A 208,325-nucleotide genomic window follows, 5' to 3' on the forward strand; every position below is an offset into this window, starting at 1 on the left:
TACAAGTCTTTTCTTCATAATAGTCCAAACATTTATTTATTTGGATCAGCATCCCTATTGAATTAAATCTGAATCTAATCAACAATGTGTAAATTATTCATTTTGCACGTTAAAATTATTAAAATGTATAAATTAAGTTTCCATGGAGTTTAATGAAATGAATTGTCAATATTAACTGAACACGATTTTTCTTTAGTTTTTGGATGAGTTACGTTAGAGTGCCTCGTGCTTTTGAAGTATAAAGGGCCCAAACCCAAATTTAATAAGTGTATGAAAAGCAAGGGTGAGGCTTACTGTGACTGGGTTTAACTGAATTATTTACTTTGTACAGATTCAGAATTCTCAATAGAAGTTTATATTTTGTCATATTAGTCATATAAAAAATGCAAATCGTAAACGAAGTACTACATTGTTTAATTCTCCTAATGTTCAGCCAACACTTATTACTGTATGTACTATAATTACTAAGCCTATAGTATTTTTACAACATAAATACTTACTTACTCATAATTTAATTCAATATTCTATTAAATGGACAAAGACAACTTAACAAGTAGAGTTAAACCTAATTTGACATATATTCCCGGCCTGACAACTTTGGAACTTTGTATACAACTATGTATTTTATGGTGATTCTTTATGTATTTCGACATTAACTGATTAACATTTTTTCTAATATTAGGTAGTCTAACCAACCCCGAGTATTATAATTTATATTACATTAGCAACTATAAGCTAAAGTAGTTAGGTTAATAAAGTACGTAATATTTCTTCATTAAATAACACCGAAGAGTTTTGAAGTTTTCACACTTTTTGCCGTGGAATTAAAGATTTATAATTATTTCATATATAAATTCAATTCATTTCATTTTATTTATTGCCTTCCGGATTATTTCACAATTGATTAACTGGACAGAACGGCAATAGTCGCTTGTTAATTATCAATTAACTGTAATGGTATTCACAGTTAAAACTATGAATATTAACCAGACACATAGTTAAGCAACTTCTTTGTTTATTATGTTAAAAAAATTCCCTTAGTAATAAATTGCTTAAAGACATGTTTCAATAATAACTTGTATAGTAACGTATTTACTACCAAACAATGTAACGCCAAATACAGGATATGTTACTTTGACAAAGCAAATAAAATATACTGAATGTCAAAAGGGGAAGGCCCCATGGCTATTTGTCCTGTTTCGCTGCCTTTTTACAAAAGTCTACAAAGAAGTTCAAAGCGTTCGCTGCTAAATTAAATTAAACATATTTCATGTTGCACTGAGGTACTTTTTATTTTATTTTGTTACATTTCAGTGCTGTTTTCCTTGCTTAAGGTCTCTACTTTATATATTTTTATATACACATTGGAAAGTTATTCTTAGCTTTAAAATTGATTAGCCTAATATATAGATAAACCCTTGTACCTTGGTTGTTTCCAGTATTTTATCCCTGTTTCTAGTATACAAAACAGCAAAGCTAGTGTGCTTTTTCATTTACTAGTACATTTCCTCACTTTAAAAAAAATCTTCATCCGAAGAATCTTCGTCGGTCTGTTTTGGTGAAGACTACATGCAATACCCCCGTCCCCAAAATGTTTTTAAATCCTTTACAAAATGTATTACGTAAAATTACTACAACATGACACCGTTGGTTCAGGCCCCAAAATTACATAATCGATTCAGGCCTCAAAATGGCACCGTCGGTCCAGGCCCCAAAATGGTAACGTCAGTCAGGCAACAAAATGACACAGTCGGTTCAGGCCCCAAAATGGCACCGTCGGTCCAGGCCTCAAAATGGTACCGTCAGTCAGGCAACAAAATGACACGGTCGGTTCAGGACCCAAAATGGTACCTTTAGTCAGGCAACAAAATGACACAGTCGGTTCAGGCCCCAAAATGGCACCATCGGTCCAGGCCCCAAAATGGTACCGTCAGTAAGGCAACAAAATGACACAGTCGGTTCAGGCAACAAAATGACACAGTCGGTTCGGGCAACAAAATGACACAGTCGGTTCAGGCCCCAAAATGGCACAGTCGGTCAGGCTCCAAATCAGTTTCGTTTAGGATAACTGTGACTTGTAACAAGAGCTTTTATTTTTATTGAACGAGAACGAATGGGTTCAACGTGAGTATTCTGGATTATAACGTACAAACGAGATTCTTGCGTAATGATTAATTTTCCAAATACTCGTAGTAATGAAATAATCAAGTCATTAGTTATTGAAGAAAAGATATTTTGACTTTATAGAATCACGATATACGCGGAAATAATGTGTTTTAAATATAGGTATAATCCTTTAAAATGCATACCCTTTAGGTATGTATTTCCAAAATAATTTAATTACTAATACATATTCTTTGGTATTAAAAATGTGGGTAATAGTCTCATTTTGCAAATAAACTAAAAAATAGCGTCCACAGTAATAATATATCTTTATTTTATAAAAATATAATAAAGATTGAATACATTATCAAATATAATAAGCCTACATTTATACATTTTTACATCATTCGACTATATAGGCTATCAGACTTAACAAAGCTTGTTCAACATTATTAAGCAGCAGCGTTGTTTAATGTTTTTACTATCCTAAACTAAAACATGTGTTTGTATCATGGCATTGCTGAAAAAAACACAAATTTTGTGTTCGTTTCTATATTTGTTTAGTGACAGGTAACATTTAAGCAGCTGCTTTTTGCAGTTGAATACTTTAAATAATGAAACTATTGTGATACAAATTATTTAATGAATTTTTTATTCATATCAAATGTCAGTATCATCTACCATATAATTTAAAAGTAGTTCAGTTTAACATTGGCTTGGTTTAAAAATATGTATAAATTATGTGGACACTATAAAAACATCATAATCAATTTCGCTTAGAGATGAAATACAAATGTGTTGATGTAGGGTTTTCAAATGGACCCATTAATTTGATCATTGATTATCATATTTGCCTCGAAATTTATGATTCACAGTTGTTATTTAATTAGGAATTAAAAAATAAATTCGAATACAAAACATAATATAGTTGAATACATTTAAGGTTACATCCATGAAACGGAATACATACAGGCACTCAGTTATTTTATAATTGCAAATATATTTAATGGATTCTTTTACACATTAAAATATTTAATTATAGGTATACTCTAATAAGTAATAATGGTTTATATATCTATAGCATACCAAATTTTGTTCTATTTTACCATCAAATTAGTCCTCCAAGCTACAAATGTAAAATTCAAATGCTCCCGAATCGGTATACACTGTACAAAAATAAATAACATTTGCGATTGACTGCAATTTTAACGTCTATTTACCTAGATAAAAATAAGCTTTTGTGATATTTATGACTGCGTTTGTTGTCAAAACTTAAACCGAAAACTGTTACCAACTATGTAAATAACTACACTGTTACATCGGAGTTTTGAAAGCAACACAAACAATTACGACTACCGCGAGACACTTTTTTACAACAAAACTAGCTCATATGATGGTTTTTACTTCATTGGAAAAGCTAATATACATCGATCAAGTTATCAATGAGGTTTAGTGTTATTGATAATTTATTGTAAATAAGACATAATATGGTTATTTTTGCATGCTTAAACAGAGCTTGCGAAATTGCCAAGTTGAGACTTATTCACAATAAATTTCCAATAACACTAAAATTCATATACAGGGTAGGAAAAAGTGCCGGTAGAGTTAAATATTTAAACAAATAATAATGATAGAGCCTCAAAACTTGGTAACTACACAGTTACTGGACATTAAAAGCATTTTAACACATTATTCAGTGATACACTACCTCCTCAGGGGGATGGCCCACAAGGAGTTGGAATAAAATCTTAAATGCATTTAATGTTCATAAAGTTAAAGGCCTATACTAGTAAAATACAGTGCCAGAAATTTGAACTCAATTGGACAATCGAGTCAAAAATGGGAGCCGTTCAAAGATTTCTTGAATCTGCCATTTTGAATATTTTAACGGCTGCAATTTTTTACTCAGTTGTTCTTTTGAGCTCAAATTTGCAGCATTGTGTACTACTAATAAAGACCTTTAATTTGATATAAATATCGACCGATGCATACGTTTATGATTTTCTTCTGACTTCTAGCGGGCGCTGATGAAGTAGTGCATTGCAGATTCAATGAATCATGGAACATCTGTTATTTTTGACTCGATTGTCAATTTGAGTTCTGGTTTGCAGCATTGTATTAAGACCTTTAATTAGGACCTTTAATTTGATGTGCATATTTACCTATGCCGGCATTTAAGATTTTCTTCTGACTCCCAGCGAGCCGTCTCCCTGAAGAGGTTTTACACCACCGAATAATGTGTTAAGATTGTTCTAATGCCCAGTTACTGTGTACCAAGTTTTGAAGCTATACTGTATACTACTTTTTGAAATAGCCGTCCTTGGACTTTTTTCACCTTGAATAACTATGCAACAATGCATATCAACTGATTGGCAATTAAATAAGGAATACAGGGATACCAAAATGTGAGCTTGTTTTGTCGTTAACAGTGTATTATGGTACTTATAATTTGGGTTGCGGTAAAAAATCACCTTGTATTAATTGTATCTTAGACAAATGTTTTATATTTTTCATATCATTTCAAGTCTTTCCAGGCAACTCATGTCTTAGTATTTGTTTAGAAATTTCAAATCTGAGGTAAACCTACACAGATTTACTTTACGAATGACTTGAGAATATTTTTCTTTACAAAATATACCTCTTCTACCTTGAGGTCTATTAAGTTATATTACTAAAATATGTTTTTAAATTATAAAACAAATAAAGGTAAAATCGGTTAAAGTTTTGTACAGCTCAGAAGATGAGTTAAGTTCTAGTAAAGTCACTGAATAAGCATATACGTCCTACATACTTACTTACTTTGCTAATTGTTCCATCCTTTGAAGTTAATTACATGTTTCATTTGTCCATTAAGTGATCAAGCATTTTAGACGAAAGGTTCATTTTTAACCTACGTATGGGAGAGAATGCGGTAGCGGTCAATTCAACGTAATTAAGTTATCAGTGGAATCATTCATCTCTTGGAGTTTGTTATCTTCTGAAAATGTCTATAAAATACACACAAACTAAATGTTGTAATCAACCAAGCTTAATACCGAGTATTACTTTAAACATACTTAACTTTAAACTTAACTTAAACTTTAAACTATAACTTACTATAACTTTAAATTACAAAATGTTCTGTTGCCTTTAAATCATTTTATGTTTCATTCTAATAAAGCTCTACTGAAGTTTAACAGGAAATTATGCCTGTATTCTTTGTAATGTAGATCGAAGAAGTGAAAATAAAATAGTCTAATATTGCACTTTATTTTGAGAATTAATCATCGTGTCTATTTTTTTCATTCACGCTCAAGTAATTATTTTTACCACAGGTTATTTCAAAAATACGTCTCTACTATTCCTCATAAAATAGAACATTTGTAGCCTCCAAGAGGGTCACCGAAGACGGACGGACAGGCTTGGGAGACGTGACTGTGGTTGGCCTCGTGTTGCCTCACGGCCTCCAGGAGTTGTCTGAAGACTTGCCGGACCAGGGTGTCGTAGCGAGCACTACACTCGGCGTAGCCACACCCCCACAGACCAACACGGTCCATCAGCAGCCGACGTCGCTCCAGACAGGCGTCGTCCTCGGTGTCAAAAAGATCAATCTTGTTGGCGACAACCAGCGCCGGGATATCACTCAGCTCCCTGCTTTCCTGGATCTGCTCACGGACGGTCTCCAGGTATCGGATCGTCTCCAGGTCCGAGAGATCTAGAACTAGCATGTATACTGTGGCGTCTCTTACTGGGCAATCTGCAAGCTCGTACACAGAGTCTACGGGAATGTACGGCACCGCAGGCAAGTCTGTGATCTTGAGCTCGTACACTCGTCCGTTGACGATCACTGTGGGGTAGTAGGTATGACGACAGCTGGTCGGCCAGTACTCCTCCTTGAAACTGTTCCACACGAATTGCTGAAACATTTCAACAACACCTCTAATTGAAACTATTCCACATTACTTGCTACAACATTATACTGAAACAACAGATTTGACAGAAGACAAATTCATACATAAGATTGTGTTTATTTCCACAAAACACGAATTATAAGTATACGTAAATCAAATAGCAGGAAATGTAGACCACCACTTGAAAAAAACTCATTGATGTGGGATTTTAATTTCATGGAAAACGTAAATAAATACTCAAATAATGATGATAATAATAATAAAAATCATAAATAATAGAAATATTAAAAAATAAAAGAAATGATAAAATAATAATAGTAGAAATAATAATGAGTCATGTAGACTCATTCTTTCAATATATGTCATATGTTAAACCAAATTGGCAATGAAATAATGATTTGAAGCTGATTCAGCCCCAGTTTTGGAATATAATACGTATTGGCCAAATTTTTGTCAATACAGCATTATTGATCTCCTTTTCTCTACTTCATACGCTCAAATTTAGAATGTCTATTTAGATTGGAAACCCATCAACTTGTCAAGCAGAATGTTGCTAATGTATGGAAAAATACAATAGAGTTAAGCCAGTTTGTTTTGAAACTGAGATTTACTTTGCTAAATTCATCACAAAGTTTAAGGGTTTCTATTTCGAATTAGAGAGGTGAATTTAATATGAAAATAATTGCAAGGGTGTAATATTCGTTAAGGTTTATTCATTTATAATTATATCAGTCAATCTATGTTTTTTAACAGCATCTATGTTGTTAGGTTACGTCTATCTTAATTGTGTCGCATACAGTTGAATACATCAGAATAATGCTATTCTTTGAGTTCACTAAAAAAAAGTTATTTTCTAAAAGGGTCTGCATGTGTGGTTTGATTTCCTTCATATCTTAAATGAAAAATACCAACTTTAAAAATATACATGACTGCAAAACTGCAAAACCAACAGACAGATTCTCTGTAGCAACGAAAAATCTGATGTTTTCAATGTCCTTTTCATATCACTCATTTCAGAGAATATATATGTATGAGCCCTTATTTTTTATTATATTTATTTAAAAGCCACAAAAGTCACGAAGAATTAAACCTAGACATTATCTGCTAAACATGAACCAAACTTAACAACATTTGAAAATTAACAGGTTTAATAACTACGTTTAATAATAATTGTTATCCATAAAGAACCACTATTATTAACATTTGTTTGAAAAGGTCCTAACTGCTAACCTCTGCTCTTCTACAGCATTAGAACAAACTCCTGAAGCATTAGATAGATTGATTATAGATTGATTACTAAAGTTCCGATAGTTGTTTTGGGATTGTTGATAAAGGCTTTTAGGATAGCTATGCCCTATTAAACTCATTCCTCGCTTAGGTTAACTATCTCTTACATATTTATGCAATGCTCAAGCAAAGAGTGCAATAAGTATCTCAAAGTCCATAATACTATTTGTATTCTTTAACATTTATAAATATAGTAAAAAGATTAATTTTTAAAATAAAAAATCGAAAAATTATAACCAAACTTTGTTAAGAAACTATCATCTAAAATTATTGATTCCCCTGCGTGCATCACCATTATTGGTACATTAGTTATATAGTGGTTATACTGTACTCTATAACACTGACTACTTAACTCAAAGGCGTTTCACCAAACAATGTTAACTTATTTATATCTATCCAACTCCTAAGATCTTTCTTGGACGGATTAGGAACTAGATAGTGAATTCTGATATTCAAGAATATTCGTAAGCAATTAAAATATAAGATTTCTTGGTGCAGTAACTTGAAGAGTTATTTTATTTTAACGAAGCTCAAGATCGTGTTAAAACTTGTAACGCGACCTTAAGTACCACTTGCAAGCCATGCACACTCAGCTTTATGTAATCCATTGCTGAACTCAGTACATTTACACTGTCTCGTCTGCAGGGCTATGAAAATTACGTTAGTACTTCGATCTCTAATGCATGGCTAAGTGTGGCTACAATTGATTTTGAAGATTTAAGTGATCAGCCATACAAACAATTTGAAGCACTAACTACAATTGTTCTATAGCAAGGATAAGATTGCATTAATTGATGTTAAAATCAGAGAAGTTTGCTCCTATGATTAAGAATGAAACCTATTCATTCATCTTGCATTTTTACTCTCTCATAAAGCTGATTATCTTGGGAGCCTGATACTTTCTCTAATGACATAATATATATTATATATTTTTGTAGCTTTACTACACTGATATGTAAGACAATCAATATAACAACAACTGATCAATTCTACATAAAATCCAGATACTTGAACTTAAAATGACCACATTTGTGCTAGAAGGAATGTATTTAAATCAGCCGATTCTACCCAGCACCAGAACCAACAGTGTTTTTTTTACTATAGTTCGGCCGCTTAGAAAGCGACCTCCTCCAGCATTGGTTTAGCATTAGCGCGCAGGTCGTTTTCTAAGCGGCCGAACTATAGTTGTACTGTAAAGGGCGAGAAAAGTTTGTAAAACGAGCATGGATCGAAAACCCGCTTTTCAGTGTGGTTTTCACCTACATATTATAAATAATTAGAATTTTTAATTGGCTTTCCATCAAACATTTCTTTCTAACATGGCTTCCATAATACAGTATATACTGTATTTCAAACAATCAGCTGTTGCAGAAATAAATGTGTAACGAATATCTGTAAAAGTTAGGTTTGTCCAGCCAGTCATCACATTGGTTAACTTAATTGTATAGACTGTCATATTGAACGCATCGATCTCTATTATTACAACACTGTATATAATTCGAGTTTTTTTTTTTCAAATGTAGCTTAAAGTTTTTGTTGTGTGAGTTGCACTGTATTAATCTTTTGTGCTTGATTGCAACGATTATTTTTATCAAACAATATGACTAAATATATATTAGCAGTTGATTACATTTCTTGGCACAATCGATTTAGCAACATTTTTTAACAGTTACTGTATATTTACAACAAATAATGGAAGTAGTGGACACGCCCAATACTATTTTCGTCATAGGACATCATAATATGGCCATAACGTGCTAGCAGTTTAATGTACAGGGTGAATAAAAAGTCAAGACCCCCCCCTCTAATATTTTCCCAAGTAAATATACAGAGATATCCTTTTGGTGGTCGAGCAATCTTAGCAGGAAGTTTCATTTTATCATTTTGAAATTTTTGAGTGTCCCCCCAAAAGGGGGGATTTGGGGGGCAACTCAAATATTTTAAAAGTAAACCCCCTTCAAGTGACACCTCATTTTGAAGTGTTAACAAAAACTTAAAGAATGGTGAAAACTAGAGGTCGCTATCTCTTCTCTATCCAAAATGGTAACCCGTCAAATGTTGTGGAAATTCAACGGTAAAATTGTTAATATTGACTGCCATTTTGGATAGAGAAGAGATAGCGAGCTCTGGTTTTCACCATTCTTTAAGTTTTTGTAAACACTTCAAAATGAGGTTTCGCTTGATAGGGGTTTCTACTGAAACATTTTTAGTTGTCCCCCGAATCCCCCCTTTTGGGGGACACTCAAAATTTTTAATTGTAATTCCCCTTCAAGTGACACCTCATTTTGAAGTGTTTACAAAAACTTAAAGAATGGTGAAAACCAGAGCTCGCTATCTCTTCTCTATCCAAAATGGCAGTCAATATTAACAATTTTACCGTTGAATTTCCACAACATTTGACGGGTTACCATTTTGGATAGAGAAGAGATAGCGACCTCTAGTTTTCACCATTCTTTAAGTTTTTGTTAACACTTCAAAATGAGGTGTCACTTGAAGGGGGTTTACTTTTAAAATATTTGAGTTGCCCCCCAAATCCCCCCTTTTGGGGGGACACTCAAAAATTTCAAAATGATAAAATGAAACTTCCTGCTAAGATTGCTCGACCACCAAAAGGATATCTCTGTATATTTACTTGGGAAAATATTAGAGGGGGGGGGGGTCTTGACTTTTTATTCACCCTGTATAATTTACACAGTAAACCTACAATAAATAATATCAATGTTTAATCAATACTAAATTATCATACTAATTTACTTCACCGACTTTAACTAAGAACATATGTTTTATTATACGGTGTCCGGTCATAAGTGTTAAATAAAATTTTGCATTAAACTACATGGTAATGGTGACAGAATGTCGCAAATTTGAGGTTCCCAACTTCAATAGTTAGAGGATAAAAAATAAATTAAGATTTTTCAAAAATTATTGTAGTTGTTATGAAAAAGGTTATTTTACTCTGTTAAAAATGCACTTACTGTCAATTTCAATGTCATTTTCAGAATCCTCACAAAATTTTAAATAGATATAACACATAATCGTTAGGGTACGGAAAAATATTCTATTTAAAATTCTTTGTTAAACAAATTATTTTTATATCGACGAAAATGTAAATAACATTCAGCAATTTATTTCTCGGTTGTTAAGTTCCGGCGAGGTTATCAAATATGACTAAAAACTTCCTTATTTAAAGGGCTTTACAATGATGTATAACAACATTTACCTACTGTCAAATCCATGGTGAATTTTACGCACTATTGTGAAAAATCACGGTCAAGCCAAAACAGATATTGTAAAAAATAATAAACTTTTACTTACTATTTTATGAGCTGACCACTGATGATGAGGGTGTGTATAATTTATGATTGACCAGACTACACTTGCATCAAACTAAAGAGTTTTTTAAGACTTTGGAAAATTTGTAATTAAAAAACACAACACATTAGTAAAAAACACAATACACACTTTAATTTAAATATGAAAGGATAGTTAACACATTAAACAAATCAATGACATACTTTGTCCGAAGCACAAATCACAGTTTGGGTGTAAAGTGCCCACCGTTTTCCCGCAAGCAGGCCCTAGCTCTTTTGCGGATTGCGCCAACTGTGACCTCATACGTCAATTTTTCCCTTACTTTCCCAGCAGCCTCAAAGATTCTCTCCCGTAACTCAACTTCAGAGTTTACAACAGTTGAGTAAACTAGACTTTTCATGTAACCCCAAACAAAAAAATCTAACGGGCTCAAGTCTGGAGATCGAGGAGGCCACGTCACACTTCCTCCACGTCCAATCCATGTCGGGTAGTTTTGGGATAGCCACAACCGAACGCTTTCAGTAAAATGTGGTGGAGCACCATCCTGCTGAAATATGATTTCAGCTCTTTGTTGAGGATCAATTTCATCCAACAACTGAGGTAGAGAGTGCTGAAGAAAATCTAGATATAAATCACCGTTCAGATTTCCTTCGAAGATATGAGGACCAATTAACCGATCTCCAATCACACCTGCCCACACGTTGATCCCAAACCTTTTTTGAAAAGAAGCTTCTCTGGAGGCTTTTGGATTTTCATTATTCCAAAGATGCATGTTGTGAATATTTATCACACCTTCTCTGGTAAAACGGGATTCGTCAGTCCATAGTATTTTTTTAAGGAAGTGATATTCAACAATATCACGTTGAAGAAGCCAGCGGCAGAACTCCTTTCTGGATTCGAAGTCACGAGGCTCCAATCCTTGGACCTTTGTAAAATGATACGGATGGAAGTTATTGTCCTTTAACACTTTATGTACTTTCCACCGGGACATACTAGTTTCAAGGGCAAGCTGCCTAACACTAGTAGTAGGATTATCCATAACTCTCTGAATTACACCCTCTTCAGCTGCAACATCATGCACAGGTCCTACTTCTTTCTTCTTCTTCTCAACCGATCCTGTTTCCAGCAAACGTTGATGCACTCTAGTAAACACCTGAGTACTGGGGGTGGTGCGATCAGGATACCGATTCTGGTACTCTCTCTGAGCAGCCGACGCATTACCGTTACACAAACCATAAATAAAATGCATTTCAACATACTCCCGAATCGAAAAAGACATAGTTGACCGATCACTGTCCGCATGTGACTGATAGGTCTTTTTAAAATATGACTACTGGTTCACTTGGTTTTCTTATCGCTTGGATAATGTTATCAGTAAAATACCTGAATCTATTGACTAAATCCATTCAACAAGATAGAAATTCCGGGAGATAATTTAAACCTTATATGAAAAATATACGATAACCGTAACTTTATCACAAAAACATTTTACTACTATGTTTCTTGTCTTAGCTTGGTAGTTATAAACAAAGCGTTGCATGCGAGAAAAAATCAAATTATTTGTTGCCTGCACTTAAATGTATTATTCTTCACAATAGATTTTCTTTGCCCTACCATGTTTTTTCACAATAATGATCGAATTACATTAGGAAATTTGAAATACGGTAAAAACTATTATACACCATTGTAAAGCCCTTTAAATAAGGAAGTTTTTAGTCATATTTGATAACCTCGCCGGAACTCAACAACCGAGAAATAAATTGATGAATGTTATTTACATATTCGTCGATATAAACATAATTTGTTTAACGAAGAATTTTAAATAGAATATTTTTCCGTACCCCAACGATTATGTGTTATATCTATTTAAAATTTTGTGAGGATTCTGAAAATGACATTGAAATTGACAATAAGTGCATTTTTAACAGAGTAAAATAACCTTTTTCATAACAACTACAATAATTTTTGAAAATCTTAATTTATTTTTTATTCTCTAACTGTTGAAGTTGGGAACCTCAAATTTGCGACATTCTGTCCCCATTACCATGTAGTTTAATGCAAAATTTTATTTAACACTTTTGACCGGACACCCTGTATATATATATAATATATATTTTTTATTCCAACTATAATAATTTTTATGTATAGTTAAAACTATAAAAAAATAACACAAAGCCTAAGATGCTAAAAACTAAGATGCTAACGGAGTCAAATGCTAATTTTAAATCAAATCCCGAATGCAAGCACCGTTCTATGCCTTGCCTTATCTGATCACTCCTTGAGCACGCTGCCATTGTAAGAGCCCCCCCTCCCCCTAAACTTAACCGTGCTCCATAAAAACACCACATTTTAACTAGACTGTGTTTATGTTGTATAGCCAAGAAAAAATATTCTAAATTTATAATCCAAATTACGAATTGATCTGTTTTCTAGCCATCTTCATATCATTGGTGAAGGTAGGGCATGAACAAAATTACGTTTTACTTTGATGGTAGAGTTTTATATGTTTTAGGGCCTGCATTCAAAGGCGACCGTTGATAGATGACCCTATGCATTTTTTGTATATTTTACATTGTATTATTACTGATCCAAGCCGATTTCACTCTCGAGCCGTGCTGGATAAATTAATAGTTGTATAAAATAACCAGAGGCTTTATCAGTTTATGGATTAATTAAGAACATTCAAGGGAAGTGAAAACTATTTGTTTTTATCTCCATCATGTTTTAACAGTTCAATTATGTAAGTGTACGTCATAAATAACTATAAAATAGTGTATTGGTGTAAGGTCTCATATTTTTATGAAAAAGTGATTAAATCACAAAGAAATTCAAGAAAAAGAAAAATAATACCGGGTGTCCACAAAGTCTTGGTCTGATTTAATAGCTTTGCTGTACGAAAACCATTAGAGCCACACTTAACTTGTATGTCTTGTTTTGAAGGGAATTTGATCAAATTTTATTTAATAAAATTAGTAATACCTAGACACAGCTGATTTACAACAATACAATCATGATTCAATATAATAACAAATAAGAAATGGTGAGTTTACAAGAGAATTCACAGTTTTTATTGTTGTTTCACGAAACCCAATCCTCTATAGCAGTTCAACGACTATCCATTTAAGTGGAAAGGTTAACAGACACAATAATTGTAGAATTTGGGGGAGTTAAAATCCCAGGACCATGATTGAAAATGAAAGGGCCAGTCAAAAACTAAACCTTTGGTGCGGTGTAATGCATGATGGAATCATTGGATAATTTTTCTTTGCCGAAGAAAATGTAAATGGGTTTGTTTACTTGGTTATGTTGGAGTTGTATGTCAATTATAAGAACTGCAACTTATGATAATTTTCCAGCAAGAAGGTGCTCCACCTCATTGGGCTAAATCCGTGAGGGATTTTTTTAAATCTTCACTTCCCCGGTCGCTGGATCGGGCGTGATTGCCCGACCAAATGGCAACCTCGTTCCCACCATGTAACCCCCACGTGTTTCTTTTTGTGGGTATTTGTCCAGGACATTGTCTATTTTTCCCTGGTTCATAATTTACACACTCTTGCGGGAGCGATTCAGGAATTTCTGTGGCGTCTGTAACCTTGGATATGTTGACTAAAACCTGGGACAGACTGAAAATACGTCTAGAAGATCTTCAGGCCACTGAAGGCGCACACGTAGAGTTGTGTTACGTTTGTACATAGTTATAAAATCTTAAGAAGTTACCTGTTATATCCGTAAATAAATCTTTATCCTACTATTACTCGTTTTCATACTATGCGGTTTCCTTATCAGACCAAGACTTTGTGGACACCCGGTACAATTTATTTTGATATATGAAATCATAAATATTACATTTAACTGTTCAGTAGGCTTTCTATAAAAAAATGAGAAAGTTTAAAATGTTGTGTGTATTTATGCAATATCAATTTTTACATTAACTATTTTTTACGAACCTCTTCAATAAAGAAACTTGAAACAAATATATCCGATCAGAGTATCAAAGTAACAATTGTGCGAATATAATAACCGCGTTATGTATAGTTAATTATTTTTGTAGAATAATTATTCAACGGTATGATATACGTATATAATGCATTTAAAAGGGGTTTCTCCTGTTGGTAACACTTAAATTTTCCATGATGCGACTAAAAAAGTGCTTTTTAAATGATTGTCATTACACATTTTAGTAAAACACATTGAAATAGGTTGAGATAAATGTCAGTCATAAGTATTATATTGTTATAATATTGGGTAGCTTAATTGTATTGGCCTATATTTTTGTTTTCTCAGTTAAATACCTAAATAAAATCAACACTGCGACATTATACAGTAATTGTGCCAATTAAAAGGGACTCGTGAGTCTGAGTCGTGATGTTGGTTACATTTTCCTCTTGCATTTCAATGTACAGTAATTGCTTGTGTATTTTGCTACCACGGAACTTTTATCATTTGACTGAATATTACTTTAACTCTATGGTTAATCATATTTGTACAGATATATAGCTCAAAACAGTGTTACTATCTTTGGGAAATCTTCGTTAAGTTTGTGAGTCGTAACTGAGTTTTATTTCCGTTCATAGCATTCGTGGAATTTTTATCTCATGCTTTTCGCCTTATTTCATAACCAATCATATAATGTATAATCATTTATGCTTGAAGCGTACGCTATATGTTTAAGGATAAAAGTTTAAAAAAACCTGTAAATTTAAAATCGGCATGTTATTTTTATGAAAAATAAGTAAAACGTTGAAGTTTGCTTGTTTATAGATAGATTTATACTATTTGGCAAATGTATTTTTTTCATACTAAAATATTTTACATTGAAAACGCACTCAATTACCTTCCTTTTAGCAGCAAACCAAATTACTCGTTAAACTGAATGCTATTTAAAAAGGGGATAAATCTAACTGCTTTAAGAAAATGTTTGAGTAAAAATCCAATCAGGCAAATGGAGATTCACTGCAGTTTTGCTGTGGCGGTAGGGTTTATAATGTTTATATAAAATTTTCAGATCACTCAAAAGATCATGAACTGAATGATCTAGTTGGAACGGTGGCTCATGAAAATTCTCGATATAACTTAACTGAGAATCGCTACAATGAATAGGGTGCATTCTTGCATCCAATAGATTTAAAATTGGGCAGAATTATATTTTATGCAGGAGAAAAGTTTTCTAAATCTTTCGGTAGTTAAATCTTTTGGACATAAAAAACAGCACGAGTGAATCGACTCTCTTCCCTCGTAAAATCCGAGTATTCTTTAATGATGGAAGTCATTTGAAAGATCATGCGTCGTTTGATACATGAAATTCCAATAAGAAATATTTCAAAGTTTTATTTTACTAACCTTTTGATTAGCATACTATAAAAAAATATTCTTTAAAAAACACACACTATTGCCACATATTATACTCTATTTTACAAACCTATACTGCCATATATTCCTGTTTCTTTAGTCAAATACCTAAATAAAACCAACATTTCAGCATTATACAGTAATTTTGTCAGTTAAATAGGACTCGATTGCCCGACGAAGTGTACAAATTGTAGTTAGGTCTTACATTTAATGGGATCACACAGAGATTGTATTATTATTTATTTCTTACAGTTCGATGCATTATATTTGTTTAACATGAGCTTGGATGTACATATCTTTACGGTAGAGCCAGATGTTGTCAAGCAGTCAGCTAGGGACTGGAATATTCCCCCCCCCCCCACAATAGCAAAATGTGATGTTATGTATTTGTACTTTTAATTCGAGTAATTCCGCTTGATAACAGAAAAGAAATGTTACAACGAGTTTGGTTGGTTAGGTTAGTTTAGAACAGTATGACAACGAAACTTGAGTGTTCGTGACTGGAAAACCGCCCCCTTGATCTCTGACGTCAACATGACGTAGGAACCTGTTTGGGGGGGGGGGGTTAGTTGTCCAGGGGGGGAAAGTCTACCGGCGACCCATTATTTGTACGTTCCGGCGACCCATTATTTGTACGTTCACTGAGACGATGCAATGAAGTGACATGGTGGATTTGTTTTATGCGTCTCCCATGTGTAATGCGTTTTCCCATAAACAGCTGAATACTTTAATCAGGTGTCCGAATTAATGACGCGTTTTCTTTTCTAATAAATCCGACGTGTTTTTTTACACGGATGGTTGACTCACACAGATGTGTTATGTTTCATGAATGCTGTTGAAATTATTTCGAGTACTTCGATACTTTCCTGTATTTTTCCAGTTTAACTTATACACGTATTGAGTATAAATAACCAAAGGAGCATGATCGGACCATAGGAACGGGGTTTTACGCGGAGTTTTATGGGGTAAAATTTGGGTTTTCTAATTTTTTGAACCTCAAAAACAAAATAGTTTCCAATTTTTTTCTAGAACTGTTTAAAGAGCTTAAAACAGCAAACAATTTAGTAAATCAAAGTGTTTTTGTACGGTTACTGATAACGGGGAAAATTCAAAAATTTTTAAATTAAAAAATTCCCATGTTATTCTTATGGAGAATATTGTAAAATGTTATAGTTTGCTTATTTATGAATATATTTTTTATCAAACTTGGCAAATTTATTTATTTTTTTACTAAGCTATTAATATTTTACCAAAAACGACACTTTATTAGATTTCTTGGGACAGCAAACCTAGGATTTAATCGAACATCAATTAAGACAAATGGAAATTTGCTTAGTCGGCAGGTTTGCTGCGGCGGGGGGTATATAGTAATAAAATAGGCCTATTTGTTAATGTTGTTGTTTATCCTAGTCCGGGTATAACAAACAATTGTTCAGTACCTTTATAAGCAACTTGAACCTATTTAAGGGTAACAGAGCAAAGTATTGCAAGACTTTATTCATTACAAAAAGAAGTTAGGGCAATCATTTCAGGATTAAGTAGAAATTATTAGAGATCAATTTGAATGAAGCAAGACGTTTAAAGCCACTTAGTGAGGAATTTCAAATTAAAAGTGTATAATAAGTTGCATTAAAATACATATTTTAATTTTTTCTTGCCAATGTGAAAACCAATTACGTCACACTTTAAAAAAGATACTGATTCCAGCACAGCACAAAAAAATCTCACTAAGAATTGTTATTATTTTAACTATTCAAAAAAAGCAACATAAACGAATATTATGACGTTAAAACCGTACTAAGGCTTTGGAGTTAGCATAAAAATATATGATTGCGTTACTGAGCAGTGAAAAAATATGTATACGAGTTCTTTGATTAACTAAACGCTTTGTATAAATATATGGTTTGTTTCCAAACCTTTTGAATATAGTAAGTTAGCAGATCTATGATATCTTAAACAGCTGATATAACAGTAAATATAAGCAGCAAACCTAAGTACTCGTTAAATTAATTATATTTTAAATAGGGAATAAATGTGATATATTTAATGAGGCATTTCAGTGTAAAATCCAATCAGGCAAACGTAATAAATTTGGTGAGTCGGTGGCTCAGTCGGTAGCGTCGCGGACTTTGGGCCCCAAGGCAGCGATGTCGTGGGTTCGGATCCTGGTCACTGCCACTAACTTTTATCAGTACAGTTCACCTTTGTACTGTACCGGCTCACCCCTTGCTTTGCTGGATACGTTCCACGCACAGATCTGTAGTCTATGTGGACGGGCAAATGCAAGGTTAAAAGAGGCCGCCAACCTCTTTTAAAAAAAAAAAAAAAAAAAAAAACGAAAATTCACTTAGTCTGCAGGTTTGCTGTGGCGGGTTTATTTAAGCCTATTAATTTCAAATTACCTGTATGATGGAGGTTTTTGCCAACACCCGGCGCGCCCAGAAGGACCAGCTTGACAAGTTCAGGAGCGTCAGGGCTGACCTGGGATAGGCTCCCTGGGGAACACAGTGAGTTAGGGACTTGTCGTCTCTCCAGATAGTCTAGGTCGAGCTCTGAAAACACACGAGTTTACATTGAAGTGACTGCATAGTTCTGTGATGTATTACAAGTCTATAATTAGCAAATATTTATCATACTAACTCGAAACCACCATATAGATGACATATTCAAATGTCCCTCAGGAGTTTAATGGTTCATAAAAAATCAATAAAAACACAAATAAATACAAAATCTATTTACTATTTATTTTACAACTTCCTCAGAGATGAAAAAAGTTGCTTGTATATATCTATGTCAGTTCACGCATACTAACCAAAACAAATAACCGGAAAAAATATAAAAGTTAAACTAGTTGGGCTGCATGAACTAATCTGTAAACTTATCTAAAAAATGGAAAACGCATTTTTATTTAGTATAGTAGCCTACATTGACTCATTCTATAAGAGTAGTCTCCCCTCAATATGATCAGACTACAGCTTGGGGCTAACAAATATATAGTGAGATTCAAAATTATATGGTTGTATGAATACACAAAGTCGTGTCTAAAGAATTCAGAAACAAACACCCACCTTCTTGAAAGGCCTACTACAACGGAATTTCTAAGGTCGGCCATATTATAACATATCTTTTAATGTTAAGGAATCTACGGTAAGTATTAAAAGTTGATCATGCACACAAATACATTCTCTTATAAACAGGGTGAGTTTTAAATGAGTTCCCCCCTACTTTTTTCTACACTTCTTAAGATATCAACTCCGGACCACGTCAGGTCATTGTAGAGTAGTAAGTACTTCATTTTGACTGGGTATAAATTTTTGGCCGCCATCTTGGATCCGTCATATTGGATACAAAGTTTTTTTTTTCAAATGTAAAGGTAGGGTTGTGGCCCATCATTTTCATTGTCAATGGAAATCCACTAATTTGTATGGTTAAATTTAAAATATTTAAAAAAATTGTAGCTTTGTAAAAGTTTTGTATTTTTATGAACTATATGAATTTAAATAGTCAAAAATGTTACCCTTTAGAGATTACGGTTTGCAATCAGAATATTTATGTTGATAACCGTGGAAAATGGAGTCAGAAACGAAAAACAAAAAAACTGGGAATTAAAAATGTACAAGATTTTTTGGTTGTCCAAATTTAAGTGAACATTACATACACTTTCAACCAAATCAAACACTCGAACTAAGTAGTTGAGGTACAAAACGTTGCTTAGTCAAATTGACAGTGTGCCGTGTAGAAGATTTGCTGTGATTAATCATGGATGTAGGATTAAACTGTAATGGTTAAGCCTGCATAGTAGGCCACAGGGTTCAATAGAGGAACAGGTGTGCTAGTGACAGGGTAGTGTAGTGGGCAATAGACATGTTTGAGGGATGGCCACAATCTGTTGATCACTGGGGACTAATACGACAACCCTCATCGACAACGGACCCTTTCAATTTCAATATGACACTAATGACATAAAATTAAGCCTATCTCAAATATTATGATTAGTATCCTTTAAATGAAATAACAATTACGGTACATTAAAATGTAAGGTCGATATATTTTAAATACAGAACATGCAAATTGTGTAACTATACACATTTAGCATGAGTATAGAAATTTATATTTTCCCTTGAAACCGGGTTATGTTGAATAATAGTAACAATATAAAGAATTCCCATACATTTCCCCAGGAAAGTAAGTAATCTCATCTTTGTTCATGAAAAATACGTGCCACATAACTATATGCAGCAGATAATAGATGAAGCACTCTTGTTTAAGTAACCTCAGCTGCATAGTAACACATTTATGAAGGTAAATTTAAAAAAGGAATAGGTCTAGGTGGAATAAGAGAATAATAAAAAAATTTGATTTATCTTTAACACTTTCAAATTGGATACCTTGACTCATAAATTATGTTTACGCCACGCTACACTATTTTGACGAAATTCTCACGCAAGGATTTAGTCCAGAAAACAGCTGTTTGCCACCAGCTTAATCAAATGTTGTTTCATTGCGTACTACTGTTCTGTAATGAGTTTCACCGGACACCAATCAGCTGATTATACTGTATTTGGGTGGCAATGAGTAGTTATAAACAAAAACATAACCTCTATTAGATGTTATGACTAGTGATTTTTAATCCTTTAGTTAGTGGTAATATATCAAGATTTTGTTTTGACAGATTTAGTAGTATGGCGTAAACTATCGTACGTCACTCGTCCAAAATGTGTTTACCGGACTCGTATGGTAATCCCGTACTCGACTTCGTCTCGCACGGGAACGACCACACTCGCCCGGCAAACACTTATTTTCAGGACTAGTAACGTAATATACTATTTCCTACAGTCACCCGACAAAGTCGGCTTCCTTGCGCTGTTTATAGTACAGAAAGCTGCTAATTGCTGTATTTACTTACTTTGTCGTACGGTTTATACTTTGGCGCACATCAGGATTCCAACCAAACAACACAAAAAAGCGTGGTTTTATTATGCACGTAATCCGTGTACGCTTGGAAATAGGTTGGCAACATTATTGTGTTTGCAGTAATTTTTACAAAGTGCATAAACAGTCTGGAGATAATATAAATCAACTACTCGATTTATTGTAACCTAAACTTTAACTCCCTAATCTAACCTACCTTCAAAGGACTTAATACAATCACGAGTCCACATAACATCCGACCTACCAACCTCACATGTCTTTTCAGCTTGTAAAACAAATTTTAATCCGTCCGAGAAGTTTGGTTGGGTTAGGTTAGAATAGTGTCAATTTGTTGTTTATTGATTTTATTAAAACTGCCACTACACTATTATCCTCATGGGACATAACGGTTACATGGTCAAAACCTAAATGAATTCCTTCTTCAATTTTCATAATGTAATCCCTGATCCAGATTAAATATGTCCGACCTAGAGGTGTTTATTAATGTTAATTAATTTTAATCAAATAACACATAAGTTATAGCCTACTTAAATTAACGTAATTATCTTTCTAAGTGTGGGTTGTAAGGGTAATATTTACATTAAAATGGAATATAATCAATCAATAAATGTGAATTGTGCTATTTACTTCGATTGTACAGTAAAAACATTGTAGTGCAGATTCAATGTTCCTAATAAAACATTAAAATAAACTCAAACAATTGTAACAAATTCAGTTTCTATGGCAGCAGAAAAATTTTGGCACCATTGTTTTCAGGTAAAAATCTAGTTTCTAATGACATATAACGTACTACAGTACTCTTGGTCACCCTCATCGCAATAATTACCGACTAATTATTTATATGCTTTATAGTGACTGTAGGAAAATATAATGTGTAACACGAGGGCAAATGTCGTTTGCTCACTAGTTACACAAATGACTATTGAAACTAGCTTGTACATGAAATATCACATACTCGAATTTCCTTATCGGTATAATATTTATTGAATAATATTTATATTTATTGAAAATAAACCTATCATAGCTAAAGAAATGTTATTCAAATGTAATTAGAAGTACTTATATAGCATAATGAATTTGGTGACTCTAAATCTCCAGGAAATTATTTTAAACAACTGTTTCAACCGATAGCATTTTTTTTATGCAAAAAGTTAGGTTGAATTGTTTCCAAAGTAACTTGAATACTAAGAGAAATCAGCTATGCTCCCTGATGTTATAATGTAACATCTGGCTACAATATCATATTATTCCAGTAAAACTTATATAAACATATGTTAAAACTTTGTCAGTAATAGTTAGAATGTGTTACTTATTATTACGGCGTAAATGGACAAAATTGTGGTTATACTGTTATGCCAAACTACGAACTACGAAGCGATGTCCACTATTATACAATTGTTTATACACAGCAACTTATTAACTTATAGTTGATTAACAAGCATTAACAGGGGTTTCCAAACAATCTTGTCTTTGAAGTCATCACTCTCACTCATATTTGACAGCATACACAGAAATAAAGAATCGCGTACACTAAGCAGATACTCAAAGGAACAAAAACAAAATGTAGCCTAATAGGTTAAAATACAGCTAAAACAAATAAAATTCGACAGAGTTAATTTTTGAAACTTATTTTATTCGCATAGAGATGTAAGCTAAATAATGCACAAAGAGGATTCGTTTTTATAGGTAATTTAAGTTATGATGAGTTAGGAGTCATATTTATGATTATTGATTTTAAGATTTTAAATTTGTTTAAACTATGCTAACTATTTAAGAAGAAGTTTTGTTTTGTTAAAATGTTTATGTAATCTTAAAAAGTTGTGATAAGTTGGTTAATCATAAATTGTAGATGATAACTAATTATCTCAATACTATGATAATTTTAATGGTTCAATTAACTGTATTCACAATTTTATTTTACTCAATGTACACAAATGTATCAATTAATTGCCTCTTGTCACAACTAGTGCCAGCCTGATAACATTTTATTGAAACTATAATATCAAACAGGGTACTTTACCATATATTTATATTATGAGTGATTAAAAGAGAACAAGAAAGTAGTGAAATCTTGTTCGGTGTAGAATTAACAACAGTAATTTATAAAGAAAACAGATTATGAAAGAGAGTGACAGTGATTTATCACTCGGGATATTTGTCTGAAGAAACACTTTTTTAACAGAATATTTCACTCGGCAAAGTGATCAAGGATTTAAAACCATCAACAATTTAGCTCTTTCCTATTATATTTCTATAAAAGGTCTAAAACTCAAACACACTTTTTAAGCACACAATATAAACAGAAGCTATAGTAGGCCTAAATTAGACAACACAATCATGAACGAAGTGGTGAAGTAGCTTAAAACAATTGATTATCTATATTACACCCGAATGGTAAATTTACAATCGATAAATGTGTGGCAAAATAAAATTGTCAAAACTTTTGAAACATGCTTAATACCAAATACAAGAATTATAGTCCATAAGCGACCGGTTTTGGAGTAGTTACATCTTAAAATAAATAAAAACTTCTTGGATTGTATTGAAATATAAAATTTAAGTTTTTAACCGTTTTACGAATAATTGATAAATGCAAGCTAAAATAGTGTTATTACAGAGAAAGCGGTGCCTCTTTATATCCTGATATCGGTAATGATTTGTAAGTGTTGACAAATAAACCTTGCGTCAATTTCTATTAACAACAGTGACATACTTTGTTCGTATTAAGATATTTAGACGAATTTTAATCGTATAATGCTCAGAGAAACGAATAGGCCTACGATTTAAGTGAATCTTTTCCAATTAAAATTTACTTGTGTCAGAGTGTTGTTAGGGTTCTAAATTAATATATTATTAGCAAAGTAGCGGAACTGATATTACATCAGATTATAATGGTGTAAAAAACGCAAAAGTTGATATAAATTGTGTATTAATAGAATCATTTTATCTATAGCCATCCTTCACGAGCAACATAAATTATTATTTTATAACCGAGTGCTTAGTAAAATTGCCTCATTGAATATATACAGCAAACCTGCAGACTCAGCGAGTTTACATTTTCCTAGTTGGATTTTTAATCACATATTTCCTAAAAACTAACTGTCAGATTTACTCCCTATTTAAATTATATTAACTTTAACAAGTACTTAGGTTTGCGGCTAAAGGGAAGGCAAAAGAGTACTTTAATTTTTTTATGTTAATAGTTTGGTATGAGAAAACAATTTCAATTCAAGATAAAAATATATCCATAAACAAGAAAAATTCAACAGTTTATTTACTCTCCATACAATAACGTGGGAATTTCAAATTCACAGTTTGTTTTATTTAAACTGTCTCCGTAAACGTCAGGCATACAACAAGGCTTCGATGACTAAATTATTAGTTTTTTAGTCTTTACAAAATGGTTTGAAAGAAATTGCCAAATTTTATGTTTTGGTCGTTGAAAATGGGTAAAATGATTTTTACCCATAAAACCCCGTTCCCACAGTCAAATCTTGCTGTTTTGCAAACTCATTAGAATAAACAAACGCATGTTTACACTTTTGTTCAACATTTTATCGAAACCGGATGATTTTTACTCAAGTTATCGAGTTAATCGGCACAGGGTCCAGGTCCTCACTTTATGATTTAAAGTAATGGTAGTATTTTTTTTCTACATGGGGAATTTGTTAAAATTACACCTCTGTTGATACACAGTAAATCATGTCTAGCCTTAAATCTGTTTTACTTTTTTTAAACAGTTAGTTATCTTATTGTGATTTACGGCTGGAAAAGACTATGTTGATAAATTACATTTGCTATAGATAGTTGGCTTATCAATTTTCTGTGACAACAGAAAAGTCGTGAATTGGCGAATCCGTCTTCAACAGCCTACTGAAAAAATTGTAACATTGACTAAAAATCACATTTTTTCATTCAATTTAAAAACTGTGATTATGTAAGGTTTATTTCACTCTTGCTTTTAAATGAAATTAAATCTAAACTAAGCCATTTTAACATAATTTTTTTTTTACCAGCGTGTTTCTTTTTAAGTAAGGTGAGTAAATTCTGTAGCTTTCTAATTCTCCTACAGAATAATCTCAAAGTTTGTACAAAACTAAACATGGAATATAGCATCATGTATATTATTTTATACATGATTATGCCACTTTTCCTCAGTATTATTAGCTTATAGATATTGTTAAATTAACTGTTCATACTGGAGGACAAATTGGCTTTTGACTTCACTGGTTTTCCCTACTTCAACACTATTTTAAGCAGTTTTCAGGTTATTCTGCTTAAAATAAATTTCCTATAGTTACATTCAATTTAGAATTACATTCTCAACCCGAGGATTTGACGCATAAATTGTAAATTATCGTGTAAAATCATTAAAAGTGTGTGCCAAGTTGAAAAAAACATGACCATAATACGTTATTAGGTGTGCATAAGCTATGCAGATGAGGTTTTTGTTGTTTTATTTGTTCAAGGTTCATATCATTGATACACTATAATAATATGCAGCCACAATTTTTTTAAGTGTATAAAAGACAGCATTAATAAAAATGTAATGATGACCTTATGATTTAAATACAACTTTCCGTAAATTTACAAGCTAATTCTTTGTTGGTACTAGAATAATAAAAAAATATTTTATGATTTGAAATATACTTTGTTAGGCTTATATTTGTTATATTTGTTAGGCTATAAGTAATAGTAAACTATAAATAAATGTTAGATCAATTCTTCCGCGGGTAGGAGGGTGTTAAACTTATAGGGGCACGTTGTTATATTTCTAATTGGTAAAGCTAAGGTAGCGAATGTAACACAAGGAACAGTACAATGATGTATGCCATGTACAACAATCTTACAGACGCACCGTTGGTCATTATAGAGACGCTACTTGAATATTTGTGGGTTTTGTTTTAGCTTCTGCTTCTATTGTAACGAATCGAAACTATAGTGGTACTATAGTGGCGGAAGGAAAATAAAATTTCAGAATGTCCTTTTTAGTAAATAAATATTCAGATTTCGATTTAATGTTAAAAAGTGTAAACTACCTTTATCCGAACGAGTTCGCGAACCAGCATAATCGGACCATGGGGTAAAAGTCGATTTTCCTATTTCTGACCCGTAAAACATAAAAGCTTGCAATGCCTTTCAAAATTATTATGTGGAGCTTAAAAATAAAAATAAATAGTATTCTGAAGCATTTTTGTACGCCTAATGGTTGCTAAGAAAATGCCATAAAACCGTAAATTAAAAATGGCTATGTTATTTATTCATAAGTAGAGAATAAGAAAACTGTCCTAATTTGCTTGTTTAGGTATATTTAGATAACATTTGTAAAATTGTGTGTCTCATTTAACTATTAACATTTCAATAACACATCCGCTGCAGCAAACTTGAGACTAAGCGAATTTCCATTTATCTGATTGGAATTTTACTAAAATATTTCCTTAAACATGTCAGATTCATCCCCTATTTAAATAAAATTAGGTTTTAACGAGTACTTGTTTGTTGGTTTGCTCTAACATAGGGAAGAAAAAATGGGGGGGTCTCATAGCATGCTTATTAGTATAGGACAGAATGAATAGATTTGCCGAATTTGATAAAAAATATATCCATAAACAAGCAAATTGCAACAATTTACTCACTCTCCATAAGAACATCAAGGGATGTTTAAATGTAAGTTAAAATCCAACTGGGTAAATGGTAACTCGCTTAGTCTGGAGTTGTGCTATGGCGGAGTTGTTTTAGTGTTGCTATTTAAAGAACAAAATGGTTTTAAAGAACATAATATTAGCATTATTGCAATTACAATATCATATTATAAGTGTTTAAGAATAAATTCGGCTTAAATAATGCGTATAATCTGAAAATTTGATTATTTTAACGAAAATGTAATTCATTAAATTTTCAAATCATCCAACGTTTGTGGTTTATCGGTGTTGATGAGTGACTTTACGTTTTCCTGCAGAAAATAATTCATTCAGGTGATTGGTGTGAAGCGAAGGTTCACAGATTCTTTGTTCAAAAAATTGTACTTTCGTCAAATCTTTGAATGTAATACAGAAATACATTACAGAAATTTCATTAAAAAACCACCCTATACAAAAAGGTTTGAGTAAATTTTCTTTTACAATTCTGCCTAATTTATGTAACATGTTTTAAGAACATGTCAGCAAACTCGAGTTTGACATGCCAGGAATTTGTATGGCCAATGATATTATTAATATAAAATGAAATATTGGAATTGATACGAAAAAGGCATCAAATTCTACAATTTACCATTCTATTACCTTTTAATATTTTCTTTGAGATAAAAAACCTCAAGAAATAGACTTTGCTGCAAGCTATGCTCTAGTACTAGTTTGATTTTGTAGGCAATATAATTTTGGTCCACAAAATGCAAACGAATTGTTTAGTTATGTCAAAGATTAATATTAACATTTATCAGTAAACACTGTTTTTATAAACTATGTAAGCCTATAGATTTTAATTACGAATAGTTTCATAACTGTCCATATGTACACTAAGTAATATAGTAATGGATGTTAACACAACTGATAGAATCTTATTCAATGGATTTAGTTACGTTACTATTAATCTAGAACGACTGTTACAGTATTCTTCATTAATTTGTTGAACGCTATATGGTTATTTTATATTTTAATTTAAGGTAAAAAAATTGAGAGTAATTTGTTTGAAATAAATAGGTGATACTACAGGAATAATAGGAGATGAAAATATAAGGCAGGTGAAACCATAGGAACAAAAATAAAAGCGCAAGTAAAAGCGTTTCTATTTTATCAAATTAATATACCTTTAGATAAAACTTTGGTACAGCTAACAACAAAAACCAATAATACTCAATGAAGTGTGGCGTTAAATATGTCAGGAAAGATCGTCAAATTTAGTTTAAGAAAGAGGGTAGTAGACCATCTTTCAAGATACAACAAAGAAAATGTCAATCTGGCTCTAGACAAAAATAAAAAGGAATTAATTGTTGTAAATGTTGACAAGACTTTTCTCCAAAACGATTATTAATACACATCGTTGAAAATTGTTTCACACAAGTCTAGTAATATTATTAGTGGTAGTATAACGATAGGAATAAGAGACCCATCAGAAGAACAATTATAAAAATAAAGTGTTAAATTATTTGATAGTAGAAGACAATGAAAGTATCAAAACCAGAATAGGTTAATAACCAAGGTTAACAAGGTTAAGGTGAACAAGGTTAATATAATGAAACTACTAAAACTAAAGTTCGATGGTTTTGTCTCATAGTTTTACTTTTGCCTCACGGTTCGAGTATCAACATTACAATAAACAAATTACATTACTCACCAAGAAAGTTTCGCTCGAGCTTCACTGTCGAAGATCCTTCCTCACATTTGTCCACCTTCAGGACTTCCATAGCACCAAAAAGAGTATCATTCAGTCTGCCGGCCAAATATTACCTAGAAGACAAAACGTGCAAAACACGATATTTTATTGGTGTTTACTTACTTTAAATTTTGAAGGTTAATATACGTTTTAATTCTCATTCCCATTATAATATGAAGAGTCAAATATATTTAACGGAGAAATATTATCAAAAGATACAAAATGAATGTTTTGTAACATATGCAAAAATGAATTGCAGTGGACGAATTTAGTTATAAAACTGTTTGAAATTCGACTATTATTTCATTTTTTCCGGATATTCCAATTTATATTCTCCTTGTATTAGATTTAAATAAACTACTTTAAGTTGCAGAGAAATTGATTTATGAATGGTAATATAATTAATACAAAAGGTAAAAGAAAATTCAACATATTTGAAATAATACAATTGTTTTAACCACGTTACAAGTAAAGTAAAAACTAAGATTTTGCTATACAATGTAAAATCAAATATTATAAACAATAAAAAAAGAAAAAGGTAATAAATGACACTTTATTATTGGTAATATAAAAGGCAAAATTATAAACAACCTCAAACTTATATTCTAACAAAAGTTATTACACTTACAACGCGACAGAATAACGGGGAGACCACTACATGACATGTTATGATGAAGGACGCAGAGAAACTGGCGTCACAACGACGCGTCTTTGAGAGTAGAGCGGCGCCACCACCTCCTGGACCACCCTCTCTGTCAGAGTTACACTGGGGCACGTTGTACAACGAGTTACAGGCGTCGGGACTATGACGTATCTCTTGTGAATAGAGCGGTGCCACCAACTCCTGGACCACCATATCTGTCAGAGTTACACTGGGGCACGTTGTACAACGAGTTACAGGCGTCACGACTATGACGAATCTCTTGTGAATAGAGCGGTGCCACAAACTCCTGGACCACCCTCTCTGTCAGAGTTACACTGGGGCACGTTGTAAAACGAGTTACAGGCGTCACAACGACGCGTCTTTGAGAGTAGAGCGGCGCCGCCACCTCCTGGACCACCCTCTCTGTCAGAGTTACACTGGGGCACGTTGTACAACGAGTTACAGGCGTCACGACTATAACGAATCTCTTGTGTATAGAGCGGTGCCACCAACTCCTGGACCACCCTCCATGTCAGAGTTACACTGGGGCACGTTGTACAACGAGTTACAGGCGTCACGACTATGACGAATCTCTTGAGAATAGAGCGGCGCCGCCACCTCCTGGACCATCCTCTCTGTCAGAGTTACACTGGGGCACGTTGTACAACGAGTTACAGGCGTCACGACTATGACGTATCTTTTGAGAATGGAGCTAGGCCACCAAATCCTGGACTACCCTCTTTGTCAGAGTTACACTGGGGCACGTTGTACAACGAGTTACAGGCGTCACGACTATAACGAATCTCTTGTGTATAGAGCGGTGCCACCACCTCCTGGACCACCCTCCATGTCAGAGTTACACTGGGGCACGTTGTACAACGAGTTACAGGCGTCACGACTATGACGAATCTCTTGTGAATAGAGCGGTGCTACCAACTCCTGGACCACCCTCACTGTCATAGCTACACTGGGGCACGTTGTACAACGAGTTACAGGCGTCACGACTATGACGAATCTCTTGTGAATAGAGCTGTGCTACCAACTCCTGGAGCACCCTCACTGTCATAGCTACACTGGGGCACGTTGTACAACGAGTTACAGGCGTCACGACTATGACGAATCTCTTGTGAATAGAGCGGTGCTACCAACTCCTGGACCACCCTCACTGTCATAGCTACACTGGGGCACGTTGTACAACGAGTTACAGGCGTCGGGACGAAGCGTGTCTGCATAGACTAAGGAGTATAAAAAGAGATTTTTTTCTCCTTGGTCTATGGTGACACCGTCATCTTATGCACCGCCCCCTCTAAAATGGCTACACTTAGTTTCGTTGTTTAGTGAGTTATGGAAAGAACAATAATGAAAATAGCCAATCCTTTGTTATGGATTCTGATGAAGATTTCAACATGTTGGATTGAAGGATGGGTTTGTGCTCATTATTAGGGTTGCTCAGGTTTGGTGTCATTATTATTGTTGTAACTTGTGATTAGAACATTAATATGAGTGAAAAAGAGTCCTTTATGAAAAAAGTCCTTTCTTATTAATATTCTTGACGATTTAACGTTGTTTTGTTACCACTTTAACCGATTTAACATATACCCACTTCTTTATTATTTTCCTAACAGATTATTATCAATAATAAGGAACTAAGTATGTAAGGGTTATTTTTCTTTACAGCTAATTTTGTGGAAGATAAACGCTTTATTCTCCACAAAATTAATATAAGAGAGAGAGTTGGAGATATAGATACAGGTAACAGTTGAAGTAGCGGCCGAGCTTATCAGCTGTTAAGGCAAGGGTCGTGCAGCAACGCAACTGGACTGCCGAGCCTGCCTTCCTACATCACCCCTACACCCCCTGCCACTGGAGAGCCCTATATATGCGTGTGAATCTGGTTCTTTTTACGTTAGATATGTTGCTAGCCTAGTGGTTAGCGTTGCGGACTGCAGAACTTTTATTTCAGCACCGGGTTTTCGATACGGACTAAATGAGAGCATTCTATAGGCTGTGATGAAGTGACGTTCTTGTGGTCAGTTAAAGTTTACCTCAACCCGTTCCCGTTCCGGTATTACATGGGAGCAGTTACTTCTGGTAGCCAAATTGTTTGAATTACTTATTCACGATTTCGGTGAAGACGAAGATGGAGATTCCTTTAAAATTTTGTGATTTTGATGCGTTAAAAGAATCAATTTCAAATAAAGAAAACTACGAGCATATTCAGTTATCAAACAGAATTTTGAAATGATACAGCAAGTTTGGTTAGTTGGATTAGGTTAGAACAGTTTCCTAATACTAGGTTTTCCTTGTGTTCAATCGCAACCTGTTTCCAAACAGTTATAAAAGTAACTGGGTGAGGAGCACTTTCAGACTTGGCAGCAGACAGATTGATTAGCTTTGTATATGACGTCACGCCATGGCAGTTAATAGAATGAATGCTTTCATTTCGTATGTAAAGGAAAACTGGTGCTGAAATAAAAATCGTGCTTCCGGACTTCGGTGGGGGGATATGTTCAATTCCCGGCACATCCAAAAAACAAATACTAACTTTTTACGGCTGAAGAGGACCTGGTCCTGTAACACCCTCAGTCCGCTGGTGTTTCGGCTCCCTGGACTGAAACATTACAATACGCAGTCAGACTTAATGTGTGTATGTGTGTACCGTCGGGTAGACCGGGATTGCGCCAGTTATGTGAGGGTTAAAAATGGTCAGCCACCGGGATTGCGCCAACGCTACCCCAGGTAGCCACAATCGAGTGGAAATGGAATGTAGGTTTACCTAACATCCTATCCCGATAATGAAGGGAGAAACTCAAGTTGAACTTGAAGTTTTTTCTGAGCTTGCAGAAATGACGCATTTTGGCACAATGGTGAGTTTTGGGGGGTAGATTTTACAGTGGCGCTGCCGGTCTCTGGTCTCTACCTGGCCCTAGTGGCGCAATGTCGGTGGACCGGTGCCGTCGTGATTGGATAGACATATAAGCGTGCATAAGCGTGACGTCATAAGTCGTGCTGATTGTAGTAGTTAGTAGGTCTTAGGCCCAGCCCAGGGTGGACAGTGTCGGTAAGTAAGCTCGGGGTTGTTAGGCACACTAAGCAAGCCCTGCATTAGTATAGTTAGTTCTACCCAAGCTTTATAACTTGGGAAGAACATTCGACGAGACGGCCTTGAAGATAGGTACGTGAGGGAATACTTCGCGGAGAAGTTATTCTGTTTGGAGGTGCTATACCGTGCCAAAACGAAGTGTATTTGACCGTAAGTGTAAATCGGACTACGTAACGATGAGGTAAGTTGCCATCTCATGGCTGGGAAATTAGTAGAAATTTAAATTTATCATGAGGGTAAAAATCCCTCACTAGTAAAACCATTTTGTAAAACTCTGTAACATGCTTGCTTTATCACGACAACATACGTATACCATATGTGACATATGGTATACGTATGTTGAAATGGATTAAAAATTGATAGAATTATGCCGTAATGTTAATCAAATGATTGTAAGAATTTATAAATCGAAAGAGTAGGAAAACAGTAAAATTAAATGTGCAGGTTTAAAGTGGGAAGGGGATCATATAGCTGTTTGTAAATTTTAATTGAATAATGATAAGACAGATTTACGGAATGATATTTTTTTACATAAATACAAAGTGTGTACACAGGAAAAATAATTGCCAAATAGACTAATGGTCTGTGTTTGGGAATGAGTTGTTTAACAGTCTAATACACCAGTTCTTTCACATTCAGGAGCACTTTTAAACATTGTCCTTTTGTATAGAACATCAACCGGAAAACAAATAATGATGATTTTTTTTGTCCTAAGACGCTAGGCGCGAGCCCGGGATTGTTTTTCACATTACTTCAAGCTAGACCTAGGGGTTGCGGCATTATCACTTGGATAAAATCCATTGGTGATTTGGCGGGATTTGAAACCGGGACATCAGGGACCGAAGTTTGAACAATAATGATGATAGCAATAACAATAATAACGATTATAACAATATTAACAAGTTGAAAGAAAAAAACATAATTACATAAAAACATTAAAAAGGAAATATTCTCTGCAGCTGTCCTACAAGTCAGATGAAGTATTAATAATGAATAAAAAATTAAATAAATTTGATAACAAAAACCATGGCACTGCACAAGATTAGAACTAGGATTGGAGCTTAGATTTTCTTTATCTGTTTATTCATATTCTTGGCTGGGGTTTATAGGATTTGAAAACACACAATATTGCTTCAACTCAATAAAACTTGACCCTTTTGTTTTCGACAATCTGATCGGCGAATAGACTTGCGGCTAGGAGACGAGTTAATAAAACATTCTTTCTTATAATACTAATAGACCTTTTTTCTTTGGGTCAGGTCAACATTGAAAACGGGTCTTGCGCCAAAACCATGTTGTGTCAAAATCGGATTGTTTTAGATTATATTTATTTCTTAAAACAATAATTATTATAATCGGCCATACACATTATCGGCTATAACATTGTTTTTGGAAATCGGCCTAAACGGTTTCTGCAGTCGCTGTGAAAACGTGAATACGAAACAAAATTTAAAATTAACAAAATCCTCAGTCACGACAAAGACATCTTCTACATCTCCTGTGATCATGAAAAAGTCTTGAACTACTACACTTTTGCAGGCATATCATCTTCGTCTCTTGGGTCGCAAAGAAATTCTGAACATCCTTTGCGATTGAAGAGGAATCGTGAATGTCTCCTGTGGTCGGCATTATCGCTGTCCCACATGATTGGTGCAAAATAATAATTTTTAACTGTGCAATCTGCGATTGTACAACGCTTTCGGCAATTGCATTAAGTGATGCCTCTTTCAGGCCCAGGCCCCCAGCAACCGTTGGGAAAATATAGGGCACTGTGTTAGGACATGAACATCTGATATGTGTTAGGACGTGAGCCTTTGAGGGCAGAACATTACCTAATGTTGTGGAAATTCGATCCCAATGGACTATGTCATTTTAATTGCAATGACCTTTTGCAAAGAATGTTTTTAAATTACTTCTTAAATAACTAATCAAGGGAACATCATTGAATTTAAGCAGTACCTCTGACCATATATTATTTAAATATATGCAAGTTAGTGCAGCATTCTTCAGATTCTATTTCAGAGCTATATAGCTTAAAAATTAGTAAAGAAAAGTGAAAGTGTAAAAATGTATTAGGTGAAATGTAAAATGTATTTAGGCCTTTTGCTGCCTTCAAAAGTAATTAAATAAAAGGAAATTTCGACAAACTATCCAAAGGACACCTAAGTTATTATTAAACAATCCTGTATAGTCAGGTTCTAGTTCTACAGGAGTTCTATTTCTCAAGACAGCTATGTGTACTAGGATTCGAGCAGTATCCTTCTGATTGCTCCCAGTAACATGCATATAATGAATTGGTTTTATGATATTAGTTAAGTTTTGTATGCATCTCAAACAAGGCAGGTAATACTGTAACTTGGCTAAGCAATGTTCCAATGAAAAGCTGTGCCATGAATAACTTGTTACTTCCAATCTTCAGAGAGAATAAATAGGTTGGACTTATCTATCTAACAGTATGCATCAAGTACCATTTTAGACAGTAAAACAATGTTGTTGCTTCTAGACATTTACTTTATAGACATGAAACTGTTACCCAAGTTTATAGAGCGAGTGGTCTCCATCGTCCTGAGAAGTTTATTCATCTAATATTATTGATATAAAAACCGCAACTTGAAAATCAAGTTGAAGATGGACATGATTAAAACTTAACACAACAATAAATGTTGTACTCCAGACGACTTAACCTCAAAGGTTCAGTTGAACACTACAATACCCCCGCCGCAGCAAACCTGCCGACTAAGCGAATTTCCATTTGTCTGAATTGATTTTCAGTTAAATATATTTTAATAACATTAGGTTTAATGAGTACCTAGGTTTGCTGCTACAAGGAAACTAATAAAGTGTGTTTTGAGTAAAATATTGATAGCTTAGTACAAAATAAATAAATTTGCCAAGTTTGATCAAAATATATTCATAAACAAGCAAACTACAACATTTGACAATATTCTCCATAAGAATAACATGGGAATTTTAAATTTACAATTTTTTTAATTTTCTTCGTTACTAATAATCGAACAAAAATACTTTTATATACTAAATTATTTGTTTTTTTAAGCTCTTTAAAAAGGTCTAAAGAGAAATTGGGAAATTTTGTGTTTTGAGGGTCAAAAGTGAGAAAAACCTATTTTTACCCCATAAAACCCCCCGTAGAGCCCCGTTCCCATGGTCCGATCGTGCTGGTTCGCGAACTCATTCAAGTGTATCCCGCTTTACACCTTTAAACCAAATTTCATCAAAATCGGACAAAAATTACTCAAGTTATCGCGTTCACGGACGTATATACAGGGTGTTTTTTTAAAAACTTGCATCTTTATTTATGTAAAAACCGCAATAGATAGAAATATGCAGTTTGCGGGAATCATCTATTGACGTAGGGGGACCAATTGTTTTGAATTCAACGTTACATTCACATTCCCCCCCTTTCCCCCCCTGCCCCTAACTTAATTTTTTTAAATAGCAAGGTACCCCTTGTGACATATCAAATAAAAGAGCATAAAAAAAGAAAATGTTTGATGAAAAAAAATTGAAAATCGGTTCATAAATTTGTGAGATATTCCCCCCCTCACCCCCCCGGAACTTAATTTTTTTTAATAGCAAAGTACCCCTTGTGACATATCATATGAAAGAGCATGAAAAAAGAAAATTTTTGGTGAAAAAAAAATTAAAATCGGCTCATGAATTTGTGAGATAATCACCCCCCTTTTCCCCTACCCATAACTTGTTTTTTAATAGCAAGGTACCCGCCCTTGTGACATATCAAATGAAAAATAAATTTCGCCAAAATTTTTCTTTTTTCATGCTCTTTCATTTGATATGTCACAAGGGGTACTTTGCTATTAAAAAAAATTAAGTTCCGGGGGGTCGAGGGGGGGAATATCTCACAAATTTATGAACCGATTTTCAATTTTTTTTCATCAAACATTTTCTTTTTTCATGATCTTTTATTTGATATGTCACAAGGGGTACCTTGCTATTTAAAAAAATTAAGTTGGGGGCAGGGGGGGAAAGGGGGGGAATGTGAATGTAACGTTGAATTCAAAACAATTGGTCCCCCTACGTCAATAGATGATTCCCGCAAACTGCATATTTCTATCTATTGCGGTTTTTACATAAATAAAGATGCAAGTTTTTAATATATATAAGTCTATATATATATATACATATATAAAAATTTGAACGAATAGTGTTTTTGGCCTCTGGGGACATCAAAATGAAAAAGTAAATCGGTCCCGGGTCTAGGTCTTACCGTGCCACCTACGGTAATAGCTACTTCCCTATAGGGAAATTCGCTAAAAGGAGGATAACCAAGTCAATTCTAAAACATTTGGCTGTTACGAACATCCTAATACTTATTCAAAACTAAGAGGACGAAATGCCAACTAAATTAATAGGAAATCACGAAACCCGGCGAATGATTATTATTTGATTTGTGTACATAGCTATATCGCAGACGAACACAGAAATGCAAGTTAAAGTGAACAGAAAACAGAACACAAAACGAACAGTGAAGAGAAGACCTAACTCATCCAAATAAGTTGGCAAGGTTAATAATATAACTCTGAATCCTAAATTATATATCAGTCAGCAGCTACCCTATCAATGATAACAATCGGGAGTATTTGTTAATTGCAAAGAGCCAGGTTTGTTTCTGCCAAAATAATTACTTTGATACCAGAATTATATAAGTGATGTGTCTACATTTGAAGAAGAAAACATTTAACACCTGATTGACCATGTTTTTTTTTTTTTCAACAAATCTCAAAACAAATGTTTACACTTCTTTTACGTCTTCTATTAAAATTTACTCAATGGCATACTATTCAATCGTTTACGTATTTTAGTACAAAAAATAAATAAAAGCAACTTTTCTCGTTATTGTACTTTATTTAATAAAATAACAGCCAAAATTAAAATTTCGTAAACAGTAATTAAATATAATGTTATTGATTTACAAATGCAAGAATAACAAATATGAAACTAAGCATATATCACAATGCTCTTTCCATTGAACGCCTCTTTTATGGATTGTCACACTCAAAGGAAACTTTTAATGTTGATGGGTGTCTACTGCTTGGTAGTTGATACATTAAGTAAATGTTCTTGCTCGCATTAAATTTATAGTCGTATATTTATTACTTAAATACCATTACTAAACTTGTAACCAATAGAACAACTTGGTTTTATCATTTAGAAATAATACTGCTATTAAAAAATATAAAATCCTAAACATACCAGGAAACCATTTTGTACATTTACTAAGTATTTAGGAAAATGTTTAGAAAAAACTGTGGTGTCATTTTATTGTGCCTTAGTTAAGATATTTCTGATTTTACCATTTTTCCAAACATTATATGTAACTTAAAACTTTAAAACTGACTTGAAGTAAGGACTAAGTAAGTTAAAGTAGTTCTTTTTGAGAAGCACGCCTAATCTTTTTTTTTTACATTAAGTACCAATTCTGTAGTAATTTATAAAGGATTTTATATTTGATTTTCATTGACAAGAATTTAAAATAAGCAACCTCAGACTGAACAACAAAACCATTCTTGTTCCACAATATAACTTTCCAAGTTTGAATTACAGAATGCAAACCTGTAGAGGGTGCAAACATCTACAATAATGTCAGTTTTGTGAGGATAACTGGAGGATTTAAAATATACATTTTTTAGTAACTAATAAATAGCTAACATTATTAACTGATGAAAAGCTCATTCACAGCCTAAGCGTAGGCCTACCATACTACTGCAAGCAACTAATATATAAAAATATATACTTATTTATTTCTGTTTTTTGTTTCTTTTGTAACCTTACTAGGGCTATACAGAAAATGAGAAAAGGATGAGTTTAGTTTTGAGCAAGAATGCCTGTAAAAATAACTATGATGGAGGTATTGTACAATCATATACAACAAGCTGAGGCTACAAATTTGATTTGTCCACTAAACTTCTACAATATCAGTCTTTCATGAGTTACATGATATTGCTATGGTATTTAGAAAAGGCAAAATCTTTGTAATCAGTTTTGACTTCCAATTAAATGTACAAGAGCAGTCCAGAAAGTGAAGTTTTAAAAAAGGCACTGCTTATTTAAAACCCTCTCATTTGTGAACTATGCTCTGTGGTAAGAAGTTTCTTGAAAACACAAACCAATTGAAATGTCATAAAAAATTTACAATAGCTTATTGAGGCAGTGTTGTATTTATTTATAAAATGGCATCAATAATATTCATTATTAGAACTATAGTGGTAGATCTAGTCTTGTAACTTATGAAACTGGTAAAGTAAAGCAACATATAAAGTATACAGCTATTTTCTTCTAGATAACAAAACTCGGTTAGTAACAAGGACTTTGCCCAAATATAACAGATTTTAGTTTAAAGTGATTATGATCACCAGACGGTGTTCACCAAACAGCACTTGTAATATTTTGAATTTGTGCTGATCTGTCAACGATAACATGAAAAAAATACTGAAGTAAACTTATAATTAAAGCTTACACCGTGTGGCCTAATGTCTTTTGTAATTCATACGAGTCCCTATTTTTAAACAAAATAGGAAAAATTTGTTGAACCTCTGTTCACAACCAAAGTAAAATTCACAATCAAATAAAATATCAATTTTATTATTAGGAAATGGAAGAATTTGAAGTGTTTAGTCTTATTTTGATAACTTATATGAAAAAAATTATAAGCAAATTTTGCTATATTTAATTTGCTAACTCATATCCAGCCATTAGGTAAGTAAAAATATGTTTTCATATTACCTCACTTTACATAAAAACAAAAGAAAATAAGGATTTCTCTTGATGAATAAAATGTAGTTAAAATAGTAAAATGTCTACAATTAATTTTATAAGATATAATGTCTTGACAAATATTCATATATACTTAACCGTGTTGAATCTCTAAATCATAAAATATGTTTTAGCAAGGAGAATGTTCGGCCCTGGAAAAATAGGACTAAAAAATTTATCACTTTAAAACGTAAATTGCTGGCAATGATGAACTACAGATTTTGTCTGTTGTTCAGCTGCAAGAACTAGAATCATTTTCAAACTCTGTAAGAAGCTACACTTTTTGCATCATCAGGCAGGGAATGTATTTTACATTTATAATTCATATAAAAAACTATCTTGAGACTAATGTCACTAAAGGCCATGCCACACTGAGCTTGCTACTGCAGCGGGAGCGAACTTGCTGATCTATGTTGTTTTGTATTTTCGCTTCACTACTATGTAATCGATTGTTTTCGTTATATATTTATTACCAGAAAAAATTCTAGATTGTTAAACATGCAAAAAGAGTGTTAACGGTGCAAATTTTTATGTTTCCTATCAAATTTTGTATGTCGACGTAAACAAACATTTGTTATTGTTTCATCAACTGCTTCAATTCGCAACAACCAAACTGTACAATCAATGAAAATTTGAAATTTTAATAGAAGGCCTAGCAAAAAAAATTCCATTAGTTTTTAAATGTTCGTAACTGGATTGAAGAAATATTCCAATGTGTGTTTTTATTAAAAAGTCTTTGTAGTGTAGCGAAAAATAACGTTCAAAACAGAAGAGAAAGTGGATAATTTATACTCAACCATATTTAAAATGCTTGCACTTCGAACAAATGGTCTCAAATAAAAAAAATAATTACAGTTCACTTTTTAATGTAAGTTACACTAACAAATAAATAACATTCAATTGCTTCTTAAAAACACTTTACTACTTTAAAAAACCAGAAAATTTACATTGCATACTAAATAAATAGTTTAGATGTTTTTCTTATGTAAAACAAATTTTAATGAAATCACCTCAAAACTCCCGCCGCGGACTTTTGGTGTGGCATGGCTCTTAAGGTAAAATGTGCACGTGCGGTAGTCCCACGGCAGTAGCATCGGATGTCGGTGAGGCATGGCCTTTATGTTAAGTTGGGAAATAATGTGTTGAATAAAATTTTACAAAACATTACCACTAAAATGATATTTACAAAATCTAAAGGTTACTTCAAACAATCAGAAATCACACTATTAGTCAAATCATTAGAAAAATACTGGTTCTATTTCATGAATAAAGATAAAAATATTCGTCGTAACTAAATAAATAATGATCTCCTACTTCTAATCATGTTGTTACACAATGTTGGTGGTAGGTAATAAAATTAAATGCAGATAGGTTCTCAAAATTGAGAGTGGAATGTTGTAATTTGGATGAATTAAAAAAAACATACAACCTGGACAAAAATGCTAAGCCAACTTTAAAACTCAATCACAATTAACATGTAAGTTAATCGGTTTAACAACACTTATTGGTTTATTTAGGAATGCACAACTAATAGCATAACCCGCTGCAAGCTAAATGGTTGGACCATTTAGTTGATAAAAATGGGATTATTTTTTGTGAACAGAAAAGATAAAAAAAATATTTTATATTTTTTATAGGTTCTTTTTTATTAAGTTTATACTGCTCTATAGCATGAAAATGTTATAGTTTTGACAATTCCATTCTGTTACCATATGTCATTTTAAACTATAAAATCACTTGGGCACGCTTACCATAAAGCCCTAGTCCTCACACATACTCTAAACAAATAAATTAATTACACTAATAAAATACTGGACCAATTCTTTACACCCTAACATTATAGCATACAAAATAATACAGGTTGAAAAATATTTGTAAAGATTAACATTTAAACAATCACGACTTTGGCCAAAAAAGCAGGGACACATAAAAAGGAAGACTAGTGTTTTGATAATAAAGTTTACCTATAATACAATAGTTGAATATTAACTTTTAACTTTACAACCTTTATTGGTAAAAAATGTTTTAAGAGGATGAAATTTTGGTAACGTTTGTTTACAAAAATGTACAGTATAGTTTTTAAAGTAGAATTTCTTATGACTAACACTACAAACATTTTGACATTATTAACATTGCTATGTTTAGTTTTAAAGTGGTTGATTTTAGTAATTCAGTCACTTTAAGCCACTTGTCTTTAAAGCAGACCAAAGTTTCTATTACAAAAAAAATTATTATAATTTAGATGTTATTAGGATTACTAAATTCCAGTGCTCGATTTGCGGGGGCACGTGGCGAAACAGAGTTCCGGTAGCTCTCTTTCCGGAAAGAAAAAATTTTTGGCAAAAATCACATTACCTCAGGTTACAGTTCCGATACCTCATTTTTTACAACTCGAGCGCTGATTAGTTCACTCAATGAATAAAACATGTACATTATCTAATGTTCAAATATCCTGGTTAAATTGAACTAAACAGAAATGACAATGGAAAATATTAAAATAAATTATAAGCCAAGAAGTAATTTTGATATAATGAAACAACATATTGCCATACACATACCACTAAATGGAACAATCAACACACTGGTTGATAAGAAATATACTCAAAATATTAACTGATGGAAACATGATACTACAACTATAACAATATAAAAAGTCAGATATTAGGCATAAGGCTATAGCTGACACAAAAAAAGTATAAGACATAATTAGTGAATAAGATAATACTTAATAAGGAGTCTGTGACACTCCTTTTTTTAACAGAACTAAACGTTTCTGTTTCAACTTTCAAGTATTCTTAATGGTTATTAAAGGGTTGAAAAAGTTGTGTATTAAAACAATATTAGGATATATAAAAATAGGAACAACAATAATACCTACAACTAATCTAATAAAAGTTTTTATTGCCCTCTTAAAAAATGTTTAATTGATATGGAGCAACTGTTAACAATAAGGCAATATAATACCACTAAAACAACAATCAATTAAAAACAGACCTGAAAATTTTTAACATAATGTAATTCACTAGAATCAATAAAAAAGATAAATATTTACATAAGAAATCTAGCTGAAAAAAAATCTGAGCAAATGGTATAAGGGAACATGATTAGATTAATGATGGTTTTAAAACTTTGTCATGCCCTTACAAAACCAATTGTATAAATGTATATCAATGTTCTTACTCGAGTATAAAATCTGTTGTGATAATATTTCATGTAATAAGTGTTGATAGAAACAAGTTTAGTGTTGGGTGATAAAAAGTAGAGCTAAAATAAATAATATTAACAAAGTCCACAAAGTAAAATTATTTCTTTGGCTTTCCTTTGTAGACGGGTTAAATGTATAACACAACAATTACATCGTTAACTACTTTGTTACAAAACTATACAAACATTTAACAAAACATAGTTCCTATAAATATATACAAAAATACACAGAGATATCAATATTAAATATATTATAATATAAACACGACTGAATACTATCAATAATATTATTATACAAAATAAACTCTCATCCATCCCGGTTTTTAAACATGATAAATAAGATACAAAAGACAAAACATTGATCAATAGCTATCCTTGTGATAAAATTTACATTAATGATCAATTTTCAATAGTTATATAGAAAAACTACAAACTAATAATTGTTGCAATATGAAAAGCTAACAGATTAACACTAGTTAGTGGAATGTGATCGTGAGTGGTTGGCTTAATCGATGGGTTTGGAGTTTTTGGTCTCGTGGTGTGTACAGACTAAGGCTCCAATAACAGCCACAAGGGACCGATCCAACCAGGATATAGGGTTGGGGTACAACAATCCACCCTCGTAGAAACCCAAGTGTCCTCCATGGGCCATCTCGATGTAAGCAGTATTGTTATTGGTGGCTGTCAAACAAAACATAGCTGGTAAACAAAAAATAATCATTCTCTATGATTCTAAAGTGATCAAACATATTAGGATAGTTTAGATTTAGTGACTTGAGTTAGTTTGAAAATCATGTATCATGAAACTCGCTCGTAAATAAAGGCATTATTATTTATTTATTTAACATTTAAAAAACTTGAGATACCATTATACAATTGAATAGAAAACACTCTTATCACTATGAATGGTCCCAACATTTGGGAATTTTCAGGCGAATTAATATTCTCGATCATTAGGAAAGGATTACATTTTATTTACAATTTTTACGGGTTTAGACATGTTTAGATTGGCAGCGATTTTGCTGCAACATGAATGACAATGATGACATTTCCACGATGTAATGATGACGATTATGGGAGATGTCACTGGCATGACAGGTGACGATATAGTCTCTGTGATTGCGAAATATGTTCATAATAGTTCCCAGGAGTAAATGTACCCAGGAGACAACGAAATAGCCGAGATCGCGGGATACATTGACGATAGCGTCATGACCACGGACATGTTGATGATGGTCTTGTGAACGCTAAACATGTTGTGGATGATTCCATGACCGCGACACATATTGATGATGGCATCATGAAAGGTATTTTCAAGATGGTGCCATGAACGTAGGGCATGTTCAAGATGGCACCGTGATCGCAGGATAAGTTCACGATGATACCGGCCACAATCAGTTTTATAGAACAGTGTCATCAATGTCTTATGCAATCATGGAAAAGTTATCATGATCCCTCTAGATCAAATCTAGGACAACTCCTACGGTCACAGAAACATTATCATCATCTCCTGCGATCGTGGCCAAATATTTAACTTCTACCGTAGTCACAAGAACATTATAATCGTCTTCCGCAATCCTGGAAGAATCCCAGACTAAATCCCACGGTCATTGATAAAATCGTCTTCGGCGATTGCGGCGAAATATTTAACTTCTTGCAAACCTGCGGGGACAGCATCGTTGTCTCCCGCGATCACAAACTTAAATGTTGCCATTGCGTCAAACTCCTGATCGTCCTTGTGGTCAAGGGAATTTTCTGCCATCTTAAAAAAATCCCAGACAAATTCTCTGATCATTAAACAAATCATCCTCGGACAGTCCGTCCTTTTCACTGTTCCAGCTGTGGACCTGAACCCATAGTAACAGATAAGCACTACGGTTGTAGTGTAATTAAAATTGTTCATAAGTCAATTTGTATAAATAATTAAATATTGTGGCAATAATCTACACCAAGGTGAGTATTCAGACATAACTGTAAAAAAAATTACTGTTAAAAACAATTCATGCCCTTTTTTATTATTACTTGTTTGACATTTCTTACACTGATTTTCATGTATACATGATTTTAAAAATTACTCAAGTCAAAAACTTATTCTAAACTAGCATAATATTTACACATATAATATACAATAAATTATTTAAAAAACATTTACAATATACATTTTACAGTTGTTTTTTTTTATTGCAGCCCTGAATGAATCATAGGATTTGTATTTCTTTAAGTCCTGAGGGAGGCCGTTATACAACTGTGGGCCGAAATAAGAAAATGACTTTCTTCTAACTTCAAGCCTCACTTTAGGAAAGTGAAGTTTTCGGTCCGAACTAGTACTACACAGACATATCTCCTCACCCTGTACTTAAGCATCTCACTGAGGTACCCTGGCTCTCCCAGCTTGAGCACTTGTGGATCAGGCATTAGGATGAGCTTTGCAGCATCTCGTAAGGAGGACACGTGGTCAAAGCGATTAAGGCCAAAATTGAACCTTAAGGCAGAATTTTGAATTCTTTCAACTCTTGCCATTTCCTCCTTATCCTTAGATAAGCTGTTTCCATGTGAAGAAAATGAATATCTAAAGGCTGGGAGGACCAAGGACCGTATTTTTTTATAAAGACCTTTATTATTAACACGTTTGCTGCGAGAATCACTTTGGCAGTACGGTCGGAAATGCGACGCATCCTCGGCGCGCCAGTGAATCAGCGATCGCAATAGCATTAAAATATTTCAGTCTTGACAGCAGCAAAACAGCGGTGGTCATGGTGCTGTGTTACCCCGAGAGTGGACGTAGTGAATTGAAAAACTCACAGATAGCAGCACTGCCTGGATCCGTAGCCAGTGTCTTTATAATGTGGCGAAGAGAGAAAATCCCTGATAACAGGACAAAATATGTTGCCAGACGGGATTTTACGGGAAATGTTACTACCAACCTAAACCCAACCTACACCAAATTAAAGTATAGGATCAGCACAACATGCTGACATAGTTTAGTTGATCCCCGATAAATGCGGAGGTCACAATAGACCAACTTGTATAACACTGCACCATTACTCCGACTAGAGTCGTACGCACGCTATGCCAGTACGGCATGACTCCGATCGGAGTCGTCAGCAGCGAACATGTTAAAGAAAATGAAGCTGTATGTATACAGATTAATTTCCGTTTCGTCTTTGTGTGGCATCCTCAGGGTCTTCTTTTACTAATTATTTATGCTAACACTAATATATTAATTTATATTTATATACCTATATATATGCAAACTTATTTTTCAATTTCAATACACAACAAACAGAATAGATAAACTAAATGTTTATACATTTACATCCTTAGTTATTTAAGTTTCTGTGAATACAGTAATTAGGGAAAAAGACTGTGAGGATGCAACACCACACGGCTATGAGCTCAAAAGTCCTATGCTCGACAAATAATTTATAAACAAATACTAGAGTAACTGTATACATTTAAAATCATAAGGCACTTAAGACTTACTTGCAAATTGTCGAACAGGTTCTAAAAGGGAGTCAGGAATCAACGGATCGTCCTTGCTATTGAAGAAGATCATTGGATGGGATATCCCTTCAAAGTAGTTGATGCAGCTGCTCCATTTATACAGTTCCTCCACTGTTGGGAAGCCATATACTTTCCTAAAATCAAGTACTTTTCAAAATTGTCCACACTAAAATCACAACCGTCCCCATTTTTTAAATCATGCTTTGTTCTAACAACTGTTTTATCAAGTTATTATTTCATTAATTATTGTTACATATATTAATCAATGAGGACAAATCATTTGTATTTACTCATTGCCTTTTTTCATGTAAAGGTTGGGTACAAAGCTTATCTTTAGTCTTTATTTCAACCATAACTAGTTTGATTAAGAAACCTAATTTTACTATTTATTATTATATATATTTTTTTACTGAGCCGATAATACAATGGTAAAAATATAATTTGACCCGTGAACTTTTTATGTGAATTATCCACATAAATCAAAGAAACGCACGTTTTATTGGAGTATTTAATAACTCAGTATGAAATAAACAAGTTTGCCAAATTTTATCAAAATATACCTAGGGGCTAATTTCTAAACAAGCAAACTATTAACTAAATAAGGGATAAAAATTGAATTTTCTGAAGTTAAAACAAAAAAATATGGGCAAATTCAATAAATTAGCAGTTATTACCTTTATAAAAATGAAATTTTCTCCGTTATTTGTGTACCTTGTACAAATTGTACATTTCTGTAAAGGGAATTAAATTTCCATCCTTTTTGTCATTTGTAACCTTTTCATAAATCCTATGGTTTTTGAGTTATTAAGCTTTGAAAAATCAAATGACCGCCATTTTGAAATTAGGCTAGATATACAAAGTAGAAACTTGATGTTATGCGAACAAATAACTCCTATTAGTCATCATACACGTACCAAGTTTGAAGTTTGCACCTTAAGTCGTTTCAAAGTTATGGGAAGTTATGTAAAAAATTCATACACAACCCTGACATACGGAAAACCAAGTGAGATAGGGCTTTGGTTGAAATGATATTTTTGGTTTGTTTTGACTTGGAGAACCCCCCCCCCCAACCACCCTCCCATGGAGATTCGGGAGATAGTTTCAAAACACCCTGAATTATGTATTTATATTAATGTTTGCCAGAAATCATTGGAGAAATTCGGAAAACTTCAAAGAGGAAAATCATTCTTCATCGTGACAATGCAAGCTCTCACACTGCTGCTCAAATAATTGATTTTTAATTGAAAAGTTGAATTTATGGGCCATCCACCATAGAGGCCATCCACCGTTGATTTTATTTTAACCTTAAGGGAGAACATTTAGAAAAAAAAACAGTAAACTAAAACTAGTTTTGAACATACTGTACCTAAATACTTGCTTTTTCATTTTTAGGCCAGAAATATAAATAGCAACCCTTGTGCATACATAATTATCATCTAGTATAGGCCTACTTCTTAAGTGAAATGCATAAATAAGATTGGGAACTCTTTTCTCGCACAATAAAGAGATAAATGGTAAACTGGATAGCATAGCATATCTTTCTTATAGGCCTAACTGATAACATGAAAGCTACAGTCCTTTACATTCATCACCCTCTGGATAAGAGTCAAAGCAGCAAAGAAGTCCCATTGATTTAACAAGCACTAATAAATCAATGACTTATTAGATTATTAGATTATTTAAGACACTTATTAGACACTTTAGATTATTTAAATTTACTTATATAAGTGAATAAGTTTTTATTTATTTATGTTTTAGAGGTTAAGTGGTAGAGAGGTCTTGCAAGTCCTAACTTCGCCTCTTAAATAAAGACATTTTTCATTTCATTTCATTTCATCAACATTTTGACTGGTGAAAAGATGGATGGTAAGATTTAGGATTTTAAATACTAATTCTGATATATTTTACCTGGTATAAGCATCATCAAGTTCTGGTAGAGTAGCTGCTGATATGATTTCTCTTTCGTTCAGGTTGTGAGTGGATTTTGCTTCTTCACTGAGAAGGATTTTGTGGTGCTTGAGAATGATCCCTTTTACGGCTTCAGTCATGGCATACAAGTAGAGTCTACGGAAGTTTTGCCAGTTTAGCAGCCACTTGGTACCCCTAAACATAGAAATTGAATTTTAGGAAAGATGTATCACTATAAACATATCAGAAAAGCAAAAATTTTATATAAAAAAAATTTTAATAGTATATAAAAAAGTAAAAGACACTACAAGTTCTTCACTACGTCAAAGGCCCCACAAAATTAAAATACTATGGTAGATTTATATTTTGGTTTTTTAGAATTGTATTATGTTTAAAACCTAAAGTAAAATAAAATGGTGTCCTCCTCAAATATAAAGGAGTCATAATTTGTATTTTTACATCAACAAAATAGCCTACAATATTGCATAATCATTATATGTTCAAGTCCCCTTGAATATATAAACTTCGTTAAAGTTATAAAAACTGTTCAGTTTAATCAGAGGTTCCTTAAACTTAACAGAAATGTTTTCTAATCACTGTACAGCAATAAATCAAGTAAATGACACATAAAGTCTAGTAAGCCACTGCTACGGATAGAATACCAGTAAATGCTGTTTCAGAACAGAGGAATGTCGATAATAATAATAAACTAGCATTGATGATCCTGTAGTTGAAAACAATCATATTGGAAACAATCAACATTAGGTTAACTCATTATAAGAATAAAACAATAGTGGGCCTACTTGAAATTATGAAAACACTCATAAAAAGATGAAGATAACAAACATAAAAACATTGGTATTCTTTCTCTTTGGTCTACTTCATTTGTATTTCTTGTGTTTCTATTCATCCACACAGTCAACATGTTGCCATGGTTACTGATCACCCAATAACAGGCAGCCAAGCGTTATCATGTCATCAGATCTGAGCTTAATGAAATCTGTTGTGACATAGCGCAAAACAGACAGCAAAGAAACCTAAGCTAAATGTTACAAAAAAACATTTAAGTAGGTTATTTAAGTAGGTTAAATATTTTTTTTTAAGGGTTTTTGTACACTTAATGGTAAGGAGCAGAAGATATCCAGAGTCTGCAGAAGTGTGACGTTAACTTCGAGCACGCAATCAATATTTCTTTGTTCTAGGCCTATTTCTTTTGTCAAATGAACTGTGATATATTAAAAACAATGTGGGAGCCTACTGCATAAAAATAATGGACCGAAACAGTTTCAAATACAATTTTAAAAAATTTCTTGGACAGTGAGGATATGTAACGCAGTTTTGAGTTTTAGAGCTATCTATTGACCACGGTTGATCCATACCCAGTTATTTGAGGTTCTTTTCGACAGACTAATGAATAGTCATATATACTTACTGGATACCATCATATCCCTGACAGATGGAGATTCCGCCTATCAGGTTGGGCACTTTCTCTTTATCTTTTTCTCCGAGGTACTTGGTGACGATGTTACCCCCCATGCTGTATCCGATGATGACTACCTTGGACTCCGGATGGCGTTCACACAGATGGCGCAACATGTCATGAAAGTCATTTGTGTAACCTAAAACAACAAGATAGAAATAATTCACATAACAGGTTGAATTAGGTATATATTTACTAGTTACAAATTCTAATTGTTACATGATTTTTATTAAGACTATCTTGTCAAATTAAGTACAATTTATTGTACCTATTGTATTGGATGCTACCAGCAGATTTGTACATTTAAAGAATATCACAATTAAAATTCAACAAAACCGAAGCCAAAAAGTAAATTTAAAAAACTATTTTTTAGACTTGAACAATGGATCACTTAAAAGAGACGTGGTCAATCGAGATGAACTGATTGTGATCAAAATTTAATACCAAATATTATGAGATAAGCCTGTTTGTTTTTTTCAAGCCCTCTTGTACATATTGTTTGAAACTATGTTGTGTTACACGTTACTGCCAACATCAAACTCACAGAATCAACACTACACATTTTAGAAATGCACATACTAAATTCTGATGTCTCGGCAAAAGAGCACTTTAAACAGCTAAACATACTAACTGTTTATGGGCAGTATATTTATGATTCAATTTTAATTTTTAAAAAAAAAACCTCATCCAATTTATCCAATCTACCGGTTCACCAATATGAAACGAGAGAAAAAATCAGATTTTGCAAAATAGGCACAGATTAAAGTTTTATGAAAAAAAACCATCATTTGCTGGTAAAAGTTTTTTTAAACATATCCCCGGAGGAATTGGAAATGAAAAAGATCCAAAAAAGTTTAAAACAAAACTAAAAAATTTCTTAATAAACATGGCAATTTATTCTCAAGAAGAATTTTTCCACCTCCCTCAAGAATACTAGATATTAAGATGGCATCTGTATACGGGGAGATGTATTTTTTAATTTAAGATTTATTTTTAATCTGTATTTTATATTTTAATAATTGTAATCTTTGACACTATTCAAATGCTGTATTATGTATACTTCTCAATGAATAAAGAAATTGAAAATTGAAATTGAAAATTTCCATTACTGTACAGTTTTTACACACTTAACATACATTAAAACAGTCGTTATTTTGCTAACTTTGTATAAGCTAGCTAAATTATAACATTTAATGAGAAATATTTAAAGTAGGGCCTATTAGAAAAACTAAAACAACCACCTTGAACACTTGTTACCTAGATTTAAACATTTTAAATAGGTATGCCATTTATACACAAGATTTTAGTTCTCAAAGGTCGTGGTGTAAAACTGATCGATCTAATTTTGGGTTCACAATACATGTTTAGGATGGCTTTGAATTAGTTTTTGTATTACTGTAAGTAAAATTGTATTTTGTAGTACAAAAGGCTGCTGTTATTCACATGACAATGCAGCTTACAAGCTGAAAACAATATATATTTCGCACAAAGTGCAATTTAAATTGACAATTTAGTTTTAAAATTTGCAGTCACTTAAAACTGTAAGACTCGTATTTTATAGTTGTCAGCATGTTGCAATACTTCCTAGACCTAGTTCCTATCACATGAGTCACAGCAGTTCAAATATGATCTTATCAAGAAAGCTTACAAATGTGCTTGTATTTAGATAAGCATGGACATTTGTGCTTAATGAAACATTTTGTATGCTCTACAGCTTATGATTGATCTGACTAAAAAGATTAATTTGGATATGCAGGCTAACAAGGTTTATCAATGCGTAAAAATATCAAGATTTCAGATTTTTGCAACTTATGTTTACTGTCACACCAAAATAATGAATAAAGGCCAGCACCTAAGGGATAAAGGTACAAAACCCTAGCACTGTCTGTCGATTTTCACAATTATATAAGCTGAGCAAAACGATTTACATAAACAGTTTTAGTTTTTGTATTTATTTTCAAAGGGAATAAATTATAAAATATTAAATACATTTATAAACTTGTAAAAATTTGAAAATATGTGTAATATTTAACAGTCCAAACTCATTCTCATCTAGGCTATTAACTGTTCTTCGAGGAAAGATATAAATTAAGAACAAGTAGCAAAGCAAACAAATGAAGATCATACCGTAAGTAAAAACCCGACTAGTAGTAACAGGAACAGACGAGAGAGCTCCGATGTGATTGAGTACGGCGCAACGGTAACCATGACATTGTGCGTAATGGACGAACGTACGGATGTAGACACTTTCAGAGGTGTTGCAGATTCCAGGCACAATAGCAAGAGTGACATCATCTGAAATCATCATGAAATCATTCAGCACCCACTAAGTATGATATCAGTTGTATAGTCAACCAAATTAAATCTAAAATTTCCTTAGCCAAAAGATTTATGTCAAACTCCTCTAGGAAACTAAAATGACTCAAAAAACCATTGATCTTTTCCTGACAAAACCAAATCTTGCTCTCAAATTTAGATTAACGCTTAGAGACACGATAATCCCCCTGGCAAAGACTTGTAAAGTTATTGTTCTCTATTTTGTCTGTGTCAAAGCTTTACAAGAACATGACTGATCCAGGACCTACCATCACTCTAATTTACAGGAGTATAACCCACCCACATTTTTATAAAACAGATTAATCAAGTTGGTTCTACACTTCTCATTTTTTTAAATAATGTTTTTGTTTATTTACTAACAAGAATCATCTATAGTGTATTGTTTGGTACTAGGTACTATAGTTATCAAGATCTAAATCATATTTTATGAGGATAATTGTTCTCCTTATTATGACAAGATATTTTAAATTTAAAATAATTGCAATCGATAATCAAATAGCAAGATCAATTTAATTAGAATTTTAAATGGACTTTTTATTTAAATATAAAGTATTATGTGTTACAAAGCCAATGAGTTGGTTACATGGTATCTCAAATGAAACAGCTTTTTAATCAAAACTGTTCCACTTGGTTCGAGAGTCTCTTATCAATAGAGCATAAATTGCATTACATAACTAGTCAATATTTAAACAAATAAGTCTAGAAGCAGCATCTTTGCAATTGCCAGTCCATATACAATCAAGATGTAGGCTTATTAAACTCAATAACACTAGAGTATCATTTGACCTTGGATGACTAATCCGATGAGTCATCTTTTCCTCTTACTCCCTTTCCCCATCTGATGATAAATCTTTTGTGACCATAATAACCCTACTTCTTTACACAAATTAACACAATGGTTATTGCCTATTTATTTATTTAATAGATAAAAAGATCAAGCAAATAAACAAATAAGGTCAGTAAATAAATCAGCAATAGTAAATAAGTTTGTTGCAGATTAAATTTTTCAAAAAAGCCTGAAACGGGGTAGAATTTCAGAACATTACATAAATGGGTGCCTAAGCAAGACATATAAGTTAACTGTGTTTTTTACTAAGAAAACAGTGAACTGTTTGGCTAGAGCCTTGTCAGAAGAAATCCAAGCAATGCTAACAAAACAATCCACAAATGATAGAACAAAAGGTTGAACTTACCTTCATATTTATGTTCTAGTGGCTGATACAAATCATATGTGAGCAATGAATTATCAGATAATGACAATTGGATGCGCTCTCCAATTGGCCAAGGACATCTAAATCTTCCTATTACACTGTGCACTACTGTCTGTACGTGGCCACTGAATCCCCAAAGCCTCGTTGGTGTGTATCTGGTGAAAATCAAGAATAAATATATAACAAAGCTAAAATATCTGGAAAACATTAAAAAAGCACCAATCATCAATTGACATCAGAAATTATATCCTAAGCTATATATAATAAGACTAAAGTTTTTATAGGCTAGTAGTTACTTCGACCCCAGAATCGGCACCAAGAAACCAATTTGTGTACGGTAACAGTTAAGTTCTGCGTCAAAAAATAAGTTTTGACTTTTGGACCAAATGGTAGGCCTATAGCATAGCCAGGAAAAATATATTTTTGCTATAATATATATTATACAAACTTTTGAAAATTTAACATGGACCTTACGGGTTGCCATGCCACTTCACTATGACGGTTTTGCACGAGTGTAAACAAAAGAGTCGTCATTTCAGTTTATACAGAGTGCAAATGTTAAGAACAATCGGATCAATATAATTGAGTATATTACATTAAAAATGAATAGGTCTATGTCCAGTAGTGAAATTAATGAAGGAGATGAATCAGAATACTCAGGGGTCTTCAATCTATTTTAATCAAGGGCCGTATTGTCAAATATTGAAGGAAAGGTAGGCTGCCCGGACCGTCAACATTTCAGTGCAGAAAGGTAGCCCCGGTCCAATTAACCCACAACAAGGTAGTTATATAATTATGAGCTCAGCTTCTTACTGATAAGAATTTCCCATTTAGGGAATAAGCTATTTACTGTAGGTCTCATAGTAAGACCTAGACCCGGGAACGATTTAATTTTTTGTGTTGATGTCCCAAGAGGCCAAAATCACCATCGGTTCAAGTTCATATGTATATTTATATAAGTTAACTGTGTTTTTTACTACCGTAAGACAACAGTGAATTGTTTGGCAAGAACCTTGCCAGAAGAGATCCAAGCAATGCTAACAAAACAATCCACATATAGGTCCATTAGCTTGATAAATCAAGCAAAAATCGTTGATGACATTTGGTACGAATGTGTAGGCTAAACCTATGTTTATTCAAACAAGTTTGCAAACATGATCGGACCATGGGAACGGGGTTAGGCCTGACAGGTTTAGTGGGATAAAAATGGCCGTGCAATTTATCTCCAAACCAATTGTAGAGGTTCAAACAAAAGAAAAAATTTGGAATGTTTAAATTCATTTATTCTTTGAAAAGTATACATTACAGGCTACAGCATTTGAATAGTGCCAACGATTACAATTGAATACATGTTGAAGTGTTTTTTAATAGTAATTGGTTATGGAGAAAATTTTTAAAAAATCACCTTATTCTCATGGGGAATTTAAGTAAATCGTTGTAGCCTAGTTTGCTTGTTTATGGATATATTTTCATAAAACTTGGCGAATTTATTTATTTTATATTAAGCTATTAACATTTTACTAAAAACACACTTTATTACCCTCCCTTGAGCAAACCTATGTACTCATTAAACCTGAAGGTTATTTAAATATCGAATCAATCCGACGTGTTTAAGGAAATATTTTAGTGAAAATCGAATCAGGAAAAAGGAAATTTGCTTGGTCAGCAGGTTTGCTGCGACAAGGGTATTTTAGTTAAACTTTGATATAGGCCTATAAAGCTTGTTGACTAACAAAAATTCCCTATGTTTTTGTGTGAATGGTGCTGTGACAAAAAAAAACAATTGACCTGGCCTACCTTACAATTTTTATGGATAAATTGTGTTTTGTCATATTTTCCATAATAACCTTCAACTTGAATTTATAGGAATTGCATGAACCCTAACCGAGGTGAACCCGGTTTAACACTAGAGGTATTGGAATGAAACAGATACAATTTGTAAGCCTGAGTAACCATCTTAACTTTGAGAAGTAGCAGAGAGGGCAGCTTCTTTATAACTGGGACAAGAAGGGTGACTGTGGAGTGTATAAGAAAGGAAGAAGCTCAGCTAATGAAATGAGAAAATCACAAAAAGAAAAAACGACCGCAAGCAAAAGGCATCAACATGAGATTTAAAAAGGATCACGTATTGACCTATGTTCCTGTGGCATGAGTTTGTGTTTGAGGAACCAAACGCATGATTTCAACGAGAATAAAAGAACATATTCATTAGACAAAACGACAACACACGGAATAGTCGGCAGTAGCAGAACACAGCTGGACAACAAGACATGTAACTTAATAAATTTTGATTAAGTTAAAGTGATTGCTAAAGAACTATATTTCTACATACTCCAGAAAAATCAGGGAAGCAATAGAAGTAGGCCTAAAAATAAAACATCCAAATAACTTAAACAATGACAACAGATACCGGATTCCACAGTCATGCCTACCTATATTACATAAGCTCAGGCAGTAGAAATCAATAGAACCAGCGAGGGTTCCTAGCACAGTGACTGGACTGACGATCCCAACTTAGTCTCAGCCTAGCCCCTAAGGATGCAACTTCACAGTAAGGGTGAAATGTCTAGCCACAATGTAAGTTATCATTGATGACGCCGTTGACGCCAAAACCACCACCATGAACTCACTGGACACAACGATCAATGTTCATTGAAAGAAACAATCTTTTGTTATTTTGAAGAAGAAATATTAAAAGGAGATCACAAAATACAGAGTTGAAAACAAACCTTGTTTTACTTCGATGAGACATTTTTGAGCCAAGGACACACTGTGAAGCATGCCTGGAGACCATCTAGCATCAAATTTGCACTTCACTAATTATTTTAAATAGGCCTACGGTACGCAGCAATAAGTTATTAAGTTCAAAATAATAACCTATTTAACAAATCACCAAGTGCCAGCTAATAAAATTCTACCTGCATTGTAAAGATACTAGTTCAATGAGTATCTTCGCTAATGTAAAGAAGAGCCAAATTAATAAGATAAAAATTGTACTAAATATCTCAGTGTCATAATAATTAAAAAACCCCGCCGTAGCGAGGGTGTAACTTACTTTTGATTTGAATAGGCCTAACTTTGGGCTTCTAAGGAAATGTTAAGTTTGTGTCAAGTCTCTATAATTGGCAAACGTACAACACAAAACCACAGAGAAGTGACAAAACCTTTACTTCTCTGTGACAAAACCAGCCAGAGGACTAAAATATCAAATAGCAATAACTTAGCCTATTATCAGATGGCAAAAAAGATGTCCATCTATAAGATCATGGATGACACAAGTTATTCCAGGAAAATATTAGATTAGCGATCAAAATGTAACTTAGTGAGAGCCAAAGGGTTATGCTTAGGGATGAACATCAATAGTCGATGTTTTCTAAACATAGATGTTTTTCTATCAATGTTTGATGTTTTTTACATCGACGGTAGATTACCGATGTTTTTGGCAAGTATTGAAAAACATCGTTTTCAATAGCCTAAATGAATCGTAACTTATTATTTTTAGGTTGATTAGCTGTTGTAGTACAGAGAGCAGACGAAAAACTGAAAAAAAACATCATTAACATCAATGTTTTAGCCCCGAAAACATTGATGTTTTTGCGACGATGTTACCAGTACAATGATGGTGAACATCAATGTTTCACCTATCGATGCTCATCCCTAGTTAAGCTATACGAAACTGTCAAAAAATAAACTAGGCGAGGTCAACATTCTAGGTACCTAACCTTGAGAATCCCTGTATTTCTATGCTACTATCCTGATTGCACTTTTCAATGAAACATTAACTTGATTAACCTAAGCTTAGACGTTCAAACCATGAAAGCGTTGACTTTTTAGACTTATACTTACGGAATTTCGAGGAGTGGTGCCATTTTCATCAATGAAGCTAGAAAATTTACATCTTTGCCGTAAATAGTGGGTTTCTGTGGAGTACTAATGACATTTAAAATACGAAATAAGAAAATCAAAATTAGTGCTATGAACGCTAAGAAGGCAGTTGACATTTTGAATAAGTATAATATCACATTTAAATAATGTTTAGGAGATTCATTTGTTAATGATCTTTGGACAACTAAGTCAATCTATCTATAATACACAACACGAACACAGTACGACGGTCGACGAGTGACAACCGACACTTGACAGTTAGTTGACACTAGGATAGGATGTTCAGTTCAGGTTCTGTCAGTACTCGACTCAACTCAGTCTCCTCTCAGTGTAGTCAGTGAGTCAGTGTAAATTCACATCTAGTCGCCTCGCCATTAGGTGCGCTGGTGGTTGGCGCGCTTTGACGTTGACGTTCGCAACAGTTCGTCTAACTGCCGCTAGGTATCTCCTGAGTGGAATTTACAGTTCTCGCTCTGGTTTTGTAGAAGCTGGTACATGACCTGCCCAATTTGCTCTAAACTAATTTATCTTTCTCTTCCGCCTCCATGGGCATGCATATCTAATCAATATTTTAAAAGCCGAGAGTCGTGTCTCTTACCTGAGACCGATGATTGGCTTATAATACTCAATCCTCTACTAGTTGTAGTCGTCACTCAGACGAACCCTTCACGATAGAACACCACCGTGGCGTGCCGCTGAATTTTTTTCCAGGAATAGTTTTGCCATTTTACATTTACATGCATTTTATATGAGGAAATTTAGTTTTTGGTTTATTACTCAAATACTAAAAGAAATAGGTAGTAGGTGTAAATTGGACAGTGATTCTTTTTGAACATAGAATAATCGGCGTTCTGCGGCTGACAGCATCCTTGTGGGTACTCTGTAAAAGCATTGTTGTTGTTGTTATTTTTCTCGTGTTAATTTTGTGATCTATATTTTGTGTGTATTCTTGTTATTGATATATTCATTGTTATATTTTGTTATTGTAATATTTTTTTATACATTGTTATATTTTTCTGTAACATCAATATCCATTGTTTTGTCATGTATTAATTAGTTTTAAATATTGTTTTCTACTCCTCTGTTAATTATTAAATGTTTATAATATTTTCCTATTTGTAGCTAATCAATGTAAAATTGTGTTTGCCGTTGGTGTTCAATAAATAAATAAAGAAATCAGACATTCTTATAAGCACCCACAAAAACAATGGTTATAAACCCGTCTGTTAGGTAATGTATGCCTATTTAGTTTTGATGTGTTTACCATTGGTGTTCAATAAATAAATAATAAATAAATCAGACATTCTTATAAGCACACACAAAACAATGGTTATAAACCCGTCTGTTAGGTTGACACATTAAAACAAATTAATGTATACCTATTTTGTTTTGAACAAACACAATTTGATAGAAGTTACAGACCTTATAGACAAGAGACTAGCAGATAAAATAATAGGCTTAATACAAATAAAATCATAAAAAATCGTAAATTACATTTTCCCCTGACATAATACAGTAATACCGGTAATAATAAACCAAATTGATGACAAAAGTAAAAAAAACAAGGATTAAGACTTATGTAATTAATTTGCTTATTACAGTTGTCTGCAAAAAATATTTTATTAAATTCCACCATTCGTTCCAAGCAAGGGTCTGTCACCTAGCTCAAGGTCAAGAGGGATAGATATTGTTGGTGGTACAAAGACAATATCGCCATAGATTAAACATACTCCCTTAGATATCGCTCTCCCAACGCACAGCGCGCCCCTCTTCCTCGCGACCAAAACCGAACAGCTGTATCTGAAGCGAGTCTTAATCGCCAATCATTAAATTATATTGTCATTCCTTTTTTAGACCCAATGGATTTTATTTGTTTGCACCAGATAAATTTTTTTGAAATTACTTGTTTGGAAAAAATATGTGGGAGTCTATGTTCTGGGAGTAATAAAACTTTAAAATACCGTACTGTCTTGACATAGTGCTAATGTATTTATGTATTTTCTCAAACTCCATCTCTAAATACAACACATAATCGGGAGTGTTTCTGGTAAATGAAATATTTTTTTTCAGGAAAAATGTCGAGCGTTCTCATTGTTTTTGATTGTAAACCCCACACTTGAGCCCCATAACATAAAATTGATTTTAAAACTGTGTTATAAGTATAACAAAACTAGACTATTTTTTAACCTAGCGGAACCTTACTGCCACTTATGAAACCATAGACCATATTGAACTAATACCTAGTTTTTGTCATACTGTTCTTTTGCTGGAAATGTAAATTCCACGACAAAGAAGTCGACTCCTAGAGTTATAATTCTTTAATACCTCTATTTTTGACTTTGTACCACCATTGACAATTTGTTCCAAGCCTCTCTCCTTTCCTAAATCCCATGACTATTGAAATAAATTTTATTTATTTAAATTGGGATTGAGGGTTCATGTTCTCAGTAAGTCTCTAGCCTATTTATCATGTGCTGCAGACGTGTAGCTGTCGGAGATATAACCACTATATCGTCTGCATACATCAGCAGATTGACCCTCTGACCACAATTTTTACCAAAGATTTTTTTTTGCACAAACCACAAAAGTGGTGACCTCCAATTGAAAAACTGTCGAGTGCACTCCCATGGGAAGGCTAATACCATTTCTTTCACGTTTCCAAAGCACACCTGCACCAGTACCCCTTGTCTGACCTTAGAACCATCGTATAGCATTCTACTACACTTGCGGGGATAGACGATAGACCTATCACTCCACCTAGCCATTCTTCTCTAATTGGTACAAGTTCCTTGCATCAGATTCCATCTTTTAGGCCACCACACAAGCAAACCATGTCATGGCAGTTTCAGTTTGAACTACAGATAAATTATATTTATATCGTATTAAACAGTAGTTCATACAGTATTTAAATATACAGGGTGATAAATGGCCCTTTCTTACACTTAACCTGCACAAGGAATTAGAGAAAACGTTAAATGGGGGACATTCCTTAATTTTTTTGTATAGTTAAAAATACGAATTTAGTTTTTCGAAATTCAGCTGTCATTTTTCAATATGGTGGCCAACTTAGACATTTCTTATAGAACACATATATTTTATCATGTTTTCGTATAGAAAATACAATTTAAAAACTTGTTATTGTATTGTTTTGTTCTATAAGAAATGTCTAAGTTGGCCGCCATATTTTTTTAACTATAAAAAAATTAAGGAATGTCCCCCATTTACAGTATTCTCTAATTCTTACTGTTTCCGATATCCCAATGTGGCCCGTTAGGCATGCTTCTGTCCAATGGTACTGTAGCTCATGATCGGAGTTCTATCAACTTGAAATGGGTGGGCAATCTTCCCAAATTCATTTTAAACTTCATCTCTTGTTGAAGTTATTTCAAATATTTTGTTGAATATTTATAAATTTCTAGTTATTTTTTTTAATTTTCCAAAAAGTTTATGAGCCTATACATACAGGTGACATCGGCAGGAGACCTCATTGCAAAACTTGAAGCTGACATGTCAACACTGTTCCGTTCCCTTCTCCAACAAAAGTAACTTGATTTGACATTACACATTGATACATAAAATGAAAGTAAAAATGTGTAAACTGTGTGATTTAATCTGTGATGTAAGATTGCTCTTAAATCTCATATATTAAAAACTCACAAGACTTGTAATTTCTGTAAATGAAATGTTGTTGGTCATTTTAGAATACATATCAATTCTTGCAACAATTGTCCATATACAATGATCAAATTTGTCAGTGAATCGATTAGAATTGAACTTAAAAACTACTCTTCAGTCTTGTCCTCTGCCAATAAAATGGGCTTAAATAATTTTGTAATGTAATTTTGTTTTTAATTTACAGTGAACATCAGGAGGACTGCATTCCCTTTGACATATTATAAAAGAAGTGTCAAAAGCTAGATTCAATTCACATGAGAAATAATAGCTTGTGTAGAAGAACTGATTAAGAATCAATGAAAACGAGGGAGATACAATAGCGCGGAATGTAATAGCATCTAGGTCTTCCCTCCAATTTAAATGGGATCGTTTCCAATAAACATTTATTTCTTAAGAAGTATCACAACTACTCATTCTTTTTTACTCCACAGTGAGCATGTGCAATGTGCATGCTGATGCCTCAAATTTTGATAACATGTATGCACACTTTCATTCAAATGGCGCATGTGTAATTATTACATAGATATAATATCTTGGGCGCACTATTCCTAAAAACTGAGATTCTGCTTTTGGTTGAGTGCTCTAGCAGTTGCAAATTTATGTTTAATTCTATATGGTGTCATGAAATTCTTCAATCATAATACGTATGTTTTACTTAAAATTACTCTTAGGAATCTAAATACAGTAGAACCTTTTATATCCGACCTCGGAATAACCGACTCCTTGGGATATCCGACCGTTGACTCGTTTCCTGTCTGGGGCGATAACGCCGAGCACGATTGGTTGACCGAAAGGCCAATTGCGGATGTTGCCGTAATGGCTGCTGATGATCACCACTGTCGCTGATATACTGTATATTTTGATTTTGACAAAATCATTCAGGTTCTGGTGAGATTTGACAACGGAAGTTGCCACGATCGCGGGAGATGATTACTTAAGTCGCGGAGACTGCAATTTATGCCCATAGATGTTGCCGCAGTCGTGGGAGACGATTACCGAGGTTGCTGAGACTGCAAGTTATGCTCCTCCCAATATACGACATATGGCCGTTCTGACCAAGGCCTGGTCCCGTCATGGTCGGATATGAGGGGTTCTACTGTAATTTTATCAATCCACTTAAATTATTGAAAAGTTAAACTTCTTCAGGAAATATAATCAGCATCTTGTCATTGTCATTCTGCTAAAATATATTACATATTAAAATTTTTCATTACAAGACAAAAATACCTAGATTAAAAATCCGAAATATTTGTGCATGTGGGTAGACAGTTGGTAATTATAAACTTAACAAGCCAAAAACTGCATTACTGTAAAAGCTATTTTATTAAAAACAACAGATCATATAGTCTGATGCTTAAGCACCAGGTGGACAAAAAATTAATCATTCATACTATTTGGTGAACAATGTACTTGAAATAAATGTATTGAGTTAATCCCTACTGATTCTAATTCCGTCAAAAAACTCTAACATGGTAGAAATGATATATGATTCATAAAAGAAGATCTGACAACTACATAGTTAAAAATTTATTGTAAAAAAACATACAATACAAACAGGGTAAACATAACTGATAAAACCGCAGCAACTAACCCACTACATTACAGGAAATGCTAGATAAGGTCACTATTTTGATGATAATTTTTTAAATTTAGGTTTATAGTGTTAAGATCTAATTTTTGATGAGATTTAGGTGGTATTATAAAAAATCGATAATCAAATTCATAACGTAAATAAACAGGATACACTAACGACTAGACCGGATGGGTCCGCCCCATCATTGGAGATAGGCCTACATTAGGTCAAGGAATTGAAGCGAAAACTTAAAACTATCACAGCTCGGTTAACTATACAATCTTTTGACTCATCCATATCACTATCCATATTGAATGAGAACCAATTACAACATATTTGCTTGTTGGCTCTTGGCTCTTACTGTTGTTCATATTTTAGCTAGCTGCCTCTGAAATTGGTGTTATGCTAGTTTTTCATGTTGCTACAATTTTTTTAACTTATTAAAATGATTTTGCAAAGCGAATGAACACATAAATTTACATAAACTGTACAATAATGCTATAACAATTTACAGAATTTATTGACTAAATTAAGGAATAACTGAAGGTACAAAAACATATAAAAACAATCACATGTTGTTTGTATTACAACAAGCCTTTTAAATGCATCAGGATTTATAATCTAAACTAATATTAAATAAAGTCACTGTGTTGAAAAACACTGACAGTAAAAAATAAATGCACCTATATATATATATGTATAAAAAAAAACCACTGATCAGAAATAAGGCAGTATAATAGTTCAAAAGTTTGATATTGCAAGTTTTTGTATTTGAACAAAACAGAGCTCAGGGGTAAAATTTCATTATATCAACATGCCTCTATAAATTGAAGTGATTCAATGCATTTCTGGCTCAATTTTTTTTATCATGAGAATCATTTGAAACTGAGAATTGTGCAAAATTCACAAAATTTTACAGAATCCATCTAGCCATCATTAAGACAATCACTGAAGCAGAAATCATTACGAGTTATTAACCAAATTCATATTATTAAGTAGAAAATATAAAGCTTTACAATTCTAAATTTATTCCTGCAGTATCAATCCTAGTACAAAAGATTTACATTATTTTTATTACAAGTGTCGAGTAAGAAACTTTCGGACGACAAAATAAATTAGGTAAAACATAACTTAACAATAAATTAATCAAAGTATTTATATATTTATATTCTATGACAGTAATTCTACAAAAATTATATAGCCGTCATTAAAACATCTTTGGCTCATCATGAATGTTCTTAGCGGCTTATCGAAGAACAGACTTATTCTAATACATACAATACACACCGATACATAGACCTGTAGTGGAATGGACGTAACATGCCAAGAGAAGCGAGTAGTTAGATCTTATTCACATTATCATATCAAACACAGTATGTATAATAAATCGTCTTGTCGATAAAAAAGTATGTGAATACAAAGATACGTGTTCAAACCATGACAAAAGCTTCTTTCCCGCAGAATAGAAAAGGGTACTGGTCTATCATGGTTTGTACAATGTCTTCTAGATGAGGCCTCATCTGTTCAAAACGACCCATATCACTAAACTCTATGGGGAGCAAGGTGGGCCACCAACAGATAGCCAAGTTCTTGGAGTCCATGCTGTTTAGCTTGCAGTTTTCAGACACCCTGTAACAAAAAACCAAAGCTTATGCAGCTAAGTATTGGAAGATTGATTGTATATGTCCTGATTCAAGTTAATAAATAAAAACAAAGTGTACTAGTAAACAATATTAAAACTTTCTTTAGGAAAATTGAAGTAAAATATTAAATTCACACATTTTTTCCATTAGAATCACAAGTAACGAATCTGGAAACCCAAGTAATAATATATGCTTATTTCTCACCATAAATGACATTTGTGTCAAGGTGACTACTTCTTAGATTTTTATATTACAAAAAGAGCGATACAAATCATTGGAAAAGTTCCTCGCTGAACGACAAGTAAAATACTATTTCAAAATTTTCAAGTAGTAACATTTACGATCACCATATTTTGGAAATAACATGTTGGGTTTATAAAAACCTGTTTACTTTTAGGGAGAGCCAAACGGAACATAGTTAAAGTACCAGGTATAACACTATCATTATTTTTTTTACAAGTATTCCAGTTATCACCACAACACATTGGTGTAGAAATCTTAAATAACTTACCAAGATAATTAATGACCCTAAAAAACCCTTCAAGGATTAGCCTTTTCCTAAAAAAAATTTTCAAGACTAAATCTTTTTTGGGTGACACGCTATTAAGAGGGCTGCTGGAAATAGGTCTTTATAAACCTACCCACTCTACCAAGCTACATTTTTTTCAGGATAGTTTTGATTTTTTCTTTTTTTAACAAATTTACCATTTTTAGGGAATAGCCTAAGCTACAGTAGAAACCTCGATAACAAATGCAATTTTCAAATCCCCTTGAAAACCCCACAACACTATGGAGCTCTTTCATTATAAACCCTTATTTCTGGAGACAGTAAACGTAAAACGTAATATCTTTTGAAAGATGAAATCATCCTGAAACTCTGTGTCAGATAACACGAGAAATGGGCTAAGTGCACGACCAAGATGTCTTGACCTAAGTTGTGGTGCTTTAAAAATACCAAAAATGTAATATTCCACGATAACGATGCTCACAAACCGACTTCAAAACCACAACTGAGGCGTTTATACTCCAACGCCTCCAACTTGATAAGTCTAGGATCTAATCTTAAATCCTGCCCTTGGTGAGGATCTAAAATCGTATTGTTTTAAGTTCTGGACTTAACGAATTTTGCTAAATCTTTGACTCAGCAAGAGACGAGAATCTAAGTTAAGTCCTGGACTTATAGATCCTTGACTCGGCAAGTCAAATTTTAAACTCCAGAGTCTAACCAGCCAAATAAACTCCAGAGTCTATTAAGTTCTGGACTTCGCTAACGCCCTGACTCAGCAAGCCATTTTTTAGACTCCAGAGTCTAAAGCCGGTTTAAGTCTAGAACTTAGCTAAATCTTGAGCTCAGCAACCGGCCCTAAATGTTAAATTAACGTATACAATACAACTATTTATATTCAAAAAATCTCAACAAGACGCCTTTTAACCAATTCACCAGGCATGACAAGTCGTTTTGCGAATACCATACTCTACATAACTGTATGAAACAGTTCCCATGGGAATTTGTCAGAACTGATGTTTTGGAGGAAACAACGTCAATTCAGCCTAAAAGTGCTTAACCCCAGAGGCCTAAAACATTATTTGTTCAAGTTCATATATATAGATCTGTTAGGACGATAACTAGAGTAAAAATCATCCGATTTTGATAAATTCTGTACAAACGTGGGTTCTAGGAGTCTAGGTCTTACCATGAGACCTACGGTAATAGCTTATTCCCTATATGGGAAATTTTCTAAAAAGTAAGGATTTTAAGTTCCAATAAAAGCAAACAGGCTTTTTTTTAGGAAACTAGCTTTAAACATTCACCACCATCAGTTTAATGTATTATTTGGAAAACAGATAGTTAAGTCATTTTAAATTTATAAAATTTGTGTGGACAAAACTTAAATTTCATAGCTAAATACATTTTTTACAGTAAATTACATCAACCAGCAGCCAAGCATGTACATACCTTACAAAATGGTGGAATACGAATTTCAAAACTTCAAAGTTTACAGGTGGTAATTTCTTCAAAAGACTCCTCAAGGCTAGAAGTCTACAACTTTTGTCTCCTTTGACTGAAATGAATACTGTACAAATTAATTAAAAGTTTGGAAAAAATGTAAATATCACAAATTGATAATTCAAAGTGAAACCAACTTAATGACTAGAATACTATTCAAATCATTTTCAATTATGTTTGAAGGTACATCTAATAACTTTAAACATTATCCATACAAAAATAAATAATTGTCTCTTCATTCATTGCTATGAAGTCTCTTCCGTATTTGTTAAACTCTAAACTCTAGACATATAATCTTATCAATATTTCAAGTAGTTCCTTACCTGATAAATCCTCCAGTTCACCCATTAGGTCCTCTGTAAACAATGGCGGTAGACGTTTAGAGAAAAAGTCTTTCAAAGCAGTAGCGACAGCATTGACAGGAATGTCCAAGGTATTTATGTCCACATTTGGATCTGAAATCAGATGAGAAATGTTCTTTAGACCATGATTAAAGCATGAATTTACCACATTAGGGAAAACGTTTTCAACAAGAGCTTTCTTCCTGTCAAGCGTGAAAATGCTAAATAGTTATTATGCACTACGTGAGCAAAGTGGCACTAATTTGATAAAATTTTACCAAGTGAGGAAAAGTAGTGTGCAAAGTAGTGAGAAAGTAAAATTGCAATGGTGTAGATGATAACTTAATAATATTTTATTGACATTATTGACGATGCATGGTTAACAATTAAATAAAATAACGATCAGGAATTTATTATAATTTCACTTGCTCTACACTTTGATTAAAAAGGTGCTGGCTCTCTCTTGCTTTCTTAGCTTTTTTGAAGAGAATGGCAGTTCATCTGAGTCTAGTCTAGTCTAGAGTGGAAAGTAAGATTTAAGAAACCCAAGTAACCTAACCACTAGGAGCTAACCTTGCTGGGCTACACACCTCAAGCCTCACCACATTCCCTTTAACTGGCCCTGAGATACATTAGACTTTAAAATAAATTTAAATTTAAAACAAAACAGTATGATTTGCCCCTTTAACAGTATTTTAAAAGAAACTGCTCAAAAAGTATTTATCATACATCACAGCACACCATTGATTAGGGGTCTGCGGGTCAGACTTTTGTGGTTCGGGTCGGGTCGGGTCGGGCCGATAATTTTGGACCTCGGGTTTCGGGCCAAAATCGGGTCGGGCCAAAAATTATTAATTACCGGATTTTTTATATTTTTTTAACTCCTATCTGTGTTTTTAATATTACTTGAAAATAACATATGGGAAAAAAATGTATTTATGTATATTATTTCATGTTCATAACTTATTTACAGCTTAGAAGTTGCCTCAACTGCAAGAAAGAAGAAAATAATTTTTTTTATCAAGCCATTCTTTCCCATTTTTATAACTGTTGAAATATCTAAACAGCTATATTACAACAAGTTTGTAATGGAACTTAATATAAAAGGATCATAAACAAATCAATTAACCTTATCACAAGTTTAGGGCCTGTGGCTTCAAGACTGCAAGCAAGAAGAAAATAAAAATTCTATGTTTCCACGATGCAATATGAATCATTCATTCACTGCCTCCTAACCTCCTAAGTACAAAAACCTCACACTTACAATAGCATTATTAGTTACATCATCATAAATAAAGAATTATCTATTATTGGCATTAGTAGGCCTACAGCTTTACATAGGAATTATTTTTTATAGGGCCTAAAATAGTAATAGACTAAGCAACATGACAAGTGGAGAACTCATTGAAGAAAAGATATTGTGTAAACTAATTTACTATAAAACTCTAAAACAGTAAAAATAGCACACATACATTGTTTATGGTATAGTTATAGTAATGACTGTAAAAATTGCATATCATGTCATAGGTACACAGTTATAGATACACAGTTATAGGCACAGTTATAGGTATTGCAAGAGATCCTAAAACAACTGATTTTAGCTAATAAATGAAAAGAATTAAAAATCCATAAACTCAAGTCAAACAATATCACAATTATTAGGTACCCGTAAAGGAACTCTTAATATATAGAAAATTATATTAAATCAAGAGAAAAGAAAGTTAAATGCTAATTTGGCAACATAAGCAGACAGCAGAGACATTATTAGTGCCCTAATTAGCAACACAACTCAATGTTTTTATACTGTAAGTCAATGTTTTTGAAACCGTAGGGTCTTTTTCTCGGAAGGAAGGGTAGTAGAATGTAAACAAAAAACCATGAATCACTCTCACAGCCGGGCCCGGGGACACTCAAGGTTACAGACCCTCCCCCTCCCCTCCCCTCCCCTCTACCACAACCCGAGCCAGGCCCGGGGACACTCAAGGTCATAGACCCTCCACCTCCCCCGCCCCTATTACACCACCTGGTTGTTCCAATTGCTGACAAAGACAAAATGCAAGTAACGAAACAAGGAAGTAGAGACAAAAAGATATATTTTCTTTATTCAAAAATATAAAACTGTTACAGATAATTTATAAAGAAATTAATTCATGGTAGTTTGTGTATTGTAAATATTGTATTGGATCTTAGAAATATCTTTTTTGAAACTCTATCTAACCTAAGAAAAAAATAATTTTACTGATGAAAACTTTCATAAAATAAAATTATAAAATATTTAGGCCTAACCTCTTTGTAGACTTGCTGATACTTGATACTTTAAAAAAAAAATTAAATAGTGACCATACAATGCCTAACCAGACGATCAGAAGTGTTGTTTTGTTTTGTTACTGAATTACAAAAAGGACAATAGGAAAATAAAAGAACAAGATACAGATCTGTACACTAAATCAGATATTTCTTTTGTTTATAATTTATTATGTAAATAAAATACTAAAATATGTTTTAAACTAGGTAAACAATAAATAATTGAAATGGGACCTCTGGATAAATAGTCTTTCTTTTGACTTCGTTTTCTTTGCACTGTTGAGTCACGGCTTTTGTTTTGTCAGTAGACGACTGGCTCTGGCTAGTGACAGTAAGGCAATTGCTCTGTTGTGTCTTTGTTCTTAAACGTGAGCAAACTTAATAATTTTAACATTTTAATTCCTCTGTAATAATATATATAAGAGTGTTTCTTTGAAAAATACTTATTATAACTTTGAAAATAATAAAAATTTTTTTTGGCCTGACCCGATCTTGGCCGGAACAAATCTCTGACCCGACCCGGTCTCTCGGGCCTTCCGCTGGCCCGACCCGACCCGAAAAAATCGGGGACCCGCAGACCCCTACCATTGATATACATAAGTCAATCTGATTGTTTTTTTTGTATTTTTTAAATATTTTTAAAATTTGTTTTCGTTGTCCCACCATAAGTACTAATTCCATAGTTAATATGTGATTCAATATGAGCATGATATATCATTTTAAGAACTGATCCATCACAAAGATATGACATAGTTCTTAGGGAGAATATACCAGAATTTAGTTTATTTGTTAAATACTCAATATGTTTTTCCAGCTTAAATTTTTATCTATTGTTAAACCTATAGTTTTTTGGCGGCCTCTTTTAACCTTGCATTTGCCCGTCCACATAGACTAAGCGCCCGTGCGTGGAACGTTTACAGCAAAGCAAGGAGTGAGCCGGTACAGTACAAAGGTGAACCTGTACTGATAAATTTTAGTGGCAGTGACCAGGATCCGAACCCACGACGCTATTGGCACTGAAATATCTCAGTAAGACGAATCACAAAAGAGCAGTGGTGATTGTTCTGCGTTACTCCGATAGTGGACGTAGTTCACTAAAACACCCAAATTTAGCAGCACTGCATGCATCAATATCCAGAGTCTTTGTAATATGGCTGGAATAGAGAAAATCCCTGAAAACGGGACAAAAGCATTGCCAGACGGGATTTTACGGGAATGTTTAGTACCAACCTACACCAAAATAAAGCTCGCATTCTACGCTACAGGCTGGCAACAATTACAACGTTCCCCGGCAATGGCTGAGCTCACATTGATGAAGCAAAGTTGTTGGCATTGTGAAGGACGTGATTTCCCGCCCCGCACCAGTGGCGTCGGTACTGCGGGGCGAGAATTCCCACCCCTCACACTGAACGTGTTAATACCCAAATTATCAAGTTTAGTTATTAATTGACGGTGGTCTAAATTATCAAATGTCTGGGACATGTCCATGAAGATGCCAGCTGAATTTAAACCCTTATCTAGTGAATTTATCACTGCTTCAATGAAACTAACCAAATGAAACCATGTTGTTCATTATCAATTAGATCATACTGGTTTAAGAAACTGTCCAACCTGTTGTAAACTGTCTTCTCGTATACCTTTGAAATTGACGGGAGAATTAACAATGGCCTGTAGTTTAAAATATCTTTCTTAGAGTTTTTCTCATAAACGGGTACCACTCTAGCAAATTTAAGCTCATTTGGAAAAATTCCTGTTACAAATGATGATTTAATTAGGTGCATTATAAAAAAGTGCAGGTTTTACCCTTACTACTAAAGTAGTAATAACATTACCTTCATCAAATTTCTGGAAAAGGAGTTCAACATGAGCTCTGTTGCCAGGAACACGATAGATTCCTTCAGAGTCTAGGCCTTCCTCTTCTACAAACTGGACACATTTCTCCAAAATTATTGGTACAGCATTGCTTTCAGATTGGGCTAACTGTTCCAAAGTAGACTGGCCAAAGCCTTTCCCCAAACTTGTTGCATTTTTGGGTTTTTGTTTTTTCTTTTCCCTTTCTTCAGCTAGTTTTTTCAATTTTTCTTCTTTTTGGCGTCTCTTCTCTAATTTTTCTTCCTCTTTGGCTCTTTGTTTTTCTTTTCTTCTTAAAGTCTTGGTACCGTCTTTTGACTTAGGAATCCCTCCAAACTGAAAAAAATAATGTCTATGAACATTATATATCTAACATGGATGATTTAAGTTGGAATTCGAATTGGCAATGTCACATGTCACGCTCGCTCCCGCCTGGCAGGTTAATATCATACAAATACCAGACGGCCCACTGCCAGTCACAGAAGAAATTTTTTTTACAAATACAAATCTGTTAAAAAAGTATCTTTGTTCGGATTATAAATCTAACATATCCCTGTTATTTCTTGTGACAAGACAAACACGATGGTATTTTAAACAAAGTTTGTAGCGTCTTTGATACAGGATGTCCAGCCGACCTGTAAACCGGAAAAACCGGCAATTGTAAGTGAATTTTGATGACCGGAAAAACATCCGCCTGAAATAGCCGATTTTTGTTAGTTTTGCGTAGTTTATAATTGCGATCAAGGGATACTATCGTGACTAAAGGACGGTTGCCAAGAATATCACAGGCGTTGCTGAGATAACGGGAAATCATTACGGATGTTACCATGATCGCCGGAAATCATAAAGGATTTTGTAGTGATTGCCAGAGCTCACCAGGGACGTTGCCACGATCGCCGGAAATCATAACGGATGTTACCGCAATCACAGGAAAAATTTCACAGCTTTTTCCGCGATTACAGGAAATCATCACGGATTTTGTCACCATTGCAGATAATCATCCTGGATTTTGTCTAGTTCGCTGGAACTCACCACAGATGTTGCCGTGATTGTTTTAAAAATTATTTTGCTTGATTATTATGGTAGGATCACAATTGGGCATTTGAAAATAGCTTTGGGAGCAAAAAGCAATATAGTAAGTCAAATAACATTACCAGGGGTGAGTCTCTAGGATCTCTCGGAGAAGAAACATCAAGACTAGATTCCTCGTCATGACCCATTCCTTCCATCTTGAACTTAGCTGTAACACAAATCAGTTACTGTTAATAAAATTATGAACCTCAGTAGTATCTATAGTTTTGGAATGACAAAGCTTAGTTTTAAAGTTTTATTTTAAAACTAAAAAAAACATACTAATGTAGAACCCCTCCTATCTGGCCTCGGTTTTATCGTTCCTCGGTTTATTCGTCCACTTCTCGGAAGCAAATATTGAAACATATTTTCTACAACATACAGAAGTGTAGTTGCACACACTAGTCTCAGCAATTTGAGCGCTCTCGTGGTTAATCTATGTGTTTGAATTTCATTGTGTTTACCACTCAGTTGAGCTAGTTGGCCTAACCTAGTAGGCATCTGTTTATGATTTATTTAATTAGCAATTATTAGACTATGTTGCAAATAGCAAAATTCTAATATTGAATATATGTTTGAATGGCTATCTTTTTTGACTGGGTTGTCTGTTTGAGTTTGGATCTGAGGCATTGTATTCTACTTATTAGGACCTTTAATTCCATGTTCATATCAACCTATACTTGCATTATTAAAGTTTTTCTTCCGACTCCTAGCGGGTCGTTCCCCACTGCAAATTAAAGAAATCTTTGAACGGCTGCCATGTTTGACTCAGTTGCCGTTTAAATTTGCGTTCATTGAATCATTGAATAATATATTAACAAAATTTTTATGACTTGTAACGTTGTTCCAAGTTTTGTAGCTCTATCTTTATTATTATTTAAACTATTCATCAAATTAAATTTTGAACTCAGCAAGTGGAGAGTTTTTCCAAATACAGTAGTAATCCAGCAGATATAGAACCGTGATATTGTCAGATTAGTGAAAATGATTAGTGGAATATCATCAATGAAAACACTTAAAATGCACAAAACGTGTCTGCGAAGATCGCGTTATCGGAAGCCACTATTGCCACGATTGCACATGAGGACGATGACGTTTCCATGACCGTGGTAATCGATGATGATGTCTACAGGTCCGTGGGAGATAATCAGAATTTTGCCTCGATCGTGGAAGACCACACTCGTCAAAAGACGCCGGAGTGACGCAGTGCAGAGGGTATACTGTACATTATTTAAATTACCATAGCTTATTTCTTGTTCCTTGGTACTTTTCTAGAATGATTCCTCAAGCAAGAGGTTTTTAAACCGCTGAGCAGATGCACTTGAGCTAGCCAGACTTGAAAACACAAGAGTATAAAAGTCAGTTGCATACATTACATGCTCCAACACCGAGACACCTTTGAAAACTCAAACTATCCGCTATAATACTATGACATATTTGGTTCAGGTAGTGTTTGTAGTACGCCAACAGATATTTTAGGGTTTAAACATACTCTTTTGTCTTACTATAGTAAACAACAACGAAGATAGGGGTGAAACAGAAATCGCAATAAAGTGACATAGATTATCGTGCTTACTATCGTGGTTCTGTGGTGAACAATAAGGTTGTTGCGAAGAACGGCTCTGACTGGAGACATGCAGTGAAGGTGACTGGTGACATGCACTCAACACTCACACTCACGGTGTAGTCAACTTACATGACTGGAGGGGGGGGACAGGGGCCCGAGGACGGCTGTGGGGCAAGGGGGGGATAGGCAGGGGGGCCACCCAAGTAGTAGTAGAAATGTCCGGCTCACTGTTCCCACTTTCTTCAGAGCCGCAGTCACTTTTCACTTTACCCACTGTAAGTTGTGTAATAAATGAGCTAGTACAGTAATTCTGTTGAGAACCAGGGAAAGTATACAATAGATATAATTCGATCCATTCAATACTCATCTTTCAGTAATATTCGCCAAAAAGTATGCACTCTGGTAAATTGGCGTTGTATAAATCTAATCTAATTATCGAAGGTTGGCTGACCTTTGGGTTCTGATGAATTAAACACTTAATACCTGTAATGTTTTTACAAATAATGGACAAATAGTTAACCCTTCCAGGACTATAAGCGGATATATCATCTAGCATTTTGTGTATAGCGGATTATTACTACAGTTATTGTTATAGTTGATTGTCTAAAACATCATTAATCATTTGTAAAAATGTTCTTTTATTCAATTAGATCTTTAACTGATGTACTAGGAATGTTTTTCTAGAAGAATAAAAACTTAATTTAATTTTGTTTATGAAAAAAGTAAAAAAAATATTTTGGACAAAAATGCTGCGTAGATCAACTATTTACAACATTCTATAAATTATAGATATAAACAAAATATTTTGTAGTTTTTGTTTAAATCAAATAATTTTGCCGTCTGTATACATACTAGGCCGTCTGGGAGGGGTTAATTAACCCTTAGTACTGTATTAACTTAAAATTATATTAACAATATTCTTTAACACCAGTACAGTGAACCAAAAAGGACATTTTACAATTGAAAATATATTCACCTGTGATGAAAACTTTATGGACCTGTAAAAACTATGCATCTGTAAAATATTTGTGTTTAGCCCTACATCTATCTGGTAGAGCCTCAAACATCATATTCTATTGATCAGCACTAACATTAAGGATTTACTTACAGTTCAATCTGTGATCATTTAAAGGTTCTGAAACCTTCACAAAAATTGACCAAAGGAGGGGAGACATTTTTTTTTTTTATTATTTCAGTTTTATAATAATGATAACAAGTTGCATAAAGAATTATTAGACCTTTTTAGCATAGTAACACATGATTATAAAGAAAACGACAACAAAACTAAGGGAATAAAAGAAACTATCAAGGATCAGATTTTATTTACAGTAGACTCCCTACTATCCACGACCACGACGACTGGATTAAAGACGTTGCGGCTTATCCCTGATCGGCCAAAAAAAAAGCAACTGCAGCAAGCGAAGTTTAGCGCATAAACGTCTATCTTCGCACCATGCATATGCAATAATAACATTATAATAATAATAATATTATAGCTAGTGCACACGACGCTCTTGGCCTTCGGCCCAAGAGGTTGCTAACGGTCAAACGTTCCCCCGCCCACCAGCGCCAAAACATTAGTCATTATGCGCCATCCGTCCTAACCTAACCTTCAAGAAACGAAAAACAATGAAACAATCTACATACAACAATCTGGACAAAGCTTTGTTACAGTGGTTTAACAATCAGCGTGCCATAGGAAACCCAATAAGTGGTCCTATTTTGGCTGCAAAAGCGAAAGTAATGGTTTAATTACCTCCAGTCTCCAGTTCAAAGTAAGTTGATTATTGCGACCTAGGTTTCAGCACGATGTTGTGCTATCATCAGGCTTCCAGTCGAAAATGTTCAGTCCATTCAACGTCGTTTGGTAAAAACTATTCACAGTTCACAAGACACAAACACATACACATTTACCGATCGGTATTTACTAGGGGAGAGCGAGTTCATTTTGTCAAATCACTGGCCGCGACGAGTGACATCCAAGCCACAACTAGCTAGACCATTCTTGCGGTCTATCATTCTTGTGACGCATCCTAATAGCCAAGGGTCAAGACAATACAAAGGACAAAGATCAGGTAGACCACAAGAATGATCTAGCTAGTTGTGGCTTGGATGTCACTCGTCGCGGCCGGTGATTTGACAAAATGAACTCGCTCTCCCCTAGTAAATACCGATCGGTAAATGTGTATGTGTTTGTGTCTTGTGAACTGTGTATAGTTTTTACTAAACAACGTCCAATGGACTGAACATTTTCGAGTGGAAGCCTGATGACAGCACAACGTCGTGCTGACACCTCGAAAAATTTTTTGAAGAGGGAAATGACCTAAAGACATTTTTTTAATCAAATTTCACGATCTTTGATGCGATTTATGAGTGTGTAGTGGCCTGGGGGAAAGTAAAATCAACCACACTTACTAAGTCTTTGAAGAAAATACTTCCTGATATCATAGAAGGAGAAGATTTTCATGGATTTTAAGAGGAAGACACTCCAGCTGACTTAGCTGCATTAGCCAAGACCGTGCCTGGTGGAGAAAATGACAAAATATTGAGACCTGTTTAGGGAATTGAGAGTGAGAGTGAAAAAGAAGAAGATGAAGAAGCCGGTGTCGAGCCAAAAATTACGTACACAACTGCCCGCCATTATGCAGAGGGACTATTGGACATTTTGGAAGGGGAACATGACACTATGTTGTGGGATCTCAAGGTGCTGAGAAAAATTTTGTCAACCATTTTTAAAAAGGAAGCAAATGCCAAGAAACAAAAATCAATAATAGACAATTTTCCTCAAAGCCAATAAAGATAGCAACTTCGACATTAGGCCTATAGTGCACTTGTCTAACGTATTGGGATGTTTTTAACGATGTGAAAATATTGTTTGTAGAGTAATTGTGTGTTTATTAAAAGGTACGTACAGTAATCTTGTATTTGAAGTCTTTCACGTAATAACGTGTGCGTTATTAAAACCTAACATTCAGTAGCCTAAAGGTTATTAAGGACTTATTTTGCTTTCACAGTCGTTTTTAACCATTTCTAGTGTATTTTAGGTCAGGTTTGGTTTATCCGCAATTTTGATTATACACGATCGCTCAGCCACCCATTACCGCGGATAATCGGGAGTCTACTGTAGTATAATCAGGGACCAAATAGTACAAATTTGAGATTGTGGAGGATGTCATATAGTTGAAGAGAAACCATGTTAAAACTAGCAGTAAAAGAGAAAGTAGTAGGATCAAGACCCCCTTATATACTAAATATATAGCAAGGAAGTAGGAAGATAACAAATTTGGAATTGATATAAAGCTGGTAGAAGAGGTGAAAGTATGAAGCTGCTGACTGCATATTTGGAGTTAAATACATACTACCATTTCGAAGACCTGCAAGGGGTAGTAGGCCTACCTAGTGTGTATCAGAACAAGGTTTGAAAAAAATGTTTACCCTTCAAAATTGTATTGTTGAATTTATTGATCAAGTATAATTCATTAATCAAAGTCAACACTACCACCACTCAAAAGGGTTTAAAAAAAACAACATCCATAAAGGAGTTAGCTAATAATAATAAAGAAGCAAGTTTTTTGAGATTCACAAAAATTAAATGAGGTTGGCAATCACAGACCTTCTATATAGATAAAAGGAATTTATATATAAAAAAAAATTATAATAAAAAAAAAATTTATATAGATCAATTTAAACACAAGTGTTAGGCATTTATTTCATATATTACATGTTTAATGAGTTTTTTACTAAAACATTGTACTTTGACGCTTTTTTTACTCAGTTCTAACTGCATTATACTTGAAGAATAACTCAGTCAGGATTGGGTTAGTATACATAAAAAATAGTAGGAAATGAGTGGTAGGGGGACTGAGTAACCGACTCACCATATGGAGTTATTGAGATACTTTCTATATACATGAGTGAAACAAAAGAGATAACTTACATTTGTCGAGAGTTTCGGTTTTATTGTCTTGGCTTTTAAAGCGGTAGCTGAAGTCGGTTGGAGGTAAGGGTGGATTGGGCCCGTTGCTAGAGAGTGGAGGTGCGTTGAAAGGAGGCACTCTGGGAGTTGCTACTGGGATCGCTGTTCGTTTCTTTCTGACTCTCTTGTGCGTAGTGGGTTTTCTGCTCACTTTTGAGAACATTTCTGAGCTGTTTGTCTTTTGCTTTCTTTCCAAAGAACTCCACTCACTGTCTGAATCCGACATCACTACAAACAAATTTTAAGTTTAATACCTAATAAGTATTTCAAAACTCAAAACCAACTTAGATCTGTATTTTAGATCTATACAGTTGATTTTTAATAATCGATCACGTTATGGTAACAAGAGGGTGTCGGTTCAACAAAAACAATTCCTAATTTAACCTATAATATAGCAATATTTAAAAATAAATACTAAATATATCGGGATATCCTACTATTTTTGTTGTTTTGTTTTAATGTTTGGTTTATGATGGCAAAAAATTTAATAAAATCTTGAAAGAAGTTATTTTCCAAGTTAGTTTAGATTAGGCTACACTGATATAATATTGTGTGAGTGTTTGTTAATCAACAACAAAAACAAGAAGGCTGTATTTTCATCCGACATGCTCCTACTTTCCTGTCCTTTGGCTGTCATTACTGAATACTCCTTAAATCACTTTCTTAGAGTACAACATAAAGTTAAGTAATATGTATGGATATATATTTTAAAATATGTGTTAGGAGATGCGAATAATTTGGGGTAACATGATATAATTTTATAATTTATAATCGCAAATATATTTTATAATAATTGCAATTAATTTTATAGTTGCAAATTTGGTTATGTACGCAGAATAAAAGTAACATCTTTGGAAAAGTAGCAAAATTGTGGTATGGAAAGTAAAATTGTAGTGATATCTACATTTCATTGTAGCTAAGCTAATTTTTTTTATGTAGCAGTAGTTGTAGCTAACTACATTTTAAAATTAGCTTCACCAACACTGCCTATATTCTAACCCTCCGAGTGTTAAGCGTCGCGTAATCGACGCACAACACACTCGCCGTGGTGTTATGCGTCGCTTTTGCGACACACAAACATCGTTTACGGCAAAAGCTCTGGGACTGTTAGTGTTAAAAATAAAATGTTGTGATATACGTGGTGCATTATAAGAAGATTTAAGTGATTTTGAAGGGCTGGTTGATGATCCTGAAGAATTTTGTAGTGATATTGATGTAAATTATACGCCAGATTCCTAGCTATGGTTAGGCTATGCATTCTTAGCTAAACGCTAAATGTACAAAATCTGTTTTTCACCCATAACTTATTTATTTGCAAACCTACTTCCTTATATTATTATATTTTTGGAATCCTCATAAAATTTAGAACAAAGTGGCTATTTAAAAAAAATTGTAGGCCTATAAATTATAAAAATGTATTGAGCGCAGGCATAAATTTTTTTTATTTATTTTATAATTTTTGATAAATGTTAACCCCACAAAAATTGTAGAAATTTTTTTTTGTAATGTTTTATATATTACATTGAAGCCCATAATTTTCCAAACAAAATTATATATAAAACAGCAAACTTTAGAGTGTTTTTAAGTTTCTAAGATACATTTTAATAAAGCCCTGCGATTACGCAATAAATGGGCCGACATTAATACCATTACTATGGACACTTGGAGGGCTAAATTCAATTACTTCTACCTGTATTGCAACAATTTTATAAGCTAAAAAGTTGGAGACTTAAGTTAAATTTACAAATAATAAAACAAACCACAGTGATGTAATTATTCTACTCAATAAACAGTACTATTGCCAAACTGTACACAAAGGACTACAGAATCATACTGGACACTGTAAATGGAAAGACGCTAGAATCCTGCCAAAACACAAATAAAATCCCAGTGTTGTACAGGTATCAGCTAATGGGCGGATTACCGATTGTGTCTGAATATCATGAGTTAACTGCAATACATTTCCAGTGTAGCGAAGTGTGTTTAAAATATAGTAGTTATTTGATTAATTTGAACAATAAATGTTGCAGATCAACAAATATGTACTTCTGAATAATGTCATTGGTGTTTCTTGTAATGGGTTTAATTGTTCTATTACATTAAACATATTATATGAGCTGTCATAATCACTCAGTTAACAGTGTTAACTTAACAATAAGTGCTTTGTTAAGAATTGTTTTAAATTTGAAAAAATATAATTTATTTTCTCCTACAATATCTTCAGTTATTTCAAAGTTGGAGATATTTAATTTAATCAAAATGTACGTTTAACATGACAAAGTCGTTTACTAGCACATTTTACACAAGTGCGTTCTAAGCCTCCTTGAGGCGCTAAAGTGCTTAAAAAAGTATGCATGTTGAAACTGTACAGTATTGGAAATTTTGTTCTTATGTTAAGATGTACTTACCTTGTCTCCCCTTTTCCCTTCTATGCCTTGTCTTGTGCTTGCTTGTACCCGTCAAAGCATCTTGTACTGGTGTGTAAGAATATTCCCCATCATATGACGAGTATAAATTTCCAACAGCATCTTTGACCTATAATATTGAAAATTTGAGTAGTATTTTGCTGTCTTTACATAAAGTTGATAAACTGCTGATAGTGTTGCTATTTTATGTTTATGGAATAAATCTAGTAAACAATTCATTAAATGTAAGATTTACTTCTAAAACAGTAATTTACTTAGTGCAAGAATAGATAATTAACTCGTTTCAATGAAAACAATCTACGTCAATGCTTGTTTATATAATCAAACGATAAGCTGTCTATACAACATAAAGAAAAGCCTGGTCATATTTAAGAAAAGTTTAAATGTGGTCTGAGAGAAAACATATCTCTATACATTCTTACAAACCAGTTCAACACTTATTTGAGAATTTGAAGACTGCTTGGCGTTAACTCACAAAAATATTTCAAGCGAAGTAACCAATGTGTAATTCAGTTTTAAAATATATCTTGCCTAAATGTAAGTTTTGAAATGTTTTTGAGGACTACAAGTTGCATAGTTTCATACAACATCATTAAGTACAAGTCAATAATCAATGTTAAGGCAAGTAAACATTCATATTTCTTTGTTTGTCATAAACAACAACAAATCAAATCAAATCAAAATCATGATTATTTCAAGAAGTAAAATACATTGTTACAATACTTTGTCAGTAAAAATTGTATATTTATGCTATAGTTATGTAATAATATACTGACATAGTCATTAAATATGATGAAATGCCTCTCACATAGGCTACTGCCCGTGCGTGAGAGATTTCCGCTATCAGGAAATAAATATTAGAAATTGAAAAAAAGAAGATATTTATGAAACATGGCATGACAGTTAATTGGTAATAGTTTGGATGAAAGAAAAAAATCAAAGTATAACTACAATAAAAAATATATACAAAATACCACACAACAGTTACAATAGAACTCCAATTATCCAAATCAATTTTGACCGGAATACATTCGGATGATAAAAAATTCAGATAATTGGATTTTTATAAAAATAAAAATTCAAGAAATTTTACAGAAAATAGGCCCAGTCAATCCGAGCGTAAACTATTGCGATCGTAGTAGGCATAATAATACATGCTTTCGGAGCAATTGTGGAGGTCGATCATTTACTGTGACCACGAGAGGTGATGATTTTGTCTAGATCTCCCAGGGAGATATTCAAAATTTGGCTGTAATCACGGAAAACAATGACTATGATTCCATGACCGTGGAAGACGATGATGATGTCTACAAGACCCTGGGGTGTATTTTACATTTTGCCGATATTACGGAAGACGATGATTATGTTTCTGTGACCGCGGAACGATGGTGATTTCAACAAGACCGCGGAAGGTGTACAAGATTTTGCCGCAGTTGCAAAAAACTATGACGATGTTTTTGCGACCACGGGAGACAATGATTAAACGACCGGGAGAGATTTTTTGGATTTTGCCACAAACACAGCTTCTGCCTTCTCTAACAACGATTCTTATTACTGTGGTTTGAGGTTTTTTTATTATTTCTTTCTTTAAGCAATTCGGATAATCATAGATTTGGATGGTTGGAGTTGTACTGCAATTTGTCATTTGTAAGTTAGCACTATACTAAACATAAATTTTGAATTCGTATTGATGGTGTTTTTTATTCCAAATATACATGACCTACAAGAAAACTTTGTGTGTCTGTAAGGATTTTGAAATATTTTTTTTTTTAATTTTGAGTTTTTTTATAATTAACAATGTTGCATCACCAAGGGCAGGCTGATGCTAATAGTATATTGAAGCTAAAATAAAGCAATTGGAATGCTCCATTTTACATCTTCTGTTATCCCTACCTAGTTTTATAGAAGATTTTATGCTGATATTACAGAAAGTTATCTGCGACTTTTCCTATGACCACCAGAGTTAACACAATGAGAGTAAAGGAATCATAGAATCAAAAAAATTTAGTTATACTAGTTTGAGCATGTATTTACTTTAATATACACCTAATATTTAGTCTTGAAGAAGATAATGCAAACATTTGTTCAACTGATAACAAAATCAATTAATCTTACTTTAGAGTCTCTGAGGAGAAACACATTACCTGAGCATACTCTGAACCCAAGTCAACGTTTTCCGGAGTCGCTAACGGTGCATGACCAAAGGTGGATTTAGACATTTTTGTTACCCGCAATGAGTCTTTAGATCCTAAATTCATTCTTGCAATGGCATCAGTTACTAGGGTGTAGTCTTTCATGTTCAACTTCCCTGGTTGCTACAACAAAGAAATCAATAATTAACTCTTGAAATTAAAGAATAAATAATATGTAGTTAAGATAATGTCAAAGAACGCCAACAACTCCTGGCCACTTTTTAACATACTGCCTGCTGAAGAAATACATGGTATGAGCAACAATACCTTGAAAATTTAAACTGGATTAAAATCTCAGGTTTAGTTGCTTTATGTTCACTTTAAGTACAATGTCTTATACAACTTATAAGTTTTAGTAGTCCCTGACATATGTCTTTAACTAAGGCAAAAACTTAAAGAAAATTGTGAGGTTGGACTCACACCAATTTAGAATATCATGAAGAAATAATTGGTTACTGAACTTTTGATTATTTGTTATAATTATATTAGCAGAATTGCGTGTACTCACCTTCATTGTATGGCTCGTTCCTTTGTATCTGGACTTGGACGTGTGTCTTCGACCTGTGGTAAATGCATGCTGGGAATAGTTGTTGATCCATACACCATCTTCATGTTCAGTGTGTTGCATGAATACAGAATCATCTACCCAGCCTGCAAAAGCAAAACATTTTCCTTATTTAGAGATTTTATTTTCTTATTTACTGAGACACTTTTAATCTACGTTTCATCTCATGACGTTGCATCTTGATCTAGGAGAGCTCTGAAATACATGCAATAGATGAATAATGACAATATGCTTATAATATAAATATTTACTTGGTAAGCACTCTGTATTGGTTAATTCACATATCACTAGGTGAACAATTAATAAGAACACTGCGGTAGACGGTAGCGGTAGACCACACAATCATAAAGGGAACACAATAGTTTAGAAGGTAGAAAGTTGATTCACTAAGGAGGATTTTAAATCTAAGGGTTGATCAAATCTGTACCTGAATCATGTGTAGCAAGTGATTCCCTGGACCCACTTATGTCAGCTAAACAGAGAGACATGAGTCAACACGAGAGGATTGACAATAGCAATCTTAGAAAATCTATTTCAGGGGTAACATTACTGAATAATTTACAAGCAGAGGTTGGTTTGGAGGTGTTTTGGGGTAGCTTTCAATCAAAATAATATGTACAAGATGAGTTAGACAGGTGTGAAATTGACTGGATGGCTAAGAAATCTCTTGAAAAATTTGTAAATTTAATTTAATAAGTACAAAACAAAATCATTAAAAAGAGTCAAGATGTGAATAGGACTGATTGATTGAACACTGAAACTGAATATGAAGCCAGAACTGTAGATTATTTTTAATATGTAGCCTACTGATAATAAAACTGCCCACAACACATCAAGATATAGATCAATTTTGTGACAGTTAATTCAATAATTCAGTAGGAACAAAATGACAAAATCATCATCCACAAACCATTTTGCTGGATGAGAGTAGAATTTTTTTTTGTCCTAGGACGCTAGGCACGAGCCCAGGATTGTTTTTCACATTACTTCAGGCTAGACCTAGGGGTTGCGGCATTATCACTTAGATAAAATCCATTGGTGACTTGGCGGGGATCGAACCCGGGACCTCACGGACCGAAGTCCCGCGCTCTAGCCACTACGCCAGCTCGCTTCCCAGATGAGAGTAGAATAGCTATCTTGTAGATAAAAATTCATTTATTATTTTTTTTTTTTGCTAGAACCTAGACCAGAATTGTTTTACACATTACTTAAGCTAGGCCTAGAGTGGGTCACGGGCCACTGCATTATCTTTTAGATAAAATCCATTGGCGATTGGCTGGATTTGAACCCGGAACCTTGAGGACCAAAGCCCTGTTCTCTACAACTAGACCAGCTTGCTCCCCTGTAGGGAGTATTAGTGGCCTTTAACATATATCATACAGTCAAGTTTTTTTAAACCCCAAGTTTTTTAACAAACACCAAGTTCATTTTTTCTGTTACAGTTGACTTGTTGCTAAGTCTATTTTGGTTTTAAACTTCCGGGGCATTGCAAGCAGTTAATTATAGGGTAATACAGCATAAAGAAAAGGATATGCTTCACTGCACAACATACAGAGAAATTCTCCTATCTAGAATCAATACCTAAATGCTCAGGACTATACATTTTAAGGGTGAGCAGAAATGATAAATTATGTAATTACTAAGTTAAAAATTAATCCTATTGTGCCTATGTACAGTTGATTCCCTCTTGTTTCAGTCAATTTGGTCTGAACATTGAATGGTTTGGACGGCCACATATATAAAACTCTCGTATTTTATTGACATCACGAGTCAAGTACTGCTTGTTGGAATAGGAATCAAGTTGACTTGATACTTTTAACTATGATACTTGAGTGCTATACTCGGTCGTTAGCCTATGAATTTCTCGCTAGGTGATTCTTTGTGCTGCAATCGCTTGTTGGGTCTATGTGTTGAATATTCGGGCATTGTTTTCAGAATCGCCATGAGTAAAATCTGCTGTGTATCAATATAGAATCAAGTTGAAGTAATTCTCTAAATTGCCACTAAGAGTCAACAATGCTAGATTCCAAGTAAAAATGGACCCAATTTTGAGTAGTTCTCCGAGTTACCATTACGATTGAAAGGTGCTAAATGCCAAGTATTAACAAACTTGAGTTGGAAAAGTTCTCCGATGTGTCACTACGAGTCAGACAAGAGGAGTACTTGAGTACTGACTTGTGTTGAAGCAGAATCAAGAACATTTCAATCGACTCGTTCACTTGACTTGTCACATCACTAAGGTGTTGTATACAAACTCCATGCAGATTTGTCCAAGGTCAATTAGACAAAATATTCACTTCCGTTAGTCTATTGCTGTTCAGTATGGTTTATTTTTGTTGAACTTTATTAATTTTCATTCATAGTGTATGATTTATAAAAGTATTAATTCATTTTGGGTTTAACTTCTGCTTCTGATAGTTCTGACTATTCTGGTTCACAACATGTCAGAACAAGAGGGAGTCTACTGTACCAAAAAAATTAAAAAGTGTCTCTAAAACAATATACAGGTATGGAACTAAACAGCTAATAGACATTGAAAAATCATGCTCATGAAAAGCACCTAGGCCTAGCTGAAAGTAATGAAGGTTTCATAGCTAGTGGAAGGGATGGGGAGCATGCACTACAACAGTGCGACAAGAAAGTTACGGACATGTGATTTCATCCAAGCTGGTGTTGGATCCGAGTTGAAGCGAAGAAACCTTCACCAAATGATCAGGGGGAGCTGGCTCAGGGGGAGTGGTAGGTGGGGGGTAGACCTGGAACCCTAGAGCACACACATAGTACCTCAAGTGGACAACATCTTTAGTGTTAAACCTGTTGGTGTTTAATCTCTAATAAAACCTATTTAATGGGATTTTGCAGTCATATAGGTTGGCATTTTTAGAGGTTGGTGGCCACTTTTAATCTTGCACTCTCTCATTCATATAGGCTTTAGGCCTATAAACAGATAACCAAAGCAAGGGGAGGCCGGTGCATCCCCAGAATAGACAAACTGATAAATTATTAGAGGCCGCAACAAGGCGTCATAGTAAAGCAGCCCACAACGCTACCGACTGTCAACCACTCACCCAACTCCAGAAAATTGGAACCCTTCCTTCTAACTTATTTTTCAAATACCTTCAAGGTTTGTTAGGATTTAGCAGTTTCCATCTGCTACTGACTCCTTGCACAAGATATGTGTGTGGAATTTCTCACACACTACGTAATATCAAAAGCCAAATGATTTTAAAAAAATAACCCACCGCAGCAAACCTGCAGACTAAGAGAATGTTCATTTACATAATTGGATTTTCAAAAAAAAATTTAAAAAATTTAAGATTCATTACATTAATTCTTATTCCTTTGAAGAGGCAAATTATGTCATATATGTATCTATGTCAGTATATAATATCCTTTTTGTGTGCATTGGCATTGCAGTGGTTTCATATTTTGGAACTCCTCCAAGTGGTAGGCACAAATTACAAATTAGCAAATACAATAGAGCGCCAATAATCCAGATTAATTGGGACTAGACACCATTCCAATTATCAAATCACCTGGATTATCAAAACTACCTTAAAAAAGGGCCAGCTTGCACTAGTTGAGTAAAACTTTTCAATATAGTATATTTTCTATTATAGGTACAGTCACTATCCAGGAACAATATCATGAAAATTCTTAAAATAGTATTTCAAAATTCTAGCATATTTATGCATTTTATTTTTATACTATTTTGGTCCATTATTGATATTCTGTAGGCTCCCATATTATTTTTGTTCAAAATATCACATTTCATTTCTTTATTCAAAAACGTAAAACTGTTACAGATTATTTTCAAAGAATTTAATTCATGGCAGGTTGTGTCTTGTAAATATTTTATTACAAAAAAGAAATTTTACTGTTGTAGTTGTAAAATACTAGAGTTAGAGATGAAATTTAACGGCCATTAAAAAACTATTGTTTTTATAATAAAGTAGAATTTGGATATCATAATAGTCATTACACTAGTAATAAATGAAAGTCGTAAATAGTAATGGGTCGGTACATCACGGCAAATCTCGGAACCGAGAACCGATGGTAAAAGGTCGGTACCGGTACCATCAGTACCGATAATGATAAAATGACAATGATAAAATTTACCGATATTAACGTGATTGCGCAAGACAACGATGACGTTTCCGTGGCCGCGGGAGATGATTTTGCCGCGATCGCGATCGCGGATGTTGACGATGACGTTACCGCGATCCCAGGAGACGAAGATGACGTCTACATGGCCACAACAGATGTTCATGATTTTACCGCGATCGCAGGAGATGATGATGACGTCTACACGATGACTGCGGGAGTCAATAATGATGTTTACACGGCCGCGGGGATGACGACGATGACGTTACTGCGATCCCGGAAGACGACGATGACGTCTATACATGGCCGCAAGATGCTCAGGTTTTTTCCGCGATCGTGGACGACGAGGAAGACGTTTCCGCGACCATGGGAGTTCATGATGTCTACACGGCTGCGGGAGATGTTCATGATTTTGCCGCGATCGTGGGAGATGATGATGACGTCTACACGATGACGTTTCCGTGACTGCGGGAGTGAATGATATGTTTTTTTTTTTTTCAAATAAGTTTTATTTTCTTAATCCCTTACGTTTTGTACCAACCTAATAATACTAATGCAAAATACTTTAAAATTGAAATACTTCCGATAAAAAAATAAGAAACCGAGAATCAATTTTGGCTAGGAACCGGTACCGGTACCGACTTTTAAAAAGTGGTACCGACCCATCACTAAGTCGTAAAGGAATAAAATTGATAAAACTCACGAGTTCTTGGAAGTACTTGAGTACAACAATTAAAGGCCGATAAAGTATTAATGGATTTGGGACTGCTAATGGGTTTTATATTGCATCACTACCCTAGTAATTAGGGGAAGACTGTAAACAAACATCTGATAAGCCTTTTATGTACTCGAACCAACCATCGTTGACTACGATAGTAAACTGAAAGTAATTTATTATTATAGTAGGCTGTACCGAACTGAGTTTGTACCCCAACCGAGTTTGTACCCTGTAAAATGCTGTACCGAACCGATGACGGTAATTAAGCTAGAACCGTACTGTACCGACTTTTTCGGTGCACCCCAGACCCCTAGAATTTAGTGAATCTTGAAATGGATATTCCGGTTCCTGGCAAATATAAATGTATATTACTTTACAGCTTTGAACTCACCAAACTGAGATTAGCTTAATCAAGTTAAACATTGAAAACCCAAATTTAAGTCACTAAACGAGGCTACAAGTGATAAAGACTGACTCTATGAATGTATAAGTGTGTGATATAGCTACAACTATTCTGAAAGAACGCCACACAGAAATCAAACTAACATTAACATGAACTTAGATTTTATGAAAGTTAATAAAGAAAAACTCAACCTACTATTATATTATAAAGTGCAAAATGACATTAGTAAACTACTTAAAAAGACAACGATAAATGGTAGAAATATTCTAAGTGATTAATGTTTAACATTAATGGTTAACTGTTTTTTAAAGGTACACAAAAAATACATTGAAAACAATTTTTAGCCACTAACAAACAGTAGAATTAGGCTATTGGAAACAAAAATTGTTTTCAAGTTTTATATGAAAAGAACAGACAAAGGCGTAAGTAAGCAACGTTAAAATAACACAAATAACAGCTTAGCTACTTTCTTCACTCTTTCCGAAGTTTGTAATCTCACTCAGGCATTTCCAACAATTAGGCAAGCTTTTACTAAATTTCACACTTAAAAGGGGAAACTGAGATTTTACCTTGACTCAGTTTACTTGTAGATTTGCTGTCTTGCTTTGGACAGTCGTCATTATCTTGATTGTAATTGTCGATGAGAGAATAAGTGTCACTATCCTCGGTCCCACTAGACAACTGTTCAGCATCGTCTGCCCCAAACATATCACACCTGCAAAATATATAAAATATAGTTGTAATAATTTTAACAAGTTTTTCATATACCTATTCGAAGAAGACAGTAAATAACTTAATAATATCTTAAATAGTTTTACTTACAAATTGGATGCAAATTGTCATCCATGTTTTCAGTGATGAATTCAAACCACTTTTATTCCTAAATAAAGAGCACTCACAATAAGCAATTTAGTTATTTGTGTAACTAGTGAGCAAAGTGGCACTCTGCTGCACAAGAGAAATGTTTACGCACAAGCCGCAGGCGAGTGTGCGGAATGTTTCTCGAGTGCCGTAAAGGCCATTTGCACTCGTGTTACACATAATATTTTTCCTACAGTCACTATAAAGCATATAATTAATTAGTCTTTCAAACACTATATAACACGTTTATAGGATAGGTTGAACACATGCGTTGAACGGAATGGGAAACACTGCACCAGCTGATTGTAAGTATCTTTCTGTTAATTATTTTCAAGAGTACACGTATAAACAGTAATAATCAGTATAAACAGAATAAACAAGTATTGAAGACTTAATCACTTTTGTTTGTTCTGCAAAATATGCCAATGACACATTTTCTGACAATTTAAAACTTTCTTACTTACGCACCAAGAATAAAACAGTTTATATGCTCGTTCATACTTCTTTCCAGAATTTTCAGGTAACAGGTGTAGTAAAACATGTTTTGCAGTTTCTGCTATTTCTTTTGGTGTACATATATATTCACAATCACTTTCACTGAGTTCATTATTTTCAAACATGTTAGGCCCACTTATAATTATTCTTTCAAATACTACACTTTAGGTTATGTTCAAACCAAGCGTTGAACAAAAATAGAATATAAACACAAAATTACAGGTTAAATCGTAGTATCAATAGTCAATCTACTGATCATAGTAGCAGTATCTTTAAGTGTTGCCAACCTATTTCCAAGCGTACATGGATTACGTGCATAATAAAACCACGCTGTTTTGTGTTGTTTGGTCGAAATACTGGTGTGCGCCAAAGTATAAACCAAAGTGATAAAGTAAGTAAATGTAGCAATTAGCAGCTTTCTGTTCTATAATCTAAGTGATAGAAAAGTATTTTATATCACTACAAATTGTATTCTGAATAATAATTAAAACAGTGAGTTTGATTATAATTATAATAAAAACTTACAAAGATCACAAAAACTAATATAATTGGCACTATTTTTTAAATTGGGTTCTGACTTCCTGTGTATTAATCCGCTTAGAACATGATCTGGACAGGTTAGGCACTAGACAGGTTAGGCACTGGTGCCTAAACAATACAGACTTTCGTCAGCTGCTGAACCCTGCCTCACTGACCACAGTCAACCTGCTCCTTATTAATCAAGGACTACTCACAAGACCTAATCAGCTGTCTGTTTATTTAGAATCTGAACCATTTATGAGCTACATCACTGGATAGTAGATAGTTGTTCTGCTGATGTGAATAATGTTTTCAATTAATGATGTGGTTTTTGCTAATATAAAAGGCCATAAGCCATGGCCTGCTTTAGACAATAGACAATAGACAAAGCTTTATTGTACATAACACCTGATACAATAATTACAAAAGTAATTCCCAAGCTGGTACATGGTCATCAATTTATATCTAATTTATATCTAGGTTCCTTAATCTAATTATACCCTGACAAGAGTAAAAACTATTACAATTTATCTTTAAAAAACGTCTGAATTTTGTAATACGCTTTTTGGCTCAAAGTCTCTTTCAGTTTATATGTAAAATTTGATTTTGATAAAGTTCTGTATGAATTAGGTAAATGATTGTAGATTTTTTTTAATCACATGTACAGAGGCCCAGTTTCAAATTTTGTGTGCGAATGTTTGGGATATTGAAAAGTTTTGTTATTATTTCTCATTTGATAGTTATGATTTATCTTATATTTTTCAAAAAAGAAAGGATTTGCATGAACATACTTTGCTATTTCAAATATATAAAGAGAAGGTAATGTTAAAATGGAATGTTTTTTGAAAAAAGGTTTACAGCTTTTTTTGGACTTCTGGTGAAAAATAGTTCTGAGAATTGACTTTTGGCAAGTGAACACTTTCTTGGCCTCTGCAGAGTTACCCCATAGAGTGACGCCATAAGCCAGCAAAGAATGAACATACGCATGATCAGTGTTGGGAAGTAGCGCGCTACAAGTAGCGACGCTACAGTAGCGCGCTACTTTTTTTGTAGCGTTAGCTGTAGCTACGCTACTTTTAAGATTTTGTAGCTTTAGCTGTAGCTAGCTACATTTTTAAAGTAGTTGTAGCGGAATTTTAGCTACTTTTCTCGCTACATTAACATTGTTTGAGATAGTGATTTTTATCATAACCTCAACCTTACGTGAAACAACCTCTTTCAAACTGAGATTTTCAAAAAAAATTAGGCCTACTTTCTTGGCTTCATACAGCTGGTTGCAGCCGTTTCATTCCCTATTACAACGTTGTGTGGACATGGAGGCCATTAAATGAGTGTTATCCACATTTTTGGCTCTCATTTCCTTAATTTACTACTCTATGATTACTGTCAGATAAAATAAAATCACTAGATGCAGACGACGTTTAAACGTTACCGGTGACAAGAGAAGCTATTGAATGCTTGCAAGTGATTGACAGGGAAATTAGTAGTCAATTTAGTTTCTTTATTACATCGATAGTGTTTCAACTTGGGTTTTAATGGAAACAAAAAACCAACACTAAACCTTAAAATAATGAGAAAGCTGGTCTATCAACCTTTGCTTCAGCTGTTGATATTGGTTCATCATCACAAGCCCTTCCTTGGTTAGATTACGAAGATTGTTCAAAGGTTTACTAAATTAACAGAGAGGAAATTACTTGAGATTTAAGATATGCCTAGACTACATGATAATTGTAACGAAAAAATCCCCATATAACATGAAACTTACATTGAAAAAATAGCATAGTTTGCTCCTGCTAACAGCTCTTGTATAGGACTATTCCTAGGCTATGCTATGGTTTAAGAAGAATGCCAAGTTCCAAGTTCAATTATTATGAATATATCTGTTTAGTCCTTGCAAGAACAAGCCTACTATAGCCAACTTGTTACATAGCCAAGTAGGCCTACATGTTATTTTCAAATTTGTTACTTTACAAATTTCAACATGTTTAAATTAAAAGCCGATTTCAGAATGAGTTGCTGAATACTGTTTTCTGTACCAACTAGGTTGAAGCACAATTTGCCCTATGCATAATGACAATAAAGGACGATTTCTTGACATTGAAAAGTGTTATTCATAGAACAAGTAACTTATCACTATGTTTAAAAGTTATAGCAATGTCGTTTTTAACATTAAAAGAAAAGAAAGGCAATAAACTCCAATTTCAGTAGGCTAGGCTCTGTAACACAAAAAATATTTTTAAATAATCGTTTTACAGTTTTATTGGTCTTAATTGTTTATATAAGACATCTATAAATGAATCTATATTTAAGAAATAAAATGAGCTTTTAAAATATAGTTTGGTTGTGTGTCCTTTGAACTTAATGAAATTTACATAAGTTGCTTAAAAATAACGCAATAAGTTATTTAAAAATAAGTAGGTACTTAATATGATGGGACACCCAACTATTTGTTTCTGTTGTTGTAATGTTCGGTTTATAATGCCAACAAATTAAATACACTCTAGGAATAATTTGTTTTAAAAGTAATGTTAGTTAATGTGACATTTTTTGTTTAAATGTTTGTTCAATAAAAATGAAGTTGAAATTAATTTTACATTTACCTAATGTGCATGGAATAAAAAGTAACGTCTTTGGAAAAGTAGCTAAAATTGTAGCTGTAGCTACATTTCATTGTAGCTGTAGTTGTAGCTAGCTACTTTTTCGGAAATGTAGCTGTAACTGTAGCTAAGCTACTTTTTAGGAAATGTAGCAGTAGTTGTAGCTAGCTACATTTTAAAAGTAGCTTCCCCAACACTGCGCATGATATACTGTCAAGCAGACTTCTAGCGGCGTGACCTTGGATAGTACACTTAGTGAATACCTTGTTGACCTTAATTTTTTATTTAGATGATGAATGTGATCAGACCAACTTAATTTTGAGTCTAAATTTAGACCTAAAAACTTAACAATTTTTGTATTACTGATTGTGGTGTCTGTAACTCTGTTTCTGAGTTTAGATTGAAGAATGTTAGTTTTACATTCATTTAATTTCAGGCCATGGCTCTCAAACCTCTAATCTAAACACAGATTTGTTTGATTGTTGTTGTAAACACAGATTGATTTGTTTAATTGTGCTGTCAAAAGTTAATTTAAGTTCACTTAGTGTTTTTCTTTTTAAAAGAGCAGTTGTGTCATCGGCATACAAAGTGAAAGCACAGGAATTTGTGGAAAGGCAATTAGGCAAGTCATTAATAAATAATAAAGGCCCAAGTATGGAACCTTGGGGAACACCATATGTAACGCTGGCCCAGTTAGAATAATATTTTATTGATTTTTTTATTACTATTGTGCGCTGCTTTCGATTGAATAGGTATGATCGTAATAATTCTAGTGCCATTCCCTCCAAGCCAATATTCTTCAATTTGATCAGCAGCAACCTGTGGTCCACACAGTCAAAAGCCCTGGATAAGTCACAGAAAACTCCTGCAGTCAACTGTGACTGATCCAGAGCTTCAAGGACACTACTAATATAAGTAAAAAGAGCATTATGTGTGCTTAGATTTCTTCTAAAACCAAACTGCTCTTGACACAGTTTTGAGTTACATTCCAGGTAATTTGCAATTCTAAGATGAATAATTTTTTCAAAAATTTTAGATACATTACTGAGTAAAGAAATTGGTCTGTAATTTTGACTATTATTATGTGTGCTTTTTTTTAATTGGTCTGATTTCAGACAATTTTAGCAAGTCTGGAAATTCACCCTCACTAAATGATTGATTGACGAGTCTAGCTATAATATCAGAAATAATGTCAGCAGTCCATTTCAATAATTTAGTGGGAATCTCATCCCAACCACAAGAATTACTATTACTTAAACTTAAGATAGCATTTTTAACTTCAAATTTGTTGGTAAAAGCCAAAAACTGTAATTTATCTGTATTGTCTGATTCTAGAGTTTTGACTGATGTACTTGTTATTGATGAAAGAGACATTTGGCACATTTAATATTTCCTTTATGCTGGAAAATTGAACATTAAGATATTCTGCAATTTCTTTGGGTTCATTTATCATCCTATCCCCAACATCAATTTTAGTAGTAGTCTCCGTTTTTACTTGAATGCCCAGTTCTTTTTTAACAACTCCCCACATAGCTTTACTCTTGTTACAAGATTTAATAATAAAATTACTATTATGCAATCTCTTAGCCTGCAAAACTACCTTTTTGAAAATTCTTTTATAGTTCTTAACATAGTTCAAAAATGATTTTTGTCTACATGTTTTTGCCAATTGGTGTAATCTTCTTTTAGTCTCTGAAGAAATCATTATACCCTGAGTAATCCAATTCTCCTTACATTGGTTTTTCTTTTCTTTAATTAATTTCACAGGATAAACTTCATTCAGTGAAAGTGTAAAACTAGATAAAAAAGATTTGTAGTTGTCATTCACAGATTTGTCTAGAGCTAAAGACTTGATATTGTCACTTAATGAATTAATAAAAAGTGGTAATTTTTTAATAGGAAAAAAGCGAATTCTTTTGTATACAGGGTGTCTCAGACCACCCGGCCGGCTTGTATAGCTCCAATATGAAAGCAAATGGAAACCTAATTGCAACTGGAACTCCCTATTTTGACCCCAAGGAATTCAGCTAAATTATTTTCAACCCCAAAAAAGCACCCCAAAGGGCAGATTTTGGGGGGTGGGGGTGGTTTTTGGGAAATTTTCAAATGTAAAGGGGGGTCGTGTTATACCTCTTTTTAAAGGTCCTTTAGTCCTGAGTATTTTAGTGGAAAAAGATTTAAATTATCTTCATCCCTATTTACAGGGTGTTCAAAAACGTACAAAAAATAGCCCTTTGAACTACTTTTCACTGTAAAGAAGTGGAATTTTGTGGGGGGTTCAAATTTTGATAACACTTTAATTGCTAAATGAGCTTTCAAAAAACTCTGGTTTCAACCCTTTTGCTATCTTTTTACTTATGTTACGCATTTTCAAACTTTTTGAAGTTTCAAAAGCTGTTATCTCAAAAATTTCAAATGGCAACATGGCTTTAATTACAAACCACATTGTAGCCCTTAAAATTTGCTATAATTTTTGTATTTAATGTTTTTTGGTATCTTCATTGGTTAAAGAGATATAACGAAATTAGTGTATTTTAATGGTTTATTAAATGGTATTCAAAGTGTTTACTGTGGCAAATGTACACCTCTAGGTCTCAATTAAAACAAATCTTGTCTAAAAAAATAAAATAGTACTCAGATTGTTGATCTTGGAAGATTGATAAAGGAAAGAACACAACTGCAAATGTTCTTAGTTATTTTACAATTCCATGGCTCTAATAGTTCTTTGAATGAATAATTTGTTTGAATCAGCATTAATAGCCTACATACTGATGGACTTCTACAAATGCTTAAATTGCCTTCCATTTTGTTCCATGCAAACCCCAACTTTGTTATGCATGTAGTACTCAGTGCATGTAATTCTTCACTATTATGGTACTGTATTGCTGTTTTACTACCGCAGGTGCATTCACCTCTCGTACAAATCCAGTAAGTTCCTTATAATTTGATTTATCTAATCAAACGTGACCAGTTTCATGCACACGCTCATTGATTTCATGATGATTTTTTTTATTTACCAGTAGCATTTATAGACAGTATTCATTCAAAGCACTATTAGAACTTTGTAATTGTAAAATAACTAAGAATATTTGCAGTTGTGTTTTTTCCTTTATTAATCCTCCAAGTTTAACAATCTGGGTAGTATTTTAATTTTTTAACATAATTAGTTTTAATTGAGACCTAGAAGTGTACATTTACAACAGCAAACACTTTGAATACCATTTAATAAAACATTAAAATACACTAATTTCGTTATATCTCTTTAACCAATGAAGATACCAAAAAACATTAAATACAAAAATTATAGCAAATTTTAAGGGCTACAATGTGGTTTGTAATTAAACCCATGTTGCCATTTGAAATTTTTGAGATAACAGCTTTTGAAACTTCAAAAAGTTTGAAAATGCGTAACATAAGTAAAAAGATAGCAAAAGGGTTGAAACCAGAGTTTTTTGAAAGCTCATTTAGCAATTAAAGTGTTATCAAAATTTGAACCCCCCACAAAATTCCACTTCTTTACAGTGAAAAGTAGTTCAAAGGGCTATTTTTTGTACGTTTTTGAACACCCTGTAAATAGGGATGAAGATAATTTAAATCTTTTTCCACTAAAATACTCAGGACTAAAGGACCTTTAAAAAGAGGTATAACACGACCCCCCTTTACATTTGAAAATTTCCCAAAAACCACCCCCACCCCCCAAAATCTGCCCTTTGGGGTGCTTTTTTGGGGTTGAAAATAATTTAGCTGAATTCCTTGGGGTCAAAATAGGGGGTTCCAGTTGCAATTAGGTTTCCATTTGCTTTCATATTGGAGCTATACAAGCCGGCCGGGTGGTCTGAGACACCCTGTATACTTTCAGGCAAGTTAGGGTTTTAGGCAATTGTAAAAATAATGCATTATGGTCAGACATGCCAAGATCAATATTTATGGTTGCGTTTTTATCATAGCTTACACTTGTGAGAATATTATCTATGCATGTTTTTGATGTTTTAAATACTCTAGTTGGCTGTCTAAAATTTATTTTCAGACCAAAATTACAAGACAAGTTCTCAAACATTTTTGTATCATTATCATTTTTTTAAATAGCCTATCTATGTTGAAATCAGCTGCTACTATGATTTTCTTTGAGAAATCCTTTTTTTGTATTAGTTCCAGAAAAGATCTAAATTTACATAAAAATAGCTGTGTAACACTACTACCTGGTATTCTATATATGGAAACAACAATAATCTTACAATCTATTATTTCTATACAAGAGGATTCAAAACAGTATTCATCATTTAATAACTGACATTTAACCTTTTTAATATAAAAAGTATTCACGCTTTAATAACTACAATTGAAAAAGACAGATATAAGTTAAAATTTTTTGGAACCGGTCAAACTGGCACCTGAAAGCAAATGGATATATTTGATTTTTCTACGTATGTAGAAAATATTTTTTCGTCCAAGAAATTATCTAACCTGCTAAAATTAGCAATTGATGAAGCTAATTCTTTTTGCAACAATACAGCAGATGAATTTATTTCTGAAACCGATAAACATAATGAATCCGAGGATGGACCTAGTGTTTTAGAACCAAGCAAAATCAACAATCAACTTATGTTGGAAAAAGGAAAATGGAAATGTCTCTCGAGGTTAGCTGAAGAAGAGTCTGATGAGTTATACTCTAAATTTAGAACTGAAATAAAAAATTTCAAGGTAGATATCTCTCACTTAAAAGGTCATATTAAAAATGAGGAATGCCTGATTAACAAACTAAGTGAGAAACTAACGCAAATGCATACAAACAAAGAAAGTAAATCTACTATGACTGCTGGAACCCAAACTGAACAAAACATATTAAGTAATTAATATTTCCAGTTTTTTTTTAGTTTATTTTATTTAACCAACTATTTTTAATTAGTAATAAAAGAAGCGGTTTTGACGCCATTCTGTATATATACATATATTTCATGTATATTTTGTATAAATCTTGACTAAAGCTTTTCTGATTCTGACATACCCATCATTGGAGCCCAGTTTGATGAGATAGCTCTCATGACGAGGAGGTGGCAGGGGATGGATTCCATCTCCAGGAGGGTGGGCCGGCTCTTCCATGTGGAATGCTTGTTCAATCTCTGGCTTCTTCTCCCAAACTTCTTTGAAGAAAGGGGTGTAAAATGCAGCTGTAAACCAAATAATACTGAACTGGGTATCTTACGAATAAAGTTGACAAATAACAGATTATCTAGATTGACTAAAAGATAGTTGATATAGTAAGAATCTTCTATGTCCATTTTGAACAAATGTACATAGCTTGAATGTAAATTACATCACGTACGTTCATTGCATTACTTATAAAAATGTGCAAGCTTTATGTGTTACTACTACAATACGTCGACAAGACAAAAGCTCATGCATACACAGAAGTAAGTGATCTTTGTTTTTGAGTAATCACTTACTTTTTTGTTGAAAGTTAGAAGTAGAAGTCATGAAATGAGCCTGGAGACGGTCAGCAGTAGCATTGCCCTCTGTTATCAGCTGGTGACTAAGATCGTTGCTGAAGAAAGCATTGGCACCTCCACTATCAGTCACAGCCATTATTTGAATAGGAAGATTGGGTATGTTCATGGAAAACGCACTGAAATATAAAAAAACATTAAATAAGATAATTGATTGTCAATAATATTGCATGTCAAAAATAAATAGCATTATAAAATTTATTTTAAAAAGTTCACGAAACATATATACAGGGTTGTCAGCAGAAAATTCATGGATTTTCCCTGGTTTTCCGACTAAAAAGTGTGGAATTCCCGGTGTCTATAATACTTATAAGAAAAGCCCAAAACATGTTTCACATCCTCATTTTTATTCGTCAACATGTCCCTTGGTTCTGGCACCATCGTCAATATGTCCCAAGCTTGCGGCGTGATTGTTAACATGTCCCGTGTTCGCGGTGCCATCTTCGACTTGTCTCGTGGTCACGGTGCAAGCGTAAAGATCTCCACATCACAGAGATATCATCATCGTCTCCTGGGTTCGCGGAATTGATATTTTTTGCTATCGCGGAAACATTGTCATCGCCACAAGCCTAGAAAATCCCGTCCCAATGATCGGGGATACACTATCCCAAAGAATTAATGAAGTTTTTTGAGATCCCGTACATCCCTAATTTTGAGGGTTAGATTATTCCCGACCATCGACCGAAATTCATTACTTTTTCAAAACTTTTCTTGACCTTTTTTCCCACTTTCCCGACTGGTAGACACCCTATCACTAATTGATCTTTACTCGTAAAAATTGTACCTACAGTTACAATGAACATTGAATAAAACACACTGCCAAGTGCCAACTACAGTCACAGTGAGAGTGGAAGTCAGTTTAGTCGGTTGCAGTTCAGCAATCAACACAACAGGTGTAGTCTGCTCCCGGCGAGCAGCGGCGACGGCGGCGGCTTCCCGCATAGTCATGGTAGTGTATCCAACTCACCTACTTCCCAACCACCCATCGTCACTCGCCGGTAAACCGAAAAAATTTGTTCGCTATCAAATTTATTAATAAGGTGGCCCAAAATGGATAAAAAAAATTCCTCAACAAAAATTAGAAAAAGAAATAGACTGAAATTCACAGAAAACCCCCCGAATAATACAAATTACACGCATATTTCCCAGTTTTTTCACGTCCGTAAAAATTCACGAATAATTCCTAATTTTACTGGATATTACTGGTCGCTGACAACCCTGTATATATTTATAAACTCAAATAGCATTAATACAAATTAAATATAACATAGCTTACTTCAGTGTTGCTAATGACGCTTTCCTCTTTGTCGAATACACCAGGATGAAACCATGAACCAGTTCTTCTCTAAAAGCGTTAGCACCATGGAACGAGGAAATAATGACCTCGACTTTACGTTTAGAGGAGCCAAGAAATGTTTCAAGTATGATACTGCGCTCTCCACTGAGAAAGCAGCACTGGTGATTCAGCAAAGGAGCGAGGACATTTTCTACAGAGTATGGATCTCCACAGAACATGCACATGATAATCCTGAAACAGAAAAACAATTTTGTTTTTCACAATATAGACTAACATTAAATTAATTCTTTAAAAATGGCTTAATATGAATTATTGGGGAGAAGGATGGCCAAAATGCCAAAGTTGGCTCACCCCGAAAGCTAACCAGCAAACACTATGCTAGATTTTATTGAACAGTTTTAGAGATGATATTTTGACTGGTGTTCGCTCTATATGAGTGGGACTCTCTTTTCTGGACGCCATTTTGGAAAATAGTGGATGTTAATGTTTGATTCTATTTTAAGTAGTTTGGAAACCACTCAAGCTAAAAACTTGATCTTGGTATTAAATTGTATGTTTTAGCGAATTTCCTTATAGGGAAGTAGCTATTACCGTAGGTCCTACGGTAAGACCTAGACCCGGGACCGATTTACTTTTTCATTTTGAAATTTGGTTTGAAGGTGTAAGGCAGAATAAACTTGAATGAGTTTGCGAACCAGCATGATTGGACAATGGGAAAGGCGTTTTGCAGGGGGTTTTATAGTGTAAAAAATGGTTTATGGCTCTTGCTCCACGTCTGGTGGCTAACATTGTCATCACTCTGGTTCAACTCCTTTACTCCATACATCTAATTAAGCAACTGTTTTCACCTGATGTCAGGCTCCGAACATTCCATGACTGACTGGTAAACAGTGATGAAGCCAGCCCTATGTCTGATGCTTAGGACCAGCTGACGGAGTGCATTGCCAACAAGAGAGGCGTTGAACCGGTGTTCCCCATTGACCTCTTCCAGCGACACATCAATAAATGGACACTGCAAGCTGGTAGAAAACAATCAAATAAATACCATATCGTGAAAATATCAATTAGGTATAACCAACACTCTTACCATAATATCCTACCTCAAACAAAGAACGAGTTAACATTATTTAAAAATTCTTTAAGACTGAAAAAAGCTTGAATTTTGGATCAGACAAGAATTCCTAGAAAATATGTCCTCCAAAACAAGTTAAAATTTTAAGTTACATCTGTTGTCATTATTAGTTCTTGATTCATAATTCTGTGGTAAGATATAAACAACATAAAATGTTTAGGGTGCTATTACAAGTTTGAAAACGGCACGCTCTGTTTTAATGTCTGCATTAAGGGAAAGCCAGATTTTTTTATGTATGTTGCCAGAGATTTAAACTGTGATTGATTTGAATTATAAGAGTTTTTTGTTTGACAGTTAAAATAAAATTATAATTGCAATCTCCATTGACCGGTATAGAAAATACAAACAAAACATTTAATAATATATTTAAACTGAGAACGTATTGGCATTGACAACACATAAAAGATGTTCAATTAAATATATCTATCCAATGCTGTTTGACATACTAATTTACTGAAAATAAAAACTCTACCACCAGCAACTCGTTTAAATAAACTTTTAATGTTTCCTTTGAGCTTGATCTTAACATTTACAGAAACTTGTTAAATCAGGTGTTAGATTTCATGGCAGGTTTAAGCAAAATACAATAAATTGTACACTAATTAAAAAGCCTAAAAGGATGCTTCTTAATTTAGAGAGAGTTTTAGAAAACAAATTCATTTGTAACCTCACAAATTTAACTTTTTATCAACCAAAAATTCCAAAATTCTGCGACAAGTCTAAGCTGGCTCAGACACCAGATTTTGAATAAAGCATAGCAAAAAAACTTCTAATATCAAACTAAGAAAATATCCACTATTATGTTTCTTTTTTTCCCCAGGTCTGTTAAAGAAAATGAAAATACAAAGAAAACAACATCATAAATTGTTTGATAATGCAAATGTAACTCACCTATCAGCAAGGCTTTGGCCTTCCTCTCTCAGTGTTATTATTTCATTTTCTTCAACTAAGCTGTCAGCTACAAAAAGTATAACAATAGGAAGGCCTTGGAATGGCAGGCGATCCTCTTGCTCCAGATTGGAGAGTAAAGTCTTTTCCAAACTATCACGAATATACTCAAAACTTTCTGAATTTGAGTATACACAAAAACAACCTGTAACAAACCACATGTGTACTTAACTAGGCCTACATAACTGCCTCTAGGTTAAGGTTTTACGTTCATTTCTGAAGTATTAGACTTGAAAAAGGACATTGGATTGAACTCTGCTAACAGTGTGACAGCTATTTCACCAAGAACCGTTGGAAGCGACAACCGTCTTTTGGAACTGACACATCATTAACAGGATATTTAATTTAATTCTATTTTAAAAGAGAGGAACAATATTTCTGAAGTATTATAGGCCTACTTGTAAAAAAACATTGGATTCAATGATTCAACTGTGGTAACAGTGTGACAGCATGGTAACAAATCAACCGAATCAACAGTTAACTGTCACTTCTTAGGTGATTATTGAATAGAATAGAAGATTAAGATAGAAAGATTAGAATAGAACTCTTTATCACAAATACGCTATCACGCCAATTACATAAATTGGGACACACAGTCCAAAGAGTCTATTTTGTTTAGTTTATTTCTGCATTTTGTAAATGGTTGGATCGGGTCTCGTATGTGTGGACTGCTCTCTGAGCACTGACAAGATATAAGTTAGACTTTATGTAAAGTAAACAAATATGTATAAACAAATTAACACCAGAGAGCATTTTTAGGTCCTTAAAATTACATATTAGCACCATACACTAACAGATAGATTAATAAAACAGAGGATCAATGTTCTTTTAACACAGCCTCAGACAGTTGATACTAACTCATACTCATACTGTAATAATGGTTAAATAAAATTTATCTACAAATTATATTTACCATGAGGGAGGAAGTCTATTGACTGGAAGGAATTCTGGGGCAGACTTACATCCCCATCAATTATTCTATACTCTAAGCAATACAAATGGCAGTCTATTTCATACTCATCATCATCACACTGGGCCTGTAACAAACATAGTTAGGTAAAATGTAACTAAACAAATAAACAGGTACCTTAACTAACAATTGTATTGATAAGATTTCTTTTTCTTTTAAATTTGCATGGTAATTTTTTGTACATGAACCTTAGTTGACGCACAGGCTCGCTGCCCACGTCGGCTTATTCCATAAATCTTTGTACTCATGTAGTTAAACATAGATTTGATGTTGACTGTTACACTAAGTACATGTGTGATATTTGGCAAAAATCCAATAAAAAAGCAGGTAACAAAAAAGTAGGCCTATTTCAGACGTACTAAACAAGCTTACTACTGACTAAACTAAACCAATCAAAACCAATTTATGGGAAAAACTTGCAACTAGTTTCACATCATTTCAAATGTAGCATGCTTAAACTAAACATCTAGAATTCTCTTCCAATACAATTTTAAGGCTTTGAGATTGTAAAGATACCTAATAAATAAATAAACCCCGAATTTCTTCCTACTCAAAATATTCACTTTGTAGTACATTTTTTTTTTAGATAACATTGTAACTGCAGCGGATTAGTTTGGTGAATTGAACAAACATACCTTTGAGTCAATATAGTCTGTTCAATTCCTCAACCTACAGAAGCTATGGTTGGGCCAACCAAATAACAAGGCAGTGTCTTTGGCTGATAAGACAGACTACCTGCCCTATCTTATCACTTCAGTTACTGGCAGTTCCATGTGGCTAGTACCATAATGATACTTTGGTTCCATTAGATTACAACTCAAACCAGTCTGAGATGGCAAGCAATTGAGGTTCCAAATGATTTTGTAGTGTCTAAGTGGTGCTGAAACTAGATTGCATGTGCAGAGATGTCTATCGTCGACCTAGGATTAAAATGTTTGACATTGACTTGTCTTTAAATCTACTTTTGGAAAGGAATAGAGCAAAAGTCTGACAACGAATTGGCTCCAGCTCAAGTTTCTTGAGAGTCATTCTGGTTTTCACTTGAGGGTTTAGGTTACTTGTATTGCATTGTATGCATCTATGCATTTTATTTAAGGAATACACTGAATGGTATTTTGGATTCCTTTATAACATTTTACTTTGAAACCCATTTCCAAGATTGGGATGAAGTGTAATACTACATATGCAACTTAGTTTAAAATATTTCAGCCCAAGCAATACCTATATTCTTTTATTACTGAATGGGCTGACATAAAGAAACTTCTGATTAATTGATTATATGTTAGGACCCTATAAATAGTCAAGGACATTTGTTGTACTTTTCATAGTATACAAAGTAAGAAAACAATAATGCATAGTACAATATAATTTTGTAGGGGTTACTAACCCTGCTACTCGTAATATTTCAAAGATATTATATGTTCATACAAATCCAGGGTATACAAGTATAGAAGATACCTTTTACATTTGATACACCATTATAAAAAAAACAACGTTTATAATAAATATTATTTTTTTCATTTTTCTTCCTGATATCAACCTAAGTATTAATTTTGAATTGACACCAATGATCAAGAATCTGAAGTATTGAGAATCGGTGCAGTGGTATAGTCACTTAGTCAAAAAACAGACAATACTTACTCTTATTTCATTGGAAAGCTCTTCAGCCAATCCTTTTTGTCCCAAAATAACCAAGTTCAACTGGTTGCTGTCGGAATTGAGCAGCCATTGATTACTGTGGTTCCAAGAAGATGGCCTACAAGATTAAAGACAAATATTTTTTATACTAAAACATAGAATTTGCCAAATAAATGTCTATGAAATGTCAAATAAGAAAACTTCTCACAGTAAAGGTATAGTAGTTATACTTAAAAAAAGTATCACTGTTGATATTTAAAAAGAAAATGTTTTGGCAATAGAATTAAAAAAATGGCGATTTTAAATTACAGTAAGTAGATGCCAAAGTCCTGATGTTGCACAAAAGAGAGAATTGCTTGGTTACGAGTATTGTTCAGAAGTAACGGTTATCTCAAAAATAAATGCCAAGCTAGACGACAACAACAAATGCGCATATATTTTGAAAGTAGGACCTCAAGATATTTTGCTACATAATTTCAATATAATTTAAAATTTTCACTCTTTTGAGCGTTGCCTTTAAAAAGTAATGCAAATTTGACAATATGTAAACTTTAGTACTGTTTTCAGACAGAAATCAGATGTTTCTAATATTTTTATTAAGTTAAATTTTGAGTTTAATGATTTGTTTCTCTTACCTGTGTGCTTTATTACTAAGTACTCTCTCTATTAATGCATCCATACAATTTGGAAAAGCCGGGCAGTGTTCTCTAATTGGGCAGTGGACAAAACCTAAATGCTGGAAAAGCATCAACTTGCGATCTTGGTCAAGGCGATCCAGCGCCTTGTACCTGCAATTCAAAATTGTGTGCATTAGAGTTTGTCAATATTTGACATAAACCAATATTAATGTAAAATTTATGTTGTTAAAAGTCATTAGTACAACTATGTAATGCTATACAGGCAGCAAGCTAGCAAAATAAGATTTCTTTATGAGCTATTAAGAGTATGATTGTTCATTTGGTTTAGTTTGGTGATGGTAAAGTTTATTAGTTTATATTAAGAGAGTATTGCAAACATTTGCTATAATGATTAGTAAAAACCTAAATATTTACTATTCAGGATCTAGAATCTGATCCCGCCTTCAGGTTACTATGTACAGTCCAACCTCAGTATAACGAATCTGAAGGGACCGAACTGAATATTCGTTATATCAAGGATTTCGTTAAAACGAGGTTCGTTATATAGAGGTTATGTTTGCAGGAATTTCGCTAAGTCGAGGTTCAGAACCAGCGTCGGTCAATATAGGTCGGGATTAGACATCATTAAAACACAATTAAAGTAGCATAGGCTACAATGTACTTTACAGTACAGTGTTTACATTCTACAGTAGAACCTAAATTATCCGGCATAAAAAAGGGGAGGGATCTTGAATATTGCGCAATCATGAAAATGGCATTGACCTTGGTACAGGTTAAAAACTGTAAGTTTAAAATCACAGCTTGTTCTAACCCTCCTAAAAACCTAGTCAAACACTGTATTGCGTAGTCATAAACCATGTAAAGAACAAAACAAAACACTAGTAGAAAGTTTTGTAAGCTACTGCTCGTAATAGGCCGGTAGGCTACTTACAGTACAGTACTGATTTATCACAACAGAGGAATGTCAATAATAATCATTAACTATAGCATTGGTGTTGCTAGTTGAAACAAATCGTATTGAAAACAATAAATTATTAAATAAGTCATCATAAAAGTGTACTGTATAATCATAGCCAACTTAAAGATACAGTAATAAAAACACTCGAAAAAGGATTGTTAAAATAACGATGTTATGCTATTCTTTCTCTTTGGTTTTGTTTTTATATTCTTTCTTAGGTTCTCTTTATCCAAAAATTGTACAATTCACCATAGTAACTTATCGCCCAATCACAGCTTACTAAACATTACGTCGTCATCAGTCCTCAGTGAATGAAATCAGTTCTCAGTTGCAACATAGCGCGCGCAGCGACAGCAGACAGATATGTGTAAAACGGAGCAGACGAATGTAGCGCAAGCGATGACGTCACCTTTCCATTTCATCTTATAAAGAAACAGATTTTACAAAAACAATAATGGGGTGGGGGATTTGTTATATCGAGGGAAAGACGTAGACAATTCGTTATGCAGAGGTTAAATTCGCAATGTAGAGGTTCTGACAATGATATATTCGCTATATTGAGGTGTCTTATTTTAGCCGAAATCACGAAAAATTCGTTAAATCAAGGTCGTTGTTATGGTTTGTTCGTTATGTAGAGGTAAAATATACATTGTGTCTTATGGAGAGTTCTAGGGGATTAAAAAAAAAATCGTTATATCAAGGAATTCGTTGTATCGAGGTTCGTTATATCAAGGTTAGACTGTACTTAAAACATAACAAGAATAGTACACAACCTCAGCTGAAGGTGAAAAAACAATATTACACAACTACACACAGGACAGAGTAGTCAAAAATACATAAAAGCAAAAGCCTTAAATAAAACAATATGACAGTAACATTATAGCAGTAGCACACACATAAATGGAAAAAGGTTTGGTAGAGAACTAAAAAAATTTTACATCACTGCTGGTCTGAAAGTCGTAGGATGCATTTTGAAAAGTGCTAAAATTGTCCGTGGGGAAAACTATGTTTTCAAAGGAAAACTCACTGAAGCCTCGTTCAAAAGTGATGTATCAAAACCAAATATCAAATCTTAAAAACAAAAAAACTTTTGGTTTAAAAGATTGGCGAGTTTTGACATTAAAGATTTTGGGTGTTATGGTTTTGCTTGCACCATTATTATCCTAATAAATAAGGAAACACTGGGTGGTGGAAAAAAAGGAAACCCAAAAATATATAATAAAATATTGTTCAACGCACCAAACACAATTTTGAATACTGTGCTGTGGCATGGCTATCGTAGTCCTAGCCTTCGTGAAAACTGTTAAAATGTAAAAGAAGCAACACTTTCAACAATTTTTGACGATCAGCTGATCGATCATTGTTGCAATATTCATGAAATAGCTCTTAGCGTTTGGGTTTCCTTTTTTTGCACTACCCCGTGGTTAAATGCCCAGTCAAAAGAAAGAAGAAGTTTTATAAATTATAAATTATGGATCTTACTTTTCAAAAAATGCTATAACTATAAATAAATTACTTAATGAAACACTGCTTTTATCTGACTAACACCATATTCTGTAGTTATTATAAATATACTAAACTGCATTTAAAAAAAATTGACACCTATGATTTCTGTTGGCGTAATGTTTTATGTCTGCAATCTATCAGGCTAAAAGCAAATCAATAACGTTACCTTTGTCAATCAGCTCCTGCAGTGTATAAAATGTTACGGCTGTTTCAGCATCACACATTCAGCCATAAGACGTCGTAAACACACAAAAGCAGTGTGTTTTAAAAAGTTTACATTTTTGAGTCTACTAGTAAACTACTAGTATGTTTATGTCGCGTGTGACATTTCATGATTTTGTGTGTTAACGACGCCTTATGGCTGAACCTAAAAGCATTCTGATGATGGCACAGTGAAGCTGAAACGGTCGTAACATTTGCGACACTGCAGGAGCTGATTGACAAAGGTAACTTCATTGATTTAGTCACAGGATCAGCTCAGAGGCTATGATATCGATTTTTAAAACAAATGATTCCATTATTCTAACCTTGAATCTTCCTTTAAAGCATCTGTGATTTCTTTAATGTCTTCTTGAGTGATTGTGCCAGTAGGAGCTATGCTCTTGAAGTGGTAAAACAAATCTGCATGTTCCAGCAGCAGTTCCTGGAAACAACACAATTCAGATCAGAGGAAACAAGAATAGTGAATTGTAGCTTCAGTCCGTTCCTACTTTTTCCGACACAGGAGGTATAACTTGCTTAAAAAAACTCTTTTATGCTAACTATTTTGTCTAGTCTTGATATTAATATTTTAGCATACAATAGTAATTGTTCTGTAAAACTTAATGCGCAAAATGTGAATTAAAATCACAGTGTTGAAATGAACTATCAATTTTAAAAATAAAGCCTATTGCAATTTTTTTGAAAATCATGTTCTGATGTAGTTTTTACAATTAATACCTTGGCACCAGCTATTGATATATTCATCAAATATTTTAGTATTGTAAATTATTTAAAGGTGTTATACTACTGTAATACAATTACAAGAAAGCACCTAAACATTCATGATGGAGGAAATTAACTTTTTTTTACTCACATAGAGGACTAAGGTTTTCTTTAAATCTAGATCACAGATGATGCTTACTTGGAAGTTGTGCTTCGCTTTCTCAATGATATCTTTTTGGTGTTTGTCGTATATGTAGTGGCAGTCATCTTCAGATAGTGCTTCGAAACATTCTCGTCCCATGAAAAGAACTCGTACTTCAGAGAGAGACTTGCCAGGAGTTACGTAGCCCGTGTCCTCCAGTAACTGCTTGAACTGCTTCTTCCATCTGTCAACAGAACTGTAACTCTGATCATGAACCGTCCCTTGGTAACAACATTTACAACTACACTATAAACCCTAAATTACTTTACCAATGAGCAATCAATCAATGTGTTCACTACACTAGCTATTTCGCGGTTTAGTTTGGTTTACATAGTTTTTTTCTACTTTTTTACTGTCACAAGTGGAATTTTGTATCTAGGTGTCATGGGGAAGCAGCCCAAACCCACAAAATGTATTTGGTTGGCAAGAAATGGGAACTGTCGCTTTCACACTGAACTCAGAAACGCTAAATACTATACTAAATACACATTCAATATATTTGTCTTTTTATTGAGATTCAAGCAAAATAAGTCATAACGTACAACTGACAGTAAGTCTCTAGTGAGTTAATTAACTAAAAAGCGTAACAAATAGACTGGAGCAGGCCTAGTGAATGAAATAAAAGCTAATGCAATATTATGACAATGAAATTTATTTAAAAGTGAATGATTGTACTGGTATGTGGGATAAATGCTTTAAAACAAAACAAAAAGCTTATTTTTATATTCAGATACTAAAATTCCAGTTGTCTAAAAGAACAACTGAAAAGATAGTAACAAATAATTAAATCATCAAAAGATTTAAGTATTGAAATCATGAATATATTTAAGTATGAGGGGACAAACATAACAGTTGCACTCCAAAACACTTACTCCAATCTCTTGTGTTCTTGCTGAAGGGAGTTTGCGTGGTTGCGGAAGACAGTTTCTGCTTCACCAGTGTCCAGAACATCATAAGGGATTCTCGTCTCTTTGGTACCATCTCCATCTTCATCCCAGTCCAGCTCCGTCCATGGAATGTCTTCTGGACTCTTGTAGAAGTAGTGGTTGAAGTCTGGATGGTTTTTGATGTGCTGTTGAACTGTCGGCCAGTCACTGTGAATTATATTGTTCAGTTAAACTTCTTTGGTCTGACATTTTTTAGCCAAAATATCATTTAAGAAGTTTGAAATCAGCGCAAATTAAATTTGTTGGGAATGCAGTTAACATCTTCTACATAATAAATTTTCCGGACAGATCACTGTCAAACTAATTAATTTACAGTTTCGCTTAGATTTTAAATAGCAATTGTTTTGATGGGAGACTTGTTTGATGGTAGGTATATAACATTAACTTTAAAAGGATTTCTTGCTTTTAGCAAATATCTCTATAATTTTTTCCATAGCCATCATGGTAACACCCAAGTATGAGACCACTGTACACATTGCTTCAATGTCCCCTGGAAGCTAAAAACATTGATTCTTTAAATTCAGTGGCGGCACTAGCGGCCCGCAGGGCCCATGAGCCTTGACCGGGAGTTTTCGGGAAATTTCAGGAACCGTGACAGGCTCTACCATTCGGCCCCTTGTCATAACAATGTTTATATGAATGATACCACACGTTTTTTATGACGAAAGTTGGTTGAACCCAATCGCTAGGACAAGTAGTTTACAACTGCTTAACTGACACTACTTGACCGGTTGATAGAAATTCTCTAATAGCTTAAGTCTACATACTGTCTGCACTCATGCGGATTGCATCAACTCTCCTCGTGGCCTACATGAAGGTGCTATAATAGCGCTGTATTTAGAATTGATGTGGTCACACCCGAGAGGCACCTTTATCCTAATACAACTGAAAAAACTTGACCATTTTTTTAAAGGATTAAATCGGCAAATAAACCAAGGAGGCTAGGTGAATGGAACTAACTAATAATTCCATTCATCCATTGATACTATTAGGGGGCTGCAGACCAGATCTGTTTAGTGTTCAAGTGTTTAATCAGGTAAAAAATGTTACCTTCGGGTCTCGGGCCAAAATCAGGTCGGTTTAAAATCGGTTTGCTTTGGAAATTGTTGATTTTTAATAGAGAAGGTGAACAAACTTGTGGGGAAGCCCGCTGGTTCTTATTGCCACCATTGTTTGAATTGTTTACATGAGGAGATATTGTTTTTAACTTCTCCAATTTCTATCAAATTTAGATCAAACATGTAAACATTGTAAATCAACATTTTTTTTTATGAGTTTGCAAACCTGCCTTATCCAATCTTTAGCAGAGGTTAAATCATTCTAATCAGCTTACAGTAAAAGACAAATGGTTCATCAAGATACATTTTTACTCCACTCTCCGGGTTACCGAATCATTAAAAAAGCTAAAAACTGTACAATACTGATCCGTTACAGGGATTTGCCAAATAACCAAGCCATTAGTATAAATACAAAGTGGAAAGATATTTTGCAAACCAAAGTAGGTCTTTGACGTAGCACAGAAAATGTGTTTTTTTTTTTTTTTACTCTAATGATTAGTTAGCTGTAAACGAATATGTCATACAATAAAAAAATAAAGGAAAATAAGATAGGTTAAAGGCTAGACGTTGCTAGTGGTTTTATATTTATACACTTTCACATTACCACAAATCATAAAGACAGATTAGGTATCAGAATCATTAACTTACCCATCCCTTAATGTTGAAATTTCTGGCACCATTTCTTGAAGGATATCAGGTAACATCTCCATATAACCTTGCACTCTTTTGGCCAGATGTTCATCTTTGAGCTTTTTGACATGTCGGCGAAACAGCCTTTGAGTACTTTCAATACCGAACAAACGAGTGAACTCCATAAACTCTTCATGTTTAGCAAATTTCTTAGCTGACTGGCTCCAAAGTGCTCTGTAGTCTGTCACCTTTATCAAATAAACCAGATAATGAAAATTGTGATGGTTATAGTTTAATCGTGTATCACAAAATGTCAAGCACCCTACAATCTCTCCTTAGGCACAGCAATTACATTGAGATCCTTCAAGACTTTTACATGATGCTACACAGAGAAACAGGTACCTTCCATCCATATTGATAGGCTGGAAAGTTTCCCTTTGCCGTGCCTACTCACGGAAAAGTAACGTTATGTACTTTTACCGTGCACTTAGTCAGCTGATGAAATCTGTTTATTTCACTAATTGCAACGGCCTGTTCTATTTTCCGATATATAAAAATATTATAATTAATGTTATGTCCTGAATAAATTGTGTTAAGAGTTTAAAATGTACTAATTTTTCTGTGTAGTATGATTTGTTATAGTAGCCTATAATATGGTAGTTTATCACAAGGGCAAAGATGTCTTTTTAACCCTTAGTCATTAACTAAAAATTTTGTCAAAGTGAGTCATTAAGGCAACGCGTTAGCTTATTTACCTGAGATCTGATGAGATTCATGAAGGACTCAGTTGAAGCATCCAACAATTCCTTACGAGCCCTAGCAGCCTCTACGAATGGTACAATCTTAGACCGTCCCTTGCCCCTGTCGATCTGCTGGGCTAAAGCGATGAATGCTAGATCCACATTGATGTTCTCATGGGCTGAAGTTTCAATCATTAAAATGCCACCCTTAAACTCTTTCCTGGCTGCTAACTTCTCTGCTTCTTTGACATAGGTTTCATTTGCATCATCATTTTTTGTGGTTACCTGTAAATTTTGAAAAATAAATCAATTCTTTTCAAAATGCTTTAGATAGAAATGTAACAGTTGCTGGTGAAGAGGAGTTTTGAGAGAATAACTATGCATCTATCCAAAGGAGCATAAGAAGTATGATTCTTAACTAGGTATGAAATACCTAATGAATAGGTCCAACTAGTGCTGAGGCCATATTACTACACTTAAATAGTGGTTACAAAGCTTGCGAAAATCTCATGTCATTAATTCAATCTTGAGACAAGTTTTTTTATGGTTTTATAGTAACTGTCGTCGAATTTTGATTAACAATGCAACTGAAGAAATTTAGGCCTATATTAGTGCATGAGTAGGTTAGGTATTGTCTTTGTGATGCAATGTGGATGGGAGGTATAGAACTCAGAAATAGTCGGCAATTCTTTATTATTCAGATAAATATTTTTCACAAATACATTGGTAAGCATGACAAATACAGCAATTGGGGTAGAGTTTAATAATTTATGTTCCACAAATTAAAGTTTTTGACGATCTATATTTTTGTAAAAAATGCATTAACATTGAAAAATCTATGTTAAGGAATTCAATATTAAATTATTAGTTAAAAAAAAATACATGATCTCACTTTTAAAAATCTGGTCATGAACGTATTGTACCTTTTTAGGAAATTTATTATAAAATTTACAAGAATTTTATCAAACTAAGAAATGTGGGATCTCACTGTACACAAGACCACACTGTAATTAACTATTCCTTACAGAAGCTTTAGTACTAAGAGTCAAGCATTATGTTGTCATGGTGATAACTCAATCAATGGTTTCCACACCGTTGTTTTATCGTGCCAATAAAATGTGTTATGGCCTAGTTTATATTATATGTAGCTGGTGCAAATGTATCATCGAATATTTCATGATCCTTTAATGATTTTATTTCAGTTGAAGCAATGAACAATAATAATACCCCCGCCGCAGCAAACCTGCCGACTAAGCGAATTTCCATTTGTCTGAATTGATTTTCAGTTAAATATATTTTAATAACATTAGGTTTAACGAGTACCTAGGTTTGCTGCTACAAGGAAACTAATAAAGTGTGTTTTTGAGTAAAATATTGATAGCTTAGTACAAAATAAATAAATTTGCCAAGTTTGATCAAAATATATCCATAAACAAGCAAACTACAACATTTGACAATATTCTCCATAAGAATAACATGGGAATTTTAAATTTAAAATTTTTGAAATTTTCTTCGTTACTAATAATTGAACAAAATTACTTTTATATACTATATTATTTGTTTTTTTAAGCTCTTTAAAAAGGTCTAAAGAGAAATCGGGAAATTTTGTGTTTTGAGGGTCAAAAGTGAGAAAAACCAATTTTTACCCCATAAAACCCCCCGTAAAGCCCCGTTCCCATGGTCCGATCGTGCTGGTTCGCGAACTCATTCAAGTTTATCCCGCTTTACACCTTTAAACCAAATTTCATCAAAATCGGACAAAAATTACTCAAGTTATCGCGTTCACGGACGTATATATATATATATATATACATATTATTATTATATTATTATTATATTATTATATATTATTATATTATATATGTTGTCATGAGAGCCGAAGCCCCCTGACTGCTTACCCGGTACCTATCCTTCTGGACATACCCGGGCCCCATGATGTAGGCCGAAGCTTACGCATCAACCTTTAGCACATCATGGGCGGATGACTTAAGGTCATCAGGCTCGCCGGCTGCCGAAGCAGACCCTTCGGAAAGAGGGTTGCCCCTCAATCCTAACCAGGGATTCCGGCTGCTTGTTTAAGCGTCACTCCACCTGGGTTCCACTAGGTCGGAACCTAGAGGTCCAGAGTAGAGCGCCCCGACGCATTTAGTGCAAGCAACACTCGGGACCTATCTCATCCCTGACAGGCAGAACCCGCCATCAATAGCCAGGAGGAAGGGGACCATCAGCACGCTGACGGGGGGAACCCCAACCTCCCATTTACACCGCTGCCCGATCGAGGCCTGACCCATTGCTGGGAACCAGAGATATCCAGAGCGATAGATCCCCAGATACCCCTGGCGGGCTCGGACCCAGCACCCGATCTACTTCGTTTGCCCGTCAGACCCAACATCACTGCCAGGCCATCAGGGTTTCCCAAAAGGAGGCAGGTATAAAAGTGGGACCCACCCGGATGAACCTATCCACCAGAGGTGGCGACACCCTTGACTCAATTGAGGTTCCGGGAAGAACCCCCCACACTCAAGATAACCATACCGTCCGTGCTCAGAGACAGGGATAGGCTTGCATAAGTACCTACAAACCGTTGCCCTCACACTGCGGAAAGTTACGTTGCCCTTGAGTGTCCCCGTGAGCTGCGGGTACTTGCCCGTTTTCACCTCCAGGAAAGGTTACTTCCAAAGTCGAGGATTTGCCCACTGAATGCTGGTCGCACACAACAAGCAGGCCGAAGCCCAAAGAACCACAGACACAGGTAGGTTAGAGATTATGATGTACTTCCATCTCTCCTAGAGCTAAACACCCCTCCATCCTGGATAAAGAAATGTCACTGGGACCCGATGCCCAGTCGACCATGTCTGTGGCCAACTTGAAAATGCCGATACCAACACGGAGCATTTACCTCCCCTCTGGGGGCTAGGTATTTCACCTCCCAGGACGAGGCTACTTCCAAAGTCGAGGATATGCCTCACAAAATGCCAGTCGTACACGACAGGTAGGACTCAGTCACAACCACAAGCTACAGGCAGGTGAAAGATCTAGGAACTTAATCCACACTAGCAGAGCTGAACACCCCCACCACCCTGAATGGAGGGAATGTCACTGGGTACTCTCACTTTGGGTACAACCCAAAGAGGCTGGCTTGTCCAGTCGTCCATAGCTTGTGGTCTACCTGAAGTGCCGGTTCCAACACCGGGCAATTACCTCCCCTCTGGGAGAGCTAGGGTCCGCGTGGTCGCCCAGGCCACGAACCCACGCAAGCGTGAGCCCCCTGCGGTTATATACATATATAAAAATTTGAACGAATGGTGTTTTTGGCCTCTGGGGACATCAAAATGAAAAAGTAAATCGGTCCCGGGTCTAGGTCTTACCGTGCCACCTACGGTAATAGCTACTTCCCTATAGGGAAATTCGCTAATACTTCCCTATAGGGAAATTCGCTAAAAGCCATATGTATTTGTACTATATCCATTTCTGGTCAGAGACAAACGATGATTACAGCTGAATATTTTTTTTTTTCATTGTTTGAAGAATGTAACTATTTTAGTTCAAACAATACAATATGTTACTCACCAACACCACTGGCTTCTTGGTCTTCATTATATTATTTAGAATCAGTGTAACTATTTCTACTTGTTTTTCCAAAGTTCGGCTCGGTACTACACTTACATCAAAAACACATAAAAATCCATCTATACTTATTTTGCCATCTGGCAGCACCCTTTGTTCATACTCTTTTTCAATACCTGAAAATTTAAAAATAATTCATTAGTTAATGTGTAAATGAAATAAATAATAATCATCATAAAGAAATATATATATATATATTCTTGAGTGTGGCAGATTGCGTGAAAATATAATAATAATATCTAAGTTCTTACCGTCAACGCAATCAGGAGTAATATTCCACTACGGCCGTTTCGGAGATGACTCCATCGTCAGGTGCGTAGTGGTACACTAAACTATAGTCTTGTCACATTTAACACGAGTTTTCTTCATTTGCATTGCGTCATGGGGTGAATAAATAATACACATATATGTACAGGACGGACACACGAAAACACGAATACACGAAAACATTTAGAGCACGTGCACGGCTTGAAAACTGACGACCGACTCTGTTTCGTCTGTTTCGTGAGTCGGTCGTCAGTTTTCAAGCCGTGCACGTGCTCTAAATGTTTTTGTGTATTCGTGTTTTCGTGTGTCCGTCCTGTACATATATGTGTATTATTTATTCACCCCATGACGCAATGCAAATGAAGAAAACTCGTGTTAAATGTGACAAGACTATAGTTTAGTGTACCACTACGCACCTGACGATGGAGTCATCTCCGAAACGGCCGTAGTGGAATATTACTCCTGATTGCGTTGACGGTAAGAACTTAGATATTATTATTATAAAGAAATAGTGTTGATTGAGATTCATCAATAAATAGAGGGTTATAGGCTAATATGTTTCAATTGAAAATTGCAATCATTTTAATTTTTTATACAGTTTGCATTAATATCCATACTGTTTACTAGAGGTGTGCAAGTACTTTTGAGGGGTTGAAAGTTATATCGAGCGAGTATTTCCGAATTCCAAGCTTACACACTCAAGCTTTTCAAGGAAACTTGAAGAGTAAAGCTTTTCAATGAGTTTGCTGGAAGCATTTATATCCATACAGTATGGCAGAATCAAAGCATGATCTTTACTCTAGCAAGTTATTTTACTGCTTTTACTGTTAACTGACCTAAATACACAATGAAATTATACAGAATATTAGTTTAAAAAAAAAATCTTCACAAAAAATATAAACATGTATGAAATGAGTCACTTTTTACTGTACATGACAGGTTAAGATTAGTAGTTGAATAAACCATTACTTTCTTGGCATCTTCCGAAATGAACACTTTCCTATAAAATATAATGAAATGAAAGTCATTTCATTTCATTTACTGTACTTTCATGTTTTTTGTACAAACCATATTCCTAAATTGACCCACCCGCACATCATCTCTTCCCCAAAAAGCTAAGCCACATTTTTCTTTGGTTACCATTACACACATTTCAGTTAGACCTAGATTGTTTAGGCACATATTTAGGGTTAAATAAAAACCCAACTTTATTACACTGTATCATTTGTATAAATAAATACGTTTCCTAGCTTGGTGATAAGGATTCATGCAATCTTCGCCGCTGTGTCAATGTAAGAGAGCTTTTTTAATGGAAATCTGCCACTACATCTTAGGGCTATTTATTTTTATAAAATAAAAACTATTCGGTACTCACCTAACTGATTTTTACATATATACATGAGTTTTTCAGCTGATGTTAACTTAGTAGCTGCACATCTTTTACTATACGGCTCCATTTTCCCACCTGAAAACAAAATTAGTTTTAAAATTATATGATAAACCACAACGACAAATTTATTTAAAAGCATGTAAACAAAATTATTTTTTCATGTACGCTGTGACATGTTTTGGGGTTTTAATGCACTAAGCTTAGTCTTGCGTGTAATATGAACAGTGTTATATTTGGAATGGTTTCTCAGAAACTAAATACAGTAGAACCCTGATAGTAAGTCTTTTGTAGATATTATAAGAATCATTATCATGGTTGACTGTTTATCAAGGTGTGTAATAGATGTGATTAGGCTAATATGAAATCTAGGGTTTTTGAACGTGACACTTGTTATCACGAGTGACTTGTTATTGAGGGTCTAGTTATTTAGGTCCACTTTAGGCCTATATGATTTTAAAATCTGTTGAACAAAAAGTGTTCAATGCTGGACTTACTAGCCATGTCATGAAAATAACATTTGACTTTAAAAAAAATTGTTTAAACTTATTGAATATTCATTGACTACCTTTGAAAGGTTGAAATGAAGCATCATCGATGAACTCAGTTTGTTCAACAACTTGAAATTGAAGTTCATATCCTTCATCAGTGACTTTGCTCACTTCGCCCCAGTAAAGGAAATGATCGTTGTTTACCACTCTTCCACTGAAGTCCGTCTGCATATGAAACAATAAATAACATTTATCAGGTATTTACGCTATCTGACTTGGGAGGGAACCTACCAGACAATTTTCAGATTTTATGTGTAGAATTTTGCAATAATTATACTACAGCGGTAGAATTGGTGATTTTCACCAATGTCACAGTGATGTATACTAAAATATTCAATTACAATGTCAATACACACAATTTGTATCAAAACAAATTGTAAAACGTAAAATTCATGTACCTAATAGCGACTGGCCTTGTATGATGTTGTAACATTTCACAAACACTTATCTTAAAAACGTAATAAACCTTAACATTATTTGTACATATAACAGTTTCTAATAACACGAAAGTAAAGTAGTGGTCTTTTCATAAGGTAATTTATGAAGTTTTTTTCTAAAAATGTTAAAAAGAATAATTCCATTGAGACAATGGACGTGACTCATGTGATCAGGATGATAAATTTGAACTTGTATTCATGCTTAGCCGGTTCAAGCCCTATCAACACACAACATCAATAACATGTGCTTAATGTCAAATAACTCAATATCATTATCAGATTGAGCATGAGCACATTTCAAGGTTAATTGCTTGTGGCTTATGTCTATGCAACAAGTTCTTACTATATAGTCATAGAATTATGCCAAGCAAAACATAACATTACATTTAATGTTTCAGGTATTAAATTGTTGAAATATATAACTCTTGTTAAGCTCAAACCTGAAAGTTTTTGAAAGATCAGAGAAAACTTAGTTGGTTAGAGAACTACTCAGAATTTACAGCACTAAGGTTATTATGCAGAAACCCAATGTCAAGAATTATGAGTGTATCAATAATACAGGTTAGCTTTATTATTAAAAAAAGTTTAGTTGCATTGCATTTTCAATACACCTTTCAGAGAATAAATATTTGCAGTCAATAGAAATACTGTAGGTTATCGTTGTTTGGTTAGTTCTTAATCATATGGCTGATGGTGAAAACTGAAATGATAAACAATTCTTTAATTTTGCATGAGAATCCAAACAGTATGTTAAAGACAATGAACATTTTTTACAAGTCAGGAACAAAAACATACAATAACAATTTCAAAATTTGAAGAATCAAAGGCTTATTATTGCAATGGATAAGTGATTGGAAATGAAAAATCAAACTTGATACAAGATTTTTCAGCTGATTTATAATTAAATAATAAACTTCCATTATATTGTAATTTTATCAAAGCTGCAGCTTTTAACACATGCATGAGAATTACACCATACTTACTAGGGGTATATGATTTTTTTTTAAAGAACCTTTAATATGTGACCTACAAGTTATAAGTTTGACCATTTAACTTATTAAATTTCTTTAAATATGTCAAATAATTAAAAACCTTTTAGCTAGCCTATATTAAATTGAAAAACAACTGATTCTCTTTCAGTTCCATATTGCAGTTTGCAAACCCAAGATTAATAAGTATAGTTAAAACACAGCAAGTTACATAATACTGTAAGTGTAACCGTTATGTGTAATCCATAACTAACAACACCTTTAGGATCACTACATTTTCCATATCTAAAAATTATTAAACTCCTACTTATCTAAAGTAAAACTCTTTTATTTTAAGTAAATACATTTATACTTCAGAACAACTAAAATGGTTTTTAATTTTGGAAGAAAAAATTAAAGTTTAACTTGCTCTTAACGAACTACAAGCTTTAAACACTCCCACCGCAGCAAACCTCCAGACTAAACCAATTTCCATTTAGCTGGTTGAATATTCAAAAAAGTATTCCCTTAAAATTGTTTTTCCCTGAGTTTTTTTACCCCCGATGGTAGCGGAGCTGCACATGCACAGTAGAGCGGTGACGGTAGCGAGTCAAGAGGCTGAATTACAGTACTTTCGAATATACTTTCAACCTGATTTATCTATCATGAGGATAAAATGTACTGATTTTGTAAAGAAATGAATGAAAGGTGAAAATAGTAAAACACAGCTAAGTGGTCATTCATTGAAAAACTGTCTATATATTTCAAATAATAAAAACTTCCATGATATATCCATAGAAATTTCTAATCAGTGTATAAAAAAAGTAAAAAAAAAAAAAACTGTTGAATGGATAAATTGTGGTATATCAAACATATTTCACTTAATGGGTAAACTGTACATCTTTTTGACAAGAATAACTACACAATATCATTTCATGCATTGTTAAAAAATTATTCCTTGTCCCAAACAGGACGGCGTTCACGAACTGACGTAATAAAACTACATTTTAAAGACGGTTTGACCACTGAGGCTCGGCCCTCGACCAAACCCTCGAGGTAAAGAAATCGGGATAGAATTTCGGAGTGGAGAGGCTAGTCTATTGGCGCCGATACCCGCTACGCTCCTTGCTGCACTATGTTTTGGCGCACCTACACACATGTGTAATCTAAAACCTGCTTAGCTACGCTCTCCGCTACACTCTAGCCTCGCCGCTCCACTATGTTTTCACCCTTAGTGAGATTTTACTGTACTACAGGCCAGTCTACCTTTTGAGTCTGCCTCACTATCATACTTCTATACATTTTCATACAATATCCCAGCTTTATCGTTCTGATTATTACATTGAGTAATCTACTATAAATATGATTTGAAAACATGTTGACTAGTTATAATTAATTACTGATACTGACTTTAAGGTGTTCTCTTATAGTTGAACTAACAATATCCTCAAATGTATCAGGTTGTGTCTCACCTGACTTAACACAGAGATATGGTCAACACTGTAGTCGTCTGCCAGGGATCTCATGAACCTGTTACACAGGCATGACTTGCCAATCCCTATTGCTCCTTTCTCCTTCTCGGTTCCAGAGAGCCCCACCACTGCTATGTTGAACCACCGATTGGAGTCGCCTTTTCTGGCCATGGTAAGTGTGTTGGTCTAGGCTCCCATTCCACTTATCTCTTCATCTTAATAAATATCCAGACATTGCAGTGATTACTGAAACATACAATAGGCTATGATCAGATAAAAACATAAATAGAAATATATGATATTGCATTTTCTCTGCTTAGTGGAATAAAAATTTAGATTTTAAGAAGTATAGAAATAATCCAATTATTATCATGCATTAATATCTAAAACGTTGAATTCATTCCAATTTCTTTTCTTTAATATCAATAACTAAATGGATTACAATTTAGCCTACAATTTTTTAGTAATTCACAAAAAAAATTATCTTAAAATATTTTAAAGATAAATATCAAAACATTCAAAACACTTTTAAATCAATTACATTAGCCTACACTTATGCAACACCGAAACACTAGAGTGCAAATTTTACAACCAAGACGAGCGAAGGATAAATGTTGAATGAACGAGATGATAGCTCCGTCACCAACTAAGGTCAGCTGGTTCTTTAGTCAGAACCAATATGAAAAGCCCAATTATGAAGTCCAGTTTGCACTGTTTGCAGTTATCAAAAATACGAATGAATAAGTCATTGAATACTCAAATGAAAGAATGGGGACCTAAATAACTTTTGATAAATGGATTCATTCATTTAATTTGCTCTGCTATGGCCAATGAAAAATTCTGCGAACGGTATCTAGATTCTGTAAACGATACCATTAGTTAATTAGGTTGGAATTTCTTTATATTTGAGCTCAATAGAGCTTTGTGGACATTCCTATGCCAAACCCTCAAATTCCTCTTTGATAGCCAGATAACACAAAAGTTTGCCAAACATTTTTATTTACACTTCAAAGTAAGGAAATATCTATTTTTCAACCCTTGAAAAGTCTTCTCTCGGTACACCACTAGGCTACTTATACACTTGGGTAATTTTAATTGCTAAGCATAAGTCTTCTTAAAACATGTTCATTATTCATGAAAATTCATAATTTAACTTACCGGTATGCTCATTTCAAATAACACCCTACATCATTTTTAATGTTGGAATTTATATAACTATTTATTAACATCCAAGTGAATCCAAATATTTCAACCATTTTATGACAATAGACAATAATCTTTATTGACATGTTCATTGAGAACAGTACATGCGTCAGAATCATAACTAAAATTTGTGGATTTAATGTGTTGTTAAAGCTGGTTGTCAAGTAAATCTTTTTCTGAGTAGAATGGCCTTTCTTGCACCCATGTTGTTAATTGGTTCTTGAAACGGTGAGTTTGTTAATTTCTAAGTTGTTCTGGTAGGTTGTTGAAATACAGGACCCCTTTGTAGGATGGCTTCTTTTTAAAGAGACTTAGACGGTGAGGTGGATTGCAAAGCTTGAGGCGTTCCGTGTATTGTGATGGTGAACGTCTCTGTTTCTTGTTTGATTTGTAGAGATGGCATGGAGATTTGCTTCACGGATGTAAAGTGATGTCAGTGTGAGGATTTTTAGTTCCTTAAATGCATCACGATTGCTTTCTTGATATTTTGAAGGCCTGCTAGACATCTTATAGCTCTTTTTTGGTGGATAAGGACTCTCTATAGATAGTTGTTTGATGTACTTCTCCAGACCACCAGACCATACCTGAGGTGTGACTCGACCAGGGCATGGTAGGCTGTTTTTGCGGTGTCCAGGCCACCAACCAACCTGCTTCACTCACCTGGTCTTGCAGAGTTGGTCAATGTGCTGTTTCCATGTCAATTTGAATCCATGATAATGCCGATATATTGCAACCTTTTTTAACCTTTATTGTGAATGCTCCTACATACATGAATGTTCAACCAAACATTGAAGCACTGACTGTAGAAGAAGTACAGGAAACTAGTAATAATATGAAAAACAACAAAGCCCCAGGAGAAGACAGGATAAGTGCTGAAATATTGAAAGCTGGAGGACTTGAGCTAGCGAAAAGGTTAAATTAATATTACAAGTATGGAGGAAGAAAATGTACCGGAAGATTGGATAAATGCAATAATAATCCCAATCCACAAAAAAGGTGATAAATGGGACCCGAATAACTACTGAGGAATATCACTGCTTAGGAATTCCTATAAGGTAATATCTAAGATTCTCTAGAAGAGACTTGAGGAATACACAGAGGAAATAATTGAAGAGCACCAGGCTGGTTTTCAAAGGGTCAGGTCCACAACAGATCAAATTTACATTCTTAAAGAAGCAATAGCTAAATATTGGGAGTTTGGTAAATCTTTTTATGGCCTATTTATCGATTTTAGCAAAGCGTATGATAGTATTCATAGGGAAAAAATTTGGTATATAATGGAAAGCTTTGGAATCTCAAATAAACTAATAAAATTAGCTACTTTAAGTGTTAATGGCTCTAAGAGCAAACTTAAAATAGAAAATGACTACTCGCCATCCTTTGACATAAAACAGGAGTTAAGCAGGGAGATATTATTTCACCTACACTCTTCAATATAGCTCTTGAGGGAGCACTTAAAGAGTTGAAGAATACAGAATATGGCATAAGAATAGGAAGGAAGATAAGCGTGCTCGCCTTTGCAGATGATGTAGTACTGCTTGCAGAGACCAGAGAAATCCAGGAAATGTTTGAAATCCTTAAAAAAGAAACAAGAGCAGTGGGCCTGAAAATAAATGACAACAAAGCAAAACTTGTCAGATTTGGAAGGGGAGTAGAGAACGAGAACATAACAGAAATAGAACAACATTATGAACAAGTTGAGTCTTTTAAATATTTAGGAGTCATTGTCAGCTCACAAAGTGAGGAACACGTAGAAATAAAGAACAGAATGAACCTAGCCAGTAGAAGTATGTATGCTCTAAACAAATTATTATCATCAATATTATTGTCCCATCGCACTCAACTTAAAATCTGCAAAACTATCATAAGACCTGTCCTTCTTTATGGAGCTGAAACCTGCGCTATGGATAAAACCACAGAGAAAAAACTAATTACTTTTGAAAATAAAGTCCTGCCTAAAATCTTTGGCCCTTCTAAAGAAGGAGACATATGGAGTATTATACATAATCATAAACTAAAAGACCTGTTCAAGGAGCCAGATATAGTTGCAGAGGCTAAAAGCAGGAGGCTTCGCTGGACGGGCCACATCGTTAGAAGAGAGGAAACTAGCACATTATATCAAATATTGAAAAGTGGTCCACTGGGGAGATTACCACTAGGGAGACCGAAGAAACTCTGGACGGATGAAGTAAAGAAAGATATGGCCAGGATGTAAGTCAATGAAGATACCGCAAGAGACAGGGCGACCACTTACCAGTACCACTTAGGGTACAAATGGCCATGGGAGTAAGAGTAAGTCTAGATAACTGCGTGTTTTTTTTTTGTTTTTTTTCAGTTATAGATACTACATATTATTTGAGGAATGTCGTCAATACGCAATTATAGAGGAAAATCTACTTACGTAGGTATGTCAGAAGGTGTCAAACAAAGTCATTTTTCATGCTGTACATGTTTTGAGCCGTTACAGCTCATCATCAGCAGCATTATACATTATTTACATAAATCCCATCCCATGTACATAAGTGTTTGTAAATATCTGACAAACATCCCCTGAAGGGATTTATGTAAATGATGTATAATGCTGCTGATGATGAGCTGTAACGGCTCGAAACATGTACAGCATTAAAAATTACTTTGTTTGACACCTTCTGACGCTCCTTAAGTAAGTAGATTTTCATCTCTAATCGAACATTAAAGGTGTCAAGGCTATTCAATTTGAAGTTGTCAATACTATTGTTGAATAGGACACTATTGCAAACTAAATATGTATTATAAGTGGTTCTCAAGTTGTAATATTGTTGATACAGTTTCTTTTTTTGCAAGCAAGACACACATACCCTTATTATAAACTATAAATATTACAGAATATTTTCCCTCGAGTAAAGGCATACTTATAGAAATTACACATTTGTATGAAAAAAGGAATCAAATTGTATCAGTATAATATGCATTATAAGATAATTTTACATTTTATTTTAAATTATTATAAAGCCAAATAAAACTATTGGGTGATATGAAAATTTGGAATGTATAACAAATATAAAACCGTTATAAATCTTGATATCAGCAAATTTCCTCTGATACAACAGATGTGGATGACTTAAGTTTGGACACAAAGTATTTTTACCAAACAATTTTGAATGCTGCTAACCTAATTACAATCCTGTACTATCAATTATTATTATTTAATCATTTTAGAGGTTGAAGGGCACGTGATCATCAGGTCTGGGATGAGAACATAGGATGGTTACACAATCTATAATAATCCAAACTATAATCCTTGGAATCCTTTATGACGAAATAGGCCATCTTCACTCCATCTCTACTATGTAGTCCATCATTCTCATACACAGGCGCTGACTAGTTTTGTTGCAAGAGCAACATTAACAGCTTACTTCGCACTGGTAGAGTCGCATCTTAGATATGTTTGACAGTGTGGGGAGGAACTTCAACAAAAAATATTAATCGAATCCTTGTTCTTCAAAAGAAAGCCATAAGAGCCCTCGCCAACCTTGTCCCACCACAGACTTGCAGACTAGCATTCGCAAACCTAGGAATCCTCACAGTGGTGTCTCTCTACATACTTGAAACCATAAAATATGTGGATGAAATAAACCCCCCAAGAAACCAAGACCTGCACCACTACAACACCCGTCATGGCTCCAAATTTGCCCTACCAGTTCACCGAACAACTCTTTGGAAAAAAAAAACCTTCCTACACCGGCTGCAAACTGAGGAACCATCTACGTGACTACCTGAGAGACCTGACTGGCAACAAGCTACACCAGGAGTTGAATAAGTGGCTAATCGCAAGACCCTTCTACTCAATAAAGGAATTTTATGAAAACTATGGAAATTAACACGTACAATTCACTATTGTATTGACACTATTGTAATTCTTAGCGAATTAACAATAAAGAATATTGTATTGTATTGTATTGTATTGTATTGTATTTCAAAAATATATCATGATTGATTCGTAGCAAACGGATTGATGTTTAAATTAATAATTACAACTTACATCAATCAATCCAGTTATGTTTATGGAGGACGCACGTTTCGACCTTTAGGTCATCTTCTGCTCCGCTATGTAATATTTAGAATGTAAATATTTGACGCGGTTGCTAGACCAACAATGCAACTAAGTATGGAATAACCTAGTGCAACAGCAGAGCAGAAGATGACCTAAAGGTCGAAACGTGCGTCCTCCATAAACATAACTGGATTGATTGACGTAAGTTGTAATTATTAATTCAAAAATATAGCGCTATTTTAACGATCTACTTTGGTTTTGTTTATTATGTCTGTTTTTTGTGTCTATTATTATGTAGGCTATTAATTTATTTGATGTTTCGATGTGTTCCACGCTTTCACATGTTGCGCTTGCAACAAAACTAGTCAGCGCCTGTTGATGAAAATTTTGGACTACAGAGGAAGATAACTTAAGTACCCTATTTTGTTACACAATCTATTGTGACTCACTAACTTAATGATATATTTTTTATCATCTAGATTGTAGATTTACGAGATTTGAATTGTTAATTAAATGGCTTTGTCACTTGGTATGAATAAAATATAGATTTGTATATAGAGAAAAACATTTTGAGCGTAAATGAATTTCTCAATGTGATCTATAGTGGGTCGTTCTTAGTATGATTTAAAATGTAAACAAATAAATGTTTTGTTCCTTATATTAAATAAAAATGTAAAGGCAAATGAGAAAAACACTTCCTTGGCTTGTAAATAACATGCAATTTACACATGTGACACATATTTACGTGAAGTGTAGCCTATTGCTTGAATAGTTAACTAACTAAATCCACCAATAAATTGGTTTGAAAACCATTTACAGGCATAATTTAAACAAAATAAGAAATTGAATGGCTTTCCTTTAAATACAAATAAAGGACTAGGTATGCTTAGATTGTAATTCTGTATACCAACAAAGCTTTTAGTGGTTTAAAACAAGATCAGAAAGAACCAGTTTTAAATATTATATCACATATATTTTTAATTGTAATCAATTTAAGTGTCTAGATATTGATATTTTAAGACCAACTCACTGCACTTCATTGTTTCAACTATTGTACAACCTGATTGTTGTAGTCTATTGTTCTCAACAAAATTTTCGAGTGGATATATCCGTTTTGGGTCACCCTGAACCCAAAAACGTGGTTTTCGAAGTGATATCTGTCTATGTGTGTGAGTGTGTGTGTGTGTCTGTCTGTATGTGTGCCCTTACAAATGTGTCAAAACGAGTTCCGCAGTTTGTTTACACAACGGTACAGTGAGATCCGTTGGTGCTTCGAGTTCTGGGGTTTTGGATCTCAGAACGGTTGTTCTGGTCTGATCCAAGTTGGACTATGGAATGAAGCAGACGACGCGGCTACTCGTGCGCGTGTGTCGTCACAATGTTTTGTGACAAAAGTGTGGTCTTAAATTTTGGACCAGATCTTTGTTTTCGTCCATGTATCAAAGTGCTAGGCCATGGTGGAGGAATGGATGCTCATTGTTATTTATCCTTTAAAATATTGTGATTGTACTTACATTTATCATTCTATTAGGGGTGTAAGTCCTACTTTAAAACTTTACAACCTATAAGAAGAATTCCCGGTAGCTTACATATTATTTGGTCATAGTTATTGCTTATAAGTTAAGATGTCATTATAAAGAAAGTTGCTATGTTGTCATTGTTTAATACAAATTTGCTATGTTGTACAACTAATTAGCAGTTGTAAATATTGACCAGTGTTATGCTACCAACGTAAAGCGCCCTAGTCCTGCTCAGAATATACATACTATAAGGCCCCTACTATAATTTAATTTTTCATGACACTAGGTAAAGTAATTTTATAATCCTTTTTAAGGAACATCCCATACTGTATGATGTTTCAAGAGATCATAAGATTTCATCTGATCAGTTCTCATTGTAGTGTTAGGGTCTAACTAGGCAAGAGAATTCACCGCTCTCAGGCTAGCTGCTTTTGGTATTTAAGGCCGGTTTCACACGAGCCACAAACGTGCCACAATCGCCGGCAGAAACGCGCCACTAGCAGCGCTCAATCGCGTGGGACCTTTCAGATGGCAAAAGCATGATTCCGCGATTTCCATCAGTTTATCGCCATTTCATACTGCACCTTCCTGAACTACACCAGAACACCAGTCCGTTTGGAAAGACTTCTAGTGCAGTTCAGTGCTACAATGAACGATGAAGAAGGCTTATTTGTCATAATGCTTCTTCATGCGGTACGACCATAGATAAAAGGAGTATAGACATGTCTACTCCTTTTATCTATGGTACGACGTCATAGAAAGGTGTTCCGCAGATATTCGGTTCATCCGATTTTAAGTTCAAGGCTGATGTCAAGCCAATTACACTCTACACTCTGAGCTCAATACAGGGTGACTGGTTGTTTTAACTGTCTGAGTGGCAATAACCAGCTACAAACGCCAAAATTGTCGAGCACAGAGCCACTGCAGGCGATTGCAGCGCGTTCTAGCGTCAAACGCAAAAATACGCCACTTCGTGTGAAAGGCACGCCGCGCTCCAATGTTAAGTGAATGGGGCTCGGCTCTTCTTTTCTGCGTCAGGCTGCGATTCTCGCACCACAAGCGCGCCACAACAGTCAGAAGCGGCGTTCCGCGATTGTCGGGCGTTTTGTGGCTCGTGTGAAACCGGCCTTAGTCTCTTTATCATTAATAGTTATTTCACAATACCCTTTTAATAAATATTTGGTACTTAGAAATATTTTATTATCTACATAAGCTTCCTATAATGTGTTTTGATTTTAACTTATTTCAAATGTATATGTTAAATAGTTAAATAGCATAAGTGCAAGTGATATTCTTTTCGTAAGGTTAAAACGATTTTCACAAGATGCATTGTAAGTGGATCATTAGGCCTACTAACATTTTTTAGTACATTAAAACTACTGTAGCTCGTGGCATAATAGCAACAAGTGAATGATGGTAGGCTTTTGTTTATATGCAAAAAAATACAGAGCCCTCCCATCACCTATGTCAGCAGCTGCTACTGCCCGACGTGGGCAATCACTTTTGCTCACATCGCGTTGTGAGTCTTTTGGATTTGCTCAATCGCCAAAGAATGTTTTGACTTTGGCATTTGAGTGAATGAGTTTACCTACAATGAATAAAATGCTACCCAGCCAATTTCTGAATAAAATGCTCACTCCGCGGGAGCATTTCACACTGTCCACATCGCAAAGTGGGTAAAGATTTCTGACATTGTCCAAATTTGGGGATTGAGTGTAACATATACAGTCTTTTAAGCAACTCCCATGTCAGCGAAATCATTCAGATTGGGAAAAGTGGTGGATCTAAGTTTAAAATAATGATAAATTATCTTCAGTTACTTTTGAGTTTTTTTTTCAACTTCTAGGCCTATATTGATGTACGATTCTTAAGGGGGGTGGTGGCAAAGTCCCATGGAGGACAGGATGTTGTCTGGCAATGATTAACTGTGTTAAAAACCAATAATAATTTGGCAGTTTTGCAAAGAATTTATAGAGGGGATGTTTGTGGGGATTATCAAATAAGTCTTGACATGAGTCCCGATGTAGGGTGAATCTCTGATAATTAAAGTTCGCTAAGGCATTACACATAAAACTATCTTTAGTTCGAAACTATAACAATTAAGTTACAATCCTAGGAATTGGGGAGGCAACAATATTTTAGATAGTCTAAGGCGGTGGGGGGTGAGTCAACGTTATCAGTACGTATCGGTAACGTTGACCTTGCCGTTGTGAATTGTCAGCATGAGATGAAAAGTTAAAAGTACATTTAGGCCTATCCGAAATGTTATTATTAGCACCACTTGTCCCATTTTGCCAACAGGGGGAGGGGGGTTAAAATATTAAGGGTTAACATAAAAGGGGACATTGAATATGGTTGTAAATTGAAAAACGTTTATTTCAGACAGTAAAACCTACAAATAACCTTAATATTTAAAACGTCTAAAACGGTTTAACATCAATTTTCTAAAGGGGGATATTGTGGGGGGGGTCGTAGGCCTTAAGATGGTATTGGTCACAATTTATTATTTTGCAATGATTTATGCCCAAGACCATACCTTATGGCTATCAAGTCCCTTATTGTGCTTGAAATCTATTCTCCATAAGAATAACATCCAGGGGATATTTAAAATCCATGGAAGTGGGTTAGATTACGAAACATGTTAGGCCTATTTTGAAAATTGTTAAGGTAATTTGAGCCAAATACCTACATAAATCTGACATTCTGTACCAGATTTCAGAATTTAAGCTTTAACAGAAGTGGTTTAATTGGCATATTCCCAACCAAAGACACGACAATCACAGGATGTTTTTAAGGGGTTGGAGTGACGATAGGTCAAAGATGTGACAGAACATAATGTACCCTAGTAAAATGTGTATCCAAAACCAAGTTTGTTTTCACATTTAACTAAATAAAATTTCAAAATTGTAATTTTGTATTTAAACTCAAATCATGCCCCCCCCCCCCCCATTTTAGGGTGAAATAGGGTTGGTAAAGATCCCTAAATTGGCTAAGAATAAACTTTAAAAATATATTAATTTAGAGATACTGTATAAAGGTAAACATGACCAAAAGGTTTTTAACCTACTGCGGAGCAGCTAAAACCCCCAAAAAAGGAAAAACAGTTAAAATTTCAAGTTTGAAACTGAATTTGGGGGTAAAGGAGTGAAGATACGAGCAACCTTTAAATTATTAAAAACGTAAAATGTCGTGTTAATATTATAGTTCTGGCATTGAATTTTAGTAAAAAATTTTGTATGTTTGCTAAAACCACTCCTAAACATAAATATAAAAAAAGTACCAACATTTAATAAATTGAACGATATAAAAGGGTGAAGGGGTGGAGATAGAAAGAAACTTTAAATTACAAAATTGTAACCCGTTTGGATCTAAATAAACTATGTGCTCTCTGTTTATTTGTGAGACTAACAGTTTGGCTGCAACAAGCCTTTTAAGAAAACAACTTTTCTGAAATTTAAAAATGTTCCTTTTGGTAGCCTAATTCACCTGGTGGTTTGGGACTGAGGCCTAAAATCCCGTAAGTTAAATAAGTAAAGTTTCAATCCCGTATCTGTTCTAGAAGAGGGTAAACATTTTTATACCTCATCAGTGAGTGAGTTACACATCAACCTGTTTCGTTTAATAGATGATCAAATAAATATGTTGTCTATTGTCTACATGGGCTACTTCAGTGAATCAACTAACAAAACCAGGTTTAACTAAATCACTGTTCTGGTGCATACAAGCACTTGTAGCTACAGTGACATAAGTAAGCTAAACAAACATGCCATATATACCAGTAACAAACAGACTAAAACCCAGATGATTGACGGTACAAGTAGGTATTTAACCTTTTTATTTGTAAAAACGTCATCCAGAGGCTAAACATGTTTACAAATTTAAAATAAAATGATTATACTGGCGCTGATAGCTTACATTGCAACTTATGTCTGTCATTAGACTTTGACATAAAAGTAATACATATTTTCTTCCTTTACAAATTTACTTGGACCTAATAGCTTTATGGAAATGTGAACATTGTATTTTTTTCCGTTACCATGAGGATAATTCAGTAGGTATTTACTTCCGAAACAGCTGCAGTAAACAACAAATATTGTAACTGCAATATTCATTTGACACTCCTGGTTTATTAATTATAGTAGAATTGCAAGTGTCGCTTAAAGTTCAAATGTTGTAATATTTTATGAAAAATAGCAGGAGATATAGACAAACACCACCTCAAACTGTGTTATTTTTAAGGGAACTGTCGTAGACTGAGCTGTGCTGTTACCTATTGAGCTCTTGTAGAACTACAGTCCACTCTTGGTAATTCAAACACTTGATAATTCAAAACTTTCGATAAGTCAAAATGAAGGCTCAGTCCCTAGAGAATCTCTCAATATTTCAAATTTTTACCATGCATTTTGATACACTCGGTATTTCAAAGTCCAAATAGAGGGCAGGTCAATTTGTAACACGCAGTAATTCGAAGTTTCGTCGGAAAAACACTCTATAATTCGAAGTAACTCAGTAATTCAAAGTTTCGTTGGTTAACACTCTATAATTCGAAGTCATGCTGTAATTCGAAGTTTCGTCGAAAAAACACTCTATAAATCAAAGTCACGCAGTAATTCGAAGTTTAGTCGGCAAAACACTCTATAATTCGAAGTGATCTCTTCATGTTATAACAGGAAACTATACAGTACAGTACATCCTGTTCCTATGGTAGGCTAGTGTTGGACGTTTTGATGTTTGTTTAGTTAGAGCAGTAGTCTGAGTTAGTTCACTGACTTGTTTTTCTAAGTTGGCAATCCGATCTCTTGGTTGCGCGACATCTCCTTGAGCACAAACGTAGTTGTCGACAGCTGATAGTTCAGCTATTGGCGAAATATATAGCGCTAAATAACAGACTTCTTTGCAACTAAAGTAACTGAAAAATAAGCCGTTGATTGTTTAAAAGTGTACAAAAATACGGTACAGTATGATGTTTTATTGTAACGTGCTGTACCTTTGTATGTATTAAAAAATGAACTCTCTGTAATTCGAATGGTTTATTTTTCTCCTGATAAATCGAACTCTTGATAATTCAAAACTCTTGATAATTCAAATTTATATGCTTGGCCCACCAATTTCGAATTATCGAGAGTCTACTGTATGTCTAGAAACATTGAAACACAGTTCACTAACAGTGTGGCCAGTGTTTCCACACGACCAAAAAAATAATCCCGCTTGCTGGGTCGAGAAATCCCGTTTTATCCCGCTTTTAAATTGTGAAAAATCACGTTTTATCCCGCATGATTTTTTTGAACAATACCTATTATTATACTTGACGTATCATGTTTAAAAAGCGTTTTAAACATCACTATTATATTTTGCTACAGTAATTAATCAATTTGAGTTAGTTTTTCTCTAAAATTAAGAAGAAAAAATTAAAAAAAAGTCGTCACAGTCGAAAATCCCGTTTTATCCCGCATCCCGTTTTAATCCCGCTCAAGGCCTAAAAATCCCGTTTTCGGGATAATAATCCCGCGAATGGAAACACTGAGTGTGGCTCTACTACAGGTTTGGAACCATTTTCTGTTCATCCCCATTCATCATTATTGTATCCTGGGCTTATAGCACCATTGTGCAATAGCCATAAAGAAATACCTTAAATAAAAGATTAAAAAGTAGCCTATCTAAAGTACAAATTTGTTTAAGCAATCTGTGAGTGGCTTTAAAACTTAAATGTATTAGCTTTCTGAAGGATCCTAATTGTAATAAATATACTTTTGTTTTGACAAATTATAAATATGAGAAATGCATTTAATATTATCCATAAAAAATTATTTGTGAAGTTGGTCTATTGTTTTGTTATGGTCACAGCTTTCACAGAAATGTGTAAACAATTTAGTAGTCTAAGCCAAAAAGTTACAAGTAAGGAAATATAGCAACTAAAAAATCAACAAGAAGATCTCCTAAAATACTTCTGAGCTTTAAATTAGAAAACAACTTCATTGTGGGTTCATCAGGAGGCTAAACTTTCCGCACTGAATTAGGCCTACCTATCACTGGCCTGTTATTCCCAAATAATATTAACAATACATGATTGTGTATTGTATACTAGTTTATGATATAAAATGTGCTATATAGGCTAAGTTATCCCTTCTGTTTTGGTTAGTAGGCCTATCCCACAGAAATCAGCAATGTACATCAGAGCACACGTTTTGTCTTGGTTTAAAAGTTGGCATATTCAATTAAAATCATCATGTTCTGGATATGTAGCTTAATCCAACCTATTGTTTATAGGCCAGTCAAATAAGGATTTTTCGAAGAATTAATTCCCAGCAAGCTGGAAATCGTTTTAATACCTTCATTTGGTCCCAAATAAGTGTAATCTGAGTTTGCACCGTCCTATGAGGTGAGCTTACATTATGGCAGCCTAATATAAATTAAATTTTAGCACTTTTTTTAGTTTTTTCCGAGTAGCTCAAAAACAGTGTATCGGACGCAAACAACGTCCTTTTAATATCAAAGAGGATTAAATTCTGCGTAAAATTAGTATATAAATATCCAAATTCGGTTAAGTAGTATAGCCAAAATCTTAAGTTTTAAATTATAATTTTTTTTTGTTTCATTGCATTTTACATATTGCGACTTTCCAGAACCCCATTACTATCTTTGAATGAAACACACCCGTGACCATTTCCTTCTTCATACGAAGTAAGAGTGGGGAAAACAGCTGATCAAGTATTCCCAGCTGTTTGCAGTTGTATAGTACAACAATATCATTGCTATGTAGTTGTCAGTTACTTTGAAGTGATGTTGTGTGTACGACGTTGTTTAAAAATAATTGAGGGCATTTACCAATATTTGTATTCGTTCAAACAAGTGTTATGACGTAGTGATCTGTTATCTTTATGATATTAAGTGTGTTTAACATGTTCAGACATGAACTATACTGAGTATTTTATCTGTGATAGACCGATACATGTTGACGCCTCAACTTCTGTGAAACAACAAGGAATAATAATAATAATAATAATAATAATAATAATAATAATAATAATAATCAAGCAATCCTTGGCAAACGTAATTTTCACTAAAACGTTGACTGCAACCATGCTGAAAGAACAATTTCTCTCTAACTACAACAACAAAAGACGGCTTATCTCCATGCTGAGTGAGAAATTAGTGTAACAGGGGTTTGAAGTCAGACAAGCTCTTGAGGATATTCTCATAGTCAACACTGCCATTTAAATGGCTTGGAACTTTGCGAAAGCTATAATAATTGGATAGGACGCTGATCTATTGGTCCTATTAACCACCAAAGCACCAAATTCCTCAAACCTTTACCTCAGGAAATCTGAAAAGAGGACCTCTTAGAACATGTTCTACTCTTCCAGGCATTTCAACTTCTCTTCTCCTGTCAAAGAGAACCTTCTGTTCCTACATGCAATCAGTGGGTGAAATGCCATCTGCATACTATCGCCAAGGGAAGTTGAAGATTATTTAAGTCTTTGAGAAGAACACGTTGCAGGGGGCTGTAAAGGTTTTCCACCATACAGATGCTCATACTGAGGGCCTAATTTTATCAGGTCAACTGTTTGTTCATCTAAAGCCAATAATACATCACTAGACCAAATCCATTATGAGATGTTCTCAAAATCCATTTCAAAGTTAACTTTCAATATATAGATTCTCTACCACTAACAAATGCAGCCGCCGCCCAACATATTCTACGAGTCTACCACCAAATACAGAGGTATCTATACGTCATAACACTTGCTTGAAGGAATACAAATATTGGTAAACGCCCTCAATTATTTTTAAACAACGTCGTATACACAACATCACTTCCAAAGTAATTGATGACAACCACTTAGCAATGATATTGTTGTACTATACAACTACAAACAGCTGGGAATACTTGATCAGCTGTTTTCCCCACTCTTACTTCGTATGAAGAAGGAAATGGTCATGGGTGTGTTTCTTTCAAAGATAGTAATGGGGTTCTGGAAAGTCGCAAAATGTAAAATGCAATGAAACAAAAAAAAAATATAATTTAAAACTTAAGATTTTGGCTATACTACTTAACCGAATTTGGATATTTATATACTCATTTTACGCAGAATTTAATCCTCTTTGATATTAAAAGGACGTTGTTTGCGTCCGATACACTGTTTTTGAGCTACTCGGAAAAAACTGAAAAAAGTGCTAAAATTTAATTTATTTTAGGCTGCCATAATGTAAGCTCACCTCATAGGACGGTGCAAACTCAGATTACACTTATTTGGGGCCAAATGAAGGTATTAAAACGATTTCCAGCTTGCTGGGAATTAATTCCTCAAAATGTAATATTTTTGTCTAATTTTACTGGCCTATATAACAGGCTAAAGATTTAATATGGAAATGGAATTAATAAGTTCTGTCTACAGTCAGTAGTATTCAACATATGATACCTAATCTGTATGAATACCAAACAGGAAATGAGTAGGCTAAGCCAAAGAAGATGGAATTTCATATTAATAAGATCTTAAATTACTGGCTGAGATGTTAAACAGTATGTTGACAATAGGGTGAATCGATACAAAGTATCAAACAGCTTTATAGAGATGGCCAGATATAGAAAAAGTGTTGGCATTTCGCAGGGAAAGGGATCTATAGTTTTTAAAATTAATTAAGTTATGACAAAATAATGGTTCTGAAATGTTACTAAGTTATTGTTATTTTTGGATTTTTTCCAACGTTTCTTGTGTTTAAAACTGCACAATGATTCTGTAGGTGGATCAATTCTTTCTGTTTTCAAGTGAAACTACTTCTACATTAAATCGATGTAGGCCTACAGGTAAAATAGCCCTCAAAAGGTAGCCAGTCAAAAAACTGCTTAAAATTTTTAAACCAACTACTGTATTTACAGCATCTGATACATTAGCCTAAATACAACTAAAAAAATCAAATACAGTAGAACCTCGATAGTTCGACACTTTGTGGACTTAAGGGGTGTCGAAGTTTTAGGCCTATATGGAAATCGCCCAAATTTATTAAATACTTAAAAGCTTAAACTTAACAATTTCGCTGTTCATTAGTCTCAAGTCAATAATAAATGACAAATTAATATTCAAGTCAGCTTACATCACAATAGTAACCATTAAATATCACTTGACAAAATAGCTCAGCCCGTGTCGAACTACAAGGAGTGGCGAACTATTGAGTGTCAAACTATCGAAGGTTTACTGTAGGTACATAATGAAACACAAAGTTAAAACTAAATGGAAAAATATACAAATGCAGAAAAGAAAATTGGATAGTACCTAGGCCTAAACTACACTATACTTACAACCTTTACAACTAACAAAAACAAAACGAAATAGTTGAAGAAGGAATCTGTACGGTAACAGAGTATAGGCCAACGAGTAGCCTAATTTGAAAGGGAGGGGCTCTTCAATATTAGAAAACCTAGGTAAATAGCTTATTCAAAATTTGATGTTGGATTTAGCTTCATACCCCACATTGAATAGTGCCCAGCCCAGCTGTAGGCCTATACCATTATAACACTCCAAAAGGGCTGTACTAAATACTGTAACTTATTTTAAAACAATCATCACTTCGTCTAACCAAAAAAATTTGTTTTAAGATCCAAATAATACTTTCAGTTAGCCTAATCAAACACATTCTTCTTTACAGTAGTCCTATAACTTATAGTAGAAAACTTTGTAAGTAGCTATGTTTTTATGGTAACTTTTGACAACCACTTGCCTTATGTAGCCTAACTTAAGTTACTTGTTTCTCTAAGACTTAAGTAACTTAAGCTTACTTGATTTTTTGTCAAACTTATGAATAGCATTACCGTAACATAGAATATTTGTAAGAAAACATACATAGGCACTTACTTACTTGATACTTGATACTTGTGTGCTGCGTCGTTGACCGACAATGTCGGATAGATTGCGTTATTATATACATTTAAAAATAAACACTACTATTTACATACATATAAACAATACAACTTAAACAGGCTGTGGCGGTACATAAACGTGTTCCCCATTTTTAATGAAGGCTTTTATATAACTTTTAGGGGTTCTTTACTCAGCTCCTCCAGTGAGTACAGTGGCCTATCTACCAAGCTATTTCTGATGGCAGCTTTGAAGGAGGTGATTCCCATATCCCGCACCTTATCCGGCAAGGTATTAAAAAATGATACACACCTCTAGGCATACGGTATAATCCTGTCTGGTTATGTTTCTCCTAAACTATCCTAGGCTAAGTTAGTGTTAAGTGACAAAATAAATAACGATCGCCAAGAATGTTATTCAGTAGGTTGTTCAAAGTTCATTGAGACAAATTAAATTTTACACATACCGGTAGTTGAAATCACGTTTTACCCATTTCCCCAATTTCATGAACCGCAAGGTAAAGTTTAATTATATTTAAGCTACCTGTTACTGATAAAACCACTCACAACTACCACCATAACTAACTTACTCATAACTTGGGTTAACTTAGACAATTTTGACTAGTTAGCCTAACTACTAAAAAATCAATATCATATGCATTATTGGTTTTAAGATTTCAAAATAATAGATTCAGGTTTCAGTAGTTAAACGCCATCAGTTGACGTAATATAAGAGAAAATATTGAATATTGATAGCAAAAACACAAGGCCCAGCACACAAATTGTATTCCTGCCATCAGTTTCCACTAACTCAGATTTGACATATTTTAGGTAAAATTACAGAAAACACTAACAACTTACTGACGGTAAAGTCTCTTAAGTGTTAGAAACAATCCCTAATGAGTGAAAACACAATTTTAAACACGTGAAATACAATAAATCTTACATGAACTAAAGGCTACACAAAATATTGATTATTTGACGATGACTATAACCTAAACATACTTGTTGTATTTTGAGAGAGGCATTACGAGAGAAGAGTTATAAAGTAGTAAATGTGGCAAAATGAAAATAAATAATCATGATATTTTTTTACTGGCTTATTGCGAATAATTTAATTGTGAGAGTAAATTATATTATGACAAATTTGCATTAGGCCTACTCGGTGACACCCAGTGGTACTTACATGAATGAACGAACGAAAGAATGAATATAATACATCACAAATTTGTGCGGATCGATAACATCCTTATTTGTATTATATAAAAATACTCTGAAAAAGATTTTTGCTGGCGAAATTGAGTCTGTTCGTAATACACATCCCGTTACGAGGTCTAAGTGACATTTTCACACTAAGTACCCACTTGCAGCGGACGCCATATAAAGCAAAGCAAGCAGGCGATATGTAATGGAAATAGAACGAATGAACGAAATGAAATGAAGTTCTCATAAAACAAAGAGGTCAAACTGTTTTTATCGTATGTATAACATATTATGTATATGTGTCTAGCACAAAAAGCTTGGACTGGTTATTCAAATCTTTTTAGTGTTGTTATTTTTATCATAAAATTGTTACTGCAAATAATAAAACTCTTAGATATTTGTTAAAAATAGTACTACTATTTCTTCATTGAAGAACTTCAATATTCTTAAGAGGGGTCTATCTGTTTCATCAAAATTGCATAATTTTTGCTCAAGCTGTCGTGCTAACGAACATGTACAGCGTTAATAAAAAGTCTGCAGACCCCCTATTAACTTTTTAATGGGTTAAACCAGGAAAACCAAACTCTGTATATCTTTATAGCCTACAGCATAAAAGTGTGTTTTTTGCTGGTAACCCAATTTTGTTAGAAAACCAAAAATGTGTTATTTTGGGGCAGCTCAAAAATTTTAAAAGTAAAGCCCCATCAAGTTATCCCTAATTTTAAAGGTCATTAGTTTAAAAAAGTATCGATGAAAATTAGAGGTCTCTATCTCAACCCATTACAGAATGGCAGCCATTTTTTGTTCTATCACCCCGAGAGATCCCATGTAAAAATATACATCAACATCCCTTAATGTTTTGATGTGTTGTACCAGGAAAACTAAACACAGTATTACTGTAACAAGAAACTAAAATTTCCTTATTGGTCAGTATGATAATTTTGCCCGGGAGCCTAAATTGGTTTTTTTTTTTGGGCCAGTTCAAAAATTTTTAATGTAAAGTCTCATTTTAAAGTCCATTAGATGAAAAGAATAAGTGAAAAACAGAGGTCCCTATCTCAATTCTCAACCCAATACAAATAAATAAAGGCAGTTTTTAATTTTCATAAACCACAGAGATCTCACCTCAAAATATACATTAATATCCCCTATTAATTTTTATCGAATTGTACCAGGAAAGCGTATCACTTCATAAGAAAAACAGTGTACTTTTAAGTTGGTATCACAACTCCACCTGGAAACCCAAAATGGAGCATATGTGGGGCAGCGGGTCCTGGGAACAATTGCCATAACGACCAAAAAATAGTTCTTTTTACAATAACACTGAGTTAAGTTTTCATGGGACAACACATAAAAACGTTAATAGGGGATTGATGTATATTTTTACATAGGATCTCTGAGGGTCATGAACAATAAAAATGGCTGCCATTCTGTAATGGGTTTAGATAGAGACCTCTCGTCTTCACCGATATTAATTTAAATTAATCGTCTTAAAAATTAGAGGGAACGACTTGGGGCTTTACATTTAAAACTTTTGAGCCCCCCCCCCAAATGAGTCATTATAGGGCTTTGAAAGAAATTGTTATACAAAAAAAAAGTGCATTTTATGCAATTTAGAGGTTTCCAAAGTTTGTTTTCCCAGTGCAACCCATTAAAAAGTTAATATGGGGTCTCCAGACTTGTTATTGACCCTGTTCTTATGTGTGTGTGTATGTGTGTGTGTGTGTGTGTGTGTGTGTGTGTGTGTGTGTGTGTGTGTGTGTGTGTGTGTGTGTGTGTGTATGAATTTGACCGAATTGTGTTTTGTTCTCTGGGGACCTCAAAAATAAAATGTAAATTGGTCCCGAGCCCAGGTCTGACCATGAGACCTACGGTAATAGCTTATTCCCTATGGGAAATTTGCTAAAAGGAACGTCAAAACATCTGTGATAAGTTACTAGTATCATAGATTAACTGAACTTGCAGTGATCGATGGACGGATTATCCACCCTTGCTCGTAAAATATATACAGGGGACAATTACTGAACAACACGTAATAGGAGTATTAGCATTATTAAAATGGAGAAAAGTGGTCATACATTTGGAAAAGAAGGCATTTCACTGTTGTTATTTATCCATTCTTAACAAATAAGGCATAATTGAAAATTACATAAAATTTACAAACTTTTTTGTCACTTGCAATTTTGTCGTTAAGTTAACGGTTTTCGTGAAATTTGGCATCAAATATTTTAAAGCGCTGATTAATTTTGAAACGGTTAATAATTTTTTGTACAATTTCAAACAAAAATAAGTCTTAACAATATAAACAGTTTTGCAAAATCTCAACGCTGTATCCCAACCCGTTTAGGAGTTATTAATGTTTTTGTAAAAAACACATAAATACAGACATCAGTCGGAAAACTAGGCACCACAGACCCATGTTCCTATGGTGAAATGTGTTTGTCTTGACCTAAGCAATAACGCTATATAGATGTGTCCAGAGAGCTATGGGACACTCTGTATATTACAGCTGTTTTAACCGCCCCTGTTTTGAGATCAGATGGGTTTGACCGAATTGCCGTTGCTTTCTAAAGGAATCCTGGTATTTCCGCTCTCGCGCTCGACGACGAGAACTAGGGGGATTAAACATTAATGGGAGGAATAAACATTAATGGGAGGATTAAACATTAATTGCAGGATTAAACATTAATGGGAGGATTAAACATTAATGGGGAGATTAAACATTAATTAATGTTTAATCCTCCTAGGACGAGAACAATGCTAAACTCTTCAGAACGTTACATTAAAAAGATGTCCTGTCTCGTAACGAAATTGTTGCTTATATACTTGAATCAGCATTAAGTTCTGTACTGTCATAGATAAAACATACTCCTCAAGGTTTATGTTCAATCGATGATATTTCCTTGAGGAGTATGTTTTATCTATGGTACTCTATTACGATGGAAATGCAGTTTTGACAGCTGCCGGTGCGAATGGGACGCCAAGTCTAGGAGAATTCAACTTTTAAAACATAGACAATTTGATGGCAGAAGAAAACAAAATCAAATAAATAATCAATTTTAACAGTGTGATATATTTTTTCAAATTTGCATTATATAATCCAACGACGAAAAGTTAACTAACTTGTCCAACAAAAATAAATGCACAATTTCCTCTCAACAATGGAACAATTTTACTAATCATTTTAATTTAGTTACATGCAATAAAAGGAATGGTCATTATTTTTATGTAAACGACAAATCCACTTCATATATTTTTATATGCTTATTTATTAGCTTAGTTTGTTTTTACTTCTGTTAATTGGTAGAAGTATTGTTTACTCTTAATCTGCATTTTTGTGTTTACGGACTTTTGCTGTTGAAATAATAAATAAATAAAATCAATAAACGTCAAAATCATGAATCAAACATTCTTCAAGTTCTCCTAAACATAATTTTCTAATGCAAAATCAACATTACCTGCTAAGCTACATGATTACGAATTTGTACACCCTCTATAGACCAAAATAATGTCAGCTTGGGTTATGGTTTGGAGTGGTTGTGGTTGTGTGTTTGGTTGGTTGGATTGGAGTAGTTTAGGTTTAGAAGTTCTGTTCTGGGTTCTGTCTGTTAGCTTCTGTAGTAATATAGATTAGTTTTATATTTCTGATGGAGATTGGATGAAAATGGAGAAATATTGTTACAGTTTGTTGGGTTTGGAAATAAAAATGTAAAATAATATTTCCCAGCATAATGGATAGTTCAGTTGGTAAATATTCTTATATAGTTATCCATAGTTAAGTCACAGCCCAGAAGCTGTCAAATACCCTAGGCTATTCTAAAATGAACTTTTAGTTTACTCCTAACCATTAAGCCTGTAGTATTTCAGAAATTAGCATTATAGTTTAATTTATAGGTCACATTTACTACCAAGTGTAATTCGTGCTTAATTTCAATGCTTGTCATTTAAGTTGGTTCTCAATCCAACCAAACCTAACTACTCTACCCTAACTTAGACCTTTTTAATTTATCGCTGGTGGTAGTTAGCCTAAATTTGTTCACCCATTTCAGTAATCATTTGAGCTAAGTTGGTGAATAATGATGTACCGTGTGTTGTGGAGGGATACAAAATTAGGTACCATAATTTTCTTATAAAGTAGGTAAACTTAGGCTAGGTTAACTTAAACTTATTTGGGGTTTGTATTGAAAGGGTTTCAATCCAATTTACATTCAATTATCTTTATTGTTTCCAGAATCAAAGTTAAGCCCAAATTTTATCGTTTCCTTATTATTACCATCTCTTGGTCTCTTATTTTATTTAAGTAGCCTACTTACATTTGCCAAGAAGAAATCCAGACCAATCTAGTCTTAATCTAATAGTCAGCTTAGATTAAGGTTTCTGGAGGGTAGACTTCCGTATCTGTTGGCACAAACAACCGAATGAAAATATTGATCGATATATCGATTATTCGATATATCCTTTGGTTAGTACCTACCTTACCTAACTAACCAAACGATATATAGAATGAAACAATCGAATAATCAATATTTTCATTCGGTTGTTTGTGCCAACAGATAGGTGAGTCTACCTAGATAGGTAAGTTTCAAGGACCAATAAGTTATCTGCATTGATCCTTGAAACATAAATCCAGTAACCTTAATCTAAGCTGACTATAAACTCTGTTTTAGTTTAGTATATCGATTTTTAATTGATATTTTAATTTACATTTAAATTGATATTAGGGTGAGCCCAGGTAAGAAACTGTGATATGTTATGCCCAGGTAACACACTCATCTATAAATTATTGATTTCTTAACGTTTCCTAAATCTAATCTTCCATTTCTTTTGTTCCTTAATTTATAACTTACTTCATTCTTTATTGACGGACACAGGCCATTTCATTTCACAATTTACTTTAACAAATAAGTTTAGGCCTACAATATTTTGTGTTCTAGGACTACACTAGGAACTTCTAAACAAGTTTTAGATTAACCAACAAAATATAAAATTTAAAAGAAGAAAACAAGATAGGCTAAATTCTACAATCCAACAACAAGACCATAGTTAAATACCATAACAATAGATAACAAAATAATAACAACACTAACAAATCAAAAATAACATACCGGTAATAAGTTAATTTTCTATAATATAGGTAGCTATAACTTACATTACTAGAGATTTTATACTCTACAATTTACAATTCTAAAAATTAATCTAGAAATCTTCAATCTCAATGATCTAATTGCATTAAGTAATGTAGTGTTATTTTAAATTAGGCCATCTTGTATTTGCTGATGATTATTGTAAAAATGGTGTACTTAACCGTGTGAAATAAATAAATAATTCATATTTGCTTTGTCACACTTCTGCCATGTATTGCCGATTCCTTACAAGAGATAGGAACATTCCGATCCCTATGGTACAATACAGATATGAGTCGAGACCTAACTACCGGTTCCCTAATATGGCAGTTCCAGGGTTCTCTGGAGTTGAAGTAGAGTTTTTAAATGTTCAATAAGTATTTTTTTTTTTTATTTTAATGTTTGTTACAAACTTATAGGTCCCTATATTTGTTGTGATTTTCAGGCAAAGAAAATGTGGATGGATGCAGGGAGTTGTTGGTTTGTGCTGGCTGTCTTAATCACCTTGATGATGATGAGTTTGTTCAAGCACTCAATCAAGAGTGGCACACAGAGTGCTTTAGGTAATCTTTCTGAAATAAATGCAATTTTTTCAAATAGGACTTATTTCTTTGAAAGTTTTTATTTTTTTATGCAATCAGTACCGTAGTAGCTCTGTTGAAATAAGATTAATTATTGGTTTTACAGTTTTTCAAAAGATTCTGAGCATACACCTTTCATTGGTGCTTTCAGTGGTTTTATGAGCTATCTAATATTTTATATCGACATTCTTATGTTCTGAAACAACATGTAGTAGTAGCCTAGCCTATGCAGATACTACGGTAGCAGTAGCTTGCAGTAATAGACTTTCTATTGTTCTGTTCTTTATGTGATTTATTGCTGTACGTGTACAGTGTTGTGTAATTTTTGTTTTGCTTAAGTAAGCGCGATTTTAAACGTTACTGAACCAAGGTTAATGACTTAACATATCACAATTGCGCAATACTATTATTCGTATTTTTATTATGTAAAATGCAAGTTAATTATCACATTAACATCCATTTTATACAGTATTAGGTGTTTTATGGGTGTTTATGCCATGTTGGATTAACCCAGGTTTTCAGTTTTCCTGGCCCCCCCCCCCCATTACCCCGAATATTTGAGGTTCTACTACATCTGGTTAGTCCAGCCGTTATGTAGTCCGGCCAGTGGTCTGGTCCAGAGGTGGCCGAACTAGAGGGAGTCTACTGTATTGGGCAATAATTTTATTGATCGCTAGTTGGTTAGGAACAGATAAAAGGTTTATCAGATGTTTGCTTACATTTTCATGATTTATTACTAGAGTAATTATGCAATAAAAAACCATTAGCAATCTCAAACCCATTAATATTTTATCACGGCAATCAAATGTTAAGTCTAGTACTTCCAAGAACTGGTGAGTCAATAGCTTAGCTCATAAAAGTTGTATCACTTTTATTCCTTTACAACTTCTTTATTTATTACTAGAGGAATTATTATTAGATCCTACCTATTTTATCATGGAAATAATAGTTTTATAATGGCTGTTAAATTTCACTTCTAAAGTGTACTTTCATCTTGAATCAATTTGCCCCTGGCAATTGCCTACTGCCATAAAACTGTTTATGGTTTCATATTAAACTAATCTTCAGTCTTATTCTGTAAGATAAAACATTTTTATGGATATTACTTTCAATTGACAAAACCACAAGCATTGTTGTTTACATTAATTTTTCATCATTACGCAAGCCTACTTGGTCTTAAACATGTCATTGCATTTTCTAAGGCCAGGGACACACTTACCGGCGAAACCGCCAGACGCCGGACGCCGGATGCGGCGGATTCGCTGTTGAGGGTCAGAACACACTTGTTCTGGTGAAAACTATTTTGCCGGAGCCGGCGACAATAAATAGAGTGCAATGAACTCTGGATCAGTTTTGTCTTAGACTAGTACAGTTTAGTCTTAGAAATTGTGCTGTCAAGACCTCAAAAGTTGGCCTTGCTGTGTTTGATCCGCCACAGAAGGAAGAGAAAACACCACCGAAATGTTCGGGTGCATCCTATTCTGGAGAACAGACAGCTACATGGAGCATTTTACACTCTATTTTTACAGTTGAGAAATGAAGAAAATAAGTTTTTAATTATTTTCGAATGTCTGTCCCCCAGGGTGTCTAGTAGTCGGGAAAATCGGGAAAGTCGGGAATTAGTATTGAATTTCAAAACGGTCTTGAAAAGTCGGGATTTAGTCTTAAATTTGATTTCAAAGTCGGGAATTTTCATGATTTTGCCACGATCGTTGTCTTGCGTTTACGTAACCGCGAAAGCCAATGATGACAATGTTTACACGGCCTCGGGAAATGTTCACGATTTTGCCGCGATAGTGGACGACGACGATGACGTTTCCGAAACCACGAGAGACGACGATGACGTTTCTATGACAGCGGGAGATGACGATGACGTTACCGTGACTGCGGGAGACGACGATAACGTTTCCGTGACCACAAGAGACGACGATGACGTTTCCGTGGCCGCGGGAGACGACGATGACGTTTCCGTGACCGCAGGAGAAGACGATGACGTTTCCGTGACCGTGGGAGTCAATGACGATGTTTACACGGCCGCAAGAAATTTTCATTATTTTGTCGTTATCGCGGACGGCGGTGATGACGTTTCCGTGACCGCGGGAGACGACGATGACGTTTCCGTGACCGCGGGAGATGACGATGATGTTTCTGTGACCGCGAGAGACGACTATGATGTCTACACGGCCGCGGGTAATGTTCATGATTTTGCCGTGATCGCGGACGACGCATCGATGTATAATAACTCCCGATGGGACGACGACGATAACGTTTCCGGGACCGCGGGAGATGATGGTGATGTCTAAACAGCCGCGGGAAATGTTCATGATTTTGCCGCGATCGCGGACGACGACGATGACGTTTCCGTTACCGCGGGAGATGACGATTACGTTTCCGTGACCTCGGGAGACGACGATGATATCTACACTTCGACGAGCTACTATCGAAGATTATAGTGCAAATACAAGGACAAGACACATATATGAGACGCTGGAAAGGCTGGATTCAGTGCGGAACAAATTTGACGCCAGCTGTCCCTCGTTTTGTTTTTGTCTTTGTAAATTTCCAAAGACCTATCCCAAAGTTCTTGTTTCTCATGAACCAAACTAATAAGTAAATCCACATCAACATCTAGCCATGATGATGTAGAAAAATAAGTAGACTAAAAAATAAAAAATAAATTAACTAAATAGCAAAACAAAACAAAATACACCACTTGGACACTGTGCTATAATAAAAATCAACCACCACCCTTGGGGGTTAAACCAGGACTGAGGAGTGGGGGCAGTGGCAGTTCCGGCTGTTTCGCCGGTATGTGTGTTCATCTCCATAAGGCACAATGCCCCGCTACCCACTGGGCCGGCGAAACCGCCGATCCGGCGGTCCGGCGAGGTAGAGAATATCCGGCGGTTTCGCCGGAGCATTTTCCCGCCGGATCGGCAGTTTCGCCGAACCGGAAAAGTGTGGCCTGCCCCATGCTAAGATAAATTAATTCTCGATTGCTATGTGTCGAAGTTAACTTTGCAAATGAAAAGACAATAATCTTACTCTATGCTTACTGGTAGCCGCTTACCATACCGATTTTGTACCAAGAACCAAGTTACAATATTCTGCATTAATGATTTTTTTTTTTCAAAAGTAGTTGAGAACTTAATGTTGTGATAGGGATTAAATCATGCCAAATTAATCCGCCTGGATCGGATATGATATGATAATGTTTCCGTGACCAATGGAGATGTTTAGGATTTTGTCACTATCGCGGGAGACAATGCTTGCGTTTGTCTGTTACACTATAAAGCTTTACCTAAAGTATATGTTTGTTTACTTTCAATCAATTTATATTTTGAAATTTAACTCTTGTCTATTATTATTTACTTTTCTCTTTGGTACAACTACAGTGAAGAACAAGATTAAAACAGTTTGAAAAATCAGGAAAATATATTTGGTAATCGCACCGACAAAGGTTGCGACAAAGTGTCCTTAAATGTATGGGAATTGTCCATGAATCTTTTATCCAGAATTTAGTAGACACTAGACACCCTTTACTTTCGACACATAAAATTAGTCCGGAAAACAGCTGTTTGCCGCCTGCTTGTTCAAATGGGGTTTTATTACGTACTACTGTACTGCAATGAGTTTTTACCTGTCACTAGCTTATTATTATTTGCAATAAGTCAACGAATCAATAAACGAAAACATAACCTCTCTTTGAGTAAGTTAGTTTTAACTTTTGAGTCCATTAGTCGGTGGGAATAATTTAATAAATCCTTCACAGTTTGGTTTCCGCCCAGAACTCGGTACTGAAAAATCCATAACAAAAATGATTAACTGCATTGCAGAAGCCTTGGATGGATCGCAGAAAACTGTGGGTGTGCTATGTGACCTATCACACACACTTTTGACTGTGTTGTGTTGATTTGTGTGTGTTCTGGCTTTTGACTGTGTGAATCATGAGATACTCATAGCAAAATTAAGTATGCATGGAATAAAAAATACTGAATTAAAATGGTTCACATCATATTTAAAAAACCAAAATCAAAGACTTATTGTACAAAAAATGCAGAGAAATTATAAATCAGAGTGGAACATTAACCCCAATGGAGTTCCTCAGGGCTCCATTCTTGGCCCTTGTTTATTTATTATATATGTTAATGATCTATGCAATGCTACTAAGATGTCCACCTTTCAATACGCAGATGATACCCCTTTAATTTGCACAGGACAAAACAAACAGTTCATACAAGCCTCAATAACTCAGGAATTTCAACTCCTCGGGGACTGGTTTGCAGTAAATGGTCCATGAATGTGGCAAAAACTCAACTAATTCAGTTTTTTGCATCCAATATTAACCAAAAAATAATTGTAAATACAAACTTCGAACTACAATTCATTCACAACAGTCAATAAATTATTTGGGAATAGAAATCGATTCACAACTAAATTGGCAAAAACACTTTAAAAACCTATCAAAAAGACTACGCTCAGCAACATTTGTTCTCACAATAATTCGGGATACTACTAATCTAGAAACACAAATAGTAGTATATCACGCATATTTTTCATCGATTATGAATTATGGAATTACTGTATGGGGCTCATCAAGCCAGGCCAAAAAAATATTTATTCTCCAAAAAAGAGCTGTAAGATTAATGGCCAGAGTCCCCCGTAGAACACATTGTAAAGATTTATTTATTCATTTTAAAATTTTAACCTTTTTTAGCTCTTATATTTACAAATTGGCATTAATGGTTAAAAGTGATTTCGACACATCATGGACTGTCAACAATCTCATCCACATAACACAATATTCAAAAATATTATAAAACCAGTTCAACATAGGCTTAAAATCTTTCATTTATCCCCTCAGTACATGGGGCCAAAAATTTACAATAAATTACCTGCTGGGATTAAAAACATTGCCTCATTCACTAAAACTATTTTTTTTTTTTTAATTTCCTTTTAGAGAGGGCATTTTACTTAGAAGAATATCTGGAAGATGAGTATATTTGAAAGATATTACTTCTCCCATATTTTTGTAGCTTATTATTTGCTTTATTTCTGTTGTAAGCTATTTTATTATTTAAAATGTAGTATAGTATTAGACTTTGTGACAAATCACCTGTCAAGAGACTTGATGTAACGTGATGATGTTTAATAAATAAAAAATAAATAAAAAGAACGGAAAAAGGTCACTCAATCATTTGTTTCCATTTAGGTGTTCTGCTTGTGATGCCTCTCTTTCTTCCTGGTACTTTGAGAAAGACGGGCTCTTATTCTGCAAGGATGACTACTGGGCCAGATACGGAGAGGCATGTCAGGATTGTAGTCAGGTATTATAACTTTTTTTATTTTATTTGTGTACACAATGTTTGTTGGATGTCAGGTTGTATCAGATTATAAATTAATGTTCCCACAGTTTGATTTTTACAAGAAGTTGCTTTACTGTAGACCATCTTAAAAGCGTTATTGCTAGAATGGCGAGAATAGACCTACCGTTGAAATAGAGGGTCAACAGTCCTGATATCTGCCAATGGTGCTGTAAAAGGTGCCAAAGGCTTATTTGATTAAATCTTTATACATACCTACTCCTTATAAAATCTATAATCTGATAATCTCTTACAAAATATCCTTAGATGGCATTGGCGTAACTACTAAACATACGATTGGCTGAGGGAGATACAATCACTTCTCAAAACTCTTGCTACTGCAGATAAAATCTTACCGACTTTAATTTTAAGAGGGGTCCCAGTAGTGGAGGTAATCAGGCCTACAGTCTAATAAGCTCCAAGCACAGTTTGTTATTATTGACAACAAGCTCAAACTTTAGAAATCATATACATCTTGCACCAGATTAAGAAAACGGACTGTTATAGTAATTAAATTTATATCTACAAAAAGAAATTTCCACCTATATCATTCCGCCTATATCATAAGAATAAGAATATTTTATTTCCATTGATCTGTTTATGTACAGAAATAGGACAAGTCAATTTGTTATACAATGTTATACAAATGTAACATATAGCAAATAAAAATAAAACAATACATTAATGTATTAAAAGAAATACAAACTTGTGTATTAAAAAACTCCTCAAGTTTATAAAAGAGATTTTCTACCAGCCACGTGTACAATACAGATTTAAACCTGTTTAAACATCTCCTGCTTCCTGTTTAACATCCTGTTTAAGCTCTTGCATTCTCAGGCAGCTTATTGAAAAAGTAAATGCAATTTAGTTTAAAAGAAGTTTTAGTTTTGGTAAGCCTATGTGGTACTATATCCATAATACATACATACCATTATTTTGAAAGTGACGGTTCACAAGCTAGAGTTTATCGCAACTCGAGTCTAAAATCCAGAAATTACCAGTATTCATAAAACATTAACTTCACAAGTTTACTGAAGCCGCGGAGTAAATTGATAGATGCCACACAATTAGTGCAGGGATAACTGGCTTATATAACCCCTGGTTTAAAAAGTTTAATTCATAAGGCCAATTATGTACATGTTAAGAGGATAAACTCAGTAGGCTCACAAGACAAGTTCGAGCACTAGTTAGATCATCTCGGTTGAAGGAACAATTGTTTTACGCTCCAACTTAGACCTGCTAGGAGGCATGTTTAAGTTGGCATCATATAGGGTTTAAATTAAAATCCAGTACATTTGAGATTATAATTTACCCCTACAATACAAATTATGGTAAAATGTAATCTCTATTCTACAAATCTCGTTTTACAGGTCACTCCCATTCAAGAATTGTAAATGTTGTTTTTCAATTATGTTAGTTTTTGTACAATTTTTAGATCATAACTGGTCCAGTGATGGTGGCTGGTGATCATAAGTTCCATCCAGAATGTTTCTGCTGCACATCCTGTGGCGGTTTTATTGGAGATGGAGAGTCTTACGCTCTCGTGGAAAGATCCAAACTGTATTGGTAAGTTAACTATTGGAGATCAAAACTAAGGGACGTGCAAGAATTAACACATCAATTCAGGCAATTCAAAGCAGTGGATTTTTTACATTATTTATTCTAAATAAATTGTAGAGAGAATTTTCATATTGGTCGATCAAATATCCTACTGTCCAAAATACCATTCCAAGTCTTATTCATGAACCGTTTACCTTCATGGTAAAACCTAGACTTGAGATCGATCAAGTTTTTCATTTTGATATCCAAAAATGTCAAAAACATTATATGTACAGGGTGACTATTAAGTCTTAACTTTACAACGAAAAGATATATCACAACCAAATTTGGCATATCATTAGGCCTACTGGTAATAGTAAGCTACTTTTTTGTGATCGAATGTCACCTATGGGGGACGGCCATATGGAGTAGGTAAAAAATCGGTGAGCATAGGTTGATATGTACTTAAAATTAAAGGTCTTGTTGAACTAAAAACAATGCCGCAAACCGGACCTCAAATGGAAAATGAAGTCAAAAATGACACCTTTTCAAGATTCATTTAATTTGCTATGTTTATTCCTATACGCTACCTTCTAAGGGGAACGCCTGCTGGAAGACGGAAGAAAATCATAAATGTATACATATGTCAATATGCACATCAAATTCAAGGTCTTTATTAGTAATACAATGCCGCAAATTTGAGCTCAAAAGAACAACTGAGTAAAAAATGGCAACTTATTAATGATTCAAAATGGTCAAAAATTCAAGAAATCTTTGAACGGCTGCAATTTTTGACTCGGTTGTCCATTTGAGGTGCGATTTGCGGCATTGTTTTTAGTTCAACGAGACCTTTAATTTGATGTAGGCTACATATCAACCTATGCTTACGTTCACGATTTTCTTCCCATTCCTAGTGGCCCCTGAGGAAGTAGCGTATGATTGCACAGCAAATTCAATGAATCTTTTAACCACTATCATTTTTTACTCGGTTGGCCGGTGAGTTCAAATTTGCGGCATTGTATTCTGCTAGTAAAGACCTTTAATTCTATGTACATATTTAAACTTATGCTCCTATTTAAGATTTCCCCATAGGTGACATTCTATCACCATGAACACAAAAAAATAGCTTACTATTATCAATAATGATATGCCAAATTTGGTTGTGATATCTTATCTTGGTTGTTACTGAATTGTAACGTTGTATATACCGGTTGTCCCAAAAAAATGTACCAAAAGTAAACTGGCATAAACACTTTATTATTAAAGATAAAATATTTCATTTAATATTTTTTCAAAGCTTCCCTTTGCTTCATCTTTGTTTTTAGTTTATCTATGTTTGAGATCGTCGAGCGATACACTTGATCTTTTACCAACAAAAAAAATAACCCACCAAAAAGAATTACAAAAATTCACACCCCAGATTTTGACTCTGTGTGTGTTTTTTTTATGAAAGCACAAATACCTCCACCCTTACTGTGTTCTCTTAAATTAAATACAACTTCAAAATTATCGTAAGTTGAAAAGATCAATGAGACTTTGTTTTATATTAACTGTTCATAAGTTTACTTCACAATGTAACATTTTTCTTCTAGTAATTACTGTACCTTTGGATCTTCTGATCGTTAGATCTTTGTGATCTAATGTTTTTGGATCTTGTGATCTGAAGTGTAATCTGTGGATCTATTGATTTTGTATCTTGTGAAATGCTCCCGTTTCATCATTGTAACATTTGAGATATATATCCTCAAAGTTAAAACATTTTAGTTTTCTAAGCTTTTGGATTTTAAAATAGATTTTAAATAATTTTACAGTGGCCCTTGTTACAAGCGTCAAATGCAGCCGTTAAAGAAGACAACAAAAACACCTTTTGTGAGGAAACCTCATTCTATAAGGCTTGTAGAGATTCCACCAACTAGCAGCAATTCGCGGGGGATCAAGTTGTCCGTTGAGAGTGCTGCAAGGTACACCCACCCCCAGCCTAGTGAAGCTCACTGTCCTGGCCTGAGGATATCCGAGTTAGTATCAATTAATCGTTATATTATTTTAACACTTTTTAAATACCTTTCATTAAACTTTTCTTCCTAGCAGCTAAAATCATCTCTTTATCTTCAAGCTGCAGTAAAAGTTATCAAGCTGTTCTTAAAATGTATACACTCAGAAATAGAGGTGTGTGAGCCTAAGATTTTCGATGAAGCTGAGCCCAAGCCTAGTTTTTGGGAAAAACTTTTTTAGCGGAGCTCTTTTTATTAGGGATGGACGGGTCCCGAAATTTCGGGAATTTTTCGGGAAAAAAATATTCCCGATTATCGGGACGGGATTACATTTGAATCGGGAATTTTTCGGGACGGGATTTGGTCCGATCGCCGGTGATTTTGCCGCTTCGCGAGTGCCGATGACGCCGCTATTGTGAGCGATAGGTCCGCGAACGCAGGAGACGAAGTCGTTTCGACGCTTGCGCCGTGACCGCGGAGTCATAACGACGATCGTGCCGTGACCGCGGAGTCATAACGACGATCGTGCCGTGACCGCGGAGTCATACCGACGATCGCGCCGTGACCGCGAGTCATTCCGACGATCGCGCCGTGACCGCGAGTCATTCCGACGATCATGCCGTGACCGCGAGTCATTCCGACGATCATGCCGTGACCGCGAGTCATTCCGACAATCACGCCGTGACCGCGGAGTCATACCAACGATCGCGCCGTGACCGCGAGTCATACCGACGATCACCCCGTGAACGCGGGTCATACCGACGATCGCGCCGTGACCGCGGGTCATACCGACGATCGCGCCGTGACCGTGAGTCATACCGACAATCACGCCGTGACCGCGGAGTCATACCGACGATCGCGCCTTGACCGCGAGTCATACCGACGATCACCCCGTGACCGCGGAGTCATACCGACGATCACGCCGTGACCGCGGAATCATACCGACGATCGCGCCGTGACCGCGAGTCATACCGACGATCACCCCGTGACCGCGGAGTCATAACGACGATCACCCCGTGACCGCGGAGTCATACCGACGATCACGCCGTGACCGCGGAGTCATACCGACGATCATGCCGTGACCACGGAGCCATACCGACGATCACCCCGTGACCGCGGAGTCATACCGACGATCATGCCATGACCGCAAGTCATACCGACGATCATGCCGTGACCGCGAGTCATACCGACGATCACCCCGTTACCGCTATCATTTTGATGATCGCACCGTGACCGCGAGTCACAAGTTTCTATAGGTACCTGAAAAATTGTTACCCATTTTTTGGTTTTTATAGATCAGTGCCACAAACGGTAAAGATTGATGTCGTATGCCTTTTTTGGTAACTGCACAGAAAAAAATCCCGTCCCGTCCCGTCCCGAAAATCGGGAAGGAAATAAAAATCCCGTCCCGTCCCGTCCCGAACTAAAAATTCAATCCCGTCCATCTCTACTTTTTATACTAAGAATCTTTATGTAATGCCAAATATAAATTTGTCACAAACTTTCTTTTTAAAATGCAATTTTTGTTTAATGATTTAGAGGTTGGCTAAATCTATTTTTTAAGTACAGAAAAGGATTACAAAACAAAGAATCAAGTTTAGAATAAATGTCACTGCCTTTTATTTTATTTCAAGACAATGTTTCTAAAATTAGAGCAGTCATAGACTAATAGTACTAGTAAATATTCAAACATACTCCAACGATAAATAACTTAAGTTATTTGAACAATCTTTTTGATATTAACTTAATATTGCGTTAGCACAAAAGTAATTCAATAGGATGTGTACAGTATACAGCTGTATGTTGTACAGACTAGTGATGGTCGAATCCGAATCCTAAAAAAATCAAATCTAGAATCTCGAATCTTCCAATCTCGAGTCCCACAAATAATTACAAATGGGCTTATGGTGATTAAAAAAGCAAGAATGGAATAGGAACTAGGGGTCTGCGGTGCACCGAAAAAGTCGGTACGGTACGGTACAAGCTTGATTACCGTCATCGGTTCGGTACAGCATTTTACACGGTACAAATTCGGTTCGGTACAGCCTATTATAATAATAAATTACTTTCAGTTTACTATCGTAGTCAACGGCAGTTGGTTCCGTCACATAAAAGTCTTATCAGATGTTTGTTTACGATCTTCATAATTTATTACTAGCGTGATGATGCAATAAAAAACCCATTAGCAGTCCCAAATCCATTAACATTTTATCACGACAATAATTGTTGTATTGAAGTACTTCCAAGAACTGTTGAGTTTTATCACTTTTATTTCTTTACAACTTTCTCCAATTCTGTTTTATCATAAAAATAATAGTTTTATGATGACTGTTAAATGTTATCTCTAACTTAATCAGTATTTTCGTGAATATTGAATTTGCCGCTGGCCATTGCCTACTGTCATAAAACTGTTTATGGCTACATATTAAACTTGTAACTAATCTACAATCTTATTTTATAAATTAAAATATTTGTTATGGATATTTTATCTTTCTATTGACGACCATGGATATATACAAACTTTTGTCGTGATTTTAATTTCAACATCAAAATACAATATTGCACAATCGTGATATTTTAGGCCATTGACCTTTATTATGCATCCGGTATTGCTGTTTGAACCATGCCCTCGCGCCTGCACCCAGACTAACGAAAAGGAAGCGTGATCCATGCGCAGGCCCGAGGAGCGGCTCACAAAACTTTACTTAACAAAATGAGAACCATGGATGGAGGCTCAAGAACAACACGCCATTTGAGAGAAACGAGCTGTAATTAACCATTTAAAAGAATAACACAACAACAATAATTAACAATAATACATGAATTAAATACTCTCAATTAAACTTTAAAAAATTTTGATACCACTCTGACCTACTCACTTACAAACATTAATTTAAAAAAATTCAAAATAGGCTAATTTCAGTCAAAGTAAATTTAATCAGTTTTAACCTTTTAAATTAACAAATTACAACAATGAAATATCTAATGACTCTTTTAATAAATTCATTTCATGGTAACTATAGAAAATTTAGGGGCCCCAAAATTGAAATTTAATAGAATATGTAAAAAAAAATTATAAAATCTAAAAAATCAACAAGTAGCCTAGGCTAAAGAATTTAAAATTTAAAAGGAATAACAATTAATAGAGATCTGTGCACAAATTAACAAAATAACAATTAAAATCCCTCAGTCCGTAGCGGTAACAATAAATTAGGTCTAAGTAACTTGCGGTAGGGCGTTCAGTTCAATGGTTCTGGGCAAGCAGCACCGGAGGGGGAAACGAGCATGACGGAAGAGGGGGGGCCATGATCCAGGGGTGGCCAAGAGCAGTAGAATCCACTCCGTCAATGCTGATGCGGCTGCTACATGTTCCTCCTCACGGGCCCGAAAAGGCGCGCGTGGCGCGATAAATTTACACCATTGCGTAGCAGAACAAAAGTAAAGAACAATTAACAAAACTGCTTTGCAAAAAATAAAGCATAGAAACAGATGTTAAAGGATAAATTTGTTCTGAAAATCCTCTGCGAGGCAAACGGCTCTGACGTCGCTGAACCTATGAGTTGCTGGCGGAAAGAGTAAGAAAAACAAGACTCACAGCCTTGTTCGGGGTCGTGAAAGTGACAACGAAACACTGAACTAGCCTACTATAAAAAAAAACACTTGAACCATTGATCATGAGTCGTGACATTCGCCCGGTGGAAATAGTCACGGCTCAACCTCCCTCCCCAAAAGAGGACACTCCTCTCCAAAAGGGACAAACAAACAAGCCTCTCCCCCACTTCCTGAAAAGAGATTGACCTGAAAGACAACTCAAGTGTCTGTGGTGGGGAACGCCAAGGGACTTCCAAACTGAGGGGAAAACTCACCCCCAGGGTTTGCTCTGGCCAGAGCTGGAAAATTTTGTGAGGGAAATTCCTTCGCAGAACACAGGGGACAGGAGAAGTGATCAGGTTCTCTGGCCCAGTGCACTTCCCACCCAGACACAAGAGGAAGGAATTGCCTACGGAAGAGTTCCGCGGAAGGGCTTGAGATGAGAAATGTGCGCCCTCCGGAACACTTTTCCAGTCCGCGGATCTCCAAGCTCCGCCGTGACAGGCGTCAAAAACCTCAGGATGCGGTGGGGACCTGACCACCGATGACACAACTTGGCAGCTCTCTTGTCCACAGCCGAACTGGCCGGATGAGCTTTACAAAACACCAAATCCCCCACCTGGAAAGGGTTGTCTACTCTACCACGATTGTGCTTCCTCCGGACCAATTCCCTAGCTCTGATCAAGTTTCTCCTGGCCGCTTGCCAAGTTGCCTTGACATCAGCCGCACCAGGAGGTGGCAGAAGGTCGCCAATTCCCCACACATTCGCTAACGGGTTGTTAGGCGGATAGCCTAGAAACAGCTCGAAAGGGACCGCCTTGTGACTCTCATGGTGAGCAGTATTGAAAGCAAACTGAAGCCAAGGGAGTTCCTGATCCCAGGTGGTCTGCTTGTCAGCATGGAAAGCTATGAGAGCGGAACGAAGATTGCGATTGAACCTTTCAGCATGAGAAGGCTGTGGATAGTAAGGGGAAGTAGTCACATGGCGGATTCCGTGCCCAAAGCACATTCTTTTGAACAGATGGGAAACAAACTGTGTTCCGTTGTCGGAAACAATGGTGGCGGGTATTCCAAAATGTTGGAAGAGGTGAGTTCGAAGTACCTGCACGGTGAGCTGTGCAGTGGCATTCCTTAAGGGGAAAAGCCAACAAAACTTGGAGAAGGCATCCACACAAACAAGTAGGAACTTATTTCCTGACTTGCTACGCGGGAGAGGCCCTACATAGTCAATGAAAACCTTCTCCAAAGGTCTTTCCGCCACCTCAGATGACAACAAACCAAACTTAGAGTTTTGAGCGGGCTTGCTCAGTGAGCACGTTTGACAAGAACGCACCCTAGCAGCAAGATCCCGATCCATACCCTTCCAGATGAACATTTCCCTAACCTTCGCAATGGTCTTGTGGATACCTAGATGCCCACCCACAGGAGAAGAATGAAAATACTCAAAGACCATAGGGATTAGAAGACTAGGCAGCACAACTTTAGGTTTACCTCGCTGCCGAGCGCGACAGCAAAGGGCCCCCTGGGACAGAAAATATGGGGGGTGGGCTCCCCCATTTTGAAGCTCACCAATGATCTTTGCCAGCTCAGGATCCTTCAGCTGATGGGGAATGAAATCAGAAAAGGCGAGTGGAAACTCCAAGAGCACGGCACAACCCGGTTGCTCTTGGTCAGAAGGAGGATCGTCGGGTGAATGGTACATCCTAGATAGTGTGTCCGCAATCACATTCTGAGTGCCTCGAACGTGTTGCACTTGGAACTTAAGGGACGATATTTGGACAACCCAACGACCAATTTTCCCAAGCTGGCGTGGATGTGCAAGAAGCCACGAGAGTGCCTGGTTGTCGGTTTCCAATAAAAACTCCTTGTGCTCCAAAAAGCGTCTGAATTTATTGACTCCAAACACGACAGCCAAACACTCGAGTTCATACACCGAAGAGCTTTTCTTTTCGCAGGGACTCAAAGTGCATGAGGCGTACGCAATTGGCTGCCTAACACCATCCACCTCTTGTGACAACACAGCCGCAATTGCGACGGAGGAAGCATCTGTTTGCAAGACAAAGTTTTGATTGAAATCCGGCATCGCCAAAACAGGGGGCTGCATGATAGCCTCCTTGAGAAGGTCAAAAGACGTCTGCTGCGCTTCACCCCAGACAAACTTGGCGCCCTTCTTCCGAAGCTCATTGAGAGGAGCCGCCAATTCAGCAACATTGGGTATGAAGCGTCGGTAAAAACCTACCATGCCGATGAACCTAGCAATACCCTTGACATCTCTGGGAGGAGGAAACTCCCTGATAGCCTGGGTTCTAGCGGGGTCGATGCAGACGCCTCTATGAGAGATAAGATGACCAAGGAACGAAATTTCCGGCTTTGCAAAACTAACCTTGTCAGGATTCACGGTAAGGCCAGCCCTATTCAATCTACTCATGACTTCTTCAAGATGAATCAGGTGATCTTCGAAGCTCTCACTGTACACCAAGAGATCGTCGAGGTAATTGAACACAAACTTAAACTTGACATCATGAAAGATGGAATCAAGGAGTCTGGTGAGAGTCTGGGCCCCCACAGCAAGACCCATCGGAACTCTTGTGAACTGATACAAATTCCACGGAACGCAGAAAGCAGTGAGAGGTCGAGACTCAGGTTTCAAAGGAATCTGAAGATAGGCCTGATTCAGATCAAAAACAGAAAAAAAACTTGGCCTTACCGAACCAATCAAACGCAGAATGCAAATCGGGGAGAGGCACAGAGTCGATTTCAATTTGCGCATTCAATTTGCGATAGTCCAAAACCATTCGGGACTTGCCATTGGGTTTTGGGACGAGAAAAGCTGGACTAGCGTAGCTCGAACGGGAAGGTTCAATGACACCATTTTCCAGAAGTTCGTCAATGATTTTTCTGAGAGTTTCCATTTTGGGTGGAGCTAATTTGTATGGGTGAGAGCGAACGGGACGGGTATCTGTTAGACGAATCTCGTACTCTAACAGGTTAGTGACTCCAAGCTTTGGCGTCAGCACATCTGGGAAACGAGAACACAAGGTTCTGATGGCTTCAGCCTCGCAAGTAGTCAGATGCCCTAACGGATCAATTGTTGGCTTGCTGGGTATCTCAGGCTCGACTACCGCAGCACCACCACCAATTTCATCAGCAAAAGATATTAATACCCGCCTCGCAAATCGGAAAAAACACTGACCTCTGCCTAAATCCAAAATTAGGCCAGTGTGCTTGATAAAATCCGCTCCCAAAATGACAGGGAAACAAAGGTCCTTAGCCACCCAAAAACTCCAAACCCAAGAAAAATGTTCAATTTTGAACTTGAAACGGGCTTCATAGATGATGGGAAGGGGTGAATTTGACGCAGTCCAGCAGATAGGGGTTTTTCGCTCAACTTGCTTGATAAGCCCAGACGATTCAAGTTTTTCAAAAAGGGACAAGGAAATGAGGCAACGGGCTGACCCAGAATCCACTAGGGCCTTCTGCACCGTGGAACCTATGAAGATGTTGAGACGTGGGCAAGTTGAGCGCGCCGCTTTCACGCCCATGGAAGCAAGGCCCGCAATCCCCCGCAGCAGAGGCTCGGTCACAGGCACAACACTCCCAGAAGGGGAGGCAACAGAAACATTAACTGACTTTAACTTAGAATTTGACTTACTTGAAAAAACGTTCAAATTATTGCCCTTTACATTATCACCAACAACCTCACAGGAAGGATTGGGCAATTTTTCCTCCTGTGAGCAAACTAGTTTTTTGGACCACGTCCAAAATTTCCACCTTGACGGCAATGCCGCCGAATGTAGGGATGGCAACGATATATCGATATTTTTGAAACATCGATATTCTGGCCCCGATATATCGATATATTGCCATCGACAAATTCTTCCCGATAGTATCGGAGACATCGATGTTTTTGGGTCCGATATATCGGATTCAAAAAATGACAAAAAATTGTCATTTTATTTAAATTTTCTTGGGATTTTAAGTTCCAATCGCAAGCCCTTAATTTAATTTTTTAACTTAATAACTTAATTTTTTCATGATGTTTAATCTAAATTAAAGATAACATTTTTCGTGATTCTATGTACTTAAATAACACTTAATGTTCCCTGTGTCTGCACATTTGTAATTACAATAAGCAGTTTTCTTATAGAAAAGCAAAGTAAAATTTTCGATGTATCGTTATCCCGATATATCGGGAATATCGATATTTTGGGGGTCGATATATCGTAGACATCGATATATTGCTTCCGATATATCGGAAACCCGATATATCGACAAAACGAAAAATTTTGCCATCCCTAGCCGAATGTGACCTGGTTGCCCACAACCAAAACAAACAACAGGATGCCTCTGCCACTGCGGCGGTTCGGGACCCAACCCCACGGGTGCTACGACAGCATGATGACCAGCTAGGGGAAGATGCCCCGCCGCTTGGTCTCTCTGAAAATCAGCGTCCTGGACAGATCTCGAAAGGATGGAAAGTCTGTCCAGATCCGCAAAAGATGAAGGTCGTGGTGCAAAAACCAGACGGGAGCGTTCCTCAGGCTTCAACCCCTGAAGCACAATGTCAATGAGCTCAAGCTCACTGATCCCCAAACGCAAGACCCTTTCCACCGTGCGAATGTCCCCCACGTACTGGCTGAGAGACTCGGCTGGCTGCTGAGGACGAAAAACTCTCTCAACTTTCAGCTTCTCCATGACCCGACGGGGCATGAAAAGCTCCAAAACTTCTTTATGAAAAACATCAAAGGTGACGCCTCTGCGCAAACAATCAAGCAATCTGTCCCCCAACGGTTTCAGACAGTATGGAGCAATGAGTTCCATCAAAGTTGCGTCTGACATGCCAGGGTATTCACGCATGCGCAAAACACTCTCCAGAAAACAACAAAGACCATTCACATCTAACCCGTCCACCGGCCGGAAACCACTCAGGACAGAGGCAAGGGGATGGGGAAGTTTGCCAAAGGAGTTAGAGATGGAAGGGGAACTATGAACTTGAGAAGGAAAGGGAGATGGGGACTGGACATTCAGCGTAGCCGCAGCCAAGGTGGACGTGTGAGAGGGGGACGGTGTGACATTTGCATTTGACATTTGAACATTTGCAGGCAGCTGGAGCAGTGTACTTGGCGTAGGCGGAGCCTGGGGGGTACCCACTGGAGCCACAACTTCAACAACAGACTTTGGCACTTCGTTTGAAATTTCCAAAGAACGGTTGTCTTCAAAAATTTCGACTTTCTCTTTGACAGACTTTCCTGCCTTAATACTCTCCAAAATACCTTCCAGCTCAAGGATTCTGGCCTCCACCCAACTCTTGTCTTCATCCTGGATTTCAGGTTGCCCCAAAACCAAGAGTAGACGCTTACGCCAGTGCGTCAGCTGTGTGATAGCCGAACCCTTAGCTGAGCCCATAGGCAAACTACTCCAACTATTAATTTCCCCACTTAGCTCTTCCATCCTCTCTTTACATGCCTCCAGTTCCTCATCCAAACTGAGCGACTCAACCCAAGCTTGAGGCATGCTAGCAATTTGTCTGAACTGTGTACGCAAAGTGCGTACATCAGTTCCAGGAGTCTCCCCCCGGGACCGCACCTCGTACACCAGCTCCGGCTTCCTCAAATATTCCGGCACAATTGACGCCATACCGAGTCTCAACCAGCACTTGACTCAAAATAACAGCCAACAAAATTTTTTCACAAAACAAACACAGAAATTTAATTCCTAAGGCTTCTGGACGTTGATGCCTACGCACCTGATGGGGCCCAAAAGAAGAACCTGCCCATTCATACCGCAAGTACCGCAAGAAAAAACAACAACAAATGACCCACGAACGTACACACACACAAACATACACCGATACATACACTAGACAACACCTAACACTTGTGTGATGGGGTGTACAGACAAACCTTTTTTTTTTTTTTTTTTTTTTGACACATGACCATGCTTTTGACACTCTTGCTCCCGAAGGATGCAAGTCATTACCACCGATTCCACCCGGTGCCTCGGCCAAAGGGCGAGCTCCTAATAAAATGTGTTTACGCCCCACCACAACACAACAAGGCCCTTTTCCAAAACTGCCAGGCCAGACATTTCCAAGAAACCAATCCATCCACGGCTCTTCAAACAAAACAAAAAATAGAACGTGGACAGTGATCGCATCCCTAAGTATCCGAGTCGTGAAACCAAGTTTCACGACAAGGCACCCAAGACGCAACCCACTAACCACGCTCTGCTACCAGATGAACCATGCCCTCGCGCCTGCACCCAGACTAACGAAAAGGAAGCGTGATCCATGCGCAGGCCCGAGGAGCGGCTCACAAAACTTTACTTAACAAAATGAGAACCATGGATGGAGGCTCAAGAACAACACGCCATTTGAGAGAAACGAGCTGTAATTAACCATTTAAAAGAATAACACAACAACAATAATTAACAATAATACATGAATTAAATACTCTCAATTAAACTTTAAAAAATTTTGATACCACTCTGACCTACTCACTTACAAACATTAATTTAAAAAAATTCAAAATAGGCTAATTTCAGTCAAAGTAAATTTAATCAGTTTTAACCTTTTAAATTAACAAATTACAACAATGAAATATCTAATGACTCTTTTAATAAATTCATTTCATGGTAACTATAGAAAATTTAGGGGCCCCAAAATTGAAATTTAATAGAATATGTAAAAAAAAATTATAAAATCTAAAAAATCAACAAGTAGCCTAGGCTAAAGAATTTAAAATTTAAAAGGAATAACAATTAATAGAGATCTGTGCACAAATTAACAAAATAACAATTAAAATCCCTCAGTCCGTAGCGGTAACAATAAATTAGGTCTAAGTAACTTGCGGTAGGGCGTTCAGTTCAATGGTTCTGGGCAAGCAGCACCGGAGGGGGAAACGAGCATGACGGAAGAGGGGGGCCATGATCCAGGGGTGGCCAAGAGCAGTAGAATCCACTCCGTCAATGCTGATGCGGCTGCTACATGTTCCTCCTCACGGGCCCGAAAAGGCGCGCGTGGCGCGATAAATTTACACCATTGCGTAGCAGAACAAAAGTAAAGAACAATTAACAAAACTGCTTTGCAAAAAATAAAGCATAGAAACAGATGTTAAAGGATAAATTTGTTCTGAAAATCCTCTGCGAGGCAAACGGCTCTGACGTCGCTGAACCTATGAGTTGCTGGCGGAAAGAGTAAGAAAAACAAGACTCACAGCCTTGTTCGGGGTCGTGAAAGTGACAACGAAACACTGAACTAGCCTACTATAAAAAAAAACACTTGAACCATTGATCATGAGTCGTGACATTCGCCCGGTGGAAATAGTCACGGCTCATGTTTCAGAAGAGAAGCACGTTGATAAATATTATAAATTGATATTCCCGTAGTTAAAAAGAATTATTTTATAAACCTATAAAACAAAATCATAAAATCTTACATAAAGATAACAATAACGGAAATTGTAAAAAGGGTATAAAGATAACAACGTCATTCTTTCTCTTTGTTCTTCTATTTCTTGGGTTTCCCTTCATCACGCATTCAACAAGTTGCCATGGTTACTAATCACCCATGTCGTTATCAGCTTTTGTGACATAGCGCACAGCAGGGGGTAAAACTTGACGAAAATCGGTAAATTTTTACCTATTATTTAATTACCAATGAATGTACTACTTTATTGGTATTTGGTATTGTATTAATAATCGGTCCAAATGGCAGATTTTTGTCAAATTTTACACCAAATTTATTGAAATTTCAAGGTGAATATTAATAAAACAATTATTACCAAATATTTGTATTCATTTAAAAGATTGATTTGTGGTATTGGGTTCCCCACTGAGTGCAGCCGAGCGGCACTAATGAGGGTCGGACCTTCTTGGGGGTGAACAATAGACGGCTTATCAGACCCTCCCCTCCCCCGTGGTCTGGAGAAAGCATGTAAACAAACTATTGCACAATCGTGACTTGACATTGAGCTGCTTCAACTATAATTTTGTCAAATGAACTGTGATGTTTCAAAATAAAAAACAATAATTTGGGACCATACTGCTTAACAATAATGGACTGCAATTATTGTTGAACATTCAATCCATTTTTAACAAACTAAGATTATACGATTCAAATACAATTATAAAAATTATCTTGGTATTTTACTTGGGGTAATGAAGTTATGTAGGCTAGTGTAATTCTCGGTTCATCAAGGTTCTACTGAATTATGTTTGGCAGTGAATAAGTGTAGAATGCAATTTATAAATTCAGGGATACACACCTTTTACACAGTTATAAAGTCTAATTACCCAACATCAAATCTTACTCTGTTATAATCCAAATTTTAGTGTCAGAAAAAAACTTTGCAAGAATTGTATCCATCTTATAACTTAACAAGTTTTGAAGCTGATAAAAAAAATGGTCTTTGCCATTACTTCATCATAACCTCCAGTTTTTCATTGTCATCTGCTGTGAACAGCTGGCAAAACTACACTGTCTTCTACTAAATGCTTTTATATGTTTTTAAAATTAAAAAAAAAACAACTAGACATTGTGTTGGTTGGAAATAATTTACCAGTTTTGTGAAATTATCTTGTCAATAAATGTTTCAAACATGTTTATTCATAAAAACTCTTATCCTATTTTTAAACTACTTTATCATGGCTATTCAAAGTATCTCAGAGTAAAATAGGTAAAGCCTTTATCTCAACTGTGATTTTTCTTGACACAATCCTCGTAGTAGTAAAAGGTTTTGTTTTAATAATATGTGGTACAGTAATTGTTGTTAGAAAACCATGAATGTAGGATACTATCCATTTTCATAGTAATGTCTATGTATTAAAGTTCAAAATAATGGTTTAGATACAGTTCTGAGAAGAAAACCGCAAAAATACGGGTAGCCGTGTACCGTACCGATTTTGTACCGAGAACCGAGGTACAAAATATTGTACCGTACCGAACCGTACCGACCTTAAATTTTCTGTACCGCAGACCCCTAATAGGAACCATTTATAAATAAATATTAAACTAATCATAAATGACTACTCTTTGATTGAGAATCTTAAGGTTTTCATTGGTTGTGTGGAATCACTGTTTTTCACTAATTTAATCTAATATTTAAAAATAAATAATAAACACAAAAATATAATAAAACACCAAATAAAAAATGCAATACTCAAATTCATTTGTAACCTTCTGTGTGACTATAATCTTGGTACCCAAGTTCAATTTTGAAAGCCAAGAGTCAAAGGTAGGCCTACATAAACAAACACAAAGTCATTTTTTAAAATATGAAAAAACATACATGTATAAAGCTGAAATAGATGGTACAAATTTTTTATATTTTTATGCCTTTTATGGTGTTTTCTAAACACTACTAGCTAGTTAACTTTACTAAGAGTAAGTTTGATCCATGTCAGATGCAGAAGAAATGCGACTGGGAGAAGGTTCTTAGAATATGTTTAATAAGGTCTTCACAGACCAATTTGAGTGATGTTTACTATATTTCAGGTTCGTTCTTAATCTTGTGGGAAAGGTGACAAAATTGGCCGCTTCTTTAATTGAAGCAGCATTCAGGCTTTGCTGCCTGCTCTCGCGATATAGGTACGATTCGAGCATGGTTGCATGAGTCACGGATTTCTTTCAACCACTTTTCACCGTTTTCCTGGAGCCTGTTATGTTTTTCTTTTGACTTATCTTCTCTTGACTGTTTTTGAATTTGAGTTTACCACCTGAGTTTTAGAAATAGATAGCCTAGTAGAAGGAAGTTTCATCCTCGTCTACGAGTTTTCAAGTAAACATCTTTTTGTATATAAGTTATAGTTTGTTATTAATTGTTAAGATAACTATGAATATCTAGGTGCAATCACAATGAATATAAATACTATGCATTCCTAGGGTAATACATGTTTTATTGAACTGTCAGTATTTTTGTTATTGTTCTTCATTTTGTAAAAAAAAAAAACAAAAAAAACACTACATTTGAGATTGTTAAGTTTTATTCTTGGTTTGGTTATGTGGATGAACCTTTCTTGCACAAATAGAAGTTTATGTAGCCAACACTTTTTTAATTTTTGAATTATTGACACTTTTATTGATTGCATGTAGGTCTAAAGATTGTTACTAGCAGCTGGAGAAATCCAAGAACAGCTATCCTTATCTAGGAAACCTTTGGTTGTGTGTGATGTGTGTGTGCTTATCACAGTTTGATGTGTTGTTGTTTCATTTTAAGCTGAAATAAAAAATAAAAAAACTACATACATTGATTCACTAAAACTGAAAGCTGGTTGGGGTGCGATCATATGGCTTTGGTAGCCAACCTCAAGCTTGGCATTCAATTTACTAGCAAACCATCATTGGGAAAGTATTCACATTAGTAATTATCCAAAGACTTGTAAGTCCAACTATTATTACTTAAAGAAACAAGTTACATGCTGTTGATTCTGTTATTTTGAGGGTATAGTCTATATTTCTACAAGTAGTTTAAGGTATATTTTACCACATAATATTGATTATTCAATGGTAAAATGCACTTTAAATTTACTACAGATCAACTATTTGCAAACCTTTATCAATTGTAGTGCACTTAGCATGAATTAGTATTCAACATGTGTATACAGGGTGGAGAGAAGTAAATTGCTCTCGTTAAATTCACATTGTAGTAGGGCTGTTGGTTGAAGAGAAAGTAGAGTCGCTGTGGTTTATTGGTAACAATGCGAGGTTTATATATTATAATTTTAAGCTCACCTATCGTAATGCAATGGACACATGAGGAGTGCTCATTTCGTGATGATGTATATTTTTAGATCTCTTGCTTGATTATTGCTGTGCAGATTGCTTTTTATTGATATGCCGACGAAGAATACCCAAGACAAATGATTAAAAATCCCAAAAATATCAATCGAGCTAGAGCTGGAGTGCTAAAATCCTTGAAAAACAGCTGTTCTTTATGATAAATAATCCTCTATTGTCATTGGCAGCCCATAAATACAATGTATAATTAATTGCTACCCAAGAACATGACAACGTTGTAACCGTTATCACAATAAAAAACCAAAGTATATCACAATAATCCAGTGAGAGTTAAAATATGTGCAACCACAAAATGAGCCCTCCTCATGTGTAAATTTCATTATTACAACAGAATATCAAATTAATGTGAACCTCCCATTGTTACCTATAAACAGTGGCGGACTTACCTACGTAGCTGCTCCTAGGCCCGTTCTGCCAGCCCCCCTTTGTGTTTTGCGAAAAAGGAAAGGTTTCAACGTAAAAGTGATATTATAATTCCCGTTTTTGTCACACTTATGCATTTTTCCAAGAAAGACGTAGGACAATATGAGTACATTATATTTAAGTTGTATTTATTGCTTTTAAGAAAAACTTATATTTTGGTTGAGGCAACAATGAATATAAATAGCCTAAATTAATCACCATTGCCGTTCTTGATGAAATTAAATTAAAATGTATTCAGTTTAACTTGGATTTCTTTTAGTTTTTCTTCTAGTTCCTATGAACTTATTATTATATATTTTTATTTAATGTAATAATATCATGTATCATATAATAATAATAATATAAATAATAAAAAGAACTATATTTAATGTTAATGTTAAATGTATATTATAAAAATATTTTGACCTTAATTTCCCAATTTTTGGTGAAGAAGATTCAAAATAAGATAGCTCACAAGGTTTGTTAAGTTTGATTTATTACTCATAAGATCTTTTAGTAATACTTTTTTAACACAAACAGGTAAAATTCTTTTAAACTCGTATTTTTCTTTTTAAAATAATGGAATACTGAAATGCAATATAATGACAAAAATAGTAAACAATTAGTCAATTATCATGTTCTTTGTATTTGGAATATAAAGTATTGTTCATTGTTTAACAGGTTTACTACGAAAACCAAACTGTTAAGGAATTATGAAAGTATAATCTTACATTAAACGTTTAAGCCTTGCTTTCATGACAGAAAACTCTTCTAATGAATGTTAAAATTTAAAATCTTAACCATTAAGGATCTCGGCTTCAATGTTCAGAATTGCAAGAGAATTCAACTTTTCTTCCTTTAGGGTAGGACGTAGATATGAATTAATCCTCTTTAATGATGAAAATGATGTTTCTGCAGAACAGTTGCTAACAACAGTATACAAATACATATTCAGAGCTATATCTAAATTAGGAAAAGTATCCTCCAATTTCTCTTCTCTGAGGAACGTGCTCATAGATAGAGGGGTGCATTTGATGTTATTGCATTTGATCAATTTTGAGAAATGTACACACTCACTCCCAATTGATGACTCTAGGTCGGTATCGTAAATAAAGGTTTTGCAGTTTTTTTGCATTTTCTAAATTTACTGATGGTCATGAACGTGAGTCATCTTCACTGCTAAACCTTCACGCGCCCGTTGCCCTCTGACACGCCGCCCGACGCACCGCCTGTTACCTGCCGCGGCCAGGCGCAACTAGGCATGTGCCTATTGTGCCTAATGGTAAGTCCGCCATTGCCTATAAACCACCCAATCTTCCTTCTCTTCTACCAACGGTGCCACTAGAGAGCTTGAATTTGAAAAAGAAAACACTTTACTGAGCTCCAATGTGTATTTTAAGTGTATTGAATATTTATAATACATTTTACTCTGGTTGTTTTTGTGTAATTTCTGTAACATTGCCCTTTGCATTGAGACTGCATGAATAGTACTGTAGGTTTTTGGAAATAGTCAGTCAAGTGAAGTTTTCACTGTGTCGCCAGATTGCAGGAACAATACTGATGGCTCTGTTTTGTATTATCAATTGTTGAATGAGATTGATTGGCAATTCTTTCAGGTCACCGTTGTTCCAACAACATGAAGCTGTTCCTGAGTATAGATTTCCAACAGATCTCAATTTGTGAAATGTACTGTAAAATATAATACAAACTAAACTTTAAACTCGCAAGAGAAATTAGGAGAAAAGATACATTCACAGAAACTAAACGATTTAATTAAACTAAACTGTTAGGTCTTGCATACAATGGGTACTCTCCTAAAATCAATTCTTGATAAATTCAATGTTTAGTTTTCTTGTACTCAAGAAACTCTAAATCTGTAGTACTGTCCAAAAAAATATTTGTAATATGACCTTGTTTCTTCCTAAAGATCTATTTTCAAGCAGAGTACCAAGTTAACCCTCCAAGTGTCTCTGGTTTTGGTCTTAATGTTCGCCCATTTATTGCGCACTCGCAGGGTTTTATTAAAATGTATCTTAGAAACTTAAAAACAATGTAAAGTATACTGTTTTATCTATCATTTTGTTTGGAAAATTATGGGCTTCAATGTAACATATAAAACATTACAAAAAAATGTTCAACAATTTTTGTGGGGTTAACATTTCTCAAAAATTATAAAATAAATAAAAAAATTTATGTTTGCGCTCAATACATTGTTATAATTTATAGGTCTACAAATATTTCAAAATAGCCACTTTGTTCAGAATTTTATGAGGATTCCAAAAATATAATAATATAAGGAAGTAGATTTGCAAAAAATAAGTTATGGGCAAAAAACAGATTTCGGTACATAGCGTTTAGCTAAGAATGCATAGCCTAACCATAGCTAGGAATCTGGCTGATAATTTACATCAATATCACTACCTACTTCTTCAGGATCATCAACCAGTCCTTCAAAATCACTCAAATCTTCTTATAATGCACAACGTATATCACTACTTTTGATTTTTAACACTAAAACAATGATAAACGTAATAAAACACATCAGTCTTCGGTGCGAGGTTAACCAAGCTGTTTACAAATACGCACGTCAGCTGTCTGCTACAATTATGATCGGATCGAGAAAAAAAAGCGCTTAGAGACAGACCTCGGGAGAAAGCTTAGAATCTGCCAAATAAAACGATACCTAACTCGATCCAGTTCAATCCGATTTTGTCAGTCATAGAGCCTTCGCCTTAAACAGTGTTTGTGAGTCGAAAAATCGACACAAAACACTACATAAAGTGTGTTATGTGTCGATTTTACGACACATAACACTCGGAGGGTTAAATAGATCCTTTTCATCCCAGGGATTGCGAAGATTTGTCACAAACACAGAAAAACAAACTTAAAACAAAACTATTTTTGAATCATATTTAATATATATTACAGCTACAGAGATTATGGATGGTTGTCATTTTATGAGGAGAGGACCAGACAAAAACTACATGAATAGGATGGGGTTTATACGTCAGTCTCTAACAACATCATGGCAAAACTAAGCGTCCTGTACTGTTATCTGTCCAAGTAAAAAAATGTTTTTGTGTGTCTGTGTATTTTAACCTGAAATTACAAAAAATATGTCAAATAACACTTGTAATATTTATATTTAATATTTGTATATATTTAAACTTATACTGTTGACTCACAATACGGTAAATACTTATAAAAGATGGTAATTGGTGATCAATTTCGATTGGACACTTCAATCATCATCAGACCCATTAGGTGAATGGGTCAATAAGGAGAACAGCCCTGTTTGGTCTAAAGCAGCCAGGTGGCGATTAAGACGCTAACATTGGGCAAAAGCTCCTGCATCTGGTCAAAGACACAGGTTGACGTGCGGGGACCCCGAATCTGTCCCCTCATGCAATTGTAACCCGCTTCCGGGTGTGTTTCGTTAATTTATCGGGTCGGGGCGTTACGCGTCCCTGATAGCCTAGCCGAGCTGGGTTATTCCGGGGGTCAATTTTGGTCGGGTTTCCCGCTTTTGTATCCTAAAGTCGTTTTCCTGGCTCAGGCGGGAATATTTTGCCTCTTGGCTTTATTCGTGCCTCATCATTGCCAGGAAACGAGTGAATAAAAGAGGGAGGGCGAGATTTTGTTTCGAAGTTATAGCTTCGTGCGCGACTCTGTTCACAACCTCCTCGGTGGAGTGTTAATTATTTATTTAATTTAATACCCTACGTCCATGCGCCACGGACCGAGCAGAATTAATTTAGATGCGTCTTTATTATTTAAAATAATACAATGCGTTTCGGGCGAGTGGACTAGTTCAAAGCCCCGTGAGAGAGTAGGAATATGGAAAGGTGCAAACGAACATACAGAGTAGGGCGGAGAAGGGTCGTTATAGAAAGAGTAACATACGAGACACACACACACACACACACAGACAGGTTGAGCACACAAAGACTTATTTCAAATAGATTAAGCATAACTAAAAACTAACTTATTCCCAGATTTTCCGGGATAGCTTAGGTCTAACTTATAAATAACTTATTTCCGGTGTGCCCGAAGTAATTAAAGCTAACTTATAAATAACTTATTTCCGGGTTTTCCGGAATAGGTTACATCTAGCTAATAACTAACTTATTTCCGGGGTTTCCGGAATAGGTTAAAGCTAACTTATGACTAACTTATTTCCGGTGTGCCCGAAGTAATAGAGAAAGAAGAAAAGCTACTTAGCAAACTACAGCTAACCAAAGCAGTTAGCTGCACACACACAACACATACGATACACAGATCACTCAATTAGCAACAGTCCAGGAATCAAGGAAATGGTAAAGAATGGAAAGAGAAGTTGGGGCTTAACTGTCTAACGTCACGGCGAATTAAAGTTCCCAAAACCAATCAGTTTTCCCAAAGCCTTAGTTAAGCATTGATAGTCAAAGGTTAAGCAAGGTTAAGCGTTATGCTAAGATTTGAAGCAATTTCTAAGGTTAGTGTGTTAGTAGCGGTGTCGTATCATAAGTTAGAATATTTAAATGCATATGGTTCAACACATCAATAATTAGTGGAAGGCTAAATGAATAATTAATAATGAAGTGTTAAATATAGTAAAGAATAGTAAAGCAACTACCTAGAACATTAACAGTTAATAGCGGCTAAGCAACGACATAGAACATAACTACTGTGCACTGGTTCTAGTATAAAAGATAATGAATAGCTACAATGGTTAGTACAGTTCTGAAAGATGTACAAACAAATTAAAGCGTGTTAGTTAGTAAAGAAGCCAACAAAGTACTAAAATCACTCTAATAAATCCACTATGAATTTACTCTTATTCCCATGGATAAAATATCTCACAGCTGAAGTGCTGCTACAGTAATTCAGCTAAACATTGACTAACAACTAAACACCACACATTATATTTAGGTAACACCGTGTTCTCACGGACCTACGCGATAAACAAAACAAACAAAAACACACGAATATGAAAAAGCCACCTTGCGTGACCGGAACCGATAGAACTTGAATAGATTTAAACAATACAAATAAAACAACACAATTAAAACAGAAAGTAATTACAACCGGGCGGATCTCGTTCTGACCGTTACTTCTTTGAACTCACGGTCTATAAATTATTTATTGAACCAAGTTCAAATATTCCACAAATCAAAGCTGATCGTTATATATTTACAAAGCTATTTTAATAAAACAGATAACACTCTATGTTATAGTAAAACGATAAAGATATTCACCGGTTTAAATAAATCGATCTCTGTTAATAATTCAATTAAATTTAAGACGAAACTTCCCGCGGACGTTTGACTTAAATAGCGTAATTAATTAACAGTGAATAAACGGTTGGCGTAATAAAAGCGATTGCGAGTGAGGTCGAGTTATCCTAGGCGCCCTAGGATATTAACAACGGCGAATGGCGAATGTCGTCCACTTACTTGGCGTGAGCGAGAGTGTAGGGTCGGGCGTCCTTCTTCTGCCTAATTGCTCAGGCCACTCCTCCTGCTGACCGTCGACTCTCGCCGACCCCGACTCACTGTCACTGTCTCTGCGAGCGCAGCGCACATCCAGCGCTGTGGCTGGGGTTCCTGCGCAGGCGCGGGCGACTGATGCGCGGCCCGGTGGTACGGTGGTGAACCACAAGATCAGCTGTTGCTGAACTTGTGTCATCTGCTAAGTTGTTTTGTTTACATTTTGGAACTTCGGCGAATTGGCGAGGCGATTCTGCTAGTAAGGGTTTAGTTTTATTATAAATATTCACGAATAATATGAACCCTTACACTCCCTCCCCACTTCGGAAAAAGTAAAAAGAAAATTACCAAAAAGAAAAAATACTTGTTCTTGGGCTGAGAGAACGTTCAGCTGGATAGGTACTTGTATGCAAGCTACAAGTGTGAGAAAAGTGTAAGGTGAGGTGCTTTATGTGTCGTGAAAAAGCTTCAAATCCTTTACATGGACATGCCCCGCGGGCTTCCCCTTTTCGTCTGTTAACATGAAGATGTTTGCGCCTACCCTGTTGGAAATCACGAACGGACCCTCATATTTCGCGGCTAGCTTGCCCGCAACAGCGTCTACTGCGGACGAAAGCACGTGATTTCTTTTTAAAACCCTCTGGCCTACTCTGAACGGATTGTCACGGCGGCGGAGGTTGTAGTATCGAGCTTGGTTCTGGTACGCTTTCTCCAGATTCTCCTTTACCTTCCCTATTAGCGCGTGCATACGAGCATTTCGCTCCAGTATGACCTCTTCAAGTGGGAGTTCGATTGGATCGTTGCTGCCTTGCAGAGTATCCCGATAAAGTGCCCGCGGCATCTTTATTTCTCTGTTCAGATTCAGCATTGCGGGAGAGTATTTAGTGGAGTCGTGGATCGCCGAATGTATAGCAAAACGGAATTCGGGGAGCTTCTCGTCCCAAGCACGATGGTCGTCTTTCACGAACTGCGATATCATCGTTTTTAAGACTCGGTTTGCTCGTTCTGTCGGGTTTTCCTGAGGCGAGTACGGTGCTGTGAACTGAAGGCGAATGCTCCATTCTTTTGCTAAATCGCGAAAAATGTTGGAGGTGAATTGCGTCCCATTGTCACAGATGATCACATCTGGTGCCCCATACCGAAATAATACCAGTTCTCGGAAATGAGTTACTACTTGTTTAGCGGTTGCTGATCTCAGTGGTGCGACTTCTACCCACTTAGAGAAGTTGTCCTGAATAACTAGGGCGAATTTGTTTCCTTTTTTCGAGCGCGGCAACGGACCGATCAAGTCAAGGGTTACCGTGACCCAAGGAGCCTGAGGTCGTCGAAAATACATTTTCCCTGCAGGTTTGCGATGTTCTACCTTGTACTTTTGACAGGACAAACATTTCCGGACGTGTGACTTGACGCTTGATTGCCAACCAGGCCAGTAGTACCTTGCGGCTACCCGTGCCAAGGTTTTCCTAATACCAAGATGGCCTGCTTCAGGGCGATCGTGGTTTTCTTCCAATACCATCGGACGAAGGTTTGGTGGAACACAAAGTTTCCACTCTGTGGTAGGGTCGTAACTATTGTTACGATTTCGCGTCGACATTTTACGGAGGAGTTTGCCATCCTCAGTTAATCGGTAGTTATCGTAATTTTCCGGGTTTTTCAGAACCTTGCCAAGAATGCGGAAGTACCAGTCTTTCTGTTCTTCGTGAGATACGGACGGTTCCTCTGGGTCTTGTGTATTAACTAAACAGGTCGGGGAAATCTCTTTAATCTGAGCGACCTCTTCACTCATTTCAGTAGTGTCGATTGCAGGGAGTGCGTTGCGAGAAAGTGCATCAGTCACTTTATTTAGGGAACCTTTCCGGTAGCGCACCTCAAAGTCTAACTGTTGTTGTTCATCGGTCGCGTTAAGTGGCAAGTCTAAATCATTTAATCCTGACCCAGATTCAGGATTTCTTAGAAATTTCACTAATTGGAGTTTATTTACAATATCCATGCCTAATGCCACATCGACTGTTAAATTGGGTAAGTACAATGCTGATAAATCGTATTCTGAAGAAGAAAATTCAAATGTAAAATCATATCGTTTTGTGGCAGACGTTTGGACTCCATTTGCCAACTGTAAGAGTTGACTTATTTGTTCGGGTACTATGCCGGCGTTTTGGAGATGATCTTTCACTTTTTCCCCAATTATGCTAATCATAGCTCCTGTATCTATAAGAGCCTTGAAGGTTTCACCTAGAATTTTGATATTTACAAAGGGCCTATTGTCTCGCGTGCTTAAATATCCACAGCTTGCCATTGGTTCTATCGTTGGAGTTGGTTTGTCTAATTTGACTGGTGATTGTTGGACGAAGTGGGCCCCAGCGGTCCACTCGTTGCTGGGACCCTCCCGGCGTTTCCCTGCCTACATGGGCAATTAACTGTTCGCATGCCCTCCCTTTGACAATAAAAACATTTTATTATTTTGGGCTTTGGACAATCGTTGAACCGGTGGCCGTTTTCACGGCAGTTCCAACAAGTGGGAACTCTCTCATTGTTCCTTGCATTAGGAACCGGCTTTTGCCAATCCTTACGAACTGGAATGTCTGGGGGATTATTGAACCCTCCCGCGCGTGGGTTTTGGGGTCGAGGATCGTCCTCTACGTTCCTACCCCTACTTTGGAATACGTTTGTGGGAGTTTGTTTCCTCGCCGGCGAAAATTGTGGTCTTTCTGGAGTGGCAACTGCGTTCACGTTTCGCTGATTCCTATTTTTAGCGTAGTAAGCAGTCTCTGGTACGAGTGCTTGTGCTGGGTTCGGCGGGGGTCGGTAGAGATTTCTATCTCTAATGTAAGATTCATATCTCTCAGCTTCCTGAATCATATCAGATAAACTGATACACAAGTCTCTTCTTAGTGTCAGCTTATATTCGGGTCGCATGTTGAGGAATAACCGATCAAGGGTTTGATCTAGACTATAGCCACCACATCGTCGGATAAGAGTCGTCAGCGCGACAACAAAGCTGCGAAATGGTTCATTTTCGCCTTGAGTTCGCAATCGAATTTCGTCCTCTAGATTTCTTTTGTACCCCGGGGGCAAGAATTGTACCTCAAAAGATTCTTTGAAGTCCTCAAAAGTTTGCCAGAAATCCTTATTATTTCTGCACCATAGAAGTGCGTTTCCACGCAACAGCTCAGGAAGAGCTTTCAAAATATCAGCGGGGGCTATCTCGTAGCACTGTCTTAATTCTTCTAAGCGCTCTAGAAAAGATACGGGGTTACGGTCTCCGTCGTAGTGGAGGTTCCACTTTCTAGCAATGTTACAAATCGCTGCTGCGGAAAGCGGATTAGCGTAATTGGTTTCCCCTGAATACTGCAGAGGTGCGTTATTTGTTTGGTAATTATGTTGAAGGCGTGAAGTCATTTGCACATTCGTTGCTGGGGACACACTTGTGTAAGTATTTAAGTTCAACGGGTAACGGACCTCATGACGCGTCGTTAGCGGGAGAGCGGCGTCGTTTACCATAGAAATGACTGAGAGCATTCGTTTTACCGTGTCCACGCTCGCGTCAGGCGGCAGGCCAAGCATTTCCCTTACAATGACTGATTCGTCGCTGGTCGCGTTTCTGTCGTCGTTACTATAACTAGTAAAGTAATTATCACCCCCACGTCCGCTTGAAGGTATAAATTCCCTAAATTCCGGCCCGGCTTCTGTCGCTGGCAGAGCGGATTGTCTTAAGAATTCAACAAAGCGGCTCCTGAGAGTATCGCTGTTACCCTCAGTGTCTAGACCGTATTCGCTCATCTTCTCTTTTAATTCCTTTTTCTTAAGATAATAGACCCAACCTACTTTTCGCGTGGCTGTAAGGTCTGACAAGTCGCGCCCTGATTCCATTCTTTGTTTTGGGATCGCGCCGGTACTCGTCGTTGATATGGGTTGTCCTATTGAAGGTACGGAAACAGCGGTAAGTGTTTGCGTTGTGTGCGTTAACAAGGTCGTAACTGGACCAATAGTAGTTTCGGGTGTACTGACGGTCGCGTGCGTTACCCCGTCGTTTTTCTCATTTGTGCCTGCCATTTTTCTCTCTATTTCAAACAATATATTATGCGATAAGTCCCTGTTCGGGCGCCATTTTGTAACCCGCTTCCGGGTGTGTTTCGTTAATTTGTCGGGTCGGGGCGTTACGCGTCCCTGATAGCCTAGCCGAGCTGGGTTATTCCGGGGGTCAATTTTGGTCGGGTTTCCCGCTTTTGTATCCTAAAGTCGTTTTCCTGGCTCAGGCGGGAATATTTTGCCTCTTGGCTTTATTCGTGCCTCATCATTGCCAGGAAACGAGTGAATAAAAGAGGGAGGGCGAGATTTTGTTTCGAAGTTATAGCTTCGTGCGCGACTCTGTTCACAACCTCCTCGGTGGAGTGTTAATTATTTATTTAATTTAATACCCTACGTCCATGCGCCACGGACCGAGCAGAATTAGTTTAGATGCGTCTTTATTATTTAAAATAATACAATGCGTTTCGGGCGAGTGGACTAGTTCAAAGCCCCGTGAGAGAGTAGGAATATGGAAAGGTGCAAACGAACATACAGAGTAGGGCGGAGAAGGGTCGTTATAGAAAGAGTAACATACGAGACACACACACACACACACACACAGACAGGTTGAGCACACAAAGACTTATTTCAAATAGATTAAGCATAACTAAAAACTAACTTATTCCCAGATTTTCCGGGATAGCTTAGGTCTAACTTATAAATAACTTATTTCCGGTGTGCCCGAAGTAATTAAAGCTAACTTATAAATAACTTATTTCCGGGCTTTCCGGAATAGGTTACATCTAGCTAATAACTAACTTATTTCCGGGGTTTCCGGAATAGGTTAAAGCTAACTTATGACTAACTTATTTCCGGTGTGCCCGAAGTAATAGAGAAAGAAGAAAAGCTACTTAGCAAACTACAGCTAACCAAAGCAGTTAGCTGCACACACACAACACATACGATACACAGATCACTCAATTAGCAACAGTCCAGGAATCAAGGAAATGGTAAAGAATGGAAAGAGAAGTTGGGGCTTAACTGTCTAACGTCACGGCGAATTAAAGTTCCCAAAACCAATCAGTTTTCCCAAAGCCTTAGTTAAGCATTGATAGTCAAAGGTTAAGCAAGGTTAAGCGTTATGCTAAGATTTGAAGCAATTTCTAAGGTTAGTGTGTTAGTAGCGGTGTCGTATCATAAGTTAGAATATTTAAATGCATACGGTTCAACACATCAATAATTAGTGGAAGGCTAAATGAATAATTAATAATGAAGTGTTAAATATAGTAAAGAATAGTAAAGCAACTACCTAGAACATTAACAGTTAATAGCGGCTAAGCAACGACATAGAACATAACTACTGTGCACTGGTTCTAGTATAAAAGATAATGAATAGCTACAATGGTTAGTACAGTTCTGAAAGATGTACAAACAAATTAAAGCGTGTTAGTTAGTAAAGAAGCCAACAAAGTACTAAAATCACTCTAATAAATCCACTATGAATTTACTCTTATTCCCATGGATAAAATATCTCACAGCTGAAGTGCTGCTACAGTAATTCAGCTAAACATTGACTAACAACTAAACACCACACATTATATTTAGGTAACACCGTGTTCTCACGGACCTACGCGATAAACAAAACAAACAAAAACACACGAATATGAAAAAGCCACCTTGCGTGACCGGAACCGATAGAACTTGAATAGATTTAAACAATACAAATAAAACAACACAATTAAAACAGAAAGTAATTACAACCGGGCGGATCTCGTTCTGACCGTTACTTCTTTGAACTCACGGTCTATAAATTATTTATTGAACCAAGTTCAAATATTCCACAAATCAAAGCTGATCGTTATATATTTACAAAGCTATTTTAATAAAACAGATAACACTCTATGTTATAGTAAAACGATAAAGATATTCACCGGTTTAAATAAATCGATCTCTGTTAATAATTCAATTAAATTTAAGACGAAACTTCCCGCGGACGTTTGACTTAAATAGCGTAATTAATTAACAGTGAATAAACGGTTGGCGTAATAAAAGCGATTGCGAGTGAGGTCGAGTTATCCTAGGCGCCCTAGGATATTAACAACGGCGAATGGCGAATGTCGTCCACTTACTTGGCGTGAGCGAGAGTGTAGGGTCGGGCGTCCTTCTTCTGCCTAATTGCTCAGGCCACTCCTCCTGCTGACCGTCGACTCTCGCCGACCCCGACTCACTGTCACTGTCTCTGCGAGCGCCGCGCACATCCAGCGCTGTGGCTGGGGTTCCTGCGCAGGCGCGGGCGACTGATGCGCGGCCCGGTGGTACGGTGGTGAACCACAAGATCAGCTGTTGCTGAACTTGTGTCATCTGCTAAGTTGTTTTGTTTACATTTTGGAACTTCGGCGAATTGGCGAGGCGATTCTGCTAGTAAGGGTTTAGTTTTATTATAAATATTCACGAATAATATGAACCCTTACACAATACATAGCCCCCCTTGTGGTGATGGGAGCTTGATGGAGACCTTCATTTACAAATAGCCTTCATATTTAATAGTAGTAATTTAATTATTATCATTGTTTTATCCTTGTAAAAATCATTATACTGAAAATCATCTGTAATTGAAAAATATACTGATGAAATATCGAAAGTAATAAATTGTATTTTTGTAGGCTGGATGTCAGTAGTGATTTGATGTCTTTGCACATTGGAGATCGTATTCTGGAGGTAAATGGAACACCTGTCAAGGATCAGCCAATAGAAAACATTGAGAACCTCATAAGATATTCTGACACCGTACTTCAGGTATTTTAAATATTGGAAACTGTCATTTAAAAAATATTTTAGAAAATTATCTTAACTAATTATTTACAGTAGTGACAGTTCATAAAGAATGACTTCTTCACTTTTTATCTTAATGTAATTTAAAGTTTCCGGTCCTCCTTACAATTTAACCTCACTTTTTTATTTAACTATCAAGTCTTTTAACTATATGTGTATTGTCTTCAGTTAATTTTCTAACAGTACTGGTTAGATTGAGTAAGAGTTCCATGTTTTTATTTACATAGTCTTCAAGGCCTAATCCTGCCAAAGCATCCCCCACATATCCATAGTTCATCTTGATACACTTCATGTGGAACCATCTCCCTCAGAATCCATTATAGAACAGCCCCTTATCATTAATTTTTTACAGTAATTTCACATCTCACACACTTCGAGTTTACTTCATCCGCTGCCATCTTTAAGATAAACATAAACAAAAAAACATTAAAAAAAAGGTAAACAAACAAAAATCCTTTAAAAAATCTGGAATAGTTACTCGACACTCGAGTTTATGTCCACCTCCTAATTATTTTTATACAACTGTAATCAATTACAGTGCCATATTTGTCCAGTATTAACTCTTAATTTTCCCAACTGATGTTTTTAACATAAAAATACCCTTTTATTTTATTTGTCCTTAAAAATTAAAATTCATTGTTATATGTTTGGGAATCTTTATGTATGGATACAATGTGTTGATTGTAGTTGACGATAGAGCACGACCCAGACGCAGTGGGTAGACGAAGGCCTACCATCCCACCCCCTCTACCTGCTCCAACGCTCAAACCCTCCGACAAGGAAAGATTGTTCAAGCGCAAGGATGAGGGATATGTCTCAGGTTCACGGTCTTCAAGACAGCTGCGGCGGGGAAGGCCCAATAACAAGGAGCGCTCCTCTTCTATGTCTAGGCTTCTGGATGGGTAAGGCTTAGGCAAAGATGTTTAATTCAAATTACAGTTGGCTCCTCCCGTTCTTTTTAGGTTTTAAAATTTATTAAGAGTATGCATCACTCTAGGAAAAACACAGTAAACATGTCTTTGTACTCTCCTGCTTCAAACAATATTTTTAAAGATATCACTGTGTAATGGTTTTTGGTTTTATTAAATAAAGGTTGGTTTCACAGCCTTGTTATTGTTATCTGACTTATCTTTAGAACAATTTTTATTATACTCGAGTAAAAGCATGTTAGTTTTGGTCATATGATTATTCCAAATGGTGTGTATGGTAAAAATTGGTTTCTAAACAGCCTATCATATATGGTAACAGATCACTCTCATCTCTATCATGCAGGCAGTCTCATTACAAATTTAATGTGAATAATGAAACTTTAAAAACTTGTAATATTTTTATAGTAAGCAAGGTTCAATCCCTACTGTCTCAAAATAATACAAATCAGTAAATTTTTACGTAATCCATAGTTTTTTTAGTGATTTTTACTCAAAGCCTTGATGAGCCGGTTTTCTTTGATATTCAGATCACCACCCACATCAAGGGAGGGATGCGACCTGTCGAGGACACGTTCCTTCCGAGTAGAACCCAAGAACCAGAGGATATTCCGAGCCTCTGATTTGGTAAAGGGAAGGCTCCTTGGTCAGGGGTTCTTTGGAAAGGTTTACCAAGTCACCCACCGGGACACAGGAGAAGTTATGGTTCTGAAAGAACTTTACAGGGTTGAAGAAGATGCTCAGAAAAATTTCCTAAAAGAGGTATATGTTCAATTTGGAAACATAAACTTATTTCGTTGTAAACAATAATACAGTTTTTCTTGTTTCAATGCAATACAGTAGGCTCTCATAAATGAGTCACTGGAAAATCAGGACTGGAATAATGGAAAATAAGTCAATAGACCTCGTCAATTAACTGGTAAATTTGAAAAAATGAATATGTTGCTTGCTTCTTCAATTTGTGAATGATTATCTGATTACAGAAATTACAAATGCATTATATTTTGCATATGTTGACACTCTGATTTTACCGTCGTGGATTAGATGATTCACAAGATAATGGAATGTAATTATTTTTTAATATGGTATGTTTGTCTTCTGTGTAGTGTTTATTTTTTGTTCAACAATATTTTTTTATAAAAATCTTAATAGATTGACTCTGGAGAAAGAGTTAGTCCTGCCATAAGATCCCAGATAATTGATCTAACCAACTTTTGTTGGCAGAAGTAAAAACAGAAACATGGTTGCCACTACACAAAGGAAAATAAATACGTTTCTTAACATACTGTAACTAAATTTGCTAGAGGTTTTTTCAAACAAAATAATTATCAGTATTAATTTTGTCAATCAAATCTAAAAAATCGGATGACATGTAGATTTGACTAGGTTAGTAGTGATCACTAGTAATCACTAGTTTTTAGTACTATTGTACTAACTAATACTAACTAATGTATTTTAAGTTGATAAATCAAAGTGTGGAACTGTTAAATAGCATTGACACAATTGGGCAGAACAGTTAGTAGTAGACCACTATGTGCTGCCCACCACCACTCCAAAAGTTGTACATAATATGGATAGCCATATGCTACATTACTCCCATTGGTTTTTGAGATTCTACTATTCAAATGACCTTATTGTGTTAAATTTATCTCTTGGTTTTTCATAAAAAATAGTATAATAAAAACTCCTTTACTTTTACCTTCCGTTGACCTTAATTTAATCTTCCACTTAATTGCAGGTTGCCGTTTTGCGTAGTCTCCATCACCAAAATGTCCTGCGGTTTATCGGAGTCCTGTACAAAGACAAAAAACTACACCTAGTCACAGAATTTATCTCAGGAGGTACCCTCAAGGATCTGATACAGGACATGAGTGAACCTCTTCCTTGGGAGCAGAGAGTGAGCTTTGCCAAGGACATTGCAGCAGGCATGACTTACCTCCACTCAATGAACATTATCCATAGAGATCTCAACTCCAACAACTGTCTAGTCAGAGAAGTGAGTTCAAAAAACATTCCATTTTCATCATAAATAATAGCTGATAGGACAGCTCATTATAAACTAAAACTATATTATCTCTTATACCACAGTATCAAAAAATAAGAAAGAAAACATAATTCAGACTGTAGCGCACCCTGTAAGTGGCTAATTCAACTATTTTTTTTTTTTTTTACACAAACAAAGCTACAGTTGGTTAATATACTTACTTACTTGAATACTTGAAGACTTCGTCTCTGACCGGAATCCGGGATAGACTGCGTCAAACTAATTTTAAAAACTGAACTGCGATTGCGACGAGTTAAGAAAAGTGGCACGTCATCTAAATCTTTGATTCAGTAGATAGGCCTACTTTGAAATTCTTCCCGCACTGAGATTTTAACCCCAGCCACATCCATACTTCTGACTTCTTCAGGTAGACTGTTGAAGAGTTTGATTGCGGTCACTGGGAAGCTATTCAGGGATTTGGACAGTCTGCATTGAGGGGTGTCGAGGTATCTAGTGTTCCTGGTGTTATGCTGATGGATATCCTGTCTTCTTCTTTACATAGAGATGTTCTGGCGTACATATCAGAGAGTTAAGACATATTGTCCATAAACAGTTAGAATGTCGTGACGTTGAAAGATAGGCCTATGAGTGAAATCTCTGCCCCTATTTCAGTAGAGGTCATCACTCTCAACGCCTCCTTTTGTAGTATTAACAATCTACTGCATGTGGAAGCGTGATCCCAAAGGAGGATACCATACACGATATGGCTGTGGTACAGTGACAGGGTGTATACCAACCGGGAAAACCGGGAGAACCGGGAAATAACCTTGAATTTGAAGGGACCTGGAAAAAACCGGGAAAAAGCCGGGATTTTTGGACCGAATCCGGGATTTTTATTTTAGCCCCGGTAGAAGATTATAGTCGTAAAATGCGTCTTGCCGCGGTTGCGGGCGACGACGATAACGTTTTCGTGACCTCGGGAGACGACGATGACGTTTCGTGACCGCGGGAGACGACGATGACGTTTCCGTGACCGCGGGAGACGGCGATGATGTTTACATGGCTGCGGTAAATATTCATGATTTTACCGCGATCGCGTACTTCGACGATTACGTTTCCCTAACCGCTGGAGTCAATGATGATGTCTACACGGCCGTGGAAGATTTTCATGATTTGCCGTGACCGCGAAAGATGACGATGATAATTTCTACACGGCAGCGTGAAATACTCATGATTTTGCCGCGATTGCGACCTACGACGATGACGTTTCCGTGACCGCGGGAGACGACGATGACGTTTCCGTGACCGCGGGAGACTACGATGACGTTTCCGTGACCGCGGAGACTACGATGACGTTTCCGTGACCGCGGGAGACGACGATGACGTTTCCGTGACCGCGGGAGACTACGATGACGTTTCCGTGACCGCGGGAGACGACGATGACGTTTCCGTGACCGCGGGAGACGACGATGACATTTCCGTGACCGCGGGGTCAACGATGATGTATACACTGCTGCGGGAAATATTCATGATTTTGCCGAGATCGCGGACGACGACGATGACGTTTCCGTGACCGCGGGAGACGACGATGACGTTTCCGTGACCGCAGACGACGACGATGACGTTTCCGTGACCGCGGACGACGACGATGACGTTTCCGTGACCGCGGGAGACGACGATGATTATGTCTACACGGTCTCAGATGTTTATGATTTTGCCGAGATCGCGGACGACGGCGATGACGTTTTCATATCTGCGAGAGGTAATGATGATGTCTACACAGCCGCGGAAGATTTTCGTGATTTGCCGTGACCGCGAAAGACGACGATGATGATTTCTAAGAGGCCGCGTGATATGCTCATGATTTTGCCGTGATTGCGGTCGACGACGGTGACGTTTCCGTGATCGTGGAAAACGACGATGACGTTTCCGTGACCGTGGGAGACGACGATGGTGTAGACACGGCTGCGGGAAATATTCATGATTTCACCGAGATCGCGGACGATGACGTTTCCGTGACTGCGGGAGGCTATGATGATGTCCACACGGCTGCGGAAGATATTCGTGATTTGCCGTGACCGCGAAAGACGACGATGATTTTGTCTACACAGCAGCAGATGTTCATGATTTAGCCGCGATCACGGACAACGATGATGACGTTTACGTGACCGCAGGATCAACGATGATGTTTACACTGCCGCGGGAAACATTCATGATTTTGCCGAGATCGCGCACGACAACGATGACGTTCCCGTGAGCGTGGGAGTCAATGATGGTGTCTACACGGCCTCGGAACATTTTCGTTATTTTGCCGTGATCGCGGTCGATGACGATGACGTTTACGTGACCGTGGGAGTCAATGATGAGGTCCACACGGCCGCGGAAGATTTTCGTGATTTTGCCGCAATCGTGGATGACGATGATTACGTTTTCGTGATCGCGAGAGATGGCGATAATGTATACATACCGCGGGAGATGTCCAGGATTTTTCTATGGTAACGTAAGACTGTGATGACGTTTACATCACCGTGGGAAGCGACCACACGACCGCAGGAAATATTCAGGATTTAGCCGCTGTTGATAATGTGTTCATAAAAAATGAAGATAATATTCATGATTTTGCTGCTATCGAGAGAGACGATGTTTCCGTGGACTTAAGTAATGATGATAGTGAAAATTATTACTATAATATGGATTAATACTTTTTCAACACTAGCTCACTGGTCTTTGAAACAAATTTAATGTAAGTTTATATTGTATACTTAGGCGGCAAGTCTTAGATTGATTATAGTTTAAGTGGAACCAAACAAATACGCGGGAACCTGGAAAAACTTGGACAAACCAGGAAAAAACCTGGAAAAAACCTGGAATTTCACTTTAATAAAATAGTATACACCCTGAGTGAGAAGTAAACAGTAACAAGGTACTGCTCAGTGACCACATCCCGTAGCTTTCTGAGGAGGAAGACCACTCTACACAATTTGGTGCAGATCTGGGCTATATGGTAATCCCAGTTTAATTTCTGTTCAAGCCAGAAACCAAGCAGCTTTACTGGTTGATTTTCTTCAGCAGCAATTTGTCTTCCAAGAGTGCAGATCAGGAGTTGGGTCATAATTCCCAAGTTATTCTTATAGAAAATAAATAAAATAAACCATTGATTTTTGCTTGTTTATGGATATATTTTGATCAAATTTGGCAAATATTTTTATTTTATACTAAGCTATTAATATTTCAATGAAAAACACTTTATTGCCTTTCCAGTAGCAGCAAACTTAAGTAGACCTACTCATAAAACTTCATGTTATTTAAATAGGAAATAAATCTGACAATTTTGAGGAAATATTTTAGTGAAATTCACTTGGACTACAGGTTTGCTGTGGCAGGGGTATTCTTATTTATAGAAAAGCATAATACTCAGAAACTCTGAGATTTGTAAAACTTCTTATGGGTAACAAGATCCTTTAATTCTGAAAAACCTTAAATAACAATTAATTATTATAAAAAAAATTATTTCAGGACAAGGCTGTAGTGGTTGCGGACTTTGGCTTGGCAAGAATAATTTCGCAAAGCAATTCTGAAAGAGGGTCAGGGATCAGTCGTATTGGTGCTCGTAGATTTGGAACAAAAACTGGTCCGAACTCCCACCGCAGATGTGAGCGCAAGAAACGCTACACCGTCGTGGGAAATCCATACTGGATGGCTCCGGAGATGATGAAAGGCAACAAATATGACGAAAAAGTGGATATTTTTTCATTTGGGATCGTTTTATGTGAGGTATGATTTTGCTGTAATGTTTCAAACTATTATGAATCCGTAAATTTGGTTTATTATACTGCCTATAAATGTTAATCACATTCAGAACAGCCGTGCAAACTATTTGTTTTTTTAGAAAACTATTTGAAGATAACTATTTCAACATTACGTTCTCATTGACGTTATAGCGGTCAACTAGTTATCGTCTATGACAAATACTAATACATCCATATGAGCGTCTTTGCTGTGAAAAATAAATCACGTAATGACAATCAATAAGTATGTAACGTGCAGCACTGCATTCCGAAAAATAAAAAAAAAGATGGCTATTTATTAGACATATGAAAATGTGCAGTCGAGCTAAAAAGTAACAATAAAAATAAACTAATTCCAAACACTAAATTTTAACCTTGATTTCATTATTTTCATTTTTGCGTTTTACTCTTGCCAAACCTAAAATATTCATGAACTCGAAGACGATGATGTATGATACAATACTGAGTTCATTTAGTAGTTTTTCGGTTGTTCGCTTGCTTATGATTTACCATTAATCTAGAACTAAACTAAAATAAAGCAGAAAAGAACAACAAAGTTCAAATAAAAGTCAATTTGTATAGAAATATACTGTTACTTGAGTGCTGTTTATATTACCAAGCTATATTAACATTATAGCTTAGCTTATAACTAGTAATTTGTCCATATCAAAATTTATCGAATCTTGATACCGATACCTGAAAAATCAATTCTCAATTCCGGTACAATTTTTTATCTCTTAACCAAATTTTCTGAATGGTTTGGTTATACTACCCCAACCCCTGTCTTTAAACAAGAAAAATACTAAGAAATGTTTTTTTTTTAAATAGTATTAATCAGTGCTAGTGTGTAGTTTTTAAAATATATGCGTGTTATATTCTGTGGTTTGTTTATAGATCATTGGAAGAGTCAATGCAGATCCCGATTACCTACCAAGATCTTCAGACTTCGGCCTCAACCAGAGTGTATTCAGAGAGAAGTTTTGTGCAACATGTCCTGAACCATTTTACAGAATAGCCTTTCTTTGTTGCGACCTGCAACCAGATAAAAGGTTACTTTAACATTTTTTATATTCCTTTTATATGTCCCATGTACTAATTTGTAGGGGTGTGCGAATAGTGATTTTCAACCTCGAGCCGAGCCGAGCCGAGCTTTTTAAAAAATTTTCGAGCTCGAGCTTTTTTGAGCCGAGCTTTTCCTAGCGTCACCTTATCTAAATTAACTTTTTGTTTTAAGAAAGTGCATAATAATAATAATGTTCAGTCAATTTTTAAATAAACACAATGTTATTTTAATATGTTTAAAAACATTGAGAATTGTCAAGACATCAAATAGTAGATAATCACGATAAGAACTGAACTGAACTAAATTAAGATGCAAGAAATAAAAGGATATCGATTGAAGGCCTGACGAGATATGCAGTGCAGACTGAGACAATCAGATTGTCTTTCATAACAGAACAGCAACGCGACCTTGAATGACCGACAAAACAACTAGCAAGTCGATTACATATGTATATTGTAACTACTATGAATATTTAATTCTATTTTGTATAAATAAATAGAAAATAAATTTAAAAACACGTGATTATTCTTGTTGTTTTCCATGCACAATAAATTTTTGTTTTATGAATCGTATTAATAAAAAAAGAACATAGTTGGTTTGGATCCAAAAAGGTGGAGAGACAAGTAAAAAGTAAACTTATATATTAAAAAAAATATAATTGACATATAGAGGAAATAGACCAAAACACCAAAATTAATAGAATAACACACAAAGTAAACAAGAAATGAAATAAAGAACACGATGATTTAACACTGTCACTCAATTTTGTTATCTAGAAGGGTCGGCGAACTAATCAATAAATAGCCAAAACCAGTTTCCTCCCCTTCACACAGTCTCACCGCCCCCCTCCCCCCCTTAAGCCGGGAGGCCCAACACTTTGTCCTTGAAACACCCTTGCGTCTGAAACAATAAACCCTTACACCCTCGCTGCTGTTTTGACAACAGGTTTATGAATGCGATCACTATTTTTCATTTTCCAGAATTAACTATAAATTATTATTATTTGCAAGTTACAAATAGGAAACTACATCACATTATGGTATTCCAATGACCCATGTATTATCAAAAATTAATAATTCATTACCTATTTTGATAATAAAAAGCATTCATTACAGCACGCACCACTTATTGATATATATATATATATATAATCATCAAAGTAACTGTTACTTTATACAAAATAAAATAGGTACAAATTTGTGTGGCCAGTCAAACTTTATAAACAAACATTTTATTCTATAAAACACAGATGGTAAATAGGGGTTGGTTTAAAGGAAATAAAATACAAAACAGATTAATTCATTATTTTGATAAACATTAGAAAGGTTATGGGATTGATTGAACTAAAATAACCGCAGGGAAACTTATAAGTAGAAAAGTCGTCAACCACAATCTGTTTAATCAGTACATTGTTAGAGAGAGACAGCAGAGAGAGAGAATGAAAGGGAGATAGGAGATAGGGGCGTTTGATAAGGAATCTGAAAAAGTAAACAAACAAGGAACAATGACACGACGATACGATACACGTTTACAGCCTTATTGTGTCGCCCACTACATTTGCACACGTGACCACTTTTTGTTTCTTCCTTATCTTTCATCCGTCCCAAAATAGAATTCCTGAAATAGTTTGTTGGTATAATCTCCCCTCCTACACAAGGCGCAGTGCTCAGTGCGCACTGTAGGTTGTCACGGCAACCGTGTGTCGTCATAGTGACGGGCCAATCACGCACTCGCACTGCGTTGTATATTAGGATACGAATAGCTGTATTAGAAAGACAACACGATTGTGGTAGTTTGTCTCTTTCCTATGTCCTCAAAATTACGATCGATAATCATTGCGTCTTGACTGAGCCGAGGTTCCTGCTTATCAAACCTCGGAGCATGAACAACGTAGAATTGTGATAACATTGTTTTCAATTACGACCCAAATTAAGTGTTTTTTTTTAGTTTTGACTTAGTATTAAAAGCTCGGCTCGAACTTCGAGCTTTTTCAAAATGCCTCGAGCCGAGCCGAATAATGAAAAGCTCGACCAAAAAGCTCGAAGATTCGAGTACTCGCACACCCCTACTAATTTGAGTCGGCATATTCAAACTATATGGATAAACTTTTTTGTGAAATAAAATAATCAACAATCTTTATTCACCTATGCATTGAGTTCAGTGTTGCGTTAAGACTTCATCTAGTTATTGTCGCATGTTGAAGTAGCAATATGAAATGTATATGCAGTGTATAAAGAAAGAGTAAAGCATTGGTGACAGTTCATTGTTCATTCCTTCTTTAAGGAAACACCCGGGTCGAGTATATTGTTTTGATCCAGTAGGCAATTTGAGATCTCCTCTGGTAGCTGGTTGTAGAAGAAGGCACTCTTATAGTAGTGTTTCTTTTTGTACTGAGTGAGGCCATGTGCATATAGAAGGAAGTGTGTCTTGTGTTGTGTGGGTGAAGGTTTTCCTTTCTGGCTTGATCTCTTGATCTGGCAAGTGAGTCTACTGTCAGCATCTTGAGGTCTTTGAAGGACAGCCTGGATGTGTCTCTTGGGCCTAGTCCAATCAGTGTCGTAATAGCTCTATTTTGTGAAGTCCTAAATACTTTTGTACAGTCTGCACTTTTTGCAGATAATTTATGCTTGTGCCTCCCCAGGCCGCAAATCCATATGGGAGGTGTGACTCGAGAAGACAATGGTGTTATTCCTTGGATGACAAAAGACTGGGATTTAACTTTTTGCAGAGATGGTTAGTGTTGGGTGGCCATGTGATGTTTGGGAGTCCTTGGAGTCGGTTTAGGGCAGCCAGATGTATTGGATTGTTTAAATTGAATCGCTCGTTCAGCACTATTAAGAGAGAATTGCCTTACGAGCCTGTAGCCCTTTTAATCCACAAATCAATCAATTTATTTATGGAACAAAAATGGATACATGTATGTTATACAACAGGTGCAAAAACCATGCAAAGTTTGTCTGCACCAACGTGTTAATATCTTTAATGTATTTTAATAAATTAAAGCTTAATCAGCAATCAACACAGTTCTTTGAGTGTCCTGAACATTCCACTGAGAATGACCATGCACATTTCAATTATAAAAAATCATTGAGATTCATGCTTCCTCAAAGATTTTTTAAAGTTCTAAACAGGAAAAGTCATGGCCTATTCGTGCAAGGAAAACCGCAGAACTCTGCCGAGAAGTGAAACTTCTAACCTCTTATAAGTTCCCTAGTTATTGCACCCTAGAGGGGTTTATGGGAGTAAAAATTGGTTTTTGACCCTCAAAACTCAACATTTAGATATTTCTTTTTAATACATTTTGTAGAGCTATAAAATCAAAAACAAATAATTTAGTACATTGAAGCATTGTAGGCTCAATCGTTGCGGAAAATAATCCAAAAAACTAATTTTAAAACTACTATGTTATTCTTACAGAGAATAAGTAAACTGTTGTGCAGTTTACTTGTTTGTGGATATATTTAATTCATTTACGGAAAATGTATTGGTTTAATTCCAAACTATTATTATTTCCATAAAAACATACAATATTACCTTACCTGTAGCAGCAGACCTAAGTCGGCTTACTGGCTGAAGTCTGATGTTATTTAAATAGGGAATACATCTGACATTTCAAGGATATAATTTAGTTTAGATTTAATTGAATCAGGCCAGTGGAAATTCACTTAGTCTGCAGGTTTCGTCAGCTGGGGTATTTTAGCATCTTGTCCTTCATGCTCTGTCAAGTGTCTGGATAAGCTTTATGGTCAGTTAGAGGGGTTTTCACCACTAACTGACAGACTCTTTGGGTAAGCTCTTGATTTGTAGTTGTTTGTGGTGGTATGCTTTTCAGTATTTTTTTAATTCTAAGGATAGGCTGGATAAATTTTTGTGGGTTTACTATTCTCGGGTAATGAAGTTGAATTTTCATTTGTTTTTCTTGTTTAGATTACTATTTAATGGTGTATTATGTCATTGTGTGTATTACCATTGCGACTTTACTTCTCCTTGGTATTTAGAGCTTTACCTTGCACCAATTCTGATTTAATACTTTTGATTTCCTGTTCCAGCAGGGTTTGCTTACTTTTTAGTAGGGCTGATTAATTTAATAAAGTTGGTTTCAATCATGATTGGAAATTCCATGTGCTTTGGTATTGGGTCAATTGATTTTCCTAGTTTTAAGATTTATACTAAGTTGGTGAAGTACAGTAGAGTCTCGCAAACTCGGCGTAATGTGGACTGGAATGGTGCCGAGTAGGGGTGTGCGATGCATCGAAAATGCATCGAAATTTCGATTCGATTCGATTCGATGCATCGAATCGCGATTCGATTCAGTGGTGGTCAAAAAACGATTCGATTCATGAGGGAGTCAGTATCCATATACGAAAAACGCCTGCAGAAAGTCAATGCAATACCCGCAATACAGGAGCGCGTTGCTGTTGCGTTTCCTTTACGAAGGCGTTCTTATTTAATACATTCTTTGCATTAAATATAGCTTTAATTGTTTTATAATTTTTTGTTTTGACTTTGCAAATGATGAGAGGTTTTGTTTTTTGTCTTGATGTAAGCAGTGTGAGGCATGTTTTACTACTGTAAACCTTACCAAAACAAGATAGGCTACTCCAAATCATTCTAAAAATAAGTCTGAAAAATCTATATATTTAAATTTTAAAAATAAGTCTGAAAAACTGTTACTTAATACTTAACTAGCAAGATTGATGTTTTAGACTGATAAATTTGGTATTTTTGTTAGGGGTCTGTGGGTCCCCGAATTTTTCAGGTCAGGTCAGAGAAAAAAAAGAATAATTTATTTCCAAAGAAACACTCTTATATTAGGCCTATTATATATATCTTTACAGGGGAATTAAAATGTTCAAATGAGAATTAAAGTTTAAATTAGCTCACGACCTTTAAGAATAAAGACACAACAGAGCAATTGCTGCACTGCCACTAGCCAGATCCAGTCTAATCGTCTACTGACAAGAGTGACAAGACAACAGCCGTGACGCAACACTAACAGTGCCAAGAAAACAAAGTAAAAAAGACTATTTAAACAGACATACTAGTTTAATCATTTATTGTTTATTCCATACCTAATTAAAAATATATTTTAGTATTTTTACATAATATAAACAAAAGAAATATCTGATATAGTAAACAGATCTGTATCTTGGTTGGATGGGGTTTAAAAAATATATATTTCTAAGGTCCAATACACTACAATATTTACAACTCACAAATTACAATGAATTAATTTCTTTGAAAATGATCTGTAACAGTTTTGTGTTTTTGAATAAAAAAATATATTTTGTTGTCTCTACTTCCTTGTTTCATCACTTGCATTTTGTCAGCAATTGAAGCAACCGGGTAGCAACCGCGTGGTGTAAGATGGGAGGGGGAGGGTCTATGACCTTGAATGCACCGGTGCACTGATTTCGAGCACTCACTGGAGCGGCAGTAATGGGATCGCTAATCCTGTGGTGATTTCGAGCATGGAACCTCCAGGTCTTGAAGGACAATGCATCTGTCTGTTCATTGATGAAATAAGTTGGATTCTATAAACTTTGCTGTATCGACCTGGGCTGTTATCAGTAGGCCTATTAACTATATAGTTTATAGTTTGGGTCTAGACTATATAGTTATAGGTACTTAACATGTTATTTGATTGTACCTTAAAATATACTAGGGTGGTCTGCCGGTACACTTTAAACGCATAAATTAGCGAAGCATTATCTTTAAGATTGTCAATAGCTAAAGCAGCTAACAACCTACAATATGTTCCCTTTCAACATATTCACCGTTTGTTTGCCCGATATTATTTAAGTTCTAAAGAATGACAAATTTATCCGATAGTTCATTTATTTACTTAATAATAAGAATAAGAATTGATTAATAAGAATTTATAAAAGGTTATTGGACATGTGTATTTGACATTTCGTTTAAACGGTCAAGAGCTTCTTTATTCTTTGCCGAAGATCCGTGTCTGTTAATGGACATCAACCGGTCTAGTGAAAATGGTGGATCCAGAAGCAGGCCTTCAAATGTCTTAACTCTTGATAGGTCTACGTGGGACAAACCTAAGCTAACTACCTATCATTATCAGCTTCTTCCGCCACTGCTTCATCTGGTTCTTCTTGTTCACGACGCCACTATTACAATATTTGCATTATTGGTGCGACGACCAATATTACGACGTGGCCTTTAAGGCATGCTCAAAACAAATATAGCAGAACTGTTACTTCCATTAATAAACTATTACATTTTAACTTTAACCTAGAATGAAAGTAAACATTGAAATGTAAAAAAAAAAACAGTTACAAACAATTAACATATGTTCATCTTATTTAAATGAAACGAGATAAACCCATATGTCATAAGCCCAATATAACTTTTCTTTCAACTTACATTAAAATAACAAGCGAAATTGCGTGACCCGTAAAATAAAATCCAGAAGGAAATTTGAAAATATTTTTTACCACAAACATTGTGCTCAGTATTCTTTAACTGTTGGCCAAATTTCATATCAATTGGTCAAGCCATTACATTCTGATGCTCTTACAAAGAAGTTACAAAGTGAGGGAAAGTGAGCTTCGCTCAATCAATAATTGATTTTGGATCCTAGGTAGCCTAGGGCCTATTCACACTGGGCCACCATGGTGTCGACACCGGTGGTGACACTGGTGGCTGGTCAAAATGCGCATGGACCACCAGCTCAGCCACCAGTGCAGCTGCAGCCACAAAGCTCAGAGTTGGACGTCGAAGAGGCAGGTGCTTAAAGCGTATATATTTTTTTGTAATTATGAAAACATAAGAAAAAAACGTAGTTTTTTGTTCATCCGTTTTTATGAGATTTAAGTACCAGAGAGACTTTTTTTCATTCACTACAAAGACCTTAGAAATAACCCTGACACGGTTCAAACTTACTCAAGAATGAGTGTTTTAATTTTTGATGAGCTTCTGGGACGTCTGAAAGATAAAATTTCTCCAGAAAAGAAACTGCTACTAACGTTGTGGAAAATTAAATAAAAACATAGTTAATATACCATTTATTTAATAACACTGTAATACCTTGACTCAATACATTGCAATGACGAAAAGATGTAAATGAAATAGAGTATACATTTTCTTATATCATTAAAATCGTTTCCCCATATTTATTATCTTAACAACTTCAAAAGATTATTAAACTAGTATACTGAGTAATGCCCACTGGTGGCGCTGCCAGTCGCTCCAATGTGAACAGTCCGATAAGAAACCATGGTGCGACGTGGTGGCTCCACCAGACTGGTGTCTTTAGGGCCTCTTCACACTGGGCCACCATGGTGGCGACACCGGTGGCGACACTGGTGGCCAGTCAAAATGCGCATGGACCACCAGCTCAGCCACCAGTGCAGCTGCAGCCACAAAGCTCACAGTTGGACGTCGAAGAGGCAGGTGCTAAGCGTATATTTATTTTTGAAATTGTGAAAACATAAGAAAAAAACGAATTTTTTTGTTCATCCGTTTTTATCAGATATAAGTACCAGAGAGACTTTTTTCATTCACTACCAAGACCTTAGAAATAACCCTGACACGTTTCACAATTAGTACTTACTCAAGATTGAGTGTTTTAAGTTTTGATGAGCTTCTGGGACGTCTGAAAGATAAAATATCTCCAGAAGAGAAACTGCTACTATTGTTGTGGAAAATTAAATAAAAACATAGTTAATACACCATTTATTAATAACACTGTAATACCTTGACTCAATGTATATATTACAATGACGAAAAGATGTAAATGAAATAGAGTACCTATACATTTTGTTATATCAATAAAATCGTTTCCCCATATTTATTACCTTAACAACTTCAAAAGATTAGTAAACTAGTATACTGAGTAATGCCCGCTGGTAGTGACTGGTGGCGCTGCCAGTCGCTCCAATGTGAACAGTCCGATAAGAAACCATGGTGCGACGTAGTGGCGCCACCAGACTGGTGTCTCTGAAAATCGCAACCTCGAGCCACCGCATTTCTGGTCGCGCGGCCAGACGCGTCACCAAAGCTCAGTGTGAAGATGTCCCATTTAAATCAATGCTAATGTAACGTAGCCACCATGGTGTCGCCACCGGTGTCACCACCATGGTGGCCCAGTGTGAAGGGAGCCTTAAAAAACGCAACCCCGAGCCACCGCATTTCTGGTCGTGCGGCCAGACGCGCCTCCAAAGCTCAGTGTGAAGATGTCCCACTTAAATCAATACTAATGTAACGTAGCCACCATGGTGTCGCCACCGGTGTCACCACCATGGTTGCCCAGTGTGAAGGGGGCTTTACGTGTTCACAGTCTGTGTTAACAAAAACGTACTACTGTAGTATAAAGTTAAGTAATACAGTTCAATTTTGTTTCTTAATTAAATTGTGGATGTGAAACCATTTTAAGGCATTTTCTAAGAACCAACATTGGATCTTTTGCATACTGACCCCGTTGCAAGGCATGGGTATAGTGGCTAGTTTTGTATAAATGTCTAAATCAAAATTTATTCGAACGAGCTCGTGCACAAGCATGTTCAGACCATGGGGACGGAGAATTATGGTGGTTTTGTAGGGTAAATTTGGGGTTCCCTATTTTTGAGCATCACAACTTAGGATTCCCCGATTTATCTTAACACAATTCTCAAAAGTTAATGAAAACAAAAAAATCCTAGAGCATCTTTCCGCGTGTGAAACTCTGTTTTTGGACGGAACACTGGTGGATGTTCCACCGGCGCCTATCCCGTGTGTTCGTTACTTGGCCAAGTTAAAAGTGTTATTTGTGTATAACAGTAATTATTTATTTTGACAAACTCATCAACGGATGAAAGCTCTTCAATCTCCTTATCCTTCTCTTTTATCGACAACCTATGTGCCCCAGATGCATGAAACAGCTGTAGTTGATTTTATTAAGGAACGCGGCAGCGTTCCGCCCCGCCAAGTCCCCCAGCGGTACACAGCTGCTGCAGTGTATATATACATGACGTGACAAAGTGGCTTTTTTACTCGTCTATAGCTCTGAAGAAACAAAAGCTATTAAAATAATTATTCATCTACTGGATAGGGGCACTCATTCTCAACAAAATAAAAAAAACTAATTTACAAAACGGTTGTGTTTGAGCCAGAAAAACTAGTTTGAAAATTCACAAATTTTCCGTGTTCTCCTTCTTCTCCTTAAATGTTGACGGACCTATAGCCCAAACTACTGGCTCAATTTTAATGTTTTTTATGTTGTTTGAAAGCCCTTAACGTGTAGATGTGCCTTTTGAGGGTCTAAAGTCGGTGCGTTGACCCATAAACCCTTGGCAAGCCCTCAAAGTACGATTTTGGCCCATTTAAATAACATGGGATTAAAATAAAAACAAAAGAAGGACCAGCTGCGATTAAATCTCATTTAATTTAAATGTTAGAGAAATTCATAGGAACAGCTGAAAATTATTTTAAAACTTTTATAAAGTATTAGCGAATTTCCCATATAGGGAATAAGCTATTACCGTAGTACTCATGGTAAGACCTGGACGCGGGACCGATTTTTTTGTTTGTTTTGAGGTCCTTAGAGGCCAAAAACACCATCCGTTCAAATTCATATATATATATATATATATATATATATATATATTTATATATTTATATATATATATATATATATATGTGTCCGTCAGCACGATAACTCGAGCAAAAATGATCCGATTTTGATGAAATTTGGTACAAACGTGTAAACGTACGTTTATTCGAACAAGTTCGCGATCCAGCATGATCGGACCATGGGAACGGGGGTTTACGGGGGGTTTTATGGGGTAAAAATAGGTTTTTCCCATTTTTGACCCCAAAAACATAAAATTTAGCAATTTCTTTCCAAACCATTTTGTAGAGCTTAAAAAAAACAAATAATTTAGTATATTGAAGCGTTATTATGCGCCCAATGGTTACGGAGAAAATTCCAAAAAATTTTAAATTTAAAATTCCCATGTTATTCTTATGGAGAATAAGTAAACTGTTGTAGTTTGCTTGTTTGTGAACATATTTTGATCAAATTTGGAAAATGTTTTTATTTCTTACTAACTATTCACATTTTACAAAAAAAAAACTGTTTTACCCTCCCTGATGCAGCAAACCTAAGTACTTCTTAAACTAATTCTATTTAAATCAAGAATAAATGTTATATTTTTAAGTAGACATTTCAGTGTAAATCCAATCAGTCAAATGGAAATTCGCTTAGTCTGCAGGTTTGCTGCGGCGGGGGTATTTTTTTTTTCAGGTATACCGAATGATTTGAACTACTTACTATATAAAATTACTTAGAGCAGTGATATTCCCCGATACTTTCCATTGTAAAATGCAGTGTACCGATGGTACACTGGTACAGCAGCTCGTCATTTTTAACAGTTTAATACTACTTATTAAAACATATGAAACCTAGGAACTTGAAACTTAATACTAGTATTAAGGTTTGTTTTATGTTTTGATACACTAAAACAAATAAAACAATCGGGAAAATCACTCTACGTATGTTAAACAAGCAATTAAAAAGTGATATGTAAATTTAGGATAGATGAGTTTTTCAATATTTGTTTTGTTTATGCTATTTCTAACAAACTTTATCTGTTTGATTTTGATTACATTTTTTCTTCTCTAATAAGGGCTCAATTTACACTAGTCTTTAGATGTACGGGTTTAATTATCAGAACACTTATGTAACACCAACGCATTTCATGTTATTAAATAACTTACGTCATCAATCCATAAATTTCTGTGGAGTACGCGTTTCAACCATCAGGTCATCCTCAGCTCCACTGTCACTAGGTTGAATCTGTTTCTATGTTGCATTGATTTTGTAGCAACAACGTCGATATATTAAATAAATAGGACAAACACATTTTACGTTCATGACATATACACGACACGTACGAAACATTTAAAAGACGATAAAACTACGATTATAACACCGTGCGCACGGCTGGACGGGCTTAGGTATGCGGCTACACTCCGCATAGGATAAAATGTGTTTGTCCTATTTATTTAATATATCGACGTTGTTGCTACAAAATCAATGCAACATAGAAACAGATTCAACCTAGTGACAGTGGAGCTGAGGATGACCTGATGGTTGAAACGCGTACTCCACAGAAATTTATGGATTGATGACGTAAGTTATTTAATTATTTGATAACTCAATCCGTTGTGCTACAATATCAACATTATGCATTTCATGTTGTTCAAGATGACCATTGATGAAATTTGAAACTGAGTTTAAGCCCAGGGGGTTTGTTAAATAGTAATTTTGGTACGTGTGTCAAAAAGTTTTTAATCGGTTTAAAGCAGATAAGACAAAAAATGTAGAATTTAGTTCTACACAAACAATATTATTGAAATTAAATGAGATGTAGTTGTGCCGTGGTCTATATATCAGAGAAAGGAGGATTTTTATTTTAACTGTTAATTTTCTACAAAAATAAATAAAATCTAACAAAAAACCACTAAGTGGTAACACTTTCCCCGCCAAGTCAGCAATCCAAAAAAGATAATAAATCATTACTTTTTCCGCCAAGAAAAACAATGTAATGTATGTAAGTTTGGCAACTTGGCGGCAGACTTTTGCTCGATCACTTTAAAAAATGCCATAAAACTAGTTTCATCGAGCAAGTATCTCTCCCATTAGTACATTGCTAGGTGAGAGCTTATTTTACAAAATTTGACCTTATTTGTGCCACATTTCATAAACTCGTAATAGTGATGGTTTTATATTTACTGATTACCTCAAAATTATTATACTTAGTTGGACTAATTAATTAGAGAAGTTGATTTGTGAAATTATCCACGAACGTAACTTCAATGAAAAAAATCCAAGCAAAAGTCTGCTGCCAAGTTTGCCAAACTTACATACATTACATTGTTTTTCTTGGCGGAAAAAGTAATGATTTATTATCTTTTTTGGATTGCTGACTTGGCGGGGAAAGTGTTACCACTTAGTGGTTTTTTGTTAGATATACATAAGGGATCGTTTGACAGAAAAGGTAACGTAAACCATTTTATATTTCACAAATTTTTGTTTTCATGAAATGTTTACTAAGTGCTCAAACAAAAACGTACGTACAAATGAACAGTGCGTTGCGCAGAGAAGAATCAAAGCAAAGGAAGGACACCCTAGTACGGCAAAAGTTTATCGATATAAAACTAAAACAATTGAGGGACTCGCACATTATATTGTTAAATTTTGTCAAGTTTGTGGGCCACAAGGTCAGAAAATAAATGTGGTAGTTTGATTTGAATGTTTTTCCCATCTTCCCCTATTTAATCATCCTTTAAGTTCTAGGAAGGCCAAATGCTCGAAATCACCATAGGATTAGGGAACCCATTATTGCCGCTTCAGTGCAATGCTCGATTTCACCGTGATTTGGGTTTTCGTGCTCAAAATCAGTACGCCCGAATGCACACATCGTTGCCCGGGCCTGGCTAGTGAAAGTGATTCATTGTTTTTGTTGACAAACCCTTCCTTCAGAGAAAAAGACCCTGCTGTTCCAAAAACATTGAGGGTAGTTTAAAAACATTGACCTGTGTTGCTAAGGGCACTAGAAGTTAGCATTTAACTATCTCTTGATTTAATATTATTTTAATCTTCTATATATTATTTAAGAGTTACTTTTCGGGTACCTAATTAATTGTGATATTGTTTGGCTTTATTTTATGGATTTTTAATTCTTTTCATTCATTAGCTATCAAAATCAGTTGTTTTAGGATTTTAATCTCTTGCAGTAGGTCTATACTACTGTATGACATGATATGCATTTTTTAGTCCTTATTAATTATAGGCTACCATAAACAATGTTTGTATGTTATTTACTGTTTTTGAGTTTTATGGTAAATTAGTTTACACAATATCTTTTCTTCAATGAGTTCTCCACTTGTCATGTTGCTTCTAGCCTATTACTATTTTAGGCCCTATAAAAAATAATGCCTATGTAAAGCTGTAGGCCTACTGATGCCAATAATAGATGATTCTTTATTTATGATGATGTAACAAATAATGTAAGTGTGAGGTTATTATACTAAGGAGGCAGGGAATGAATGATACATGTTGCATGGTGGAAACATATTATTTTTATTTTCTTCTTGCTTGCAGTCCTGAAGCCGGTCCACAGGCCCTAAACTTGTGATATGTTAATTGATTTGTTAATGGTCTTTTTATATTAAGTTCCATTCAAATTTGTTGCAATTTAGCTACCTATTTAGTTATTTAAACAGTTATTAAAATGAGAATGAATGTCTTGATAAAAAAAAGATTTTCTTCTTTCTTGCAGTTGAGCCAATTCCAAGTAAAAATTATGAAATAAGCAAGTAAAGCAGCTCACTGGTATTTCCAGCAATACAGGCTATTCTAATATATGATTGAAAATAAATATTTGTTCACCTAAAATTTATATGTTAAGTATGAATAGGCCTATAATACCACATCAACAAAAATTTGTCTTACATAAATGTGGTAAATTTTAATTTATTGTTAATCCACTCAATTGACAATTATGAATAGAAAAATACCGTATTGCTTAGAATCGAATTGCATCGAATCGAATCGAAAATCTTTTGAATCGAATCGTTGCTTCGAATCGAAAATTTTTTGCTGCTTCGCACACCCCTAGTGCCGAGTTTGTGAAATGTCGGGTTATCGGGAACTAGGGTTAAAAATAAGAACAATAGAATTGTGAAGCTTTTTAACCTGCTTTTTTATTTATATTTATATTAAAAGTCAGTATTAAGTCGTCAGTTATAGTACAACAAATCCTTGGACGTTTTACTTGGACTCAAAAAATCACTGATTTTCTGAGCCAGGTGATGGCCGAGTTATCCAGACTGCCAGGTTATCGAATGCCGAGTTTGCGGGACTTTACTGTATTGTTATTTTTTTAGAAGTTCATTTTTATAGTCTTCAGATTTCTTTTTTTCCCATACATATCCTTGATTTAGTTGGGTCTGATGACAGTAATGTTCTTCAAACTTTGTGTTGGCTATTGGCAAAGTTGTTTTTGCTATCTCTGGTTTATAGTTGAATTTATAATGTCACACAGAAGGTAGAATAATTGTTGAATTTAATATTATATTTTTGTGAAACATTTTTTCTTTGTCTTGCTTTGAATCATCTAGTTGTTGCTCAATGGTTGTTGGTTATGTTCTCAATTCAAGATGTTGTCTCTCAAGTATTTATTCTATCCTCAAATAGGGTAGATCCAATTTCGGCAGCCATCATAAGTTGTTCTGTCGTAATTTTCAAGATTGTCAATTGTGCAGCTCTCTAACAGACTTGATTCAATGTCTTTGATTGAGCTCTTCATTGTGTCGATTATGTTAACCCTTTGCGGTCGAATGGCAAGTATAGGTCGCTGAGCGCCATTTCCCCGACTGCTCAAATGGCGACCTATACTCGCCGAAAAAATTGACATCAAAGGGTTAAACAATCGTATATTTACCGGGTTAAGATGTACAGTTTCAATTTGTGTTATGATTGAGAATTGCCATGATTGGGTTTTCTTTAGTATATTTATTCAGATTTTTAGCTGATTTCCCATTGGAAACTAAGCTATTACCGTAGGTCTCATGGTAAGACCTGGATCCGGGACCGATGTACTTTTTTGTTTTGATGTCCCCAAAGGCTATAAAAATCCATCTGTTCAAATTCATATTTATATATATTTATTTATATATTCGTTGGCGGGATAACTCTAGCAAAAATGATCCAATGTTGATAAAGTCCATGTTGGTACAAAGTGTAAAGCTATGTTTATTCAAACGAATTCGCAAACCAGCATGATTGGACAATGAGGACGGTGTTTATGGAGTGAAAATGGATTCTTCACATTTTTTACCCTAAAAACATAGAAATTTGTGATTTCTTTCTAAACCATTTTGTAGTGCTTAAAAAATCAATAATTTAGTATACTGAAGCGTTGTTATGCGCTTAATGCTGAAGGAGAAAGTTCCAAAAAACACTACCTAAATTTAATATTCCAATGTCATTCTTATAACAAATAAGTATACTGTTAAACTTAAATAGTAAACATATTTTGATTTGGAAAATTTATTTATTTCATAATTTATTTCTCTAAAAAACACTCTATAACCTTTCCTTTAGCGGCAAAGCTATGTACTCCTTAAACTAATGTTATTTAAATAGGGAATAAACCTGACATTTTAAGGAGATATTTTAATTGAAGTTAAAATACAATCAGGCTGATTGAAATTCGCTTAGTCTGAGGTTTGCTGCGGCAGGGGTATTTTTGTGTAGTTTGGGTGGTGTAATGTTGACCTGAGGTCAGCTGATAGTGACAGAGGTATCTAGTTACTTGCTGAGTTTGAGAAGTAGGTCACTATAAGTTGGAGAGCCATTACTGAGTTTTATTTATTCATGAGTAATCTTTTGTTTGGTGTAGGCCTATCTTTTTTAAATGACCACGAGCAATAGCAATTTACTGTGATGAACTGTGAATCAGTGCATGTGGATGTAGTTTTCAAGTTTCCTTTATATATATATATATATATATATATATATATATAAGATAAATTCACAACATTATCTCTCACAAACCAAAATCCTTTAGTGGTACTTTGGTATTATACTGATCACACCTAATAATTATAACCTAATGGTGGACTGTGTTTTAGGTTAGGTTAGGAAGATTTTGTTATTTAAACCAATTAAAATCTTATTTGGAAGTCAATTTATCGGTGTGGTCGGTATAATACCAAAGTACCCCCTTTTTAGTTTATAATTTTCTTTTGTCAACATTTAATTGGATTTTGTAATTGTAATGTATAGTGATGTCATTTTAGTCTGTTTTAAATATAATTTATTGCCATTTTGTAGGCCACCATTTGAAGTGATGGAAGTGTGGCTGGAAGGACTTGCTATGCATTTATCTGTTGGTAAATCCTTGCCACAGGATTTAGAATTTGACATCTACCATTACACAGGTATGTACTCTTTGTGTGAAATAGTTTTTTAGCTCAACAACACCAAAACTGCTTCCTTTAAAAAAATCATTTTTAAGGACTCGATATTTCAATTTTATAAAATATTTGTAAAAATGAACTAGTTTAGTGTTATTAAAATTGAGTTGGTAATATCTTCGTTAAACAGAAATTTAAATCGTGATATAAGTTAAATATTTATTATAACAGGGTATCTAGCAACTAGGAAAACCGGGAATCGTACTTAATTTTGGGCTGGCCATGAAACTTATGGAATTTGTTCTTAAATATCAGACTATGTCCTTATAAATTACATATAATCCCATTCTATTCTTCCGTCTTCGTAGGACACACGTTTCGGCTGTTGCCATTTTCAACTTCTCACTAACTGTTGGTTTGTGAAAGCATTCTTATATAAGGAAGGCAAAAACTCCAGAAGGTTCTACTGTTATTGATTTCGGCAATTCTAAGTAACGGTGTAGTGGCGTTTCACAAGTTGTTTACAACAATGAAAGGGGGGGGGGGGTGTAGCCTTTACATCCTCATTTTTAGCATCGCAAGGGAAGAGATGTCCTGATTGCAAAAAGTGCAGAACTCCGCGATTCGTTTCGTTTACGGTATCCATCCCCATTCCGGGATGCTGCGGGGTTGCTGTCAATGGGTGCCGTGTGCAGGGCGCAGACTTGTAGCCTCATCCACCGGGTCTTGGTTCAACAAGAGCCTAAGTACTTGGTGGAAAGGCTTGTGGAACGTGGAGAGGTGACTCAGCGTGTGACCCGGCAAAACGCCTTGCTCCACATTCCAAAAGTAAGACTAGAAGTGGGTAGAAAAGGGTTTTCTTACTTTGGCTCAAAGATATACAATGATCTCCTCTTGGACCTAAAACAGCTGGGGGTCCTGGCTTTCAAAAGAAAAGTGAAAAAGGTGTAAAATCTTGTATATAGCCTATAATTTTGTTTTGTCACACACATTATTTTTGTATCATATTTTTTGTATATTTTAGAGAATTTCCCATTTAGGAAATAAGCTATTACCGTAGGTCTCATGGTAAGACCTAGACCCGGGGCCCGGGACCGATTAACTTTTTCGTTTTGAGGTCCCCAGAGGCCAAAAACACCATCCGTTCAAATTCATATATATAGCCTCGTTCACACGGGGCGAGTTTACAAGCTACACGCCAGCGTGTAAGAAGCCGGCGATTTGGCGAGTGTGCTTGTATTCGTTCACACGGAGCTTGTCCACTCGCCAACTCGCCGACGTGGAGAAAGACGCCGGCGAGTCGGCGAGTGCGCTTGTAGTCGTTCACACGACGCTTTTTCCACTCGCTCAGTAGCTGGCTTGAACCAAATCCTCCAACATCTTTGAGTAACAAGCGCACAAGCACAAGCAACTGTGTTCACACTGGGCTACTTTACACGCCTACTCGCTCAAACGCTGGCGAGTTGGCGTGTAAAGTAGCGGCAGCGTCAACTTTTTCCAGAGCTTTTTTACAAGCAGCTTTTGAGCGAGTACGTCGTTCACACTGAGCTATTTTACTAGCTGCGTGTAAAAAAGCGGGCGTGTAGCTTGTAAACTCGCCCCGTGTGAACGGGGCTTACGTGTCCGTTAGCGCAATAACTCTAGTAAAAATGATCCGATTTTGATGAAATTTGGTACAAACGTGTAAACCTACGTTTATTCGGACGAGTTCGTGAACCAGCATAATCGGACCATGGGAACAGGGGTTTATGGGGGGTTTTATGGGGTAAAAATGGGGTTTTCCAATTTTTAACCCTAAAAACAAAAAATTTTGCAATTTCTTTCTAAATCGTTTTGTAGAGATTTAAAAAAGAAATTATTTAGTATATTGAAGCGCTGTTGTATGCCTAACGGTCACGGAGAAAATTAAAAAAAAGTGTAATTTAAAATTCCCATGTTATTCTTATGGAGAAAATGGAAACTGTTGTAGTTTACTTGTTTATGGATATATGTTGAACAAATTTGGCAAATTTAGTTATTTCATCCTATACTATTCGCGTATGGTCAAAAACACTTTTTACCTTCCCCGTAGCAGCAAACCTAAGCACTCGTTAAATCTAATGTTATTTAAATTGGGAATAAATATTTATTTTATGGAAATATTTTAGTAAAAATGTAATCAGACAAGTTGAAATTCGCTTAGTCTGCAGGTTTGCTGTGGCAGGGGTATTTTAAGTCAGTTATATTGACATGAGTTACTGAAAGACGCTCGTTAATAAATGCATTTTTATTCATTTATTTATTTATTTATTTATTACCTGGAACTCCAACTCTAATATTGATTTTTTATTGAAACGCTATTTCACAATTTCGGCTTCTTTGTGGAGTGAGCAATTCAATCAAATAAAATATTCGTTGAAAACTTTAAATGTGTCAGTACCGAAAACTTCAGATGGTTGGTTAAGAAGATTTCCATGGTAGACAATATTAATACATGCACACGACCGTGGAAGATATTCAGGATTTTACCATGATGGTGGAAGACTATGATGACATTTCCGTGACTGCCGGAGATGATTATGATGTCTAGAAAAGCACGGGAGATGACGATTATAACGTTTCTGAGACCGAGGGTGACGACGATGACCACACAACCATGGGAGATATTCAGGATTTTGCAATTGCGAAAGACGTTGATACTGTTTTCGTGACCGATAGAGATATTTAGGATTTCTTCGCTGTCACGGGAGACAGTGATTCTGTTTCAGTTACACAATAAAACTGTACCCAAAGTAAATTTTTGTCTAATTTTAATACATTTTTCTTTATAGATTTAATGTAATTTTTTTCTTAGGGAGGAGTGGAAGTTCATCTGAGTCTACTACCCCTGAAATAGCAACACCAGAAGTTTTGCGAACTTCCAGTCCTGTTCTTGTGTCAATCCACGAGAAAAACAAGTCTAGTCCTGAGTGCCTATACAAGACTGTAGAGACAACTGCACTCTAAACTGCTCAACATAGCTCTACCTGTTTCATATAGCAATTAGATCATTTATACTCCTAAAAAACTGACCCTGTGTATTCTTGGAGCAATTCTCTACTAATTGGATATGCTGCTTGACTACACTCATAAACCCAGATCAAAAACAAAAAGAGATTCCTGCAAATTTGGATGTGTGTAAAGGAAAATATGTATGTGTTGAAGGCTGTTATACGCTAATTACCAATGTTGCGCCTTTAATTTTTAATTTATTTTCTGTACATCACAAATTACAACACTATTGTATTTTGTATCTGTAGGATATCTTTTTCTACTGACTTGGATTGTGTAAAATTATCGTCAATTCCAAGAATTTTGAATCTCAAATTAAATTTTGTTTCATTTGAATCTCACCTTGAATCAATGTAGGACTTTGTACATTATGCAATATGTAGAATATACTTTACTGTAAAAGTTAATTCCAATTGTTATTCCATTGTTATAATGTCTTGGTTGCTTATTATTGTGATGTAATACATAACAACATGGCATCTATGAATATTAGGTTTCACAGCATTTAAAAAGTAATTTACCCAACAAGATAATTTTTTTAATAGGTTACAGCAAAGTTTAAACTTTAGAAACTATTTGCTAGTTGATCATACGATAATTTAATAAAAAACAAAAATTTAACTAAGAATGTTTACAAATGAAAAGTTCTTAAATGTTTTGGTTCTTAAATATGGCTTAAACTATTTGATAGTCTTAATTTTTTGTCAATTACTTTTGTCCTAGGTGGTTATTTTATGTAAATTTGTCGTTTTTAAAGTCAGTCTTCACAAATAAACAATTTTTTGTGATATAATTATTGGCATTGATATAAGAATACAATTTGTTTTTTAAGGGCATTGAAAACATTTAAACCATTAGAAACGGCTTTGTAAGGAATGTACAAGTTTTAAGTGTTCAGGGTTTATATTCCTAGGCAACTTTTTGATTGTATATATATATATAAAATTATAATCTACTTAATAGTATATAATATTATTACTATTATTAATGTTTACAATGCCTTTGACTAGTTTATTACTGTTGTTGCTTCCCATAAAGATCTGAAATGTAGCCAACTTAATCAAGTACAAGTAATGATATTGTTAATAAAATATTGTTATCATTAGCACTAACTGCAGGATACAACCATAGCTATTAATGAAAAATCCACATTCTTGCCATACATTTATACCAACTATAAACTATACCATAACCATTTGTTTTTCCTGATAATACTTCATACAACACACAGATATGAACATGTCTACTCATCTATCACAAATCAGATCATTTTGCTGTTAACACCCCTCATCTCTTTGGCTTTTTTTTTTTTTTGTTAATTTGCATTACATTGATTCTAAATCAGTTTACCCATGCTGTAGTAGTATAGTATATGTAAACCAAGTAGGAATGATTTGGCTTTTCAAATAATAACGACTAAATAAAAAACTGGGCTCAGTAAGTACTATGGCTCTTATTTTAGAATTTCATACAATTCGCTGCTGACCAAATCCACGTTACACATACAAAATATAATTAATTTCAATACTCAATCCACTGGTACGCTTTCCTTAAAAATTTAAAGTGTTTATTGTTCCTCCTAACAAAATGTTAGTGGTGTGGATATTAAAATATTTAAAAATAACATACAAAAACCTTGTTAATAATTTAAATATATGCTGAGTTAAGGCTATCTGATTCAGAAGCCGGCAAATTTGTAGTTGATAACTAACAAAAAGTCTAAGCTTTGAATTTTGTAATACTTATTATTGCATAAGTGATTTTGCCAACAATTTCCATACATAAAAGATTTCTTTACTTGTATAGTTGCTACAAACATGCTTTATTTGTACATAGGTGTAATTTTATTTTATACTAGTGTTAGTTAATTTTTAGCTGCTTCTTTTGTACCTAACTTTCTACTTAATATTTAAATTGTGAATCTCTTGATATAGGTAGCTCTCTATAGTTATAGTTTATAATGAAATGTTTCTTGGTTAAATAATTTTTTTATGAAGGTGGTTTTCCTTTGTTTAATCTACTTAAATGCTAATTCGTTACCTGCATTGGTTTTTTATTTGCAAATGAAGAGATATTACCTTAAAAATACTTCAAGTTACCAACAAAATATTTTTCTCGTAAGTCATAAACCATTTAAGTTATTACTTTCGTGTCATAGATTAAATCAGTACGTTAAACAAGATATATCTTTAATGTACAGTTGTTGCACCAATACTTGCAGAACCATCTGTTGAAAGGTTTGGTTCTCCCAATCTTTTACAATGATATAATTCACAGTCTGTGTAATTGCAGGGCACTCACAATGGCCAATCCTCAATAAGAACCCCTTGATCTCACTGTAATAAATCATCTATCTGCCGTCTTGTTTGAAGCAACAATAGTATCATCATTTGTTGTTGACAACAATTTGAATTTAGTACTAACTAAAAATTAGATCAATTAACATAACAAGTTTTGATAAAATATATTATCTAATTGAAGTGACACATATTGTGCATAACTGTCTTTTTAAGTAACATGAGACTGTTCATCTGTACGTATTTTTATAGAACAAAAACGTTGAATGCAAAAACCCAAGATTGTGTGAAGAGGAATGAGTGAGAGTGCTTCATCTGTGGGCATTATTTATAACAAAATTACATTATTTGTAACTATTGCATAAACAATGTAATAACTTGGTGTAATTGGTAGTATAGTTAGAATTTGTACTTTGCCTGGTCAATGTAATTCAGAACATGAAGATTTCACTATGACACATGTTTTGCCATTATTAGACATTGTCAAAGCTAACAAAAGGGCTCAGCTCCTTTGGTCAGTGATATGCATACACCAGGGACAACCTGATGATGTGCGCATATTACCTTTTTAGTCAAAAAATAGTTCAGGGCCATCTACAATGGAATTTCTCAGTATTCATTTTAAAATGTTTAGGTATTATACCTTAAAGTATATTTACATAATTCAAGGCTTGGTAAGGGATACGGTAATAACAACAAACCTTTAGCTCCCACATACAGTATAATCATGGGCTGAAATATTTAAAATGTGCCTTTTAAAATGTGTAGATAAAAATTTTAATGTAGGTATTTTTGACTTAGGCCTAT

The 208,325-nt window shown here is 35.2% G+C and overlaps 4 protein-coding genes across 9 annotated transcripts; 1 reads left to right on the forward strand and 3 right to left on the reverse strand.

Annotated features, from left to right (window-relative positions):
- Positions 1–5,685: 5,685 nt before the first annotated feature.
- LOC128998580 (uncharacterized) lies at positions 5,686–28,311 on the reverse strand. Its single transcript, XM_054424781.1, has 3 exons — positions 28,206–28,311; positions 18,344–18,493; positions 5,686–5,999 (listed from the first exon to the last, which is right to left on the reverse strand). The coding sequence occupies exons 1-3, from the start codon at positions 28,273–28,275 to the stop codon at positions 5,752–5,754; spliced, it is 468 nt and encodes a 155-aa protein (XP_054280756.1). The 5' UTR covers positions 28,276–28,311; the 3' UTR covers positions 5,686–5,751.
- A 9,124-nt stretch (positions 28,312–37,435) lies between these two features.
- On the reverse strand, positions 37,436–56,566 carry LOC128997979 (abhydrolase domain-containing protein 2). The gene is made up of 7 exons (XM_054423862.1): positions 56,273–56,566; positions 52,409–52,581; positions 51,006–51,173; positions 48,831–49,017; positions 47,399–47,593; positions 45,470–45,624; positions 37,436–42,667 (listed from the first exon to the last, which is right to left on the reverse strand). The coding sequence occupies exons 1-7, from the start codon at positions 56,425–56,427 to the stop codon at positions 42,492–42,494; spliced, it is 1,209 nt and encodes a 402-aa protein (XP_054279837.1). The 5' UTR covers positions 56,428–56,566; the 3' UTR covers positions 37,436–42,491.
- Positions 56,567–61,498: 4,932 nt separating this feature from the next.
- On the reverse strand, positions 61,499–136,982 carry LOC128997914 (rho GTPase-activating protein 190). 6 transcript variants are annotated; one of them, XM_054423741.1, is made up of 31 exons: positions 136,797–136,982; positions 119,002–119,247; positions 116,142–116,289; positions 115,562–115,651; positions 113,863–114,035; positions 110,308–110,577; positions 109,571–109,800; positions 107,790–108,011; positions 106,915–107,101; positions 106,319–106,434; positions 103,325–103,477; positions 102,693–102,807; positions 100,995–101,118; positions 100,025–100,226; positions 98,850–99,020; positions 97,981–98,232; positions 96,645–96,823; positions 96,206–96,368; positions 87,298–87,443; positions 84,154–84,267; positions 81,931–81,975; positions 81,447–81,589; positions 80,891–81,061; positions 78,729–78,855; positions 76,282–76,548; positions 72,474–72,617; positions 70,861–70,946; positions 69,688–70,042; positions 65,534–65,665; positions 65,160–65,277; positions 61,499–63,188 (listed from the first exon to the last, which is right to left on the reverse strand). In XM_054423741.1, exons 2-31 carry the CDS (start codon positions 119,170–119,172, stop codon positions 62,990–62,992), a joined length of 5,013 nt encoding a protein of 1,670 aa, XP_054279716.1. In that variant the 5' UTR covers positions 119,173–119,247; positions 136,797–136,982; the 3' UTR covers positions 61,499–62,989. The 6 variants fall into 6 exon arrangements, with proteins under 6 accessions (XP_054279716.1, XP_054279717.1, XP_054279715.1 ...); XM_054423742.1 differs by having other exon boundaries at positions 65,160–65,265; positions 106,915–107,113; XM_054423740.1 differs by having other exon boundaries at positions 106,915–107,113.
- A 3,439-nt stretch (positions 136,983–140,421) lies between these two features.
- LOC128997869 (LIM domain kinase 1) lies at positions 140,422–206,562 on the forward strand. The gene is made up of 14 exons (XM_054423647.1): positions 140,422–140,560; positions 142,382–142,499; positions 147,730–147,844; positions 149,316–149,446; positions 151,231–151,434; positions 164,495–164,587; positions 178,338–178,470; positions 179,194–179,408; positions 179,963–180,194; positions 181,171–181,428; positions 184,933–185,190; positions 186,099–186,253; positions 202,109–202,215; positions 205,025–206,562. Exons 1-14 carry the CDS (start codon positions 140,545–140,547, stop codon positions 205,174–205,176), a joined length of 2,187 nt encoding a protein of 728 aa, XP_054279622.1. The 5' UTR covers positions 140,422–140,544; the 3' UTR covers positions 205,177–206,562.
- Positions 206,563–208,325: the final 1,763 nt, after the last annotated feature.

The sequence above is a fragment of the Macrosteles quadrilineatus genome, unplaced genomic scaffold, assembly GCF_028750875.1.
Source record: "Macrosteles quadrilineatus isolate MER2022 unplaced genomic scaffold, UCM_ALF_1.0 Scaffold_7__1_contigs__length_78375512, whole genome shotgun sequence".
NCBI lineage: Eukaryota > Metazoa > Arthropoda > Insecta > Hemiptera > Cicadellidae > Macrosteles > Macrosteles quadrilineatus.

Coding starts and splice junctions, on each gene's coding strand:
- LOC128998580 (XM_054424781.1), bottom strand. CDS start 28,275: ATGGAAGTCCTGAAGGTGGACAAATGTGAGGAAGGATCTTCGACAGTG. Junction 18,494..28,205: donor GCTCGAGCGAAACTTTCTTG/GTGAGTAATGTA, acceptor GTGTGTTTTCAG/AGCTCGACCTAGACTATCTG. Junction 6,000..18,343: donor CAAAAACCTCCATCATACAG/GTAATTTGAAAT, acceptor GAAATGTTTCAG/CAATTCGTGTGGAACAGTTT.
- LOC128997979 (XM_054423862.1), bottom strand. CDS start 56,427: ATGTCAACTGCCTTCTTAGCGTTCATAGCACTAATTTTGATTTTCTTA. Junction 51,174..52,408: donor ACTAGAACATAAATATGAAG/GTAAGTTCAACC, acceptor TGATGATTTCAG/ATGATGTCACTCTTGCTATT. Junction 47,594..48,830: donor CAGGGATATGATGGTATCCA/GTAAGTATATAT, acceptor TTCTATGTTTAG/GGGTACCAAGTGGCTGCTAA.
- LOC128997914 (XM_054423740.1), bottom strand. CDS start 119,172: ATGGCCAGAAAAGGCGACTCCAATCGGTGGTTCAACATAGCAGTGGTG. Junction 99,021..100,024: donor GGCCAAAGCCTTGCTGATAG/GTGAGTTACATT, acceptor GTTTTCTACCAG/CTTGCAGTGTCCATTTATTG. Junction 63,189..65,159: donor GTATTCCACCATTTTGTAAG/GTATGTACATGC, acceptor TTTTTGTTACAG/GGTGTCTGAAAACTGCAAGC.
- LOC128997869 (XM_054423647.1), top strand. Junction 147,845..149,315: donor CATGTCAGGATTGTAGTCAG/GTATTATAACTT, acceptor TACAATTTTTAG/ATCATAACTGGTCCAGTGAT. Junction 202,216..205,024: donor TGACATCTACCATTACACAG/GTATGTACTCTT, acceptor TTTTTTTCTTAG/GGAGGAGTGGAAGTTCATCT.